Here is a 288,358-nt window from a genome sequence, read left to right on the forward strand (position 1 = left end):
CGAACTTCCTCCATTACATGAATAACATGACCCCGTGCCCCATATCGTGACAAAATGGAGGACAGGTGTTTTACCCGTAATGTTCGTATCATTTATTTATTTTTTTAACCTGAGAAAAATGTCCTCACCTATTGCACGAAACCACAAATACATGCAACTAACTCTCAGATGGCCTAGCAAGCACAAATAAACAACACACATATAAAGCCCCCATGTGTTTTTTTTTCTTTTTCAGTATACATTGCAAAACATGTCAGCACATAATGTATTTATCTACTGGTTCTTGTTCAGCAGATACTGCACTATGGTCTTGTCTACAACCCTGCATTATACGAGTTACATATATGTTCTCCGTTTTGTGGCCTATAACTTAAAGTACCAGATATGCGAGTAAGTCTCTTGCCCCTCATCCTGGGCTCTCTCTCTCCTATCTTGGAAGGCCTTCGCCCCCAACTAATGCCAAATGTCCACACCACCCTCTCTCCTTCAATATGTCTTATGTCGTTGTGCACTTTCACGGCCTTCTCGCCCAGTACAGCCCATGCCCTCCTGCACACACATCTCGCCCGGTATAGCCACTGTCCTATTTCGCGCTATATCTCTTGTCCCACTCTCCACTCCCTCACCTAGCTTATCCATGCCCCCCTTTCTCTTCCGGTCTCTGTCTCCACGCTTCGCTCGTTTCGACTTTCGGTAGTCACAGGAGGAGCAGGAGAGAAAGAGGTCATTTAGGGAAACAGTATCCTGAGAGTGTGGGTGCCAAATGCCAAGTAAGAGACGGGTGTGGCACAACTGGCTTTACCGGGCCCAGGCTTCCTTCACCTGCCTGTCCTTGGCTTCTCCCCAGCATCCATGTTTCCGCCCGCACACAGAGTTCTCAGCCGAAGGCCATGACTTTCACTCTACCTGGAGAGGAGGGCGAGGCTGGGATGAGTCTGGATGCAGTGAGCGTGGAGTACACGTGTGTTCCTAGGTGAGGTAGAATGCGGGATGATCGCCCACAGAGCCAGACACAGCACCGCGGTAGGGTGGGACTAACAGACACAGGACCATTAAAAAGTGTCCTGTGCTCATTGTATCAATTTGAGGGTGCAACGTTGCGCTGTTGTGGGAGGTGTGTCAGCACACCTTCAGGGGGTCATGGTGCCCAGCTCAGGGTTGAAGGCATAGAGTGTGGCTCCTGGGTGAAGTGTGCACAGCTCAGAGCTCAATGGACCCACCGGGGTTAATATAGGATGTGGTGAAGAGGGCGCTCAGGGCTGGAGGGGGAGGTCTGTTGGATCACGCACACAGAACCCCTCACCCACTTCTTCAAGAAATGTCTATCTGTTCCCCTGGAGGTGCTACTCTGATGTCAGAGCGTGGGAGGCCAGCCACTTTATCGCTCTCAGCAATCCCTTGCGCTATGTTCCTACCCACCGGTCCCGGATGCAGGTAAATTGCACCTGCTTACACCCTGGCAGGACCGACGCTCTCACTTGGGACTCTTAAGGGCTCCCTCTTTCTCTAGCCGGCAATCCTTTGCTGCCAGCAGATCGACAGCCAGGCTGCAACTGGGTCATCTGCACCCAGGTGTTCTGCAGAATTCAGCTTCACCAGTTCTAGCACCGTGTTCTAGCGTTGGCGCTGGATACATCTGGGCGTCAATGAGCAGAGCGCAGGCAGGGGAAGTACCATTGGGATACGGAATTGCTGGGAGATGTTAAACAATCTGTTGCAGCCTAGAAGAGATTGGTCATCTTCACACGAACACCTACCTAGAGACCCCGCCCCCCAGGGCCAACCGCCGGTGCTGTACCAACATACCTATCCGACAGTGATTGACCCCGAGTGCTTCGGGACGTGCATACAAGAGCCTAGGAACACATCTAAAAGACATGTAAAGCCCAATGGCTCGTATATAATGGACACAAAGTTAGACTTTGCATCGTGTGAGAAACTTGGATTTATGAAACGCTGTGTACAAGCACCCCATTCCCCAGAGGTTGTCCTTGCTCATTGGCTGATGTTCAGGTACAGCTTTAGGGCATTTCATCCTTTTCAACTGAAATGGGCGCCCACGCCTTGAGGGTCCCCGTCAATGAGGAAGATATAGCTTTTTTAGCGTGAACGCTTTTCTTAGTGGCCCGTTAGGGAAGCAGCTCTCCTACTGGCTGGCCTTCTTTGTTCTGCAGTGATAATGTACACCCCACCCACCCCCTTGGCACTGCTCGTGACAGAATTGAGATACAAGCTGTGGTGGTGGGTGTATGCATGCAGGTATTCCCCAAGGAAGCACACTCCTCATAAACGAAAATGCTTAGACAATAATGACGTTCAGTGTGCGACTCATATCATGCAATCACAATGACAAAACCAGGGAAATCTCCTAGTTCAACTTGTATTCAGGAAACAAAAAGTCTCGATTATAATCTATGCATCACAGTTACCCTACCCCGCCCTCTCTCCCCACCCCCCACACACCCCAGAAGCACTCTCAACGATGGTGCTCGGAATTCAATCATCCCATCACTTTGATTGTGACATCAGATAAATGATATGGGATATAAAACTGTGCAGTACTGCTTGTTGGCCACCCATTTGTATTCGTCTTTCCGCTCTTTTGGATTTGAAACCTTACACTACAACACAGCAATGCATGTTTATTTTTCACATAAGAAAACAGGGTTTCCATATGTAGCCACGTCTCTGGCCTCCAAACTTGATTTTGAAATGAACCCCGCACATCGTCAGCCCTGGTGATGCCAGCTATATAAACCGAGCTGCATTCAGCTCCTTCGTATCAAATCTTTCTTTGGCTTCTCTGGCCTGCCTATTTTCCTGGCTCGCGTTTATATTTCAGCACACTACAATGGGATGCGTGGCAGAGCCTCCCGCCTGCCTCAAGGTGGTTCCGCACAACTGCAGACAATGCACAGAACACACAGACACGCCGGTAGATATAGCAAGTCTTTACTAGAAATGACAAGTTGGAAACCAAGCAAGATGCCCGACGGCGGGCAAATAGGAGAGATACAATCAGAATAGTCATTCCTCAGCACATTAGAGTACAGATGCCTAGTAAGTCTGGGACAGTCCTTAAAGCAAAAACAGGCAAAATAAATAAACTCCAAGTCGTGTCAAAAACCAATATCTTGAAATTCGGCTTTTGAACAAGTCATCAACTAAGAACCATGGACGGGCAGCGCTGCTAGTTCCTGGACGCGCCCCAGTGTCAGGTTAAGTTCCTTCCCAGCAGTCATTCCGGGCCAACTGACGCGGCTCTCGTGCTGCAGCGATTGATAAGCCGCCCGTTCCCCTCTCCCGCCCATGTCTCGCGCATCGCCGTCATTTGTTTCTAGCTCGGAGGAACCGCGGGAGGTCTGTGGCCCTAGGGCCCTGTCAATCACCACTGGGCCAATGGGGGCACGAGCACAACAGGCAGTGGCTATGAAAGAAGCACTGGCTGGCCAGGACCCACCCCCAATCTCCCCTGCGATTGGAGGGGGAGACCAGCTCGCGCTTGTGGGTAGGAGTGCCAGTGGAATCTGGGCAGCATAGAGAACTGATGACGGGCCGTTTACTGCGCGCTGGCGGGCACTCCCCCTGGCACCTACCTGTGCCTTCTCCTGGAGTTCATTTGAGGTCTACTCTCGGAAGAGTGCATGCACTACAGAGGAATGCATGGCATCACAGGACATGGCACTTTCAGGTCAGAGACGGCAGTCACACTCCGTGCTTTTGGCCTGCTAAAGTAACATGGCCTACACAGACCACCTTCTTGTGCATATGGGTTCCAGCGAGGACCAGGTAGGGTAGAACTGAGAACAAAAGAAACTTGGCCAATGTGGGGGAGGAGGCACTGCAGTGCCAGGAGATAGAGATGGTCATAGCCCCCTCTCCGTCCCATCGGTGGACAGGGAAAAAAAAAAAAATCTTCAGGAAAATAAAAAGACCGGTTTTACAACTATGGAAAATAAATCCTGGGACTACTCTGTGTTCTGCACCGAGGGTTGGGAGACAGTGACAGACCCCCCAAAACATCCCAGGCACTATTCAATATAACAGTTGGCTCAAGTCAATGAGAGGCAATTTGATGGAGAATAACTTGGCTGCAGGTTTTTTAAATGTACACACATGCTCCTGCATTATCTTGCAGGCTATCGTCTTAAGGGCACCGATCTATGTGCTATGATTGGGATGTGAGCCAGCTTCGCCAACTTCTCAAGGCCAGACAGCTTGCCTCTAAATGAGAGCCAGCGTTGCTCTGCCGTCGTCAAGGACTCAGAGCACACATTCCGTATCCTAGCTGAACCTGAGACACACCCTAGCTTAGTGTTTATGGGCACCAACCAACCTGCTGTAAATTCCTCTACATCTTTTGTTTTTAGGGAAAATAAATGGCGCCCCTTTCATGTCGTGCTCCCTCCTCCCCCCTATCCCCCCCCGCCAATGGCAGGTGGCTTGCACGCATTTGCTGCCAAGGAAGTTTTGAAAAATGAACCATTAAATGGCACCGTTTTAAAGGAAACGGTTAATGTAGATCGATTTTAGGTATTTTTTGTGAAGGACTTTGTAAGCAGAATGGAGCATTTTAAATAATGTGTGTGCCTGTTATGAAACAGATTACAGGGAAGATACAAAAGCCCATTTTTGAAAAGCAAAAATTTGAGTTAAATAACGCTTTTTTATGGGTACTTTTCTAAAATTAGGGAGGAAACGCTAAAAACAGCACACCGTTTGCAGCTGCATTAACATGTGATTGCTCCACAAAGTGGGCATTCGTACACTGAATGTTCAATTTCCACCTCGCTCAGGCGTACTTTTTTCATTAAATTGGGATGGATGAAAGGCTAGGCACGTGGTTGAAATGTCTCTCTCTCCTCACTCTCTCTCGTGTTCAACTTAATGAGCAATCAGTACCTAAGTAGCTAATGCTTTCACAATTAAAATAACATTTGCAGGATGGCAGATGGGAAGAGGGGTCAAGCTCTGGCGAGCCTGGGAGGGCGGTGACACCCGGAGCCTGTGTCCTCCTAGCACTAAAGTCCACAGAGGAACCAGGAAAAGGTCCGAAATCACCAATCGCTTTCCCCCGAAGCACTAGGAGCCCGGTGGGCGGAGGGGGGGGGGGCAGGATTGGACTGCCTGTACGAGGGGAACCCGGGCTGGACGGTGATTATAAGGGAGTGCCCTGAAGACCGGGAGCACCTACAAGGAGCAGGAAGGACGCAACAATAGGGGGTCCACGGCTGGCCCCCACTGCTGGGAGGCCCCAGGAAAAGCACCCAGTTACATACTGGCAAGGGGTTTGGATGGCACCTTAGAACCCAATTACATTCCAGGGGCCAGAGCAGAGGAGCCACTGTGCTTACTGGGACTATGAAGATCCAGCACAGGGAATGCTCAGACAGCACAGCTCTATTTTGCAAATGAGCTCTGGAAAATCAGCAGGGCACTGGGACCAGGAATATGGGAGACTATTAGATGGAGGCTGCAGGCACACAGTCTGGATGCCTTCAAAATCAGCCAAAGCGAAAGCAGGCCAATCGCCACTAGACAGTTACGCCAGGCCTGCGCAGCAGGCTCCCAGAGGTAACATGGACGCTGCACAAGCAAAAGGGGGTTAAGCCATGGAATGACACAATCAGGTGATGCAAGCCATAGCGGTCCTGAAGGCCTCATTGGGGACACAGATCGCAGCAGTGCAGGTGGATGTTGGAATGCTCTGCCAGGATGTGCGTAACCTGGCAGAGTGCACTACTATTCTGGAATCCTAGACGAAGGAGATCACTGAAGTGATTTATAGACGCAGGCTAGTGCCCATGTCTTGCAGCAGGTCAGCTTTATGGACAACAAGGTCGAGGAGGCAGAGGGACTGGCCCGCAGGGACAACATCCCCATAGTAGGCCTGCCAGAGGGGGAGGAAGGCACGGATCCTACGACTTATATAGAAAACTTGCTACTACAGGAAATTGGGCCCGGGAACCTAATGCAGGGCTTCACAATTCATAGAGCTCACAGGGCACTGACCAGGCGCCCATCCCCTCGGGGCGCCTCCTAGACCAATAATCCTGAACTACAAGGACAGGGAGAAAATATTGACCTCCTGCAGACAGGGCGGGGTACTAAAGAGAGCTTCGGCCGACCTGGCAGTCTACACAGATTACACCTTTCAGGTGCAGAAGAATCAAGCAAAATTAAGCAGAATTCTTAGCGGTTAAAGCCAGGCTCCGTACAGCGGGCCTGAAATACATGCTGATTTACCCGGCCCACCTGAAAGTTGTACACAAGAACAGGGCTCTGTTCTTTGACCTCCTGGAGGAGGCACAGTCATGGATGGCCAGAGAGGAGATAGGTCCTGGAGTTGGGATGGAGCTGATGAGCAAGAGAAGCACAAGAGAATTTCAACATAATGGGAACTCATGTCAGCCAGCGGAGCCCCAAATCCCTCCGGCAAGACCCCCAGTCTGTCTGGGCTCCCATTATGTTGAACTTCTCTCGTGCTTCTCCTGCTCATCAGCCCCATCCCAACTCCAGGACCTATCTTCTCTCTGGCCATCCATGACTGCGCCTCCTATCGATGCAAGCTCGGGTTTGGAGGAACCCGAGTAGTCTGCGCATCCACCCTCCTCCCAGCGCTGCTGTTTTCCCTCCTTCCCTGCATTCCGCCCTCAAGACGAGCCCCTCAACACTCCCCCACCCCATCCAACTCTCCTTACCTGAAAAGGTCTCCCATGCCCGGGCTGCACCATTCACTTGGCTTCCTGTTAACGCCATAGAAATGGAAGAGGGGCTCTGAGCGGAGACACGCTTCCATTTCTATGGGAATCCTGACTCTCCCTGGCCACAGCTGTGAACAAAGCAGCGCAGCATTTTTTTCCCCATTTGCTATTAGCACATAGAGGGTTTGCCTCGGAGTGCTAATAGCAATAAAAATGTGGTCTGCGGTCTTCACCAGACCAGTAATGGGTCCGGGCCGTCACCTGCCGGTGAAGCCCACGGATCACGTTATTATTGCTAAAGTGACTCAGTGCCAAAACTGGCTCATTATCATCAGTGGCAAAGCCTGATCAGTTGCTCGATATAATCAGTGTCTTTATATTACAGCAGCTTGGTGTTATCAATAGATCAGCATGATGTGTGGAATAGCATTATGAACAACTTATATTTGGCAGTGTTGAAAGTGTCATGGTATGATCAATGGCTCTGTCACATAAGTGGTTATGTAATGTGAATGGCTCAGTATCATCGGTAGTTCATCATCATCAGTAGTGGGTCAGTATTTAGAATGGCTCAGTATCATTAGCATTTAATGTTATTAATGGCTCAGTCTCATCAATGCACATCATTGCCTCTTTCTCAATATTTTCAGTATCTAAGCATCATCAGTGGAACAGTATTATCAGTGGCCCAGTGTTGTTAGTTGCTCAGTTCTATTATTGGTTAAGTATCATGACTGGCCCATATTGCTGCTTTCTCAATATTATCAGTTACTCATAATCAACAGCTCTGCATCAACAGTGTTTTTTTTATTAATAGCTCAATATTATAAGTAGCTTTATATTATTAATGGCCAACTTTCATCAATGGCCTAATATTATCACTTGACTGAGGTTATCGGTAACTCATTGTTTTCAATGGCCCAGTTTGACATGTGGCCCATCTCTGCCCCAGTAGGCAGAGTACTTTGGACTGGGAGAGAGCAGCTTTTAGAGCAGAACAGCAGCAGGCACAGCTGCCGAGAGCATGTGTGCATGTGCCACTGGACATGGAGTGGCACATAAACAGTTCTTAAATAACATAGACGCATCACCATTCCAAGTATTAAGGAATGAATGTCACAGGCCAAATATTACAATTATCAAGTCCAGCATTAAAATGTTATCCAGATAACAACCCCTGCTCCCAGTTTCTAAAATCTTTAATAATTTGTTGATGGGCATACATAAAATGAAATGCACCAGAAGGAGACACAGTTTCAGAGAGAAGACGGTTGTAAGCATTTAGTCCCAGATTAGGATATTGTGAAAAAGTACATTTTGCTTAGAAGGGGACAGATTAGAAATTAAACTGAGGAGCGGGATAGAGGAAAAAAGCTGGAAAGCAAAAACCTATAAAATGGGTGTGTGAGGAGAGAAGAAAAAGCAGGAAGAGAAAATGTCTCTACATCTAGGGCATGCTTCCCTGATGAGAAGCTGCGGAATCGACACAGATTTCATATTCCTCATGACAGAATCATGCGTTCACTCTCCCGTGGACATAAACGGAGGACATAAATGGCTTCGTGGATAGCTCAGGGGCAACACGTTGTCTTGGAAGCAAGACAACACAGAGCACACAGGTTTGAATCCTTGTCCCGCACTTAGAGGCTAGTCTCCGCTCCTGCATTAAACACAATATAAAAGATTAAATGTGAAACAATGATGGGGATTAGTAGCATTTATTAACAAGTGCTCTGCAAATCGAATTAACCAAAAGTGGCACTGTAAATAACACCAGATAATATTATAAATGGTGAGTAAAGAGAGTGAGACAACAATGGCAGGATAAAGCATGCAAGAAATGCTGAGTAGACAGCAAACCGACAGTGAGAGTAGGAAAGGCTAATTCCAGGTGGAGAGGAGCAGAAAGGGCAACTCATGCTATGAAGCAGCAGTGACTGAGGAGAGATGGAATCAAACAAACAAGCACAAATAGCAGAAACACCGTCATCAGACTGTGGGGGAAGTTTGGGAATTGAAAATAGCATGTACTTCTCTTGAATATTACTGAATTATAATGTTGAGCAGATCCTGTAGACTGCCTTGTTTAAACCACTGTTTCTTGCTTGCAAGGGCTTAGATTTTACTGCGCATGTCACTGTAATGACAGCTTTTCACCTAGCGTGTAGAAATACATGCCTGCCCATTTCTTGCTTGTGACATGTTTCCTTTTTGGGATATGTGAAGAGAAAGTTCGAGTATCGCCCCCACTCCAGTTGCCCATCTCCCATTACCTATTGAGTTCACACCAAAGTATCTGACGCATGAAGAACAGTTAAATCAACAGAGAGCAGCACATGGGCTCTGCCCAGTACCTATCAGTATGACAGCACCTATTAATATACCGACACCTAAGAAAACCTGGATAGTAAGGTATCCATTAAAAAACCCATTCTTACATTCTAAACAATATGCCAGTTGTTTGAATACAATAACCGAAGAAGCAAAGAAGATAATGAAGGAAGATGAATGGTGATGTCATAAGAAACTGGACTGACGCACATATAGAAGATATAATGACCTGAGAACACTGACAAGAGACAAAATATAGAGAAGATATCATGGATAAGTGACATCTTGAGCCTAAGGTGAAGAAGTTGATGTCAAGATGAAGAAACGTATTCCACATACATGATAAGCCACAGACGTCAGAGAATTGGCAGAATTAAATCAAATATATGAGAAGACACGGAGAAAAGTCGATTTCACTGTATCCAGTCATGTGACAAAGGCAGGCTGCAAGGGTGAAACTTTCACACCTACGCATGGATCCCTGCCATGCCCATACTCCTTAAAAGTTCTCAGAGCACAGAGCAGAGTCAAGGCCAAACTACAAAGAAGTAATTGACACATGACTACTGAGGTAATGATTGATTATAGCATAATTGGTGGGAAGCTGGGGTGCAGATGAGCTTCTCTGCACCTGGATGTTCTTTCTGCGTGCTGGTAGACGTAGCTGGAAAAGTATGAGTGGGGTTGATGCCAACCCAATCATAGTGGACCATGTAATCTAGAGTCCTATAGTGAGTACAGCCAATGGGACGGCGTACCTTTAGTGACGTTCATAGTGGCCATTTTGAAGGGTGGGTTTAGGTGCCCCACCTGACATTGATTATCCAATCTCCTCTCCCCGTTACCATATACAGATATAGTACCTATGTTAAATTACCTTCCTATAACCAATTACATTGCATGTTAGGTTTTTAAGATTGCCACGTAGAATGACGTTAGTACGTGCGCAGGTTGTACATCAGCAATGACGAGTTTTTGCTATAAATATTGTGTTTTTGTAAAAGTAAAGAGAGCTAGAAGATAGAGCAATTGCTGATGTTCGTTGTACTCCCCGTTTTATGAACTTATCATTAAACAGACTCACTTTGCCAAACTATTGAGTTGTCTTAATTATTTGATGCATGAGTATGAATCTGCATCCCCATCTATCTCAAGGGTACCGCTACTCATCTTAATTGGCTGTTTGGAGATCATCCAGTTCACTTTATGGCAGAGTTAGATGGTTAGATTAGATGAAGATACCCATCGACCGTCGACATAAGTAACTTTGGGTCCTCAGCAATATCACACGTCCTTTGCCATCCGGCTGATAGAATGAGAAGCTCTGCGTAGATAGTGGATAGATTAATTAAAAAACCCTGCAGGTTAAGTGTGACGGCTTCCTTGCTTTCCCCCCAAAACCCCTCCCACATCTACAGGTAGCGGAACAGACGAGCAGCGCGGATATGCAGTAACAAAGGCAGTGATCCCGAGCGTCCGTAGATGAAAGACATGCGAACGGTGAGTAAGAAAGACTGAATGTTTTGGCAAAGCATGCATGCTTAAAAACAAGTAAGGGAAGGCAACGGAGGGAGGCGGGATAAAATATAACGTCAGAATAAGAGTGTAATGTATACATAAGGGGAAAGATATTGACTCGAGTGTGGCCAAGCAATATAAAGAGCTATCATGAGTGTGGCCGCGATAAGAGTATACACCCAGTTTCTAGATTTTAAAGAATGCTAGCAGAAGCCCTTATCTAAAGTCCTGTTAATAGAATGACGTAGGAGACCGGATTGATTAAAGGCAATCTGAAAGAGATAGGCTTAAATTCCATGATGGAATAAACATAGGGGTAAGATTCATTTGAGAGAGCATATGGCATAAGATTTATGTGGCCGGACAGATTTTGTATGTTTGTTTTATGTGTTTGAATAAAATAGTGACTTCATAGTCTAAAAGTTTTTTGTGGAAAAAAGGTATGCAAATTGCACAATTGTAGAAGGAAATTGTTGCATGACATGGATTAATGGTTGTTTTTTAGCAAGATCAAAGCAAAAAATATTGTTGAAAAACGGGATTGGAGCTTGCAACGATTGGTACTCGCTCATATTGTTGATTGTTGAGACGCAATTGCAATAAAGTGTGAAGTAAAAAAATAAGCAAGTTTCATATGAATAAGGGATAAACGAGTTAAGCATGGAAGACATCACTCCGTTAATACATATGTGCAAACAGTTGCCGAAACACACACCTAAGCTTAAACGGTACAGTGAGGAATGGGTTAAAGGGACCATGGACAAAATGTTTATGCCGTGGCCCCAAGGTGGATCGCTATCTAAAACGGTCCTGCAACACATGATGACATATTTACATGCCACGTACACTGGCAGAAAGACAAGCACCTTGCTAGTTTAGAACTTTGGAAGATATACCAGGAAGAATGGGAGGAGGAGCCGCCGTTAGATTGGATACTGAATATATGCAAAGAGGGGGGTGAGGAGCCTTCTGCGCCACCCGCCCCATCTGAAATAAAAAAACAAAGCTAGTAAAGACGAAGGATTGTACCCACTTAGAGAACTTAAAGCAGCAACGGGATATAGCAACCCGTCATATGGGTCACCTACGCAAAGTAGTGATGAAAGCCCAGAGAAGGACAGGGAAAGCAATATTACCTCCAAAGTCCCAAGGGACAAGGAGAGGCGCAAAAAGAAAAAAGCACAAGCAAGTACATCTCTAGGTATGAGAAGAGAGGTAAAGAGATGGAAAGGAGACAAGGATAGAACTGATGAGATGGCATTCACACAGAACGAATGGGTGGGAGGTCCGATTTTATTGAAACTCGATGGTAAAGGCATTGAGGACATGAGACAATGAGGAGAATGAGATGAACAAGAGAGAAAGGATAAGGAGAAAGGATGATTGAGAGATGAAGGGGCGAGAAAAAAGGATAGGCAGAAACGAGAGCAGTTATACCATGATGAACAGGCCAGAAAACAGGAAAAGGCAGGAGAACAAAGAAAACGCGATAATAAGCAGAGAACAGCTGATGATCAGGAAAGAATAGAACAAAGGAGAATAGAAGAAGAAGAGCAAAAGATATGAGAGAAGAGAAAAAAAGACAGAAAGATGAGGTAATACGAAGGGCAAATAAATGAGGAGATACTAGGGAGAAGGAGGAAGACAGGGTTAGAGAGGAAGCGAGGAAGCGTAAAGAATTTGATGACGACATAGAACGCAAGCAAAGATAGCGAACGTGTGCTCTTGAGTATCCGGAAACGGAGGTTAGAAAACCCTATCCAGTGGTAGAATGCAAACATATAGAAGAATTCTTTCCTGAGTATGATGCAGTACCAAGCACGTCTAGAGTAATTCTAGAAGATGACTTCGACACCAGAAGCATGATGAGATGGAACTAGAAAAAGAACCCCAAGGAAAGGGAAAGGATGAGCGCCTTGGAAGCACTCAGTTGTACGATACTGAGGATGCTTCACGCAGCAGCAGACATAGAGACCTGTCGTTAGATAGTTGAAGAAAAATGCTCCACACTCAAAGAACTGCGCCACAACGTATATTTGTGGAAACTGAAATGTATTGATTATAATGCCATTTTGGATAACACATGAATCCCCCTCCGGCTTGTACTCAATCTCCTTTCGTCTGGAACCGACACAAGCCGGAGGGGGATTTAACCCATGACTTTCTGTTCTACTGAATTGAAGACTTTTGATTTGGAATATAGTTTTTATCACCAGCCCAGATTTGAAAAAGACACTGGTGTGTCGAAACACGTGTTATCCAAAAGGGCATTATAATCAATACATTTCAGTTTCCACAAATATACGTTGTGGCGCAGTTCTTTGAGTGTGGTGCTATACCCGGATCCATTGCCTTAGAATCAGACGTTTCAAGATGCATGGCTATTGGAAACTCGCGAATCTTGGGGGAAATCTATACCCGTGTTTTACTATATATTATGTCAAGGGCTGCCAGAACAGGTGCAGAAGCAGCTCAAGATGTTGGTAGGAATTGAAGCTGAGCCATGGTCAGAAATACAACTGACCATTGTGCATTATTCCAGGCTGCTGAAAGAGAAAAATCGCTAGAAGAATGATGTAAGGAAAGGCGAAGAGGCCAAATTAGTGCAGAAAACATTGTCGAAATATGCCATTCAAGGGGCAATGTTAACTAGCACAGATGGATCCAATGCGCAGCAGTTCAATACCCAAAGACAGTTCAATCATAATAATAATGGGTTCAGCCCAAGAGGAAGAGGCTACCGAGGAAGGGGATGGCAAAATAATCAGGGAGACTTTCAGAATATGCAAGGCGGAAATCAGAATATGCAAAATGGGAAAATGGTCAGACCACCGCCAACGTGTTGGACGTGTGGGATGACGTATGTGCAGAAGTCAAAGGATGGTGCAAAATTATCAATTTACAAGAAAGAGAATGGTGAATCCACCTGCATTTTTCACAGCAGGGTGGAGATGGATTTGCGCAGAATCAAACTGTACAGCAGCAAGCGCCGAGAGTGCAGCAAAACATGCAACCACAGCAGACGGTAACCAAGTTCCCGCAAGGGCAGTCTCAACAGTCCCTGATGCAACTTCTACAGACTATAGGCACAGGACAGATATTGAGAACTAGAGCAGGAAATGCCACCGGTGATGAAGGAAATCCATTCACTAACTGTGGGACAAAATTGTACATGGACTAGGACAGCTCACTGGGAGACCTGATGTGTTCCATCCTATCAGTGACACCAAATCCTCACGAGGAACTAAGGGTATATGTCACTATACGGGATAAAGAATGTTTGTTCCTAGTGGACACGGGTGCAACACGCTTGTGTATACGTGAAGGCAAGTTTTCTTTATCTGGCAATGCCATGAATACCCAAGGTTTGACAGGAGCCACAAGCCGTGTTCCTTTCACAAAAGAACCTCCAGTTTCTATAGGAGAATGGGACATTGAAAGTGCCACTATTGTATTCGAAACAGACGCCTGTCAATATATTGGGACGAGATTTGATGACAAAGTTAAATATGACAATCTCATTCACGGAAGAAGGCATTGTGTTTTCAACTCCAGGAATGCATCATTTAAACGTGTGCAAAATGATCAGAGCATATGGAGTGAGCATATTAATTTTGTGGCTACCAGACCTTGCAGACAGAACAATGAGAACCCCAGATGAGTTTCGGTTCAGACCAAGAATACCTATGCATGAGCAAAAGGGACAAATGTTTCTCTTAATAATACAAGCAGCCATAGTGCGAGGAGAGATGGCTTTGTTTGATGGCTGTGATGATGAAGGCAGACAATGGTACGCAATAATCGCCATTGGGGAAGGTTACAGATTGACTGACGTCACTGATGACGATCTGTTTGAAGAAAAACTAGGTGAGGATGAGATGACATTTGAGGTAAACCTCATTTATTGGGTGAAAATTATTAAAAGAGAGGTGCCAGAGGATGATGCTGGCACAAACACGATCTGAATACTTTGATGACGAAATGGCAAAGGTGCCTGTCTCAGTACGGACTACAAGCCCTTATGACATAGGCTTACTGAAAGGAGTTGGAGAAGTGAAGATTAAATTGAAACCAGGAGCAATTTTACCAAGAGCACGACAATATCCCATGTCTAGGGAGGCAGATGAAGGGATTTTCAAGACAATTTCCGCCATGATGGAGCAAGGCATTTTAGTGACATCAGAGTCATCATGCAATACTTCGGTTTATCTGATTAAAAAATCAAAGGAAGGGTCTTGGCATTTAATACAAGATTTACACCCGATAAACCAGATAGTAGAGGCTGAGTTCCCTCTAGTCCCTAACCCATCTACAGTTCATTGTAACATACCTGTTGAGGCACGTTATTTCACGGTGATTTACTTGAAAAAATGCATTTTTCTCAATCCCATTGTACAAAGTCTTGCAAGATTTGACATCTTTCACGTTCAGACAAGTTTGCCTGAAAAGCACAAGGGTACCTCAAGGTTATTGTGAGTCTCCTTCAATTTTCAATAGAGTCCTGCAGATGGACTTGAGCAACATTGCATTAGAGAGTGTTGTTTTGCAATAGGTGGATGACATTCTAGTTTGCAGCACAAAGGAGGAAGAGTGCAGAAACGATTCCATTGAGATATTGACTAAACTTGCTGAAAAGGGATATAAAGTTGACAAGGAGAAGTTACAGTATTGTCAACAAGAGGTGTTGTACATAGGCTAATTGATTTCACATGAGGGAAAGAAGGTCCGAACTGAAAGAGCTGAAGCTATTTTGAAAACAGCTAAGCCACACACGGTAAAGCAAATGCAAAGTTTTCTAGTATTATGTAATTACGTAAGGGCATGGGTCTTTGACTACAGCTCTAGTACCAGGCCCTTATTACAAGCCTTAAAGAAAGCCCAGACAACAAAAGAAAAAATTGTGTGGACTAAGGCCATGTAGGAAGGGTTTGATGAATGAAAAAAGGCCATTTGCACGGTACCAGTTTTAGGGATTCCCAATTATGCAGAGGAATTCTACCTGTTTTCACACACAGATGGTACTGTTATGACAGCAGTCCTTACACAGAAAACCATGTTGGGGTACAAGCCTCTGGCATACTACAGTAGGATTTTAGACCCAGTAATGAGAGGTCATTTCATGTGTGAACAAAGTTTGGCAGCCACAGCGTTCGCCATAGAGAAAGCTACAACCATTGTAATGGGGTGCCCAATGACGTTATTTGTTGAGCATGCATTATTTGCCAGTTTAGAGAAACCAAAAGGTATATTGACATCACAAAGAGTTCTGCTTATGAAGTGGTCATATCAAATCCAGAAATTAAAATGGTTTGATGCAGAATAGTGAACCCAGGTATGTTTATAGCAGAGACAGTTACTGAAGGAGAGGAAATACATGATTGCGTGAACTATGAAGAATTCTATGATGAGATCCCCAGAGTAAAAGAAATGCATTGGCAGAAGAGAAATCGTCTTCATTGACTATTCTTCTAGGATCGATCAAAATTACGGACAAAGATATAGAGGTGCCGCTGTGGTGACGCACACGGCAAATGGGGAATTTTGAGTACTCATTAGTGCACGTTTACCCTCTCATTATTCAGCAGAGGCTGCAGAATTATTGGTGTTGATACTCGCACTCGAGAATCATACAGACCAGGAAGTAACGGGGTACATTGACTCTGCCTATGTGAGGTCAACAGTGCACACAGGCTTAGCACGCTGGAAAAGGAGGGGCTACCTCAGAGCGGACGGCATGCCAGTACATCAAGCCGCCTTATTGGACAAGTTGATTAAAGCACTACAACTCCCAGTGGGCATAGCAGTCGTGAAATGCGCAACCCACACGAAAGGGACATATTTTATCTCACGCGGAAATCAAGCAGCAGACACTGAAGCCAAGCGTGTGGCGACTGAAAATGAAATAATGATGGATGTGGGAATGCCTGATGTGCATGAGAAAATGATTGTTGTGAGGAGTGAGCCAGAAGGCTACAGTAATATGTCAAATACTCAGTTAATGGAGCTCCAAGTGGAGGCACCGCAGGAAGAAAAGAACCTGTGGAAGCGAAGAGGGTGTTCCTTAAACCCCTCTGAGGCTTTATGGCGACAGGACAGCACTGGTAAACCAGTAATGCTTTTAGCCCTATTGAAAATAGCACTGAAACAGTTACACTATCCAGCGCATATAACAAGAGAGAATCTAGCAGCAACCATTGCCGAAGACTGGTTTGTGCCAAACCTGGCAGAGCATGTTGCATTTTTTATGATAAATTGCATAGTCTGTCAGAAATGTACGGCTGGGCATACACTATGTGTGATCGGAGGAGTCATACCAAGGCCTAATGGTCCTTTTCAGCACTTTCACATCAACTATGTCAATATGATTCAAGTATGTAACGGGTACAGGTATCTAATTGTTGTGGTGTATCCATTCTCTAGATGGATAGAAACAGGTCCATGTACCAGACTCTACCTTTGCGGCCAAATACTTGGTGAGGGAAGTGTTTCCCAGATGGGAAGTTTGTGAAGTAATGAGGTCAGATAATGGTCCTCATTTTGGTAACGCAATATTTGAACAGATCAGCTTGTTGCTTGGTATAAAGCACACGTTTTCATCGGCGTATCGTCTGCAAGGGAATCGAGAATCTCAAAGGCTTGTTAAAGGAAAGGATAGCCAAGTTGAAGCTTACTCTGAAGAAAGGATGGTTGCACTGCCTTCCACTGGCATTGTATGCACACAGAAAGCAGTCTGGATCTGACCACCATCTTACGCCACATGGAATTGTGACAGGCAGAAGAATGGGGACGCCGTTAATGACTCGAACTAGAGCTAGATGTGATGCTCAGCCAACAAGAGAAGTACTAGGATTGGAAATGCAAAACTACCTGAACTGTATGACTTCCAGTTTTTCTGTAATTTCAGGACAGCTGCAGCGACGAGGATGGTGTAGGGCAGTACAGAACACAAAAGGAGATACTACAACAGACAAGGTTCCGGAGTTACGTGTACCTCAACTTTACCCTGCGGATACCGTCCTAGTTCGGAATCACACAAGGAAAAGGTGGGACGAGCCAAGGTTCCACAGCCCTTTTATGGTGGAGGATGTGACACCATCTGCAGTCAAGTTACAGGGAAGAAGAGATTGGATCTTCCGTGATGATATCAAGCCATATATCGGAGAGACCCCTCTGCCCACACTCCAACCCAGAGAGACTACAGACAACGGGGAAGAACCACAGCACGTGCAGACGAGATCTATGATGAGGAAGAACGACGCATGATCAGTCAAGTGAAAAAAGCAGGGAACATTTGTGATAAGGGTGTGGCCCAGTTATCAGACATTTCCTTTGAGCAAAATAAAGGAAAAAGGACACAAATACGAACACTCTGTGCATCCTAGTTGCAGGTTAAAAGAAGAGAATTGCATTTATTGAGCCACAAGTAGCTTATTGACTTTGGATTGAGGCAAATTGAAGCCTTGATAAGAAAAGATATGCCGAATTTTGATCGAGGATGTATAAATTGGAAGAGAATACAGTATCCAGAATTCAATGCAGAGTCTTTGTTTGGACTTATTCATGGTGTCAAACAATAGTGACCTCACCAGGAACATATTGACCTATTTCAAATTGGTATTGAGGCCCTACTCATTGTTGGTGGGGAGACTTACAAGCATAACAGAGTTTTTGCAAGTTCCTTATAATGAAAAAATAGTAAGAAGAATGCTCACAGTCATCGCAGAATAGTTTCTTTTATTCCCAGAGTACAGCAAGGACAAGACAAATGTCCCTATCACCAGAGAATCATAGACTGGCAAATGCAGTGTTTTTTCATTTAATTGAAGATTTTCCAGACCTTGTTGGGAAACAAGCTAATGTTGATGTTCTCACATTTATCCATGATTTATCCATGATCCAGCTACCACTACAAACTTGAGTATGCTTCTACATAGCATAATAATACAGGTTGCACTTTCTTCTCATCAAAATCACAGAACAGTGTAGAGACTTTCATTCGAGGGACAGATCGTGGAAGTGATGACAAGAAATACACTTTTTGCTGAAAGGGAAGCGACATGTCATCTGGAGTGAAACAGATTTGAGGTATAGACTGGGAACTAGTCTATATGGAACACGTATTATAGACTTGCCGAGGTCATTGTTCAGTGTTGGATTACATTACAAAACAGAACTGTTTCCAGAGACAAGAGACTGCCCATTTTTCAGATTCAGAGGTCAACTGATCCAGAACTATTGATCCGTGAAGCAGAGACAGCAGAATACAGAAAGAAGTGATAATAATGAAAAATGTATTAAAGAGCCAGTTTTTGCTTCCTTAGATGATCGAGATGGGAAGCCAAAGCAGTAGCATTGTTCTCCCTCAGGAGGAGAAATATTCATATTGCCCAAGAAAGAAATGCTGTAAAATGACATTAATGATCAGAACTGCATTTTTTATAGGTGCACAAAGTATTGTTCCCATGTACCCACCTGAGGATGTACGCCTGATACCCACAAGAGCGCCCAGACCTTATATAGTCATTCCTGTTCCAAGAAAGAATGATAGAGTGACTGAGCTTGAAATGGATGTGGTAAGCAATGACACACACACAACACTTGTTTTAGCAAATTAGGTGAAATGCCAGAGACATGATCGGCAAAGTAAACCAGACAAGGGATCGATGAAAGTTACACCGGCATAGATCATGATTACAAACACACCTGGTCTAGTGTCAATGATTTCAGAATCACATTCCAGAGAATGGGGGAAGTTTGGACAAATAACGATGAGAAGTTTTACACCAAGAGAATTTGAAGGACAAATGGAGAAAGCTGAACTTTTTAAGAGACAAAAGGCTTTAAAGAATAAGCAGATAGAGACAACACCTGCAAGCACACCTGATCCTGTGAGACATGATATCAGGGCAGTGCCTGGAAGGGAAGACACGGACAGAAATTATAAGAGACATGTTCATGCCTAGTTGGTGCATTGCAAGGATGAAGCAAATTGCATAATCTCCTACTCGAACAGTACAAATGGAAATGGCCGGATCATTGATGGATATGCTTGAGAATCCTCCAGCAAGAAGGAGCTATACAGAAGTATTACGTGATATGCTCATGGAAGCTCATATCAAAAGAGTAAGAGCCAGAAGAAGCCCACAAGAAGACAATAACGAATGGAATGATTACATGGATAGCACAGCACATTTTGTAAACAACATATGGTACCAACATATGAAGGAAGTTGGAAGACAAACTTTGGATGAGGAATGCTTTGTATGTGCACTTCTGCCCTACGGCACGGGAAAGTCAAAAATCTTTGTAGCTATTGAGATAGATGTTCAGACAGTACACTGTCTGTCACACATAGCAATGTACAAGACCAGAGGTCAGTTCATGGGAAGTGATGCTTCTCTTAAATGGACAACTGAGAAAATAGATCCCGATGAAGATGATTATGTTCAAGACATAAAGACAAGAAACAATGCCAAAACGAAGAATATTGTGATAAGATACGAGAAACCTGGAGTAAAAGGAGCAGAGATCAGAAGAGAAGTGAAGAAATTGGAGACTGCAGGAAAGACTTCAGAAGAAGCTTGCAGATGGAAAAACAGAGGTCAAAAGCGAATCTGGGGAACAGTGCTTTCACCAGACGGATGGGAGAAGGGAGTAGTGATCTGCAGAGCATGGGTAGTGATTGGTTGTTACCAGGCTACCATTAACATAGTGCAAAATGGATGCAAGCCATTACGGCAAAAGCTTGCTAAACTTCTGACGTGGGTCGAGGACAGAGGAGAACCCTTGCAGATAATACCATTGAGGAGCTCAAAATTCTATTTCAGAAATAATGGCACAAGGAAAATGGGAGAGAATTGCAATTGTGGTCGAGTATTTGACATTCTATGAATGGCGCATGGTACTGCAGTGATCATGGATCACTACTGGGCGTTTGGCTCCCAGGCATACATGAGATTGCCGAAAAACTGGGGAGGTATATGTACATTGGTGAATGTCCATGTTCCAGCGTTGGTGATTCCAAAAAGTGATGTGAACATTGACATTTCCCCGAAAGCAGATGCTCACCTGAGGAAAAAGAGATCTGTGGAACTTATGAAGAGGGAAAACTATTTCTCTGCAAAATCCATAGAAGCTTTCAATGCTATCCCATAAGAACACAGGTTGTTCAGCCTGACCTCTTCAGTGTTTACGACGATCCTGATGCCAAGAATTCAGGTTGGAGCAAATACTAAATGGTTGCAGATAACCAGATGGGAGTTACTGCAGACCATCAACATGACCATAAAAGGATTCAATACAATCAGAGAAGAGTTGAGAGCAATCAGACTTCTGACACTCCAGAAGAGATATATCTTTGACATGATCACAGCTATGGATGGAGGTGTTTGTTCAAAAATCGGAGAATCATGTTGCACATTTATACCTTCACATGACGACGAGAATGGAACCTCAACAGAGGCCATAGATATGCTGAAAAAACTACAGAATCAGATGATAAGTGAAGTTGACGAAGGTGATGACAGTTGGGTTGGAGCACTGTTTTCATGGATTCCACAATGGATGGCAGATGCATCCAAGTTTGTAGGAACTCTGTTGGTGATGATATTACTTGGCGTCTGTGTGATCAAATTAATAATCTCACAACGCCAGAGAACTACAAAGAAAGCCATTGGGATGAAGATCATGATTGATGTTGAGTCAGGATGGAAGCCCAAAGACCTAACTGATAAACAAATAAGAGACTTTGTGAAGGCCAGCATTTATGCACCAGAGGGAACCAAGTTCCTGTATCCAAGAGATCATAGAAAATATGTGGAAAGATGGATCTATTACAGTCCAAGTGGAGAATGTCAACTGATGACATGGAACAAGGATGAGCATGTGAGAACAGCAGGTTGCTTAAAAGGAATAATAAAGATATGGACCCCAAGGAAGCATCTCTCCAGACCAAAATGTCTGGACCCAGAGGATGAAGAAAAAGTGGATGCAAAGAAAGAAGTGAGAGTAGTCGATGAATCGCCCAGAGGGGGGAGTGAAGAGGAAGTGTTGAGCATTGCCCCCACTCCAGTTGCCCCCTCCCATTACCTATTGAGTTCACACCAAAGTATGTGACATATGAAGAACAGTTAAATCAGCAGTGAGCAGCACATGGGCTCTTCCTAGTACCTATCAGTATGACAGCACCTATTAATATACCGACACCTAAGAAAACCTGGACAGTAAGGTATCCTTTAAAAAAGCAATACTTACATTCTAAACAATATGATGGTTGTTTGAATAAAATACCTGAAGAAGCAAAGAAGATAATGACGGAAGATGAATGGTGACACCATAAGAAATCGGACTGACACACATATAGAAGATATAATGACCTGAGAACACTGTCAAGAGACGAAATATAGAGAATATACCATGGATAAGTGACATCTTGAGCCTAAGGTGAAGAAGCTGATGTCAAGATGAAGAAACTTATGCCACATACATGATGAAGATATTTAGTTAGTTTAAACGTGTACAGATGCAATTAACTGCAAGAGGTAAAGAAATTGTGAAGCTAGCTTATGCTAAATAGTCGATAGATTGGGTCAAGTGCCAACGTTTACAAGTATGTACCTCAAGAAGCACTTTATGTATGAATGCAAGACTACTACGCATATGAGCGGAATTGAACAAATGTTACAAAAGGCCTCAGATGGAGTGTGTGTTGCAGTAAGAAAATCGAGAATCAACACAGAGTAAAACTCAGCTAAAAGATGATCATGCCAAGACACCAAGGTCATATCTGGCTGGAATAGGCCGACAGTGGATACAATTAAGGAGAGAGGAGAACAGGGGATCCTGTTCAGAAAGGTCAAAGATAAGCCACAGACGTCAGAGAATTGGTAGAATTAAATCAAATATACGAAAAGACACAGAGAAAAGCCCATTTCACAGTGTCCAGTCACGTGACAAAGGCAGGCTGGAAGGGTGAAACTTTCACACCTACGCATGGATCCCCGCCATGCCCATACATCTTAAAAGTTCTTAGAGCACAGGGCAGTCTCAAGGTCAAACTACAAAGAAGTAATTGACACACGACTACTGAGGTGATGATTGATTGTAGCATAATTGGTGGGAAACTGGGGTGTAGACCAGCTTCTCTGCACCTGGATGTTATTTCTGCGTGCTGCTAGACGTAGATGGAAAAGTATGAGTGGGGTTGATGCCAACCCAATCATAGTGGACCACGTAATCTAGAGTCCTATAGTGAGTAGAGCCAATGGGATGTCGTACTTTTAGTGATGTTCATAGTGGCCATTTTGAAGGGAGGGCTTAGTTGCCCACCTGATATTGATTATCCAATCCCCTCTCCCCGTTACCATATACAGATATAGTACATATGTTAAGTTACCTTCCTATAACCAATCACATTGCATGTTAGGTTTTTAAGATTGCCACATAGAATAATGTTAGTATGTGCGCAGGTTGTACGTCAGCAATCACATGTTTTTGCTGTAAATATTGTGTTTTTTTCTAAAAGTAAAGAGAGCTAGAAGATCGACAGATTGCTGATGTTCCTTGTACTCCCCGTTTTATGAACTTGTCATTAAACGGACTCACTTTGCCAAACTATTGAGTTGTCTTAATTATTTGATGCATGAGTATGAATCTGCATCACCATCTATCTCGAGGGTACTGCTACTCATCTTAATTGGCTGTTTGTAGATCATCCAGTTCATATATAAGCGTGGCGTAGGCTCCCGCTTTCTAGTGAAAAGCAGCTTTAGTAGACAGAAGTCATCATATTATAAGCATTCTCGCTTGCCTCAGAGCATGTGTGAATCTTTAGGAGTATATTTACCTTCACTAATTGGATTAGGATTTGCTGTCCTCCTTGCTAACACTGACTAACATGAAAGAGTGCAGCTGGTATTGAAGGCTTGTATAGTGGGTCTTTGTGCCCGTAACGCTCACCTGATTCCCGCAGAGGCGCCGGTCTTGACTGGGTGAATGCCGTATCTTCAAAGGTGATGTGTAACACACGGTTGGTTCTTTGGGTTGGACCTCTGTGCACTGTATGTCTGACTCGAAGAGTAAGATGTCTGCAGATAGAAAATATGGGATTAATGAACTGGGGTTATTGGGTGCCTCTCTCCTCTTCCCTTTCTCTTCTCCTGTAGAACCCCAAAGGTTAACGCCCTCACCTTAGGTAAGTGAACGCCGAGCTCTCCATCTGCCTCGGGGCAGGGTGCCGTAACCAGTTTCTTCACTGGATAAGGGTGCAGGCCTCTTGACCTCAGAGGACTGCTGTCCGTCGTTAACTGCACGAACGGTAAGTTCTGGGCACTTCAAATGTCTTAAAAGTCTTTTGTAATGTTATCTCTTGTTTTGCAGGGTTCCGGCGATGGCGGATGGCGGGCTGATGAGAGTTGAGGATCGAACCCGCGTGAGGAATAGAAGCGCCTGGAAGCACGTAAGTAAGCGCTTGTAGCCTGCTTCACGATGCGCACTTTCTGTCCCTTTTATCTTGCAGGTACAAGTTCGGAGCTTTAGAGAAGCTGAAGGGTGCTGGAATACCCACTGGATTCGGCGTGGGAAGGAGTAATGGCACGTGAGTAATAAAGTTGCCCAATGTCTTTAAACACACCTTCTTTTGTCTTTCAGATGCGGGATGCAGCGCCGAAGGCCTCCGGAGCGTGTGAAGAGCTGGTGAGCTTTTGTCTTTCAGATGCCGGAATGCAGTGCGAAGACCTCCGGAGCATGCGAAGAGTAGGTAAGCCTTTGTCTTTCAGATGCCGGAATGCAGCGCGAGGCGTTGGTGACAGCCGATGGACCAGGTAAGAGATGCGCTGCCACTGAAGACCGTAGTGCTAACCTGTTCTTTCTTTGTCTTTACAGGTGCTGCTGAAGACTGGATTCCAGGATGGTAAGCCTTTGTTCCCTTAGGCCCAGGATCAGAAACAGAAGACACGATGAGCGTTCTGCTGCAGAGAATGCAGAATAACGCAAAGCAAGATTCATCCATCGGGTGTGGTTTAAATAGCCTCCTGTAGTGCTTAGGTGTCTCCTTCCACAGCCTCGCCTAGTTAAGAAAAGAGTTCCTGCTTTCCAGAAGAGTTCCAGTGTTCTGAACCTAGGGAGTGGCTCCTGCCCCACCCAACAGGAAAAGTAATCCCAAACAGAAGAGGATCAGGGGCTCAACTGGCAGGTAAGTAAGCAACATGGTCTGCTGCAGGTAAGTCCACCCAAGCATTATGAGCCCGGCGCTTCCAGCGCTGGGACTGGGCATCTTTATGAACCTGGTGCCACTGGCGCCAGGACAGGGTCCAAAAGGTCCCAATTGGGACTGGCTGGTACTCGGAACCGGGGTTATGGGTCTGCTTCCAAGGGAGTCGGGCAAGTCCTGATCTTTTGGAAGCAGAGATCATGACAGCACCCCCCCTCAAGGCCCCTCCCAAACCGGGCTTCTCCGGGGGTTTGGGCTTGTTAGGAAATGTTCGATGAAATCTTTTGATTAGACGAGGCGCGTGGACATATTCTGCAGGTTACCAGGATCTTTCTTGGGGACCGTAGCCTTTCCAGTCAATCAGGTAAAATAGTTTAGATTTGGAGATCTTGGAATCCAGGATGCTTTTGACTTCAAACTCGAGTTCTCCATCAACTAGAATAGGTTTTGGAGATTTAGTTAGTCGGGTTTGAGGTTGCACAGGTTTTAATAGAGAGACGTGGAAGACCGGATGTATCTTCATGTGAAGGGGCAAGTCCAACTTGACCGCTACTGGATTTACTATGGTAGTGATGGAATAGGGACCAAGGTATCTTGGGTTGAATGTGCGTGGTCCTTTTAGAGGGAGATATTTGGTGGATAACCAGACTTGATCTCCTACTTGATATTGGGGGGCTTCCTTCCGATGTTGGTCTGCTCCTTTCTTGTATTGTTCTTTAGCCCTTTGGAGGTGAGAAACGGCTTCCTTAAAGGCTTGGGTGATTGTAGAATGCAGGTGGTCTACTGCTGGTGTTCCAAGATCTTGGAGTGGATCCAGCTCCGAGGTTCGACGGTGACTACCGTATAAAAGAAAAAACGAGGTCTTCCCAGTTCCCGAGTGGACAGAGTTATTGTAGGCATATTCGGCTATCCAAAGGATATCTTTCCAAGTTTTTTCAGTTTGTTGTAGCATGCAGCGCAAATACTGTTCCAGAGTTTGATTGGTCCTCTCGGTTTGTGCGTCGGTTTGAGGGTGGTGGCTGGTCGAAAGTCTCACATCAATTTGAGCCGACCGACAGCAACTTTGCCAAAAATGAGAAATAAATTGACTACCTCGATCCGAAATTAGAACTGAAGGAAAACCGTGAAGTCGGACGATGTTTTCGAGAAATTCTCGGGCCAGAGTTGCTGCTGTTGGTAAGCCTTTGAGTGGAATGAAATGCGCCATCTTGGAGAATAGGTCCACGATTACTAGGATCGTATTGTATCCGGAGCATGGAGGTAGATCGGTAATGAAGTCCATAGAAAGCGTATGCCAAGGGCGAGGTGGGATGTCAATAGGGCGTAAGAGGCCGGCTGGTTTTTCCTTTTGACTCTTGTTTTGGGCGCATACTCCACAGGACATTATAAAGTCTCTGATATCTTTTTTCCAAGACGGCCACCAGAAGTAGCGCTTGATCTTTTCCGAGGTCTTGGTCATACCGGGATGTCCTTCCATTAAAGAATCGTGATAACAAGAGATTACCTTTTTCTGTAAATCTGTGCTGGGCAGGTATAACCGTTCTTGGAAATATAATAGGTTGTCCTTCACCGTAAAGTCCTTTCCCTGCAGATGCCAATTCTGTATGACTGCTCGAGTTACCAGTAGCCTGGCTTTATCCTTAACTTCCTCTATGGATTGTGTGGCGATTACACCTAGAATTCTTTGTTCGGGAATGATAGGTACAGGTTTAGGATTGATCAAATGTTCTTCCACTCCCATCTGAGAAAGGGCATCAGCTTTACCGTTTTTTGTACCAGGTTGATAGGTAATTATGAAGTCAAACTCGGCAAAGAATAGTGCCCAACGGAGTTGCCTAGAGGATTGAGCTTTTGCGGTTTTCAAATATTGCAGGTTTCGGTGATCTGTAATCACAGTAACGATGTGTCGGGCCCCCAGAAGATAATGCCGCCAAGCCTTAAAGGCGGACTTGATAGCTAGAAGTTCCTTATCAGTAATAGTGTAATTGATTTCAGGAGGCGAGAATTTGCGGGACCAAAATGCCACGGGATGCAACTGATTGGTTACTGGGTCCTTTTGTGATAGAACTGCCCCCATGGCAAGGCTCGAAGCATCAGTTTCAACGATGTAGGGGAGTTCTGGGCGAGGATGTTTTAAGATCGGTGCAGAGATAAAACTAGTCTTAAAATTCTGGAAAGCTTGTTCCGCCTCGGTAGACCATTCAAAACGTTTGTTTTTCTTTAACAAGGCGGTGATGGGCTGGACTATTCGAGAGAATTCGGGGATAAACCTGCGGTAAAAGTTAGCGAAGCCTAACATGCTTTGAACACCTTTTACGGAGGATGGCGATGGCCATTTGAGAATTGCATCGACCTTCTTTGAATCCATACGCACTCCGCTAGGTGATAATATGAGTCCCAAGAATTCAACTTCAGTCACGTTGAAAACACATTTTTCCAACTTAGCGAAAAGTTTGTGTTGACGCAATCTCTCGAGGACCATTTTCACGTGTTTCCGATGTTCAGTTTCCGATGAAGAATAAACGAGGATGTTGTCAATGTAAACAACAACACACACATCTATGAGCTCTCTGAGGACATCGTTCATAAAATATTGAAAGGCGGCCGGGGCATTGCAAAGTCCGAAGGGCATGACCTGATATTCAAATAGCCCATACTTGGTGCGGAAGGCTCTCTTCCATTCATCACCCTCTTTTACTCGTACCAAGTGGTAGGCTCCTCTAAGATCCAGCTTTGTATATATGCATGCTTTTCTGACTTGGTCCAGGAGTTCAGGGATCAAAGGTAACGGATATCTATTCTTAACGGTGATCTGGTTCAGGGCGCTATAATCTATACAAGTTCTAAGGTACCCTTCTTTTTTTGGAACGAAGAACAAAGCTGAGGAAGCAGGGGACTTGGAAGGACGAATAAACCCATTCGCTAGGCGTTGATCCAGGTATTGTCGGAGGTGAAGATTCTCAGGCTTGGTGAGGGCATAAATTCTACTACAAGGAGGAGTAGATCCAGGTATCAGGTCTATCTGGCAGTCATAAGACCTATGAGGAGGTAGAGAGTTAGCCTGATCCTTCCGGAAAACATCTTGGAATTCTAGGTATTCAGGAGGTAACTGGGGAGCCTCCGAGGAAATTGCTGCCAGTGCAACACCAGGTCGAGGATGACAAGTAGAGGCACATTCTGGAAACTGAACCGTTCTTGCTCGCCAATCGATCTGAGGATTGTGCTTCTCTAACCAAGGAATTCCTAGAATAATCTGGAACTGAGGGGCCTTGATCACATCGTACACGATCTTCTCATGGTGTCCATCTTGACTTACTAGCGTCACTTCTTGGGTGATATGCGTTACTGGTCCGGAGGCTATCTCCGTACCATCCACGGTAGTAATGACGTCCTTTACAGCCTTTGGACAAAGAGTCAGATTCATCCTCAAAACCATTTCATGATCCACATAATTGCCGATGGCACTGCTGTCGACGTAAGCTTCAATCGCATGTAATCGCTCCGGATGTTCAGGGCTAATGAGGACCATAGGTATCACGAAATGTGAGGTCACGGAACTGGTTTTAACGCTCGGCAAGAGGACCTCTATTCTTGTCGGGCAAGGTCGTTTCCCTGCTCAGAGTTTGTGACCCTGGTAACTGCAGCTCCTACTGCCTTCTTGGCTGGTTTCACCGGACAGTCTCGAAGAAAGTGCCCCGAGTTTCCGCAATAGAGGCATAATTGCAGCTGTTTTCTCATTTCCCGCTCCTTTTGTGTTAGTGGTCCTTTCAGGCCCCTTATTTGCATGGATTCCCCGGAGTCTACTCCTTTGGTAGGAGTTGGTGGTTTGGAAAATACTCGAGCATCAAACTTGGAACGATCGGCCTTCCTGTTCTGCAGTCTGTGGTCAATTTGAACGACTAAGTCATTATAGTCCGAACAGTCTTGCGGGGGATTCACTACTTGGGCTAACACATCTTTGAGCTCTCCACGTAGACCTCTATAAAACAGCGTAATCCTTTTGTCCTCAGGCCATCGAGTTTCCACTATCAGTCTGTTGAAAGACGCAATATAAGCCAAAAGGTCTTGATTACCCTGTCGCAATGAAAGGAGCTCATTGTCCAAGGCCTGCCCCTGTAAATGTCTTGCAAACAGTTTTTCCATACTGAGCTGAAAAGCTTGAAAATCATGGAGAACCGGATCATCTTGATTAACTAGAGGGATCGACCAGTCTGCCGCATTGCCACTAAGGTACGAAAGCACGAAAGCTACCTTAGCTTGGTCATTTGGAAAGGCTGCTGGCCGGCATAAGAAGTGCAACCGGCACTGATTAATAAATACTGCAAACCTCTTTGGGTCACCAGAAAATCGTTCGGGCGGAGCCAGAGGTACATTCCCAGGTAGGTTGATCTGCACTGGGTTCGTAGAGGATGTTGAAGCAAGATTTGCCCCTGATGCGGGTAACGGAGTTTGTCCGGCCTGTGACTGTAGCAATTGTCTAGCGAGATCGTCTGTTCGCTCCTTGGAAATAATCAGTTCCCTTCTTAGAGCATTCGTTTCCTGACGGGCTGCATGCACTTCTGCTCTTAGTTCCCCAAGTAACTGGGCTAGCTGGTCGGTATCCAAGGTTTCCATAGCGCCTGGGTGGGAGTTTTGCGGTAGGCTTTGCGTTCTGTAACGCTCACCTGATTCCCGCAGAGGCGCCGGTCTTGACTGGGTGAATGCCGTATCTTCAAAGGTGATGTGTAACACACGGTTGGTTCTTTGGGTTGGACCTCTGTGCACTGTATGTCTGACTCGAAGAGTAAGATGTCTGCAGATAGAAAATATGGGATTAATGAACTGGGGTTATTGGGTGCCTCTCTCCTCTTCCCTTTCTCTTCTCCTGTAGAACCCCAAAGGTTAACGCCCTCACCTTAGGTAAGTGAACGCCGAGCTCTCCATCTGCCTCGGGGCAGGGTGCCGTAACCAGTTTCTTCACTGGATAAGGGTGCAGGCCTCTTGACCTCAGAGGACTGCTGTCCGTCGTTAACTGCACAAACGGTAAGTTCTGGGCACTTCAAATGTCTTAAAAGTCTTTTGTAATGATATCTCTTGTTTTGCAGGGTTCCGGCGATGGCGGATGGCGGGCTGATGAGAGTTGAGGATCGAACCCGCGTGAGGAATAGAAGCGCCTGGAAGCACGTAAGTAAGCGCTTGTAGCCTGCTTCACGATGCGCACTAACTGTCCCTTTTATCTTGCAGGTACAAGTTCGGAGCTTTAGAGAAGCTGAAGGGTGCTGGAATACCCACTGGATTCGGCGTGGGAAGGAGTAATGGCACGTGAGTAATAAAGTTGCCCAATGTCTTTAAACGCACCTTCTTTTGTCTTTCAGATGCAAGATGCAGCGCCGAAGGCCTCCGGAGCGTGTGAAGAGCTGGTAAGCTTTTGTCTTTCAGATGCCGGAATGCAGTGCGAAGACCTCCGGAGCATGCGAAGAGTAGGTAAGCCTTTGTCTTTCAGATGCCGGAATGCAGCGCGAGGCGTTGATGACAGCCGATGGACCAGGTAAGAGATGCGCTGCCACTGAAGACCGTAGTGCTAACCTGTTCTTTCTTTGTCTTTACAGGTGCGGCTGAAGACTGGATTCCAGGATGGTAAGCCTTTGTTCCCTTAGGCCCAGGATCAGAAGCAGAAGACACGATGAGCGTTCTGCTGCAGAGAATGCAGAATAACGCAAAGCAAGATTCATCCATCGGGTGTGGTTTAAATAGCCTCCTGTAGTGCTTAGGTGTCTCCTTCCACAGCCTCGCCTAGGTAAGAAAAGAGTTCCTGCTTTCCAGAAGAGTTCCAGTGTTCTGAACCTAGGGAGTGGCTCCTGCCCCACCCAACAGGAAAAGTAGTCCCAAACAGAAGAGGATCAGGGGCTCAACTGGCAGGTAAGTAAGCAGCATGGACTGCTGCAGGTAAGTCCACCCAAGCATTATGAGCCCGGCGCTTCCAGCGCTGGGACTGGGCATCTTTATGAGCCTGGTGCCACTGGCGCCAGGACAGGGTCCAAAAGGTCCCAATTGGGACTGGCTGGTACTCGGAACCGGGGTTATGGGTCTGCTTCCAAGGGAGTCGGGCAAGTCCTGATCTTTTGGAAGCAGAGATCATGACAGTGCCCTGCTAGCAACATTGTTTCATGTCTGGGCCCCCCCTTCCATTGAAATGTGTGTGTTCCTTTGGGTAAAAGAGAATGGTGAACAGAGAGCGGTGGTATCACTTGCACCAAAGTCTTGTGCTGTCGTTGGTTTTGTCCTTGCTTTTTACTAATATATTGTTCACCAATCCACCGGAATAGTGAGTGGTCTTTTTTCCACCACAAGTTTGGTGCCATGACTCGGATTCTTGCTGCTCTGTTGGCCAGGTCCTAAGGGCCACCAGACACACTTCCTGGTGATCTCTGAGGTTGGTGAACACAGGTAATTGTGTCAGTATACTGTTCTGGTATGTCTTGTATTGTGTTGTCTGAAACGGGTTGGGGTAAATGTTTGTCTCTGAAATCTGAAGTCTGAAATCTGTTGTGATTATCCAAGGATACAGGAGGGAAAGTACAGTACTTATAGAGCAGTTAATCTGATTTTAAAAAGTAAACGCTGTAGGCCTCAGCAGTTTAAAAAGAGTGCATCCATGCTCCCAAAGGATATAAAAGAAAGTTAGGCTTCTGTGCTGGTCAGAGTAGTGTAGTATTGATTAAGGATTAGGACTAATGGTGTGAAGAAAATATTTTGGAGGGGAGCTCCATGACTGTCTTGTTCTAACCTGTACCTTGTTATATGAAACCCTAAATGTGCAACTCGGTTGTGACACTGCTATATATTTCACACTCCTATCTATCCTAGTACAGTTGCAGTAATGGGCTTTGTTTATACCGATTATTACCCACACCTACCCAAGTCTCTGAAACATGCTGAAATACTGCTCTGCATTGTGTGTAGCATAATGGAGGATATAGGCTGTGAACTAGCAGCCATCTGAATCTGACTATCGACTGTTGGTGTTTATGAAATTTCTGTAACAGGGAGGAACGGAGTTTGAGCTTCTGAATAGATGTGTCAGAGGGGTCAGCTAATGAGCCGGTCCCATGCTGCCAGCCACAGGACTCAGTAGCGTCCTGATGCAGACAGAGTTAGGAATAGACCAGCATCTGTAATCAGCAATATCATGTCTTATTTCCATGAATATGGGTTCAGGGCAGTCTAAACAAGTGCCACTTCCTTCTAAAGGAAGTCCAGCACGCTTTATGTTTACTCACGATTCGCCTAAAGCATGTAAGTATCTGAAAATACAGTATCTGTAGACACTTCCTCCAGGAGGAAACATTTGACTTAGACAGTATAACCAGTTTACTTAAGGCATTAGAGAAGAAAGGCACATGTGTGCACCAACACTAATGGGGCAGCTATCTAGATTGGTATACCAAGCTGCTGAGAGTGAGACTGAATACAAGACCTGGGCATTGAAAGACACTCAGGAAAAGCTGCAGGAGCAAGTAAAATTCCTTAAAATTGAGTATTCTAACTTGCAGGCACATAAAGCCGGGTGCAAACGATTATATCCTGTTATCCAAAGGGGAGCTCCTATTAAAGGAAGGTCCCAAAGATGCTTTCATATTAAAGTTAAACCCAAACAACAACCAGTTAGTTCAGACGCTACCCAACTTCCAACTTGTCTACTCCAATAAATCCTATAGTTGGTCCGTTTCACCCCTGAAATGCGAGCCCAGATATCTAAATTCTTTTCACCTTCCTCAGCCACATTTGAAGGGTTTCCGAATACAATGTTCAATACTAGCACTCCCGCTTAGACAACTCCCGGCAGGAGGCAATACTTTAGTTAGTGTACATGCCCCATGGAGCGCTACTGATTTGTTTACCATTGTTCAGAGATTTATAAAGATAGAAGAAGAGCCTGTTAAGTTTCAGGAGGAACGTCAGGTCAGCGTAGACTGTTATCATCCCACATGTGTTGATTTGAATCAGTTGTGGCAAGCAGTCCTGCCTGCAAATACATTTACCTTGCTTAAGTTAATTATTGTACCGAACTGCAGCCCATGTAATACTCCTATCTAGCACACTAAGAAGCCAGGTAAAGAGGTTTATCATTTTATTCAGGATCTGTGCAGAGTCAATGCTGTGTGTTGCCGGCCTTTCTGGTTGTTCCCAATCCCACTGCAATTGCGTCATGTGTTCCCTACACAGCCAAGTAACTGTTGTAGATTTATGTTCAGCATTTAACTTCATACTCATACATCCTGACAATCACTACCTGGACGCATTTACCCATAAATCAGCGCAATATACGTTTGCTAGGCTTCCCGTGGGGTACGTAGAAAGCCCAACCCCGTTTTCCCAGATTTTAAAGAAAGATCTTGATTCAGTGCAGTTTCCAGGCGGGTCAACGCTGGAGCAGTATGTAGGTGATCTGCTCCTAGCCTCCCCCTCCTTGAAAGCGTCTGAGGAAGACTCACTTATTCTGTTGAAGGCGCTTTCAGAGAAGGGTCACAAGGCATCTAAAGACAAATTACAGTTGTGTCTGTTCTGTGTGTGATACCGGGGCCATGCGATTTCTTCGGGGGAAAGATATTTGTCCCAGGATCATATTGCAGCAATCCAGAAATTCCCAAAGCCCCAGATCAAGAAGCAAATAAGGGGGGTAAGTTTCTGTAGGTAGTGGGTCTCGGGTTGGTAAGTTTCTGTAGGTAGTGGGTCTTGGGATATGTATCGATAGTTAAGACCCTTTAGGACCTCAGATATGATTCGACCCCCAAATCCCTGCCATGGTCTCAGGAAGCAGAAGAGGTCTTTGTCACCATTGAACAAGCACTCACAATGTATCCGGCTTTAGGTCTGCCGGATTACAGTAAGACCTTTTTGCTGTTTTGGGATGTGCAATGAGTTTGCTAAAAGTGTGTTGACTCAGTTACACAGTGATTAGCACTGGCCCATATCATATCACAGTGTAGCTTTGGATCAGGTAGCCTCAGGACTTCCAACTTGTCTCCGAACCTTCGCAGCTGCTGCACTGTTGGTAGAGAACACAGACTCTCTGGTACTGTGGCATCCTGTCAGAATTGAAGTTACCCATGCAGTATTGTTATTATTGCATAAAAGGAAGACACAGCATGTGTTGAATTCCCACCTTACTCAATATAAAAAGGTGCTTATTTCTGCAGCCAATGTAACCCTGAGCCGTTAATCAGTCCTGATCCCTGTCTCCCTATTAGTAAACCCTGTGGATGGGGAGCTGCATAACTGTCAGGTTGTCGTAGACACTCCAGTCACGCCGTGTTGATTTATCTGATGTACCATTGTTGAATCCTGACCTGATTCTCATTGTTGACGGATCTTGTATCCATGTACCGGAAACTGGGAAATTGGTTTCTGGATAGTCTGTACGTACCCACCATGCTATTCTAGAAGCATATGGATTACAAATGGCAAAATCAGCCCAGGTTGCAGAACACCTAGCTCTCCCCTGTGCATGTATTCTGGCCCGAGATAGAGGGGCTACAATCTTTACCGATTCCAGGTACGCCCACGACTTTGGAATCCTTTGGCAGCAAAATGGATATTTAATTTCCATGGGCACACCAATATTAAATGGAAAATATGTTTTAGCTTTATTGAATGCACTTTTACTTCATGCTGATATATCCACAGTGAAATGAAAGGGACATGATCCCTCTCAGTCATTTACAGCCCAAGGAAATGCTTTAGCAGGTGGTGCAACTCGCTCAGCGGGCTTAAAAGTGCCCATGACTCCTAATGAATGTCTTGTTTGTGTTGCAGTTCCAAGGTCACCTACCCCTTCTCTTTCAAGTCTGGCAATCCTCCAAGATCAACCTCCAGAACCTGAGAAGGTGACCTGGACTCAACATGAATGTAAACTGGGAGTATACTCCCTCTAGTTTTCCCAGATGACCACCTGGTGGCACCCAAGATACTTCTCCCGTCCCTGGTCAGATTCCTATCAGCCTAGACTTGATATCGAGGGGAAAGTAGCTCGAACAAGTCTCTAAAGGCAAAGGGTGGTAATGACATTCCTAGTAAAATGGCTAAAATCCTCATAAATTACTGAGCAGAATAATAAAGGCGACCCTTACACACTTGACTCACAGCTGGCAAAGAATGCCTATTCATTAGAACCAGACAGAGGCAGACAGAGACTTTTGTTCCCATCCATTTTGTTGGGACAAAAGATACAATATAGTTTGAAGTTGAAAGCTAAAATGTCCTGGCTTGCAGCCTGGGGAATCAGAGAGTGGTAACCTTATTGGGACAGGCAGCACCTTGGGTCCGTTCTCACCACCCACTATTGTGTATATGTGCTGGTAATCCTCCATGATACCAAGGCTGAGAAAGCCACCCCGGATCAATCCATATTCACCTTTAACGCTCTTCCTCAACAGTGTTGAATCCACCATTTGTAGAGCACCATGTTGACATGTTCCCTCATGTATCTGTTTGTATGTGGACCCAGACAGAGCTACCCAATATGGTTGCACCAATTAGACTGCTAACCCCATATAGAATGCATATTTAGCCATACTACTCACCAAATCCCATCCCACCTTAGGTTTGTGCAATGTATCATTGTTTGTGATGTCATATTTGATTAAAACCCATTGGCAAGCCTGTACCAAGCTGAGAGAGAATCGGGATCGCTGTGATGTTTGTTGTCCCTGTTGTATTTGGATTTTGTTAAATAAAACAGTAGTTTGTTAAGTTTTTGGTCTCCTCTGTTTTTTGGGGCAGGGGATTTACCCTGGCCTTCCTCTGCTTATTGTATGGGGTCTTTAACATATGTAGCAGAGGACGGTTTGCCAATCCTCCCGGTGCTTTACTGCTATTTCCCACGGCGAGCATGAAGGACTGCGCTGTGGCCCATGTGAACCGGTTACCTAATCCTGTGTGCCCCATTGGGGAGATTGCTGTCCGCTCCCCGTGGGACTCCCCACAGGCCAGAAGACAGAGCGATGGAGGAGTGATTTCTGGGGGCTTCGTCTGATCCACAGATGTAAATATGGGAGCACAAATTTAACAAAAAAATGTTGGAGGGAAGGGATGTTTATGTGTATATATCAGGGGGAAGTAGTGAAAAAGAGATTATGAGAGAAAGTTAACCTGTGGCCAGAGCTGTATAGCACCAAGTTATGATAGGTGGCACCTTATGACGTATTACAGAAAAAAGAAACAAATGAAGAGAAGTTTCCCTGTGCCGAGCGAGGTATAGAAGAAGGGCCAGGCCCCCTAAAGCCTAACAGAGCATGTATAAGAAGTGATGTTCCCTTTGTCATGAGTTAGGCAAGATGTCCACCGTGTTTTTAGGAGTCTTTTTTGGTTATTGTGCACTCATATATTTTATATGCCTTTGGGCTACTGGTGCCAGTGAAAAGGGGTGAGGTTAGGTGTGGATGGGGAGTCTGCCAGTAGGAAGTTGTGAATAAGATTCCATGCAGTGATTGTGTAATCTGGTTGTGTAGTTGGCTAGAGTTTAGAGTTTGTACGTGAGTGGGGAGGTGTATTTTTGATATTCTTAGGATGTATAAAATTGCTCAATGTGCAGCATGGCCATGTCTGCAACTTTATCTATCCCATGTGCGTGCCTTTCGTTGTATCGTCTTTGAGCTCAAAATGCAATTAGCCACGGCGAAGGAAAGGGAAAAAAACCCATTGTAAAATATGCAAGCCTTTGTGAATGGCTGGCAGAGAGCCAAACCTCTGGCGAAAGCAGGTCAAGTTCTGTTCCCAGAAGCTGCAGAGGGAGGGGGTGGTAGAACAGGCACGAGAAGGATAGCCTAGTGGGTGAAAGCGCAGGTAGCTCGGTTTCCATATTTCTTGGAGCAACATGTGTTTTTGAGTAGGATGAATCAAAATAAGGAGCAAGAGGCAAGGTACTGAACATTTTGTTGGGTAATTGAAGTGTGATATATGAGGCCAACCCCTTGAAAAGCTATGTTTTGGAGGGGCTAGTAGGAGTTGGGTGATGGTAGTTGAGTTTGTGGATAATGTTGGGATGCGAAGAAATGTATACCTAAAGTGAAGAGCTGTCAGCAGGGAGAGTTATTTATAGAAATGGCCTGTTTGTTTTATTCTGGGTTGTTTTGAATAACACATTAGAGAAAATCAGTATATTTACGGATTCAGTTAGTGTCTTAAAATGAGTAGCAAAGATATTGGAGAAGCCACTCACACAGACATTTGGATATAGAGAAGAGATTTTTAATTGTGAATGCCGATTCTGCTTCAATAACAATGACAGTAATGCATGTACAAATGTGTTATGTAAAGAGCCTGGCATTAAAGCGCTGTATGATCTAATGTTGAAATATAACGTGAATGAGATGCATTTTGTTTTGGCTGGCAGTAATTGGCTGTTAACTTTGAAGTGAAAGTAAGATGGCAAGTTTGAAAAGGGGTTTTGGGGAAAAAACATATATAATGGCAGTGACACAGAGGGCCTTGGAAAAGGTGGCATAGGTGTAGTTAGTTATAATATGTAGATCTGTGAAAGTACAAGAGAAGTGGACTCTGAAGCAGGTTATTTAGAAAGGGCGATCCCTTTTCAGTGGTGTGATCTTGGGCACATAAAGGGAGTGTGCCTGAAAAATAGATTGAGAAAGCAAGGGATTAGGACTAGAACATAAAGAAATGAGTTAGGGATGATATATATAGTTGACTAGTGCAGATCGTTGAATAAGATGGGTTTTTAGGATTTTGTAATGTTTATATATATCAGGGTAAAGCAGAATATTGTATATCATAGCAAAGTGGTTTTGGACTGGCATTGCCAGTCGAGAGAGTACTAGCATGGTTGTGATAACATGCTTTGAAAAATGTAGCATTAATGCAGGACTTTAAGTGGGCCAGGGCCCAGCCATAGCAGTATCTAAATACTGCCATAGAGCAAGGACTCATTGAACTGACGTCCCTTATCCAAGTTGTAATTAAATATATGACTAATAATGTTGTTCTTGTCAGTTGCAGTTGGACTGACAACATCAGTTAAAGGAATTTGAGATTAGGTGGTTTCCAACCAAGAAAGAGCAATGAAAAGAAAATATATTATTTGATTTGTGCCACACAGTGGATTAAGGTGGTGTCATTAGGGCACCTTTAATTGGTATGTAAGAATAATGGATTTGTTTTCAAGCGTAATTATGTGACTGTATGAGGTATGGACACCTTTTGATTTGATGATTGGTTTACATCTGGATATGTTCATATTGGTCAGAAATGTATGTATACATAAGCAATATTTTTAACACATTTTTCCAAACTAGATTTATATTTCTTTACATTGCGCATGTATTAATTAGAGTGGCTCAATTGGGGCACTCATCTAATTACACAGGCCGCTCCTCTATATTCAAAAAAGAAATGAATTAGCTATGTGGGATTTGGGGCTGTGCCAGACATTTTACAGGCCTTGCTCTCAAACATTGCATTACGACACATTAGAGCCCTTCCCCTGATTTTTTATCTCATTTCACCACTGTAGGCACCTTTATCAGCAATAAGCAAGACGCTTTGAAAGGCACACTACATGATGCATAGGACAGGTACATTGCAGGACAATAATTCAGACTCATACAGGCATAGTTATGAAAAGTGAGAAGCACATGATATAGATGCACATAGTTTAGTTGTGCAAAAGATTTACAACAGGAAGGGAGGAGAAGCATGTAGAAGGGGGGATGGCCCCTCCTCCACAATACAGTGCAGAGACACCTGATTATTATTCCCAAAATCACACACAGTATATGACGTATGCACCGTGAGTACAACCTGCACAACAGACAAGTGCACCCACAATAGACACTGATGCAAACGCAGCAAATCCAGCACAGCAACACACAGATGTAACTACAAGCACCTATACAGCAGGATACAATGGCACCAAGGAACACAACCATGCAGCCATGATCACACACACATGAGGGATGGGGGGTGTAACAGTAATGAGGGGGAGCCCTTTTAGGAGAGCATGACCTTTTTAGACCATTTATGTCAGCATTCTATAACTCGAAAGAAATAGGTGCGTGCCATTAGACTTGAAACTATTCCCTGATGAAATTAACATACTGTTAGAATGACTGGCAGGAATAAAGGGCATACTATCAAGATTACCCACAGATTATTTAGTCAGATAAAAAGTACCCATAGATGAGGAAGAAAGACAAGTGATTACAAGCAAGCTAAAAGCTGCAACAGTGAGGGAAGGCAAAGTGATTTGGCATGGGCATAATGATGAGGAGTGAAGTGGAGGACGGGGCAGCTCTCCATGAGTGGCACAGGCTGACTCATTTGATAGACGGAGGCATGTTTATAACAAATGAGTATTTAATATAAGTTTAATTTATCAGCCCAAAATTTAAAATAGACACAAGGAGGATTTGGCAGAAGTACCTCTCACATTGTGGTCTAATAACACACACGATGATCGCCCGCTGAAGGAAGCATGGGCAGTTAGGAACAGTATAAGAAAGGATACCAGCAGATAGAATAACTGGGATATAAGAGGAGAGGACTATAGGTATTATCCCAATTAGAGAGGGAGTAATTAAAAGGAGGTAGGGGCAATGGATTCAGGGGGATATGTGTACATATGGCGAAAGAATGAAGCGAAGGAAACATAGAGTACGTGGAGATACTGTTGGAGATATGAAAAGAGAGGGCATCATTCACAAGATAAGTAGAAATCGAGGGATATCACGTTATGGTTTTGTCACTTTATGGCCACAAGGGGGAGGACCAACACCCACTAAACATAAGGATCCCCCTACAATATCAGATAATATTCATACAATATAAGCATAGTATAAAAGTAAGTAACAGAAACCAGATGCTTGGGGCACATGGAGGGTGAGTACGTGTCACCTATACATTATATTTGAAGCACGTGGAGCTTATAGAATGGGGCTACAAGAAACAAGATAGCAGGTAGAATGGCATACATGTGTCAGGGCCAGGAATGTGGGACTGTAAGGAAAAGCACAATGTGCAAGATGGAGACACATCTGCCAGCACAAGGAATCAACTATAAGAGTAAGTAACACAATATTTTGCATATGTTAACATACACTGGTTGTGTCATAAGATTAAAGGACATCATTCTCTTACTTGGCCTTATTAGCATATAGCATATTAATGTACTTGGAAGGAGTAACATAAGAGGAGGTAAGCACTTGTAGATATGAATGGGAAATGCATAGGGATAAAAGGTACTCATGAAAGTGAAGGGGGGTGAGTTTCTCCATTGGCCTTCATTGAAAGAGAAGAAGGCACAGGTGAGTAAAAGTAAAAGATGAAGGAGGAGTGGAGTGGTTTTAAATTACCAGTATTTTTCATATATTGCAACAGGAACACGTAAAGTATGTTATTTAGAAGGTGGCCATCTGACACTATGACGGAACTCTCTGATGCGAAAATTAAGGAGACATTTGGGCAAAAAAAGGTGTAATAAATGTGTTAATGTTATGAAATGTTTTTGTTATATTTTTGAAAAATGTGTTCTATGAGGAGAAAATGTATTGGTTGTTTCTTAGAAAAGGGGAAAGCAACATATATATTTAATGAGGTGATAGGCAAACTTGTATAAACATGCACCCATACATCACATGCTCTTGTTTCAGCGTCAGGGGTAGGTGTGTCAGAGTAGGGAAATGTTAGGGAGATAACGAAAATGGGTAGTTGTGTTTTGCCAGGACATCACAGCAGGAAACATCAATGGTCGCCACCCAACTAAACATAAAAAAAGGGGATAACAGAAAAACGACACAACCTAGACACCCACACAGGCCTGCCAGCACATCAAAAGGAGAATTCAGTATTGTGGGAGGAAAAAGAAAACAATTTTCGGACTTCACAGCCTAGTAACAAGCAGAGTCACAGTGAAAGAGAATTAGCGCAGGCATACTGTCTTTCTTTACACACGTGACCATTGTACTCACTTGAACTGCAACTTTGAAGAAAGTTATTTGTATTTGTATTTATTTTGTTTATATAGCGCTTTACTCCAAAACGCTGAACATTTTAACAACTTGATACATAAAACATTATAACAGTAGAAGCAAATTACAATTATGAATCAGTCCAACAAAACAGTAAAAAGAGCAATTAAACTGAAGGGAAGAGGGCGAATAGTGCATTAGAGCTGAGAGGGAGAGGGAGGGGTGGGGAGGAGAAGGAGGAGGGAAACGGAAGGGGGGAAAGGGTGAGAGTAGGGTGGAGGGAGGAGGGAGGGAGATGATCAATGGGAAAAAGATGAAGGAAGGAGGGGAGAAAGAAGGGGGAAGGAGTTTCATGGTGGGGAATGGAGAAGGAGAGATTTAAGGGATGTGCGGAATGAGGAGAAAGAAGGAATAGAGCGGATTGAGAGAGGCAAGGAGCTGGAAGGAGCGGAGGCGGGAGGGGGCACAAGGGGATGGAGGAACGGTGAGAAGGAAGTGGTGAGCAGAACAAAGGGGGTCGGAGGGAGTGTAGAAAGAGAGGAGGGAGAAGAGATAAGAGATAAGGGGGTGCAAGACCATGAAGAGATTTAAAGACTAAGCAGAGGAAGTGAAATTTAAGTTGGGAGTGGAAGGGGAGCCAGCCAAGGGAATAAAGGGAAGCAGAGTTGGAGTCACAGGAGGTAAGGAGACAGAGGGTATGGATGGCAGAATGGTAGATAGATATGAGGGTGGCGAGATGAGAAGTAGGTAGTCCAAAGAGTAAGGAGGAGCAGTAGAAGAGGCGAGAGAAGATAAGGGAGGAGATTAAAAGTTTAGTAGCATGGAAAGTGAGAGAGGGGTGGACTTTGCGAATATTAAAGAGGTGGTAGCGACAGACACGAGAGGTGAGAGAGATATGGTGGGAAAAAGAGAGAGAGGAGTCAAAGTGAATTCCTAAGTTGCGAGCGTGGACAGAGATAGGGAGATTAGAAGGAGTAAAGTGAATGAAAGGTGGAGGAGAGGGAGGGAGAAGATAATTGGAGGGGAAGAATATGACTTTATTATTGGTGATATTGATCAAAATATTTTTGTAGAAGTTTCAGTGATTAGAAAGTAAGGAAAAGAAAATAAAGAAGAAAAAACTAAAATAATGTTGATGGTACAGAATGTTGTAGATTTTGCTAAGCATCAAGTTATAGCTTAAAGACAAAGTAATGGGCATGCACACTTGCAACACATGGATTACACTGCTGAGACAATTGTAGGTTTTCTTTTTGCATTCTGCTGTTTCTACCTCTCTACCTTCCTAGCGTTACAGAAGGCAGCACCGTATTCTGCACCTGAACCAGCATATGTTAATATGACACCTCTTCTCTTAGTAACTGAAGTAATGACCCCACCCCTTGCTAGTGCCACGAAAGATATAAAGAGGCTTAAACTGAGTATCACCATCAATTTTAAACATTTAAGTGCTTACATGACGGATACGGCCCACATCACTAATAACATGTAGTACCAGCACCTCACCTGTGAGGGGAGAGAGACTTCAGGGGAGAGCTGCTACACATGCTCTTTCATTCTTTATGCCATGAGCGCCTCCAAGACTTTCATAGCCACTGAGATCCCAGCAACTAACTAAGGCACAGTGCCTAATGCACTTGGCACTTTGCCCAACTAGGGCCCAGTTTCATTGGAAGTGGGCTACACTACGGTGGATGTCACAGAGGATATTCCCTTATGAGGATAGTTATATAAAAACGCTGACAATAATAGAGGATTATTGAAAATAAAATGATCCAATATACACTGGACGGCCCAAACAGAGGAGATGCTAAATTAATAATACTAAAGGAATTGCAGTGCCTGAAAACAGGAAGAAGAATGGTAGGCGGAATGCCTGAATGCTGGAGAGGCCCCAACTACTAGTATTTTGACAGGTATTTACAAAAAAAGAATGTGTTGAAGGAAGGGCTGAGGGTATGCAAAGCACAAGCGCTCCTGACAGTTCCAGTGAAAAGTGGTGCAGAAAGAAAATGATGAGTGCCTCAAGGATTGGGCAGAATATTCCAAAATTCTCACATGGGTAGGAGACAAAGCAGGCCCTCTACCCATAATACCCCTCGCGAATACACCACTATGTTACTAGTATGATGGTCCAGTAAAGGTTGGAAAAAACAGAGGCTGCAAACATATTTTGACGATACTTGTTATGAGAGTAGGCACAGCAATACACCTGGGCCACTATTAGGCCTAAAGCTTACATGCATATGCCCCCAAATTGGGAAGGGATATGTTACCAGGTGCTAGGGAACACACTAGCCTTGTTGGTGACCCAGAAAGACATAGGGATACATGGGTTCACTAAAAATGGATGCACACCAGAGGAAGAAAAGGTCACTGAAGCTGAGCAGGGTGAAGAGGGGAAATTACGTCTCCAGTAAAGTGGAAGAGGCACTTGACATGGTAGCAGAGTAGCAAAGGCTGTTTAGCAGAGCAGTGATGTTCTTCACCTCTGTTGTTCCTGGAATACAGATGAATGGCACACACCAGATTGGGAGTGCTGCTACATGACCTGGAGTGTGGACGAACATGTGAAGTACATGATACCTTGAGTGGGGTAGCAAAGGTGTGGACCCCTAAGAAACAAATGTTGCTGGAAGATCAGATTTCTGCAAGACCCGACATTGAGGGAAAAGTAACTCAAATAAGTCTCTAGAGTCCAAGGGAGGTAATGATACACACGGTAAAAGGACTAAAATCCTCATAAATTACTGAGCAGAATCATTCAAAATGTGGTCCTTACACATGTGACTCGCAGCTAGCAGAGAATGCCTATTCATTAGACCCAGACAGAGGCAGACAGGCTTTCGTTTCCATTAATTCCATTGGGACAAAAGATACAACACAGTATAAAATGTCCTAGCTTGCGGCATGGGGAATCAGAGATTGGTAACCTTATTGGGACATGCAGCACCTTGGGGCTGTTCTCACCACCCCTATTGTTTTCTTGTGCTGCTAACAGTCCAGGATGCCAAGGCTGAGAAAGCCACTCTGATCAATCCCTGTTCACCTTTAACGCTCACCTCAACATTGTTGCATCCACCACTCAGAGCATCCTGATGACATGTTCCTCCATGTATCTTTTTGTAGGTGGTCCCCGGCGGAGAAACCCGATATGGCTGGACCAATTATACTACTAACCCCATAAAGAATGTATACTTAGCCAAACTAATCACCCAATCCCAGCCCACCTTAGGTTTGTGCAATGCATCATTTGTTGGTGTTGTCATATTTGATTAAAACCCAATGACAAGCCTGTACCAAGCTGAGAGAGAATCAGAATCGCTGTGATATCCATTGCTAGCCCGGTTTCATTTTGATTTTGTTCAATAAAACAGTAGTTTGTTAAGTTTTTGGTCTCCTGCCTTTTTTGAGGCAGAGGATTTCCCCTGGCCTGCCTCTGCTTATGGTATGGGTTCTTTAACATACTTTATGGCTCAGAGATATTGTGAAAATTGTATCATATGCCTAACATATATTGTTGGGTGAGTGGTGCCCACTAAGCTGTCTGAATGTCCTGTACCAGCAGATTCATTTTTACACGTGCAGACAGACTAGATACAGCTCTCTGCCTGCATGACGTGTGGTTACTGTTTAGTCCTTGTGGATGTATTTTCTGAGTGGGTGGAAGCGTATCCCTGTAGAAGAGTAGACACTGTCTGCTAAGAAGTTGTTAGCAGAGTTGTTACCTCGGTTTGGATTGCCCCTATGTATAGACAGCGACCAAGGTACCCATTTTACTGGTCAGTTTACTAGAGAATTGTGCAAAGCTCTAGGGAAAACTGAAAATTTCCATTGCGTTTCTCACCAGCACTCTAGTGCGCATGTTGAACACAGAAACAGAGACCTTAAGTTAAGACCGTCAAAGTGTGTAGGGAGAAATGGCTGCAAGCCTTGCCCCTGGTTCTGTTTGCCGTGCGCAACAATCTGCAACATAAGCATAAACTGTCTGCCCATGAAATCCTCACAGGTTGTCCTATGAGAATGGGAACGGCACCCCCAGCAGTTCTCCACATATAAAGCCTGCCCTTCAAGGACGACACCTTGATTAAATATTGTTGCACGTTGATTAAAACTGGCTGATCTCTTCATGCCCAGGACCATGAAGATTTGCCTGAAAATGGCTACTGAACCTTGTCACCCTCTACAGCCAGGTCACTGGGTCCTAGTGAATGTCCAGCAGCAGAAATCTGCACTCCAGCCGAGGTGGTGTGGTCTCTTCCAGGTTGTACTAATGATGAATTACACTGTCAAGTATACAGGTATCCCAGCCTGGATCCATGCGGCCCCTTTCCACAAAGTCGCCGCCCCAGCAGATGACATCACCTCTGCAGTGACTGATCTTCCTCGGCTTGACTTCAGCTCCACTGCGACCACCAGCATCACCACCAGTGACGTCTCAGATCGTTTGCTGATGTCAGACTCTTCCAGTGTTGCTGGAACGGAAAGGCGAGTATCAGAAGGTGAGGGCATGGCTCCCCATCAGTTAGTATGCTCACATGCTGAACCAGGACCCGCAATTACTGAATCTCTTCCACACAGTGAGGTCTCTGCAGGAGGTATTGCTGAGGCTCCTTCATCAAGCGGTCGAAAGTCTGAAAGAAACAAACCAGACCTCACTCCTGGCGTACCATCATCAGTGGCTGACCCCTCTGCAACTCACAGCACAAACCTGCAAAATGTATGCTTTGCAATCCCGCAGAAGAGTACCTGAGAGCCAGTAGTGCTGAACAAAGCGGCAACTGTCCAAGTCACACGCCCCTGTATTTGTCCCCTCAACAAAAATGAATCCTTCTGAGGTAGTGTGCTGGCAAAGAGTAGAGCTCACTGCGTTCATTCACAAGCATCTGCAAGTTATGGTCTCTGTGGGTATCATCTGTTGGTCATTCTGTTTCTTATAATGACCCTCATATGTGCATGGCTTTGGTACCTGTGATAATTGCAGTTTGTACTTTTAGGTGGAACATTTGATCTTAAACTGTGGGCCATGGATCCCTTTGTCCAGTACCTGAATCTTTGTGGAACATTGCTGTATTGTCACAGAGCCACAAAACTTTGAACTGTAAGTTTGGTCTGGCAGACTTCTTTTACACGTGTCTTTCATCCTACCTGCTTTGATTAACTCAATCGAACTTTGACTGTGAGTCACGAACTGTTGTACTTGTGGTATGACCCGATTTCTGAACTTGAACATTTAAGTATTGGACTTGGTGTGCATCCAGAATATTGATATATTGTCATTTTACTTTGACAGAGAATGACGGTCCCTTTGCGCATCACAGAGAAAACGCCTCTTGCATCTCTCCTGGAAGTATGCCCGCCTTTTTAATCTTACCTGTTGCTGTGTGTGCAGCCTTATGCCACATGACTTATCCTCCAGATTTCCTATTGCACCCCTCCCTTTCAGTGAGTGGATGCCTGTTTGGATATCAAGTTGGTTACCCAGTCCCAAGGCCCAGGATCCAGTAGGTATGCTCCTTCCCACTTGGGCTTTACCGTCCTCTGGATCAAGTACGCACTAAGCTCAATTGTCCTAGTTTGTAGTGGATATTGCAAATGTCACTGGGTCCTCTCTAACTCTCTGATCCCAAGACCAAGTAGCTATTTGAATCATGGTACTTCAGAATTGTATGGCTCTGGATATTGTTCTGGCCTCCCAAGGCAGTGGCGGTGCAGTCGGGATGAGCGAGTGCTGTATTTTTATACCAAGTTATGCAAGCAATATAATTGACATCAACACCCACATTTGCCACAGTGTGAGCCTCCTTCACACTAGCCCAGAGGCTGCCTGGACATTTGGGTCTTGTTTTGTAAGTCTATTGGGACATCTGGGCCTGTCTATTGGTCAGATTGCACTTATAGCACCAGTCATAATTCTGTGTCTATCCTGTCTGTCGATGGTTTGTAAGTGCCTCTGATATAGGTTATGTAATACCTGTTCTGAAGGTTCTCAAACTGCTCAAGTGCTTTACTGTCATATTACTGAAGATGCAATTTGTTACGATATGCCAGGATGGGACGTTTGTTCCCCTACAGATGTTTGTAATGTGACTGCAGTGAAGGTCCCGTAGGAGGGGACTGTGGGGGAAGGTTTGTGAATTTAAAATGTTATGTACTCCTTATGCACTCTGCATTATAATTTTGAGCAGATACTGCAGACTGCCATTTTTAAACCACTGTTTCTTGCTAGTGCGAGGGTGAGGAGAGGCTTTAGACTTGTCTCTGTAATAAAGGCTTTTCAACTAGCGTGTAGAAATGCTCACTTGCTCATCTCTCACTTCTGGTGTGTTTCCTTTTTGGCATATGTAAGTGTGTTTTAGGCTCCCGCTTTCTTAGGAAAAATTGCATTAATAGATGGAAGTCATATTATAAGCGTTCTCATTCCCAACGGATTGCGTGTGAATCTTTGAGGAGTATATTCACCACATATTGGATTATGATATGCTATCCTCCCTGATAACACTAACTAACATGAAAGAGTGCAGCTGGTATCAAAAGCTTGGATAGTGTGGCTTTTGCCCTGCTGTCAACATTGTTTCATTTTGATTCCTTGCCATGTCTGGACAACCCCTTCCATAGAAATGCATGTCTTCATTTGGGTATAACAGAACGGTGCACAGATGGAGGAGGGTCTCACTTGCGCAGTGTCATGCTGTTGTTGGTTTTGTTCTTGTTATTGCTTTTGTTAATACATTGTTCACCAATCCACCGGCATAGTGAGTGGTCTTTAGTCCACCACAAGGTTGAAAACAGAAATTCAATATGTTCACTCATTTATAACAGATCTAAAGGCAAAATCCAAAACTCATTTTTAAATCACTTTAAATAAACCTTTTGAAAATGAGCGTCAATTTTGTTTTTTTTAAAAAGCAATCAATAGCCTGAATTGTACATACCATCAGTAGTAATTGTGCAAAATGTTTTGATTCATACATTTCTTGTTAGGTATCTCTTGTCACCCACCTGCACAGGGAGCAGAAGGTTTAACTAAAATGACAAAAGAAAATACGAATCTTTCAAGGACAGGCCACACAAATTAGAGGCGATACAGGCTAAAACCTGAGTAGGAGACACTTTTTGAAGCACCTTGTCTTAATGGGTCATGTCTACGAATATGAAGCAATTCCTTTGCCTAAACAGCAGGAGTTCTTTCTAATCATAAGATTATTTTTATTACTTAGTCTGATTAAATTCAGGTTAATGTATGAATGTGGTTATATCCTTAAACAGGCCTCAAAATGTGCTCTCGCCTTTGCACGAGTGATAATTTACTCTTGGCGAGTAAGAAAAAGTGTGAGGGAGTAACTTTTTATGCCTGGTTAGTAGCTTGGAATTTGACATTTTTGATGTTCCTTTTAAATGTACTTATGTATTGTTTGAAATATTAAAATGTTCTATTTTTTATTTGTTCGGGCTGTGATCAGATGGAAAACTTGTTATTGGACCTGTGATATAAACTATGTCTCCTTCGCCAATCAAGAACACCAGAAGGTAAGTAGTTTACATGTAGGTTTATTCTCTTAGTTATTAAGTAGAGAAGGCACTGGGACATCCATCTAGCCCAGCATCTTAGGTCCAACTGGCACCAGTAGAACCCTGCACACCAAACATACATCAACATTCCACCAGAGTCCCAGTGACATCACCACACCAACACTCCACCTAGAATGTTAGTGACATCACCACCATCACAACACTCATAGCCATAATCAATCACAGCACAGATTATGACATATGTCCCTCTCTTCAACCAACACAACACTCATAGCCATAATCACTCACAGCACAGATTATGACATATGTCCCTCTCTTCAACCAACACAACACTCATGGCCATCATCATGACCAGCACATATTATGACATGTGCCCCTCTCTTCAATAACACCAAACTATACCCATGGTAGAAACCCACCATAAGTGCAATTTACCAGAAATTGTATAGCTCAGAAACCATTTTTACTCCCCCTGAACCCAAACCACTACACCCCAAGATCTAACCCAGATCTTAATGGAAAAACCGAAACTAACTCAACCACAAGCTCTCCCCAGAACTTGAGCCCACTCAGCTACAAACCCGCTGAATGAACACGACATGGAAGAACCAACACTCCGCTATCAACCAGCTGAATAACAACAATAACAGCACCTCACTGTCCCTAAAATACCAGCAGCACCTCACTTCCCCCAAAAACACCTCACAGCCCCTAAAACAACCAGACAGCACCTCACTACCCCTAAAACACCAGAACACAACCGGACAGCACCTAACTGCCCCCAAAATGACCCAGACAGCACCTGACTGTCCCTAAAAACACCAGGCAGCACCTCACTGTCCCTAGAACACCATACAGCATCTCACTGCCCCTAAAAACAACCAACCACACCTCACTATCCTTACAACACCAGGCAGCACCTCACTGTTCGTAACACAACCGGACAGCACCTCACTGCCCCTGAAAAGCACCTCCCAGCCCCTAAAACAACCAGACAGCACCTCACTGCCCCTTAAAACAACCAGACAGCACCTCCCAGTCCCTGAAAAATGACAGACCGCATAACACTGCCCTCTAAAATAACCAGCACCTAGCCGCCCTTTAAATTAACCAAGCAGCACCTCACTACCACTTTAAATACCCAGGCAGCACCTCACTACCCCTTTGAAACCTTAAATGGCACCTCACTACCACTTAAGACATTCCAGGCAGCACCTCACTACCAAATACAATTTCTAGGCAGCACCTCACTACCCCTCAAAACCAGCATGATCCACAAATAACCAGGGAAAAGCACCTGACTGTCCCTAAAAACACCAGACAACATCTCACTGCCCCTAAAACAACCAAACACCTCACTATCCTTACAAAGACCAGACAGTCCTCACTGCCCCTAAAAACACCAGACTGCACCTCACAGTCCCTAACAACACCAGACAGCTCCCCACTGCCCCTACAAACGACCAGACAACACCTCACTGTCCCAACACACCAAACAGCATCTCACTGTCCCTACACCAGTCAGCACCTCACTGTCCCTAAAACACCAGCAGCACCTCACTGCCCCCGAAAACACCTCTTATACCTAAAACAACTGGGCTGCAGCACCTCACTATGCCACCCCAGAATCACTCCCTAAAATGAATATAAACAACTCCTGCCTTTCCTAAAACCTCCAAAACATAATCACCTCACTAAACCTCTACAATACCAGGCAGCACCTCACTACCCCTTAACACCACACTGAAGCATCTCGATACCCCCTTAAAATCCAGGCAGCATCTCACTACCCTTAAGAACACCGAACAGAACCTCACTGCCCCCTAAATTGACCCATACAGCACCTAACTGCCCGCTAGACAGCACCTCACTGCCCTTAAAAACACCATAAAGCACCTGACTGCCCTTTAAAACCATCAGACAGCACCTCACTGCCCCTTAAAACACCAGACAGCACCTCACTGCCCCTGAAACACCAGCAGCTCCTCACTGCCCCCGAAAATGACCAGACACACCTCACTGCCCCAAAGAACAACCAGACAGCACCTCACTACCCCTGACAACAACCAGACAGCACCTCACTGCCCCCAAAGATGACCCAGGTAGCACCTAACTGCCTGCTAAATGACACCTAGCTGCCCACTAGACAGCACCTTACTGCCCCTAAAAACACCGGCAGCATGCACACATAACCAGGGGACATGCCCCTACAAACAACAACCAACAGACGTCATGACACCAAAGTTCTTGCACCGTATGGCGCCAAAGTTCTTGCACCACCCCCCAAAATATCCATGAGATGCACACATAATCGGAATTCCTCTGCGCCACAATACCAGCATGTGCATGCAGTGAAAGGACCTCACTGCCCCCAAAAATTGACCAGACAGCACCTCACTGCCCCTAAAAGTACTGGCATCATCCACACATAACCTGGGGTAATGCCCCTACGAACACGACAAACAAAACACTGCAGGACAACATGTAAAACCCACAGTAAGCGATAACCCGATCAAGTCCATGGCGCTAATAACCCTGCGCCAAACCCCAACATGTCCCTGAAATGCAAAACACAAAATGCATGGCAAGTAGTTGTAAATGCAAAAAATGGATGGAAGTGACATGGCGCTAAAGTCCCTGCGCCATACCCCCACCCACATGTCCACTTCAGCCAACCTGCAAAGAAAACATTTCATACACAGCATTACAATGTCCCATGGACCCCACCCCTACGAGTCCATAGTGAAAACCCCAAAGACATGTCCTAACAGCAGGCCACCTACATAAACACCACATCAGTACATAAATGACAGGCCATAAACTGCTAACATCAACCCAGAACCCAAACCAAAATTGTACTAAACCCAGAGGCCACAACGTAAATACAAACAGCATTAACCAATAAAACCGGCCTCACCAAACACATACCTCTATTTAGTGCCTTGTCAAATCCCTCATCACGTTACTTATTCCCCACTGGTCCGGATCCAGTGGCCGCCACCTTGCCAGCCTTCTTGAGAAATCACCTGCAAGTGGCAACCACCGCCTTCCATTGCACTCACTGTAGACGTCCATAAATCCAGGCACGATCATAGAGCTTCCCTCCATTTCCAGTGACAAATGAGTTCTCACATCAATGCCATCCACTCCCACCAATTGTGCCAAAAAGTCACTTATTTCATTACTGCCTGGACTGTTTGTGAAGCACGAAACTCTGGCAAGTGTCCCACTCCAACTTCTGAGCATTTCCGAAACACCACGGCTCCCACATCCAGCACCGGCGTAACCCTCATGAAGAACGTTGCGTTCCAAACAAACGCCAGAAAGGCATCCCACATTTCGTTCCAGCCGATGTTGCTGGAACGCCAGTCCAAACACGAGTCCTCCTCCCATCAGCGTCGGCCCTCCTACAGCCGACGTCATCATAGCTGCTCCCGACACCATGAAAGCAACATCGCTGCTTGGACCCGTTGCTCCAGCCAGCCTCACGTCTGCAGTGACAGAACTTCCACATTCAGCGCTGGCGTGATCCTCCTGCAGAACGTTGCGTTCCACACCAACGCCAGAGAGGCACTCAACGCTGCGTTCCAGCTGATGTCGCCGGAACGCCAGTCGTGGCGTCGGCCCTCCCCCAACCGACGTCGTCATAGCTGCTCCTAACACCATGAGAGCAACAACGCTGCTTGGCCCCACTGCTCCAGCAACCCTCGCGCCTGCAGTTCGGCGCTCCGTCTTATATTCATCCGCCCGCAGAACACTTTGTGCGGCCCCGACTCCGCTCCTCCCCACAGTGGAATCATTCACCTGAATGCGGCGCCGCTCGGCCCACCGAGCTGGCACCCTCCTCACATCCACGTCCCGTCTACTCCTCTGACGCACTGAGGACACTTCTGCCAACGCTGCCGTCTGCCTGCACTGCACCTCCGGCTCACCTGCAGAACGCCCACCAGCGGTTCCTTCGCTGGACGCTACGCCGGCCGACATCCCCTCTGTTGCTCCGGACCGCCAGTCAAGATGCCCTCAGCCAACTACTGGCCACTGGAGTCACAAGACCCCACCCTGGAACCTGGCACAGAACTCTGCACCACCCGACTTGCTGACAGAGCCGCCTGGCAATTCCTCCTTGTGCCACCGGTTATGTGCTCCGCCAAGACAGGTTCCCAGCCTTGGACCTTCACTGCACCGCCCGGCCTGCAGCTCCTTGATGCTGGATGGATGTCACCCTGGAAGGCAGCGCCTCTCACTTACTGCCCCTTCCCAGCAGTTCCATCCTCGTCGCCAGTGATATAAACTATGTCTCCTTCGCCAATCAAGAACACCAGAAGGTAAGTAGTTTACATGTAGGTTTATTCTCTTAGTTATTAAGTAGAGAAGGCACTGGGACATCCATCTAGCCCAGCATCTTAGGTCCAACTGGCACCAGTAGAACCCTGCACACCAAACATACATCAACATTCCACCAGAGTCCCAGTGACATCACCACACCAACACTCCACCTAGAATGTTAGTGACATCACCACCATCACAACACTCATAGCCATAATCAATCACAGCACAGATTATGACAACCTGCTTGTTGGGAACTCAAATTAGGAGGTTACTCTAGAGGAGCAGGTAGACGCTATCTTGCCAGTTCCCGCCCCCTCACCATCGTCATATTCAAACAGTCAGAGAAAAGCAATAATGGGACCTCCTGCATTGTTCCCATACCTCATTGAGTGTATGAGAGATGGTATGCACTCAGACAGTCATACAGAATGTACCCTTGCACTGAAACTGTGCAAGGATGTCACATGGAAGAATGCTACATGGAAGGATATCGCCTGCCAAGATGTCAGAATGCATCAATGAATAGTATGGAAGGACGTTGAAGTGAAATCTGATGAAGACAAAGTGATGTCATAAAGAAGATATATAAACTTATGCTGAAACGATATGAAAATACTTAGAAGTAACAATATAACTGGAGCACTAAGAGTAATCCTGGGTCTAAAGAAAATGAAGTAACTTACTGACCAATAACTGTAAATGCACAATAATGCAAGTTAGAATGAAAACGTATAGGAGCTTGCTATAGAGTAATACATAACGTGGCAAGGACGGCCATACTAGGAAAATGGATGCTGGCTCATGTTGAATTTAACCAAGCTACCTCAGAGACAGGCCGAGGCTATAGAATCAGGACACTCAGACAAACAGCTCAGTGTGAGAGCCGACGATGAGCCATGGTTGGCCCAGATGTAAGGATGCTATTTTTAAAGGATAAGCACAGAGCACAAAGGGAATATGTGTATAAGCTCTGAATGTGGGACATTCTTCATAGATGGAAGAAGAATAAAAAGCGGTGAGAGCCAAACTGCTGGTTAATTAATTAAAAGTATACACCGTTCATGTGAGATAGAGTGAGCAAGTCTCTAGAAGCCAAGAGGAGCAATAGCACCCTGAAAAATGTAATCAAACTGCAGTAAATAGAAGGCTGAAATTGCCAAATTTGTGGTCTCTTCACACGTGACTCAGAGGTCAAAAACAAAGGCTACCCATTAGAGCATTAAGCTAAAATAGTGGTGTGTTCACACTCCCTTGAATGTTCCAGGACAGTGAGCAGGCAACAAGGTCAACTACAAACAAAAGACTTTGACTTAAGGCCTACAGATGAGAGCTGATGGACTAAATTGGGAAAATGGGTAGTAGTCTGATGGGATTCAAACACCTAAGTTTAATTTCATGTACGTGCTGCTAATGAGCCAAAAGTCCAAGGTTGGGATACTATGCCAACCAATCAGTGGGGTTGAGGGACAACCTAGCGGGCAATGTACCATAGACCAATCCCATGTTGTTTCGTCCGCTATAATCAGTATTATATGTATTTAGAGGTAGTTCGAGGCATGCTCTGCAGATAAGGGATAGTCAATGATGTAATAATCCTTATATGTTCTATAAGTAGATATGTTCCTCAAACCAATCCCTTCCTTTGATAGGTTTTGTATTTTGCCACGTAAAATGACATCATAGATGACACCTATTGGGGTATAAGACCTCCAAGTAATCAAGCTTCTATGCGAGTATGCATGCATCAGTTCGATGTCTGCAAGGTCACCCTACTTTATTAAAGTGACAATAAACTAGTACTTTGCCATATTCTTTGAGTGTATTTATTTATTTATTGAGGAATTTGTATCACACAAGCAACAAACCTAATTGTATCCCGGCGGAGATCGAATAACATCATTGTGTGATAATACCATCACCAATCATATATCAATAGTGGGTAAACAGGTGTTAACAAGTCTATTTAAAAAGATGAGTGTTGACTTTTTTTCTCGAAATATTGACAGAGATTCTGCTTTTCTTAGTTCCACTGGAAGACTACTGCATAGTATGGGTCCAAACAACTGAAAAACTGCAATCTCCCCTAAAAACACATCTTGTTAGGGGGATATTAAGCAAGTGCTTGTCCTTAGAGACCAAGTTGATTGATATTGCATTAACTTGTCCCTCGTATATACCTCAAGTATCACGGTGCCCGGCCGTTCAAACACTTACGTATTAAACAGCCGATTTTAAACTTAATGCGATCCTCTATTGCTAACCAGAGAATGAACTGGCGAAGGCAAGATAGTAGGGTAGATTTTGATACCCCAAAAACTAGTCAGACTGCTACATTCTGTGCCGGTAGATTTGATTGGCAGGAGCCCCAGTGAGTAAGCCGTTACAATAATCCAGCTTAGAGTTCTCTAGGTCTCCTACCACTATGCCATGATCCTTCTCAGACACATAAGGAAGAGCCTGTCGCAGCAGCTGCAGGTCACAAAATGCTGCCAGGACTTTGGCTGAAACCTAGCCATCGCAGCCCATATGAGTTTGCCAAATGCACCCCAAGTTTTTCACTTTTGACTCATACTTCAATTCTGAACCCAGAAATTAAAGTGGATGGGGCTGCTATTCGCCTCTAGCAGGTGTTTCAGCCCAAAAGGGATCACCTCTGTCCTGCTTGGGTTAAGTTGTAGCCAATTAGAGGCCATCCATACCCCAATTTCTTCCAAACACCTACCCACCCGAATGAGGGAGTCTCCTGCATCATCGAGCCTAATATACAGCTGAGTATCATCAGCATAAGACTGAAAACTGATATTGTGTTTTCTCAGGGTGTCCATCAGTGGGGAAGATACAGGTTAAACAGGAGTGGTGATAGCCCAGAGCCCTGATGGTTCCCCCAGCTTTGTGGGAGAGTTTTCGACATGAAGCCCCCGAGCTGCACCCGTTGTCTTCACCATTCAGAAAGGAGGCACACAATTCAAGAGCACTCCCTGAAGCAGTTCCTGTTGTTTTTAGGCATTTCAGTAGGACATTATGGTCCACGGTATCGAAAGGCCGTGGATAGGTTGAGAATTACAAGTAGGGATAGTTTACCTTCATCTCCACCTGCAACAACTCGTCCCAAACCGCGAGCAGCGCCGTTTCGGTAGGAAATTGTGGCCGACACCCTGATTGTAAGGGGTCTAAAAGGCCCACTCTTTCGATATATTTTTCCTGGCCAGGGAAGACCTGCAATAGGACGGTAGCTCTCAAGGTTATCTGGGTCTAATTTTGGCTTTTCCAGCAAAGGGGAGATTACTTGATCTGTCCGATTATTTGGTCTGAGATCATTATTATAATTCAATCTAGCACAAAAGACGCTTCAAGGTGCTACAGCACATTTCCAATCTACAAATAGTTTTTTGCATAGATACATACATTATGTGCATGTAGCACACCTAAATGTGCATGTGGGTGTAAAATTATTTATGATAAAGGATTTTCATATTGTCCATTTTGGCCGGACCACGACTTGTCTGTAGAACCCGGTGTGCCCCCGTAAATTTTTATCTTGCAGACATCAAGGCTTTTTTTCACAGTACAGCTGAACAAACCATACACTGGTTGACTCCATTGGTTAAAAAACTTTCTGGGGCAGGATAACCTATGAGCTGCTATTTTAAAGAATGAGGCCGTTTGGCACCCTCGGTTGCTCAGCAACTGAGTGAATTTTCACAACGTCTACAATTTAGGGGAATGTACACAGGTTTGCCTGGGTGTTTGGTAAACGAAATGCAGAGCCATCACCCAGCTAAGCTGTGAATACCCTCAGGACCGACTGTTCCTTCCATCTTTCCCCTGGTGCCAGTGGTGGACCGCCAAAAGGGCCACTAGGGCAGTACCCCCGTTAATCATCAGGGCCATCCAGGCCCCCTAGAGATCCTCAAACCACAATAATGCATGCATAATGTAGTAAGTGATTAACTTATTCCATAATAATGCAAATGCAGGATTTGCATTTCCAAAGACTTTGAAAACATTTACATTTTTTGCAAATGCAAATATTGGGGGTGTCCCTTATGCCTGCACTGCACTGCACACATGGATGAAGGGAAGTGAATTAAAGAGCCCATACCTTTACTCATGTAGAACTCTATGAAAGTCATAAGGAAGCTATGAGTGACCTCACAGCATTCAGAATGCTTCAGGTGCACTGGACAATCCAGCGCATGAAGCATAATGAAGGCCTCTTCAACCCCTCCCTCTGCCTATCTGTGTCAGGTCGGTGTAAGTAAGGCATGGTATCAAACAATAAAACAGACACAAGTGATGACAGTTCAAGGGTGTTTATTGAACTTCAATTGGGTTTCTAATCCTAAATCTAAAGATGGGAGCCAGCTACGACCATCAAATAAAAATAACGCAGTCCTAGTCTAGTCTGTCAAAATAAAAGTGCCTATACTAATACACCTATTGCGAATCCTTACTTCTAAATACAAATAGTGTGGGAACCAATGTTATGCAAAAGAAAAGTGTTCACGAAAACATATGTCAGGATCTCTGATCCGTTAGCTCCCCTTCCCCATGTTTTCAGCACGGGAAAAGGCGACACACTCGAGCTTAGCACAGTCTCTGGCTTCTCTAGCATGAGGATGCAGTTCAAAACTTCAACATCATGGCCTTCTGTTCCAAAGTCTCTTTGCCATTCAAAGTTTCTTATTTCAGAGGGCCTGATGCAAAACGATAAACACCAAAGTTCCTTTCTTCTTAGGATTTCACATGTACAATTACCAGGTGATTTTCTGTTCCCTCATCCTCTGGGCTCAGACCCACTTTAATACAAAACCTTCTGGGATGATTTTCGCTCCACCCCGGGTCTCCCTCAGCCGGGCTCAAACCCACTTTAACACAAAGCTTCCAATTGATCTCCCTCTACTGGGGTTGTACCAACTGTATCTACTTTGCCAAATTTTCTTTACTTAAAAAATTGAAGACATTCGACTGTGCGCAGGATTTCGCTCAACCTGTCGCAGGACCACTTCAATTCACAATTACTCGCTCTCTTCTTGATATAACCTCTTTCGTACTGTCACTTTTGCCACTTCTCAACTGAATACCTTACAGAATCCTTCGATTGAGCACCCACGTGGTGCCGGACCACTCTGCCAAAGGTGTTGTCTCTTGCTTTAGAAGTTCAATCACTCATCAGCAGTTCAACTTTACTTGCGTCTTTTATCACAATGTTGCTGCTTGCAACCTTGGCTTCAACACAGACCGGGCTTGTATCGGTCTCCCCAACTCACCGGCTGTGCTGATTTCACTGATGCTGCTTTGTTCTTGGAGCCAAGGCTGAAACCACAGCGGCTTGTGCTTCTCCCCACCTTGATTATTGACGCGGGAGGAATCCGGGCGTCGCCGACACACAATGCAGGATTCCGCAGCCCGGTTTCCTGGTCTTACGCTTTCTATTCTCGATATTTCCAGAAAGTAATAGTTCCTTTTCGAAAAGGTCAAGGGAACCTCCCTCCTTGTGATCCCCTTCGGTTCTGCTGTCTTTCTTCTGCCTCCTCAAAACTGCTGGTTCCTTTTGTGCTTTGCCTCGCGCAGAGTGTGCTCTCATGCTCTGTCTCTTATCCGTGTGGGGAAGCTTAATGGAAGTCAGGTGTGTGATGGTCAGTAATTGCCTGAACACACCTGACCATTGTATTGGGGCACATCAAGTATACGGCTTGGTTGTTAGTCCGTCTTCTCTCATAGCGGGCTGTCCGTGAGAAAGTGGTTGTGTTGTAAAAGGGTTGTGGGGGGGATAGAGTTCCCAAATATTGTACCTGGTAGGATGGGGTAAAGGTGTTATAGGGAAGGGGATACTGCATCCCACCATGGAGTGTCCCACTCCGACTCCTCAAAGACCCCTCACCCAGGTGATCCTCCTGCACTGGTCCACCCCCAGGAACTGTATTCAAAGTGATGGCCATGTCCTAGCCACCTCAATGACATATCCCCGGGGACTAGCAGACACCTTCTGGTTTCTCACACTGGGGCAGGGTCAGAATGATAGGAGGAGTGATGGAGTCTCCTGATCCCAGACCCTCTTCCACCACCATGATGACATCTTGAGTCATGAGGAAGCGGGAAGCCGATGCTGAAGAGAAAATCATCCCTGCAGTCCAGGTACATTTTTATATTTTTTATGTGTGTGGTGTGTGTGTGAGAGAGAGAGAGAGAGTTTATTTTTAAAGGGTGCATGCGTCTGAGTGACAGAGTTTATCTGCGTGATTGAATGCTGTATTGAGTGCTGTCTTAATGATTAAGAGAATCTGCATGGTTGTTTGACTGCTTGCGTGAATATGTAAGAGAATGTGTGTGTGTGTGTGCAAGTATGCTGGGTGCCAGTGGGGACATTGGTGCAGGGCAATGCCAAGGTCAGAAAGCATGTTCTGGATGGCTGAATTCTGTGCACACAGTACACAAGAACACATTTTCTTATTATGGCATGACATTTTAAAATTGTGTTAAGGGCAAAGCCAACATGATGAGTGTTCGTACATGGGGTTGGAGGGCATTTGTGCAGCTAGCAAGAACATGTTTTCCTACTATGGCATGACATTTATTTCTGGGCATCTCTGATAAACAAAGCCTGATATGTGTTATTATGTGGCAAGACTATCCTACATTGGTGAAGCCAGTTTGGACATGTTTTCTTATTGTGGCATGACATTTTTAATGGCAAAGCCAACAGGAGTATGTTCTTACGTGGAGATAATGGCATATTCTGGCAGAGCCAGTTTGGGAATATGTTCCTATAGCATCATTAATGGCTTTATGCACAAAGCAAATATGAGTATGTTCTTATATGGGCAAAACAAAAGAGGTGATGGCTGGAAGGTTTAGAATTCATCTTAACCTCTAGCATTAATCTGTGCAACCCACCAGAGCAACGTTCTTCGCCTGCCGAACCATCACAAAGGGGAAAGACCATATGCAAATCATGCTTGGTCCAACCCCAAAAGGGGCAGTCCAGCCTGAACTGCTTGGTCACATCCCTTCTGCACGAGACCACAAGCATCGTAGACCTGTTTCAGCCTCCTTGGGCCTCATCAATGGGGAGTAGCTTGAGTCTCTAGGCCCAGCAGGCAAGGGACCCACGTTTGGACATACACGTCCCACTTGGGGTGACTACAGCAAAACAATAGAGGTGATGGCTGGAAGGTTTAGAATTATGCTTGACCTATGGCCTTGCTCTGGGCAACCCTCCAGACCATCGTTCTTCCATGGTTGGCTCAGAATAAACAGGTATACATTCTGAGTTGGGCTACAATGGCACTGTCTATAGGTAAACAACAGACAGTTAACAGGCCCAAAACATATAGTGCCTGTTGGTCCTATGAGGCAACAGAAGCTCTGCAGTGAATGACTAGTGAACGAGTGGAAGAATCCATATGGGTGGAAGCAGAAGTCGGGTAAAGGGAAAGATTGGCAAAGTCCTGGCATGAGCAGCGGTTCTGCCCCAAACAGCCCACATGGAGTTGCCCTTTGGTGGTTTTAATATTTAACTGCAAATGTCCAGTCTGGATGCCAGGGGAGACTGAATAAGGGAGGCAGTGAGTTATATGTGTACGGATGTCCCTAATTAGGCTCATACCAGAATGAATACACCCCTCTAGGTAAATAAGGCAAAAGGTGATCTTGTAAGGATAACAAATTTAATCTTACAAAATGAGGATGGTAGCAAAGGACTCTGCTGCCTGAACGGGCTTCTCCTGTCCCTCTCCCCACTTCCTGTCAAAGCGGTTTCAGGAAGGGTTTTATATAAGCCTGGCTTGCTGTGGTGGTGTCACAGGAGCTGGATCATGGCTTCGTCCCAATCTGTTCTTTTTCCATAATAGGGATGCTCTAAAGCCTTCTTTCTTCGCTGTCTGTAGTTTTGTCAGGGTCTACATTTTGCTAGCTATGCAAAAACACACGGTAGCTCATACTTTCCTCTATTTTGCTAACTATGCAAAAACACACTGCAGCTCTGCAGATGTTTACAAACCTTGAGGCCTAGCCCAAGGAAAAACTCAACATTTTTATATACAACCAATTTTCATTAACTCTATCCATATTTCTCTCCTCCTGCTAACGTTATCTGGGTTCTGTAGTTTCCTCCACACCTACTGCTTGTAATTTATGCCATTCTGAGGGGGTCTTAGCCTGAGCCCATGGAGTGAGGAAGCAACTGAGCGTTGCTCCCTTTAAGATCCTAGTATAGATCCTACAAAGCCGTGTTCTGTCCTGAGCACACCGGTGGGTGTTTGAGATGCCTCCCAAGCTTTGTGAATGATTGCCTGAAAAAATTGGAAGTCTGGTGAACAGGGAAGACCTGGCGAAGTGTCCACTCTGAAAGACCCAAGATGGCGGATACAGCCGAGGGCCGGCACTGAGTGGGGGGAGCTGTGGAGGGTGTCGGCCCCTGGCGGCTACAGGGTTGGCTGCGCCTGGGAGCACTGGAATAGGAGCACTCCCCTAGCCACAGTGAAAGGCATCTGAGTGTGGCCACGGAAGACTGGCAGCGTGGCTGGGCAGTGACGGAAATTTGCAGTGATGCGAGATACTGCAGTCGCCCAGCGGTGAGCCGTAGACGGAAGAGAGGAGAGCTCCTGGTGACAACGAAGGAGCAAGCTGACCCCGTTACACAGTGACAAGTTCCTGTCAACTGGAGAGAAGATGCCCTGGGAGACCGGCGAGTGTGGAACTGCGAATTGCCTGACTGCTGGGTTGGATGTGGACGAGTGGGCGTCCAGCGACCATGGGCCACGCCGTTGCGGCCATGAAGTGCTGCGGACAGAAGACGCAGGACGGAAGAAGCACACGTATTTAAACTAATTGTTTATTTATTCTATTATCCTGTGTACTGCACTGTCCACTCCCCATTCCCCCTCTGCGCTTCCCCCTTCCTCCTTCACATGCACTTGCGTGATCTGAATGACTCCTGGCCTAGTAGGATCGTTGTCTGTCTCCCCTCTGTTCCCCCTCCCTTGCCTCATCATGCATTGAAAGACTTGTGTATAAGCGCATTATAAATGCCATGTCATATCATATCATATCACGCACCGTCAGGTATGGAGCACTGGCTCCATTCGGTTGCAGTACGCGAATAGGATGCGTGGATGGGGGTTGCTACGGCCCCGTGAGCGGCACAACTAATTTGCGCACTGGTGAGCATGATGCCCTCGCAAGCCAGCGCGGTGTAGGTGCTGGACACATAACAGCTTGGCCTGGGTGGCGCACGGTGGGCACGGCCTGGCACTACTACTAGGGGCAGGCATTACAAAGTAAAAAGCAGTTGCAGAGAGGCCACGGAGAAGCAGCGGGAGGTGGCGGACCGCAACGTGGGGCAATACAGATAGATGAGGCCCTGAAAGATTGAAGTGCTGCATATACGTGCTCAGTGTGAATGGACAGTGACCCAGCGCCCAAGTGGGTGTATAAAGATCCCGGCATAGGGCCCCTGTCCTCTCTTGGGAACTGCGGATTGGTGGCCCAGACCTGCAAAACAGGCATCTGGGGAGTGCTGGTGACTACAGTTTGGGAGGTGTATGACCACTCAGCACCTGCTGCGGCAATGTGGAGGCACTTACACCCACTGGAGCGTACAGTTTCTTTACAAGCTAGTGACCACTACATTGTGCCATGCAATCTGTCACAACATACAAAAGGTGACAAGGATACAAAATATGGATGGCAATCCATGGAGACGTGTAAGCTCTCGGACCTTGTGATACGCGGTGAGCACAACTTGTGAGTGGAACTGTGGAGCACAGCCTCTCAGGCACGCAATATCAACTCTGCGAGGGAGACTGAGCACACTTGGGAAGTGAGGGTTAGATGCACTAGAGCTCTGGGGCGATCACATTTGGCTGGCTGGTTCAGGGGCATAGGAATCCTAGTGGGATTAGCAAAAGCACTGGCAACACCACTGGACTGCTCTGGCTTCATTGCCTGTAAAAACTTCAGGAAACCAAAAGTGAGAAGGGAAGCACGGGGGGCTGCGCTGTGCGGCGCCACAAAGAGAGGTGAGCCTTCAAGTGATCCCCTTGGCCTGGCTGGAACAAATCTTGCTGGTAGAGCCTTGGCTACTGGACGCAAGATGCAGTCGGGAAAGTATTGCAATACCAACCAGGTCTGGGAGTAGGGCTGGGGGCACGGGTGGCCCATGAACAGCACAGTGTGACGGAGTGACATGTAATCACCAAGGGCAGTAGCCTGAGGTGGTGGGGCACACTGGGGCGGCAAAAAAAGAAGACAGGTGGCAGATTGGTAACACAATAGTTGCGTGCCCGATCGCTACTGAAGGCCTCTCCTACTCCTGCGGGCAGGGTCATGTCCCCATCCCAAGGGAAAAACAAGCATACGATTATGGACTCCTTCAACAGTGCAGCCAGATCCTGAGATTCGACGCAGAGCAACGCTGTGACACAGAAAGCTGAAGAAAGGCCAATACCTGGCAACAAAGACAATCAAGTATTTGCGGCAATAGTGTCACTGTGGTCGTCTCTTGAGACAAAAATCGATGAGGTCAAAGTAGATATGCAACTGATGAGACAGGATACACGCAACGTAACGGAGAGAGTAATGGTTGCAGAAGTCACCCTGAAGGAAAGCGACGAGACTGCAAAAGATCGGAAGTGTGCCTCAAGGAGCTGGAGAGGAGGAACGCTGTGCTGGAACTCAGGTCTGAAGACGCGGAAGGGCAAGCTCATCAGAATAATGTCCGTTTGCTAGGAATTCCTGAGGGATTGGAGGGCCCTAATCCCACAAGGTATGTGGAGAACCTGCTAATTCAAGAAGTGGGTGCTGGTAACCTCTCACAAAGATTTGTGGTTGAAAGGGCACACCGTACACTGCAAAAATATCCTCCACCGGGTTCACACCAATGATCGCGAAATATTTCAACTTCCAAGATAGGGAAGTAATACTGTAATACTCGAGGGAAGGAGGGGCAATACAGAAGGACAATTCCAAAATAGCCATCTATCCCAATTATACGCTGGCGGTCCAGAGTGCTAGAAACTCTTTTGTGCCAATCAAAGCCAGGCTATGACAACTGAACATTAAGTACATGCTGATGTATCCATCAGGACTCAAGTTGATTCACAAAGGCAGAGCGATTTTCCGGCATGCGGCCACTATATGGGTGGAACACAAGAACCTAGATGGTGCTGTAGAAACTGCCAAGTGAAGAATTTACTCTCTTTGCTGAAAGATGGGAGGGAGGGCACTCTGTAGTTGTGGATGATGAAGCTTTTGGCTACTGTGTCCGGACAATTGACGGACGGAACGGCTTCAGCTCATCATACTCTGGACGGGGGCGACGTTTGGCCACCGATCCAGGGCTTGAAGGTCGAGCTCATACATGAGTTGGTGTTGGGCAGTTGCCAACACCCTTTCCCTCGCACGCTATGGCCTGGAAGGGCAACATGGGTGCGGGCATGCCCAAGCGTTGCTGGGCGGAAGCGGCTGCTGGGTGCAAATGTTTTGTTTTGTTTGATGTTTGGATGTTATGTTCTTCACACGAAAGGGTAACTGAAAAGAATTGTCTAGTTCACTGTGAAAATCAAAGAGGGAGGGGTAGAGAATTCAGGGGTGCTGAGGGGGTGGCTGGGGAGGTAGAGTGGGGTTGTCTGCCGGAAGCTTGGAGGTGGAAGGGTGTTGCTGCACATGGTCGTGGCATGCAACATTAAAGTGTTAACGTGGAACGTGAGCGGGATGGGCACATACCTGCACAGAAACCGAGTGAGATCCTTCCTGACTAGGAAATAGGTGGCCATTGCACTAATTCAAGAAACCCACCTCACGAGAGATGAAATGGCAAATGTGGGAGAATGGTGGGGGGACATAGATTTGGGGCAGCCTACTCTAAGTACGCCAGAGGGGTATATGCATGGATTGATGCAGCTGTCCCTTTCCAATTACTGGGGGTGGAGACAGATGCGGATGGGCGGTATTAAAGGGCCACATAGAACATGTGGAGGTATGTATAATGAACTCCTACTTCCCTAACCATGAAATCCCCTCGCATCTGAATATGTTAAGTGCTAAACTTGTGCCATACCGGGAAAGCTTTTTGATCTTGGGTGGTTATTTTAATCGTGTCAGAGACCTGGGCCTAAACAGATCGTTCCCGCCGGTGAAAAACGCTGGGCCGGCACACTCAGCGAGCAATGCGGGGCTGCATAACTTGGACCTTATGGATGTACGGAAGTCACACTACCAGCTGCACCTCCTCAGAGGTATTCTTCCTTTCCTCTCCTTCCCACAGAAGCTCACTGTCTCCAGAGCTCTGGTTCTCTCTAGGCTGGATTATTGCAACAGCCTCTTTGTAAATCTTCCTGCCTCTACTCTCTGCCCTTTGCAACTCATACAGAACATCACTGCGAGACTTGTCCTTGGCCTCAAGCCCAGGGATCGCATCTCCCCTGGACTGAAATCCCTGCACTGGCTCCCTGTGGCTGCGAGTATTAAGTTCAAAACCCTCTGCATTGTCCACAAGGCCTTCTAGGACATTGGGCCTCAATACCTTCAACTCTCTCTTCCTAAATATCTGCCTTCTGGAGCTCTTCACTCATCCTCCTCCAACTCCCTCAGGGTTAGTCGCTTCTCCAAGCAACAAGTTGGTGGTAGATCTCTTTCTTCGGCTGGGCCCTCCCTCTGGAACAGCCTCCCTGCTTCCCTTAAACTTGAGGAGAACCATCTCTGGTTCCGGAAGCACCTGAAAAAACCTTTCTCTTTGCTTCTTCTTTTTCTCCTCCTCTCCCCTGCTGACCTCCTGGCTGTCACCGGAACTGCACTGGTTACCTGGAACCCCTCTGATCTCTGGCCCAGGTCCCTCCCCCACCAGTGTCACACACCTGCACTGCCCGCCTGCCAAGCCCCGCACTTGGAGACTGTTTTCTGTATCCCTACAGTCCCCCTACCAGCCCTTGTCACCTGATTTCTGCACTTACCCATGCACTTGCCACATGCTGGCCATTAATTACTTATTGTTGTTATCTATTCCCATGTACTGCACTGTCCCTTCCCCCCTCCCACGCACTTGCGTGATCTGAATGACACCTGGATCAGGATCATTGTCTGTCCTCCCTTGTTCCCTCTCCCTTGCACTTGTGTATAGGCGTGTTATAAATGCCATATCATATTATAACTACACCCTGGGGATAAAGGCTATTCTTACTGCTCTTCACCCAATGGTTTATACACCAGAATTGATTACCTCTTTGTGGGTAGAACCCAACTAGCAGATATAGGCTCGGCACAATACCTGGGCAGAACAATCACAGACCACTCACCGCTACTGATGGAATGAACAGTAAGGGGTCCTAGACCCCCCATACCACTGTGGCGTATGCCTACTGACGCTCTGACAGATCAGGCTTTCAGGGAGGGGCTCAAAACTAAGTTGGAGGAGTACCTGGAGAGAAATGTGGGCAGCTGGGAGGCAATGAAAGTGGTGGTGAGAGGGGAGTCCACTGCTAGCGCGGGTGATATCTGAAAGGCACTCAGGGTAGAACTTGAGAGGTTAGAAGAAGACATTGAACTGAGGAACTAAAAATGGCAGAAGCCAGGAGTAGCTGCCAGGAAGCCTGGGGGAGGCTGGATAAGTTTGACTACATGGTCAAAAGCACTAGAGCACACGCAGAAGGGGACTGTCTTGGCTGTGTAAGAGGGAACATCCAAGACACTTAACCACAGAACTCAAGGATTAGGCTGGCAACACACATAGGACGCAGCAGGGGATTAATGAGACGTTTACCAAATTTTATAACCAACTCTACAGACACGAAACACTGGTCCCTCAGGAGGAGATATTGAGCACACTGGAGGTAATTGGGCTACCTCGATTGAGTGCAGCACACTGCGAGACACTAGATCAAGATTTATCTCCTGAGGAGATTGGGGAGGCAATCAAATCACCTGTGACTAGTAAAACACTGGGTAGTGACGGACTCCCCCCAGAGTTTTATATAACTTATGCGCCTGTAGTAACCCCAATACTATATGAGGTGTTCAGGGAAGCCTACATGAAGGGAAAACTCCCAGCAAGCATCAGGGAAACCCTAGTGATCCCAATCCCTAAACCTGGGAAACCCACGGATGACTGCGATTCTCATCGACCGCTGGCCATGCTAAATTATGACATAAAGATACTAACAACAATACTAGCTGAGCGACTACGCAAGGTGATTGGTGGCATAGTACATGGGGACCAAAATTGGTTTTTTTCCGAGGCGCAGTACAGCACCGAACCTGCGCCGACTACAGCACGTCACAGCGCAGACTATAGATTCCGAAGAGCACTATGGGATAGTCTCGCTTGACGCAATAAAGGCCTTTGATTCATTGTATTGGGGGTGGTTACTCACAGTGCTGCGGGTGTTCGGGTTGGGTGAGCAGTTTATTAAATGGGTACAAGCACTATATGCTGAGCGGTGGCAAGGGTGAAATCTGGGAGGCTAGTGTCATAAATCTGGGAAATACAGGTAGGGATGCCCATTGTCGCCCATGCTGTATGTGTTGGAGTTAGTGCCTATAGCGATTTATCTCCGTAAACAGTTTCCGGAGGCGGGCATATGGGTGGGAGGACTGGGACACCTAATATCGCTCTATGCAGACGATGTTCTTCTATACTTGAAAGATCTGCAACACAACGTGCCAGTGATACTGGAAGTACTTGATAACTATGCAAGAATATCCGGCATTTGCTTTAGTAAAGTGAAGTCATGCATCTTCCTGCTGGTGGGCCTAAGAGGGAAGGATATAAGTGATCTACCAAATGAGGAGCTCCTATGGTGACTAGATTTCTTCTGATATTTGGGGGTAAACATTAAGCACACACCTAAGGAAATGCACGAGTGCAACACGGCAGGTGTGGTGAGGGGTTTGAGAAGGTCCATTACTTTCGAGTCCAAGTTACCGTTGTCTCTGATGGGCAGAATTGCAATAACCAAAATGATAATCCTGCCAAGATTCTTGTATTTCTTTACTAATGTCCAGTACTACGTTCCAGCCTCTGTTTTTCTGGTGGTGGAAACACTGTTAGGAGAATTTCTATGGGGATGGGCCCGACATAGATTTGCGCTCGCCACCCTATGCCTGCCTCACAGGGAGGGGTGGATGCAGTTACCAGAGATACTATCTGGCAGCGCAACTTAACCAAGTAGCCAAGTGGCTTTCAGAAGAAACTACCTCGGAAACACCACTGCCCCAGAGATTAGTTGCCCCGGCACAACCTAAGGAGATTTTATGATTGCCTCCGAGTTGTTTGGGTAACATGCCCATGGTCGTGATGCTGGTGTGACAAGTATGGCATTGGACCCTAGAAATATTGAAACTGGAGCACCCATACTCATCTGAGACTCCAATAGTGGCGGATGTATGCAAGGATAGAGGGGACATGGCCAGGACCAGACACTGGGAAAGCTGGGGCATCTATACCTCGGGTGACCTTTATGCAGAGGGTGTGTTTAGAGAATTTGGGTCTCTGCACGAGCAAGAAGGAATGCCCAAAGGGCAGTTTCTGTGTTAGCAGAGGGTGAGAAGTGTCACCAGTGGGAAAAGGGAGGGTTGGCCAGAGGAACCAGTTGCAAACCCCTTGCTGACCCTGGTGCATAGTTTGGAAGATGGCTGGAGACCAGTATCCAGATTATATGGCGAACTGGTGGACAGACCTAATCCTAGGAGTGCGGTATTGAAGGAACACTTGGAGGTGGACTTGGGGGAAGTCATTAGCGATAAGGAATGGGAACGTATACTGATGTACCCCAGGGAAGTCTCCAGGAACTCCCGCTTTAGAAGAAACCAAGTAAATGTACTTTACCGCACTTACATGACGCCACACAAGGTGGCTAAATTCATCCATAGCACACAACCAATATGCCCTTGGTGCAGCAATTTCGAAAGCTGACCTAATACAAATGTTTTGGGGATGTGCGCATGTACTGGGTGAAAATAGAACAGGCCTGCAGAAGAGCGGGTGTGGTAAGATATACCGAGACTGTTTTTTGGGCGCTTACCCGAGAATTAGCGAATGCGAACATGTTATGAAATGTATGGACATGGCGTGCATACTGGCCAAATGATGCATTCCAATGACGTGGAAATCGGTCAAGGGTCCACAATATCTACGCTGGCACAAGGAATTTAACCACCGGGCAGAAATGGAAACAAGAGTGGGGTGTGGTGCGACTGCTAGTTCAACGGGAAATACCAGTACCATATACGAATCCTGGAAGTCGTTGGTCTGGCACATGTTCCACTCATCGGATGACAAACCCCTGTGAATGTTTGCATACCATACAGCTTTGCTATTTAATGTACAATACAGTACCAAGGTGAGAATTGCCACCCCTCATAAAGGTAAATATGTGTTTCAATTGCACCCGAATTGCCTGCATTGTGCTGTGGAACGATGAATAACTCATGATACCCATTAAGTGAACAAAGTTATGTTGTTGTGTGTTCATGTATTATCAAAAACGTGTAACTAGGATATGGATCTGTGAACTTCATTGCTGTGAAATGAGCAATTGCAACATGTCTGTTTTTTTCTTCCTTATGTTTAAAAATGCAATAATATTTTTTTAAAAAAATATATAATTAATCCCATTCTGCATTTTGCTGCACAAAACATGCGAGTTCTATGAGTCCCATTTTTAACGCGCATGGACTCTTGATGGACAGTGGACACAGGGTGAGTCAGTTTGTGCTGACCATGGTGACGGACACCGCACACTAGGCCTGTGGCCTGTTTTGAATCCCACAGGCCACATTCCTTCTGGGAAGGAGGGGCAGGTTGACTCATCTACAACACTAGTTAAGCTTTTAAAATGCTTGGGATCAGACACTACAAATATATCCAACTAATAGTTAATTGCGCCTTATATTTATACAATAACTACCTTCTTCAGTGCTTGCCTATGTCTGTGAATATGATTATGTTTGCATAAGAGAGCCTTCCCAGTGCCCCTCCTCCACCCTCGTCCATTATAGCGCCTTAAAGCGGTCTTGCCTAACTCTAAAGCACTTGGGGGTTCGGGAGAACCCTAGTTCCTTCTCAACACATTCACTCTCAAAGCCAATCACAGTACTGCAGATGACTTCCAGACTGTCATGCATGACTGGTTGTAGGTCCAGAGAGCTTCATTTTGTAGGCAGGACTCCCAGGTGGTGCAGAGGATACCTCTAAAAAAAACAGGGAGTGCCCAAGAAAAAATAAAATGAACCTTCAGACAGTCACATTCCCCTCTTGAAGCCAATCACAGTGCTCCAGATGGCTTCCACATAAGCAGGCAGAGACCTGTGTGTTGTAGGCCCAGGGAGCTTTGTTTTTCATTCAGGGTCCTCAGATGGTCCTCAGATGGTGCTCAGGGTCTTCGGACAAAGCAGGATGGGGCAAGATAAAATGAGAATGAATCTGCAGACGTTCAAATGATTCACTGGGAGCCAATCACAATGTTCCAGGTGGCTTCCACACCTGCTGACAGAGTCGTGGGTGTTGGAGACCCACAGAGCTTTGTTTTGCAGGATCCTCAAATGGTGGACAGCTCCTCTCCTCCTGCTTATTGCTGTGAACACCTGCAACAATCATCCCAGCCTGTGACAGCCACAGATCCACACAGTTAGTGACTAAGTTCAGCATTTTCTCTTTTGTTCTTCCTAGATTCCTACATTTGCTTCCAGGCATTGATTCATAACCGGTAAACTCTATGCACTAGTGTTAAAATGAAAGAGCCAGGAACTGTGGGGTACCTTGTTCTTGCCCCTTTTCTTATGATAGTGATGTGTTATTTATATAGCGCCTTAATCCAAAGCACTTTACAGAGTACATATTTACATCCAATATCACCCAACCGAAAATGGTACTCATTTATCAACCTTGGAAGGTTGAAAGGCTGAGTTGGCCTTAGCAGGATTCGAACCTGTGACCTGCAGATCACGCTCAGATCGCAGCAGCAAGCGCTCAACCCGCTGGGCTATCTTACCGGCTTCTTACGCTTCTCTGTCAGACAATAACTTTACAGCAAGTCATCCTTTGCTTCGCAAATCACTCTATAGAAGTATGCAACCTTTGCAACAATATCAAAAAGACTTTCTGGAGTGGCAACACATTTCCAGTGAACAATGGATGCTATTCATTTTTGTGTCTCCTGAGTGAGAAGCCTGCAGGGTTGTAGGATCTATAAATGTATGTGGGGGGCTACACTGTGTCTTCCAAAGAGATTCCTTTAAGGGAATATACACTGCCGGGCAAAGGTGTAGGTTGGGAACATCAGAGTCTTTGATAAAAAGCAAGGTACGATAGTAATAATACAATAATGATGATGGTAATAATAAATGCAGTATTTACATAATACTTGTGGTAGTTTGAGGTGGGATTAAATAAATATATTTTGGAGAGTGCAAAATGTTTGGTTGGCGGTCATTTTCAGTATGTGTGCAGGTAATATTTGGCGAAGTATATTTTTGTGGGACCAGTACTTTTCTTTTTCACATAATTAAAACGTGCATACAAGCAGGGACGTCATGTGGGAGTCGCCAGGGGTCGAACCCGCAACCCTTGTGTTCTCCATTGCTGCCCCTGCAATCTCCCTGGCTACCCCTGTAAAAAAAAAAATGTTTTCAAAGTAAGCTCCTGGAGTAGCAGGGGCCCTAACAACCCCTCCGGTCGCGGGGCCCAGCCACACCAGGTCTGGGGGTGACCCAGGAGAGTCTTCATCCATCAGGGTGAAGGCTGGGCCGGGATTTGCAGCACTGGAAGGGGCTCCTGGAAACCGCATGAAGTAAAGGTGGGGGAGGGGGGCAGTCTTTGCTTGGCCAATCGATAAGTGGACTGATTGCAGAGCAGCGCCTTAGTGGGAGGACGTCACTAGAAGATTTGCTGGGTGAGGATGTGTGAGATAACAGCTTGTCACCACTGTGATAATCAACAGAAGGGCCCTTTTAGACAGCACTTCAAATGAAAAAAAAAGCGCAGGTACTCACCAATCAAGGCTTTAAGTTTCGGTTTGCTGGGGCTGAGCCCCAGCACAGTCCAAAAATTGCTTTCACGCTAGGGTCTTGCTGGAGCGCCACATTCAATATTGTACTAATCACACTCTATGTGCCCAACTCCAATTGCCTCACTTTCTATGTGTGTCTCTTTCATTCAGTCCCTTTTAATTTGTTTCCCTCTCCATCACCCACTACAGTTATTTTCACACCTTCTCTTTAGCTCCCTTTATAAGTCCCACTTTTCACTGAGCCTGGGCCTTAGAAGCCTGACGAGCTGAACAATGTCAGCCTGGGATTCCAACCAAAATCTGAGTATATGGGTTTACTTACAAGTCTTGCATTTTAAATGAGTCAGTCTAAAGCAGCAGTATCCGCTCAATCACAGATTGATTTGACTTTACTTTGGCACCAGTATTGTGATGTACAAATGTTTGGAGGTTTTGAAAACTCCCACTTTTTGCAGATAAGGCAGAGTGAAATAATGTTTATTGGCCCAGGAACACACCATTTGTTAAACAGTGATGCTGGGCACCCACTGTACAAGTTAGGCACCTCATCCAATAACTTATACACTTTAGTTGAGATACATATTTAGGTTTTGGCTTTCAGAACACAGCCTTCTAAAGTTTACTTGCAAAGCACATGAATCCCAGAGTAAAGCAACCTGACTATGTATACATCAGTATAGAAATATGTTAACCTAAAAGAGTATCATTTCAGCTATATTTTACACATCTTAAATGGACAACTACAAGTCCCAGAATGATAAGCAATACAACCCAGAAAAATCTCCTCTGTCTTAGGTTCTGCCAGCGGAGGGGTGTCTGAGACTATCATTATCAATGTGTTCTCCACATGCAAGGGATGTAAGGCACGTTAGTGACAGGTGCAGCTCAAAGCGCCCAATGTTGTTGCATGGCCGGTGACAGGACTGGCTGTGGCCCTGGAGCTGGATGCTTCATTCTCTGCTTGTTCTGCCCTGAAGGAGACCTGATGGACCCATCGGGTGGGGGAGAGAGAAGGGGGAAGCAGGTTCTGCTTTCCACTGCAAAGGCTGCAGGGGCGTATTCTTTAAATGAATAAATATATATATAAACTATCATACCATATCATTCGTTCGTTGCGGTAGTTACATTGAATGTTTTATTTTTCACCTGCCCCATAATTGAGTACCAGTACTCTCCTTCAGCCTAGTGAGGTTCAGGTACTTAATATGGTAAAAAGTGAGAAGTGCAGTTACTAAGGGCCGGTTAGGACTGGCCCATTTGAAGCACAGCTTATTGGGGTGCTGCAGAGTGGTGCTCAGTGAAGAGAGGCAGGAGCAACAATACAAGCGCCTCAGCAATGGCAAAGAGCTGCTGATCTCTATTGACATTGCTGCAAGTAAGATGTAATGTATGGTGTCCGCCAGGAGGGCGGCGGAAGCTATGCACACTTTTCCACACTCTACGCTTGCTACTGTGCAAGGCTCTGGTTATCCTTTGCAAACTGCTCTCTCCTTCGTGCACTTACTACCGATGATCAGCTCCCCCTCAGAAGCCTTAGGGTCTCACTATGACCACATACCAGCACATTACCAAACCGGGACACTCAAAGTTTGCCAGTAGGGGGTGGATTTACCTCAAGGTCTGAGCTGGAGGTATACCCGCCACCATTCCAGCAAAAAACTGCTGGTATTACCGGCCCAGTAATACCAGTGCCAGTAATACTAGTATCTAGGACTCCACGGAATGGGGATTTAGTGGCACTTTTGCCATTTGTAATCTGCTGGTAATTCGGAGAGACCAAGTGGCAGAAACGGGTTTACAGTTTGCCGATATTCTGCCGTTAGTACAGGCGGGATACCGGAAAAATTGTAATGAGGCGGCTCAAAGACTCAGAACAGTTCCTGTGGTTCATTGATGCTTTTGATTTGTGCAGCTCTTCTCTGTGTTGGGTCTTTCAGTTCATGTGGTCCATTGATTATTTTGCTTTGTGCAGCTCTCTGTGATGGGTCTTTCAATTCCTGTGGTTCATTGATTATTTTCCTTTGTGCAGCTCTCTGTGCTGGGTCTTTCAATTCCTGTGGTTCATTGATGCTTTTGCTTAGTGCAGCTCTCTGTGCTGGGTCTTTCAGTTCCTGAGGTTCATTGATGCTTTTGCCTAGTTCAGCTCTCTGTGCTGGGTCTTTCAGTTCCTGTGGTTCATTGATGCTTTTGCTTAGTTCAGTTCTCTGTGCTGGGTCTTTCAATTCCTGTGGTTCATTGATGCTTTTGCTCAGTTCAGCTCACTGTGCTGGGTCTTTCAGTTCCTGTGGTTCATTGATGCTTTTGCTTTGTGCAGCTCTCTGTGCTGGGTCTTTCAGTTCCTGTGGATCAATGATACTTTTGCTTTGTGCAGCTCTCTGTGCTGGGTCTTTCAGTTCCTGTGGTTCATTGATGCTTTTGCCTAGTGTAGCTCTCTGTGCTGAGTCTTTCAGTTCCTGTGGTTCATTGATGCTTTTTGTTTGTGCAGCTCTTTTCTGCACTGGGTCTTTCAGTGCCTGTGGTTCATTGATTCTTTTGATTAGTGCAGCTCTCTGTGCTGGGTCTTTCGGTTCCTGTGTTTCATTGATGCTTTCGCTTAGTGCAGCTCTTCTCTGTGCTGGGTCTTTCAGTTCCTGTAGTTCATTGATGCTTTTGCTTAGTTCAACTCTCTGCACTGGGTCTTTCGGTTCCTGTGGTTCATTGATGTTTTTTGTTTGTGCAGCTCCTTTCTGCACTGGGTCTTTCAGTCCCTGTGGTTCATTGATGCTTTCGATTAGTGCAGCTCTTCTCTGTGCTGGGTCTTTCAGTTCCTGTGGTTCATTGATGCTTTTGCTTAGTTCAGCTCTCTGCACTGGGTCTTTCAGTTCCTGTGATTCATTGATGCTTTTGCTTTGTGCAGCTCTATGTGCTGGGTCTTTCAGTTCCTGTGGTTCATAGATGCTTTCGCTTAGTGCAGCCTTCTGTACTGGGTCTTTCAGTTCCTGTGGTTCATCGATACTTTTGCTTAGTGCAGCTCTGTGTGCTGGGTCTTTCAGTTCCTGTGGTTCATTGATGCTTTTGCTTTGTGCAGCGCTTCTCTGTACTGGGTCTTTCAGTTCCTGTGGTTCACGGATGCTTTTACTTTTGCAGCTCTCTTTACTGAGTCTTTCAGTTTCTGTGGTTCATTGATGCTTTTGCTTAGGTCAGCTCTCTGTGCTGGGTCTTTCAGTTCCTGTGGTTCATTGATGCTTTCGCTTTGTGCAGCTCTCTGTGCTGGGGCTTTCAGTTCCTGTGGTTCATTGATGCTTTTGTTTCGTGCAGCTCTCCTACTGGGTCTTTCAGATCCTGTGTTTCCTTGATGATTTTGCTTAGTGCAGTTCTCTATGCTGGATCTTTCAGTTCCTGTGGTTCATTGATGCTTTTGCTTTTTGCAGCTCTCTGCATTGTGTCTTTCAGTTCCTGTGGTTCATTGATGCTTTTGCTTAGTGCGGCTCTCTGTGCTGGGTTTTTCAGTTCCTGTGGTTCATTGCTGCTTTTGCTTTGCGCAGCTCTCTGTGATGGGGCTTTCAGTTCCAGTGGTTCATTGATGCATTTGCTTTGCGCATCTCTCTGTACTGGGTATTTCAGTTCCTGTGGTTCATTGATGCTTTTGCTTTGTGCAGCTCTCTGTGCTGGGTCTTTCAGTTCCTGTGGTTCGTTGATGCTTTTGCTTAGTGCAGCTCTCTGTTCTGGGTCTTTCAGTTCCTGTGGTTTGTTGATGCGTTTGCTTAGTGATTGCATGTGAGCACTTGAAGAATACTCTCATGTTGGGTTTCTGGTAATATTTCAGAACAACGATCTAGCTTGATTAAAATACCATAACATACATTACTAAAGGTATGTTTTAATTTAAAATTGGCGGTTACCACACCCACTAGTTATTCATTGCTTTTGCTTAGTGCAGCTTTCTGTGACGGGTCTTTCAGTTCCTGTGGTTCGTTAATGCTTTTGCTTTGTGCAGCTCTCTGTATTGGGTCTTTCAGTTCATGTGGTTATTTGCTGCTTTCGCTTAGTGCAGCTCTCTGTACTGGGTCTTTCAGTTCCTGTGGTTCATTGATGCTTTTGCTTAGTGCAGCTCTCTGTACTGGGTCATTTAGTTCCAGTGGTTCATTGATGTTTTTGCTTAGTGCAACTCTTCTCTGTACTGGGTATTTCACTTCCAGTGGTTCATCGATGCTTTTGCTTAGTGCAGCTCTGTGTGCTGGGTCTTTCAGTTCCTGTGGTTCATTGATGCTTTAGCTTTGTGCAGCGCTTCTCTGTACTGGGTCTTTCAGTTCCTGTGGTTCATGGATGCTTTTACTTTTTCAGCTCTCTTTACTGGGTCTTTCAGTTCCTGTGGTTCATTGATGCTTTCGCTTTGTGCAGCTCTCTGTGCTGGGGCTTTCAGTTCCTGTTGTTCATTGATGCTTTTGTTTCGTGCAGCTCTCATACTGGGTCTTTCAGATCCTGTGTTTCCTTGATGATTTTGCTTAGTGCAGTTCTCTATGCTGGATCTTTCAGTTCCTGTGGTTCATTGATGCTTTTGCTTTGAGCAGCTCTCTGCATTGGGTCTTTCAGTTCCTGTGGTTCATTGATGCTTTTGCTTAGTGCGGCTCTCTGTGCTTGGTCTTTCAGTTCCTGTGGTTCATTGATGCTTTTGCTTAGTTCAGCTCTCTGCACTGGGTCTTTCAGTTCCTGTGGTTCATTGATGCTTTTTGTTTGTGCAGCTCTTATCTGCACTGGGTCTTTCAGTCCCCGTGGTTCATTGATGCTTTCGCTTAGTGCAGCTCTTTTCTGCACTGGGTCTTACAGTCCCTGTGGTTCATTGATGCTTTTGCTTAGTGCAGCTCTTCTCTGTGCTGGGTCTTTCAGTTGCCGTGGTTCATTGATGCTTTTGCTTAGTTCAGCTCTCTGCACTGGATCTTTCAGTTCCTGTGGTTCATTGATGCTTTTGCTTTGTGCAGCTCTATGTGCTGGGTCTTTCTGTTCCTGTGGTTCATTGATGCTTTCGCTTAGTGCAGCTGTTCTCTGTGCTGGATCTTTCAGTTCCTGTGGTTCATTGATTCTTTTGCTTTGTTCAGCTCTCTGCACTGGGTCTTTCAGTTCCTGTGGTTCATTGATGCTTTTTGTTTGTGCAGCTCTTTTCCGCACTGGGTCTTTCATTTCCTATGGTTCATTGATGCTTTTGCTTTGTGTAGCTCTATGTGCTGGGTCTTTCAGTCCCTGTGGTTCATTGATGCTTTCGCTTAGTGCAGCTCTTCTATGTGCTGGGTCTTTCAGTTCCTGTGGTTCATTGATGCTTTTGCTTAGTTCAGCTCTCTGCACTGGGTCTTTCAGTTCCTGTGGTTCATCGATGCTTTTGCTTAGTGCAGCTCTGTGTGCAGGGTCTTTCAGTTCCTGTGGTTCATTGATGATTTAGCTTTGTGCAGCACTTCTCTGTACTGGGTCTTTCAGTTCCTGTGGTTCATGGATGCTTTTTCTTTTGCAGCTCTCTTTACTGGGTCTTTCAGTTTCTGTGGTTCATTGATGCTTTCGCTTAGGTCAGCTCTCTGTGCTGGGTCTTTCAGTTCCTGTGGTTCAATGATGCTTTCGCTTTGTGCAGCTCTCTGTGCTAGGGCTTTCAGTTCCTGTGGTTCATTGATGCTTTTGTTTCGTGCAGCTCTCCAACTGGGTCTTTCAGATCCTGTTTTTCCTTGATGATTTTGCTTAGTGCAGCTCTCTGTGCTGGATCTTTCATTTCCCGTGGTTCATTGATGCTTTTGCTTTGTGCAGCTCTCTGTATTGGGTCTTTCAGTTCCTGTGGTTCATTGATGGTTTTTCTTTTGCAGCTCTCTTTGCTGGGTCTTTCAGTTTCTGTGGTTCATTGATGCTTTCGCTTAGGTCAGCTCTCTGTGGTGGGTCTTTAAGTTCCTGTGGTTCATTGATGCTTTCGCTTAGTGAAGCTCTTCTCTGTGCTGGGTGTTTCAGTTCCTGTGGTTCATTGATTCGTTTGCTTTGTGCAGCTCTCTGTGCTGGGTCTTTCAGTTCCTGTGGTTCATTGATGCTTTCGCTTAATGCTGCGCTTCTCTCTGCTGGGTCTTTCGGTTCCTGTGGTTCATTGATGCTTTTGCTTAGTTCAGCTCTCCGCACTGGGTCTTTCAGTTCCTGTGGTTCATTGATGCTTTTTGTTTGTGCAGCTCTTTTCTGCACTGGGTCTTTCAGTCCCCGTGGTTCATTGATGCTTTCGCTTAGTGCAGCTCTTTTCGGCACTGGGTCTTTCAGTCCCTGTGGTTCATTGATGCTTTTGCTTAGTGCAGCTCTTCTCTGTGCTGGGTGTTTCAGTTCCCGTGGTTCATTGATGCTTTTGCTTAGTTCAGCTCTCTGCACTCGGTCTTTCAGTTCCTGTGGTTCATTGATGCTTTTGCTTTGTGCAGCTCTATGTGCTGGGTCTTTCTGTTCCTGTGGTTCATTGATGCTTTCGCTTAGTGCAGCTGTTCTCTGTGCTGGGTCTTTCAGTTCCTGTGGTTCATTGATTCTTTTGCTTTGTGCAGCTCTCTGCACTGAGTCTTTCAGTTGCCGTGGTTCATTGATGCTTTTGCTTAGTTCAGCTCTCTGCACTGGGTCTTTCAGTTCCTGTGGTTCATTGATGCTTTCGCTTAGTGCAGCTCTGTGTGCTGGGTCTTTCAGTTACTGTGGTTCATTGATGCTTTTGCTTTGTGCAGCACTTCTCTGTACTGGGTCTTTCAGTTCCTGTGGTTCATGGATGCTTTTGCTTAGTGCAGCTCTTCTCTGTGCTGGGTCTTTCAGTTGCCGTGGTTCATTGATGCTTTTGCTTAGTTCAGCTCTCTGCACTGGGTCTTTCAGTTCCTGTGGTTCATTGATGCTTTTGCTTTGTGCAGCTCTATGTGCTGGGTCTTTCTGTTCCTGTGGTTCATTGATGCTTTCGCTTAGTGCAGCTGTTCTCTGTGCTGGGTCTTTCAATTCCTGTGGTTCATTGATTCTTTTGCTTTGTGCAGCTCTCTGCACTGGGTCTTTCAGGTCCTGTGGTTCATTTATGCTTTTTGTTTGTGCAGCTCTTTTCCGCACTGGGTCTTTCAGTTCCTGTGGTTCATTGATGCTTTTGCTTTGTGCAGCTCTATGTGCTGGGTCTTTCAGTCCCTGTTGTTCATTGATGCTTTCGCTTAGTGCAGCTCTTCTCTGTGCTGGGTCTTTCAGTTCCTGTGGTTCATTGATGCTTTTGCTTAGTTCAGCTCTCTGCACTGGGTCTTTCAGTTCCTGTGGTTCATCGATGCTTTTGCTTAGTGCAGCTCTGTGTGCTGGGTCTTGAAGTTCCTGTGGTTCATTGATGCTTTTGCTTTGTGCAGCACTTCTCTGTACTGGGTCTTTCAGTTCCTGTGGTTCATGGATGCTTTTTCTTTTGCAGCTCTCTTTACTGGGTCTTTCAGTTTCTGTGGTTCATTAATGCTTTCGCTTAGGTCAGCTCTCTGTGCTGGGTCTTTCAGTTCCTGTGGTTCATTGATTCTTTCGCTTTGTGCAGCTCTCTGTGCTGGGGCGTTCAGTTCTTGTGGTTCATTGATGCTTTTGCTTAGTTCAGCTCTCTGCACTGGGTCTTTCAGTTCCTGTGGTTCATCAATGCTTTTGCTTAGTGCAGCTCTGTGTGCTGGGTCTTTCAGTTCCTGTGGTTCATTGATGCTTTTGCTTTGTGCAGCACTTCTCTGTACTGGGTCTTTCAGTTCCTGTGGTTCATGGATGCTTTTTCTTTTGCAGCTCTCTTTACTGGGTCTTTCAGTTTCTGTGGTTCATCAATGCTTTTGCTTAGTGCAGCTCTGTGTGGTGGTTCTTTCAGTTCCTGTGGTTCATTGATGATTTTGCTTTGTGCAGCACTTCTCTGTACTGGGTCTTTCAGTTCCTGTGGTTCATGGATGCTTTTTCCTTTGCAGCTCTCTTTACTGGGTCTTTCAGTTTCTGTGGTTCATTGATGCTTTCACTTAGGTCAGCTCTCTGTGCTGGGTCTTTCAGTTCCTGTGGTTCAATGATGCTTTCGCTTTGTGCAGCTCTCTGTGCTAGGGCTTTCAGTTCCTGTGGTTCATTGATGCTTTTGCTTTGTGCAGCTCTCTGTATTGGGTCTGTCAGTTCCTGTGGTTCATTGATGGTTTTTCTTTTGTAGCTCTCTTTACTGGGTCTTTCAGTTTCTGTGGTTCATTGATGCTTTCGCTTAGGTCAGCTCTCTGTGCTGGGTCTTTCAGTTCCTGTGGTTCATTGATGCTTTCGCTTAGTGAAGGTCTTCTCTGTGCTGGGTGTTACAGTTCCTGTGGTTCATTGATTCGTTTGCTTTGTGCAGCTCTCTGTGCTGGGTCTTTCAGTTCCTGTGGTTCATTGATGCTTTCGCTTAATGCAGCGCTTCTCTGTGCTCGGTCTTTCGGTTCCTGTGGTTCATTGATGCTTTTGCTTAGTTCAGCTCTCTGCACTGGGTCTTTCAGTTCCTGTGGTTCATTGATGCTTTTTGTTTGTGCAGCTCTTATCTGCACTGGGTCTTTCAGTCCCCGTGGTTCATTGATGCTTTCGCTTAGTGCAGCTCTTTTCTGCACTGGGTCTTTCAGTCCCTGTGGTTCATTGATGCTTTTGCTTAGTGCAGCACTTCTCTGTGCTGGGTCTTTCAGTTGCCATGGTTCATTGATGCTTTTGCTTAGTTCAGCTCTCTGCACTGGATCTTTCAGTTCCTGTGGTTCATTGATGCTTTTGCTTTGTGCAGCTCTATGTGCTGGGTCTTTCTGTTCCTGTGGTTCATTGATGCTTTCGCTTAGTGCAGCTGTTCTCTGTGCTGGGTCTTTCAGTTCCTGTGGTTCATTGATTCTTTTGCTTTGTTCAGCTCTCTGCACTGGGTCTTTCAGTTCCTGTGGTTCATTGATGCTTTTTGTTTGTGCAGCTCTTTTCCGCACTGGGTCTTTCATTTCCTGTGGTTCATTGATGCTTTTGCTTTGTGCAGCTCTATGTGCTGGGTCTTTCAGTCCCTGTGGTTCATTGATGCTTTTGCTTAGTGCAGCTCTTCTCTGTGCTGGGTCTTTCAGTTCCTGTGGTTCATTGATGCTTTTGCTTAGTTCAGCTCTCTGCACTGGGTCTTTCAGTTCCTGTGGTTCATCGATGCTTTTGCTTAGTGCAGCTCTGTGTGCAGGGTCTTTCAGTTCCTGTGGTTCATTGATGATTTAGCTTTGTGCAGCACTTCTCTGTACTGGGTCTTTCAGTTCCTGTGGTTCATGGATGCTTTTTCTTTTGCAGCTCTCTTTACTGGGTCTTTCAGTTTCTGTGGTTCATCAATGCTTTTGCTTAGTGCGGCTCTCTGTGCTTGGTCTTTCAGTTCCTGTGGTTCATTGATGCTTTTGCTTAGTTCAGCTCTCTGCACTGGGTCTTTCAGTTCCTGTGGTTCATGGATGCTTTTTCTTTTGCAGCTCTCTTTACTGGGTCTTTCAGTTTCTGTGGTTCATTGATGCTTTCGCTTAGGTCAGCTCTCTGTGCTGGGTCTTTCAGTTCCTGTGGTTCAATGATGCTTTCGCTTTGTGCAGCTCTCTGTGCTAGGGCTTTCAGTTCCTGTGGTTCATTGATGCTTTTGTTTCGTGCAGCTCTCCAACTGGGTCTTTCAGATCCTGTTTTTCCTTGATGATTTTGCTTAGTGCAGCTCTCTGTGCTGGATCTTTCAGTTCCCGTGGTTCATTGATGCTTTTGCTTTGTGCAGCTCTCTGTATTGGGTTTTTCAGTTCCTGTGGTTCATTGATGGTTTTTCTTTTGCAGCTCTCTTTACTGGGTCTTTCAGTTTCTGTGGTTCATTGATGCTTTCGCTTAGGTCAGCTCTCTGTGCTGGGTCTTTCAGTTCCTGTGGTTCATTGATGCTTTCGCTTAGTGAAGCTCTTCTCTGTGCTGGGTGTTTCAGTTCCTGTGGTTCATTGATTCGTTTGCTTTGTGCAGCTCTCTGTGCTGGGTCTTTTAGTTCCTGTGGTTCATTGATGCTTTCGCTTAATGCAGCGCTTCTCTCTGCTGGGTCTTTCGGTTCCTGTGGTTCATTGATGCTTTTGCTTAGTTCAGCTCTCCGCACTGGGTCTTTCAGTTCCTGTGGTTCATTGATGCTTTTGCTTTGTGCAGCTCTATGTGCTGGGTCTTTCTGTTCCTGTGGTTCATTGATGCTTTCGCTTAGTGCTGCTGTTCTCTGTGCTGGGTCTTTCAGTTCCTGTGGTTCATTGATTCTTTTGCTTTGTTCAGCTCTCTGCACTGGGTCTTTCAGTTCCTGTGGTTCATTGATGCTTTTTGTTTGTGCAGCTCTTTTCCGCACTGGGTCTTTCATTTCCTGTGGTTCATTGATGCTTTTGCTTTGTGCAGCTCTATGTGCTGGGTCTTTCAGTCCCTGTGGTTCATTGATGCTTTCGCTTAGTGCAGCTCTTCTCTGTGCTGGGTCTTTCAGTTCCTGTGGTTCATTGATGCTTTTGCTTAGTTCAGTTCTCTGCACTGGGTCTTTCAGTTCCTGTGGTTCATCGATGCTTTTGCTTAGTGCAGCTCTCTGTGCTGGGTCTTTCAGTTCCTGTGGTTCATTGATGCTTTCGCTTAATGCAGCGCTTCTCTGTGCTGGGTCTTTCGGTTCCTGTGGTTCATTGATGCTTTTGCTTAGTTCAGCTCTCTGCACTGGGTCTTTCAGTTCCTGTGGTTCATTGATGCTTTTGCTTAGTGCAGCTCTTCTCTGTGCTGGGTCTTTCAGTTGCCGTGGTTCATTGATGCTTTTGCTTAGTTCAGCTCTCTGCACTGGATCTTTCAGTTCCTGTGGTTCATTGATGCTTTTGCTTTGTGCAGCTCTATGTGCTGGGTCTTTCTGTTCCTGTGGTTCATTGATGCTTTCGCTTAGTGCAGCTGTTCTCTGTGCTGGGTCTTTCAGTTCCTGTGGTTCATTGATTCTTTTGCTTTGTTCAGCTCTCTGCACTTGGTCTTTCAGTTCCTGTGGTTCATTGATGCTTTTTGTTTGTGCAGCTCTTTTCCGCACTGGGTCTTTAATTTCCTGTGGTTCATTGATGCTTTTGCTTTGTGCAGCTCTATGAGCTGGGTCTTTCAGTCCCTGTGGTTCATTGATGCTTTCGCTTAGTGCAGCTCTTCTCTGTGCTGGGTCTTTCAGTTCCTGTGGTTCATTGATGCTTTTGCTTAGTTCAGCTCTCTGCACTGGGTCTTTCAGTTCCTGTGGTTCATCGATGCTTTTGCTTAGTGCAGCTCTGTGTGCAGGGTCTTTCAGTTCCTGTGGTTCATTGATGATTTAGCTTTGTGCAGCACTTCTCTGTACTGGGTCTTTCAGTTCCTGTGGTTCATAGATGCTTTTTCTTTTGCAGCTCTCTTTACTGGGTCTTTCAGTTTCTGTGGTTCATTGATGCTTTTGCTTAGGTCAGCTCTCTGTGCTGGGTCTTTCAGTTCCTGTGGTTCAATGATGCTTTCGCTTTGTGCAGCTCTCTGTGCTAGGGCTTTCAGTTCCTGTGGTTCATTGATGCTTTTGTTTCGTGCAGCTCTCCAACTGGGTCTTTCAGATCCTGTTTTTCCTTGATGATTTTGCTTTGTGCAGCTCTCTGTGCTGGATCTTTCAGTTCCCGTGGTTCATTGATGCTTTTGCTTTGTGCAGCTCTCTGTATTGGGTCTTTCAGTTCCTGTGGTTCATTGATGCTTTTTCTTTTGCAGCTCTCTTTACTGGGTCTTTCAGTTTCTGTGGTTCATTGATGCTTTCGCTTAGGTCAGCTCTCTGTGCTGGGTCTTTCAGTTCCTGTGGTTCATTGATGCTTTCGCTTAGTGAAGCTCTTCTCTGTGCTGGGTGTTTCAGTTCCTGTGGTTCATTGATTCATTTGCTTTGTGCAGCTCTCTGTGCTGGGTCTTTCAGTTCCTGTGGTTCATTGATGCTTTCGCTTAATGCAGCGCTTCTCTCTGCTGGGTCTTTCGGTTCCTGTGGTTCATTGATGCTTTTGCTTAGTTCAGCTCTCCGCACTGGGTCTTTCAGTTCCTGTGGTTCATTGATGCTTTTTGTTTGTGCAGCTCTTTTCTGCACTGGGTCTTTCAGTCCCCGTGGTTCATTGATGCTTTCGCTTAATGCAGCTCTTTTCTGCACTGGGTCTTTCAGTCCCTGTGGTTCATTGATGCTTTCGCTTAGTGCAGCTCTTTTCTGCACTGGGTCTTTCAGTCCCTGTGGTTCATTGATGCTTTTGCTTAGTTCAGCTCTCTGCACTCAGTCTTTCAGTTCCTGTGGTTCATTGATGCTTTTGCTTTGTGCAGCTCTATGTGCTGGGTCTTTCTGTTCCTGTGGTTCATTGATGCTTTCGCTTAGTGCAGCTGTTCTCTGTGCTGGGTCTTTCAGTTCCTGTGGTTCATTGATTCTTTTGCTTTGTGCAGCTCTCTGCACTGGGTCTTTCAGTTCCTGTGGTTCATTGATGCTTTTTGTTTGTGCAGCTCTTTTCCGCACTGGGTCTTTCAGTTCCTGTGGTTCATTGATGCTTTTGCTTTGTGCAGCTCTATGTTCTGGGTCTTTCAGTCCCTGTGGTTCATTGATGCTTTCGCTTAGTGCAGCTCTTCTCTGTGCTGGGTCTTTCAGTTCCTGTGGTTCATTGATGCTTTTGCTTAGTTCAGCTCTCTGCACTGGGTCTTTCAGTTCCTGGGGTTCATCAATGCTTTTGCTTAGTGCAGCTCTGTGTGCTGGGTCTTTCAGTTCCTGTGGTTCATTGATGCTTTTGCTTTGTGCAGCACTTCTCTGTACTGGGTCTTTCAGTTCCTGTGGTTCATGGATGCTTTTTCTTTTGCAGCTCTCTTTACTGGGTCTTTCAGTTTCTGTTGTTCATTGATGCTTTCGCTTAGGTCAGCTCTCTGTGCTGGGTCTTTCAGTTCCTGTGTTTCATTGATACTTTCGCTTTGTGCAGCTCTCTGTGCTGGGGCTTTCAGTTCCTGTGGTTCATTGATGCTTTTGTTTCGTGCAGCTCTCCAACTGGGTCTTTCAGATCCTGTTTTTCCTTGATGATTTTGCTTAGTGCAGCTCTCTGTGCTGGATCTTTCAGTTCCCGTGGTTCAGTGATGCTTTTGCTTTGTGCAGCTCTCTGTATTGGGTCTTTCAGTTCCTGTGGTTCATTTATGGTTTTGTTTAGTGCGGCTCTCTGTGCTGGGTCTTTCAGTTCCTGTGGTTCATTGATGCTTTTGCTTTGAGCAGCTCTCTGTGATGGGTCTTTCAGTTCCAGTGGTTCATTGATGCTTTTGCTTTGCGCAGCCCTCTGTACTGGGTATTTCAGTTCCTGTGGTTCGTTGATGCTTTTGCTTAGTGCAGCTTCTGCTCTGGGTCTTTCAGTTCCTGTTGTTTGTTGATGCTTTTGCTTAGTGATTGCATGTGAGCACTTTAAGAATACTCTCATGTTGGGTTTCTGGTAATTTTTCAGAACAACGATCTAGCTTGATCAAAATACCATAACATACATTACTAAAGGTATGTTTTAATTTAAAATCGGCCGTTACTACACCCCCTAGTTATTCATCGCTTTTGCTTAGTGCAGCTTTCTGTGACGGGTCTTACAGTTCCTGTGGTTCGTTAATGCTTTTGCTTTGTGCAGCTCTCTGTATTGGGTCTTTCGGTTCATGTGGTTCGTTGCTGCTTTCGCTTAGTGCAGCTCTCTGTACTGGGTCTTTCAGTTCCTGTGGTTCATTGATGCTTTTGCTTAGTGCAGCTCTCTATACTGGGTCTTTCAGTTCCAGTAGTTCATTGATGCTTTTGCTTAGTGCAACTCTTCTCTGTACTGGGTATTTCACTTCCAGTGGTTCATTGCTGCTTTTGCTTAGTGCAGCTCTTCTCTGTACTGGGTCTTTCAGTTCCTGTGGTTCATTGATGCTTTTGCTTAGTGCAGCTCTCTGTACTGGGTCTTTCTTTACTGTGGTTTTTGATGCTTCTGCTTCGTTCAGCTCTCTGTGCTGGGTTTTTCAGTTCCTGTGGTTCATTGATGCTTTCGCTTTGTGCAGCTCTCTGTACTGGGTCTTTCAGTGCCTTTGGTTCATGGATGATTTTTCTTTTGCAGCTCTCTTTACTGGGTCTTTCAGTACCTGTGGTTCATTGATGCTTTCACTTAGTGCAGCTCTCTGTGCTGGGTCTTTCAGTTCCTGTGGTTCACTGATGCTTTCCCTTAGTGAGGCTCTCTGTGCTGGGTCTTTCAGTTCCTGTGGTTCATTGATGCTTTCACTTAGTTAAGCTCTCTGTGCTGGGTCTTTCAGTTCCCGTGGTTCATTGATGCTTTCGCTTTGTGCAGCTCTCTGTGCTGGGTCTTTCAGTTCCTGTGGTTCATTGAAGCTTTTACTTTGTGCAGCTCTCTGTACTGGGTGTTTCAGTTCCTGTGGTTCATTGATGCTTTTGTTTCGTGCAGCTCTCCTACTGGGTCTTTCAGTTTCATGTGTTTCCTTGAAGATTTTGCTTAGTGCAGCTCTCTGTGCTGAGTCTTTCAGTTCCTGTGGTTCATTGATGCTTTTGCTTAGTGCAGCTCTCTGTGCTGGGTCTTTCTGTTCCTGTGGTGCGTTGATGCTTTTGCTTAGTGCAGCTCTCTGTATTGGGTCTTTCAGTTCCTGTGGTTCATTGATGGTTTTTCTTTTGCAGCTCTCTTTACTGGGTCTTTCAGTTTCTGTGGTTCATTGATGCTTTCGCTTAGGTCAGCTCTCTGTGCTGGGTCTTTCAGTTCCTGTGGTACATTGATGCTTTCGCTTAGTGAAGCTCTTCTCTGTGCTGGGTGTTTCAGTTCCTGTGGTTCATTGATTTGTTTGCTTTGTGCAGCTCTCTGTGCTGGGTCTTTCAGTTCCTGTGGTTCATTGATGCTTTTGCTTAATGCAGCGCTTCTCTCTGCTGGGTCTTTCGGTTCCTGTGGTTCATTGATGCTTTTGCTTAGTTCAGCTCTCCGCACTGGGTCTTTCAGTTCCTGTGGTTCATTGATGCTTTTTGTTTGTGCAGCTCTTTTCTGCACTGGGTCTTTCAGTCCCCGTGGTTCATTGATGCTTTAGCTTAGTGCAGCTCTTTTCTGCACTGGGTCTTACAGTCCCTGTGGTTCATTGATGCTTTTGCATAGTGCAGCTCTTCTCTGTGCTGGGTCTTTCAGTTCCCGTGGTTCATTGATGCTTTTGCTTAGTTCAGCTCTCTGCACTCGGTCTTTCAGTTCCTGTGGTTCATTGATGCTTTTGCTTTGTGCAGCTCTATGTGCTGGGTCTTTCTGTTCCTGCGGTTCATTGATGCTTTCGCTTAGTGCAGCTGTTCTCTGTGCTGGGTCTTTCAGTTCCTGTGGTTCATTGATTCTTTTGCTTTGTGCAGCTCTCTGCACTGGGTCTTTCAGTTCCTGTGGTTCATTGATGCTTTTTGTTTGTGCAGCTCTTTTCCGCACTGGGTCTTTCAGTTCCTGTGGTTCATTGATGCTTTTGCTTTGTGCAGCTCTATGTTCTGGGTCTTTCAGTCCCTGTGGTTCATTGATGCTTTCGCTTAGTGCAGCTCTTCTCTGTGCTGGGTATTTCAGTTCCTGTGGTTCATTGATGCTTTTGCTTAGTTCAGCTCTCTGCACTGGGTCTTTCAGTTCCTGTGGTACATTGATGCTTTCGCTTAGTGAAGCACTTCTCTGTGCTGGGTGTTTCAGTTCATGTGGTTCATTGATTTGTTTGCTTTGTGCAGCTCTCTGTGCTGGGTCTTTCAGTTCCTGTGGTTCATTGATGCTTTTGCTTAATGCAGCGCTTCTCTCTGCTGGGTCTTTCGGTTCCTGTGGTTCATTGATGCTTTTGCTTAGTTCAGCTCTCCGCACTGGGTCTTTCAGTTCCTGTGGTTCATTGATGCTTTTTGTTTGTGCAGCTCGTTTCTGCACTGGGCCTTTCAGTCCCCGTGGTTCATTGATGCTTTCGCTTAGTGCAGCTCTTTTCTGCACTGGGTCTTACAGAGCCTGTGGTTCATTGATGCTTTTGCTTAGTGCAGCTCTTCTCTGTGCTGCGTCTTTCAGTTCCCGTGGTTCATTGATGCTTTTGCTTAGTTCAGCTCTCTGCACTCGGTCTTTCAGTTCCTGTGGTTCATTGATGCTTTTGCTTTGTGCAGCTCTATGTGCTGGGTCTTTCTGTTCGTGTGGTTCATTGATGCTTTCGCTTAGTGCAGCTGTTCTCTGTGCTGGGTCTTTCAGTTCCTGTGGTTCATTGATTCTTTTGCTTTGTGCAGCTCTCTGCACTGGGTCTTTCAGTTCCTGTGGTTCATTGATGCTTTTTGTTTGTGCAGCTCTTTTCCGCACTGGGTCTTTCAGTTCCTGTGGTTCATTGATGCTTTTGCTTTGTGCAGCTCTATGTTCTGGGTCTTTCAGTCCCTGTGGTTCATTGATGCTTTCGCTTAGTGCAGCTCTTCTCTGTGCTGGGTATTTCAGTTCCTGTGGTTCATTGATGCTTTTGCTTAGTTCAGCTCTCTGCACTGGGTCTTTCAGTTCCTGTGGTTGATCAATGCTTTTGCTTAGTGCAGCTCTGTGTGCTGGGTCTTTCAGTTCCTGTGGTTCATTGATGCTTTTGCTTTGTGCAGCACTTCTCTGTAATGGGTCTTTCAGTTCCTGTGGTTCATGGATGCTTTTTCTTTTGCAGATCTCTTTACTGGGTCTTTCAGTTTCTGTGGTTCCTTGATGCTTTCGCTTAGGTCAGCTCTCTGTGCTGGGTCTTTCAGTTCCTGTGGTTCATTGATGCTTTCGCTTTGTGCAGCTCTCTGTGCTGGGGCTTTCAGTTCTTGTGGTTCATTGATGCTTTTGCTTAGTTCAGATCTCTGCACTGGGTCTTTCAGTTCCTGTGGTTCATCAATGCTTTTGCTTAGTGCAGCTCTGTGTGCTGGGTCTTTCAGTTCCTGTGGTTCATTGATGATTTTGCTTTGTGCAGCACTTCTCTGTACTGGGTCTTTCAGTTCCTGTGGTTCATGGATGCTTTTTCTTTTGCAGCTCTCTTTACTGGGTCTTTCAGTTTCTGTCGTTCATTGATGCTTTCGCTTAGGTCAGCTCTCTGTGCTGGTTCTTTCAGTTCCTTTGGTTCATTGATACTTTCGCTTTGTGCAGCTCTCTCTGCTGGGGCTTTCAGTTCCTGTGGTTCTTTGATGCTTTTGTTTCGTGCAGCTCTCCAACTGGGTCTTTCAGATCCTGTTTTTCCTTGATGATTTTGCTTAGTGCAGCTCTCTGTGCTGGATCTTTCAGTTCCCGTGGTTCAGTGATGCTTTTGCTTTGTGCAGCTCTCTGTATTGGGTCTTTCAGTTCCTGTGGTTCATTGATGGTTTTGTTTAGTGCGGCTCTCTGTGCTGGGTCTTTCAGTTCCTGTGGTTCATTGATGCTTTTTGTTTGTGCAGCTCTTTTCCGCACTGGGTCTTTCAGTTCCTGTGGTTCATTGATGCTTTTGCTTTGTGCAGCTCTATGTTCTGGGTCTTTCAGTCCCTGTGGTTCATTGATGCTTTCGCTTAGTGCATCTCTTCTCTGTGATGGGTCTTTCAGTTCCTGTGGTTCATTGATGCTTTTGCTTAGTTTAGCTCTCTGCACTGGGTCTTTCAGTTCCTGTGGTTGATCAATGCTTTTGCTTAGTGCAGCTCTGTGTGCTGGGTCTTTCAGTTCCTGTGGTTCATTGATGCTTTTGCTTTGTGCAGCACTTCTCTGTACTGGGTCTTTCAGTTCCTGTGGTTCATGGATGCTTTTTCTTTTGCAGATCTCTTTACTGGGTCTTTCAGTTTCTGTGGTTCATTGATGCTTTCGCTTAGGTCAGCTCTCTGTGCTGGGTCTTTCAGTTCCTGTGGTTCATTGATGCTTTCGCTTTGTGCAGCTCTCTGTGCTGGGGCTTTCAGTTCTTGTGGTTCATTGATGCTTTTGCTTAGTTCAGCTCTCTGCACTGGGTCTTTCAGTTCCTGTGGTTCATCAATGCTTTTGCTTAGTGCAGCTCTGTGTGCTGGGTCTTTCAGTTCCTGTGGTTCATTGATGATTTTGCTTTGTGCAGCACTTCTCTGTACTGGGTCTTTCAGTTCCTGTGGTTCACGGATGCTTTTTCTTTTGCAGCTCTCTTTACTGGGTCTTTCAGTTTCTGTCGTTCATTGATGCTTTCGCTTAGGTCAGCTCTCTGTGCTGGGTCTTTCAGTTCCTGTGGTTCATTGACACTTTCGCTTTGTGCAGCTCTCTGTGCTGGGGCTTTCAGTTCCTGTGGTTCTTTGATGCTTTTGTTTCGTGCAGCTCTCCAACTGGGTCTTTCAGATCCTGTTTTTCCTTGATGATTTTGCTTAGTGCAGCTCTCTGTGCTGGATCTTTCAGTTCCCGTGGTTCAGTGATGCTTTTGCTTTGTGCAGCTCTCTGTATTGGGTCTTTCAGTTCCTGTGGTTCATTGATGGTTTTGTTTAGTGCGGCTCTCTGTGCTGGGTCTTTCAGTTCCTGTGGTTCATTGATGCTTTTGCTTTGCGCAGCTCTCTGTGATGGGTCTTTCAGTTCCAGTGGTTCATTGATGCTTTTGCTTTGCGCAGCCCTCTGTACTGGGTATTTCAGTTCCTGTGGTTCGTTGATGCTTTTGCTTAGTGCAGCTTCTGCTCTGGGTCTTTCAGTTCCTGTTGTTTGTTGATGCTTTTGCTTAGTGATTGCATGTGAGCACTTTAAGAATACTCTCATGTTGGGTTTCTGGTAATTTTTCAGAACAACGATCTAGCTTGATCAAAATACCATAACATACATTACTAAAGGTATGTTTTAATTTAAAATCGGCGGTTACTACACCCCCTAGTTATTCATCGCTTTTGCTTAGTGCAGCTTTCTGTGACGGGTCTTTCAGTTCCTGTGGTTCGTTAATGCTTTTTCTTTGTGCAGCTCTCTGTATTGGGTCTTTCAGTTCATGTGGTTCGTTGCTGCTTTCGCTTAGTGCAGCTCTCTGTACTGGGTCTTTCAGTTCCTGTGGTTCATTGATGCTTTTGCTTAGTGCAGCTCTCTGTACTGGGTCTTTCAGTTCCAGTGGTTCATTGATGCTTTTGCTTAATGCAACTCTTCTCTGTACTGGGTCTTTCAGTTCCTGTGGTTCATTGATGCTTTTGCTTAGTGCAGCTCTCTGTACTTGGTCTTTCTTTACTGTGGATTTTGATGCTTCTGCTTCGTTCAGCTCTCTGTGCTGGGTTTTTCAGTTCCTGTGGTTCATTGATGCTTTCGCTTTGTGCAGCTCTCTGTACTGGGTATTTCAGTCTCTGTGGTTCTTTGATGCTTTTGCTTAGTGCAGCTCTCTGTGCTGGGTCTTTCAGTTCCCGTGGTTTGTTGATGCTTTTGCTTATTGATTGCATGTGAGCACTTTAAGAATACTCTCATGTTGGGTTTCTGGTGATTTTTCAGAACACCGATCTAGCTTGATTAAAATACCATAACATACATTACTAAAGGTATGTTCTAATTTAAAATCAGCGGTTACCACACCCCTTAGTTATTCATCGCTTTTGCTTACTGCAGCTTTCTGTGACAGGTCTTTCAGTTCCTGTGGTGCATTGATGCTTTTGCTTAGGGCAGCTCTTCTCTGTACTGGGTATTTCAGTTCCAGTTGTTCATTGATGCTTTTGCTTATGCAGCTCTTCTCTGTACTGGGTCTTTCAGTTCCTGTGGTTTGTTGATGCTTTTGCTTAGTGCAGCTCTCTGTATTGGGTCTTTCAGATCCTGTGGTTCATTGATGCTTTTGCTTAGTGCAGCTCTCTGTACTGGGTATTTCAGTCTCTGTGGTTCATTGATGCTTTTGCTTAGTGCAGCTCTCTGTGCTGGGTCTTTCAGTTCCCGTGGTTTGTTGATGCTTTTGGTTAGTGATTGCATGTGAGCACTGGAAGAATACACTCATATTGGGTTTCTGGTAATTTTTCAGAACACTGATCTAGCTTGAATTAAATACCATAACATACATTACTAAAGGTATGTTCTAATTTAAAATCGCCCGTTACCACACCCCCTAGTTATTCATCGCTTTTGCTTAGTGCACCTTTCTGTGACGGTCTTTAAGCTCCTGTGGTTCATTGATGCTTTTGTTTAGTGCAGCTCTTCTCTGTACTGGGTCTTTCAGTTCCTGTGGTTTGTTGATTCTTTCGCTTAGTGCAGCTCTCCGTACTGCGTCTTTCAGTTCCTGTGGTTCATTGATGCTTTTGCTTAGTGCAGCTCTCTGTGCTGGGTCTTTCAGTTCCCGTGGTTTGTTAATGCTTTTGCTTAGTGCAGCTCTTCTCTGTACTGGGTATTTCAGTTCCAGTGGTTCATTCATGCTTTTGCTTAGTGCAGCTCTTCTCTGTACTGGGTCTTTCAGTTCCTGTGGTTTGTTGATGCTTTTGCTTAGTGCAGCTCTCTGTATTGGGTTTTTCAGATACTGTCGTTCATTGATGCTTTTGCTTAGTGCAGCTCTCTGTGCTGGGTCTTTCAGTTCCTGTGGTTCGTTGATGCTTTCGCTTAGTGCAGCTCTTCTCTGTGCTGGGTCTTTCAGTTCCTGTGGTTCATTGATTCTTTTGCTTTGTGCAGCTCTCTGTGCTGGGTCTTTCAGTTCCTGTGGTTCATTGATGCTTTCCCTTAGTGCAGCTCTTCTCTGTGCTGGGTCTTTCAGTTCCTGTGGTTCATTGATGCTTTTGCTTAGTGCAGCTCTTTGTGCTGGGTCTTTCAGTTCCCATGGTTTGTTGATGCTTTTGCTTAGTGATTGCATGTGAGAACTTGAAAAATACTCTCATGTTGGGTTTCTGGTAATTTTTCTGAACACCGATCAAGCTTGATTAAAATACCATAAAATACATTACTAAAGGTATGTTCTAATTTAAAATCGGCGGTTACCACTACCCCTAGTTATTCATCGCTTTTGCCTAGTGCAGCTTTCTGTGACGGTCTTTCAGTTCCTGTGGTTCATTGATGCTTTCGTTTAGTGCAGCTCTCTGTGCTGGGTCTTTCCGTTCCTGTGGTTCATGGATGCTTTTCACTTTTTGCAGCTCTCTGTGCTGGGTCTTTCAGTTCCTGTGGTTCATTGATGCTTTCGCTTTGTTCAGCTCTCTGTGCTGGGTCTTTCAGTTCCAGTGGTTCATTGATGCTTTCGCCAAGTGCAGTTCTCTGTGCTGGGTCTTTCAGTTCTTGTGATTCATTGATGCTTTGGCTTTTTGCAGCTCTCTGTGCTGGGTCTTTCAGTTCCTGTGGTTCAGTGATGCTTTTGCTTGGTGCAGCTCTCTGTGCTGGGTCTTTCAGTTCCTGTCGTTCATTGATGCTTTTGCTTTGTGCAGCTCTCTGTGCTGGGTCTTTCAGTTCCTGTGGTTCATTGATGCTTTTGCTTTGTGCAGCTCTCTGCACTGGGTCTTTCAGTTCCTGTGGTTCATCAATGATTTTGCTTAGTGCAGCTCTGTGTGCTGTGTCTTTCAGTTCCTGTTGTTCATTGATGGTTTTGCTTTGTGCAGCTCTCTGTGCTGGGCTTTTCAGTTCCTGTGGTTCATTGATGCATTTGCTTTGTGGTGCTCTCTGTGCTGAGTCCTTCAGATCCTCTGGTTCATTGATGCTTTTGCTTAGTGCAGCTCTGGTTGCTGGGTCTTTCAGTTCCTGTGGTTCATTGATGCTTTCGCATAGTGCTGACTTCTGTACTGGGTCTTTCAGTTCCTGTGGTTCATCAATGCTTTCGCTTCGTTCAGCTTTCTGTAATGGGTCTTTCAGTTCTTGTGGTTCATCAATGCTTTTCCTTAGTGCAGCACTCAGTACTGGGTCTTTCAGTTCCTGTGGTTCATTGTTGCTTTTGCTTGGTGCAGCTCTCTGTACTGGGTCTTTCTGTACTGTGGTTTTTGATGCTTCTGCTTTGTTCAGCTCTTAGTACTGGGTCTTTCAATTCCTGTGGTTTTTGACGCTTCTGCTTTGTTCAGCTCTCTGTGCTGGGTTTTTTAGTTCCTGTGGTTCATTGATGCTTTCGCTTTGTGCAGCTCTCTGTGCTGGGTCTTTCAGTTCCTGTGGTTCATTGATGCTTTTGCTTAGTGCAGCTATCTGTGCTGGGTCTTTCAGTTCCTGTGATTCATTGATGCTTGTGCTTTGTGAAGCTCTCTGTACTGTGTCTTTCAGTTCCTGTGGTTCATTGATGCTTTTTCTTTGTGCAGCTCTCAGTGCTGGGTCTTTCAGTTCCAGTGGTTCATTGACGCATTTGCTTTGTGCAGCTCTCTGTGCTGGGTCTTTCAGTTACTGTGGTTCATTGATGTTTTTGCTTGGTGCAGCTCTCTGCGCTGGGTCTTTCAGTTCCTGTGGTTCATTGATGCATTTGCTTAGTGCTGCTCTCTGTGCTGGGTCTTTCAGTTCCTGTGTTTCATTGGTGCTTTCGCTTAGTGCAGCTGTCCGTGCTGGGTCTTTCAGTTCCTGTGGTTCAAAGATGCTTTTGCTTTTTGCAGCTCTCTGTGCTTGGTCTTTCAGTTCCTGTGGTTCATTGATGCTTTTGCTTTGTACAGCTCTCTGTGCTGGGTCTTTCAGTTCCTGTGGTTCATTGATGCTTTCACCTAGTGCAGTTCTCTGTGCTGGGTCTTTCTGTTCTTGTGGTTCATTGATGCTTTGCTTTTTGCAGCTCTTTGTGCTGGGTCTTTCGGTTCCTGTGGTTCATAGATGCTTTTGCTTGGTGCAGGTCTCTGTGCTGGATATTTCATTTCCTGTGGTTCATTGATGCTTTCGCTTTGTGCAGCTCTCTGTGCTGGGTCTTTCAGTTCATGTGGTTCCTTGATGCTTTCGCTTTGTGCAGCTTTCTGTGCAGGGTCTTTCAGTTCCTGTTGTTCATTGATGGTTTTGCTTTGTGCAGCTCTCTGCACTGGGTCTTTCAGTTCCTGTGGTTCATCAATGATTTTGCTTAGTGCAGCTCTGTGTGCTGTGTCTTTCAGTTCCTGTTGTTCATTGATGGTTTTGCTTTGTGCAGCTCTCTGTGCTGGGCTTTTCAGTTCCTGTGGTTCATTGATGCATTTGCTTTGTGGTGCTCTCTGTGCTGAGTCCTTCAGATCCTCTGGTTCATTGATGCTTTTGCTTAGTGCAGCTCTGGTTGCTGGGTCTTTCAGTTCCTGTGGTTCATTGATGCTTTCGCATAGTGCTGACTTCTGTACTGGGTCTTTCAGTTCCTGTGGTTCATCAATGCTTTCGCTTCGTTCAGCTTTCTGTAATGGGTCTTTCAGTTCTTGTGGTTCATCAATGCTTTTCCTTAGTGCAGCACTCAGTACTGGGTCTTTCAGTTCCTGTGGTTCATTGTTGCTTTTGCTTGGTGCAGCTCTCTGTACTGGGTCTTTCTGTACTGTGGTTTTTGATGCTTCTGCTTTGTTCAGCTCTTAGTACTGGGTCTTTCAATTCGTGTGGTTTTTGACGCTTCTGCTTTGTTCAGCTCTCTGTGCTGGGTTTTTTAGTTCCTGTGGTTCATTGATGCTTTCGCTTTGTGCAGCTCTCTGTGCTGGGTCTTTCAGTTCCTGTGGTTCATTGATGCTTTTGCTTAGTGCAGCTATCTGTGCTGGGTCTTTCAGTTCCTGTGATTCATTGATGCTTTTGCTTTGTGAAGCTCTCTGTACTGTGTCTTTCAGTTCCTGTGGTTCATTGATGCTTTTTCTTTGTGCAGCTCTCAGTGCTGGGTCTTTCAGTTCCAGTGGTTCATTGACGCATTTGCTTTGTGCAGCTCTCTGTGCTGGGTCTTTCAGTTACTGTGGTTCATTGATGTTTTTGCTTGGTGCAGCTCTCTGCGCTGGGTCTTTCAGTTCCTGTGGTTCATTGATGCATTTGCTTAGTGCTGCTCTCTGTGCTGGGTCTTTCAGTTCCTGTGTTTCATTGGTGCTTTCGCTTAGTGCAGCTGTCCGTGCTGGGTCTTTCAGTTCCTGTGGTTCAAAGATGCTTTTGCTTTTTGCAGCTCTCTGTGCTTGGTCTTTCAGTTCCTGTGGTTCATTGATGCTTTTGCTTTGTACAGCTCTCTGTGCTGGGTCTTTTAGTTCCTGTGGTTCATTGATGCTTTCACCTAGTGCAGTTCTCTGTGCTGGGTCTTTCTGTTCTTGTGGTTCATTGATGCTTTGCTTTTTGCAGCTCTTTGTGCTGGGTCTTTCGGTTCCTGTGGTTCATAGATGCTTTTGCTTGGTGCAGGTCTCTGTGCTGGATATTTCATTTCCTGTGGTTCATTGATGCTTTCGCTTTGTGCAGCTCTCTGTGCTGGGTCTTTCAGTTCATGTGGTTCCTTGATGCTTTCGCTTTGTGCAGCTTTCTGTGCAGGGTCTTTCAGTTCCTGTTGTTCATTGATGGTTTTGCTTTGTGCAGCTCTCTGTGCTGGGTCTTTCAGTTCCTGTGGTTCATTGATGTTTTCGCTTTGTGCAGCTCTCTGTACTGGGTCTTTCAGATCCTGTGGTTCATTGATGCTTTTGCTTAGTGCAGCTTTCTGTACTGGGTCTTTCAGTTCCTGTGGTTCATCGATGCTTTTGATTGGTGCAGCTCTCTGTGCTGGGTCTTTCAGATCCTGTGGTTCATTGATGCTTTTGCTTAGTGCAGCTCTCAGTACTGGGTCTTTCAGTTCCTGTGGTTCATTGTTGCTTTTGCTTGGTGCAGCTCTCTGTACTGGGTCTTTCTGTCCTGTGGTTTTTGATGCTTCTGCTTTGTTCAGCTCTCTGTACTGGGTCTTTCAATTCCTGTGGTTTTTGATGCTTTCGCTTAGTGCAGCTCTCTGTGCTGGGTTTTTTAGTTCCTGTGGTTCATTGATGCATTCGCTTTGTGCAGCTCTCTGTGCTGGGTCTTTCAGTTCCTGTGGTTCATTGATGCTTTTGCTTAGTGCAGCTGTCTGTGCTGGGTCTTTCAGTTCCTGTGATTCATTGATGCTTTTGCTTTGTGAAGCTCTCTGTACTGTGTCTTTCAGTTCCTGTGGTTCATTGATGCTTTTTCTTTGTGCAGCTCTCTGTGCTGGGTCTTTCAGTTCCAGTGGTTCATTGATGCGTTTGCTTTGTGCAGCTCTCTGTGCTAGGTCTTTCAGTTACTGTGGTTCATTGATGCTTTTGCTTGGTGCAGCTCTCTGCGCTGGGTCTTTCAGTTCCTGTGGTTCATTGATGCTTTTGCTTAGTGCTGCTCTCTGTGCTGGGTCTTTCAGTTCCTATGTTTCATTGGTTCTTTCGCTTAGTGCAGCTCTCTGTGCTGGGTCTTTCAGTTCCTGTGGTTCATTGATGCTTTCGCTTTGTGCAGCTTTCTGTGCAGGATCTTTCAGTTCCTGTGGTTCATTGATGCTTTCGGTTTGTGCAGCTCTCTGTGCTGGGTCTTTCAGTTCCTGTGGTTCATTGATGCTTTCGCTTTGTGCAGCTTTCTGTGCAGGATCTTTCAGTTCCTGTTGTTCATTGACAGTTTTGCTTTGTGCAGCTCTCTGTGCTGGGTCTTTCAGTTCCTGTGGTTCATTGATGTTTTCGCTCTGTGCAGCTCTCTGTACTGGGTCTTTCAGTTCCTGTGGTTCATTGATGCTTTCGCTTAGTGCAGCTTTCTGTATTAGGTCTTTCAGTTCCTGTGGTTCATCGATGCTTTTGATTGGTGCAGCTCTCGGTGCTGGGTCTTTCAGATCCTGTGGTTCATTGATGCTTTTGCTTAGTGCAGCTCTCAGTACTGGGTCTTTCAGTTCCTGTGGTTCATTGTTGCTTTTGCTTGGTGCAGCTCTCTATATTGGGTCTTTGCAGAATGCCTCAGGGTCACAAAAGGCCCCCTTTCTACTCTTTACCCTCAGCACTGGCGGGTGACCTTCTAGTGTGGTGTAAACTATCATAAAAGCATTCAGCATAAAAAACCAACATGCTTGGAATAGGTGTCGAAAAATACACTGATTTATCCCATTAAAAAAAGTAAAAGCGTGTAAGGACAATTTCCATTTCCCCAGCTCTGTTCAGTGAAATATGGAAGGAATATAAAAATTCTTTAATTTCGGTGAACTCAGGGTTGGATAGTGTGAGTGGTGCTGTTTGAAGGGGTTGATCACCACCCTTGTTTTAACCCTGAGAAATTAGATTGGCTCGCTGCTGCGATGTGTGTGAGATCTGCAGGTTGCATGTTTGAATCCCAGCAAGGCCAACTCAGCCTTTCATCATTGTGAGGTCTATAAATGAGTACTAATACAAGTTGGTTGATATTAAATGTAATTTTTTTCTATATAAAGCTCTTAAATGCAGGGCCATCTTAAGCACTTTTGGGGCCCTGGGCACAGACATCTTTGGGGCCACCCTCCACCAAACCAAAGGAATTAAGGGATCAAGAATACTGGTCGCGCCCCTAGGCCCCACCCCTCGCGTTCACAACCCTATAGGTTGATAAGCTGTTTCGCAGCAAAATAAGCACGTTTACTCCCTTTAAGTCTCCTTGCCCGCTTCATTCTTGCTCTAATTAGAATGATAAACAAGTAGCATTTGAAGACCAACATTAACAGTCAACAAAGGGGTTACTGTTCTAGTACATACAGGATACTTTTTATCCATAACATTCAGGAAGGTAGGTGTAGTATTAATGCAGGACCATATGTAAAAGGTACATGTAACCCATAATAGACAGAGAACTCACATTAGCTGCCTCAAAGAATGCAAAATTGCTCATGCATGGATAGACCAACAATTGGAAGGAAGGAGAACGCTACACATACCGTAGAATGGATAGTGAAGGCAGATTAGAAGCTACCAGGAAGGTGTCTTTATCCAGACAGAGATTAGAAGTGGGATGTGGTTTTCAAATAGTATTGCCATTAGATATCAAAGGAACAAATGCATGTGGTGTGCGATATAAATATGCTCACTATTAACACAGTGAAACCATGAATAAGGCTTTTATGATGATCATACCATGAGAAGGAAATCACTCGGAAGGGCTGACAATTTTGAAAGGTTTAGGGACTGCCAATATTGAAAGGTTAGGCAATACAAGATTAAATGAAATGCCCAGGATCACACATTGGTTAAGGGTTGAAGGGGTGAAGCTGGGATTTGTGCCAACTCTGCAATTTCTGCTTTTGAACACTTTCTTTTGCAGTTCCATGAACTAAAACAATCTCATTTTATTAAAAAAATGGACTTGGAAAGTAAACAAATCACATTACCAAACATGACAATTTTTCAGCAAAATATTATAAAAGGGTGTTATGCAAATGAGAATGATTCTAGCTTCATTCTCTCTATCATTAAGATAAGTATAAAAGAACCAGCATACCAATCGATGTGATTTAACAAATTTAATCTGGGTATGTCTTTTTTTATTTTAAAGTTTTAAATACTTCCAAAACAATGGCTTGTTACATTTTCATTTATAAACATACATAAAAACCATTGACTTTTACCAAAAAGCAAACCGTTTTTTGTGTCAAACAAGCAGACCTTCAAATATGCTTGCATGAGGCCTGCAACATCTGGTGCGCTCTCTTCTGTCTACCAACCCTTTCACCCAAATGGCCTTAGAAGAAAGATCAAGTAATGGGCTAAACGGTACCAGCAGCATGCGAGAAGGCAAACCTCACAGAAGACAGCACAGTAATGTAAGATATATTAGATGATTTGCCAAATCCAGGATACAAACATGAACGCTGTTGTTCGATAGTCTTGAATTTGGATATTTATTCACCTCTTGGACTAACAGTCTATGCCATTGTTAGAGGTGACTGCTAAGGTTTTACAACACCCCATCTGAACAAACCATTTTCTAGACCTTCACCATACGGATGATATGTTAGTTTTAATAGCAACCCCATATCTGGTACAGATACATTGCTGATAATAGCAGATGTTGTTCTGCAAAACCATGCAGGCAGGTTTATAAACATCCGACATAGGAAAGGCTCAGCCAGCCTTGCTGGAATGTGATATTATAATTTTGCATATGAACACATATCTCTGCAATGGGTGCTTAACACACTGAGCTAACTTCTGAACCATTGTGGTGCTCAATTTATCAATATGCATTTCACCATTGTTTATTGCACATGATCAATATAATTCCCATAGGAAGGAAAGAATGCTACAGAGTTGTGCCATAAGGAAAACACAAACTATGTATACCACAGTGAACGCAGAAAGCAATCCATGATGAATTGATCAAGGCAGAATGCACTTGCCAAAAGAGAAAGGCAATAGGGTTAGAGCCTCAGCAGCACCCCATAAAATATCCTGACGTGTGCTATTTTTAAGACTGGTGAACAATGGAATCTTACTTCTTCGGATCAGCTAGTCTTGTGGGGCCTCCTCCAAGGTGGGGGCCCTGGCAAGTGCCCCTTTTGCCCTCCCATAAAAACATCTCTGCTTAAGTGTAAGTGCGATATAATAACACATTATCATTTGGCCTTGGACGTCTGCTTACCGTTACAGTAATTTGGTAACATGGGCCTATACACACTGATATTAAAGATAGATATTGTGATTCATTCTTGTATGAAATGTATATTGCATTACAGTGATATAGTAACCATATTTATCATAGTGTATTTATGAACAATGCTATGTGATGCCACGTCCTGTTTGGTTAAGGGGTGAAAGGTTGTGTTCCATCACTTCCTATGATCTCTCTTCGGGGTGGGGTCAAATGACATGACTTCCTGTTATGTCATCAGAGGTCAAGGGTTGTGTGCTGTCACTTCCACTACCCCAGGCATTTTGGTGAAATGACGTCCCTTTTGTGGGGCCCATTTAAACACGTTACTTGGTGCCCCCTTGCCTACAGCTGGGAAAATTAGTCTGAGGCACACCTGGGGTGCTTAGATTATAAAGGAGAGATAAAGGAATGCAGCGAGGGGTTAGTAGCTGCAGATTATCATGGGAAGGCCAGTGGGGATGTGAAACACTAAGGATCTCATTTTTGTGCTCTGCGTAATGGGAACCAGCTGTGTAAAAGACTTGCACAAGGCTTTGATGCTGCTGATTCCCACCATGTCTCATTTTCATCCATTTGTATGGTGGAGAAGAGAGGGGGAACGCATCTTGCGTTTCCACCACCTCCATTCTTCTCCACCATGTAAATAAGGGGTGCACAACCGATTTTGACATAGGGCCGAAAAGAACCTTACATGATGCCTATAGTGGACCGAAAAATAAATATGGGTGGGGTGGTAGGCGCAGCGTGGCATGGCAGGAGGCTTTTTCAGCCCCCCCTTTCATTAAACACATGGAAAAAGAATATGTGTTTGAGGTGTAACTGTGTTTATTTGTATTTCAAACTTACATACTACACATTTTCCATTGTTATCATGTATTTCTATTTAGTTATTGCATATTGTCTGTTTAATTAAAGTATATATATTTTATTGACCCTTGATTGGACATTCTGTTATTTTGGACTGCTATACTTTGCTGTTTGGGTTGGCCAAGAGGAGTATGGCCTTCGTTGAGTCAGGTTTCCACAAAAAGCAAAGGATGTACGTCTCCCAATTGTGCCTGTTTTAGCTTTATTATTGGGTTCACTCTTGGAGTGCGACCCTATGCCCCATGGCCCCCAACCCCCAACCAAACACTATGCCCCATGGCCCCCCTCTCAACCAAACACTATGCCCCATGGCCCCCACTCCCCAACCAAACACTATGCCCCAGGGCCCCTACCCCCAACTAAACACTATGTCCCATGGCCCCCAACGAAACACTATACCGCATGGCCCCCACTCCTCAACCAAACACTATGCCCCATGGCCCTCAGCCAAACACTATGCCCCATGGCCCCCACTCCCCAGACAAACACTATGCCCCATGCCCCCCACCCCTTAACCAAACACTATGCCCCATGGCCCCCACCCCTCCACTAAACACTATGCCCCATGGCCCCCACCCCTCAACTAAACACAATGCCCCATGGCCCCCACTCCCCAACCAAACACCATACCTCGTGGCCCCCACCCCGCACCCAAACACTATGGCCCAAATTAAACACTATGCCCCATGGCCCTCACTCCCAAACCAAACACTGTGCCCAATGCCCCCACCCCCGCAATCAAACACTATGCCCCATGGCCCCCACCCCTCAACCAAACACTATGCCCCATGACCCCCAACCAAACACTATGGCCAATGGTCCCCACTCCCCAACCAAACACTATGCCCCATGTCCCCAACCCGCCAACCAAACACTATGCCCCATGGCCACCACCTCTCAACCAAACACTATGCCCCTGGGCCCCCACACCCCAACCAAACACTATGCTCCATGGCCCTACCCCTCAACCAAACACTATGATATGCCCCATGGACCCCACCCACAACAGAACACTATGCCCCATGGCCCTCAACCCCAACCAAACATTATGCTCCATGGCCCCCACACCCAACCATACACTATGCCCCACACACCTCTTATCAAAGTGACCAGTGGACTGCGTCAGTCTGTTCAGGGTGCGGTGGATGACCAGCAATAGATGTTTTCTGTTTGGTGATTGGTAGAGCCTGTTCAGGGTGCGGTGGATGACCAGCAATAGATGTTTTCTGTTTGGTGATTGGGAGAGCCTGGTCAGGGTGCGGTGGAGGACCAGCAATAGATGTTTTGTGTTTGGTGATGTGGAGAGCCTGGTCAGGGTGCGGTGGATGACCAGCAATAGATGTTTTGTGTTTGGTGATGTGGAGAGCCTGTTCAGGGTGTGGTGGATGATCAGCAATAGATGTTTTCTGTTTGGTGATTGGGAGAGCCTGGTCAGGGTGCGGTGGATGACCAGCAATAGATATTTTGTGTTTGGTGATGTGGAAAGCCCAGCCAGGACACAGTGTGTCACTGGCAATAGATATTGTTTTTCATTGAGCAGAACATTAAGGAAAGAAAGGCCATGCAGTGTCAAATAGACACAAGGCATGCAATAGGTTTTGCACTGGTGGTATGGCGTGGAGAAAGAAATGAAAAGAAAATGTGTGTGCCTCTATCTCGAGTGGCATGTTCCCATAGCTGCACACCATGGAGCAGGGTGCAGCCATCAGGACTCCTTTGTCTGCTGTTTCGTCTGAGATAACCCTTTGATGGTTTCTCAGGTAGGCTGCGTGGGCCATTTATAGGGTTGTTAGTTTTATTGAGAAACATGATTGGTTAAACATTACATCACTAGGTTTTGCACCAGATTAATTGCTGCTGTGGGTAAGTGATGTATTGGTACCCAGGGGAGAGAGGCACTGACTAGTCAGAAGGCCAGGAATGTGGGCTTGAGTCCACGATCACCGTCTGTGCTGCCTCTCGGTAGCTCATCAGCAGGTCTGACTTTTGTACCCCACTGGGCGGCACATACCTAGACCCCTTTCCCTCTGGATCCCGAACGTACCATCTCGCCCTCTACCCCCTACAGACCCGAACCCCCCAACTCAGCATACAACTAACAAGCATACACCATGCACCCATACAGACCCGAACCCCCACTCCCAACTCAGCATATAACTAACAAGCAGACACCATGGACCCATACAGAGCTGAACCCCCCCATCCCCCAGCTCAGCATACAACTAACAAGCAGACACCATGCACCCATACAGACCCGAACTCCCATCCCCCAACGCAGCATACAACTAACAAGCATACACCATGCACCCATACAGACCCGAACCCCCCACAGCCCAACTCAGCCTACAACTAACAAGCCTACACTATGCACACATACAGACCTGAACCCCCCTCCCCCAGCTCAGCATACACTGCCCATACACACAAAAACAAACATACAGACAGACCCTACACACCCCACCCCCGCATCTCAACATACACCGCCCATACATACAAAAACAAACATACAGACAGGCCCGGCACCCCCACCCCCCACATCTCATTATACACACAAAAACAAACATACAGGTAGACCCAACACATCCCCCCACACGAATCTCAACCTACACACAGAAACAAACATACAGGCAGACCCGACACAACCCCCCAGCCCCGCATCTCAACATACACAAACTAACATACATGCAGGCAAACCCGACACACCCCCACCCTGCAACTCAACACCCTTCTTTCCCTCCTTCTTTTTCCCTTCTCTGTGTTTTCTTTATCTTCGCACTTCTCTTCTAAATCTCCCTTCTTCCTACTACTCACTTTACTCACTACTCTCTCTCCCCCTCTTTCCTTCTCCACCCCCCCCTCTTCTTTCTCATATGTAAATTGTTCTACATGCTGATTTTCTGATTTGACTCATGTTTACCGTTATTGCTTCTACTGTTCCATGTTTAATGTATTTTTTGTTCTTCATTGTAAAGTGCCTTGGATAAAGGCGCTATATAAAACAATAAATACAAATACAACATGTACACAAAAACATACAGGCAGACGTGACGAAGACCTGACACATCCTCCCCACCACTGCATCTCAACAAACACACACAGACATACATGCAGGCAGGCAGACCCGACACATCCCCACACCCCCGCATCTCAACATACACACACACAAACAGAAACCGTTCCCAAAGAGGTACTTACTGCGAACATGCTGGAACGCTGGCGAGGTCTCTGTTACTATGGCTGGCATGGCAAGGCTGAAATGCCTTCCGGCATCAAGCCTTAATGACCATGCCAGCTGTAGTGCTGGCACTCCATTGGTGCAGCACACACACACTACAGGACTCGTAGGAGCAACATGGTGTGTGTGCACTGAGCCAATGAGGGTCAGTGTTTTGTCCGGCCCGGAAGAGTTACAATGGAGGGCGGCCGATGCTGCTTGCGGGCCGCACTCCATTAGGAAAGTCTTTATTCCTGGAAGGCCGGACAAAAAAAAAAAAAGCGTGGCTGGCAGCCTTTACTTTATTTGCATTGCAGAGTGAAAAGGTGCAGGGCAAAATGCAGCATACATGCTTGTATGCCGCCTTTCGCCCTGCACTTTTTCATTTTGTCGTGCAAATGACAGGATGTTTGCGGCAGGATGTTTGTGGCAGAGAGCCGTTTACCTTGCAGTACTAATGCAATGGCTCCTACCGTCAAATTACAGCAGGGCTCAAAGTAGGGGGACTCTGACGAGCATTGGGAAGTGACGTCACGGGAGGTCTAAGTGAACTATACAAATTTAATTCAGGCTTGTCATTCACGATTGCAAAAAACACTCACAACGAGAAAAACCATTTGCCAAGTGAACAGCTCGTCATATTACCTTGCTGCTTAAGTATAAAATGCAGGGGGCGTGGCTACGAGGGCCATGTAGGAGGACGTGATCTGGAGGAGCTCCCAAGATCCTGAAACGATCCTGGCGGAATAGTGCACAATGACGTGCCTACGACTGCTGAAAACACACATGTCAATGTGTGAATGGTCTGACCGCGCATGGTGAACTTTTGGAAGGCGTGGGAGGAACGGCGGTGGAGTTTTGTGCGAAAAAGATAAGGAGCGCCGGAGACGAAAGACGACACAAAATGGCCGACCAACGACCGGAACAAAGGAAGGAGCAGGCCGCACGATGATCGAGCGATAGAGGCGTACTGTGTGTGCATTTGCAACTTGTGCAGAACACAGGTCCTCTGGGTCATGTCTAGTAGAACGGTGAGGCCAAAGGCGAAGCAGCCCACCTTGGACGACTTCGCTAAGACGTCCCCTGGTCTGGAAAATTTCAAGAGTAAGGACAAGTCGCCTACAGGCGGCATGACGGCGACGGGTACCAACCAAGAGGTCCTAGCTGCGATTGCAGACTTAAAGGCGGCCTGGGAAGCTAAACTTGAACTGGCAAAACTGAGCTGAAAACGGCATTGGACCTTAAGGTCGGTGAGGTGCAGGAGGAAGTGAATCTACTCCGGCAGGACGTCAGGGCCTTGGCGGAGCGCACGGAGACCCTCGAGAAAGAGGTGAGCCCGAATACCGCGGATTGTGCCTCCCATAAGGCCGAATTGCATGCCCTGGTACAGAGAGTGGGCAACTTGGAGAGCAGAGCGGAGGAGGCAGAAGGACGCGCCCGACGAAACAACATTCGCATTGTGGGCCTGCCAGAGGGATCGGAGGGCCACGATCCTACGGAGTTCATTGAGTCTATGCTGCTGCAGGAGATACCCGGAGGAGCCTTATCTCAATGATTTGCGGTGGAACGTGCGCATAGAGCTCTAACAAGGAGGCCGCCGCCAGGAAACCCGCCTAGGACAGTAATAGCCAAAATCCTTAATTACCGGGACCGGGAGAGGATATTGGAACACTGTAACGCTCACCTGATTCCCGTAGAGGCGCCGGTCTTGACTGGGCGTATACCGTATCTTCAAAGGTGATGTGTAACACACGGCTGGCTCTTTGGGCTGGACCTCTGTGCACTGTATGTCTGACTCGAAGGGTAAGATGTCTGCAGATAGAAAATATGGGATTAATGAACTGGGTTATTGAATGTCTCTCTCTTCTTCCCTTTCTCTTCTCCTGTAGAACCCCAAAGGTCAACGCTCTCACCTTAGGTAAGTGAATGCCGTGCTCTCCATCTGCCTCGGGGCAGGGTGCTGCAACCAGTTTCTTCACTGGATAAGGGGAGCAGGCCTCTTGACTTCAGAGGACTGCTGTCCGTCGTTTACTGCACGAACGGTAAGTTTCGAGTAATTCTAATGTCTTTAAAAGTCTTTAGTAATGATGTCTCTTGTTTTGCAGGGTTCCGGCGATGGCGGATGACGGGCTGAAGTGAGTTGAAGATGGAGCCCGTGTGATGAATTGAAGCGCCTGGAAGCACGTAAGTAAGCGCTTGTTGCCTGCTTCACGATGCCCTCTAACTGTCTTTTTATTTTGCAGGTACAAGTTCGGAGCGGCTGCAGGGTGCCGGAATACCCACTGGGTTAGATGTGGAAAGGAGTAATGGCACGTGAGTATTAAAGTTCCCCAATGTCTTTAAACGCACCTTGTTTTGTCTTTCAGATGCGGGATGCAGCGCCGAAGGCCTCCGGAGCGTGCAAAGAGTTGGTAAGCTTTTGTCTTTCAGATGCCGGAATGCAGTGCGAAGATCTCCGGAGCGCACGAAGAGTAGGTAAGCCTTTGTCTTTAAGATGCCGGAATGCAGCGCGAGGCGTTGATGACAGCCGATGGATCAGGTAAGTGAAGCGCTGTCACTGAAGACCGTAATGCTAACCTGTTCTTTCTTGTCTTTATAGGTGTTGCTGAAGACTGGATTCAGGATGGTAAGCCTTTTTCCTTAGGCCCAGGATCAGATGCAGAAGACACGATGAGCGTTCTGCTGCAGAGGATGCAGAATAACGCAAAGCAAGATTCATCCATCGGGTGTGGTTTAAATAGCCTCCTGTAGTGCTTAGATGTCTCCTTCCACAGCCACACCTAGGTAAGAAAAGAGTTCCTGCTTTCCAGAAGAGTTCCAGTGTTCTGAACCTAGGGAGTGGCTCCTGCCCCACCCAACAGGAAAAGTAGTTCCAAACAGAAGAGGATCAGAGGCTCAACTGGCAGGCAAGTAAGCAGCATGGTCTGCTGCAGGTAAGTCCACCCAAGCATTATGAGCCCGGCGCTTCCAGCGCTGGCACTGGGCATATTTATGCGCCTGGTGCCACTGGCGCCAGGACTGGGTCCAAAAGGTCCCAATTGGGACTGGTTGGCCCTCGGAACCTGGGTTATGGATCTGCTTCCAAGGGAGTTGGGAAAACCCTGACCTTTTGGAAGCAGAGATCATGACAAACACTTCCACAAGGGAGGAACGATTACACGAGGAGCGGCGAACATCACGGCCTACCCGGACTATACCCTGACTGTGCAGCGTAGCCGCATGAACTTTGGGACGGTAAAGCGGAGATTGAGAGAGGCGGGCCATAAATACATGTTGCTGTATCCGGCAAAATTGAAAGTTTTTCATAAACACAAAACTTTGTTTTTTGAGACTCCGGAGGATGTCATGGGATGGCTCGACGCGCAGGGATGTCCCCAGGAGCCTGACGTTCGGACGGGAAGAGGAGATGGAGGAGATAAGTAGTGCACGAGGAGGGTGCCACAAGATGGCGCGGTATAGATCCATGGGGCTTGATTATAGTCATTTGCGTGGCCTTCGGGAGAGAAGGTCAGACTGTTGCACAAGATATTATGAGCACTGTTACTTTTACTGTATTTAGGGGAGCCTTGCAGAGCGGATCTCTTTACCCCACTTAGTATCTTTAGTTAAGTGGCCATTAGGGCGACTTCACCCTACTGAGCTCTGGGCATTGGTTGGTGCTTGCAGGACTAGATGTGGGGATGCCTGAGTTCCGAGGATGGAGCTGGGCAGCAGTTGGGGTGTGTGATGTTGGGGAAGGGATGGGTAGAGGGTGGGGAGGGAAGCAGGGAATTTGTGGTGTATATAGTTATGGGGCGTTTGAGTTCATACAAGAAGCTACAAGTAAAAGTCAGAGGGCTGTATCTGTATCGCGTGGGCAAGTGGGATTCGCTACACGGAAGGGGGGAGGACACTCATGAGCTATAGGGTACCTTAAGATCGTAACGTGGAATGTCAGGGGACTCAATAGTTACTTAAAGAGAAACAAAGTCATGATGTATTTGAAAAGACAGAAGATTGATATTGCACTGTTGCAAGAGACGCATCTGACCCGGCAAAAGTTGGAACTGATGGGGGAGAAGTGGAGAGGTACTGTAGTAAGCTCTCCGTATTCGGCCTACGCTAGGGGAGTGTTGGTCTGGGTGGCACCGCACGTTCCGCTCCAACTTACACAAGAGGTGGTGGATACGGAAGGGAGGTTAGTCATATTGAAGGCACTGGGGGAGAATAGGGAGGTGTGCAATATAAATATGTTTGCCCCAAATCAAATTACGGCAGCACATTTTAGGACTCTGTGTACCAACCTGGGTGCGTGTATGGGGGGAGTGGTTATTTGAGGAGGGGATTTTAACTGCGTGCTCAACCCCAAGGTAGACAGATCCGATGATAAGATTGATAGGCCCACCCCAGCGGCCAGGGCATTGCAGACACTGCTCGACGACTTCGGGCTGGCAGATGTTTGGAGGCTGAAACATCCTAATGAAACACAGTACTCACACTACTCAGCCCCGCAACAACTGCATACGAGACTTGATTATTTTTTTGCCACGCCAGATGTGGTGATCCACCCAAATAGACTACAAAGCGAGGGTCCTGTCGGACCACTCGCCTCTGGTTCTGGGCTGGCAGTACTGCCGCCCCAGAGCGCGGATACCGACGTGGCGCCTCCAGGCTGAGGCGCTCAGGGACCCGGTCTTTAGAGAGGATATCAGGGATGAGATCACACATTATTTCGAGGAAAACACTGGCAGTGTGGATTCAGCGGGCACGCTCTGGGAAGCCTTTAAGATGGTATTGTGGGGTGCTGCTATTGCTAAATCAAAGGGCCTACAGGGTGGGGTCCTAATGGAGTTAGGGGAAGCCGAAGGTGAACTGGAACGGTAAATCAATAGGGCAGGAGGGGATGCGGGACTAGTACTCAAACTGCAGCAGCGGTGTGCAGAGCTTTGGGAAAGGCTCTGCAACCTTAACTATAAGAAGTATGTTGAGAGACAACATGCAGGCGGGGATAAAACTGGCCGTCTATTGGCGTGGTTATATAAGAGTGTAACCCCTAGGCCCCCGATTAGGACGATAACCAGAGAGGATGGGGAGGTAACGCACACTCAAGAGGGAGTCAATGAGGCATTCTCAGACTATTACAGGGCATTATATGAGGACAAAGGGGGGGGCAATCGAGAGGAGATAAGAGAAACTTTAAGAGACATGGAATTACCTAAGATTAGTGCCGAAGAAAGGGAGGAGCTGGATGTACCGATTACTCTAGAGGAATTGGAGGAGGTGGTGAAGCAGTTGCCCACCTGTAAGAGCCCGGGTGCGGACGGACTCCCTAGCGAGTTTTATAAAGCATATAGAGAGGTGGTACTCCCCCCCATGCAAGAAATGCTCAATGAGTCTTTTGAGGTGGGCCGGTTGCCGGAATCGCTTAGAGAAGCGATAATTATACTGCTTCCTAAGCCCAACAAGCCAGGGCATAGCTGCGGCTCCTACAGGCCTTTGTCAATGTTGAACCAGGACGGCAAGATTTTGACGGCGGTCCTGGCCAATAGGCTGCGCAGAGTTATTAGTAAACTGATACACCCGGACCAGACAGGTTATGTCCCCAACAGGAATATAACCCACAACCATAGGCGACTCCACCGGGTGATTGAAGAGGGGAACAAGAGTGAGGGTGAAATGGCGGTTGTGTCCCTAGATGCAGTCAAAGCTTTCGATTCAGTGAGGTGGCCATGGTTGCTGGAGGCCCTGTGAGAATACGGGATGGGGCCGGGCTATGTTAGGTGGGCGAAATTGCTGTACAGTGAACCGCTGGCTAGGGTACGCACAGGATCGGTGATATCCGAGAGATGGCAATTTAGCAGAGGCACCAGACAAGGGTGCCCCTGGTCCCCGATGTTATATATTCTGGCCCTGGAGCCCCTAGCAGTGTACCTTAGACAACAATATGACATGATAGGCATTGAGGTGGGGGGAGAGAAACACCTAATATCCTTATATGCTGACGATTTGCTATTATATCTGAAATATCCGGAGGAAAATCTTCAATATATTCTAGAGGTAATGGAAAGGTATGCAGAACTGTCCGGCATAGCGGTGAACCCCCAGAAATCGAGCATGTTCCCATTGGGTAGCTACAGAGGAACCCCTCTGGAGCGATTGCCAGTGTTGTCGGTACCATGGACGGTTGGCTCCTTCCGCTACCTCGGAATAGATGTGTATCACACGGTAGAGGAGGAACATTTGCATAATACCGAGGTGGCTGTGGGAAAAATCTGTATAAGTATGATGTTTTGGGAGAAGTTGCCACTGGCGATGATGGGACGGGGGGCGATGCTCAAAATGGTGGTCCTGCCCAGGCTCTTACATTTTTTCAGCAATATTCTGTACATGATACCTAAAATGTTTTTTGCCAAGCTGAATGGTATGTGCAGAGTCTTCCTATGGCATGGCACTCGGAATAGAGTGGCGCTATGGAAGTTGCAGAACTTCTATGAAAGAGGGGGTATTAAGCTGCCAAATTTTGAGGCCTATTATGTAGCTGGCCAGTTGCAATATGTGGCCAAATGGGTCTCTGATGAGGTAACTCCTGCATTTAGGCTGTTTGGACAGGACTGTACTCCGTTTTAACTAAAGGAAATTATTTGGTTGCCTAGACTTGAAATGAAGGAGCGCTCGGGTATGATGTTGCTTGGGTGGAAGATGTGGCGTTGAGTATGTCGACTGATGGAGAACCCGTACCCATGTTCCCCGCAAGTGCCGCTGGTGGCCTTGGCAGGGGAAGACAAACAACTAAGAATGATAATCAGGACCTACTAGGAGTCGGTTGGGCTGGTTACATTGGGAGATGTCTGGCAAGAGGGGGTCATTAAGGATTTTGAAGAATTAGGGGAAGAGGCAGGCTTGCACAGAGGCCAATATGTCACGTATCTAAGGCTGGTGCAGATTATTCGTAAAACCTGGCCTGAGACTGTATTGGCGGAGGAGCAAGACGCCATCATGGGGACAATATATGACATGACAGAAGGAGGGCACGAGATCTCTAGACTGTATGAGATGGTGATGACCCGGGTAGGGAAGGATTTGACGCATTTGAGGCTGGATTGGGAAACAGAGGTGGGAGCACAGATGACCGATGGGATGTGGGAGCGTGCTATGGGATACCACAAGAAGGTGTCCAGAAATACTAGATTACAACAAATACAGTTGTACATAACGCACAGAGCCTACATGACCCCGATGAGAATATCTAAGTTTGTAAATGCGGGACGACAAGCGTGCCCAAAATGCGATAAGGAAGATGCTGATATGACACACATATTCTGGTCTGCCCAGTGATTGAGAGTTTTTGGGGGGAAGTGGCACAAAAACTAGCGGACAAAGGGGTCACGCTCAATACAGATACGGCCTGGCCTTCCTGTTGGGAGGGTTTCCCAGACCACGGAATACTAAACATGTTGGGAAACTGAAGGACTTGGCATATGTGCTTGCAAAACGAAGGATTGCCATGGGCTGGAAGCAGTGCCATAAGCCACTGGTCGAGGTATGGTGGCGGGATTTGCAAAAATGGGCAGAGGCTGAAACGGTGGTATGGCAGGAGGCACGTAGCAAGTGTGGAGAAGAAGAAGTGAGTACCTTGCTAGCATGGAGAGTGTTAATAACAGGACTGTTTGGCACAATAACGGACTCTGCAGTCTCAGAAGAAAGCGATACCCTGCCACACGCAGCAGATACGGAATGAGGAAGATAAACAAGCTCTTGAGGGGGGAGGGATTGGGGGTGCAGTGGTGTTCATTTATTGATGTTCATGTGTTTTGTTGCAAATAACGCTGCTATTTTGGTTTATATTGTTTGTTTGGTTTAAAAAAATAATAAAAATGTATTTTAAAAAAAAAGTATAAAATGCATGCACCCTTGGAATCTGAGAACCTGTCACGAGACATGTCCTGTATAGTTGCTAATAGGGGACACTTTTCAGCTCTGCAACTATCGATTGCCATGGTCTTGCGGTTAAGCCTCTCGTTTCAGAGTCTCGAGACGCAGGTTTGATTCCCAGCTGCAGCATTGTATCTAGCTGTTCATACATCTATTTTCTTTATTTCTTAAGCACAAGGGAGGGCGGCGTCCGCCCTCTGAAAAAAGTGGCGGGATGCCTTGTCGACAGGCTGCATAAAAACTCCAAAATGTCCACTGAAAAACGAATGATCGCTCTTTGGCAGCAAGGTAATAATGTAGTTGAAACCGAACAGGGCAATGAGCACGCTGCAAAGGCATTCCGTTATATGTATGCTGCAAAGTGCTCATTTAATACCCGTAATGAAAGAAGTATTTCGCTTTTTCGGTAGGCTGCCAACACGGAGGCAGGTACTCGAAGCCCTATGTGGCTCGAGGCCCATTTAAACTGAAAATAGTGAAAGGCCCGGACGCTGTCCCTGCCAACCCTGGTGTGAAAAGGATCAAATGCATCCCTGGAATAGAGTGCTGCCGAATGACATAGGGCGCCTTGATGTGTAGGAGCAAAACACAATTTGCACTCAGTGACAATGCAGGTTTATGGGCAGTTGTATCACAAGTGACTAGAAAAGAGTTGCATGGCAAGCATTTTATTTGCACTGAAAATTAAGAGCTTGGAAAAAGGATGATTGCAGCAGCATACAGGACCCAGCAGGTTCTAATGTGCTTTCAGCACTCTATTTTCTTGTAAGGCCAGCAATGCCAAGTGTGTAGGGGGTGCAGATGACTCCAGGTCACCAGGACACGTCTAACTGCTGTGCTGCCATTCAGGAAACTAAGGCATTTTGAGAATTATAAGCCTTGCTTCAATTCAGCAGGACACTTTGGGTGTACGCTCTTGATTTGCACAAAAACACAGAAAAGCAGTGGACAAAGAGTCATCTGGAAACCCGAATATTGTAGGGTGCACACTTCACAGACATTTATGCCCTGAGCAGGGTGTAGGTTCAATTCAGGTTTGTGTTTGTACCAGCGGTGGCCAGGCCTACGGGCAAGTCTGGGGATTTTCAGGTGGGCCTCTGCATCATGGGCCTTTATTTTTCTGGGAGCATTCAGACGTTTTAATAAAATGGCTGCATGGAGTGCATACACTTCAGATGCTATTTTCGCTTGCATTTTGTGATATGGGGCTATTTTGAAGAAAAATATCCTGGGCCTCTTTTGATACTCAGTCCACTCTTGGTTTGCACTTTTAGGGATTGAGCCGTTCCCCTATTATTTCAGCTTCTTTCTCCAAAGTACAACATTTGAGAGGGATAGTTATTTATTTAATGTATTAGTGATATGGTTTAAAATCAAACCTTTCACTATTCAGTATTAAATCTCAGACAAGGCATTTGTCTTTTTTAATATCATAAAATATTCGCTTTGCATTATAAGTTATAAACAAACAAAACAACAAGGAAACAATAATTCAAAGTACTGTGCATGGTTACAAGTACATTAAAAAATGCTCTGACCAATTCTAAGAAAAGTCTGGAAAAATAGCCACAAGAATCCTACGGTGGCTAAAATAAAAGAGACTTGTTGACTCTTCAAAATCTTATCCAGGGCTAAAGAAATGTAATTAACATTCTGGAAAGATGTAGAAAGGTATAGTTATCTTTTACACCTGTATCCGAGAGTAGTTAAAGGTGTTGAGGCTCCTAAAGAAGCCCTGAAAGCTTTCAGATGTAATCATGTCTCTGTAATCTTCCTTTGGCCAATTCACGATTGTGGCCACTAAGTGCAAATTAAAAACTCTTTGTATGAGTTCAGGGCTCGGAATTAGGATTTGTTGCGCGGGAGCAAAAAGCAGCTCTTGGTATCTGGATCACATGTTATGCATGTGCTACTACAGGGGAGCTAGAAGCTAGAACACAGTGTGCAGCAAATCTAATGTGTGCGCAGGATGCAAACCCTAGTACTGTGTCCATTATATATTATCCAATATCTTTTAAATATCCCTTAAGTATGTCCTTCATTCTCTTTAAGACACACTCCAAAACCTACACAGTTCATTATACACAGCCACGCCTGAAAGGCATCACTTGCCTGGGGAGCCATACCTAGCTCCTGGCAGCTGTTGGCTTCAAGCTAAAAGCTAACCAGGCTCCCCTTGGTAGAAGGAGGAGCTAAACAGCTCCACACTCCTGGCAATTGTGATCCCTGCGAGTTCCATACTAATCTATTTGTGCTATCTTTTATTTCCAGCAGTGGTGCCATACAAACAGGGTTTTCTGGAACTGATTTACAGTCCACATTCCATTTTGCCATCAAGGATAGTTGATCACTCTTATAGAGCTCTAGAACCCTGAAAGATGTACATTTCTCAAGGATTCCCATACAAACATATAATCCAACATTGTTGTATTACAGTCCCGTCCCCAAGTAAAGTGGGGAGGGATATCTCCATGTACATTCAAATGGAGTACCTGAAATCCCCAAATTTGCTTACGCCCAGTCCTGCCCACGACGTGTGTGCTCTTTTGAAAGCGAATAGTTTTTTGTTTTCGTTATTGAAAGAAGGGCCCGGCTGAAGAGCCGACGCTAGCCAGGACCAGTCCTTCGTCGCTGTTACATTAGTCTGTAAGTTAGATGGTTTAGAGAACATCTTTTTTTTCCATATAACAAATTACAACAAATCACTAAAGGGACCTTTACTCTTTTAACCAGATCGAATTGGTTAGCTGAAAATCGACAATCTAAATACTTCCCATTTAGATAAAATTTTTGAGGTTCGTGAAGATCATAGCCCAAGCCAAGAGGTACTGCTAATAAAAGAGTTTCCAAGACTAATCAAGAGCTTAAATGCAGACAAACTCTATCAGTATCATTTAAAAATATGGTTTGATAAATGTTGCAGAAGCTTAGCGACCTTAAAGTTGTAATCATTTTGAACAACAATAAGATGTTAGAGCGATTCCAAATTGCTTAGTCCTCACAGGCCACAACTCTTTCAAGGATAACCCGTAACGGGCCACTCTGCGATTGTTTAGGTGCAAGTTTGAGCCCAGGAGTAGGATGTTCTGGGATATCGACCTGGTTGTCTAAGGACATTGGTTTCTCTTCCAATGTTCAAAACATTTGGTTAGAAGTAGTTGCATTATTAATATTATCATTGTCCAGATCACCATCCTTTAAGTTTGATCCTTGAGTATTCGTGATAGGAGGATAATCAGCATTAGATTAAACCGACATATTCATTAAGAGATTCAGTTCTTCAAAGGGATGCATGCTGTTATAATCAGCTGTATCTATTCCCCAGGTTTCAAGCTGATTGTGCTCGTTGGAGGTTTATAATGGCTTGTGGGCTTCTTTATATAATGGCTTCTTCTTGGTTTTCTTTAATTGCGGCTTTTGGCGAGATGGTCCTGGGTCCCTGACCACCATGTCCACCTCGACTGAGTCAACCTCAAGCCCTCCTAAATTACGGAAAAACCTGCGAAAGCCTCCTCCTTTCCTTTTTTTACAACCCTTTTGATTCTTGGTTTCCTTTTCTTGTTTTTCTACCTTAGCTTTGTGGCTTCTCCTTTCCTTTTTGTAAAATATAGAATAGTTGCCTGGTTCTTCCTTATCAAGCGACGAGGTTGCTTTCTCTGGGTCAATTACAATGGCTTCCTCTGGTTGGTGTAGGTTGGTTCGAATATGGCACCCCCCAAATAAAGGTGTAGGTGAAGAAGGAGGCTGAAGCTCCTACTCTGCAACCATAGGATCGAGGAGTCGAATTGCAGTAGGTGGGGCACTGAAGTGTCTTAACGATCTTTGCTCACCCAAAAGGTTGCCCTCTATGAAGCATACTTTGGAGCTCAAAGACAGGAGCAGAATGTTCTGCTCAGACTGGCAATCTTTGATGTCATTGCACAATTGTACTAATGAGTTAAGTACAAAATTAAGCTCCACTAACGATGAAGGGCCCCAAGAGACTTGCTGAATAGAAGCATCAGGTAGATGTGGTGAGAATAAAGGGGTTGTGGAGATGTGTGAAAAGGAAGATTTGTTTGAGGCTCAGTTGAATCTGTCACACCTATGGTGTCACCATCCATGTGACCAGTGTTATTGTTGATAGTATCATAATACTTTAGGCAGAGAATTAAGATCCATGGAAAGAATTTCCCTTGAAGCATTGTTCAAAACATTGTAAGGGATGTCAATAGTAGGTGGTAGATTGATATTAGCCGACTGCAAATGATTCTGATTGTCTTTACCAGTTTTCCCTCTGCCTGTCTCTTAGATGTTTCATTACGCTTCCCTGGCTCCTGGAATGAGTGGTAAGTAGTAGGAGGCAAAGAAAATGGATCCTGTTTTGGAAAACATTTAGCGATTCTGTAATCCATCTTCAAGTTAGACTTCGTCTTCTGAGCAGAACTGTTTGACATTGAGGTATAGTTAGATCGAGATTTGGAAGCGCTGGCAGATTGAGGTCGAATTGTAGGGATCTTCTGTGCCCCCATTACCTGATGACTGTAAGGGAGAATAATAGTGGTGGACGCCTTATAAGAGTTCAGGCCCCCTTGTCACCCTGTAGAGGCGGCAGCGTTCCATGCATTACTATGCAGTCCATACATCTTCAAGATGCTAAAAAGGCGGCTATTACTTGCAATTACTTGATTATTTAGCCAGGGTTAGTCAATTGCATGCTAGAGGGAAAGCTGTAGGCTAATACCAAAGTTGCTCAACCACCCCCAGCTGGATGGATAGTTCAGTGGTCGTAAAAGTTCCAGCAAGTAGTCGGCTATAACAAAACAACACAAAGCCACAGGGAGAATGCAATTGCTCACCTCGGGATAGCATAGGAAATACCAATCAGCAGCAGACCCCCTCTCCTCGCCAAGGACTGCAGCTGACTGCACCTGCGCTGCACTTCTGCGGCACAAGCAATTTTTATATTGGGCTCCTCCTTCATTCTTTAACACGGCCACAGCCCCAGACATGCAAGCTAGATAAGTAAAACAGACAGCCAACACAGGTGAGTGGTGCAGCTGACTGCACTTGTGTTGCACTTGTGCGGCGCTCTGCTCAGGTTTTATATTGGGCTCCTCCTTCAGTCTTCAACACGGCATAGCCCCATAACTCCAAGTTGGATAAGTAAAACAGACAGCCAAAATAGGTGGATGGTGGAGCTTACTGCACTTGCGCCACACTTCAAAAGTTTTACCTTTCAATCTGTTAAGTATCCAAGGAGAGTGACGGCAAACAATTTGGAGGGTATGATACATGTTTATTGAGAGGATGCTCCCACTGAAGTCTTTGGAAGTCACTGTGCTTGTTGGGAGGGTGAAATCAGACAAATGCCTATTATAAATCAGGAACTCCAAATCCAATAATGCAAACGAAATCACAGGGCAGTCCAACCACCTCCTGAATGGAAAAGGCGGTTGGCAGGTATGCAGAGGGTGTACACCCATTGTGGCTCTTATACAAATAGCTTGGAAAGTTCAAAAATGTAGCCAGTGAAACTACAGGCAGGGTCACGTTCTACTGAGGACTTTCCAGTAGCGGCACTGTCTAAATTCGGTTAGTCTCTAGCGACTTCAGGGAAATAATCAGAACATTTGCGGACTCATGACACAACAAAGTGATGAGGTTTCCAGTGCATTGCAAATGGTGAAAAGTGAGCACCTTCAGTTTTTTTCAGTTAATACATTTATTTTTTGCAGGGCTTGGTGAACCGTGGCAAAGCCCCCAGCAGGGGGATTCTGTGTGTGCTAGACAAGACCAACACAATGCTGCTTTTGGCTGAGGCCCCATACAGACTTCCACTGACCCCTTGTATGGGTAAGCAGAATTCATTTTTACATAAAATCAATGAGCTACCAACACAAATTGACAGTTTTTTTAAACGTGCAAATTGATTCACGTGTGTAGAAGGGTTATTTTGTGTCCTCCCAGCCCTTGCTTGAAATGTTTACTGAAAATTTCGAAGAATGTCTTTCAGGCGTCTGTTTCTCACGTTCAGGCCTACCAGCGGGTGTTCTCTGTGTTGTCTCGAGCACTTTTTGCAAAGGGCTGCCCTGTGATTCCAGCACCTTCCATGGGCATTCGTAAGTCTGTTGTGTGAGTCTGCTTTAGGCCTCCTGTTGGCCTGTTGGGAGCCTTCCAAGATCTCCTCTGTGTTTCTGGAGTAGCTGTTGTCTGTCTGCATTTCGGAGCTTTCCTGCGGCTGCCTGCCCTGGCTGCTCCTCTCCCGGCTGAACCTTCCCGTGTCTGCGCCTGACCTTGATTTCCTCAGCAGCTTGGAGGAAGCGCCGCACACGTTGCCGAGCAAGGCGCAGGAGCTCGTGGTCTTCCCTGAGAGCTCGTGCGGCGCATGGGCCTCTTCCGCCCACTGACGTCACGGCGCTGGCGGGGAATCCGTTCCGCGCGTCTCATGACCCCCCCGTGACACTTCTGGGTGCGTCAATGGCCTTGAGAAAGACGAGTCAGCATTGAACGGCGCTTGTCAGTCACAGCGCAGCTCCTGCAGGAGCGCGAGGGGCTGCTTCAAGGACTGAAGGCACCGAATGACGCCGAGAAGAAGCAGCACGTGCGAGCCCAGTGACCCAGTCAACCCCGATCCGTGACTAAAGGACACTCCTTCCTGCTAGCTACTTACCCCAACTCAATATCTCAGTAAAACGAACGGCCATTGCAACACTCAGGAGATAATGAAGCTTTCTATTGGCTAAACAAATATTCCTGCAAAGGCTGTCATCCAATTAGTTGTACCGTCAGTAGCAAGTGGTGGACTGGGAACCGAAAGAGGACCTGGAAATAATGTTCAAAGTGCCCCCATATTACACATTTTTAGCAAGCGCTACCGTTTCCTATGGTAAAATGAGGTTTATAGTCATAATTTCGAAAAAAAAATGTCGACAAACAAAAATGTCGGAAAAAAAATGTCGAAAACAATAATGTCGACATCCTATACTTATAATGTAAAAAGTCATTTTTTAGAAAAAAAAATGTTGACAAAAAAATGTCACTTAGAACTATCAACACCTCACCCAACACCCCCCTGCCACCCCCCACACACCCCCCACCACCCTCTCACCCCTCATACTCAACACATTATAATTATATATTTATTTATTTATTTATTCAATAATTAAATAAATAAAAAGAGTATCATTTACTATGGGGGGTCCCCCCCAGCCCCCCCTCACCCAACACCCCCCTGCCACCCCCCACACCCTCCCCAACCACCCTCTCACCCCTCATACTCAACACATACTAATTATAAATGTATTTATTTATTTATTCAATAATTAAATAAATAGTAAGAGTATCATTTACTATGGGGGGGTCCCCCCCCAACCCCCCCTCACCCAACACCCCTCTGCCACCCCCCCACACCCCCCCAACCACCCTCTCACCCCTCATACTCAACACATACTAATTATATATTTATTTATTTATGTATTTATTCAATAATTAAATAAATAAAAGAGTATCATTTACTATGGGGGTGTCTCCACCAACCCCTCTCACCCAACACTCCCTGCCACCACCCCACACCACCACCACCCCTCATACTCAACACATCTAAGTTATATATATTTATTTATTCATACAATAAACAGTCAAAATTTCGAAAAAATATCGAAAAAATGTCGACATTATTGTTTGTCGACATTATTTTTTTCGACATTTATTTTTCGAAATTTTAACTGTCGACATTTTTACTGTCGACATTATGACTGTCCACCGTAAAATGATTTGTAATTAAAGTAGGTAACCACACTAACGAGGCCTAGGGTGCAAAGAGTTCCTTACAGGCCAGTTCACCCCTGTCAGTAGCAGAAGCCTCCCTACTTTTAATCACATGTATATATCTTTCCTGTAAGAGCCCCTATCATTTTATATAAATGTGAGCACTCTGCTGTTGTTTTTGATCATCTGTTCGACCACTAAATCGCGTCTTACCTCTCAACTCACATGCTTTTGGCGGGTATCACCCGCCATATAATCATGTCACTCACCCTTAACTGTCCATACAGTTCAATGAACTCTGACCCATCAAAAAAATAATCATCAGTTCTCACCTGCCCAGGGAACTGAAAAGGTTGAGAGGTCTGACATGTACACCAGGGCTCCGCAACTTGTGATTCTCCAGATGCGTGGCACTACAATAGGGTGACCAGATGTGCCGGATTAGCCGGGACCGCCCCGGAATAAGGCCCTCTGTCGCCCTGTCTCGAGAGGTTTTTTAATAAAAAAAACCTGGTAAGGAAAAAAAAGGGAGGGTTGACTGCTGCAGAAATGGGCCAATTCAAGCTGACATTTTTCTTCATAATGAACAATCTTCCCGTTCTGCGGCCAAATTCCCTTCAGCACTATTCTCAGACAGCCAATGGCAGCCTCGAACCTCTGACATCTTTGTTTATAGCCGGTTTTACGCCAGAACAATGGTTGCAAACAAAAGGTAGGAAAGTCTGTAACAACAATCAAAGCAAAAGCTCTTCATAGCGCTCTATTGATACATCGTTTTGTAACCCTGCAGTTTATTTATATGAGAAGTGCTGGAAATATTTATTTTAATGCATGATCTCATGGGGAGGGGTGGTCCATTGGGGGTGAAGTGGGGGTGGGACATGACAGTGTTGGGGAGGAGTTTGAATGGGCTTGGTTTGCTAGTCCTACTTCTATGCTTTTGGCCAGTCCCAGTTTTTTATTTTCAAAATCTGGTCACCTTAGACGTATGACACCCATGATCTCTCTCCATTAAGCTGCAGGCGGAAGCTGATGGGAGCTTTACTCTAAAATATCTGGGGAGGTAAATGCTGCAGACCCCTGGCATATACAGATAGTTTACACGCTGTCAGCCTCACACACAGTGGACAGTATTTGCACAGTGAGGCCTGTCAGTTTGGGGGCTATTTCTAAATCATGTTTGTTGGCCCCCTTGCCTACAGCTGGTAAATGTTAAAAACTCAAATGCATTAATCTGGTGTAGGTTAAGTTTTTTATTGGCCAAAGCACGGTGGGAAAATGGTAGATAGGATTTTGGGATACAAGCAGGCTTATCCCTGAAGCATATATCTGACCACACAATATAATATAAGGAATGGGAAGAATTAACTCAGTGCAACATAGATGAATGGCTCACTCTGGGGAATGCAGCTGTTTGGTGCCTGGATCTTAAAGCAGAATATGTTTCCTAATACAAATTGCAATGGTTGATGCCCCGGGTTTTATTATTGAGGTTGCGTGATGGGGGCGCCACCATGAATTTCATTAATCTCCAAGCATTTGCATTGCTCCACACCAAAAACGTAAAGAGCAGCATCAGACATTTCTGTGTTAATTGAACACTTTTTGGAAAGTTCTGAATATTCCAGCAAATTGACATTTACAGCGACACAGCCTTTTGTTTGTGAGGACTGATGCTCGTTTAGGGTATATTTGAATACCCTCAGCCACACTGGGGCAACATCCTAGCTAAATCAATTGCGTTAGGTGGTGATTGTCTGCAGATTATCACTTACAAGTTTATTGGTCACTACACAGAAGAACAACGCAGACAAAAAGGGGGCTTTGCCCAAGGTGTGGGGACCATTTAAAAGTATGAAAGTGTTGAAAATGTGAAACATGAACCCTAGGAACCCACCATGGGCGGTGGTTTGGTATGAGCGATGAGGATGAAGCTAGCCGGGGCAGTGCTCGAGGTGTAGTCATTGCCGGTGCATAATAGGCTGAGGGCGAGTAAGGCTCCCCCTCTCAATCCACAGCATTTCAATGCCTATAAAACATTATAATATATGAATACATTAAGCATAAATGCTGTGGTAGGCAATTTTTAAAACCATATTTATTTATTTATTCTTATTTATAGAGCACACATCAGCCCTTAGGCATCGTGGCGCTTGTTACAAAAGGTGAGCAAAGCTTAATTACAGTAGCAGCATATATACATTTTGACAAGTTTTTGATATACAATAATTAAGGAAAGGTGAGGGTGGAGGGTATGATGTAGGTGTGGCGATATGAGTGTGGAGTGTTAGTTGAAAAGTGCTGTTTTCAGATTTCTCTGAAAGGCAGGGAGCGAGGTTTCAGCTCGAAGAGCGGTGGGGAGTGAGTGCCAGAGCTTCGGTGCTATGTAGGGGAAGCCTAACCCTCCTGCTTTAGCCATGTTGATGTGTGGGATAGTGAGTTGATTGGTATAGCGTGTTCTAGTGGGTCTTGCTGGGGTGATTCTGTTCAGAGTTTCTGATAGATAGGAAGGTGCCGTGGAGTTGATGCATTTGTGGGCTCTGGTGAGGATTTTAAACGTAATGCGGTCTTTGACTGGAAGCCAATGGACTGACTGTCTGGCTTGAGAGATGTGGTCTCTTCCTGGAATGCTGAGTGCTGCTCTTAGCGCGTTGGTTTGGGTGATTTGGAGCCTGTTTAAGATTTTTATGGAGGTGCCTTCTAAGAGGGCAATGCAATAATCCAGCTTAGCACCTATGGTGGCTCTGGCTGTTGAGAGGCAGTTGGACTTAGTTAGGAACGGTTTAATGGCATTGATGAGTTTGGTGCTTAGGGCAGACGCCGAGGCTATGGCATTGACTTGCTTATTCATGGAAAGCGTGGCATAAATGTGAACCCCTAATGTCTTGACGGTTGTGAGGATGGGAATGATGGAGTTGTCAATGTTAGAGTAGAGACAGTCTAATTTGTTTAATGTGGTTTTTTGCCCCAGAATGGGAATCTCTGGGGGTCATTACGACCCAGGCGCTAAGTACGCCAACTTTACCACCATGGTGTAAACTATGTTTACACCATGGTGGATGGCGGATTTACCGCCCCATTCCAAGGTGAGTGGGGGGGTATATCCCCATTTCCCATTTTCCCTTCCCCATTCCCATTTTTGCCCCATAGGGCATAATGGGAATGGGGAAGGTGCTAATTACGCCACCGTAAATTACGGTGGCGTAATTAGCATCATGGCGGGTTAGCGCCATGGATTTTAACGGCTGCTAAAAGCAGCCGTTAAAATCAGAATAGGCGTTAAGGGTTAACAACAGCGTTAACCCTTAACGCCTGGGTCGTAATGAGGCCCTCTGTCTTATCTCCATTGAGGCATAGGGCCTCATTCCGAGTACGGCGCTAACCAATGGCGCTATTAACGCCTTGGTTGACGCCGTACCCGGACCGGCAGCGCCTTGGTGGATGGCGGAATTGCCGCCCCATTCCAAGGTTGGCGGGGCGGTAATTCCCCAATCCCCATTTACCCTTCCTCATTCCCATTTTTGCCCCATAGGGCATAATGGGAGTGGGGAAGGCGTTAATTATGCCACCGTAAATTACAGTGGTGTAATTAACATCAAGGTCCCTTAGCGCCATGGATTTTAACACCTGCTAAAAGCAGGTGTTAAAACCTCCATGGCGCAAAGGGAACTCGGAGTATGGCGGTAAGGGATTACTGCCACCGGTCTCGTTAGCGGTGGCCGCTATCCCTTACCGCCATACTCGGAATGAGGCCCATAGACCGTTTTCCGCCATCCATGCCTGGATGGTGGTGTAGATTTGGCTTAGAGCGGCTGCATCTAGCTCGTATGAACCAGTTAGTGGTAGGAGAACTTGGGTATCGTCCGCATGATTGGTATGTGCGATCCCAAGTGCATCCAACTAGTCAAAAAGGGGCTTTGTGAAGAGATTGTAGAGCGTAGGCGCAGTACATGATCTCTGTGGGACTCCACAGTGAATGGTGGTAGGTGCTGCATTTGCTATGTTTGAGGACACTTTAAACGCTCTTCCTTCTAAGAAAGAGGGGATCCAGGAAGTCGCTTGTTTGGAGAATTGTGCTGCTTGAGTGAGGTGAGCGGTGAGAGTTTTATGGTCGACCAGTTCGAAGGCCGCCAGTAGGTCTAAGAGGAGGAGGAGAGCAGGCTTACCTTTGTCTAAGTTTTGGGTAATTTGATTTTTTTAGGTCTAATAGTGCAGTTTCGGTGCCGTGCCCTTTGCGGAATCCTGAATGTCTTTTTCCTAGGACCGAATTATTCTCCAGGTGGAGTTGGATCTGATTATAAGCTGCTTTGTCCAGTATTTTAAGAAGAAACGGGACGGTGGTTATGGGCCGATAGTTGTTAGGTTGGGCCGGATCTAACGTGGGTTGCTTCAGAACAGGGCGCACCCAGGCCTCTTTAAGGTTGGCAGGGACGATGCATGTTGCAAATGAGGAGTTGATGAAGGCTGTGAGAAGAGGTGCAAGGGCCTCTGCACAGTGTTTTATGATCTTAGGGGGCACGTTTCTCCCTTGCAAAGCAATGGTTTAAGGTGTTTGAGAATGTCTATAACTTCAAGTTCAGTGACATCCTTAAAGGAGAATGTGGGTAGGTGTTGTAGTTTATGCTCAGGCGTAGTCTGTGTGTGCCTATTTTGATTTTGGAGTGCTTTGTAATGAGCCTGGATATTATCTGTGGAAATCTACAAGTACCATAATGCATCCTGACAGGTGCCTAAAATATCTTCTCTAGGATTCACTACTCTAATTTCAAGATTAATAGGCACACAGGAAAACAACCTGTGCATAAAGTCACATGGTTATAGTCATTGGCACTTACAGTCAGCTTGCTCTTCATCGTTTACAGAACATGTAAGTTCTACAAAAAAGCCAACTGTTTTGTTTGTGCCAAACCTGCATACTGCATGGAAATAAACTAGACAGTTTAGAAACATATACTTTTTTCTGTAGTTTCGTTTAATTGTTGCCACTAAAAGAATACATGGATTTGGTTGCTAACTGAAGCTGTGCTGGGGTGGTGATGAGGTGCGGGTTTAGATACCCTAAACGGTTAATATCACATAAACATTAGCACCTATTTGGAGGGTATGTTAAAGTCAATGGTCATACAATGATGCACTTCATAAGGCCAGTGCAAGGTCCTAAGAACATTGATGGGGATGGTTTGTTATTTACGGTTCTATGGGCCTCATTACGACTAGTGCGGAATGGGTTTAACGGCGCCGGTAATGGTGCCGGTGCCATTAAACCCACTCCGAACTATTAGGCGATCCCCTCGCGGGACCTGCTCTGGATGTCTGGTTTTTCCAGACGTCCATAGCGGGTCCCGCGAGGGGACAAGGGAGCTAACAATGGGCCTGTAATTGACTGGCCCGTTTTAGCTCCCTCCCCATTCCTATTGAGCCCTACAGGGGCTCGAATGGGAATGGGGAAGGACCGGGCCCGGGTTCCCTGAAGGAAAAAATACAGGGCCTTCCGAAGTCGGAATGGCCCGGTATTTCCCCATTCAGGGAACCCGGACCCGGACAAGATTTTGAAGGGCAGTCATGGTGCTAATAGCACCATGGCTACCTCCAAAGTTGTAATGAGGCCCTATGTCATTTCATTGATGGGTGAAATTTCAATGTTTTTTTTTCAGAGTATTGTTTACCGAAAAAACTCATGAAAATTGTTTCTTTTTTATTTTTGCCACCTTCCCTTATTGTTTTTCACCTATTCCCGACCACCCCCACGCCTTATATATACTTTGCCAACCCCTCCCCCCTATATATTGCGATGAGTTTTCTCTGTAAAATATACTCAGGAAAAAATCCCATCGAAATTTCACCCATTGATGAAAGAACGCTATACCGTTATTTACATAGCGCTTTCACCAAAGTGCTTTACAAAACATATGTACATGCAATATCACCCAACCGAAGTGGGTACTCATTTATTGACCTCACAAGGATGAAAGTCTGAGTTGGCCTTGCCGGGTTTCAAGTCTGCGACCTGCATATCAGACACAATGGGCCTCATTATGAGTGTGGCGGAAAGGCAACAACTGCGCTGGTAGTGCTACCGGCACCTTGGTTGTTACCTCTCCACCACACTACGAGTTCTGCTCGCCGGTGCCGGACTGCACGGTCTGACCAGGAGTGCAAACCGGCACCCGTGAGCAGAACACATGATTGCACCGGCACCGTTATAAACGGTGCCGGTGCAACCATGATCCCGACCCCCATTCTGCCCTATAGGGTAGAATGGGGATCGGGAGGCCGGCCATAATGGCACCCGTGAATGTGCAATTACCGGGTCTGCCAAACTCGGCATGACCCGGTTACTGCCCATTCGCGGGTGGCGGAAAATAAACGACTCTGGCAGCAGCCATGCCCTTAATAAGGTCCTTAATAAGGGCATGGCTACCGCCAGAGTTATATTGAGGGCCAATGGACCTCATTACGACCCTTTTGGTCCCGCAATGAAGAGTGCCGGTACGGGACAGGCACCCTTCATTACGGAAGCGCTGATTACGAGGTTCCCTTTGCGGGACCCGGAACAGACGTCTGGTAAAATCAGACGTCTTTTCCGGGTCCCGCGAGGGGAAGACTGAAGTAATAACGGGCCATTTGTAATGTGTCTGTTATTACCTCCCTGGGAATGGTTCCTTCAAGGAGGAATTACAGGGTCCTCCAATGTTGGAATGACCCGGTTATTCCTCATTGAAGGAACCCGGTAATGGAGTCTGGTTTGGGGGCAGCCATGTTGCTAATAGCACCATGGCTACCTCCAAACTCGTAATGAGACCCAATGTGTTGCTGTACAAGGGGTCCATGTGGGAGCTACAAGGCCTCTGTGAGTGCAAGGCTGTATGATGTGGGATCGAGCCTTCTTTGTATGTTTGTTGTTGTTAGCAGTGGAGCACAATTCCCTCCTGCTGACCCTCCCATGTTTCTGCCCGCTTCCTCTTGGCAGCCAGTGACCCGAATGTGGCAGGCTTGGGGGCTGCCATAGGTGGAATTGGTATCTGCATCTACGCCAGGACGAGTACCTCTGAACATATCTGTGAAACAAATATGGGTCATTTTTCGAGATAAATGCAGAACATTTATTTTCAGTCATGACCGTGACGTCTATATTTTTGCGCTGCGTGTAATGTCATTAATCAGAAGGCCAAATGTGTTCATTCTCAATTTGAAGTTTGATATTTTTTGTTCTTTGTGTTTTGGGATATTTTGACGCCAAGATCCCACCCATTCCTGAGCTAGTATGACTCAAAACTTGTCAGACCAGAGACACCCTCTGGGTGCCGCCACCAGAAACCCAGAGGTACCTGCACCCCCACCCCCCATGCCGGAATGGAGATGATCCCATCACATTCCTACTAATCCTCATCCGGATGGCTTTATACATCCATGTCGACTCATCCTCGACTCATCCTCCTTACAGGGTTTCCAGGACTACAAGTCCTAGAATGCCAAAAGAAAAAATCAGCACTGGCCTGCCATTTGCGTGTCCTTCCTTAATGCCTGGTTTTTGCAGGCGTTAAGGATGGGACCCGGAAAGGGACACTGGGGACAATAACGGTACCGCAATTTGCGGTACCGTTATTGCCGCCTTCCCATTGAGCCCTATGGGGGCTCAAATGGGAATGGGGAATGGCTCTGGTGAATGGGGAATTACCGGTCCCTCCAACCTCGGAATGGACCGGTAATTGCTCCATTCACCAGGCCGGAGTTGGAACGAGTTTGGAGGCAGCCATGCCGCAAATAGCGGCATGGCTACCTCCAACCTCGTAATGAGGAGGCCCCTTGTATTTTAGGATATGTTCACTCAACGACTGTTTTAAACACATCTGGCTGACACAGTACACTGTCATAAAAGGAATCAGTGTGTTTCTGTGCTCACGATCTGACGGCCTTAGTCATCTTCATAAAGACACGTATTAAGCTTCCTTGTCGAGCTGCGGCTTATAGGACAGCTCAGTGGGTTCAGGCACCTGTTGAAACTCTGTGTAAACTGACCGTTACAATTTCCCACCACAGCAGGATCGGCGCAAATTCCTATTTGTTTTAGAGGGATACATAGCTGCTAAGCTTCCCAGTGCCATCCGGTATCTTTGAGCCATATTTGTTTTCTCGCACTGCCTGCAGAGCTTTGTAGGCACGCCCTTGCAATGGGGAAAAACAAAACTACAAGTTCCAGCATGCAATTGGAAGCAAAAAACGAGGACGTGCTCAAGGTGTCACGCATGGAACTGGGACACTTGGCAGGGAGGGGGATAACATGAGATCGATTGAGTTGGTTGACAACATCACATGTTATTTAAATGTGAAGGGGCATTCACCTCGTGTCTGCGCTCGAGGAACACTATTTACATTCTTCTTCGGTGCATCATTGTCTGTGGACATGTGGGCTTCCCCAGCCCACCTTACGCAATTGGTTTTACATAACTGCGTTGCTGGCGCAGAGTGTGGGCCTTGCTCTCTGATAACCAGCGCTCCATCCCTCTCCCCGTCTAAGCTTTCGTAACGGCCTCAGGTGTGTGTAAACAGAGCAGGCTGGGTTATGACAGCGGCGTGGCCCTGTGGTGCTTGCAGGTGTCCTGCGCTCTGCCTACCCACCCTCGGAGGATGGCGAGGCCACCAGGGCGTGCTGGCCTGACAGCATTTCCTGTGACGTGGAATGCCACAGACATGGAGTTGAAAGGACACAGGTTTTAGCAGGGGTGTAGCTAGTGGTCGATGTGTAAAAAAAAGAAGTAGTGGAACTATGTTCCCTCAGCCCCACCTCCTTTTCTGCCCACACCCCCACACTCACCGTCACCCCTGCACTCCCATTCAAACCCCATACCTGGGTCCTTCCTTGCCTCTACACCACCCTGGAACATTGGGGGTCATTACGAGTTTGGAGGTAGCCATGGCGCTTTTAGCACCATGGCTGCCTCCAAACCGGGGTCCTGGTCCGGTCTGGCTGAATGGGGACTTACCAGGACATTCCGACCTATGCGGACCCAGTAAGTCCCCATTCAGTTAACCACAGGGCTCAAATGGGAATGGGGAATGTGGAAGGCGTTAATAACGGGGCCGCATATTGTGGGCCTGTTATTAGCTCCAAGGTCCCTTAACGGGACCCGTAGAGAACGGCTGGCTAGACCAGCTGTTCCTGCTAGGACCCGCTAAGGGACCTCGGAATAGGGCGGTAAAGGTTTACCGGCAACGGAATCATTACCGGTGAGCGTTAACCCTTACCGCCCAATTCGTAATGACCCTCATTGTGTTTTACAACAGTTCTAGTGAGTCTGAAGAAAACACTGGGCCTCATTCTGAGGTGGGCTCAAAGGGATACCGGGCACCGGTAATGACACTGGGGCCGGTAATCCCTTTGCGCCCTGTTCCGAGGTCCCTTAGCAGGTCCCTCCTTTAATGCCTGGTTCTACCAGGCGTTATGGACGGGACCCGTTAAGGGATACCAGGGTCAATAACGGTACCGCAATTTGCTGAGTCGTTATTGACACCTTCCCTCTTCCCATTGAGCCCTATGGGGGCTCAAATGGAAATGGGGAATGGCTTTTACAATGGGGGCTTACAGGTCCTGCCAAGGTCAGACAGGACTGGTAAGTCCCCATTGAACGAGGGCGGACACGGTCCCGTTATTGGTGCTTGTCATGGCGCTAGTAGCGCCATGACTAGCACCAACCTCGTAATGAGGCCCAATGAAAGAAATTAATTTAAATGACAATGGGGTTCATTACGAGTGCGGCGGTAAGGGGTTAACGGCACTGGTAAGGATGCCGGTGCCGTTAACCCCTTACCGCCGCATTCCGAGGTCCCTTAGGTCCTAAGGGACCAGGGAGCTAATAACGGGCCCGTAATTTACGGACCCGTTATTAGCTCCCTCCCCATTCCCATTGAGCCCTATGCGGGCTTGAATAGGAATGGGGAAGGGTTTTTTGAATGGGGACTTACCGGGTCCTCCAAGGTTGGAATGACCCGGTAAGTCCCCATTCAGAGAACCCGGACCCAGACACGACTTTGGCTAATAGCACCATGGCTGCCTCCAAACTCGTAATGACCGTTGGGCGGTAGCTCATTCCGAGTTGGGCGGTAGCCATGGTGCTATTAGCATCATGGCTCCTCCCATACCGGGTCCGGTCTGGTTGAATGGGGACTTACCGGGTCATTCCGACCCTGGAGGACCCGGTAAGTCCCCATTCAACCAACCATTCCCCATTCCCATTTGAGGCCCCCATAGGGCTCAATGGGAATTGGGAACGTGCTAATAACGGGCCAGCGACTAGCAGGCTCGTTATTAGTGCCCTAGTCCCTTAGCGGAACCCGTAAAGAACGTGTGGTCAGACCACACGTCCTTTACGGTTCCCTGTAAGGGACCACGAAATTGGGCGGTAAGGGATTATCGGCACCGGTCTCCTTACCGGTGCCCAGTATCCTTTACCGTCCAACTCGGAATTACCCCCATTGTGTCAATCAGCATGCACCTTAATGCTGCCTCCCCTTCACCACCCTAGGTTCGGACCTCTCAATGAACATGGCCAGCCCCATTGCCTGCTAACAAGTCTGAGGTACAGTCATTCATAGCAGATCGCAATCAAGATGGGCGTTTTGGCTGCTTGGGAATGTGTTTTACATCCCAAGCAGTCTATTTAAATAAATAATCCCCTTCCATCACCTGAGAGATAGCGCAGTGCAATGCTGCACTGGCTTGAAATCGGCAGAGCTCAGGTTTGAGTTCCCAGTAGGGATGACACTTTAAAAAAAAGTTGCCGTCCTGGAAGGGTATTATGGGTTGCATGAAGTATGGGAACGTTTTACCCTTTAGTCCCCCCCCTCTTTAACCCCTTAGGTAGCAGTGGGTAAAAGTTCAGTTTTGGGGGGCTGGAAAATGCGGACACCATCAGGGGCCCACCTGTTTCCAGGTGCCGGGGTTAGAAGTGCAAAGTGCCTCAACACATTGCACTTCAAAAGATAGGAAGGACAGGGAATGATGAACAAGGTGAAACAAAGGATGTGGAGGGGTGCAGCGGGGTGGGGGCGAGGGTCTGGCGAAGGTAGCCCCCATCTGAACTGGACGGGGTAGGGTGAAACCGACACCGTTTCATCATGCCGACCAAACAAAAAATCAGTCCCCATGACAATCTTGCCCCATAAATACAATGGGGCAGTGGTGGCACAAGGGAAACCCACACGCGCTCATGAGCTGGCCAGCCCCAGAAGGGGGCGCTCGATGGGCAGCCTGCACAGTGCACTGCCCCTATGACCACGCCCCCCAGGGCTATATAATGCCTCGCCTATCCTGAGGGAGGCAGAAGGGCGTTCCTAGTGCCCATGCCCAGGGAGCACTCATTAGGCATAGGGCTACTGGGCTTAACTCACCTTGTTTGCAGTCCCCGTACAAAGTAGAGGACGGAAAAATACCTGCCTAACCTCCGGGTTTAACCCAGATACTCCGGGTGTTTACGCTCTTCTCCAGGTCTCCGGGGAACAGCGTGGAGTCTTTGGGGTTTCTGGCCGTCCCTGCCTCGCCACTAGATTTGTGTGCTTTGATCCCTTTCCTGTCATCCTGTACATGTTTCTTTGTGCCCCGTTCCCCTCACCGAAATACACTCATGTTTGCCTTCAAAGCGAGTTAATGGTGAAGGGCACACATTACGGCCTCCACTATGGCGAGCACGTGCTGTGCCAGATGGGGATTAAAAAAAAGAAGCTATTGTGGGGTGTTCGAGAGATTTCATGATGAAGTTGATAATGCATTCAGTGTACATACACGTTCACATTTGAATATACATATATATATATATATATATATATTTGTGATGGATCCTTTAATATGTTTTGCACATTTAGTGCTTATTACAATCCTGTGACTTTTTAAACTCATCTTGTACAAACTTAAATATTTTTCAAGGTGTGGGCGTGGCCTTGCGAACATGTGGGCGGGGCATTCCGTTGATGTAGATCTCCGGGTTTTTCATTTTGGAATGTAGGCAGGTATGGACGGAAAGGAGCGTTGTCGTAGCCAGGAAGCAGATCCATATGGCAAAATGGAGTAGAAGTGACCGGCCGTGAGGAGGCCGGCCCTCACCTGGAGGCGCAAGTCAGCTAGTGTTTGCTCCAGGTTGTTGGAAGGTTTCCGCCATGTGTTACAGTTTGTAGGGGGCCCAGCCCAGCACGAATGGAGGTGCGGGTGCCAATTGCGCTTCTTGTTTTTCTGTGCAATATTGCGTGTGCGCCCTGAGAGGTTGCGCCGCCGCCTGGGTTTGTTGAATAAAATGCAACATGTTTTTTTTGTATGTGTGGTCACCGAGCCATATGGGTGGGTTATGAGGTGCATTGGTAAATAATACAGCTTGTTTTTCCACCCGGTGGTCGCCACACCGGAAAAATGAAAGGTCTGCTCTTGCGCGGGTGACGATTGCGTCCCTGGTGCAATGCGCAGTGTTTCATGTCGCCGGGGTTGTTTGTACTGATGCAACGTTGTTTTGTTGGTGGTGGATCTAGGATTGGTGGCGAGGCGAGTCAGCTCAGTGGGCAAGTTTTAAAAGAAAGCATCTGAGGTTGTGGCCATCTACAGTGATTATGCATACAAGTGCTTCTTGTCTACCGATATCGGATACAGCACAGTTTACGTGAAGATGTTTATTCACTGGACAACATGCAAACATTTGCTGCACCGGCACTATTTATGAAGAATGCTTTGAGGATGCATTGATAGTTGTTTTCTGTTTCATTTCATGTCTAAAGGTGATTTAACTACTATTATATGGTAAATGGAGAACCCCTCAGCCCTTTTCTGGGAAGAAGGTAGTATGTGTTTGCATATTTCATGCTAGCACTAGAGAGTGAATGATAACTTGCTACAAGTTGCCAGGGTGCTCTTGGAGAGCCCCCACACTTTTGTGTGTTTGTCCATTGGAGTCCACAGCTTGCCATGGCACAGTAAGCCACTCTCTTTTGGTTCAGATCAGGTGTTTTGGGAGAGGGGGGAGGTGTGATGTGGGGCACATACTTCATTGCACACACGGTGATATGATAATTAGGGTGGACAACTATCTTCTTTTCCCGCACAATTGTTCCGTGTTGGTGGCGGCACATATAGTGGGTGTTGCACACAATTTTATGTTTTTACCTTGTATAGCATTCTCATATCCCATTGGACGTTTTATGCCAGTTTTTACATTTTTTGTAATATTGGCTTTTCACATCCACAGTGGTCCAACCTTCCCTTGGGGTCCTGAAGAAGACGGCAGTTTCAATCCTTTGCTGAAGGGGTGTATTACTATTGAGACGTAGGGGGTCATTACGAGTTTGGAGGTAGCCAGGGTGCTATTAGTGCCATGGCTGCCTCCAAAGTCGTCTCCGGGTTCCCTGAATGGAGGCACACCGGGCCATTCCAACCTTGGAGGACCCGGTAAATCCCCATTCAAAATACCCATCCCCATTCCCATTCGAGCCCCCATAGGGCTCAGTGGGAATGGGGAGAGAGCTAATAACGGGCCTGTTAATAATGGACCCGTTATTAGCTCCCTGGTCCTTTAGCGGCTCCCGCTAAGGATGGCTGGTTTTACCAGCTGGCCTTAGTGGGGGCCAGGGGAGTTGCTATGTCTGGAAAAGACCCGGGGCTAAGCTGAGGTCGGAACTGTTGGGACTGGGGGCTAGCTAGTCTTTTGGCTGTAGCTCCTGAGATTCTATCCGGGGCTACAACCAAAAGATCAGGGGCTACAGCCCCCTTAACCCCCTCTAGCAACGCCCCTGGTGGGATCCGCTAAGGGATCTCGTAATGCGACGGTAAGGGGTTAACAGCGCTGGCATCCTTACCGGCGCCGTTAACCCCTTATCGCCGCACTTGTAATGACCCCCGTAGACCTGGGATGTGTCTTTAGGCCAGATCACAATAAAAATGTTATGGTCTGCAAAGTATTGGGCTCTCTACAACGATAGTGTCTTACTTTATCTTGCTTGATTTAGCTAGACAAGGACAGTTGACATATGTTTTAGTTAATTTTTCTGTTATTACTCGGTTTCTCAACAACAGAATAATGGCCAAACAATAACTTTCTGATTGATGACATCACTGATGACATCACATATCGGGGCCACATGTTTTTGTTCACTGACATAGATAGGCCAGGTGATTTTGTTCACTGACAATCAGAATATTAAAATTGAAAAGGTGCTGTATATCTAGACGTTAACTTAGTCATATGTTCTTTAAGTACTTTCCTTAGGGTTTGGTCTCAGCTCATGGTGCACATACATGGGGAAATGAGCAGGCCTCAAACACACAATTCATTTGTATACAGGAAGATAAACTTTAATGTTATTAACATTTTCTGATGATGCTGTCTCTTTCTTCCTTACTTTAGTTTCCCTGTATGTGCCTCTGATTTGTATGCATTGTGGTTCTTCATATGTATTGTTTGTACCAGCACAAGTGTTGTTATGTCTTGAATTGTTAGCTAGTTATTACATGTTTAACATTACTCAAAACTCTGATAAGGTAGCAGTCATTATTGTACTATCCATAATTACAAGATTACTCTATGGTGCATGCTGCAGCCATTGCCTATGTTTATATGTGAATAGGTTTCTGTATTAACAACAACACCCCAATACAATGATTTTAGATGAAGGCATTCTTTAATAGATTAAGTAGTTCATGATAGGGCTCCTGATCACCCCTGACTTCTTGTTACCAACAATATAAATACAACGCCTTGTAGGGACTTTTCATCAATATTTATTTCACATGTGATGTCATCAGTGATGTCATTTGTGATGTCATCTTTGATGTCCTGGGTGTTAGTCTTAGCAGTGCACGGTGGTGGCACGAGTTATGGTTGCTTAGCTTACCATAACTGGCAAATGTCTGGGGGTTTTCGGTTTTTACTTGTAACCATAATGTCCCTTTAACAAAGTTTTTTCATTAAATTTCATAGGTTTTTATTAGTGCAACTTAACCATAACGTCCCTTTAACAAAGTTTTTCATTGAATTTCATAGGTTTTTATTAGTGCAACTTAACCATAATGTCCCTTTCACAAAAGTTTTTTCAGTGAATTTCATGGGTTTTTACCAGTGCATGCTATTTTCCTTCAACATACTAATATCATACTTACCCAATATAGCAATATTTGTGTCCAATATACAAAGTGTAAAACGCTGCCATTTCCCACCTTCTAGAATCATTTTTAATACTTCTATACACTTTTTGCAACTATTTCATCTGGTTTTGTATCCCTAGATGTCTACGAACATATGACTTCATTGCCGATCATACGGGCAGTGCAACATTACTATTCTCTGGCGTGCGGCATGATGACGTGTCAGAGAACGCGCCCGCACTTCACGATAAGATCCGTGCTTCGCGGACATTTCGGAACTGCATTTTCTACTGATCTAGGAACTTTCAACTCCAAAATTTCCCTTGCACAGCTCCTACACCTATTCCTACTCATTATCCATTAAGAATCTAGTACACAATACATACTTTTAGCAAAACTGCTATTTATCTTAAAATGGCATCAGCTAATGCCATCCCTCCTCCCCAAGAGCCACCACTACTGCTGTAATTAAGGAGCATGAGAAACACTACCCCCTATCTAAGTGAGGCCCACCCAACATTTTCCCCTGTCCACCTGCCCCTCCATATTAGTGTTTGGTGCTTCTTCCCTCATTTCCCTCCCCACCTTTCGTTCTAAGATCTCCTGCCAAAAAAAAAATACATCTGAAAACAACAAAATAAATGTTCCTTTAGGAACCACCTTTGACAGTAAAAAAATAGAACTAAAAAAAAACATACAGATTCCATCTACTTTACATTTTTCAGTAAACTACATAGACTCAATAAGATTTTCCAACATTTCCATTTGCATTTTGTGTTATGGTAATGGGAATATTGTGGCGTTCATCCCCTGTTACAGAGGCTGGAATGGTGGATACCGGCCTGGCAGCCCAAGTTATCAGCCTAAGTGAAGCGAGGGTGGATAATGAGGTCTCCGGACTATTATCCCCCCATTCCAGCCCCTGTAATGGGGGATGAAGGTCATTAGCACCCTAGGTTCCCAAAGCGGGAACCCGGGGAGCTAAGAACATGATTTTTCTTCCTACACCGGGACACCTGACTGTCTTTTTTTAAATATAATTGTTTATACAGAATGAAATCCCGCCTGCAAAATATGATCTCATTCTCACATCTGAGACAATCTGATTATTATTGTGCTTTGCATGACATGCTTTCAAAATCACCCTTTTCAAGATCTCCTGAGGCGTCCCGGTGTAGGAGGAAAATCCTTTTCCAAGAGGGCCACCATGGAAAGGGAAGGCAGGGTTCCATACATGGCCCCTCTTCACTTTCCATGGCAGCCTGCAGAAGGCGAAAAGAGAACCCTATGACCATATTGCCACAAGCACATTTTTCTTCCCTTTCAAACCTATCCCAATTTCAAATAGCTTTACCACAAAGCCAGTCCCAGGTGGACATGGCCACTTTAACCCCATGTGTTGTCCATCGTGGTCATGGCCAGTAGACAGATTGTCCGGATCATGACCTTATTCCATTACTCTGACAATCTGGCCATTACCCATGGCTACAGACTACACCTCAGTCACCAAAGGTATATCACCAGTTTTTGTACCTACATTATGACACTTGTCAAAAAATAAAACACAGGCACATTTGCAAAACCATGCTTTCAGGTCCTTGCCAATGCTCCCTACATTAGTTTGCTGGAAATCCACCCATGTTTTATTTTTTCAAAAGTGTCAAATGTATGCACATACAATACTAGCCCCCACTTGACAAAATCAATTCAGACTTTACGAAAACATTTACATCTAGATCTATAATCTTTTTGCAAACCTTTGTGTAGATTCGCCAAATGGCACCACATTTATAAGCCTTTACAATATTTTGGCGCCCCCTTCTAATTTTACCCCTTCTTGACAGAATTCCACCACAACTCATTTGGAATCAGGTCAGGAATATAATTGCAAATGCAGTTTCATTAAGTGGGCGAGGTGTCCGAACTGTGCGCAGACTTTTACGGCAAAAACACCAATTTTTTGTTGCTTCCAGCAGCCATATCCCATCCACATCACCCCTCACCTCCCCAGAGATTATCTGATACATTTTACAAGTGCAATATTGTGTTTTTTAATATGTTTTTATCGCAATCTCCGCGGACAGCGGCCGAAGCCCGCAAATCCAAGATGGCGGATGCTTCCAAAAATCTGAATCACCATCCAATCAGTGGGCGCGTCCGATATCTGCAGACAGCATGTTGCCTTCTAAGCCAACCAGAGTCCGGTCCATGGACCAAACAGGCAAATGAGTCAGCGAACCGGACCCAGATACCATAAATCTATTTGGACCTACTTTTTGGTCATTAAAAAGAAAAACGACTGGATGGATTTCCACCAAATTTACAAAAGCACGCTTTCGGGTCCCAGCCGCCGCTCCTGCCTCAAATTTGGTGAAAATCTGCCCAGCGGTTTGGGCTGTAGGCGTGAGCAAAGTTTTTCTCCTTTCAGTCTATGGAAAAAAAACATTAGGGACCCCCCCCATAACTCTGGCCCCCCCGGACGAGACCTCACCAAACTTTGCAGAAGAGCAGGCCATATACTTTTTTTGCAAAGTTTGGTGAGGATTTGTCAACGGGGAGCGAAGTTATAAGCCGCCCAAAAAGTGCTCTTCCTATCGGTTTAGCAATTTAACCATAACTACACACCCACTACCGCGGGCCGTATAATATGTTTTGGTTCTCTACCTGTTGTAAACATATATGTTGGTCTAATGTCTTTTGTTCATTCTGAAGCAGAATTTATGCAATTGAAATATTTCTATTTCTTGCAGGACCTATACGTCTACCAAATAAATATTTTCTTAATTTATGTGTGCTTCCTCTATCAGATTTATTTTGATACAATCCACTATAGCCACCTCTCCTACTTAAGTGTGTGATTCCAAAAAATTGGTTTTCCAATTGGTTCATTAGGGGACCACCCCCCTTTGTGAGATCTTCATAACTCATGTCTCCTCTGAGTTTTCCCTTTTGTATTGCCTGGGTGTGGTGGAGGACACCCAGCGGCAGAATGTTACAGGTCAGAGGGAAGCCCTACTCACCCTTGGAAAGAGGAACAAAGGGAGGATAAGCCACATTTTTAAATAGTATGGACACACATTACACATACGACCTGTGCTTCAGCGCAGGAGGAATTGATGTACTGTTCGTTGTCCTTGAGGTTTAGTCATTTGTGACATATTTTGTTGTATTGGCAGGTGAAGAGATATGGTTTATGGGGAATTGGTTTGTGGTCCGGGCTGATAATTATACCCCAGCAACAGTGGCATGGAGCCCTTTACATTGCTGGAATAGATACAATTTAGAAGGAGATTAGGCTTTAAAAAAGGTGGGGTGCGAGTGGGTTCCTTGGTGAGTATGACTTACTGGTTTGGGGGCAGTAGGGCAGCGAGAAGGCACCCCCGTAGCATGGCAGAGTTAAAGGCCAGTCTTAGCCGGACAGGAGTTTTGACGCTGTCGTTTCAACCAGATGGCCGCACTGGCGCCATGTTCGGGGTTCAACTGGCACTGACTCCCTTATGGACAGTTAAGACTCCTCGTCAACTGAATGCTGTGGTTCCGGGTTTATTACTGCCTGGCAGTTGCTAACCAGAGGCGGTCTGCTACGTTGCAAACTGGAAGTGACATGTGTCGCCCGAGGAAGAGGGGGAACTCTGTTACCTTGCAAACCGGAAGTCCGCGTGTGACCCAACGCAAATAAATCTTGTTGCAAGCCCCGGAATACCAAAAGGGCCACCTTAAAAAAATGTGATCTTGTGTTTCCAAAAATATACATTGGGCCTCATTATGACCTCGGCTAATGGAGGCGGTCCTGTTAAACCCATTCCGCAAAATTACGAGGTCCCCTCGCGGGATCCAGTAAGAGCGCCTGGTAAAACCAGGCGTCGTTACCAGGTCCCGCAAGGGGACCATGGAGCTAACAACGGGCCGGTCGTAATCGCCCCGTTGTTAGCTCCCTCTCCCATTCCCATTGAGCCCTATGGGGGTCGAATGGGGAAGGGCCGGGCCCGGGTTCCCTGAGGGAGGAATTCCCGGCCCTCCAAACTCGGAATGGCCCGGTAATTCCCCATTCAGGGAACCCGGACCCGCACCCGGTTTTGGAGGCAGTCATGCCGCCAATAGCGGCATGACTAGCGCCAAACCCGTAATGAGGCCCATTGTGTCTGCGGTAATTTTGAATGGGAAAGTAATAATTGCATCTATATCTGGGATATGGGGGCAGGGGCCAAAGTAGGGCTTGGCCCCACTATGGACAGAGCTCGACCCTTTAACGCCCTAGTGGTGAAAGGAAAATCCTTTACCACCTGCCCCACCCTGCAAAGCAGATGATAGCAGATGCCACCCCCGGCACAGGGGCGCTTGGGTTGAGAAGACACGGGACGTTGTTAAGCCATTGGCAAAGATTGTCCGAATGGGTCAGGGAGAAGGCTGCCCTCCCCCAAAAGGTAAGGCACCAGCCAGAATTGTCACATGTCCCACTTTCACGGACCTGGGTTTTGGTGACTGGAATCAGGAAAACGCTGGAGAGAGTGGGCATATCTCCTCCTGACCCGGAAGTGCCCCAAAGCGCACACATCCGGAGTGACTGTTTCATAATCATTGTTGTAAATAATAAAAGCCTACGGCCCATCATTTTTCCATAATTGTCATCTCAGTGTGATGACTGTATATGTTTACCTGCGACCTTATGCTAATACTCATCGCGCACACCCACCCCCCCACTAGTCCTGAAGACAAAGGCTGCGGGGGAGGCGGCGCAACTACGACGTAAAACAAGGGCTTCCCTGCTTTGATGGCGTTCAGAGAACCGGAAGAACAGCGGAGACAAGGCCGAACAGAGATGGCCAGGGCCACCTTTGTCCCTCACAGCAGCGTAGGCGTCGAAAGCGGCAGAGAACATTAATGCAATTAGAAGATGGCTCATATAGGGAAACGTATTCCATTAAACATGTAAATTAAGGTGTCTCTGCCTGCAAAATGACAGCGCCTGGAAGCAGTTTCAGTTGTCGGAAGTAGGGTGTGAAATATTTGCTGCACCCACCAGGTGACCAGTTAAAAAACAAGCATTGGTAATGCCAACAGTGTGAGCTTTTGTGTAGGCATTGGAAATGCACTTAAGAGACACTGCTGTTGTGGCATTAAGTGGGTATTGATGGTAGCAGCAGCAAAATGGTTCGGGTACCTGGGCATCTAATAGCTAAGTGCCTGTGAAATGCCTAATACATATGCACAAGCCAAACCTGTTGGCTTTGCCAATGTTTTTTTTTAAAAGGATTTCAGTGAACGACACAGATTGTGCTTATAAATGGAGTGGCTGAAGTCACACATGGTTAAGATATTTTTTATCACACCAGTAGTAGATTTACAACTTCAATTAAGTAAACTCTCAGAAGACTGCTTTGAGAAAACACTGGCAGGCAGTTCAAGTGCAAAGTTTGATGGTAAGGCTTGATTAAAACAGGCTTGCATTTTTTCTAATGAGGAGACGTTTTGGGCAGGGGGCGGCAGGAACTGGGTGAGACTAGCCATAGGGTTTAGCAGGGCCATGGGTACAATGGGTAGGCAAATAACCAAACAACAAATAGTGGCTTTGTGTCCCTCCTCATATGCCATTTCTCCCTGCGTGTACTCTAATGCAACAGTTTCAGGTTATAGGTGGCACGAAAGCACAAACTAACAAGGAAAACATATGAAAACATGATTAAGATAATGGGCGCAATAGGTCCTTATTAGCCCTCCTCTAATGAAACCAACGCTTGATCCTTCAGTGTCAGTACCAACCTCCTGACCTGCTGAGCTGTCTTCAAGCATTCTACTTTAGTTCCCTACTAACCCCCCAATGCCTACCCCTCCAAAATAGCTTTGGCCTCCCCTCCCACATCCCAATCAGGGCTGAGGTGATGACGGGACAGCCTTCCCACATTGCAGATGTATCCTCCAAGCCTGAGCCCAGAGGAAAGGCGCCAGAAACCCTACTGCACCCAGGGCTTTAGATGAGCATGCACTCAATACAGATTTCTTTCATTTGTGGTTGCAGAATTCCACTGGGGCAAAATGACACTCATGCCCCCGTTATTCAAGGGGAATGGGACAACTGCCCCCTCACACCCATGTACTGGGTGCCTAAGGATAGGCAACTATCAATTTATAGCTGGCCTTTCGTGGGTGGCTAAGATCTTTGAGAAAGTGATATGTCAGCAATTGATGGACTTTGTGGATAGTAAACACATTCTGGATCATCAAACATGGCACAGAACACGCTTTAGTTTTAGTCTGGGATGATCTCCTTCATTATTCCGACCTGGGTCATTTATCATTGCTGCCTATGCAGGGTCTTTCTGCTGCGTTTGGTACAGTAGATCGTGCCGTTCTTTCATTAAGACTTTCAGCGCTAGTTGGGGTCCACGGCAGTCATTAGAATGGTTCCATAGTTTTCTCTCCAGAAGATCACAGGTAGCGAAATATGGTCCTTTTATCTCATTTTTCTCTCAAATCAGCTGTGTGAGTACCCCCAGGGCTCCTCCATTTCTCTCCTTCTGTTTAATATTTATGTTTTGACTCTGTTGACCATTATCTGTAGATTCAACATTCAGTTCCATTCGTATGCGGATGACACTCAGCTTTTCCTCAAGATCTCTGGACCCAGCAAAACATTTGACAAACTCCAATAATGTCTGGAACAAATCAAAATATGGATTTCCAATAATAATCTTGAACTAAATCCCCCCAAAACTAAGATCATGCTTTGGAGAGTGTTGAGATGGGCCTTTTGGGTAAAACAGATCACTCTGGAGACTCAAGTGACAGGACAACTTTATTGAGTTCACATATGGCAGGTAAGTACATTGGGAAATCAGTACAGCACATTTAAGTCAAGTTGATGCAAAGAGAGACATCCACCGCTCCAGATCCCAACTGACACACGTTGGAATCCCCCAGAGACACTTGCATCAACACATTCTACATAAAGCCCAACACTCCATACTGTCACAATCAGGTTGCAAAGAGACCAGGTAGATCACAACAGAGACCTACATATTTGCTGATGGATTCTGAGAGGCATCCCTTGCCTGCCCGTTGTTTCCGTGTTCCAACACCCTATGCAAATAAGGACAAAAGTCCTGGTGTCATTTTGAGCCGTGAAATGACATCAGCCAAACAAGTTAATGAAACTGTCAAATCTTAATATTTCTGTATTTGGATTTTGAGACACGTCCTTCGTAACCTTCCTTGCCTTCCTCGTGTTGATCATGCTGCTATGGACGGCGCACTGATCAATTCTCATTTGGACTATGCCAATGCTCTTTACGCCAGTCTGCCAAACTACTTGACACACCCAGCCTCATTACACGTATGGCGGTAAGGATTCACCGGTACCGGTAAAATACCGGTACCGGTAAATCCTTACCGCCTTACTACGAGGTCCCTTTGCGGGTTGGGGGATTTAATGCCTGCTTTTTGCAATTTGCGGTACCGTAATTAGCGCCTTCCTCATTCCCATTGAGCCCTATGGGGCAGAAATGGGAATGGGGAAGGGCAATGGTGGAAGGGGGAATTACCGCCCCGCCAACCTTGGAATGGGGCGGTAATTCCCCTTTCCGCCAAGGCGGTGCCGGTATTTTACCGGCATGAACCATGGCGCTTATAGCGCCATGGTTCTCCGCCATCCGTGTAATAAGGCCCACCGTCTTCAAACTAGGCAGAATGCATCTGTTCAGCTTATTAGTAAGAGTCCCCAGTTCTCCACGACTTCTGTTGCCAGATGCTACTTGCACTGGTTGCCTACACCCCATTGTGTTATGTTTACAATACTGCGGTATGTCTTCAAGCGTTTGCATGGACCCGTTCCACTCCGCTATGTCTTCAAGCGCTTGCATGGACCCGCTCCACTCCGTTATGTCTTCAAGCGCTTGCATGGACCCGCTCCACTCCGCTATGTCTTCAAGCGCTTGCATGGACCCGCTCCACTCCGCTATGTCGTCAAGCGCATGCATGGGCCCGCTCCACTCCGTTATGTCTTCAAGCGCTTGCATGGACCCGCTCCACTCCGCTATGTCTTCAAGCGCTTGCATGGACCCGCTCCACTCCGCTATGTCGTCAAGCGCTTGCATGGGCCCGCTCCACTCCGTTATGTCTTCAAGCGCTTGCATGGACCCGCTCCACTCCGCTATGTCTTCAAGCGCTTGCATGTCCCCGCTCCACGCCGCAGTATCTTTCTCAGAAAATCCCAATCCAGCGGCCATGTCGGTCTCTTCTTTCGCCACATGCACATGTGCGCTGAGCATCCCCTCTTCTCGTTGTACCGGAAATAGAGAAAGATGGGCCTTCATCGGTGGAACAAGCTTCCTCTCCGTTTCTCCTCACTGAACTCTTTCCTAACTTTCAGCACAGCCTAAGAAACCCGTATTTTCTCTTAAACATGTTATTTGAGACACTCTTCTCGATGCTAATCTGTGTTTTTATGTGTTCCACCCACACCCAGATACATGTTTACATTACAAATAAAGACCCCGAAAAATGAACGTTGGATAGATGGGAGATGGGAGATGGTACGAGTATGGAAGGGAGCTGGCACCTTTCTACTAAAAATACCACCCAAGCTATCCCTGGTTCACCTACTTAACAACGGCCTTTCTACAGACCACACTAAAGTCAGTGGGCATCATTACATGGTAGGCGGTATTAGCGCCATGGTTGCCGCCGGTACTGTACCAAGTCCGCCATGGTGTGTGGGGGCGGTAATTGCCCATTCACCATGGCACTTCCCCATTCCCATTTTAGCCCCCATAGGGCTCAATGGGAATAGGGAAGGCGGCAATTACTGTACCGCAAATTGCGATACCGTAATTGCCTCCAAGGTCCCTTTGTGGGTCTGTTCCTTAGCGGCTGGTAAAACCAGCCGTTGAGGTCGGGTCCCGCAAAGGGAACTCGTAGTAAGATGGTATGGGTTTACCGGCACCGGTACCCTTACCGGTAAAGGTAAACCCTTACCGCATTCCGTGTAATGAGGCCCAGTGTGCCTAAAATGTGTGTAATCGCCTTCACTGTCTACCAGGGTGATCCCACTACGGCAGCCAGCTCAGTAAATTACCCACGTTCTGTCATGTTATGTTACGTGGGATCGCCACGTTTGGCAAAAAGATTCACTCATTGTGTGTGTCTGCATACCTAGCACATGGCTAGATGGACTCATTGTGTGTGTCGGCATACCTAGAACATGGGTCACCTGCCCACGAAATACATGGCTCCCTTGTATGCATTTAGAACTAGCATAAAGCTAGGACGAACCATTGAGTTTGTCTTCACAAGAGTTGTATAATTCAGTATGTAACGGGCTGCATATCTAGCATGTAGCTAGATTGTCTCACTGTCTCTGCCAGCGTACCAGACACGTGCTGAGTTTGACACATTGTGATGTCCGCACAACAATAGCGAAGTTTCATTGACTGATTGTGCCTGGCTGTACAACTATTGCATAATTATTTGGTTCGCCTCTGAATAAGATAGTTAGTTCAACTCACTGTTTCTCCTGCATACCTAGCACATAGCTAGATTAATTTACTATGCCCGGCAGTATGCATAGCTGACTGTGTTTGTCTGCACACAGAGCACATAAACCAGAGCAACTCAGTGTTGGCCTGCATACCCACCATACAACTAGACTGACGCAAGCTGTCTGCCTGCAATACAATTGCAAAGCAACTCACGCCATTTGCCTGCATTTCTAGCTTACAACTAAATAGATTGACTCATATTGTCTGCCTGCCATACTATGCCATAGCTCTGTACGCCTGCTTGCATACCTTCAATTTCAGCTTCAGTAACTCATCAGCTGTGCGTGCTTGTATAGCACTGTCTAGATGGATTTTCTGCTCTGCCTGCATGGCACTGACTGGTTGACCCCTCGTGTTTGGCCAGCAACATACATTGCCGTGTTAGGTTGATTTATTTGTGCTTGACTGTACACCTAATAAACAATTGGTTTGAATAGTTTCTGCCGCGCCCTTGAGGCCTACTGGGAGGATAACTCAGGGGCAACACAGGTTCGATCTCCGGTCCGCGCTTAGAAACCTCTGGGTATTAAGCAAATAACCAATTACAATTACAATTATGACAACAGCGTAGCTCGCAATGCCTGTCTGTATTCCTAGCACATAGCCAGATTGGAGCATTGCGTTACCTGCATGACAACGAAAGCAGTCATACTAAACACCCTGACCTTTCAAACAGCTAGATTATCACATAATTTACCAACATACCTAGTCCGACAGGGCTACTTTTATCACACTGTGTGACCTACAACCCTATCACATTCATACAGTATCCCATAAATCAGACAGTTTCTATAATCGCAAAGCCCAGCACCCACAGCCAGTAGCTTCAGGGAGACATGATATGATATGATATAATATGGCATTTATTACGCGCCTATGCACAAGTGCTTCAAGGCGCGACGAGGCAAGGGAGGGGAACAGAGGGAAGACAGAGACAATGATCCTACTAGGCCAGGTGTCATTCAGATCACGCAAGTGCGTGGGAAGGGAGCAGGGACAGTGCAGTACAAGATGATAAAGTAACAGCCAGCATGTTGCAAGTGCAGTACAAGATGATAACAATAAGTGAGTAGCGGCCAGCACGTGGCAAGTTCATGGAAAGTGCGGACAACAAGTGTCAGGTGCTGGTAGGGGGACTGTAGGGATACAGAAACAGACAGAAAGTGCAGGGTTTGCCAGGTGGGCAGTGCAGGTGTGAGACAATGGCAGGGGAGGGACCTGGGCCCGAGATCAGAGGGTGTCCAGGTAGCCAGTGTGTCTCAGGTTTCAGCCAGGAGGTCAGCAGAAGTGAGGAGGAGAGAAAGCAGAAGCAAAGAGAAAGGTTTTGAGATGCTCCCGGAACCGTGGATGGTTATCCACAAGCTTAAGGGAGGCAGGGAGGCTGTTCCAGAGGGAGGCCCCAACCGAAGAAAGAGATCTACCACCAACTCGTTACTTGGAGAAGCGACTGACCCTGAGAGAGTTGGAAGCGGATGAGCGGAGAGCTCGAGAAGGAAGGTATTTAGGAAGGGAGAGTTGAAGATATTTAGGACCCAGGCCCCAGAAGGCCTTGTGGACAATGCAGAGGGTTTTGAACTTAATCATCGCAGCCACTGGGAGCCAATGCAAAGATTTCAGTCCTGGAGAGATACGATCCGTGGGCTTGAGGCCAAGGACAAGTCTCGCAGTCCTGTTCTGGATAAGTTGCAGAGGGCGAAGAGTAGAAGCAGATAGATTTCGAAAGAGGCTGTTGCAATAGTCCAGCTTAGAGAGAGCTCTGGAGAAGGTGAGCTTCTGGGGGAAGGAGAGAAAAGGAAGAATCACTCGGAGGAGATGCAGCTTGCAGTGTGACTTCTTAGAGACGTCAGAGATGTGAGGAGAGAAGGAGACTGTGAAGTTGAAGATGACCCCAAGGTTTTTAGCCTTGCAGGTGGCAGCTGGAAGAGGGCCAAGAGAGGCCGGCCAGAGAGCTACAGCGAAGGAGGGAGTGGGTGTGCCGATGAGGAGAATCTTAGTCTTACTGGCATTAAGGCAGAGGTCATTGGTGGCACCCCACTCCTGGATAGCAGACAGACAGTCAGAGATGAGGGAAGGAGAAGAGGGGGCCGAGGGTAGCCTGAAAATGAGCTGGGTGTTATCCGTATAGCACTGAAAGTTGGGGCAGAGAGTGGCGATGCAGTGGGCAAGGAGTGCCAGGTATTGGTTGAACAGCCAGGGAGAGAGGTTAGAACCCTGGGCGACACTACAGGTGGAGAAAAAGATAGTGGAGAGGAAGGACACAAGCTGGACCTGGGGGGGGGGTCGGTCAGAGAGGAAAGAAGTCAGCCACGCCAGAGCCTGACCAGTGATACCCAGATTATCACAGAGATCCACAAAACTGCCAGACACTTGATCATCAGCCCATCCTTCTGGTTTACAAGCTAACCACCTCTTATCTACATAACAACTCCTGCTCTTCCAGTGGACCAACATCATAGCGGGATTAACCCCAAGAAGGAACCAGCCTCTTCCCATACAGAACAATAATGCCACATCACAACCCCCAGAGATTACCCCACACCCCTACATCAACCCAAAGCCTCAACAAGCGAAGTACAACGCCAGTCCTGAAATGATTACATGGTAAGTATCATATATATAAAGGCTTAACAAGGCTGCCATGTGTGTGTGTGTGTGTATGCTCTTGTTGTCATTTAGTGCAAGCCTAGCGGGGAAGCAACAGAGCAACAAAGGCATACAGCAACAAGGTATGTGGTGAAACGAGAATGAACATGAACCAGGAAGAAGATTTCAATAGTTTTATTATAAGAGTTTGTTGTTGTCATGATGTTTATAGCTCTGTGATCATATACATTCTTAATAGGTGGGGACTCTTGCAAAGTGTTTGTGCTACTCCAGCCTTAGATACCAGTGTGCAGCTTCACTACTTGCATTCATTAGTTCACAGCTTTCTCCCTGACTGCAGCGTGCGCTTTCAATGTGGCTATTGCAATGTGGTCTAGGATGCAGGCTTGGTCCTGCCGCTAAAAGGAGTGCCTAGCCCAAACTGACAGGTTACATCCCTTCTGTATGAGACCACAAGCAACCCAGATATGTTTCAGCCATGGTTTATGGTCTATCCATGGACTTTTTAGCATCGAGGGACATTTCCATCGGTTTTCTTGCTATGAAAAGATTTGCATCGAGTGCGTTTCTTTTTTTTTAATGGCGGGGTCCGATCCCACGTTTTTACCTTTAAAACCCACCCAAAAATGAACCCTTTACCCCTCAAAAACATGCATTTAATGCAGATTTTTTCATTGCAAACCCCTCGATGCAAATGCATTTGATAGATATACTTTTGATGGATATACTAGATACCGTTTCAGCCTCATTAGTGAGTTGTAGCTTGGGGCACATTAAGCTCAAAACCTGTGCACAACCATTGCACTTCAGGTGACTTATGCAAAGCTCCAGAGATATGGATGGAAGGTTTTGAATACATCATACCCACTGCCATGACTATGAGAAACCCTCCCAGCCGTTGTTTTTCCCCATCTGCCATCCCACTACATAAGTGTAATGACCATATCCAAGTCAGGCTTGGACCCCCAAAAAAGCGGAGTACAGACTGTACAGGTATATCACATTGTGGGGGTTAATGACAGCCCCAGCATGACAAACAGAAAGGACAACTTAGGCCTAACTGTGAAATACATTGGTCTAATGGGAAAAGACACTGGAATATACGTGCCCGCCCAAACCTTAAAACAGCGAAAGGGCCTGGGGAGAGAGAATATGTGTATTGCTGAAAATGACATCATTATTTTCAACACAGAAACTGACATCATTTAAAATAAAAATGTACATTGTGAATGACCAAAATGAACACCACCCTTTCACTTTCAGTTTGCCACCTGAATGAATAAAATGCTCTACATGGAAACAAATGCAATCATTGAAAATGCTATTTTGTTTTCAGAGGCCACATGTAAATCTATTAGGAGTCCAAGACAGGCTAATGCTTCTAGTTGTTGGGCAGAATTCTCAAGTGCCTTCCCCCACTTCAGGCCTTTTGGCTCCTTATCTAGAAGCCAGATCTCTGGGAGACCTCAGTTCAAGCTTAACAGGAATTTATTACAGGCTAAAACCAACATTCAGCACAGAGATTCCAGATGCTCTGAATCAAGTGTTTTCAGGGAAATGAGACCAATAATAAAAAATGAACCCGCAAATATATGTAAAGATATATGGTCATTGACTTACATTGCAAATGTAATTTTATTTAATAATTTTGAAACCGGGATACTTATGGGGTTGTGATATATGTCATTTTGATGCAAATTGCTAGGCAATGGTATTAATGTGACTTTCATTCTAATGTGATTTGGGACATTTTAGTGATGACACAAAAAGTGCTCCTTGCTGCCCGAACATGCTTGAGATCTGAAAGTTGGGGAACTTGACTGTGAGGTTTCATGTTACCAACTATGTTAGTTTTGAAATAAAGGGTGATAGACCGTAGCACGGCCATACAATAACGTGCCTAAAGGAAAGTAGGCTCCACCTATGTGTCTTGGTTAGGGGAACATTGCTATCTATATATCATGGCATTTATTGTTAAATTACAAAATATTGCCATGTAGGGAGGGACTTTTGAGTGGAAAAGCTGACAGTTAACATAATGAAAATGATAAATGGTGTGTACCTCCCCACTTCACTTCAATCATGGAACTCCCCAACCTATAGGCAGACAGGGGTGGAACCGTGGGAGGGGGAGAGAACTGCAGAGGTCCAATGGAAATTAAAGGCTAATAAGTTGACACCTCCTGATCTTAATATTTTGTGGGAGGGACTTAACAAAAAAGCACTTACTCTATGAAGAGGGAGGGCAGACATTGATAAGAGAGACAGAAAGACCTACCAAAAACCATCTTTGAGGGATAGCTGCTAAACATCTTCCAGGATTTACCTATCATCAAACTGGGTGATTCCTGAGACAGATACCTGACCTTACTTGGGGAGGCCTACATTGAGAAGCCTTTAACTTTGCATAGAAAAAAAAATGAGAAGTAGAAAAAGGAAAACCTGCCTTAACATTGAGAGGCCTTAAACGTTGTCTGGGAGAGATAAACTGGGAAAGCCAACTGATTCTTAAGGGGAGCCAGATGAGGGATGAAAGCTGGTGATGATCTCTGACTGAAGTGACCAGATTCCGTGCTGATCCCAGAGGAGTCTGACTGTCTTTCTCGAGCACCCCTAAAATAGAGGTCCCATGCAAGTGGAATTGAATCCTTAATATCTTCCCTTCATGGTGGGGGGGAAAACTGTATAGAGACCCTTAGTTTATTTGACTGACAAGTAATTCAATTAACTCCCAAATAGATTGACGCAAGGCAAGTTTGAAGGCTTTCAAAACCCCCAACCTCTTTCCTAGCAGAAGTTAAGTTATACTCACATAAAGTAATTGGGGTGTCCTGGCCACAAAAAAACAAAATTGATAATTGTCACCATTCCCAAACCTTGCCTTCAAAACAAAAGGTATACTTATTCTAAAACGAAAATCCCAATTGTCACCACCTTGTATTTCAACAAAGGGGTGCCCTTGGTCCCAAATGAAATTCCTTATTGTCCCCACTCCCTAGACCTGGCCCTTAAACAGAGGGGTGCTGCATGTCACTGATGCATGGGTTTTGAATGCTGCGCAGAGAGACGCTTTGCAAAGTAAAACTAGTGTGATTTCCAGTGAGCAATACACACTCTCTCTCCTCAGAGTGAGTAAGGAACCATAGTAGCAGAACGATTTTGCATTGCTTTTGGGTGAAAACGAAACAGGGTGCCATATGCCACGTGTATTTTTACAAATCTGGGTTTTCAAAACTGCAAACTTTTTCAAGTGTGCAGGAAAATAAACAAAGGACTATATGTACAATGTGTAACTTGTTCTCAAGTCAAAACTGTGCTTTGCTTTCACGCTAACTTTTATCAAGTCATATTTGCCTGTTATTACAAAAAGGAGAGTGCATTGGGTGTTGAGGCTTTGTTTGTGCCACAGAGAAGGTGGCTTGTGTAACCATTAAGGATCTATTGAACACATACTTTAAATAAATATATATTCTCTCTATACCCCGGCCTGGTTCTTTGCTCATTGTTGGCACAGGGGGGTGAATCCACTTGTCTCTATATGAGTCATAGATAGTGCTTAACGAATCCAAACAAATACATCAATCTATTGTGGTCTCATTTAATTGGGGAAGGAACTCCATATGTTGAGTGTGATCTCCCAATATATCGTTGCAGCATCTCATCTGCACAAGTTCACTAGTAATCCCAGACATGCTTTGGTCTCAATGGGTGTCATCAGTGAGATATTGTTTCGGTCTCTAAGCACAGAAAGCAGAAAGTGTTTCCCCTTTCTGTACTGGCATGGCAACCCGAAAAGCAATAGCTTGGAGTTTAACTCAGGACCTTCCAGCCATCACTCTTCAGTTTTGCATCTTTCAGTAAAGCAGAAGAGCTTAGCCCACTGAACTGTTTTGCTGGATGCAGTTGCCCGACTTTTAGGGGCTTACGTCTTTCTGTCCATTGTGTGGCTAGCCATTCGCATTAAGAACAAAATCCTTTGCATCTTGTATAAAGCCTATCAGGCCTAGGTAATGACATTAGTAACATGTGCCCCTTGTGACCTCGATTCACAGGAAAACAAGTCAGTCCTATCAATCAAATTCAGACATAAATACCCTGGTGGCTTCACCAGACCTGACTTGGGGCCTTACCCAGCCTTCTTGTCTTCAAGAAAGCACTGCAAACTACACTATTCAAAAAAGCTTTGCACTAACATAGTCAGGGCTCAAGTCCTAAAAAAGCGTCTGGCCTCTAAAATATGGAATGGAAGAGACATCACAGGAAGTGAACATATCCCAAAGAGAAATATGCACATTTCATTCAATTTCCCAACTGTAGAAACTTTACAAGACAACTAAGCATTTGCCAAGAGAACTGATTTTCCTAAACACTGCTGGCTAGGTATAAACAGGTGTGCACCTTTCATGTCTAAATATCTGTAACAAATCCTGCCCTGTACAGAATAATGTCAATATGAGACATTTTAGAGCTTTATGAGGAGCGATTAGTGTAGTTATGTGGCTGCGTGCGTGGCTTCACAGAACCGTGACCTGGGTTCGAATCCTGGCCGTGGCACTATTTACTTTAAGAGGGGTCAGCAAATTATTGATTTTGTTTACATTTCTTGAAAACACTCAGGGCAGGAGATCTTCTTTCTTCCCCACACACATGTCTCAGTGTCGGCAGTGCCAGCCAGGTAGGGGTTCACCTGCCAGGATATGAGGCCAGATCGGGCTGTATGCATTTTGGAGTTGAACATCCAGCGCTTTCAGGCCCTGGGGGCTCCCCTTAAAAACCACAGAGAGGGGTGGGTTTGCCTGTCTCTGTTTAACCGTACCCCTGCGGGGTGCTGGGAGTGCTCTTAAGTGCAGGGATGTAGAGCCTAATTCACACAGGTGTTTTATAATGACAAAACCACCAATGGAAAAGGCTCTGTGAATAAGGCCATTCGAGAGGACGGCCTCTCCTTTAGAAGGGCTGGGGGCCTCTGCAGTGATGGCGCTGCCTGGGTCGTGGAGCTGAGTTTACTACTCTGCCTTCGGGCCCTTGGAGAGGACCGCCTGCCTCTCACACTCAACCTCAGGGCCGCCCCCTCTGCTCCCCCCGTCCCCCGGATGCCGCGGGATCCTGGGAAACACCATGTCTCCTGTTGTTTACAGTTGGTGTCCATGGTTTAATGGTAGATTTAGTTCTTTTTTTAGCTCTTGAGTTGATTGATGTTCTGTGTTCAACAAGTGCTGCTGGAGCCATGTTTGTCTTTCTAATCATAGGGACCAGGGGAGGAGGGAAGAGCTCGCACGAGGCAGACTCGTGGGGGAGTTGGAGCAGGATTCGGTAAGCATGGGCCACAGAAACAGAATCTAGTAGAACGCGGGTCCCCATTACCCCATGCATCCCCCAAATGCGTGGGCTATCCTTTGGGTGGATCATGCATAAGGTCAAGCAAATTTGCTCACATTGAACATGCTCCCCTCAGAATCCACACCTATGACATTGTCACCTTTCCTGTTATTGAGAGCGGTCGACGTACAACTGGGTATGGTTATTCGTTGCCCCTGTCATGGGTGTGCCAGAGCACGTCCTAAGATCATATCAGGTGATGTAAAAAAACCCAAGAAAGGCAAGAGGCCTCGCTCTATGGACCACAGCCCCTCTCCGGGTCCCTCAGTCCCTCTACTGGGACCATTTCAGGACCCTAACCCCAGGACTCTAGGCTCTTTCCTGTCACCCTTAGCCTCTGCTGAAGAAATGTCTCCCTCCTAGGACCCTTAGCCCTCACTCAGGACCCTTGGCCTCTTTCAGGACACTTACTCTCTCCCAGGATTCTCAGACACTTTTTCGGAACCATTCTACTCTCTGCTGATCCTCAGCTCCTCTTCACAGATGTACGGTATCGCATTTCCTCCCATGTCCCTCAACTCCTCTTCTCTCATGTTCTTCAGTCCCTCTTCCCAGTAATAAGGGAACGCCAGTTCATTTTCTTCCATGCCCCTCAGCTCCTCTCCCTGGGATAAGGGAACCTCTGCTCCTCTTTTCCATGTCCCTCAGTCCCTCTTCCCAGGGATAAGGGAACCTCAGCTCCTCTTGTCCCATGTCCCTCAGTCCCTCTTACGAGGGATAAGGGAACACCAGCTCCTCTTGTCCCATGTCCCTCAGTCCCTCTTCCCAGGGATAAGGGAACGCCAGCTCCTCTTCTTCCAGGCCTCTCAGCTCCTCTCCCTGGGAAAAGGGAACCTCAGCTGCTCTTTCCCGTGTCCCTCAGCCCCTCTTCCCAGGGATAAGGGAACCTCAGTTACTCTTCTTCCATTTCCCTCAGCCCCTATCACTGGGATCAGGGAACTCTGCCCCTCCTCTCCCGTGTCCCCCAGCCCCTCTTCACAGGTATAAGGGAACTCATCGGTTCTTTTCCCGTGCCCCTCAGCCCTGTTGCATGTTAACCCCTCCTGGGAGCATGGTAGCTCCCAGGATGTTGTAATGGGTCACGTGGCAGTAGCCACGTGACCAACATAATAAAAGAGGCGAGCCGCTTCCGGCTCGCCAGTCACTCCCATTCTGGCTCCAGCGTCGTTCTTGTTGCACCAGGCTGGTGCTGCGCTGCTGGTGCTGGGCCCACGGGCGGGGCCCAGCTTGAGGACGGTGCCCCTGCCGGGCAACGCCGTCCTTGTGGGTCCCCCAACCATGTGAGGCGGGTTGGGGATGCGACCCCGGCCTGGGTGCCCCCAGAGCCGGGGCCGCGGTGAGCCGGTTGCCCCCAGCCACGTGTGCGGAGCTCCGGTGGACCGGAGCGGGTGGGATGAACCCCCACCCATGTGTAGGCGGCACGAGTGCTGCACCTGTGTGTGTCTGTCGGGTGTTCCCCCGACATGAGTATGGGGCTGCCCGGTGATCCGGAGCAGCCCCCAACAAGCCCCCCTCCCTGGGATCAGGGAACTCTGCCCCTCCTCTCCCGTGCCCCACATCCCCTCCTCACAGGTATATGGGAACTCATCTTCTCTATTCCCATGGCCCTCAGCCCCTCTCCCTGGGATCAGGGAACTCGGCCCCCTATTTTCCCGTGTCCCTCTGCCCTTCTTCACATGGATAAGGGAACTCATCTTCTCTTGTGCCAAGAGCCGTAGTCCCTTCCCCTGTGCCTGTGAAGGGCAGTGCCCTTGAGCCTACCTGCAGAAGATCTGTGGTATCTTCCCACAGGTATATGAGGTGCTGCGACCCATAGCCCTCCGGAGTTATATTTAAGACCCACTTCTTCCACCCTCACTCCTTCTCCATAGTTGTGACAGGGACTCTCGGCCCGTCTCCTTTAGGTGTCGGAGGAGAACAGCCCTCAGGCTCCCTTCCCGGGCCTTCAGCCACTCGTCCTACGTGGATGGTGCTGCTTTGATAGGCTTGGATCCATGTTTGAGCCAAAGGAATAAGGAGATTGGGGCAGCTGGATGGTGTATCTTGGGGAGCACGGAAGGGAATACCAGAACTGCATCAGGCTCTGTATGTCTGAAGGTTTCTTAGGGGAAGGTCCGGAAACTAACAAAGCCCGGCGGGTGCTAAGAGACTGGGTCACCTACTCAAGCAAGGTTACTCTCCTAGCCAAGAGGTCAGACATCAGGTTCTGTGGGGATGGACTGAGGCATGGAAGCCTTCCTCTTGACCAGCATTACAGGACACAGGACAACCAGGCATAGATAATAGATCTTTATCTCTGGAATTGGATAACCTGAAGATTTGTGGTTCTGAAGCCAGCTAATTCCACAGCTCCTTGTTGAGGATACCGTGAGGGGGCCATACTCTAATGCTGGTCCAGACTCTTGCTTATGCCCATCACTGCACCCGCCGGCCACTCCTTTACAGTCGGGTCAGGATCTGTCATCTTTTTGCAGGATCAAAACAACTGTCCATTTTACAGCCTAGACTTTTAGCCTCCAAAGATTTGCAACTGGTATGTCCAGACTTTTTCACCGGGGTTCATTACAGTTTCCCCGGTCCGGAAAAAATGCCGGTAATTCCGGCACTAGCATTTTTTCCAGACCGGAGAAACTCAAGTTTGCCAGTGGGGGATATTGATCAACCGGGTAGATCAGGTCCCCATCGGCAAAGAAATGCCACAATTACCGGCTCCAATACTACCAGTGCCGGTAATTGCTGCAATCCCCTCCGGAGTTACTGGCATTCCTGCTGCCCATAATATCCCAGTGATACAGGGATATCAGGCGTGCCAGCGAGAGACCACCAATATTGGAATGAGGCCATAGACTCGTCTAGTGTTCCGCTTCATTGATCACAGCCCCACCAGGCCTTTGTGAAGAGCCCAACTTTCTAAGACATTCTTAAAGCCCAAAGCCCGGTTCAATGTACTGTAAACGATAATAATGAAAGCGATGACACCTTTTAAAATAGCCACACCGACTCAGCCCTTCATCCTACCGAGGACAATCAATTGCGTAAGATGTATTTGATGTTACAGTGCTTAAACACTGAGGAGCCAGAAATGAATCATATACAAGGCAATGCCTGTTTTATTTTGTTATTAGTACTCAATTCATCGAGCTCAGCCTCAATACAAGCCTGTATATTCATGCTGGAGGCCTAGGACTGAGCTGTCTTACTCACTCTCTGTAAACTGAACCTGTGCATTGAATCTTCATTACACCGAGTCCTACTCTTACTCATCACAGTACTTACTCTATGGAGGCCATCTGTCTTCCAACAGCACCCTTTCCCGAATTCTTCTTTTTTTGATCCCTTCCCCTCATAGCCCACGGTATAAAGCACTGGTCCAGTCTCATAATCCTCCTGACTATACTCAAATGAACTGGGATGATCTTACCACCAGGGAGGGAGCGGTGAGCTGTTTGTACTGTGACAAGGAAGAGTAGGACTAGGCATAATGAAGATTACCAGGGGTTTCTTAAATATACGTATACACCGTTTACCTGTGTCATCTAAAACACACATTACAATTAATAGTTATGTCCATCTTCATTAGAATTTTTTAAAGAAAGAATTTCTTAACCCATTCCTGGACATTTGAATTTAAAGCTCTGGTGGGAGTGAGTTCGAGATTTCGGGGGCAAACCCGGGACCGATTAAGGTTTTGTGGTCTCTGAACCTTTGGGATTTGCCCACAGAGTAGGTATTTATAGCACCGATCATAAGACCCTCTCGTTAAGGTGGGATTTCTCGCCCGAACATACCAAGGAAGGTGAAATGGGTGCTTGCGGCCTTCAAATGTCAAGCAGTCCTATTTCTGAATCAAAGGTTCTCGCACCCATAACCCTTAGCATGTAGCTTACGGTAATGACCGGAATTTCCAGACTGCCCCCCCCCCCCCTTCTCCTCATCTGCCAATTCCTAGATGCATGTTTTGTTGCTCATGGGGTGTAATGCATCTATTAGAGCGAGGGGGAGAGGATTAGGACCAGGGAGGGGATGAAGGAGCGGGAGGGGAAATGGAGAGTTCAGTTTGTTAGTGGCAATGCGAGCTAGTGAAATGGGGCCGGTCTGCAAGAGGCCAGCAGCAGGAGTGCCTGGTTGCAGGTCCTAGCACCTTACACTACATACCCCGATCCTCCACAGGCATCCGCCACAGCCTAGTTCTTAGCAGATAAACACTAATCAAGCCATGGCTAAGGTTTTCTCTTTAGCCCTACCAGTGACCCAAAGCGCTGTAGTCTACCAGATCATGGGCACGCCTCGTCCCTATGAATTACATATTCCCAAGTCTCTCAACAAACCCATAGAAAGCAGACTGCAACAGAGGAGCGGGGTACTTCTGACCTGCATCCATCAACACCACAGGCTCCTCATCTGCCTCTCCCACTGTCCCACTAATTAATCCTCTTTTTTCTTACAGAGCCATGTGCAGCGAGGCCATATCCTTGCATCTACCTACATTGCATATGTACGTAAAACAGGTTCCTTTATTCATTTCCAGCAGATTTACACTGGACTCACAACCATTTAGATTCCAGGCACAGATTGAAGGCTCTTGTCGATCCACATGAACTTTTATTTCTTGAAACTTTTCTCTTTTTAAAGGTTGTCTAGCACTTAGATGCCTTAGGAGGGTTGTTGTACTCTAAAGGTAACTCTATTATACCATACCATACCACTCTACAATTATAAATCAGCTCCTAAGTGCCAAAATAGTAATTTGCCAGATCTTCGATTAAACCATTGCTCTAGAGGACCCTGTTCTTTGTGTAACTCAGGCGTTCCCTTAGAGTGCTCCCGCTACGATGTGCCCGCTGGGTATGCAGTTAGCTTCATACCTTTGTAGGCCGGTACTTATATGCTCGTCACTTAGTGGTCAAATAGGAATGCATCTTATCTTCCATCGTGCTTGATTGTTTCTATGCACTAACCTTTCCCTGCACTGCTTTACTTATGCACGTGGCTTTGGTGGTCAATTCAGTCTTTCCCAGTGGCGTAGCAAGTGGGGGGCCGGAGGGGGAGGAAAGGGGCAGCTTGCCCCACCGGTGGCTCTTTTAAGAGCCAGACTGGGACAATCAGGGTGCCGAGCAGGAGCACAGTGTTCCTGTTCAGCACCCTCATTGTCCTGGCAGCAGGACACCTTTCCCGTTAGCAGAGCAGCTCTCCCAGGGAACTGACACGTTGCTCTGTGTCAACAGAGAATTATAATGGGAGCCATTAGGCACTAATGGGAGGGAGGGGGGACTATTAGCAAGGACCTTTGTCCCTTAAGAAATGTGAAGGGGAGGAGTGATCAGAAGGGTGCATAATGCTGCATGATGACATAAGGGGATTTGTTAGGCTCCCATTAATCTGCAAGATGCTATTTTGACTGCATGCAGGATGTGTAGAATAAAGCTAAAGCTATACTATTATGACGAGGAATATAGTGTAAAGTTAGTTTATTATGAAAGGCTAGTTTATTATGTAATGTGGTTTGCTTCCAAGGCATTGCTACAAAGTATTATTTAAGCACATAAAATGAAAAGCAAAACCTTAATAGATGTATTTATCAACTAGAGCTGTGAAGATGTGTTCAGTTGCTTAAAATGGCCACATCCGGGTTTCAACATTTAACCAAAGTGTGTGATCCTGGGCAAAAAGTTTGATCGCGCTGTATCTTTTCTGCAGCTTCCGTAAGTGATTCTCTTCATAGCTTATGTTAATATATGATGCTATTATAAAAATACGAATGACTATAGAGTTGCTCCATATATAATAATGGTGCAATTTAGGTATTTTGCACCACAAAGTTATTTGCGACTTGGCTAACTTATGGCAACTTATTCTAAGGTCACTTCCATGGCACCTCCATGTATCAAAGACTGATGATGCTCCTTGCAATGTCCTTTTCTGTGAAGTCACTTCTGTTGGTACAATCCATATGCAAATTATGAGGTTTGCATGTATGGTATCTGTTATTACTTAGCAAGACTGGCAATTGGGGGCAGCCATTCTTGCCCATTCTTACTGTGTCATGCCTTTTTTTCTGGGTATACTGTCCAGGACAACAGTGTTGCGCTGCTGTGTGATCCTCCTTGGCCTGGCTGTCTGTAGAACAGCCGCCTGGAGCTGGACACAGACAGCAGTGTGGCTGTATGCGCCAACTCTGCACCCTCCATGCACAATGGGGGGCATAGCAGGAGCACGCTCTGTGTCCCACTCCAGGCTGCTGACTGCACTTCAGGCCCAATAAGGGGCAGAGCCAGATGCAGGGAAGGAGCACACAGCTCCATGTCCCACTCCAGGCCGCTGACTGCACTGCAGGCCCAATAAGCGGTAGAGCCAGATGCAGAGCAGGAGCACACAGCTCCATGTCCCACTCCAGGCTGCTGACTGCACTGCAGGCCCAATAAGGGGCAGGGCCAGATGCAGAGCATGAGCACACAGCTCCATGTCCCATTCCAGGCTGCTGACTGCAGTGCAGGCCCAAGAAGGGGCAGATGCAGAGCAGGAGCACACAGCTCCATGTCCCTCTCCAGGCCGCTGACTACATTGCAGGCCCAATAAGGGGCAGAGCCAGATGCAGAGCAGGAGCACACAGCTCCATGTTCCACTCCAGGCCGCTGGCTACATTGCAGGCCTAATAAGGGGAAGAGCCAGATGCAGAGCAGGAGCACACAGCTCACTGTCCCACTCCAGGCCATTGACTGCACTGCAGGCCCAATAAGAGGCAGAGCCAGATGCAGAGCAGGAGCACAAAGCTCCATGTCCCACTCTTCTCTGAATGTTGCGGGGAAGGGTACATATTCAAGTCATCATATGGGGGTGGGGTGGAACGATTGCATTCATGTTCTAAGATGCATTTAAGGGAAAAGTAGCAGGACTTTTTTGTGGCTCGCTATGTTGGATACTCCCCTAATCTTTGCCCTTGGCCTTAAATGACACTACCGCCGCCTTTCTGCCCTACCACAAGTCCTGCTAGGCTCTTTGTCTAGTCAAGGGCCTCCCCTTATCAATGCATAGATGCACCATGAGAGGGTCGCTTGTATCACCAGCAGATGATACTCAGCTCTCTTCATTTGGGAGGCGGTGACATTATTTTCTGAGATTGAAGCAAGATTATACGGAAGGGTGTAGCACCATTCTGCTATTGTGAATGCATAACACAGCTTCCTATTCGTTACCATCTCACTGCTATGCGCCCTGATGCCTGCGGGCTTCGGCGCTATAGAAATACATAAAATAAATAAATAAATGAAGTCGATAATGATGCAGATTTGAAAGGCCTATTTGAATGAGTTGGATCCAGTAGAATTCTAAGGAAAGGGGGACCTGCTACAATCATTGTGGTCCATTAGCAGTGAAAATGCAGCCGTGTGATGGAAAAAGAAAAGGGAGATATAGTGAAGAAATTCACACATACTTATTTTCAAGATACACAAAATTTGCTATGGTCCAAGATGCCATTCAGTGCAGCACACTGTGTTGGGAATGCTGATTGCATATGGCATAGCTTGGACGCACTTGATTCATTTTGCAGCTGTGGTGCAGTTTAAAGCTAGGCTTTTTGGGGGGGCAGTAGCATGCTCTCACAGCCTTTTTAAATTTTCTTTTAATTGTTTTAAAGTTGTATTGGTTTCGAACTAAAAACATAGTAATAGCAAAAGAAACATTTAACGGTTTATGAAGCTAAAAGCAGAAACCAAGTTCCAGCAACTCCAATACAAAGCAGAGAATGACATCCTTCCTCCCGTTAAACATAAAAACCAAAAACAAAAGGACAAGAAAAAAAACAGAGAAGGCATGCAAGATATCTGGTATAAGTTCTGCCAACTGCATAACCTTTAAGCCCATTCACATTTCAAGCAATTACTGAGTCAATACATTTTAGCATCGCCAAGATTCGCCCTATTTTCTGGCCCATTAGCAGCCAGTCCCAGTGTTCATCCAGAGTGATGGATTCCCCCAAATGATTTCCCTTAAAATGTAATCTTTCCTCATTGAGCGCTTCCAATTCCACGGCAATGCGGAAGAGCGATTCCACCTGCTCCAGCTTCTTGCAAAAGCGACAGACATTTTCTCCACACCTCTCTGATGCCGTCTGAGCTGAACCTCCCGTGTGGGCATAATATTCAGACGGCATGGAGTACAGCTGTTTATTTTATTAACAGCTCTACCCGTAAGTGGCCCGCCCCCTAATCGCAAACCTTTGCGCCCCCCACCCTCGCAGCATTGCAAATGGTGTTTGCCACCCTCCAAGGGGGAAGCACCCAGGATTACGAAGCCTGCTTGTGCCCTCGTGCACCAGTGGTCGAAGTGGGCGGGAGCGGTTGGGAGCGGTGCTCCTCTATTTTTTTAATTAAGTTTTACAGGTTCCTATACTTTTATTTTGAAAAGAAACCGTTCCGGAACAGTGTTGTGTTACAAGAAAAGTGTAGGAAGAAGTTGAAACTTGCACTTCAGTGCATTACACTGAACACTCCCTTAAATAGCAGGCACATGTGTTTGAGGGTTTGTATTGTGAATGGGAGATGGTGTGGTGACATGGGCGTAATTTTAGGGGGGACAGGGGTGTTTGTCCCCCCCCCAACTTTCATGGCACACCATTTTGTCCCCATTCATTTGGCTGGGGCCCCTTTTCTCCAGATGTTATGTCCCCCCCAACTTTTTCAGCAAAGTTACTCTGTGGCGATGGGGTTTGCAGGGAGCGGGGCAGGCCAGCAGGGATCATAGTTCCACTACTTCCTTTCGTATACTTGGACCACTGTCGTGCACGGTGCACCTGCCAGGCTTTGTGAGGGGGCGAGTGGCATTCTGCAAACACAGGGGTAGCAAGCATAGACTGCCACTCCGAGCACTGACTGATGACAGTCAGTAGCGTACCGTCACGCTCAGTTTAAAAAAAAAAACAAATACACTGCTGTCTATGGGCAAATAGTATAAAAGACTAAAAGCCCGTCATCGTAGACTGGGGTGGGGTACAGGTTGATAGGCGCGGGTGCCAGGTGAGTCTCTTAGAGACTACCAGCATCGGCCGGGCTTTTTTAGTTTTAAATATGAGGTGGCATTTTAACGCCACCTATAGACTGAAACTAGTACATTGGAGGGTACAACGTCCATTCATCGCTGTTTTTTCCTCGCTGCTTTTTTTGCCACCGATTTTTTTACCGCAAAAAATCATCAGAAAATATGGGGTGGTGGATAGAGGGATATAAGGTGTAGGGGTTGGGTGGGGACTAGATTGTAAATAGGTGCGAAGGGGGTTTGGGCGGTGAACCCTCCAACAAAAAAAAAAAAGAAATTCAAAGAGTTTCTGCGACAAAAAACAGGCAGCAAATAACTGAAATAAAAACAGGCGATGGAATGACATGGAACCGCACTGGAGTACCGCTAGGGATAGATGGCATATGAGCAGGAACACAATGCTTGTAGATGTTAAGTTATTTACCTGTCCATGGCCCTGCCTACCCACTTCCTGCCTACCCACCTACTGCCCCTCCCCGCCCAAAACACAACTTTCTGGAATCTCTTCTGGCCTAACTTTATCAAACCTTCAAATCAAACTTTACACACTAAGTGGCTGCCAGGGTTTTTTGAGAGCTAATGGTTTAATTGGTGCTGTAAACGCGCTGCTAGTGTAATAAAAATGTCTTACCAGGTCTGTGCATTTGCCCCCCAGGCTGTCAAGATTGCATATACTTGGGTTGGTGGTGACAGCCCCAGCATATGCCAGGTAGAAATCAAAATAATCTCCCTGCTGTGCCTGGAGAGGCGGGTACAGAGCGGGAGGAGGCTGGCCGCGCCGGATGAAACCGTGTGGAGGCCCCTAGGCAGTCAACATTTCAGTGGCCCCCTCGCAAATTATCCCCTAATACATTTTTTGTTTTATCAACCAACAATTTGAATATACCAATTTCTTTACAGTCTGTACCGTTCCATGTGTTAATATCCCCGCAAAAATATTGCCATACAAAAATATCGCCATATTTTTGCGGCAACATTAAGGCATGTAACCTGCAGGGGACAACCCCGCAACCCCTGCATTATTTTTAAAGGAGCGGAGACCACCCCCACAACCCCTGCTCCCAAAACCCCCCAAAATGGTCCCCTCAAAAAATATCGCCTATGGCCGTTCTAGACGACCATATATGTGGTGATATTTTTGGTGGGGATAATATGTAGCAATACCGTCTGTACATTACGTATACGTAGTTTGCACCAGATTTATTTACAAACTGCCAGCTGCCAGCAGATGAGCTTTTAAGAGACAACCTGTTACGTGAATCTGATGTCTCTGGTTTATGTACTTTAAGTTGCTAATGGGTATATTACATTAATACAGTATTTTCTCTATAGAGTCTTTAATTTAAAGTTTTCGTTTCTTTGAGTTGATTCATTTTGTTCCTATCTTTTGGAAACAATTCATGTAATTTTCTTTCAAGATCAAATCAATATTATTTTGATCCGTTGTTGCGGGGCCCCTAAACGGAGTGGGGCCCATAGGCCGGTGCCTACTTTGCCGATTGGGTAATCCGGGCCTGCTGGCTGGGCTGATTCTGGGGGGAGTGCGGCATTGATCAGGCCAGGGCTGCAGCTGATACGGATCCTGTGCGGTGTTCTGCCCTCGCAGAAAGGCGGGCGTGTTACCTTTATCTACATTGTCTGTCATCTATGTCCCAGCTCGGCTGTCTGGACACCGCCATGTTTAGGTTTTTCTCAGGTGCTGCAGTTTGCTTTTCTTCCGCAGCAGTGTTAGTTGTCATATGTCTCTCTCTCTTCAGATAAACCTAGAGACTGGTCGAGCCTCTCTAGGTCTTTCTTATGCAGGCAGTTTCTTGGATTCGTTCCTGCTCTGTCAGAGGTAGATTGCTGCAGCCTAATAATGGTAGTCAAGGATGCCTGTCCCTCTCTGTCACCTCCTCCAGCTCATCACAACCTTGTTCAGGCCAACATGCCGGCTCAACAGAATGCCAAATAGTTTTGCCTGTACGCAACTCTTTTTCTTTGCAAACTGGTATGCTCACCAGCCCTTAAGTGCCAAGGACGAGTATGCTCGTCCTTTTTGCATAGACTTGCATAATAGCCTGGCACTTTTTGAAAGACGCCTTGCACTTCTCGTTTTGTGGCTGTAAGCAAATGTTTTCTGTTTGGTTGAATGATGTGTTACCTGCTTGCCCTCAGTATGAATGCTGACATCAAATTAAACACATTTCAAAATGTGTTCGCTGCTCACAGAGGGAGCAAATAAATGAGAACGGTTTCCTCATTTTTCAGAGAGGACAAACTGCTGCAAAACCATTTGTGCTCAATGGCATTTTTTGTGCAATTACTTGGTAAGCAGCGTGTGCTCGTTTTCAGCACCGCAGGCACGTATCATGTTTGCAGAGAAATTGTGCAATTTATTTTTGTCTGTTCTTTTTTTACAGCCCTCTTTTCTAATGGTGTAGTTTATATAAATATAATCAGAAAGAAAGGCAATGGGCCTCATTACAAGCATGGCGGTCCGGAAATAAGGGTGGCGGTAGCAGCGTGCCTGCACCCTTCCTGGACCACCAGACTACAAGTATGGCTGCAGGGGCCGGTGCCCCGGCAGGGTGACCTGCCGGGGGTACCGGCCTCTACAGGCATGGTGCCGGTGCTTCCATATCCCCATTCCCGTGGAGTCCCGGGACTCCACGGGAACAAGGACTTAACACATTCTGCCGCCTGACATTCGGGTCCGCCGGGACTTCACAGTGGCACTGGGCTATCAGGAGGTGGAACAGTGTTACCTTTTCGGCAGCAAAATGCCGGCAGCACCAGCGGGTTACTGCTGAACTCGTAATGAGGCCCTATTATGTTGCCTCTCAGTACTTTACAGCGCCCATTCTGAATACATAGCTACTGTCAGAGGTTTCACACCACCAATGTTGTGAATGCTCTGTTTCACATAAAGCCTCGCCTCTCCATGACAGATACAGTGCATTATAGGAATCCGTCCTCAATACTGTGCGCATATGTATCTGCGTTGTTGCACTCCACCCTGCCAAGAGTGGAGGAGAAGAGGTGCACTCACCACTCATTCAGTGATAAAGAGCCATTGTTCTCATCAGCACCGAACTGCATCTTGATATACTAAAATGACTTGGTTATGTGAACCTGCATTTAGTGGCATTTAATTGTATGCAACAGCACCATCAAAACATGTCACTTACAGAATGCATTCATGTCCCTACAGTAGGTTTGCTACCCCAATGAGCAGTCTCACAAGCTTGCTTGTATGTAACGTCAGAGACATGTGTAAGGCCTTGTGCAAGCAGGGTCGGCTGAAGATCTTTCAGTGCAGGAGGAGGCCCATTTCAACATGATGGGAGGCCCCCTTGGATTACAGCTTTGAAACACAGCCAGACGCAGCCGTGGGGTGCCTACATTATAATGAAGTCCAAAGAACATAGCAAGGTGGTTAATAGCCGCAAATAGTTACAGGATAGGCAAACAGCAGGTAGCTTAAACACTGAGAGACTGATTCATGGAAAAGAGTGCAATAATCCCGCAGGGGCCGCGTGCCGAGAATGACACTGTGCAAGCCTGCGCGCAGAATAAAAGATGCGTGCCCCTGCGTATTCATGGAATTTTCTGCTCAAAGTCACTGTATATGCAAATCGGACATGGAATGCCCCGACATCGCCCCCAAGCAAAGCAAAAACAGCCAGAACAGCTACCTTTGCATGCACCCCCGGGTGCAAATGCACACACCCTTCAAACAGTACATGGGGTCCCCCGCAAGCGGGCTTGCATCTCGAGGACCCTGCGCGGTGTCCCCGTAACTGTTATCGGCATCCCAACAACATTCGTACGATGTATCCTAACTTATGAAAAGCGTGTGCGAACCCCCGTAAACCGTTTCTGCACTACACTGCATACACGCACACCTAAGTTCAATCAGATCCCCAGCTGCGTACACACACTGCTAATTCCAATATGCAATCTCACCACCGCGCTGCGACTGCTATGCACAAGTGTACTTACGCCTGCCTTCGGGTGGCGGAGAGATGGGGAGGGGTTTGCGTGAGCATTTCACAGGCGGGAGGCTGCGCGGTCACATCCATGAATACGCTCTGTCATGCGCATTTTTTGGCGTGCTATGGACGGCCTGCGGCCCATCCCTCGTAACGGCCACTTTTTGCACTTGTGCTTCCTCATTTTCTGATTTCCGCCCCATACTGCGCCCTCTGTGCTGGCCTCACCCACACTCTGCATGGTGTCTTGTGCAAGGCAGCCAACCGCTAGCAGAGATGTGCTGAGCCTGCACAAAGTCCGTGTAAGTTAGGAAAAAGTGCTGCACAGTCAATTCCATGAATAGACGAAAGGGGTGTCGCAAGCAGAATGGCGTGCAAATCCTCGGTTTTTCATGCAAATAATTCCATGAAACAGTCCCTAATTGTATGCTGAAAAGCTATTAATCTATGTTTGACCGCAAGGTGCTAATGTCTGGAAAACCAGAGAAAAAAGGCAACAAGGCGATTAGAACATTGCTGGATACCCTAGGTGGGAGGTGCTGGCCTGACGGTACCAGCAAAAGCAGCCTGTAACGTGTGCACTGCTCACAATGTACCAAATAAAGGACTATGTTTCTGTGTCATGGGACTGCCAATATGGGTAAACTGCTCGGTGGCCTCTAATGCCCAGAGCCCTGGGTACAATTTCAACTGAAAAGGTGGTCCAGGCGCCATTCCTACTCATCAAAATAGCCATAGGGTGCTAAACCATAAGATGCAGACAAAACAGCATCAACAGATCATATACTGGGGAAAGAGACTGTGTTTAATGTGTTTGTTTTTTTACCCAAATTGTTTTTTAGAGGCTGTGAGTACTGCATTCTTTTCCAGGGGGACTGCTACTGCAACTGGTTCTGTGCTCTCCTTAAATGGAAGTGGCCTTATAACCTAAGCGCTTACGTTTGATTCAAGCCAGACATGTTAATTCCCGCCTTTCTGCTGTCTTTAGTTTAGTTACTTCCATGGTTTGCCCGCACATGCTTAATGCAGCCTATCAATAACAGTTCAGTAGCAGAACACAGTGCAGCTGAATGGTTCACCTTATAGGGGCTCCAAAAAATAAGGTCATCACCTGCATGCATTACATTTCTGTGCTTTGGCAATGTTGAAGAACAGCATTTGGTTAAGCCTCATACACTTAAGCATGTACATGATGAAGTTCCTTATTTTATGTGCACTCTGCACTGACCCCTGCTGTATTTAACCCGTGTTTTGTAGTCTTCCATTCAGCATGCTGAAAACAAAGCTACAATGTACTCTTTTTTTTATCTAACATGTTCCTGTAAAATTGTATATATTGTCACATCATTATTTATGTGATTTGTGTACTTTGGAAGTCATGTCTGTAAACCTTATTGTAACTCAAATCACTAAAAACTTAGAGATGAGAAGATACTGTGGTCAAGTGCATCCATTGCAAAGTGGACTCAACTCCTGGCTTCAATTAATAAAAGTAAGTGTTTTTGGGCAAATAAGCATTATGAGCAAAAATTGTGAGTCCCCAAAAGTAACAAAGTTCACAATGTTCAGCATTAAAAAAAGCCTCACTCATCTTTTAATGGACCATAATGTTGCTGTGTATAAAACAGTAATAATTGTGTCCATTCACATATTGCACATCACAAAGTTATGTGTCTCCTGGCTTACCCATGGCAATGCTCTTTTAAAAACATGGCCCTATTCTTCTGCCTATGAACTAAATGAATAGTATAATCACACTCTTGAATGGCACCTTTGTTTTAGATGTATGCATATTTACAAATAATTGCATATTTGATCCTCTTTGGTATTCACTCGTTGGTTGGTAACCCTTTGCTTTGTTTGTTCTCTCTAAGGCGCCTCACTAACAAATATTAACGGTTGAGGTGAAACAGCGAGCATCTATTTGATGGTGGCAGAAGATGTTACTATATTTGGATGTTGTCAGATTCATTCAACATGTGTTTTGTAAATCTATTTTAACACTGATAACCAGATTAGCCACCAGGCACCTTTGAAAGACAACTATGGAAAGTATTGCACGTTGTTTTCAAACTAAAGATTGAACGGGGAGATGCAATCTGAAATTTAAATGAAACTCTCAAACCAGGGAAGAGGGTCTCCAAATCTTGGCTTATGCGCTTCACCGAGTTATGTTATCCTGTTCAAAACACTTGAATGTATTGTGCTGCTAGAATTGTGTGTCAGCACCTAGGTGATGTGTAGAGTGTGTTATTGTACTATTAAAAGGGACTCGCCCATGCATGGTTTAATAGACCCGAGTGTTGCTCCACATGTGCTCAAATATAGTGTGCAGCACCCAATCAGAATTGCCAATTGCCCCACTCACTGCAACTTCATTTGCGAGCTATTCACAGTAGTGTCAAATAAATGATGGGCACTGTGGTGTGTGCTGGAGCTTCTCCGGTGCCTTCATGGGTCTGCAAGAGACAGGGGATTAAATGAAAGGTATGCTGAGTGCTGGTTTGGGATTAAGCAAGGAACGCATGGTTGTACTATATGCATATTTATCTGAGATTATCTCGTTCAGACAAGTTATTTTTGTGACAAATTGTAGATATAGAATTCGGACCTTAGGTTATAATCCCTGTTATACCACGTGGCTTACATTTTAATATGATCCTGGACAAGGCACCTTATGAAATATAATTGGTGGTTTGGGTTAGCGCCAGCATGGGCCCAGGCCACAAAATTGCACTTGTCGCCCAGGCCAAAAGTTGCCAGTCCTCGCATGGACATGGGCCTCTTGCCCTCAGAAGCAGAAGGCTCTTCTCTAAGAAGGGGCTCAAATATCGCGTAGCGCGCCGTCAGGGGAGAAGTGGCAAATCAGGGTCTATGCGCGAGCCTCCTTTTTTCCATCCCATCTATCACTGCCTGCCACAGGTCACCCTGCGGCTGCTGGTGCTGCAGTCCTCTGTCGCACACTGTGGAGCCTTAGCGGGGCTGTCGCTTAAAGGGAAGGTGCTGTGATGGGAACAGCAGATTCTTTCAGACTCCTTCTTCTAAGCATGAAGCTCCGGAGTGGCACGCCTGCGTGCTATGCACCCTTCGCAGTGCCTTAAGTGGCACTGCTAAATGAGCCGGGGCTCATCAAAGGGGAGTCGCCTGCTGGCCCGTTAGGTCACACCCCCTGGACAAGTCCGGCTCAATGGGCTACTGGCACCCCTGCCATGCAGCTTTTTGCTGATCTCTGCAATTATTTTCTATAGGCTTACCTGGCAGGGAACAGTGCCTCGCCTATTCAGCCTTAATGGTGGCACTACTAGGGGCAACGTCACCATTAAGGCTGAAAGGGTGAGGCCGCTGGAAGCAGAGGCCTTTTTCCTAAAGACTGAAACTCCCCTGAATGCGCGGGAGCTTCAGGATATAGAAAACAAGGCCTCTGCTTCCAGCGACCTCGCGTTTCTCTCCATAATGGTGGTGCCAGTCCACGGGCACCTCTTGCTTGAAGGGATGCCTCGGACGATGCAGCGCCACCATTATTCTGAAGCCTGAAGCTCTCACGCTTTAGAAAAAAATCCTTGTCGTGTAGTGGCTGGGTCTGCCAGGGGAGACTAGTGAACCCCAGCAGGGCCCCACCTCAAAATGAGATTTCGGACGCCCACTTAAAGCCCTGACCCTTCTCCTCCAGAGTTGGAGTCCTGGCCATCTTTGGGGAGCCCCTTGTCCACATCTGTTCGGACGATGGCTAGCCTAGTTGCATAGGCCACGCCTCCTTAGTTACACCTCTCAAGCCAAACCCCGAATAAATATTCTTTTGTGCAACTTTTGGGCGCATACGTCGGAAGGATAACCCAGTGCTTTGACAGAGCTGACGTCCCAGATCCAAAATGGAGCCTCTTCTACCCCAACACCACTGGGATGAACAGAACGCGGGCAGCCACCACACATACTCTGACCTCTCAGGTGGTTCCAATGTCAGAGGTGAGCGTCTCATTGAAATCTCGCGTCATGCTTTGCATCCTGCGAGACTTCAGATTCTACCCTTTCCCATTGGGAATATAGAATCATGTGCCCCAGATTGCAAGACTACTGCAGGATTGGACGAGGGCTCTGGTACCTTGAGAGCGCTGCACACTGTCTGAACTGGCCGGATATAGTACAAGGCATCTATGCAGACGGGATCCCATCTGCATCCAGTCCTGATTTTATTCTGGGAATTCTGGCACTTGTTTTGCTTTTTCCATTATAAATCGAAGACTACAAGTCGCACAATGCAAATGCAGAACAGGACTGCATGAGCTACCCGCACCATAAACGTGACCATTTGGGAGCTATGTTTGCATACTCAGGCTGTAGCGCCTCTGCCTTTTCTCCCAATAGCAACATGCCCAAAACAACACATTCCACGCCTCCTGCCGGCCTGGGTTACACCAAAGGGTAACAGGTCACGGAGCCGAGTTGTTTTGCGGACCCCGGTACTACAGGGGGATGGGGGCATGGAATACAGCTCTATTTAAATCCCAGCTAAGGCGCAGTCCATCCAGCGGCCCCAAAGGTGTATTAGTCTGTGAATATTGAACATATGTGGGCAATATTAGTTGTGCACATTTGTGTTGCTAGCACAATTTTTAAATCAATTTTGGATCTGTTCTGTTTGAGTTTTCTCAGGGTGCCAGGACTGCAATAGCAAAGAGATATTCCCCAGAGGAAAATCCTGTTGTGCACTTGCACATGTGTCCAGTTGCTTCCTTTGACTTTTCTACTATTATACATACATGCAAACATGCAAGTATATATGCAAGGCTTGCTAATGAATCAACAGTAAACTATAATCTACCGAAAAAAAGTAGGTACATAAAATAAAAGAAATGAAATCAAAGTTGGGCAATACGGGTCCAATCCTTGAAAGATAGCTCAGAGTGTTTAAGGGCCTGCCACAGAGCTAAGCTTGCACCATGAGGTCAGAATTTCACATCTCATTAACACAGCTCAAGGGATTAATGTGCCTGCTGCATCTGTGGGGAGCATGCAAGGCAGAGCTCCCTCCTCCAAAACAACCGAAGAGCTGTGGTTCTTCTCTAGCCAACTCGGAATCAGTAAAAAGAAAATGAAAACGTTTTCTCTCAGGTTGGAGGCGTTTTTGGTCAGTAGCACCCGGAAGTAACTAGCTATAGGAGGGGTGTTAGAGGGGCCAGGTTTGGGCGTTGTATTTCTTTGGCAACAGATACATAGCTAGGAGCGTAAGGCATACGCGCAGGTGTGAGCACTTAACAGCGTTGGCCCTGAGTGCTCGTTTTACACCTGAAGATAGTCATCGGTATAATGGGCAGAGATTGAATTTCCTCTCCACAATTTGACAGGCTTTCGGCACCCCTGCCTTGATAAAAGCTTGCTCTGCCTGTCGTCCCCAGCCTCCAGGCCCGTCTGGAGCCGTCTTCATCGTGGGTGTGAGGTATGGCCGGCCGCACGGAGCCCTGACACGAAGACCCTCAGCCCCCACATCATGGGTGTGAGGTATGGCGTGCCGCACGGAGCCCTGACACGAAGACCCTCAGCCCCCACATCGTGGGTCTGAAGTATGGCGGGCCGCACGGAGCCCTGACACAAAGACCCTCAGCCCCCACATCATGGGTGTCAAGGATGGCGGGCCGCACGGAGCCCTGACACGAAGACCCTCAGCCCCCACATCTTGGGTGTGAGGTATGGCGTGCCGCACGGAGCCCTGACACAAAGACCCTCAGCCCCCACATCATGGGTGTCAAGGATGGCGGGCCGCACGGAGCCCTGACACAAAGACCCTCAGCCCCCACATCGTGGGTCTGAAGTATGGCGGGCCGCACGGAGCCCTGACACAAAGACCCTCAGCCCCCACATCGTGGGTGTCAAGGATGGCGGGCCGCACGGAGCCCTGAAACGAAGACCCTCAGCCCCCACATCTTGGGTGTGAGGTATGGCGTGCCGCACCGAGCCCTGACACAAAGACCCTCAGCCCCCACATCGTGGGTCTGAAGTATGGCGGGCCGCACGGAGCCCTGACACGAAGACCCTCAGCCCCCACATCGTGGGTGTGAGGTATGGCGTGCCGCACGGAGCCCTGACACGAAGACCCTCAGCCCCCACATCGTGGGTCTGAAGTATGGCGGGCCGCACGGAGCCCTGACATGAAGACCCTCAGCCCCCACATCGTGGGTGTGAGGTATGGCGTGCCGCAGGGAGCCCTGACACGAAGACCCTCAGCCCCCACATCATGGGTGTGAGGTATGGCGTGCCGCACGGAGCCCTGACACGAAGACCCTCAGCCCCCACATCGTGGGTGTGAAGTATGGCGGGCCGCACGGAGCCCTGACACGAAGACCCTCAGCCCCCACATCGTGGGTGTGAGGTATGGCGTGCCGCACGGAGCCCTGACACGAAGACCCTCAGCCCCCACATCATGGGTCTGAAGTATGGTCGGCGGCACGGAGGCCTGACACGAAGGCCCTCAGCCCCCGCATCGTGGGTGGGAAGTATGGCAGGCCGCATGGAGCCCTGACACGTAGGCCCTCAGCCCCCGCATGGTGGGTGTGGTGTATGGCGGACTGCACAGAGCCCTGACACGTAGGCCCTCAGACCCCGCATCGTGGGTGTGAGGTATGGCGGGCCGCACAGATGCCTGACATGTAGGTCTTCAGCCCCCACATCGTGGGTGTGAGGTATGGTGGGCCGCATGGAGCCCTGACACGTAGGACTCAGCCCCCGCATCGTGGGTGTGAGGTATGGCCGACGGCACGGAGCCCTGACACGTAGGCCCTCAGCCCCCGCATTGTGGGTGTGAGGTATGGCGGGCTGCACGAAGCTCTAACACATAGGCCCTCACCTCAGCCCCTGCATCGTGGGTGTGAGGTATGGCAGGCCGCACAGAGCCCTGACACGTAGGCCTTCCGCCCCCACATTGTGGGTGTGAGGTATGGAGGCAGCACAGAGCCCTGACAGGTAGTCCCTCAGGCCCCACATCGCGGGTGTGAGGTATGGTGGGATGCACAGAGCCCTGACACGTAGGCCCTCAGCCCCCACATTGTCGGTGTGAGGTATAGCGGGCTGAACAGAGCCCTGACATGTAGGCCCTCAGCCCCCGCATCGTGGGTTTGGTGTACGGCAGGCTGCACGGAGCCCTGACACGTAAGCCCTCAGTGAGGTATGGCGGGGCGAACGGAGCCCTGACACGTAGGCTGTCAGCCCCCGCATAGTGGGTGTGGTGTATGGCGGGCCGCATGGTGCCCTGACACATAGGTCCTCAGCCCCCACATCGTGGGTGTGAGGTATGGCGGGCCGCATGGAGCGCTGACACATAGGTTCTCAGCCCCTGCATCATGGGTGTGAGGTGTGGTGGGCCGCATGGAGCCCTGACATGTAGGCCCGCAGATTGTGGGTGTGGGGTATGGCCAGCCACAGCCGCTTTGCAGGGACACTTTCCAAATGCACACGTAACTGGTGGACCCAAGAAATAGGCAACTGTAACAACACCCCCCCCATGTACCACACGAAACATTGTTTGAGTGTTGACAATAAACGGCTGTGGGTTTTTCATTGCACATCATTATGTCATAATAAACACGACAATCCTAAGCATAATAACCATAAACATAATGTGTACTTTTGGGCACAAGGTACTGAGGTTCTGCCCTCAGGCCGGTGCCGCCTTCTTGTCCGCACGACAGTGTGGGCCCCGTATGGTGCCCTGTTCTCTCTTCTCCTTCATCTCTCCCTGTTTCTTGGGTGGGAGGGGTTCGGGAAAAGAAAAAGTACACTGCATAAGCACGGCAATTGTTTGGTGCTCAGTGCAGAGTCCCAAACAGATCTGTGCTTTTTGGCTGACTTGCAGCTCCTTATATTGTCCTAGGGGCTGTCCCTGTGCATTGTCTGCCTGTGGGGCGGGGCGGTGCTCAGGCCTGGCCGGTGGCGCCCATGGCATTTGCACCCTGAGGTGCATCTTTTGTTGACACCTGGGGTGCTTAGCACTTCCTCACTGGCCTGACCAAGGTGTTGTTCCCACCTTGCCCTCATCCTGCCTGGCTCCAGGAGTCTGAGGGGATGGGTGGGGGAGGAATATGGGAGGGGAGGGGGCATGTATTTGTTTTCCCTTAGCCTTGGCGGTGCTGTTGCCAGCCACTGTCCTGAACCCTCTCCTTTTCCTGCCCTCCTTGGGGCATAGGTTACTGGCCCCCGCTTTCGAGCTGCGGGGTTCCTGTTCCACAGCGCTGGCTATTCTCTCTGTTGTGTGGTAATTACCACACACATGCACATGCGTGGTAACTCTGCGCGAGGCAAAGAATGATGCTTCCGAGTGGGTGGGAGCCTGCAAACATGTGGCGGCACTTGATCGTCCCCTCCACCACCAACCTACAGCAATTCCGCCATTAATTCACCTGGAGGGAGGTGTACATGTCGTCCGCCAGTGTGAATGTTTAGTCTCATCCTGGACACGGCACAGCACTTGCACAGAAAGGGGCAGGGAATAACTGCTTATGCAGAGTACAACATGGGCACAGCATCACAATGGGCCTGATTTACAAAAGCATTTTACAAAGGCGCAGTCCCATTGCAAAACGATTTGCAAATCAGGTCCAATATGTGCTAAGAGCCCAGATCATTTACCATTCTTTGCACATAGTGCCTGGAGGGCCTTCAGAAAAAGCCCAACCGCTGCTTGTAGGAACTGGTGGCCCATTTCTGGGAGCACTCCTTACTCACCAGAAGGATGGTGGTTGTGAGGCAAGGCCTGGCAGGCAGCACACACTCCTAACTTACGCCTCCAATGTCAACGCGAGGACTGGCATTCACCACAAACCCTCAATGTCCACTTTGGAGTTGTAGTGCACCTTAGGCATGACCGGCAACAAAGCACGCTAACACGTGTGCCACTATTGGTTTGGCAGTAATGGAAAAAAACATGGGTGAAATTCACATGATAGCGATTTGTTATTTATTTAGCTCTTTCACCAAAGCGCTTTACATAGACCATATTTTAATGTCACCCAACGAAGTTGTTACTCATTTATCAACCTTCGAAGGATGAAAGGCTGAGCTGGTATTGCTGGAATTCAAACCTGCAACCTGCAGATAACACACAGATCACAGCAGCGAGCGCTGAGCCCACTGAGCTACCTTACCAGCACATGATTTTCCTGCAAGCCCATAAGAAGATGATATTGCACGTGAAACGTATTGTATATGGTATTCAAGTAAAAAAAGATGCATGCAGTCCCTGGAGGATAGCTCAGCGGCTACGTTCTCACCTTGGAAGCAAGACGACACGAAGCAACACAGGTCCATGCTTAGAAACCTCTGGGAATTTATGCGCGTTATAAATACGCAACTAAGAAAAAAAAAAACTTCACAACGAAAACAAAAACAAGAAACAAAAACAATTCCTGTAACAGCGCCTTGATGCCCGCAGGCTGTGTGAGCGCTTTAAAAAATGCAAAATAAAAAAACAAAAAAAAAAGTATTTACTGCATGATTATAGAGTGGGATACTACCCATAAATACCTGAGATTTATGCCAGTATCCAATGTGGGTGTCATTAAAAGCCTTTACTCCCAACAGTGGAACATCACTTTACTTGCATGATCAATGAAGGGCCCATGCATTCCACAGAAGGGTCTTTACTAACCCTTCTGAACATGTGTTCACACCGTGATAGAAGCTCAGTGCAGTCCGATATGCATTCCCATCCCCCAGAACGGTATGCAAAAACCTCTTTATATTATTTTTCTAAAAAAAGGGAATGAGGTATTCTGTAAGTGCTGCGTGTTTGGCATCACCATAAATGTGGCCTCCTTAGAATACCCAAATTAACAAGGGGGGTCCTGGGAGTCCCTCTGCCAGACATTAGTCCTGGTTATGAGAGACTTACCCAGAGTCTTTAGCTCACTATCTTTCACAGAGAAGAATTATCCCAAACATATCAGTCTTTGTCCTGCCCTGGGGCAGTCCAGCACCGAAATGCTAGGCAATTCTCCTCTGAACAAGAGTACCAACAGAAACCCCAGACACGTGTTTCGGTCTGGTTGGACCTCATCAGTAGGGTGGATCTGTGCCTCTCTAAGAATAGTGAGCAAGGGGTCCACGTCTGGATTCCCCTAGTAACTTAGGGTGAGACCCAAAGTTACTTAAATATGCAAATTAACAAGGGAGGTCCTGGGAGTTCCTCTGCCAGACATTAGTCCTGGTTACGAGAGACTTACCCAGAGTCTTTAGCTCACTATCTTTCACAGAGAAGAAATATCCCAAACATATCAGTCTTTGTCCTGCCCTGGGGCAGTCCAGCACCGAAATGCTAGGCAATTCTCCTCTGAACAAGAGTACCAACAGAAACCCCAGACACGTGTTTCGGTCTAGTTGGACCTCATCAGTAGGGTGGATCTGTGCCTCTCTAAGAATAGTGAGCAAGGGGTCCACGTCTGGATTCCCCAAGTAACTTAGGGTGAGACCCAAAGTTACTTAAATATGCAAATTAACAAGGGGGGTCCTGGGAGTCCCTCTGCCAGACATTAGTCCTGGTTACGAGAGACTTACCCAGAGTCTTTAGCTCACTATCTTTCACAGAGAAGAAATATCCCAAACATATCAGTCTTTGTCCTGCCCTGGGGCAGTCCAGCACCGAAATGCTAGGCAATTCTCCTCTGAACAAGAGTACCAACAGAAACCCCAGACACGTGTTTCGGTCTGGTTGGACCTCATCAGTAGGGTGGATCTGTGCCTCTCTAAGAATAGTGAGCAAGGGGTCCACGTCTGGATTCCCCTAGTAACTTAGGGTAAGACCCAAAGTTACTTAAATATGCAAATTAACAAGGGGGGTCCTGGGAGTCCCTCTGCCAGACATTAGTCCTGGTTACGAGAGACTTACCCAGAGTCTTTAGCTCACTATCTTTCACAGAGAAGAAATATCCCAAACATATCAGTCTTTGTCCTGCCCTGGGGCAGTCCAGCACCGAAATGCTAGGCAATTCTCCTCTGAACAAGAGTACCAACAGAAACCCCAGACACGTGTTTCAGTCTGGTTGGACCTCATCAGTAGGATGGATCTGTGCCTCTCTAAGAATAGTGAGCAAGGGGTCCATGTCTGGATTCCCCAAGTAACTTAGGGTGAGACCCAAAGTTACTTAAATACGCAAATTAACAAGGGGGGTCCTGGGAGTCCCTCTGCCGGACATTAGTCCTGGTTACGAGAGACTTACCCAGAGTCTTTAGCTCACTATCTTTCACAGAGAAGAAATATCCCAAACATATCTGCCTTTGTCCTGCCCTGGACCCCCCCTTGTTAATCTCCTTAGAATACCAAATGCAGTTACCACTGTGATGAAATGACTACTAGCCTGTAGCCGTGTGCAGTGGCTAAACTGCGTACTCGGCACCACGCTATCGCTCAATCAGAAGTGACCCAAATCATAAAGATGAAACGGGCAGAGCCCGACAGGTATCCCTCGTTTGCCTCTTGTGGTAACGTGGGCCAAGGGAAGGCCTTATCTTCATAAGTGGTGTGAGCTGATAGTGAGCTGATATATTTGCAACACTCTGAGGGGCACAGGGTATGTATAAACAGCAATGTCTATGTTAAAGAATAAGCCCATATAAGACAATAAGGGAGGCATAAAAGAAGTCACTGTGATCTTTTAAGGTTGGCCAGACGTTCGAGCCTCTCTACATACCTTTTGTATATTGTCTTTGCGACTCAAGAACATTGAGAACGGCTTCTAGGTGCTTTACAGTAGTCTAGTCATTGTTGAGAAAGTGGAGTTGTGCATTCCCCCTTGTGAGTTGGAAATCGCGTCGGTTAGATGCATCAGCTCCCGTTAGATCAAGTCGGCATTCAAGACGTTTGAGTCAATGGCCTCTAACAGTTTCAGATGGTGGCGAAATGAGGCTTCTGCTCTTTTGAAGTGGCCAATCGGTTAAGCTGCAATGGGTAGATAAGGCATCTGGATGGCTCAAAGAGCAGGTAAGAGGTTCTAAGAGTGTAGTGGTCAAAGCAGCACAAAGGGTCCTGAAGTGGCTTCAAGTGAGTTGTGCAAAGACAAACTGGCTCAAAGCGGTCTCAAGCGTTTCAGCTGCTTCCAGACTTCTGGGTTGCTGGGAAGGCCAATCCAGCATCTCCCGGGACAGATGAGTCCTTAGTTCCGCCCTTCCACGCCAGTATGTTTGTCTGGCACCCACATGGTTTCCTTCACCTCCAGTGAGAAGGATCTGGGTTCCAGTGAAAAGGCAGCAGAGAGTTTTTGGTTCACAGCAATGCTCACCCACGCTTCCCTGTGGATTGGCATGGGATAGAGCTTGCTTCTGCCTTGGAGCTCTCTTGCTTCACTTCTATGGCAGAAGACTTTGGAATAGGCTGTATCCCCAGCAGCGTTCCAGTGAATCCTTCTTCTGAGATTCCAAAGATGAATCAACTGAGGGTTATAAAGGCAAAATGTTACAGGGCATTGGTCTAAATCAAACCTGTTGTCAAGGGTCCAATTCAGACTGCTGTGAGATCATATCCAGAGTGTTTTGTCTGTAGGAAGAGGGGAAAGATAGAAACGGAGCCCTAGCAGAAACCAAGATGGCAGTCTACCTCTCTTTTGGCTACTCTAATTACACTCCTCCAATGTCTGCTGTCTTCAAAAGAACTCCATTGGCCAGCACCCTGGTGTGAGTGTGGAATTGTTATACCTTTTAAGCACCACTTCCAAGAGACCCTCCATGGGAGGATTCCTGGGCCCTGAGAGGAAGGTGTTGTCTATCCTAAAAGAAGATCAAAAGGAAGCTTCCCGGCCATTGTCCAAAATGGCCGTTGTGGAGACACCCCATCCAGATGTCTAATACACATCAGCCCTGTTAAAGCTTTACACTGCTGAACACGCTAACACTAATATGATATCAAATGCTGTGGCAGTATAATTGTGGACCCTAATAGTCACCATACCATAACCAGGCATGGTTTATATTGACAATTTAACGTGGCACCAGGCTGACTAGGATACACAATTATTTTGTTTGGAATCAGCTGTGCAGATGGTTAAAAAGACACCCCTGACTGTTTGAACTTTGTGTTTCAGCAGCTGTCAGGAATGCAAATATGTCCTGAAAAAAATCAGATCAGCAGACCTCCCTTTCAGAAACAGAATTAGGCATATCATTTTATCACTTAACAATCAAAAAAGCGTGGGTTATCCCGCCTTCACCAGATGGCATTCTGTCACAACCACAATCCTGGTTATGACCTCCATAGTGTTCAGTGCCATTAGTAGGTGTGATGGTAGCGTGTAGCCGATCCATAGTTTTCATTGATGGTGGGAGGTCTGACAGGAAACTGCGGGCTCTGTTGCCTAGTGTTTCAGTGCTTATGTCCAGGGACACATTTAGACTAGGGCCTCATTACATGGTAGGCGGTAAGGGTTTACCGGTACCGGTAAGGGCACCAGTACCAGTAAACCCTTACCGCCTTACTACGAGGTCCCTTTGCGGGACCCGACCTTAACGGCTGGTGTAGACCAGCCGTTAAAGTTGGGACCCGCAAAGGGACCTTGGTGCTAATTAGGGTACCGCAATTTGCGGTACCGTAATTAGCCCCTTCCCCATTCCTATTGAGCCCTATGTGGCAAAAATTGGAATGGGGAAGGGCCATGGAGAAAGGGGGAATTACCGCCCCGCCAACCTTGGACTAGGGTGGTAATTCCCCTTTTCTCCATGGTGGTACCGGTATGGTACCGGCGGCAACCATGGTGCCAATAGCACCATGGTTTACCGCCTACCGTGTATCGGAGGGGTGTAGAGTGGGTTGTTAACCTGTCAAATGTTGTGAGAGGGACAGACTGTGGGGAAGGGACAAACGTACTTGTGTTGCAGCGCTTTCCACCAAGGCATGTTTGTAGGAACTAGTGTCAGGTTAGCAGCAAATAAATTGTGCAATTTAAAGCACATCCCAGCCCTGTCATTCCTCTAAAAATGATAGGATTGAAGGACAAAATGCATATTTCTGTTGGTATTTGTTGGCATGGTGATGGTGTGGGTGGATTGTGGAGTGCGGACAGCTTGGTCAGTGGTTAGTTCATTGTGCACGCCCAGCTGAATTGCAGTATAATGCAATTTAAGCTGGAGTCTCGCTGCGGTTGGAGATTTCTTTTTATCTTAAACTAGTAGACCTCAGGGCTATAAGCCGAGCTTCAAAAAGCAGTTTTATTTTGTGAGTCAATCTCTTTCTGTGGGCATTCTTGACAATTGTGGTTTTAGGGTACCTAATTTCTTTACACATTCTAGTGAGAATCTTAAATGCGGAATAGCCCCCCACCCTTCACGTCTGAAACTAGGCACTTAACCACTGCTGTGAGGACGAGTTGTCTCCTATCCCCTTTTACCCTTCCAAGCACAACCCCCCCGGCATGCAGTGGCCAGGCCTGGCTCAAGGAAGTATTATTTGGGTGGGCCAGGTTTGTGACCAGGGGAGCCCAACTTCCGTAGGAGTACCCTCAAAAATGTATTCTGTTAAGCCAGATTTCTCAGATCGGTGATCCATTAAAAAAATCTCATCCAGGATCTGGAAAATTCCATTTGCGCCCTTAAATTGGTTTAGTGTTTAGATGGCTTCATAAGGTACAGAAGCATGGATTCAAATCCAGGCTGTTAGGACCATGGCTGAAACATTTACCCGCAAGACTACTTGAAAGTCTGATAAAGATGCTTGTTAGGATTGCACTGCGTGGTAGATTGATGGCAAACAGAATCTTGGGCAAGGCTGACCAATGGTCCCGGGTAGGTATGGAATGGGTGTGGAACTTATGGCGGGAGTAGAGAATGGCTGTCACAACTGCAAATGCTACATGTTTTTTAAGTTGTCTTTGACTACTATTGGAGCTGTGTGTTTAGGGTCATGACTCTGACTGGAAACAGCCTGTTCACCTCACCAGGTTTTGCTCACAGAAAGTGATTTGCCTGGATTCACTCAATTTGCTCAAATGGAAACTCTGCTCACGCCTTCACCGCTCATTCCTTGCAAAATCACAGGCGCTCCGGTCCCTCTTCCAAAGCCTTCTGCTCTCTTCTTCCATTTCCATTTGCATTTAAGAACCCTTAACAAGAGTTTAAGAGATTAACCCCAATTAATTATGCCTTAAAACAAATGTGTTGTACCTTTTTTCAACATAATCTTAAAGAGAAGCAGAGCAAATAGTGTGCTAATATCAATGTATCTATCTTCCCTTCATCTGCTCTCCCCTTTCTATTCTATCCACTCCCCCCTCACCACAATCCCTCTATCACCTTCCACCAGTTCCCCTGACCACCATTCCCATTTACAACCACTCCCACCTATCCCACCGTACCCCACACCATGTCTTCTTGGCCGGCTGGCGGGAATTGAGGATGATGCCACCTCCTCTTCTGCAGGAGATGAGCAACGAGGCCCCCAGTCCTTATTCCATCTAAGATGGTGTGCGTTCAAAAATACCACCCTGAATGCTGTGGCTACTCCCAGGAGGCCACGGAGGAGGAGCGTGTGGTCCAGCCATCTTGTTGCGAAAGACAGACCAACTCCTTCTCGATAAATATTGAAGCAAGGAATAGGACATTTTGTTTCTTACAAAATTACATTTTGAATTACAACATTTTTATTTTTTGTTGCAATTTCACAGCACATTATACTTGAGTTGAGGGTGGGTGGGAGTGCTAGCATGCAGGAGAGAGTGGGATCAGGAGATAGACAGCGCAGGTTGATGGGTTTCTGGCCTCCTGTTATCGCTCCTGGTTGGATGAGGAAGGTGTGAGGGCCAGCGCTCCCCTGCCCCCCTCTATATTATTGTGTGATACATACTGTTTATGATATGCAATTGTCCATGATGACTTCTTCTTTGACATGTTACTTTGCTTTGCTATTGAATGTCACAATTTTGTTCAATAAATGTGGCCTTATATTTTGTAAAGAAAGATGTGTGCTGGGCTCCATGGCGGGCCCTGAACCCTGCATTGCCCATCTATTAAACAATGAGTGGGGCTTTTTTTTCAAAGGCTCATACTGCAAACTGAATCACTTCTAGGAGCACCTAATGTTAGTAGGAAACACACTGAGATTAAAGGATTTTCCAAGGATTAGGCACTTCGTTTAAGTGGTAAAGCCAGAATTTGAGCCTAGCCAGAAATGTAGGTTCTTGACCAGACATCTTCACAGCTAAAATTGGTACAAATATGTATTGAGGTTTGGTTTTGAATACCTAAAATAATGCAATCCCGGGTATTTGCACAAAAGTCACATGTTGAACAGAATTTTAAATGGTACTTATACCCCGCTTACCATAGCTACTATTGTGCATATAAAAAACTTTTAAGTGACAGGGATGATTTTTAAGAAATGTGTTTGTTATGGATTATATACTTTTAAACCAATGATCGTAACCCATGAAAATGAAATATTGATTATTGCAAGTTTCTGTATTCAATGTTTTTCTTTATTTTATTTTTCCATTTATTTTGTTTCTTTTTCTAACGTCGCTAACTTCTTTCGTAAAGGTTTGCAACAAACCAGAAACAATTACAAAAATAATACTCACTTTTATACAGATTACTTTAAAATGCACAAGTCTCATGATAAACAACCCGACAATGTGAACATCATATTGTATAAACAATATACATCATATAAGTACATCATATTGTATAAACGGGTTGAAGAAATGTAGTAATCGGGTCAATTTGTTTTGAATCCTAAATTGCATGGAGAGGACCAGTACTGTTTGCACTTCTTTACAAAAGGGCCCCACCAGGCAATAGGTATTCTTTCCACCAAGTATTGGAAAAGTAAATAGTAAAAACATAGGCAGAATGGCCTTTTCTCTTCACTTTTATACTACGTGTCTAGAAAAGTGTAAATCTCTCCCACAATTAACGATTTGGAATCCGCTTGCTTTTACCAATAAAACTACAATAAAAAGTCCTGTAGTATGGAAAAAGTGGCAGTAAAATGATTTGATTGTAGCTTTATTTTCCCCATCCTGAATGGAAGCCTACATGCGGCAGAATGCAAATTTATCAGAATTTACAGAAACAATCTCATACAGACACAAAGTGAAATTAAATGCATAACTTTGTTTCACACAGCTTGTTCTGTACCCCCATAATTTATAATCCCCCAACAATCACACTTAAATAGCGTATTAAAAGCAATTAAAAGAAAAAAGGGCCAGTTACCTTTTCCCATCACTAATCACTTCCTGTTATAGATACTCTGTTGCCGAGACTTGTTAAAACGATGAGGCCTCACTGGGAGGGCCTGTGCAGCCCTGGCTGACTTAGAGAGGAGAAAGGCAGAGCAAGGTGCCCCTTGTGTATTTGTCCCTTCTCCGACTGTTAAACCCACCTTTGATTGCACTTTGCAGGAATTATTTCACTACCACTTTTTTAGGTTTCACAGATGTGAACGATTTATTCTTTGCGAGCAACATAACAGGAAATGCTCTTGTGTTGTGTCATTTTAAAGCTTTCATGATCAATCTTCTGAGAGGATAATGTTTATGGGGGGGCAATCATACAACGCTGCTCCCCACCTCTGTCACTGGGGGGTATCCCTCAGGAAATAACTTCAATTTCTGGCATTACCTAAACACCCAGCAGTTATATCATACTTTTCAAACAAGACCCACAATACATATGATGTATTCTGTTTGCATACAAACACTATTAATGGTTACTCACTCTTCTGGCCGGGCTGGCTTTGCTTCCACACAGCCAATGATACATACTATTTAGGTCAGAACCCCACTGGCAATTATGCATGAGACGAAGATCTGAAGCTGGTCCATACTTGCCGTACTAGTCTTGATATATTCATGTAGGTTCTTGTTGGACCATCTCAGTGATGTGCAGTTTGATTTCCAACCCCTAGCAAACACGGCGCCCACATCTGGGCATGTAAACTTTCACTTAGTGGGAAAAACTGAAAACAACACGCTTTGGCAAAGCCAACAATGTGGGATTTTGAGTACACATGGGATAGGTATTTGTCAGGAACTGCTATAAGGGTAACACCTATAAATAAAGTGGGACCATCTGGAAAATGGTGCGAGTACCTAAGCATATGATCCCAATGTGTGGCACGTGCCTGTGTAATACATATACACAAGTCAAAAAGATTGGCTTTGCAATTGCTTGTTTTAGGATTCCATTGCAAGGAACAGATGTGAGGATACCCAAATTGCCTTTTAATCTACTGGCTGAAAACACATATTGTAAGATATTTTTTTTATTACAACAGAAACTCATTTACAGAGGCAATTAAATCATTAAACACTCAAAGGAATGCTTAGATATTCCACAGGCTGGCCCAATGCAGCACACAGTTTGATATTACTTTGTGACAGAGCTATCTCAAATAGTACTCAAGAGGGTATCTTTCAGCAGGGAGGGGCAGGTAGTTGGTGGGAATACCAAAGGGAGTAAGATGGCAATGGATGGGTAAACAACCAAACACATCCATAGAATGTTCTCCATCCTATCTTTGTTCCAATGCAATCATTCTGGTGTAGACCTAATAGCCCAATTCCAAGCCTTACTCTAAGTCACTTTTTGATTGTCCTTGTACTACACTCTCCCTTTTAGAATTACATTTTCCTACCAACCTTATTGTTTCACTTATACTACTCGAGTAGTTCATGCAGCAGAATATATGCTTTGAATGAAATATGTAAGGGCCCTCAGTCTGATGGATGCAAGTCCCTGAATCAATCATAACCACTGGCATTGCTTTGGTCAGGCTTCCACACCGTTGTTTTCAAATCTGCCATGGCCTCCCTGCAACTAATGTGAGGAGACCTGCCCAAATTGCTGGACCACAAGGCCCAAAACTGCTTGTGGAGGCTTGTGTTCCAGTAAATGTAATGTGCCTGGGTCTTCAGCCCTTTATGCACCTACTGCAGAAATCTGGGTCCCGCCATCACCTGACATTTATTGATACAGTTAACCATTGTATTAAGCATGATGGGAACAACAGTTAAATTCCCACATGAAAAAAAAACTGTAAATCACAGAAATCAACTTGATAGGTTTGAAAAAATAGCTACCTTGGAAAGGAGAGGTTTGAAATGTAAGATGAATAGTCCAGTTAAAAAAGCAACCCAGGATCTTGCTAGATAGTTGTAGACTGCCTGCCTGAGCAAATGACCCTCCATCTCCCTGGTCATTTCAGCTTTCATGACTGTGGTGCATAAATCATTTTTCAAGGAAAGCAAACAAGCAGTTCCATGTAATAATGCCCCCGCAAAAATGTCTCCCGAATAAAAAGTCACAACTTTTTGTGGCAACATTATATTAAACATGCGGGGGACACCCCAGCAACCCCAACATTGTTCTTACAACAGGAGCAGGAGACTTCCTTGCTGTCCATCCCCATACATAATGTCACCATATATAGTGTCGCCAATGGCTTTTCCCTGTGACATTATGTATGGGGACAACATGTAAAGGGACATTATGTATGGGGACATTATACCCCGATACCCCTCCTGCAGTGCAGCCCATCAGAATGCTAATCGCTAAATCCCCCCTTCCTGCTACCCCCCTAGTTTTCCTCGGGTCACAGTGGTGGTTAACACCACTGACAAGGCCCCCTTTCTAGGAGGGGGGGTCAGAGGGTGGCATTGGGGGCAGGGGGCTGACTCCACTTGCCCCCCTCACCCCCCACTAGATTCAGGACTGGCAGTGGCTAACATCCCATCACAATTTCAATGGTCTAAAGCTGTAAGCATACAAAACGCACAGTTGCTAAAATAACTCAGAAGGAAGGGGTTTAAAGACCCATTTGCCCAAAGGTCGTTGCGCTCCTGCCTATGTCAGACCTGACAGTTAACACAGAGCCCTGGCACGTACAGTTTAGCGTCTGCGTCAGGTATGACAGGTGCCACAGAGCCACTGTTCAGTGTGTGTATTAAGCTTAGCAGCAGCACGTGTTCCTGGAATATAGGTTTCTGTTTCTACGTGAGACGTGACAGGTAGAACAGAACACTGACAACTGGTGATGAGTTTGTGCGAGGCATGATGGGAAGGATCCCTAATTCGTAATGTATGCGCTGTTTTTGTCAGAGAGCTGATGCGCAGTGACAATGTGAGTCCTGACAGGCAGCTCGCGGTCCTGGCGCTTGTTGGTGAGTGTCGGTGCCGCTCTGAGCGGCAGCAGAAAACACTGACAATGATCACATTAAGGGTGCGTGTGGAACAGCGAGGCGGGATGGCAGGCTAGCTTGTAAAGATTCACAGCACATTTTTGCATCTGTAAATGAGTGTGGGTTTGTGGCCGATTAGCGCGAGTAGCCAAATTCTGTGCGATTCACAAAACAATACAATAGGTAATTTGCGACCAATTGCATTAAAAACGCACGTGCGCAGTTTGCGCCATTATTGCAGTTTGCACACATGGATATCCAGTGATACACCCAAGGAGAGGGTGTCATGCATTTGTTGAACACAGTGGAGCTCATGTTCCTATGAGCCGTAACGTAAATGGAAGGCGTAAAAGCCTTGAGTAAAGCTTTAACGCCTTCCATCCACGTCACAGCTCATTTCCATTCATCTGTATGGTGGCGAGGATGGACGGAACACAACTTTCATTTCTGTCGCCTTCCTCTCTGCCATACAAATGCCCCAACATCGGCACCGGCATGGATTTTCATGCTGGTACAAATCCTGCAGATCCCTATGGGGTCTACCTGCTTAAATCAGAAGGCACTCTATAAGCATATTTTGTACGCTCTACCTGGCATGCTCGGCAGGCGGCGTGGCGTGTTCAATTACAATTACATGTTGCCTGACATGCTTGCATGTCGGCAAGCATGTATTTGTAATTGTAAACACTGCTTAACATGCATGCATGGTAAGCAGTGTTCACAATGAAAATTAAATGCTGACGAACATGCTGGCATGTCGGGTAGCGTTTAATTGTAATTGTGGGCACCGCTCGTCATGCAAGGCAGCGTTTACTCACTTTGCACAGTGGAGTGGAAATGATGAAAACGTGGCGGTGTGATGCTGCCTACATGTACGTCAGCATGTAATGGATCCCCGAAATCTGTAGGATCACGACGACTAAGCTGTAAGTTGTCTTATAAAATGCGCCCGGTTACCCCTGGGTCTGGTGCGCAATACAAGTAATAAAAGCAAACAAACAAACAATATAAAAAAACTGAACGTAATATGGCGGGGTTTGCCTTAGTAGGGCAAGCGCTGAACCCTGCCTAGGAGTTCTTGAGACAACACCGCATATCTATGATAAAGATGGAGTGGGGGCGGGGAGGCTCTGGGGGCGATGAACAGGCAATTTGCATGTGTCGGTATGAGTCTGGCAGGCAGCACAGACCCTTAATTCTAATGCAGAGCACCTAAAGGGCCTGATTCACAAACCGTTTTCATTGGATAATCCGATTGAAAAACGCTTTCTGACTCAGGCCCAAAGTGTTTTGGGCAACACTCATTATTTGGACTGGTGGTAAATTAGAAGCGACACACATGTGTTACTGTATTAGAGAGCACATGTTTTGCTGCTCCCCTTGTTTACAGCCAGAAGGGAAAGGATTGATCATTAACAATTGCATTAGTGAGTGCCTGGAAGGAAATAATGAAACAAGCTTTAAGCGTATATAAATATGATTTTTATTATTTGGGATATTTAAAGTGTGTTATGAACATAAGACATTGTAATTATTGTATGTAACAAGAGGAATTATGGAATTATGTATTTGTGCAGAAAGTTATTTTAATAACCGTAATACACATTACATTTAATAATAATAACAACATAAAATAAAGTTTCTAATCATCTCCCTGTGTTGAGATGGTGGTGGAAGAGCGAGAGAGGCTAGACTAGCAGAGCCTCTGCCTGCCTTTACTTTTATTTCCAAAGCTCTTTCCAATTCATTCATTCTATCTCTATTCCCTTTCTTTCCATCAGACTAGACAGTGACAAAGAGCGAGTAATGAGAAACCAGGAGCGGGTGAGTGAGGAAGAAGATAAAAGAGGAAGATGAAGAAAGACAGGAGAAGACGAACCAGGACAAAAAAAAAGCGAATGGAGAAAGAAATAGTGAAAAAAGCCCCAAAGAAGGAAAAAATCATAATAATCTGTGCCCTTTCATTAAAGCGCTCAACATAGAACATCTGTGTATGGCATTCATATTACCCAAGCGGAAATGATGCTCTTTTAACAAACTCAGAAGGGGAAAAGTTTGATTTGGCCTTGCTGGGATTCAAACTGGCGATGTGCAGGTCAGTGGGTACTTAACCAACTGAGCTATATTACCATGAAGGAGGAAAAGATGAGAAGAAAGCAAGAGTGGGAGATAGAGAGAAGGGGTCATCGGAAGAATGTGGGAAAAGGAAGGATGGATGAAGGATTATATTTACAGAGATATAGAAGTGAAAGCTAAATGAAGCATGGTTGATGGAAAAGAGGAAAACAAGGACAGATGGAAGGAAAGGAAAGGACAACGTCCCTGCAGGCAGAGGTGGCTTTTTAATCTCCTGCACCTCTAATTTAAATTATAATAATTGTGTGACTTAGTCAGTTTGGTGGAACCTACATCGTTGAATATAAGCCATGCCTCGTTGTGGGATGGTGACTGCTAAGAGCACCCAATTATACAGCCACGTCAATTTCATATCTAAATAGTGTTGGCTCACTGTCACAGGGTCAGCCATGACAGAACTGACATTTATTAGTGACTGGTCTGTCTCCATTGCAGATATGTAGAACAATTGCCAGGATGCTGCCTCATTTTACTTCTTGTACACCCTCTGACAAACTGGCCTGTTTCCTGCTCCAAAGGCAATACCGGTTCCTTGTCAACACTAAGAAGAGAGCCCACATCAATGCCTGCATCTCCTAGGCATATAACAACTCAGCCAAACTCTTTAAAATCTGCAAAGAGCTGGCCAATCCTGCTGCAGTGTCTACTCCTGTCACCTCCCAGGCCCTTTGTATGGCCCTTGTCTCTCATTTTATCACTAAAACCCATGACATCCTATCCACCCTCTCGTCCTCTACTCCTCCGTCCACCGTCCTCCATTCTCTCCTCTACCTCAGGACCCACTGTGGCCACCTCTCCTCCCTCTTTCTCTTCCTTTCCTCTGTTCTCCCCAGAAGAGGTTTCTAGACAAGTCTGATCTATGAAAGTCTCGTCAAAACAGGTTCTTCCCTGTTCTTCTAAAACCATCAAGGAATACACTGACACCCTCGCTCCTTCCCTGGCTGACTTCTGCAATCACTCCTTTGACACCGAAGCATTCTTCCCCCTGAGGGACTCTCTTGTGCACCCTCTTCTCAGAAGCCCACAGCTGACCCCTCATGCCCGGCTAACTATCGCCCGATCTCCATCACCCCTTTCCTGGGCAAACTCCTAGAAAAACTAGCCATCTCCCAGCTTAACCTTCACACCGATTCTGATGGTTGTCTCCATGACCATCAGTCTGGCTTTTGAGCTGCCAGAAGCACGTACACTGCTCTCCTGAACATTCATGAAGACCTGCTCAACAACCTTGATTATAATATCCCCTCTGTCCTCATCCTACTTGATCTGTCTTCTGTCTTTGACACGGTCAACCATGCCATCCTGCTCAATGGTCCAACTTGGGTACTTCCTTTCCCCTGTCTCACTTTCTACCTATGGTGTTCCTCAGGGGTCTAACCTCTCTCCCCGGTTGTTCAACAAATACCTAGCACTACTTTCCCACTGCATTGCCACTCTCTGCCCCAACTTTCAGTGCTATGCGGATGACACTCAGCTTGTTTTCAGACTACCCTCTGCCACCTCTTCTGCATCTCTCATTTCTGTCTGTCTGCTATCCAGGAGGGCGTGCCACCAATGATATCTATCCTAATGCCAATAAGACTGAGATTCTCCTCATCGGCACACCTGCACCCTCCTTTCCTGTCACTCTCTGGCCAGCCTACCTAGGCCCTCTTCCTGCTCCCACCTATGAGGCTAAGAACCTCAGGGTTATCTTCGACTCTGCACTCTCCTTTTCTCCTCACATCTCTGACGTCTCTAAGAAGTCAAACTACCAACTGCAACTCCTCAGAGGTATTCTTCCTTTGACCTTCTTCTCCAAGAAGCTTATTGTCTGTGGAGCTCTGGCTCTCTCTAAGCTGGATTACTTCAACAGCCACTTTCTAAATCTTCCTGCTTCCACTCTCTGCCCTCTGTAACTCATCCAGAACACGACTGCAAGACTTGTCCTTGGTCTCAGGCCCTGGGATTGTATCTCTCCAGCCCTGAAATCTCGTCATTGGCTCCCAGTGGCTGCAAGGATTACATTCAAGACACTTTGCATTGTCCACAAGGCTTTCTGGGGCCTGGGTGCCAAATATCTTTAACTCTCCTTCCATAAATACCTTCCCACTCGAGCTCTTCGCTCCTCCACCTCCAACTCCCTCAGGGTCAGTCGGTTCGCCATGCAGCAAGTTGGGGGTAGATCTCTTTCCTCGGCTAGGGCCTCCCTCTGGAACAGCCTCCCTGCCACTCTGAAACTTGCGGAGAACGATCTCCGGTTCTGGAAGCACCTCAAGACCTTAGCCTTTGCTTCTGCATTCTCACTTCCTCTGCCATGCTAATCTGTCTGCTTTGGCACTGTGCACCTGGCTCCCTCTGATTTCGGGCCCAGGTCCTTGACCACCCAACCACACACCCACACTCCCCCCTGGCAAACCCTGCACTTGGGTCTGTATCTGTAACCCTACAGTTTCCCTACGGCACTTATCAGACACCCATTGTCTACACTTCAAACCTTGCACGTGCCACTCTTGTGGCTGCATTACCAGTTGTTGTTGTTTGTATCCCTTGCTCTGCACTTTCCACTTCTCCCATCTCCCCTCTCCCCTGCACATGTACATTCTCAATGTCACTGGGCCTAGTAAGATCATTGTTTTGTCCTCCCTTATTCCCCCTCCCTTGCCTTATCACACTCTGAAACACTTGTGTATGAGCGCGATACAAATAAAATATCATATCATATCATATCATTGATTTTCCTGCAGGAAGGCTAACACCCTCCATCAGGGCATAGGAACTTCCCCTAGAAGGCCTTCTGGGAACCTGTATTTCAGAGGCAGCTCTGACATAACAAAGCCACTCTCACACAATAGTGCTGACTACTGGAGTCTCTTTGATGTCAGCAGGCATGGGAAGGGGACCGTTACAGGTAGCCAGAAGGGAAGCATATGCCCAGAGAAGGTTATGGTCATCTTAATTTCTGTGAGGGCTGTTTTTTCTTTCCTGTCCCCATTTTCTGCAAGCAGGGCACTCTGGGTGTGATATCACAAGGCAAAGGGCACTTGTTTCAACAACCTGGATTGTATCTCTTACAGCATGCTTGCTTTGCAACAATCCTCTGTGGCATTTTGCGTTTAAATGGAGTGGGGCACCCCATTTTGTATTCAGCTTTGGACCATCAAGAGAATAAGCATAATACACTTATGGAAATCTGCTGGGAGCACAGTCAATTCCAAAGCCCTTGGCCACAGGTAAAGAAGAGAAGGCCTTCAACTTCGTGGAGAGCTCTGTCCCCTACCCCTCCTCGGTGAAGAGTGTGGGGGACTGCTGTTGGATCAAGGCCTCTACACTAGGGGTGTCCGAATAGTAGATTTAAGTATTCAACCGTATAGTTGGACAAGTATTCTCCTGGAGTCGAATACAAAGACAAATAGTTGCCTTTTTAACAAATAAAGTTATGCAGACAAGAAAAACACGTTATACATTGAAAACACACTTTAAAATATTTATATTCAGTCTTTATTGCATTTCTTTTCTTTGTTGTTGCAAGATGTTTGTATAAACCCTGAAAGGAATACATTATCAGAAAATAAACGTTGTTTTTTTGTGTATTCATTGTTGGCACCTGTTGAGCAGGGCCCAAGTAAGTAAGACTAGCCTCAAAGAATTGTCTGCATGTATGCCACGGGTGCACAACATACGGCCCGCGGGCCAGTTGCAGCCCGCAATACTATCTTGTCCGGCCCGCGAGCAAGAAAGAATTTCCTAATGGAGGGCGGCCCGCAAACTGCATCGGCCGCCCTCCATTAGGAAAAGACTTTGTTATTCTTCTGGGCCGGACTAAACACTGATCCTCATTGGGTCAGTGCACACGCACCACGTTGCTCCTACAAGCCACGTAGTGTCTGTGTGCTGCACCAATGGAGTGCCAGCAATATGGCTGGCATGGTCAGCAAGGCTTGATGCCGGAAGGCATTTCAGCCTTGCCACGCCAGCCGCGGTGTAGTACCAGAAACATTGCCAGCGTTCCAGCTAGCCTGCCTTCCAGCACGTCTGGTAAGTACATATGGGGGTATGAGGGGGCTGTATGTTTGTGTTTGTTTGTGTGTGTGTGTGTGTGTGTGTGTGTGTGTGTGTGTCTCGGGTATGTCTTGACTATGTTTTTTATTTTGTATGTATGTTGAGATGCGGGGGTGGGGGGGTGTCGGGTCTGTGTGGGTTTTTTTTCAATGTATGTGCAGTGTATGTTGAGATGGCGGGGTGTGGGGGGTGTCAGGTCTTTATGGGTATGTATGCATGGTATATGCTTGTTCGTTTGTATGCTGATATGGGGTGTGGGGTTGGGGTCTGTATGGGTGTATGCATGCATGGTGTATGCTTGTTAGTCTGTATGTTGGGGTGGGGGTTTGGGTCTGTATGGGTGCATGGTGTATGCTTGTTTGTATGTTGAAAGTGGGGGTGGGGCCCATGGGGCATGTTTTGTTGAGGGGTGGGGGTCATGGGGCATAGTGTTTAAAGGGGGGCCCATGAGGCATAGTGTCTGGTTGGGGGGTGGGAGCCATGGGGCATAGTGTTTGGTTGAGGGGTGGGGCCCAGGAGGAATAGTTTTTGGTTGAGGAGTGGGGCCCATGGGGCATAGTGTTTCGTTGGGGCATGGGAGCCATGGGGCATTGTGTTTGGTTGAGGGGTGGGGCCCATGCAGCATAGTGTTTGGTTGAGGGATGGGGCCCATGGGGCGTAGTGTTTGGTTGAAGGGTAGGGCCATGGACATAGTGTTTGAGGGGTGGGGCATAGTGTCTGGTTGGGTGGTGGGGGCCATGGGGCATAGTGTTTGAGGGGTGGATACATGGGGCATAGTGTTTGAGGGGTGTGGCCCAAGAGGCATATTGTCTGGTGAGGGGTGTGGGCTAAAGGGTCATGGGGCCTCATTACACGGACGGCGGTAAGGGTTAACGGTCACCGTTAATGGCAACGGTGACCGTTAACCCTTACCGCCGTACTACGAGGTCCCTTTGCGGGTTGGAGGAATTAACGCCTGCTTCTTGCAGGCGTTAAGTACCAACCCGCTAAGGGACCTCGGAGCTAATTACGGCACCGCAAAATTGCGGTGCCGTAATTAGCGCCTTCCCCATTCCCATAGAGCCCTATGGGGCAGAAATGGGAATGGGGAAGGGCAATGGCGGAAGGGGGATTTACCGCCCCTCCAACCTTGGAATGGGGCGGTAAATCCCCTTTCCGCCAAGGCGGTGCCGGTAATTTACCGGCATGGTCCAGGGTGCTAATAGCACCCTGGATTACCGCCTTCCGTGTAATGAGGCCCATAGTGTTTGGTTGAGGGGTGGGGCCCATGGGGCGTAGTGTTTGATTGAGGGGTGGGGGCCATGGGGCATAGTGTCTGAGGGGTGGGCTTAGTGTCTGGTTGGGTGGTGGGGGCCATGGCGCATAGTGTTTGAGGGGTGGGGCCCATGGAGCATAGTGTCTGGTTGGGAGGTGGGGGCCATCGGGCATAGTGTTTGGTTGAGGGATGGGGACCCTTGGGCACAGTGCCTGGTTGGGGGGGTGGGGGCCATGAGGCATAGGGCCTCATTACAAGGTGAGCGGTAAGGGATTACCAGCACCAATAAGGGCACCGGTGCCGGTAATCCCTTACCGCCCTACTACGAGATCCCTTTGCGGGTCCTCCCTTAACGCCTGGTTTTTCCAGGCGTTAAGGACGGGACCTGCAAAGGGACTCTAGAGCTAATAACGGTACCGTTATTAGCGCCTTACCCATTCCCATCGAGCCCTATGGGGGCTCAAATGGGAATGGGGAAGGGTCCTGGTGAATGGGGAATTACCGGTCCCACCAACATTGGAATGGACCGGTAATTGCTCCATTCACCAGGGCAGAGTCGGATGGGTTTTGGAGGCAGCCATGGCGCTAATAGCGCCATGGCTGCCTCCAACCTCGTAATGAGGCCCATAGTGTTTGGGGGTGGTCATAGGGCCTCATTACGACCCTTGCGGTCCCGTAATGAAGGGTGCCGGTACGGGACCGGCGCCCTTCATTACGGGAATGCTGATTATGAGGTTCCCTTTGCGGGACTCTGAACAGACGTGTGTTAAACCAGACGTCCTTTCCAGGTCCCGCGAGGGGAAGAGGGAGGTAATAACAAGCTATTTGTAATGTGCCCATTACTACCTTCCTCCCCATTCCCATTGAGCCCTATGCGGGCTCAAATGGGAATGGGGAATGGTTCCTTCAAGGAGGAATTACTGGGTCCTCCAATGTTGGAAAGACCCGGTTATTCCTCATTGAAGGAACCCGGTAATGGAGCCCGGTTTGGAGGCAGCCATGGTGCTAATAGCACCATGGCTGCCTCCAAACTCGTAATGAGGCCCATAGTGTCTGGTTGAGGGGTGGGCGCCATGGGGCATAGTGTTGCACTCCGCAAGAGTGAACCCAATAGTAAAGCTAAAGAAGGCAGTTAGGAGATGTACATCCTTTGTATTTTGTGGAAACCTGACTCAACAAAGACCATACTCCTCTTGGCCAACCTAAACAGCAAAGTATAGAAGTCTAAAATAAGGGAATGTCCGGTCAAGCATCAATAAAATATATATACTTTAATTAAATAGACAAAATGCAATTACTGAATGGAAAAAATGATAACAATGGAAAATGTGTAGCACAAAATGTAAGTTTGACAAATAAAGACCGTTACACCTCAAAAATGTATTCTCTTTCCTTGTGTTGAATAAAAATAGTGGGTTAAAAACGCCTCCTGCCATGCCCCGCTCTGCCCACATTTACTTTTTGGCCCACTATAGGCAGCATGTAAGGTACTTTCGGCCCTCAGTGAAAATCAGTTGTGCACCCCTGATGTATGCAATCACTGTGAGGGGTATACTGGCATGTGTCTACTTGTACTGTTAAATGTTCCTTTTGGCCGGCCCATCTTTAGCCTTCTGGCTCCAGCAAGGCACTTAAACACAAAAGGAGTGATTACACCAATTAGCACTCTGCTGACTGCCGAAGTGCTGAATACAAAACTTAGGGATGCTAAAGCCATGCTTTCCACCTGTGGTACTGAGTAAATGCATTTTCATTAATAGTATTTTTCACTCGTTTTCGGTTGGGTATGTGTATAGTGTTTTGAGGCATAGTAAGACACTAGAAAAAAAATACATAGGCAATGCCGGGTCCTCCATGTTTCTCAGCTGACAGGGGCAGTGCTGATTTTCAGATCTTTAATTGGCATCTGCATGCTTATTTTACTTATTTGTTTCACTTGTACATCCATTTGGTCCAGTGTTTTTAACTTGTAAACTTGTATCTTCTTGTCTTTATTACACAAATATCCCTCTTTTTTAATTCTCTAATGTTGGGACGAATATTTCTGCTGCCACAGACTGTGACATTTTGGTTAAAAAAAGATAGCCACATCCTTTAGAAACATCTGTCACTTTTACTCAATTCAAAGGGACTCATTTTGGCAAAATGAGAAAGTTGGAGTGCAGGAATTGTAACCTATGTTTTGATATATAGTCACATTTCTGCCGCAGGCACATTTCACACTGAGCCATCTTACTTGCTTTAAAACCTTGGCCTGCAGGCCGAATACAATTTTTTGCTGCAGGCACACAAACTCCTGAGCTATTTTACTCATTGTTTGGAACTTACCGAGATCTCTGCAAATTCTTCATACATATCATTAGCAAATCAATAAGCACCTACAGAAAACACCATTTTCAATACAAAGTTCATGAACTACTGTTCCACCTTGGTCGTTTTTATTTGCAAAATACAGGGGGGATCAGAGATGCATTAAAAATATTGAGAGTTTTGCTTCAGCTCACCACCTGAAGCAAACCACCTGATGAAAGTCTGTCTGTCGAGTGCATGAAGGACAGTGACTTTGATTGCCCTTTCACACCTCTGCTCTGCCAGTACCCAATTAAAAAAGTTAAAGCAGCCTTTGTTTAATGATAATTTTAATATGTTAATCATGACATGTCTGAATGATTCCAGGCATGCAATTAAAGCAGCACTTAATGTTTTATGTAGGGGAATTTTTTTGGCTTCAAGTGATAATTAATAAAGTATTTGGCCAAAGCCGAATTTCTAATTCTCAGCCAGAATTTGGCAGAATACTTAATCAAAACTGAATTTCAGTACACCACTACCCTATACTGGCAGCACTGGAACCAGACTAGCATTCACTGCTGGTGAAAGTCTGTCTCGATTGAGTGGGAGGGCAGAATTACTCACTTTGTCCTGTCCCCCCTGGATTCGGTCTCCCAGCAACCACAGTATCATGGCAGTGACCCCTAGCTCTCCTTCATCTCCAAACCACCTCAGCACTAGTTTGGGCACCTTCGATGTTGACCAAGCTGCTACCCAGGAACTGCCAGAGTCCTCTCAGACCTCGACACCTAGTCACCTCAACATTTCCCAAATTTCACTCGACACCGAAGCTCTGTCATCACTTCATCTGAGAACTTCTAGTTTCCCCAATTCAACACTGCCGCCTGGTCACCAGTTTATGAAACTCCAAGTCGATGCTGCTGAGTCTTCCAGCACAGCTGAACCGACATCGTCTGCCTTCCCTATCGTCTTCTTCCCTCAAGTCATTGCAGCTGCTGAACACTCTGCAGTGCTGTTCCTCGATTTGACAACAAAAAGCCTTACTCAATGCTGTTAAGCCCAAAGATAAGAACATAAGGTACTGCAAAGAGGCAGGCCCTGTCCCCTCCTCGTCCACTTTTGGGGCCACGGATACTTGTTACAGCCCTACTACGAGGTCCCTTAGCGGGTCCCTTCCTTAACGCCTGGTTTTACCTGGTTTTACCAGGCGTTAAGGAAGGGACCCGTTGAGGGACTTCAGAGCTAATAACGGGCCCGCTAATAGCAGGTCCGTTATTAGCTCCTTCCCCATTCCCATTGAGCCCTATGGGGGCTTAAATGGGAATGGGGAATGGTTCCTGGAATGGGGACTTACCGGTCCCGCCAGGGTCGGAATGACCTGGTAAGTCCCAATTCCGGGAACACGGACCCGGAATGCAGTAAGCGGGTAGCCATGGTGCTAATGGCACCATGGTTACCCCCTACTGTGCAATGAGGCCCATATTCTTTGAAGGGTGACGTTGTGCCAATCTTGTTCTAAAATGCCCCTTCTCTTCTACCCATAGTGCCCTTTCACATAAGTCTGCATTGTCTGTGTTTTCTTTCACAGGGGGTGTTTTCCTTTTGTTTTTATGATTATTTGTTTGCATTTTATTGTTTAATTAAAAGTCTAGATTTTTAGAGAACCTTGATTAGACATTATTTTATTTTGGACTATTGTACTTACGTTGTTTGGGTTGGTACTGCTATCACTTCACACCCCTTCTGAAGAGTATAGCCTCTCCTATGTCCATGCTACCACTTAAGGTGAAGGAAGTACTCCCGATGTGTCCATTTAATTCTTTCTGATTGGGATCACTGCTGGTTAGATAGTAGTGTGGGGTTGGGTAGGTGGTTTAGCCACTACTCATCACTCTACTGTTGCAGAGCAATATTCATGTAACTGCCTGACATATGATATGAGTATCTAGGTAAACTAATACATACAATACCTAGCAAATGGTGTTGGTAAATGTGGTTCTGATGGCATAAACTAGCAAATCATGACCAGTGTTGGGAAATCTAATTCAAAGAAAACATGTAGAGCAATCAGCCATGTTAAAAACAAACCTGTAAACTGAGGCCTGTGCACAGCATTTGGAAAATACACATGGGAGCAAAATGTGCAATATATATAAATCGGCTCACATCAAAATCTAGTGATGAGAAAAAACATTTCCAAGGACAAGAAAATATCTTAACATTTTTATTAAAATGAAGAACTAGCCAATCTGAGGAGAGAAATAACAGCAATTTCAAGTCACAGAAAGAAAAATGAATTTGCATTTTCTGCTGCTATTGGTGCTATTTTCCTTTACAGAGATGAAGAGTTAGGGTTATGAAACCTACAGATGTTGAAAATGTGGACCTTTGATAGGAATTTGATAAGCCAATACACAGTGCTTTAAATGGCCTGAAAAATCGAGCTGGGGCTCTTAGGGGGGGTGTGGCTGAAAAGGGGTGTGGCCTGTCAGAGGGTCGGCGCCGCAATTAAGAGTCAACACTTACATCACCTGAATGCTGCCGGTTAGGCCACAATCCCATAAGAGCCCGGCTCGATTTTGTAAAAGAACTGTGGTCTAACATTCAAGTCAGGGAGGTGCTGCGTCTTAATTGCGGCGCTGTCTCCCTGCCAGGGACTTCTTTTCATAGATTATTGCCATCTCACGTGGGGTGTGAATTTAATGAGCTCTGCATTTTTAATGAAAGGGTTGCCTGTCGCTGAGTCTGCGACACAGCGAAAAAGTGAGGATTTTTTTTCAAAATCCAGAAGCTCTCACTTATACGTGAGAGCTTCAGGCTTTAGAAAAAAAGCCTAGGCCTGGTGGAATGGGGCTAGCAGCGGACACCATTTTGGAGCTTGCCGGGGCTCTGCCACAGGGGGCCCTGGTCCACTTAAAGCCATGTCAATGCAATGGATAAGTTGTTGTTAGGAAAAGGTGAAATCTAGGGGAATGGGAAAATGTATATTTAAAGTGGCAATTGTGAAGGAGATCAAATTAACATGAATCCAGGACTGAAATCTGACATCTGGTATTCTATACCATTAACCAGCTCCCCAGCAAACCAACGACTACACTGAAAATGCCTTGCACTATCAAGAAATTGGAATTTGTTTGGAACTCAGCAACACAGATAATTACGGTCTCTGGAGCTAGGTCAACAAGGCTGAATTTGCCAGCAATTCTAAAGGGGCATTTTTATGGGCTGCATCTGGGCAGTGGGCTTAACTGTTAAAAAAAAGAAAATAGAAATTAAGCTTGACCAGTGGATCTGTTTCCGACAATCTGCTATTTCAATCTCCCAGGCCTCCATGAGGAAAGGAATCTTGACACCTGGAAAACGTAATGGTCATCTAAGATTGCCAGACCATAGAAAACCCCAAGAACTTCTAACTTCAAAAGAATGCACCGCTGCCAGTCTGAAATCATAAATACATTTAGCCATGAACCAACAACTTAAGAACTACACACCAGATACTCTTGTTATTGACTATAATATTTTGAATTAGAAAATAAATGTCTTTTAAATATTATATTGGGATTCACTATTTTGCTCATAACTCTTGAACGCAATGTCATAGAAAGTTACATTAGGCCTCATTATAAGTGTGCCGGTCCACAAACAGCTGTGCCATTGACCTTTCTGGCACTGTTGTTTCCGAACCGGCACACTACAGATGGACAAATAATTTGTGCAGAAATTATAAAGAAGTTATAAGCCAAAATCTGTAAGTCATTAATCAGAAATCTGGTGAGCCAATTAGAATAGTGGTCATAGGTGTGGAATTAACTATTTCAGAATGCTGCAATGTTTAATGCAAGAAATCTCTGAGATAACATCACATCAAATGGGAGGGAACTGGGTTTAGAAGTTACTACCATCAGACACCCCGCAGAATTAATATTCGCAAGGACCATGAAGGGGTATGTCAACTGTGATGTCTCTTTTGGAACACAGTTCAATAACATACATTGACCAATTTGATTAGAGAAATTATACACACATCAAAAGGGTGTGGGGTTTAGTTTACAAAAGGTGCAACAGACATTGACTAGGTGAGAGACTCAGTCACTCGCTCACTGACTGATGGAGAGTAAGAAAGACTATTGATAACAACAAGAAGGAAAAGGAATAGATTATCCTCCTTTGGACCCATTTTGGATCATCACCAGAGCACTGTAAATCAGGCCTAGTAGGAGCAAACGTATCAGGCCTTCTTCAGTGAGCGAACGAGCAGACAGTCTGTGGAGGAGAGCTGATTCCATCTTGCTGACTGATTGCCAGCTGATTCCCAGCTAGAGGGGGAGAATTGAACCAGTCCATAAGAGGGTGCCTACATGTCTGTGAGACAGACATATTCATATGAGAATATAATTGAAAAGGAAAGCAATCCTGAGGGCAGCAATTCTATAAAGGGAATTAGATTAAATCCTGGCCCTGTTCTTTGTAAGTACTGAGTGGGACTATAGAAATTGGTTGTGCTTCCAGAGAAGTTTTGTAACATTTCAGAAGTGTATGTTCTTCTGGAAAATATATTTTATATTTCTCTGTGAGAAGATGTTTAGCGTGGCAGAATAACTAGGGGAATTAAATGGACATCTCACTGTGTGAATACCTAGAAAAAGGATATCATTGAAATAATTCCTGGGTATAACACCAAGCAGAATATTGTTGTTAATGCTAAGTTGTTCCAGACAAGAGGGCAAGGGTGATTCCTCGCTACCCGCTTTCACGTTTTTAAGTTGCCCATTGAAATTGAGAGGGGTAGGCTTTTACATTGTAATTGAATAGAACATCACTGGAGGGAATCTAGCCTGCACACATGTTGAGCATACCGTTTCCTTTCTACAAGTCATCTACATTCACAAAGATCCAGTGTTTTGATGAAATTTAGTTTTTATAATGCTGTTGAAATTCTGACTTGTCTCTTGATTAAGAGGGTGGTATCTATTTGCAATAAAGGGGATGTAGAGAGAATTATGCGCACCTGGTTTGGAGCGGTTTGAAAGTTCCCCTGAAATAGGTGTCACCCGATTAAAACATTATGCAGTCACCAGTACCTTGCAATGATGTGAGCACTTTGCCATATGACGGAACTCTCTGTCATATGATTTGAGAACATGATTATGTTGTGTCAATGTCTAGCATGTTATGGTAGTAGCTGGTAAAACGGCAATGGCTGGTGAATGGTGTAAGTACCCATGCCACTGCTAGACAACCTGCACCCATCCACATGCTTTGATCTATCACTTCCCATCCACATGCTTTGATCTATCACTTCCATGAACCTTTGCAATTGAGTATTGTACCTGGGGATGATGGGAGCTATAGGTCAAAACATCTGGAGGGCCACTGATTGCCCAACACTGACCTATGCATTACTACCTCTGAAAAAAAAGAGATTTCACTATATAAAGGACAAAGCTATTACCTTTGATAATGCTTTTTCAGTTTGGGCTGTTAGGTGGCAGTGTAAGCATTGCCTATAAGTCAAAACTATTGGTATGAGAAGGGAACATATGGGAGATATGCGATGAAGACGCATACAGCCTGTGGGGTGGGGGCTGTTTGTCTTTTTACCGATCTATCGTCTGCCAATGGTCATGACAGTCCCTATGGTCATTCTCACCTAGTGCCTGTCCTTCCCTGCCTAAAACACATTCCCCTGGGATCTCTTTGATGTAGCTTTGAGCTTTTGATCGGATGCCAAATGTTGTTTCTAAGCAGTCTTATGTTTAATTGTGGCTGTATACTCCATCATGAATAAAAATGTAAATGTTCGTTTGTTCAAAATCTTAAATCTCTGAAAGTTCTTCACCGATTGGTTTGAAATTTTGACACAACGTTGCATTCAAATACACGCGTGTTTTTGTATACCTGCTATACATAGATGTCACACCTGTGACAGGTAAAACATGTTTTTCCGAAAAAACAGTGGCATCTGTTGGACGTGAAAGCAACACACGCTAGACTAAACATTTTACGTTTTTTGGGGAAAACAGTGCCTTCTGTTGGACGTAAGAGCAACGCATGCTATACTAAATATTTTACGATTCTATTTCAATGTTTCCAATTCTGAATGGCTCAAATACGTGCCGAGGAAGCAGCAGAGCGACGTGCAGCCAGACTTGACGATGCACGGTTGCGACCCCCGCGTTCGCGCTCATTTAATTTAAGAATGTATGAATTTGGCTGATGGGTGCAGCAACTGCCAAGAGCTATAATGCTCATGGCAGAGGGCTGAGGAACACTGAGCTAAGTATCCTTCCATGCTGTGTGTGTCGTCCAGCAGGCAAGGTAGCACAATGTAAATTCTGACCCATGAAGAGGGATAAGCAGTGGCACAAAACCCGGACTACAAGCAAGGAGGGAATGGAACTGCACTCTCTGCCTCCCCACTGGCACCACTGAGAGCGGGAAAGACTATCCTCATTACACGGATGGCGGTAAGGATTTACAGGTACCGGTAAAATACTGGTACTGGTAAATCCTCACCGCCTTACTTCGAGGTCCCTTTGCGGGTTGGGGGATTTAACGCCTGCTTTTTGCAGGCGTTAAAATCCAACCCGCTAAGGGTCCCCAGAGCTAATTATGGCACCGCAAAATTGCGGTGCCGTAATTAGCGCCTTCCCCATTCCCATAGAGCCCTATGAAGCAGAAATGGGAATGGGGAAGGGCAATGGTGGAAGGGGGATTTACCGCCCCTCCAACCTTGGAATGGGGCGGTAAATCCCCTTTCCGCCAAGGCGGTGCCGGTATTTTACCGGCATGAGCCATGGCCCTAATAGCGCCATGGCTCACCGCCTACCGTGTAATGAGGCCCAATATACCTGACTCCTGGATTATGGGGGGAGAGGAGAGGAGGGTTGTTTAGCGCTTTCTCTTTTCCTTCTTTTCCATTTAACCAGACTGAGCCACAGCAACGCGTGTCCAGGGACAGCTAGTGTATAATAAAAATGTGTTCACAAAGTGTACCTTCAGCCAGTTGTTTTATAACCAATATGTGCACCGTTGCATCTCTTTGTGACTGAATTCCTGTTGAAAACAAACATTGCCAAAGCCAATAGGTTGGGCTCCAGTCTAGTCATTTGCTTGGCAACGCCCTAATAGGTTCAGGTACTAACATAATTTACCCGATTTCTCCATCTGATGACCAGGTAATACCATTATAGCAGTGTCTGGAAAATTCCTATCCCATGCATCTACAAAAGTCAAAACTTTTCATTTTGCCTATGCCTGTTCTGTTTTACCTTGGCTCCGGGTGCCTCTGCTCAGTGTACACCTGTCCTCCGGAAACTGAACATTCCCAAATTGTTCCAGGCAGAGGCGTTGCTACGGGATTTTAGGGGGGCTATAGCCCTGGGTCTTTTGGTTGTAGCACTGTATAGAAGCTAAGGGGCTACAACCAAAAGGCTAGCTAGTACTGACTCTCGACTGTCCCAACATTAGTGTAGCCCCAGATCTTTTCCAGACCATGCAACACCCCTCGTTCCAGGCCCTGCATACGCTTGGCTGTGGGGGCCCCTGTACAGCGGAATTTCAAGTCATAGATCCCTTTAAGCTATTGTACTAGTGTTAGGTTACTGACACATCTAAAAAAGGATAATTACGGTGACTAAAGACTGACACTACTCCATGGATTGCGTCAAAGATTACTGGCAAGACACATCGCTGATTCTGATAGGGAGCCCCCCCCCTCAGTGATGTTCTCTGAGCATGCGTGAGCAAGACTATTATCCTTTCCAAAGAACAGCCTCATTTACATACTTAAGGGAAAAAAGCACCCTTGAAGAAACACATCATCCTAGTTTACTCCCACTTGTTCATGATTGTGAGTCATCATTAAGCAAAATTCCTCCCTTCCTCTAGTGAATGGGATTTCCTTGAGGTTTTCATTTCCATACCTGCCTAACCTTCAGGATTTGGTGGCAGTCTCTCTTTTCCGTTCTCCGGAAGAGTGTGAAAACTCCACGACAGCCAGGACCTGCAATTAATGACATTGCACTGGACTGCACTACAGCCCTCCCTCCACAGCAGCACAGCAATGATCAGACAATTCCTGTGGGAGACAGGTTGCAGAACACGGCTCTGCCAGCACATTTCAGAGGGCTGCCACTGGGGCCAAGTGATGTAGGAGTTGGAATGCTTGTTGGGTCTGCTGAATGCATTGTGTGGACGCGCACCTCTTTACCAGCACCAAGGGGGAGTGGTGCCATACGATCAGGAGGCTAGGTATAAGCACGCTCTCCTTGGCAGCCTTCTACGGCACTCTCTGGGTACCACCTTTTTCTTGAGTGGTCTGCTGGTTGCCGTCCTCATTCCCCACTCCTGGACTCCACTGCCTACCACCCCGAATATCTCTCCCCCATCCTCTGTGCCCTGTCCCCTACTTACTCACATCAGTCCCCCGCTGCCACTCTTCAACAACCCAATGTCTTTCAGCAACATAGAAAAGGGACTTACACCCTTTCTACCTTGCATGCAGGTCCGACTGAAGATGTGTGTGGGCCCATTTTAACATGATGGCTTTATCTGCGGCACATAACTGGGAGATATAGGCAATGATCGAAGTGAGCGGGAACGGTCAGGAGCGGTGTTCCACTACTTTTAATTATTTTTGTTTAGCATTCCTCTACGTTTTACGACCATATTCACCATTCTATATAGTGGATTTGTCCATTCATGTCCCTGTGCAAGTGTAAAGTTGTAATAAGGGCCTTAGTTACTGGTCACGTGGACTATTGCAATGCTCCGGCCGCAACACCTTGTCACATGTCGCACTATGCTTCCACTTTTTCGGTACACTTCTACCACTGGGTGGCAGCATTTACGGACCTCAGCAATCATATTATGATGCAGGGCCTTGGTGGGGCCATAGACCAGAGTCCTAACCAGCCGGTCGATCCCCCCAAAGATTGCGCCAATCACACGGTACTGCCGGCACCAGCTTTGGCCTGCTTTGGCCGATTTGGGCTCATTTGATGGGTTCAAGGTTGCTTTCTTGGTGGAGGGGAGACAGGAACTAATTAGGGGGACCCACATGTGGCTCTAACTGACCCCACCTAGCATACCTAATTACTGATAACAACTGTTGCAGATTTTAAAAGAGTATCCTGGTTTCTCTAGTCAATGACAAGAGGTAGCTTTGTTATTCAAATGTCTGCTTCCCACTTGCTTTTCACTGTCATCATTTTGAGTCACAAGTGAACACACTTTTGCAGTATTTGTGATTAAGACGAGATGCATATTTTTAAATATTCATACATTTCCTTGTGCGATCCTTATTACAGAACCCTAGATTGGAAACTATGATCTAACACTTAAGGGAGCCAGGCCTTTTGTGTAGAATCGTGTGTAACGCAGTGCACTGAGGTGTAGTTCGGCCCGAGTGACCTCACCCGAAATGCACTTAAAAACAAGGGGTGTTCCTAGTGGGACACTGATTTATGCAGGGGTGGAATGAAGTACGCAGGTGCGCGCACACACACACACAAACACATGCACGCACGCACACGCGCGGCACCTGTGGTGGCCAATCAGACTCCAGGAGTGGCACGTGTCACCCAAGGCCACTCACTGAACATGCCTATGCTGAGTGTGCGGCTTGGATGTCACTTTTAAGCCCAGTCTCCTTTCACGGTGTGAGGAATTCGACCATCTGCATGGTGGGTGTGCGCTCAAGTGGGCTTTTTAAAAATTGTATATGAAATTGAATGATGGTAGATCAACATCTGGAAAATGTGTGGGGCTAATCTGCACACATTTTCCTATGCTCACCGCATGACATACACATAGACCTGTGTACTCTGGATGGACACAGCCTACAGGCACAGTCCTCTGTGCTAGTTGGAATGTGAAACCCAGCAGTACATCCAGGCATCTCAAAAGGGGGAGGGTATAACCTTCCTCCTGCTATGGCCAGCCTAATTAAATAACAAAGACTCCATGGATCGACCCTATGAGAGTTAACTTAAGCAGGCCCACGAGACACCTGTTCACAGGTCTAACAAAAGAGAGGAAACCCCAACACCTTTGATATGCATCTGTGTCCAACCTAAAGCCAGCACCTGCTTCTTAATATCAATGACAGTGAGCTGTCAGGTCTGGTACATGTGTTTACAGTAGGCAACCCCGCAGGGGCTCCCATTCAGAGGGTAGGAGTATGTGATTTGATGGAGACAGAAAGTCTGTTCTCACCACAACTTCAAGGGAGACCTGCCTTTAATCAGGCACCACAGAGAGCTTGATTAACCAGAGAGACCCTTTGATCCACAACAGACAGGAAGATGGGTGGGATTTAGTAGTACATGTTTTCACCTCTTTACCGTTCCTGTTGCAAAACACTTTGGTTATGACCTCATGCATACAGGAGATTATTGATGGGGAACCAGGATTAGCTCATTAAGGTAGGCTTAGCTTGCACCAATCACTGGGACCCATTTGGCTTTAAAGGAGGGTTGAGCTCCTCTTTTACCAGATAATTTGATGACTTTGTAAGGAGTAACAAGAAGAAGAGGGAAGCCAGATCCCTCCTCTAAACATCTCCCAGGGAACAAAGGGAGATACTGAATTGAGAGGACCCTCCAGCAGCTCCAGAACTGGTACCCAGCCAGCACACAGCGTGCCCTGCTAGGCTCTGCAAGCAAGCTTCCTAGGTGGGAAGTGCCTGTAAGTCTCTAAACCAAACCAAAGACATTCTCCTCAGCTTTGGTCTGTCCACCTTAAAAGATGACAAAAGCCCAGCTAAGAAGCTAGGAGGAGTGCACTGACAAGCATCAACCAGCATCCACCTTAAACGACATTTCCAAGGCAGATAGCACCTCGATCTGCAACTGACTGCAGCGCCTACTGTTGTAATGACACAGTCACTCACTTGTCCGAGGCGCCTTGACCTGTGTTTCAGACCCGCCAACCAGCACTGAGACAAAGATTCCTGACCCCCGAGCCGCTGTGTAGGCCAGCCTGCAGCCGTCCATCCAGTCTCGCTCGTCGATCTGCCTGCCGCCTGATACCAGCAGCTATCTTCCATCTTGAACTGTGTCACAGAAGCTGCAAGGCTCCCTGAAACCGACTCAACACTGTTGAGCACCAAGAAGCACAAGGTACATTGTGGTTCTGTCCCCCTGGTCCTTCTACAAAGGCCACTAGTGACATTTTACGACCAATTGCCCACTTTGTGCTGAAACCAGTATACTTCTATTGTTATTCATTACTTTACCAACTATGCTCCTGTCTGTATTCAGAGTGCATCCCCTTTCTTTCTTGAACGTGTCTGTCCTCTGCACTCCTTTACAGGGTGGTTTGTATTTTGTAGATTGCTAGAACTGTCTGTTGTGATAATAATAAAGTAGATATTTTTAGACAGCCTTGACTGGAGATTTCTTTTTATCATTGGGTAATAACTGTATTTTTGCTATGTTGCAACTAACCAACGATGCACAACGTTGCAGATATAAGCCTGCCGTTCCGTACACGTTACCAAAATTGGACAAGGAGGTTTATAATTTTCTTGTGTTTCTAATCTGTTCGGATCCCTTCTGGTGTACTAGAGGTGTGAGGCTGATTGATGGTTTAGATACTGATGTTTATCCCTGGACCACTTGTGCCCCTGAAGTTGATTTGTCACACATGTTGAGGCATCCTCTTTGACCAGTATACAGTCAAATGCGGTTTTTATCTTTTACTGGCCAGGAAGACATAAGTAATGCACTCGTTAACAAGATTTTTAGAGCTTTTGTGTCATTTTTTAAGTGTTCTCTTGAAAGGGGCCCCTAGGGGTCCCTTGTGCTATCGAAACAGGCAATGACCATACACGAAAAGATGCGCCAGACACAAGGTTTCAAATTCCCAATGCTAGGGTTTATTGCAAGCAAAAGATAGTATCAATCGGCCAATTCTGATCTCCCCGCGATGTGAGTTTCCTAGACCTCGAGGGACGCAAGAGAGCAAATTACGTACATCAGTTACATATATACAAAATGCATATCATACAATCAGCAAAGTCATGTTCACACCCCTCTGTATTAAGTTCCTTTGAACTCGGGATGACGATGGACATATCCGACGAGTATGACGATTATAATGCTTTCGATGTCTATTCTAGTAACAATGTGCAATTTAGAAAGTGCGGAGGCATCTTTTAGAACACGGTGGTTCTGTTCTTGGAGCAATCTGTACACGGGGGAAGAGCCACATTCCAAGCTTTGCTATCTATGAGGTACTATTTGTGTCCTGGGAGCCGACACGTTCTAAAGGGTTTTGCGAAGCCTTTAACTGTATTATTCTAACATATTCTACCATCGTACGAGACTAGCTGGCAGCTGTGAAGTGATTAAATGCCCTGCAGCTTCCTCCCCAGGCTATAGAGAGGGAGCGTGGGCATTCCTCTCTGGGCTACTCATGAGGAGTTTCAGCAAACTCTTCAGTCCCGCGACCTTGTCCTTTCACATTCAGACAACAATGTTAACAGTTGAGCAGAGTAAGCAGAATCCGCAAGAATTGCAAGCTGCAAAGCAGTTTTTAGACAGAAAGCAATGAGCAATGGTTAACAAGCAAAATGGCGATTCTTACTACATTTAAAATGGCCGCTCGTCGGTCAAGCGTAGCAGTTCATATTTCTCCAATTCGGTGCATAAGACGGTTGGCCCACGGCCATCAAGTTACATCTATCATTCAAATGAAGGGTATTCATTTTTCCAGATTGTCACTATTTGCATTAATTATTACTAAAAATGTTTGCTCGAATCCCAGCTAAACCACTTAACCAAAGTGTATGATCCTGGGCAAATTATTCAGGGCAAATTATTTAATCTCACTGTTCCTTAATTACCAAAATGATAGTCCCTAGAAGGGATACAGTTCTCAGAGTATGCTATTTGAAAGACAAAAACAAATTGATGGTTTACTAGATGCATTTCAAAACACAGTTATCTGTCTCTAGGCTTACTCATGAGAATTTACTGTAATAACAATTACCATAATTCCTTTAAGTGTCAAAGAATGTTAGCATCCTCACTGTAATGTAATTGTCTGTGACATCACTTCCAATGGTGTCAATACATATGCTAATTAGGGGGACGACACATCTTTTTCAACATAGTGCCTCCAGTGTCTCTGGAGAGAAATTCAACAAGTCTGGGCCCTTTATGCCTAACAGTCCTACAATGTTATTATGTTTTGTGCTGTGTAATCTCTGCGAGAAACTGTAAAAGGGTATTCAGCTTCACAAAAAGAAATCCCTTGCAAAACTGGTGTTTGTCATTGTAAAATCAAAGCATTTGCCTTTTGTTTTTTGGTGCGGGTATTAAGTGAAAGGGCTCAAGACTGCATGGGGAGAAAGAGGTTGGGGGTGGCTGAGAAGGTTATGGTCAAAGGAAGAGGTAATGTAAGTGTAAGTGGAGTGTTAACTTTAAATGGTGGTCTTTTAGCAGGTGACTATGCGCCTTCCCCTCTATGTTTTAGGGGGATCAGATGTGCTGTGTTGTTGTTTGAGGAAGAAGGACTCATATGATGGCACTGACATGTTAGCAATGCAGAGGTACCCATGCTGAGCTTACCCACCTTTCACAGATGCTTCCATAATATGCACATTTTACGAGAACATTTACATTCTATTTATGTTTTTCCTTCATCACTTTATAGGTACACAAAGCCAACAATCTATCAACGTGCCCATAGAATCATGTTCCCCTAAATCGTTTCTGGGACAGTGAACAAAAAAAGACAAGCCCATGCCTCTTGCACCACCCCTTTATTTGATTTGATTCATTTTAGAAACACTCTGTACCACAATAAGTAGCAAAACCACTGCTACAATAAAAAGAGAGGCAAGGGGTGTTTAAAAGCAGAACATCTATTTGCCATAGCAACTGGCAATGCTGGGCATATAGTGGGAAAACCACCATCTGTTATTTTTGTGGCATTCCGCCATTTGAGCCAATGATCATGTGTTCATCAATAATGGTGCCATCCAGGATCCGTTACACATGATGTGCTTTCATTTCTGGGGATCGTGCAGTGATCGTTCCTTTGCTCTGAAGCCATCATAGGATGAGTGCTGTCCCAGCTCATGCTGTCATTGCACGTCCCATGGACTGTCATCTACTTGTCAGCAAACATGAGAAACCAAGGTACGTCATGATATAGGCGATTGGTCTCTACAACCATCATGGGAGAAAACAGGAAGCAGCAGTAACATTGCTTACAGAAAGTCCCTGCACTCCTGCGCCCTTCACATAGTGCCGTGGCTAGGATTGCCCCAGAGAAACTGTGAGGCTCAGGGTGGGCCATCTAGGTCAGCATTTAGCAACATGATTGCAGACCTCATAAGGTGACATGTATGTATGTATATATGCATGTGCTTACATGGGGTTGTGTATGTCTGTGAGTGCATGCTTGTAAATGCATAGAGTGTATACGTGCATGTAAAACTGTGTGAATGTAATGCTATGTTCTGCCAAAAAAAACTTTTATGCTCCACTCATCACCATGCGTGCTCGAAAAGGTGGCATCTTGTGCTCTTAGCCCGGCTAAACCAGACCGTAAAGGAGGAGCAGAGGTGTGAGAAAAGGAGGGGGCCAGAGTGGGATACCAATGGACAGACAAGTGGAAAGAGACAAAAGGGTTGGAGAGCGAGAATATGGCTGTGGGAATACTGATGTGTGCGGTCTTAGCTAATGGATCAGACCGTAAGAGGGGCGATAAGCTGATCATTTTCTGTGAGCGCGGATTCTAGTGCATTGTTGAGTGGTACTAGAGATGGTCAGTGCATGGCTGTGTGACAGACGTGAGATGTGCTCAAGTGTGCCCTCGAAGTATGGAGACATCTTCACCTGATAAAGCATCCACCATTTCACAGAGAGGATAGTCTGGGAAGGACATATTTACCCCAGGGAAGTTCCAGAGAGATAAATAGGTATTACTGGAAGTAGTGTGTAGCTGTATGATCGGCTCAATATGTACTTATGCAGACACTTAAGGTGTGTCAGCTTATGTTGCCAAGGAGTATGGTTAGTTTCCCCATCGGAAGTGGACAGTGGCAAAATGGTAAGTAGAAAGGGAGGCGCCAGATAAAGGCTGGTGCACTTTTGTGGCAAATGGTCTAGTGATGTGAGTGAGTCTTTGGTGAATGCCAGTCAGGATTTGAGGCCTTCTGCACCTGCCTCGTGTCAGTGTGGGTGTGTTAAAACAATGCACATAGGGACTGGAGAGCATATGCCATTCTGCTCAATCCCTCAACCACAAAATGGCAAGGGTCTTTATGTGAAAGCTGGGAGGAACTATATGCAATCTTTACTGATGGTGGACTTGAAATTTGGGGCCCCACAGTCCTACTCACCAACAATTAGATCAGTTGGTGTCCCAAGAAATAGAGGCTTTCCTCAAAGCGAATAGGGAACACACCACAAGTAGCACAGCATACCATCCCAGCAGCATGGGATTGGTTGAAACATTCAAAGGGTAGCACACAAAGTGCACTTAAGGCAGGAGGAAGAAGCTGCAAATGGACAGTTTTAGTTACGGTAGAGGTTCATAGATTCAATCCCCTCTCAACCACACGTGTATTGCCCTTTGAATGTCTCAGAGGTGGAAACCCCAATAACAGAGGTTCAGGAGAACCAGAAAGGCGACAAGTGGACCTAAGCAAAATTAAGAGGAATATTATGTATAGGCAAGCAAGCAACAAGTCGCTATATGCCAAACTCAAGCTGTAGACGTGAAAAAAATGCAACAGAGACGGCTGCGCTCGGATTAAACTGCCAAAAGCCCTAAAGAGACAAGAACAGTCATGGCCAGAGCCTTGTAGAATAGTAAGCCTAGTCCACAGAGCAGTTAGGGGCACAGATGGGTGTGTGTGGAGTGACAGAGGATGTGGCCATGGGGCAATAGCATTACAAGCGGTGAACCAGATTCACACAGGAAGTATCGAAGGGAATCCTTGGCAGAATCCAAATACGAATGCCTGGTTGATAACCTGTGCCCCATTAAGGAGGTGCGTTCACATAAGGGCTGTAGCTGTCTACACCCGTGAAGCTCTGCACAGATCCGTTTCAGGGGAGGTTAGGCCCAAAATAAGCATGTGGGAAGTCCAGGTATTTTAAGGGATGACGTGGGGTAAGGAGATGCCATTGCCACCTGCCCACACATACTAAGACAACCACCCAACCTATTCCTCTCGCCCCACCTGACCCCAGTCCACTACCACACACAGAAGCCCCTGCACCACACAGCTCTTCACCCCTGGCTGTCCATTGTGAGAGGGGGGAGATGTATGGCAGCCTCGCCCTCTGAGGATCCTGCTAGTGTGCCAGTGCCCATGCCAGTGCAAAGCCACAACATTTGGAGAAAGGCTGCGGGGGGACAGCGGGGCAACACAGGTGTTACGTAAAAGGCTGTTGTCCTAAAAATGGAATTACCACTACTCACCAGTGTGACGCAATCGCTGTACAGTGTTTCAGAACAAATACAAAAAAGGGCACCAAATACTATTTTGTTTTGATTTTTAGACTAGCATGAAGAAATACAGGTTGCAGCTCAGCCAGTGCACGTTAGCCTGTGTTCACTCTTTCTCTTGTACCCAGACATCTTCTGACATATTGATACCAGTGGCAGAATATGTCATACGTCTCAGGAGGTGCAAGTGACTAGACAAGGATATGATACCTGATGAGTGAAATGCAAGAGGCAGTCGCCCCTCATCCCTGTTATACATATTTCACGCTGCCCACTCACACAAGGACGACAGGTCACGTCTTATCTTAATCTATACTTCATTCTAACCGCCTCCCCTTCCTCCCTGAGGCTCCTCCTCTTCCTCCTGCCGTGTCTCGTCATCTTAACCCTTTCAGTCCCGCTGCTTCTACCCTCGCAACTATCTCCATGAGGGAAGCAGATTGCGTTGACGACCACTTTCATCTTGCACACTGTGGTGAGTTAGATGAACACTGTGGTGAGTTAGATGCACTACCCGTCCTCTGCTATGAGGGGGCCGTGTCAGAGGGGGCAGGGATGGTCTGGCAGCTACTCGATGTGCCCCCTGAAGGATGGATGGAGGGGAATTCTCTGGGCTCGTCACCCCCTCTCAGGCATGGTACTCTGTGTTCCACTCAGAGAATGTCAGAATCTTAACCAGTGCAAGTCCAGGCAGCCCCTGACTGTGAGTAGGACACAGTTTGGAGAGCAGACTCACACCATAACCGCGAGCGCTTCTCAGATGCAACATGCCAATGTACCAGAGAAGAAGGAAGGTTGCAGGTCAGCTGCAGACTAGTTGGTTGGGTGGGAACGCCACACCTGTTAGCGCAATGAACACAGGCGGATGCAGAGCCAGTGGAATGCAAATACACACATAGGAAATTCCAAGATGGCGCTGATGGCATGGCGCTGATTTAAAGACGAGGAGACAGTAATTAAGGATAACAAAGCCAATGTACCTCATACACAATAAAAAGGAAAAAGTAATAATAGTATCACGACCCAATTAAGAAGCCTAATTGATAAGACACCTATCAGGAGACCTGACACAGACTATCGAACGGAAAGACCAATCCAGAGATGGCTTACAAAGGCACCCACCACCCAGGGTGTATAAAAATGGCTGTGGGAAGCCGGGCAAGGCCGAGATTGGGAGGAAGAAGTCGTGCTACTCGCCCCTCGTGAGGCAATAGGTAGAATGATACCCTGCAGGAGGTGGCCTAACTGCTGATAGTCATCCAGCAGAAGCTCTGCCAGATGGAAAGCAGAGAGCATGCTGCCAGGAACAGCGGCGTGAGGGAGGCGCAACCATAGCAAGGTCCTGACTCAGAATCCTGGAAGATAGAGGGAGCCTAACGACTGGGCTCTTCCGAGAGAATCCTGAGCTGGACGCGCATGAGAAGAAGACCCCTGTGGCAGCAGGGCCACAATATCAGCTGCCTGAGAAGGACCCTGATTGAAGGTGGATAAATACACTTTGCATCTAGGGGAGAGAAACATATCCGTAGGGTACTGTCCAGGATGCCTCTCTGGTATCTGTTTTTAGAGGGATGAGCAGGTCTATGGTTGGGCTGAAGGCATCCACCAACCAAACCCTGTTGCGCTCATTTACAGACTAGGACTGGACATTAATAGGTTAGGTTTGTGGAACATTTTGTTAGCCAATCCTTGGAAATGTTCCTTTTGGATGCATGTGGTTAGCCAATAAGCTAAATTACTTTTTAAGAGTAGGTTTGGCATCCATTCTTGGGCTACATTTTGAGAGACTAGGGCATCCCTGGAGGAACAGACACCTGTTGAGATTATGTCCTAGGCTATATGTGCACTGGAATTACCAACCCAAGGTGCTGGGGAGAACCCCATTTTGCGATGTCCCCTCCTTGACACTGGTTAACAGATTTCCTCCTGTGTGGTGGGAGGTGGAATGCGTCATGTCTAGGCAAGTGTCCACCTTGCTCATGACCATTGCGACCTCCCACTGCCTAATTCACAAACTGGGTAGTGCACAGACACCCCATGGCCACTGCCCATAACCCAGGGGAGAGTAAAATGTATTTTCCTCATAGGATCCTTCTACATTCCCCAAGCAAACCCTCTACTCCACCAAACAGTAATTTATTTCACTTTTCTGTTGGGGGAGAAATATGGCTCAGAAGTGCTGGAGCAACAAGCAAATTAAAGGACACTTCAGCATGCGATACGCACATTATACATTAGCAATATTATTTCTTATCTATGGAGCCAACATTGGCGGTTAGTAGACTGTATATCAGTGGGAACTTTAGTGTAGTGCACTATTAAGAGAATCACTTACTACTCCTTCTTGATGTCTCAGCAGCATGCGATCTGGTGAACCACAAGGTCCTATGCAACCACCTTGATTCAGCAGTTCACTTCTCACAGAAAGCCATAGTCTGGATGTAATCCTTTCTAAGCAATCGGAATATGACAGTCTTCTCGCCTTCAGCAGCAGCAGACCCCATCCTCATAACTTGTGGAGTGCCTCAGGGCTCATGTGTATCACCCACAATGTATAATATATTCACCAAGCCCCTTTTTGATGATCTGGATTATCTCGGTGTCACCTACACTAACTATGCAGATGACACCCAGATTCTCATACCACTTACTGGGGATTATGATAAGGATTTGGCCTTGGTAAATAAAATATACCTCACCATCCAGGCATGGATGGCAGTACATGGACTATGCCTGAACCGAACTCATCATTGTGGGCACTACGCCTAATCTCAACAAACTGGGTCACAAATACACATCCTTTAACATTGACGGCAACACCATCAAGGTCGCCAAAGAGGTAAAAACCTTAGGCTTTTACCTGGATTCTAGTCTGACCTTTGCCAAACAGGTTAATTCCATGGCCTCGGCCACGGCTTATACTTGTAAACTGATTAGAGCAGGCAGACCATTCTTATCAAAAAACTGTTGCACCACTTTGGCTAGAGCTCTAATCTTGTCCAAACTGGACTATTGCAACGCCCAATACCTAGACGCCAATAAATATATCGTCAGAAAAATCCAGACTCTACAGAACAACACTCTTAGAGTAGCATTGGGCATAGCTCGGAAAGAGCACATCTCTGAAGTAAGGAGACCGAATAACTGGCTCTCCACCAGTGAAAAAATGCTTCTATAAACTGCCTCACTTACTCACAAGTGCCTAAACGACACTGCACCCTGCTATCTCATAGATAGAATTAACAGAAAATCATCCAACCGACCCACCAGAGCTGCTAATACTAACTGCCTGATGGTTCTTAGATTTAAATTGACGAAAGAAAGCTGGAGGCAGCAGCTTCCCTGTCGAAGCTGCTCCGCTTTGGAATTCCTTACCTCCCTTCCTGAGGGCAGACCAACCATATCCTCTTTTCAGACATAACACCATCAACTGGTTCAAAGAAAATGACCACTAAATATATACCAGCTACTGCCCTACTTACCGTATTGTAAATAGACAATTGACATTAGACTGTAATAGACTATGGCCCTCATTACGACCCTTGCGGAAATCGACTGACCGGAGCGCCACAGCGTAAATAGCGTTTCCGCCATTGCACGAAGGAGCAAAGTGCGGCCCATTCCGACCCATCGGGCACGAGCACCACGCCACGGCGGAAGTGCAAAGTCCGCGATGGCGGAAATGACCCCAAAACGGCCCACACCGCCGCCGTACGGCGCCCTAGGTGCAATACCGCCACCCCTCTCAGCGGTCACCGCAGTGTGCGCCTACCGGAAAGTACGGTGACCGGAAATATACGGAAACGGAAGTTAAAACATGGGCCCGGAACGGGAAACATCCCGGCGTACACCTATAAAACCACTAAAACCACACAACCACTAAAATCACCACCCTGAAACACACCCCAACCCGTCAACCACCCTAGCGAAACCAAGAAAAATGGGAAAAGTAGCGAAGAAAGCGTGCGACCGCAAGCGGCAGGTCCACTTCTCCCGTGAGGAACTCACCGTGCTAACAGAGACCCTCCAGGAGAATGCTGCCGTCGTCTTCTCCACGCAAATGACCAGGACGGCACTTGAAACAAGAAGGCCATATGGGCTCTGGTGGCACAGCGGGTAAGTGCGGTGGGGACCGCTCCCCGCACCCCACAGCAATGCCGCAAGCGATGGGACGACCTGCGGATACGCGTCCGCAGCATACTCTCTGCCAACCGCAACATCGCCACAGCCACCGGGGGAGGTCCTGAATCACCCATCAAGTTGACCCCCTGGGAAGAAATCTGTGCCTCCACCATCGGAATGGAGAGCATAGAGGGAGTCGGAGGGATGGAGAAAGGAGTGCAGACATCCGAAGAATCAGGTAGGTGGACCAGATAAAACAATGCCAAATCCACACAGTCCATCCATGTGAAGTACCATGCGTCCACATAGTGCAACAGAAACACATGTCCAGGAGAACGTCCACACACATCGGCCTGATAGCGCACGTTAAAACCCACAATAAATACATAAATAATTAAAAACCCCTAAAACACGCACTACACGTGCAGCAGGCACACCCTAACTGCAGGCTGCCAAACAACTGCACCCTCACTCCACACACAAATCAAAGCACCTCCAAGGCCCCGACCCAAATCACCCTCAGGTACCACCCCAATGCATGTGATACAATGCCATTCCAATTCCCACAGACCCATCAATAACCCTCGCCCTCCTTTACTCCACCACAGGGTCCGATCCAAACGACGAGCTACAGGACACCCCTACCAGCACACCTGCAAAGAGGGCCAAGACCAATGGCCAGAGACCCTCCACCTCAGCTGCACGCATCAAGACACGGCAGCAGCACAAATCAGGTGGCAGCACAGAGGAGGGAACATCAACAGGCACCCCAGCAGCCAGCATGCCCACAACACCACCACCACAGGTCCCCCCAATGGATGCCACAGAAGGCACTGCCTCTGGTGGCAGCAGCACCATAGGCAACACCCCATTGATGGCAGCATGCTCCGACACAGAAAACGGGGATGCCGAAGTCAGATCCATCCATGACCTGTCCCAATCCCCCTGTCTGTCCCATCCCGTACAACATGAGGATACCACGCAGGGGCACCCACAAGATGACGACTGGCCATCCCCCCCAAGCCCTGTGGCAAGGCAACATGAGGTCAACAGCCCCTCTGCGACACCCCCGCAAATGGCCATGGCCCAGCAGAGGCAACAGTCCCTCGACCAGTTGATCGAACAACAGCAGCAACTGGCCACACTCCTCAAGGACCATGCCGATGAATGTGGGGGCACCAAGGCAGACATAGAAACATCAACTGAGACACTTAGGGCAGAAATGGAGAGAGGCACAGAGACGCTAAGGGCACAAATTGAGAGAAGCACCGAGAGCCTGAGGGGGGAACTGCATGCGACGTCCAAAGACGTATGTGCCGAACTTGCCGCAGTGCGCCGTGTGCTCACTGAGCTCTCGCAAACCCTTAGGGACATGCATGGACGTGAGCAGGCAGACACATCATCCGTTGCAAGTTCCGTCCAGGGCAGCCCCCAACGTAGATCTGGAAGGAACCTGCGCTCCACAGGCAGGGGTGCCCCTGATACCCGCAGAGGGGGCTTGCAATAGCGACAGCCCACTGACAATGAGCATCTTTGGACACTGGTGTTCGGGTGGGAGGTAGGAGGGTGGAGGGGGTGTGTTGGGCTCACTTGGGTGGCGGGTCGATAGGGTGTACAACATGATATCACATATGCCATAAACAGTGCACGATCAACCAATGAGATGTGTGGACATTGATCTTTGTGTACTAGGCCATCATAGGCGTACAGTCCATATTGTGCATGTTCCAGACACACACAGTGCCACGAGTCCCGTGTCCATGTATCAGCCACCAGGCGTGAGTGCTAGAAGCATACATCAATGAGATGCTGACGAATGTCACGGGCCTCCGGTGCCTCGCAGACTCCATGAGGTGCTGCCACATCCCCACCCTCATCATGACCATCATCAGGTGCTTGCAGTTCTGCGTCAGGGGGCATGGGCACATTTCTACGTACGCACATGTTGTGGAGCATGACACATGCCATCACCATCTTTGCAACCTTCTCATGGCGGTACAGGAGTGCCCCGCCAGACCTGCTGAGGCAGCGGAAACGGCACTTCAGTAGGCCGAATGCCTGCTCAATGACTACACGGGTACGTGAGTGGGCATGGTTGTAGTCCTCCTCATGCTGGTCCCGTGGGTTCCGGACTGGTGTGAGGAGCCATCTCTTCAGTGGATATCCAGCATCACCTGTATGTGGACGAGAAACGTAGGATGTGGAATGCCATTGATACGTACGCACACCCCCCCCCTCCTGCCAGTACATTGCAAAATCACATACCCCACATCATCATGCATGTAATGAGACTCACCGAGTAGCCAGGATCTGTTTCCTGCGTGTCGCTCCATGTAGCGTGGTATTGTAGAGTTCCTCAAGACCATGGAATCATGGGTTGATCCAGGGAATCAGGCACAACAATGCGTAAAGATCCTGTTGGAGTCACACACCATTTGTACATTCAGGGAATGAAATTGTTTACGGTTGCGGTACTGGGCCTCCATGGCATGTGGGACGACCAATTCAACATGGGTGCAGTCGATGGCACCAATGCAACCCGGTATGCCGGCAAGTGCATGGAATCCCACTTTTGTGTTGGTTATTTCCTGCTCCGAGCGTGGTAGAGAGATGTAGTCGTCTGCGTGCTGCAGGAGGGCATCGAGCACTTGGAATAGTGTCCGTGAGAACAGTGGCTGAGAAATGCCATGCAACTGTCCGACTGTGTGCTGGTAGGTGCCTGTGGCCAGGAAGTGTAGTACAGACACCACCTTCAGTAGGGGTGGGATGGCGGTTGGGCTATCTATCATGCTGACTAGGTCAGCCTGTGTCATGTCCACAATGGCGGCTATGGTGTCCCGGTCCAGACGGTAGAGGGTGTGGATCTGCTCATCAGTGAGGTTGAACGGATGTGCTCGGAGGCGTGGGATTGCGGGCTGCCTGCGTGGTGGTAGTGGCTGTGCTGCTGGGCCTTGCTGGCCCTGCCTTGGCCTCCTCCTCCTCCTGCGTCTCCTCCGTGCGGCTGGTTGTAGTTGTTGTTCGTCTTCTTCTTGGAGTCGGAGCACTTGCAGTGCTATCAGGTCCCCCAGGGCCAACATCGCGAGTCCTGCCGGTAGCATTTCGCTGTGGTTGTGGGAGGAGACTGGCTGTGCAATTTATGTGTTTCCAGGCTGTATGGCCTCCACCTGTGGTGATTGATTCCACCTGTGCAAACTGCTCTACCCTTTGGCCGAGCACGTCCCGCGCACAACGCTGCAAATCGGGTAATGGTATCTTGCTATTGCAATCATGTATTTGTACCCGATGGGCGTGTAAGATTGGTTGATATGTTCATTCTGCTGTGGTCCCATTGTTTCCCATACTATCTGTGCAGTCGCGAACGGACTTGTGAAGGGTCAGTGGAACGTAGTACTCGAGTAACGGTGGGCCCTCATGCATCACTGTACCGAGTTGCAACGACGGGCGTGGCTTCCCATTTGTGGGTGAAGGCAGTTGCCATTTTCACACACAGCCGCACTCGATGGAATAATTAGTGATCTCAAACGGCCACAGATGCCTTCTCGACGTGATGTTGCAAATGAGGAATTCGAAGGGCGGCGCTTTCGGTTTCCAGCTAGCGGCGAGGAGATGCCCACAGGTCTGACTGCAAATATAACGTTCTATTGTTCTATGTCCTTGAGACAGGGCCCATGGCGAGGGAGCAATGATTGATATGAATAGTTTGGGATGCGCAATAGCTACGTGGGCGATGAGGCCGGCCATTCCCAAATACATGTTACTTCACAACACTGGATTTACGGGCTGGGGCACTGTGGATTTAGCAGGCTGCATTACGCACAGACTCAATGGATGTTTATAATGTCATGTGAGTAATTATTCAGGCGTTTTGATCCCGGGATGAGGGAATGATGAATGGATGCATGGGCAGGTGATTTGATACAGAGTTTGCCATGTACAGGGCTTCTTGGGATCTATCCGCCTCCCCTACGCTATGTGATGCAGGGCTGCCATAGTGGGACCATCGTCTATCTGGCCTTGTTGAGCCCTCCCTGTCTCGACGCGCCCTCAGACACTTGTGTCCATGCACGTTAACATTCCCATCTGATGGATTCTGTTTTGGCAGACGCATGCACAGGTACACTCGTTCGTGATGGTGTTTACACCTCGATATAGATGGTTAAGAGTCGCAAGTGGCTTTGGGGTGGTGATGATCCATTGGAGTGGGCTAGCATGCATATGGCTGTGGATTTCGTGTGATCATTGAAGTGAGTTGTTCGAATGCAGTTCTGATGGCCATTCTGTTCTTGTTCTTTTCTTTTGGTTGACAGGTATCTCCTCCCCTTTTGCCACTGCCATCTGTATGCCACTCCTGCAGATGGATTTTACTCCCGACACCTGCTGCTTCGTGTTAATCGGTGGAGCAGCATTACGATCTTATGGGACGATCGCCAGTGGCCCACATGCCCTTACGCAGTACTGGTGGCTCGGAGCAACATTTCGGCCTTTCAGCTGGACTAGTGCCTCCCCATTGGGTCGGCCCTGCGGTTCTGTGCGCTTCCATGTTGCCTTTTCGTACGTGAATGTGGTTCTGTGTACCATGGGGGAACAGGGCGACACTCAGGTGGTGGCTGGTCATTTCTTGCGGATGCAGCCCACAATGGTGATTTGTGTTTTGTAGTTCATGGCCTGATGGCTGTATGGGCTTGGTGACTTTGATGTGCATTAAATTTCAATTCTGATTTGGCCCGTGTAGCTTTTTTCTTTGCAAGTGATGTGGCATATGCCTATTTGTGGGGCGATGTATTGTGAGGAGATCTGCATTGGGTTCCAGCTTCGGGGTTTAGTTGCGTGGTACTGTGCTGGGCGCGTTTGCCTACGTAGCACAGTGAGGTCAGGGATGGGGGCTGCCAATATGACTGTTTGAATGTTGTCATGCTCAGGGGCGGGGGATTGGGTTTTGGGTGACAGATGCCGGTCAGCCAGGTGGACTGGTGGAATGATGTGTTTTTCGGAATATTGCTGGTCACAGGTGTCTGTGTTTGCGTGCGTTTCTTGGTGGGGGACTGTGGTCATGTCCATTGGGATGGCTTCTGTATTCGTGCCATCTGTGCCCTGCAGCTCCCATTGGCCCCTCTTGTGTTTCTTTTGTTCGTTGCCATGCAGGGGTGACTTGTGCATTTCAATGGTTGCATTGTGACTTCATTGCACCTACGGAGAGTTGTACTTTGTGGGCAGGGAGCGGTGTACAGGCACTCAGTGGGGCCGTTTACGGTTGATTCGCGATGCCGTACTTCTCGCCATGGCGGAATGGTACATTACGCCATGCCTGATGGCGTTAGGTACATGTCCGCTAGGGTCGGAATTGGCGTACCCTTGCGCCATGGTGGTGTTTGCGGTTTGGCATGGCGCGCGCGCGCGTGCTTGGTGCAGTTAGCGTTGGCGTTCACTACGGTGTCGCTAATGGCTTCGTACTTTCCGGTGACGGGTCATAGTCGCAACGAGCGCTATTCGATGGCGGAATTGCATTTCCGCCATCGTTTTCACCTTTCCGCCAGGGTCGTAATGAGGGCCTATATCTTGCTGTACTCCTCTTCCCATGTAATGTCCTCCAATGTCTTACCATATGTATATATCTGCTGTATAATTGAACCTTAATTGTATTATATCTGTGTATTATATTTGTGTATCGTTGTAACCATGTTTGTGTATCGTTGTAACCATGTAACCATAAGCTGAAAATATTCTTGTACCCTGGGCCAATATACCCTTAGGTCTGGCGTGCATTACAAATAAAGAAAGAAACAAACTTCCAAGTGATCCCATTTGTGCTAAACCATGGAATTATGACCCATTTAAGTGGACAGATTTTCACATTATTGCATTGATTGGTCAAGTGTGGAAAATAGGTTTTTGGGAAGCACAGTTTGCAATTTTCAGACCCAACCTGCTCCCATTGCATCTTTTGTTTTGCTCCAACATGTAATTCCTGGAATGAGGTAATCCCGGTGCCAGTAGACGATTGCATGACATTATTTTAACTGCCAAAGGATAGCTGTAATTTACTCTGTGAGTAAACTTGGCTCCAGTTGGGCTCTTCTTTCACAAAGGCAGTCGAGCTGAGCCACAGCCAGGCATTTGGAGCTTGACAGGCTCTGGCGCTCCCACCTTTAAGTCAAGGCCACTTGTTCACTGCACCTGGCACAAGCAGATAGTTATTTGATTAGTGGCTTTCTGAAATAAGCAGGGCCCGGTATAATTATAATTAGTTATTTATAACGCACTTAATTACCGAAGTGGACTTGGGATTCGAACCTATGTTGTCCTGCATCCTCTTGCTTTTAAGATGAGCGTGTTGCCACTGAGTTAAACAGCATGGATTAGATTGGGGGTCATTATGACCCTGGCAGTAGCGTGCTGGTAAATACTAGGCATGGCTGCCGCCAGAGTCATGAATTTACCGGCACCCGGCAATGGGGACTAACCTGGGCATTACAGCCCCGGCAGACCCGGTAAATCCCCATTGCCGGGTGCCAGTAATTATTACTTCCCATTCCCATTTGAGTCCCACTGGACTCAATGGGAATGGGAAGGCCGGATGCACCGGCACCATTCATGAATGGTGCCGGTGCATCCGTCGAGGTCTGCTCACGGGTGCCGGTTTGCCCGCCAGGTCAGACCTGACGGGCGGAAAGGCTCCCGCTAGCAAAACTCGTAGTTTGCCGGTCCGGTAACAACGGTGCCAATAGTTTACCGACACCGTTGTTACCGGACCGGCAAACTTGTAATGAGGCCCATTATATTGTGGATAGCGGTCTTTCAGCGACTGGATGAAGCAGAGCTAGAACCCCCGAGTTATGTGGAATGCAGAATCTTGAGAACCTTGAGGGCCAATTGCAGCGGAGGGGAAATTACATGAACAGTGGCCCACATTCACAAATCACACCTCAAAACTTTCTCATGGCAAACTTAGTACCATCTGGGGCGGGGGTTGGGAAAACGTGTGGTGAATGGTTAAAGCTCATGGGTTTGATAACATTGTTTAAAATGACCACCGCCATACTGCATCAATAAGGGAGTCCCCTGCCAGCGGTCCCAAAAGGTGGCCTGCACGGGTGTTTCGGGCCGTGGCCTGTTGCCGCGCCCAGGCCTTGCATCCTGACTGAAGTACGTGGGGGTTCTTTTTGGGCAAGCCTATTTGCGGATTTCTTTGCCACCTTCACGTTTTTGGTTTTGGGCCTTGGTAGGGCACAGGGTTACATATCTTTATAACGAATCATTTAATAACGAATGCACATATGACAAAAAGAAATAATGACAAAACATTTTTTGGGGGGGGATCCAGTCCCCAAATCCCTGTTTCCCTCACCTAAAAAAGCACCTCAACCACTTTCCCACAAGATGTAACTCTTTACCCCACCCCACATACATTGTGGTTATTTTTATTGTTATTTAATTTGCATTATACAATCATTTATTATTAATTTTTCGTTATAAAGACTGTATACCAGGGCACAGACACATGGCAGTTCAGCCAGAGCTTGTTAAGCTTTTGCCCAATCCACACACATTTACTCACGAGGACCTACCCAGACAATACCTAACAAACGTTTTAGTTTTTCCTATTAAGTGGTGCTTTAGCACTGCCTATAAGCCATAACTATTGCATTAGCGTTCAGCTAACGACAAATGGCATATGAGGGATGAAGCAAAGCTTGCAGGTGTTGTTTGGTTATTTAATCACCCATTGACTGCCCATGTCTATGCTAATTGTATGGGAATTCCCTCCCGCTTCCTGTCCCTCCCCACCCGAAACACATCCTCCTGGGATATCTTTTAGCTATATTTATTAAGCCTTACCATCAAACTTTACGCACATTGGGCCTCATGACGAGTTGGGCGGTAACGCCGGCGCTATTACTGCCGGCACTATTAGCCCTGCCGCCAAAGCCCCCGGCGCTATTAGCGCCGGATCACGGGTTTGGCGGAACGGTTAGTGCCCATTCCGCATTGGGCCCATTCGGGAATTCCTCATTCCCCATTGGGCTCAATGGGGAAAATGTGCGCTATTACCGTAGGCGGATTTCCCGCCGGCAGTAATAGCACCGAAAATCGGCAAATTTGCAGCAGATTTCCCCCAACCCATGATCTGGCGTACCCTTAAATGCAGCGGTAATAGCGCTACCGCCACATTTAAGGGTTACCGCCAGACTCGTGATGAGGCTCATTTTGCCTGCTAGTGTTTTTTCAAAGCAATCTTCTGAGAGGTAACAACTTAATTGGAATTATAAACGCGCTACTCGTGAAATAAAAATGACTTTTCCAGGTCTGCCTTCAGCCACATATTCATAAGCACTATGTGTGTGCTTCACTAAAGTCCCGTTAAAACAAGCATTGGCAAGGCCAACAGTTTCGGCTTGTGTATACATGTTAGGCATTTGTCAGGCACTGCTATTATTTGCCAAGGTACTCGCACTATTTTGCCGCTGCTACCATCAATGGCCAGTTAATTGCACTATTGCAGTGCCTGGCAAATGTATTTTCCGTGCCAACACAAAAGCCCAAACTGTTAACATTGGCAGTGCGTGTTATGGAATGTATCGCTTTGCATCTCCTCCTTGAATGTCGCATGACGCCTTGAAGATAAGCGGGATGACACGGGTAGCATGCACGGTGTCTAATAGCTCCCCCCGCCTTTCTTTATTCCTGGGTTCTTGCCAGTCAGTCTTCTCATATCATGTAAAGCGATGCAGCTCCCCTGGATGGGGGGGGGGGTGGGGTAGGGGGGCGGCAGTCTTCTTACACTGAGGCTAGAGTGCTTTCAGAAATCCTACCAGTGGGCGTGAATCAGTAACAAGCCTTGCATCAGGCTTGGGAGGAAAGGGGTCCCAGCATAAGAATCCTCATTATCCCGACCTTTTAAACGATGATAGGCTGCGCGGGGTCAAACCGTGCCTATATTTCATGTGGGCCGCGATAGGGGTGCTGTGTGGGGGCAGAAACAGTGCCTTTGCTGAGAGGAGGTGGGGAGGGGGAATTCCCGCGCTGGGGGGGATGGGAGGGTCTTGGAATGGCGTGGAGGATAAACGCTGCAGCTATTGCATGGGAATTGCTTGGATGACACTACACCTGACACACCCAGGGACGGCGTCGGGGGCTTTCAACCTTTTCAGTAGAAACGGGCCCAGAGCCATGTCTCATGTTGGCTGTTCTTATTACACAGCAACATTAACCTTTACTTTAGGACATTAAATATACGCTTTAAAGCGAGCACATTGCAGGCTGCATTTGCAGGCCCACACCTCCCAGGGCTTTTCAGAATGCAGCAGGTTCTGCTTGCCACAATGGCTTTTTACACCAGTTTCCTCTACAATAGTAATGTGTGCTTTAGAGAGCACACGTTACAGGCTCCCCGTGCTGGTGCTTTCAGGCCGTCACCACCTTTGGGCTTTTGAGTATCCAGCAGGGTTCTTCTCACTTTGGTGCCTTTTCCCTTGGTTTCCTCTACAATAGTAATGTGGACTTTACAGCAGGCACATTGCAGGCTGCCTTTGCTGGCAGCTTCAGGCCGTCACCTCTTTTGGACTTTTCAGTAGCATCAGCGTTCGTCTCACCTCACTGTCATTTTACTCTGGTTTTGGCCTATATTATCCCCTTACTGACAAAGAGCGATTCCACAGACATTTAGCATTTCAGCTCCCGAATGGCCGCCTGCCCCTTGACAATCTGCACCCTGCACGCCCCTGTTGCATTCTTTGATTCCATTGTAATTTAACCACCCAGTGGGTGCCTCGGCCTGTTTTTCCCAGTGGAAGCCAAAAGACTCCCGAAACATCACGTTAGCTGGGCCCCCGTTAGCACTGACATATCTTCAGCCGGCCCCGCTCACACAGGTGTATTTAATGAACCTGAATGTAATGGAAGTTTGGGGGCCCTGTAGCACTCGAACATGTGACATGCAAGTTAAGCATAGTGCACTGCATATGGCTACATGGTTGCAGCAAGTACTGTTGTTAATGTGGCCCCGAAATCTCAAATAGATCCTGAGGACTCGGAGTGAATCCAAACCAGACTCAATGATGGAGTAGACAAAGCCAGTGGCGTCACACGGAATCAGATTTAAAAGGGGCCCAGAGGAGGCCAAAGACAAAAGTAGGGGGGCCACAGACAAAAGTGGGGGTGCCACCTATGAAAGCAAATGTTTGACGTCACAAGCACTCCTGCAGAGAGGCTTTTGTGCACACCAACTACCCACACCCCCCTGCACCTCTCCCCCCATCAGAATGTAGGCGCAAAACCATTCAGTGACTAATGACCCATCATTAGCAGTTTTGTGCGCTACATTCTGATGTGAGGAGCTGTAAGCTGCTCTGCAGACTATGGAGGTCGCTGTGCAGAAGCCGGACAGGAACAACTGAGAAGTGGCTCGTGCTCATGTTTACACCGATGCCACCATGCATACCAAGATAACTGCTAGCCTTGAGACAAAAGGGGAGTATTTGCTGCATGCTATGCAGGCATTTGCCTTAGTGACTGTTACAAAACACTACGAACAGACAACACAGTCACTGCTCGCCTTAGGCAGAGGGGGGCACTTAAGGAGGGCCCAGAATTTCAGAGGGGGGCCAGGACCCCTCTGCCCTCTCACCCCTAGCGACACCACTGGACAAAGCGCATGGCAAAACCCAACTTTATTCACATTCATTAAAAGCCGGGACAGCATACAAGCAATGAAATCTCATCGCTCTCAACACGCTTATTAAAACAAATATAATTTCTCCTTTATTTCTCTTTCTTGACAGTTCTAGGAAAATGTCCTTAAAGTTCCAGCATGCATCTTTTCTCCTTTTTTAACAATTCTAGGAACCTTTCCACAAAGTTACAGCGTGCAGATTTTCTCCTTTCTTTCCCTTTCTTAACAGTTCTAGGAAAATGTCCTCAGAGTTCCAGCATCCAGCTTTTCTCCTTTCTTTCCCTTTCTTAACAGTTCTGGGAAAATGTCCTCAGAGTTCCAGCATTCAGCTTTTCTCCTTTTTTAACAGTTATAGGAACCTTTTCACTAAGTTCCAGCATTCAGCTTTTCTCCTTTTTTAACAGTTATAGGAACCTTTCCACAAAGTTCCAGCATGCAGCTTTTCTCCTTTTTTAACAGTTATAGGAACCTTTCCACAAAGTTGCAGCATGCAGCTTTTCTCCTTTCTCTCTCTTTCTTAACAGTTCTAGGGAAATGTCCTCAAAGTTGCAGCGTGCAGCTTTTCTCCTTTCTTTCACTCTCAATGGCTGCAGGAACTGCAACATTTCTTCTTTTATTCGCTGATTGGGTCAGATATTCCCCTCCGTGACATGGCCTTCGACTTGTGACTCTCCCCAGTATTGGTCCCGCCTACTGTATGCTCTCCTTTCTTTCCCTTTCTTAACAGTTCTAGGAAAATGTCCTCAAAGTGCCAGCATTCAGATTTTCTCCTTTCTTTCCCTTTCTTAACAGTTCTACGAAACTGTCCTCACGTTACCAGCATGCAGCTTTTCTCCTTTCTTTCCCTTTCTTAACACTTCTAGGAAAATGTCCTCAAAATTCCAGCATTCATCTTTTCTCCTTTTTCAACAGTTCTAGGAACCTTTCCACAAAGTTCCAGCGTGCGGCTTTTCGCCTTTCTTTCCCTTTCTTAACAGTTCTAGGAAAATGTCCTCAAAGTGCCAGCGTGCAGCTATTCTGCTTTCATTCCCTTTCTTAACAGTTCTGGGAAAATGTCCTCAAAGTTCCAGCATTCAGCTTTTCTCCTTTCTTTCCCAATCTTAACAGTTCTAGGAAAATGTCCTCAAAATTCGAGCATTCAGCTTTTCTCCTTTGTTAACAGTTCTAAGAACCTTTCTGCAAAGTTCCAGCATGCAGCTTTTCTCCTTTCTTTCCCTTTCTTAACAGTTCTAGGAAAATGTCCTCAAAGTTCCGGCGTGCAGATATTCTCCTTTCTTTCCTTTTCTTAACAGTTGTAAGAAAATGTCCTCAGAGTTCCAGCGTGCATCTTTTCTCCTTTCATTCCCTTTCTTAACAGTTCTGGGAAAATGTCCTCAAAGTTCCAGCATGCATCTTTTCTCCTTTTTTAACAATTCTAGGAACCTTTCCACAAAGTTCCAGCGTGCAGATTTTCTCCTTTCTTCCCTTGCTTAACAGTTCTAGGAAAATGTCATCTAAGTTCCAGCATTCAGATTTTCTCCTTTTTTAATAGTTCTAGGAACATTTCCACAAAGTTCCAGCATGCAGCTTTTCTGCTTTTTTAACAGTTATAGGTACCTTTCCACAAAGTTGCAGCATTCAGCTTTTCTCCTTTCTCTCTCTTTCTTAACAGTTCTAGGGAAATGTTGTCAAAGTTGCAGCATGCAGCTTTTCTCCTTTCTTTCACTCTCAATGGCTGCAGGAACTGTCATCTATGTCCCAGATTGCAACATTTCTTCTTTCATTCGCTGATTGGGTCAGATATTCCCCTCTGTGACATGGCCTTCGACTTGTGACTCTCCCCAGTATTGTTCCCGCCTACTGTATGCTCTCCTTTCTTTCCCTTTCTTAACAGTTCTAGGAAAATGTCCTCAAAGTGCCAGCATTCAGATTTTCTCCTTTCTTTCCCTTTCTTAACAGTTCTACAAAACTGTCCTCACGTTACCAGCATGCAGCTTTTCTCCTTTCTTTCCCTTTCTTAACACTTCTAAGAAAATGTCCTCAAAGTTCCAGCATTCAGCTTTTCGCCTTTTTTAACAGTTCTAGGAACCTTTACACCAAGTTCCAGCGTGCAGCTATTCTCCTTTCTTTTCCTTTCTTAACAGTTCTGGCAAAATATCCTCAAAGTTCCAGCATTCAGCTTTTCTCCTTTCTTTCCCAATCTTAACAGTTCTAGGAAAATGTCCTCAAAATTCGAGCATTCAGCTTTTCTCCTTTGTTAACAGTTCTAAGAACCTTTCTGCAAAGTTCCAGCGTGCAGCTTTTCTCCTTTCTTTTCCTTTCTTAACAGTTCTAGGAAAATGTCCTCAAAGTTCCAGCATGCAGCTATTCTCCTTTCTTTCCTTTTCTTAACAGTTGTAGGAAAATGTCCTCAGAGTTCCATCGTGCATCTTTTCTCCTTTCATTCCCTTTCTTAACAGTTCTGGGAAAATGTCCTCAAAGTTCCAGCATGCATCTTTTCTCCTTTTTTAACAGTTCTAGGAACCTTTCCACAAAGATCCAGCGTGCGGCTTTCCCCTTTCTTTCCCTTTCTTAACAGTTCTAGGAAAATGTCCTCAAAGTTCCAGCGTGCAGCTATTCTTCTTTCATTCCCTTTCTTAACAGTTCTGGGAAAATGTCCTCACAGTTCCAGCATTCAGCTTTTCTCCTTTCTTTCCCAATCTTAACAGTTCTAGGAAAATGTCCTCAAAATTTGAGCATTCAGCTTTTCTCCTTTGTTAACAGTTCTAAGAACCTTTCTGCAAAGTTCCAGCGTGCAGCTTTTGTCCTTTCTTAACAGTTCTAGGAAAATGTCCTCAAAGTTCCAGCGTGAAGCTATTCTCCTTTCTTTCCTTTTCTTAACAGTTGTAGGAAAATGTCCTCAGAGTTCCAGTGTGCATCTTTTCTCCTTTCATTCCCTTTCTTAACAGTTCTGGGAAAATGTCCTCAAAGTTCCAGCGTGCATCTTTTCTCCTTTTTTAACAGTTCTAAGAACCTTTCTGCAAAGTTCCAGCGTGCATCTTTTCTCCTTGCATTCCCTTTCTTAACACTTCTAGGAAAATGTCCTCAAAGTTCCAGCATTCAGCTTTTCTCCTTTTTTAACAGTTCTAGGAAAATGTCCTCAAACTTCCAGCGTGCAGCTATTCTCCTTTCATTCCCTTTCTTAACAGTTCTAGGGAAATGTCCTCAAAGTGTCAGTGTGCAGCTTTTCTCCTTTCTTTCACTCTCAATGGCTGCAGGAACTGTCATCTATGTCCCAGATTGCAACATTTCTTCTTTTATTCACTGATTGGGTCAGATATTCCCCTCCGTGACATGGCTTTCGACTTGTGACTCTCCCCAGTATTGGTCCCGCCTACTGTATGCTCTCCTTTCTTTCCCTTTCTTAACAGTTCTGGAAAATGTCCTCAAAGTGCCAGCATTCAGATTTTATCCTTTCTTTCCCTTTCTTAACAGTTCTACGACACTGTCCTCACGTTACCAGCATGCAGCTTTTCTCCTTTCTTTCCCTTTCTTAACACTTCTAGGAAAATGTCCTCAAAGTTCCAGCATTCAGCTTTTCTCCTTTTTTAACAGTTCTAGGAACCTTTCCACAAAGTTCCAGCGTGCGGCTTTTCGCCTTTCTTTCACTTTCTTAACAGATCTAGGAACATGTCCTCAAAAATTCCAGCGTGCAGCTATTCTCCTTTCATTCCCTTTCTTAACAGTTCTGGGAAAATGTCCTCAAAGTTCCAGCATTCAGCTTTTATCCTTTCTTTCCCAATCTTAACAGTTCTAGGAAAATGTCCTAAAAATTCGAGCATTCAGCTTTTCTCCTTTGTTAACAGTTCTAAGAACCTTTCTGCAAAGTTCCAGCATGCAGCTTTTCTCCTTTCTTTCCCTTTCTTAACAGTTCTAGGAAAATGTCCTCAAAGTTCCATCGTGCAGCTATTCTCCTTTCTTTCCTTTTCTTAACAGTTGTAGGGAAATGTCCTCAGAGTTCCATCGTGCATCTTTTCTCCTTTCATTCCCTTTCTTAACAGTTCTGGGAAAATGTCCTCAAAGTTCCAGCATGCATTTTTTCTCCTTTTTTAACAGTTCTAGGAACCTTTCCACAAAGATCCAGCGTGCGGCTTTTCGCCTTTCGTTCCCTTTCTTAACAGTTCTAGGAAAATGTCCTCAAAGTTCCAGCGTGCAGCTATTCTCCTTTCATTCCCTTTCTTAACAGTTCTGGCAAAATGTCCTCAAAGTTCCAGCATTCAGCTTTTCTCCTTTCTTTCCCAATCTTAACAGTTCTAGGAAAATGTCCTCAAAATTCGAGCATTCAGCTTTTCTCCTTTGTTAACAGTTCTAAGAACCTTTCTGCAAAGTTCCAGCGTGCAGCTTTTCTCCTTTCTTTCCCTTTCTTAACAGTTCTAGGAAAATGTCCTCAAAGTTCCAGCGTGCAGCTATTCTCCTTTCTTTCCTTTTCTTAACAGTTGTAGGAAAATGTCCTCAGAGTTCCAGCGTGCATCTTTTCTCCTTTCATTCCCTTTCTTAACAGTTCTGGGAAAATGTCCTCAAAGTTCCAGCGTGCATCTTTTCTCCTTTTTTAACAGTTCTAAGAACCTTTCTGCAAAGTTCCAGCGTGCAGCTATTCTCCTTTCTTTCCTTTTGTTAACAGTTGTAGGAAAATGTCCTCAGAGTTCCAGCGTGCATCTTTTCTCCTTTCATTCCCTTTCTTAACAGTTCTGGGAAAATGTCCTCAAAGTTCCAGCATGCATTTTTTCTCCTTTTTTAACAGTTCTAGGAACCTTTCCACAAAGATCCAGCGTGCGGCTTTTCGCCTTTCTTTCCCTTTCTTAACAGTTCTAGGAAAATGTCCTCAAAGTTCCAGCGTGCAGCTATTCTCCTTTCATTCCCTTTCTTAACAGTTCTGGGAAAAATGTCCTCAAAGTTCCAGCGTGCAGCTATTCTCCTTTCATTCCCTTTCTTAACAGTTCTGGGAAAATGTCCTCAAAGTTCCAGCATGCATTTTTTCTCCTTTTTTAACAGTTCTAGGAACCTTTCCACAAAGATCCAGCGTGCGGCTTTTCGCCTTTCTTTCCCTTTCTTAACAGTTCTAGGAAAATGTCCTCAAAGTTCCAGCGTGCAGCTATTCTCCTTTCATTCCCTTTCTTAACAGTTCTGGGAAAAATGTCCTCAAAGTTCCAGCGTGCAGCTATTCTCCTTTCATTCCCTTTCTTAACAGTTCTGGGAAAATGTCCTCAAAGTTCCAGCATGCATTTTTTCTCCTTTTTTAACAGTTCTAGGAACCTTTCCACAAAGATCCAGCGTGCGGCTTTTCGCCTTTCTTTCCCTTTCTTAACAGTTCTAGGAAAATGTCCTCAAAGTTCCAGCGTGCATCTTTTCCCCTTGCATTCCCTTTCTTAACACTTCTAGGAAAATGTCCTCAAAGTTCCAGCATTCAGCTTTTCTCCTTTTTTAACAGCTCTAGGAAAATGTCCTCAAACTTCCAGCGTGCAGCTATTCTCCTTTCATTCCCTTTCTTAACAGTTCTAGGGAAATGTCCTCAAAGTGTCAGTGTGCAGCTTTTCTCCTTTCTTTCACTCTCAATGGCTGCAGGAACTGTCATCTATGTCCCAGATTGCAACATTTCTTCTTTCATTCACTGATTGGGTCAGATATTCCCCTCCGTGACATGGCCTTCGACTTGTGACTCTCCCCAGTATTGGTCCCGCCTACTGTATGCTCTCCTTTCTTTCCCTTTCTTAACAGTTCTAGGAAAATGTCCTCAAAGTGCCAGCATTCAGATTTTCTCCTTTCTTTCCCTTTCCTAACAGTTCTACGAAACTGTCCTCACGTTACCAGCATGCAGCTTTTCTCCTTTCTTTCCCTTTCTTAACACTTCTAGGAAAATGTCCTCAAAGTTCCAGCATTCAGCTTTTCTCCTTTTTTAACAGTTCTAGGAACCTTTCCACAAAGTTCCAGCGTGCGGCTTTTCGCCTTTCTTTCCCTTTCTTAACAGTTCTAGGAACATGTCCTCAAAGTTCCAGTGTGCAGCTATTCTCCTTTCATTCCCTTTCTTAACAGTTCTGGGAAAATGTCCTCAAAGTTCCAGCATTCAGCTTTTCTCCTTTCTTTCCCAATCTTAACAGTTCTAGGAAAATGTCCTAAAAATTCGATCATTCAGCTTTTCTCCTTTGTTAACAGTTCTAAGAACCTTTCTGCAAAGTTCCAGCATGCAGCTTTTCTCCTTTCTTTCCCTTTCTTAACAGTTCTAGGGAAATGTCCTCAAAGTGTCAGTTTGCAGCTTTTCTCCTTTCTTTCACTCCCAATGGCTGCAGGAACTGTCATCTATGTCCCAGATTGCAACATTTCTTCTTTCATTCACTGATTGGGTCAGATATTCCCCTCCGTGACATGGCCTTCGACTTGTGACTCTCCCCAGTATTGGTCCCGCCTACTGTATTCTCTCCTTTCTTTCCCTTTCTTAACAGTTCTAGGAAAATGTCCTCAAAGTGCCAGCATTCAGATTTTCTCCTTTCTTTCCCTTTCTTAACAGTTCTACGAAACTGTCGTCACGTTACCAGCATGCAGCTTTTCTCCTTTCTTTCCCTTTCTTAACACTTCTAGGAAAATATCCTCAAAGTTCCAGCATTCAGCTTTTCTCCTTTTTTAACAGTTCTAGGAACCTTTCCACAAAGTTCCAGCGTGCAGCTTTTCTCCTTTCTTTCCCTTTCTTAACAGTTCTAGAAAAATGTCCTCAAAGTTCCAGCGTGCAGCTATTCTCCTTTCTTTCCTTTTCTTAACAGTTGTAGGAAAATGTCCTCAGAGTTCCATCGTGCATCTTTTCTCCTTGCATTCCCTTTCTTAACACTTCTAGGAAAATGTCCTCAAAGTTCCAGCATTCAGCTTTTCTCCTTTTTTAACAGTTCTAGGAAAATGTCCTCAAACTTCCAGCGTGCAGCTATTCTCCTTTCATTCCCTTTCTTAACAGTTCTAGGGAAATGTCCTCAAAGTGTCAGTTTGCAGCTTTTCTCCTTTCTTTCACTCTCAATGGCTGCAGGAACTGTCATCTATGTCCCAGATTGCAACATTTCTTCTTTCATTCACTGATTGGGTCAGATATTCCCCTCCGTGACATGGCCTTCGACTTGTGACTCTCCCCAGTATTGGTCCCGCCTACTGTATGTTCTCCTTTCTTTCCCTTTCTTAACAGTTCTAGGAAAATGTCCTCAAAGTGCCAGCATTCAGATTTTCTCCTTTCTTTCCCTTTCTTAACAGTTCTACGAAACTGTCCTCACGTTACCAGCAAGCAGCTTTTCTCCTTTCTTTCCCTTTCTTAACACTTCTAGGAAAATGTTCTCAAAGTTCCAGCATTCAGCTTTTCTCCTTTTTTAACAGTTCTAGGAACCTTTCCACAAAGTTCCAGCGTGCGGCTATTCGCCTTTCTTTCCCTTTCTTAACAGTTCTAGGAACATGTCCTCAAAGTTCCAGCGTGCAGCTATTCTCCTTTCATTCCCTTTCTTAACAGTTCTGGGAAAATGTCCTCAAAGTTCCAGCATTCATTTTTCTCCTTTCTTTCCCAATCTTAACAGTTCTAGGAAAATGTCCTAAAAATTCGAGCATTCAGCTTTTCTCCTTTGTTAACAGTTCTAAGAACCTTTCTGCAAAGTTCCAGCATGCAGCTTTCCTCCTTTCTTTCCCTTTTTTAACAGTTCTAGGAAAATGTCCTCAAAGTTCCAGCGTGCAGCTATTCTCCTTTCTTTCCTTTTCTTAACAGTTGTAGGGAAATGTCCTCAGAGTTCCATCGTGCATCTTTTCTCCTTTCATTCCCTTTCTTAACAGTTCTGGGAAAATGTCCTCAAAGTTCCAGCATGCATCTTTTCTCCTTTTTTAACAGTACTAGGAACCTTTCCACAAAGATCCAGCGTGCAGCTTTTCGTCTTTCTTTCCCTTTCTTAACAGTTCTAGGAAAATGTCCTCAAAGTTCCAGCATGCAGCTATTCTCCTTTCATACCCTTTCTTAACAGTTCTGGGAAAATGTCCTCAAAGTTCCAGCATTCAGCTTTTCTCCTTTCTTTCCCAATCTTAACAGTTCTAGGAAAACGTCCTCAAAATTCAAGCATTCAGCTTTTCTCCTTTGTTAACAGTTCTAAGAACCTTTCTGCAAAGTTCCAGCGTGCAGCTTTTCTCCTTTCTTTCCCTTTCTTAACAGTTCTAGGAAAATGTCCTCAAAGTTCCAGCGTGCAGCTATTCTCCTTTCTTTCCTTTTCTTAACAGTTGTAGGAAAATGTCCTCAGAGTTCCAGCGTGCATCTTTTCTCCTTTCATTCCCTTTCTTAACAGTTCTGGGAAAATGTCCTCAAAGTTCCAGCGTGCATCTTTTCTCCTTTTTTAACAGTTCTAAGAACCTTTCTGCAAAGTTCCAGCGTGCAGCTTTTCTCCTTTCTTTCCTTTTCTTAACAGTTCTAGAAAAATGTCCTCAAAGTTCCAGGGTGCAGCTATTCTCCTTTCTTTCCTTTTCTTAACAGTTGTAGGAAAATGTCCTCAGAGTTCCAGCGTGCATCTTTTCTCCTTGCATTCCCTTTCTTAACACTTCTAGGGAAATGTCCTCAAAGTGTCAGTGTGCAGCTTTTCTCCTTTCTTTCACTCTCAATGGCTGCAGGAACTGTCATCTATGTTCCAGATTGCAACATTTCTTCTTTCATTCACTGATTGGATCAGATATTCCCCTCTGTGGCATGGCCTTTGACTTGTGACTCTCCCCAGTATTGGTCCCGCCTACTGTATGCTCTCCTTTCTTTCCATTTCTTAACAGTTCTAGGAAAATGTCCTCAAAGTGCCAGTATTCAGATTTTCTCCTTTCTATCCCTTTCTTAACAGTTCTACGAAACTGTCCTCACGTTACCAGCATGCAGCTTTTCTCCTTTCTTTCCCTTTCTTAACACTTCTAGGAAAATGTCCTCAAAGTTCCAGCATTCAGCTTTTCTCCTTTTTTAACAGTTCTAGGAAAATGTCCTCAAACTTCCAGCGTGCAGCTATTCTCCTTTCATTCCCTTTCTTAACAGTTCTAGGGAAATGTCCTCAAAGTGTCAGTGTGCAGCTTTTCTCCTTTCTTTCACTCTCAATGGCTGCAGGAACTGTCATCTATGTTCCAGATTGCAACATTTCTTCTTTCATTCACTGATTGGATCAGATATTCCCCTCTGTGGCATGGCCTTCGACTTGTGACTCTCCCCAGTATTGGTCCCGCCTACTGTATGCTCTCCTTTCTTTCCATTTCTTAACAGTTCTAGGAAAATGTCCTCAAAGTGCCAGTATTTAGATTTTCTCCTTTCTATCCCTTTCTTAACAGTTCTACGAAACTGTCCTCACGTTACCAGCATGCAGCTTTTCTCCTTTCTTTCCCTTTCTTAACACTTCTGGGAAAATGTCCTCAAAGTTCCAGCATTCAGCCTTTCTCCTTTTTTAACAGTTCTAGGAACCTTTCCACAAAGTTCCAGCGTGCGGCTTTTCACCTTTCTTTCCCTTTCTTAACAGTTCTAGGAACATGTCCTCAAAGTTCCAGCGTGCAGCTATTCTCCTTTCATTCCCTTTCTTAACAGTTCTGGGAAAATGTCCTCAAAGTTCCAGCATTCAGCTTTTCTCCTTTCTTTCCCAATCTTAACAGTTCTAGGAAAATGTCCTAAAAAATAGAGCATTCAGCTTTTCACCTTTGTTAACAGTTCTAAGAACCTTTCTGCAAAGTTTCAGCGTGCAGCTTTTCTCCTTTCTTTGCCTTTCTTAACAGTTCTAGGAAAATGTCCTCAAAGTTCCAGCGTGCAGCTATTCTCCTTTCTTTCCTTTTCTTAATAGTTGTAGGGAAATGTCCTCAGAGTTCCATTGTGCATCTTTTCTCCTTTCATTCCCTTTCTTAACAGTTCTGGGAAAATGTCCTCAAAGTTCCAGCATGCATCTTTTCTCCTTTTTTAACAGTTCTAGGAACCTTTCCACAAAGATCCAGCGTGCAGCTTTTCGCCTTTCTTTCCCTTTCTTAACAGTTCTAGGAAAATGTCCTCAAAGTTCCAGCGTGCAGCTATTCTCCTTTCTTTCCTTTTCTTAACAGTTGTAGGAAAATGTCCTCAGAGTTCCAGCGTGCATCTTTTCTCCTTTCATTCCCTTTCTTAACAGTTCTGGGAAAATGTCCTCAAAGTTCCAGCGTGCATCTTTTCTCCTTTTTTAACAGTTCTAAGAACCTTTCTGCAAAGTTCCAGCGTGCAGCTTTTCTCCTTTCTTTCCCTTTCTTAACAGTTCTAGAAAAATGTCCTCAAAGTTCCAGCGTGCAGCTATTCTCCTTTCTTTCCTTTTCTTAACAGTTGTTGGAAAATGTCCTCAGAGTTCCAGCGTGCATCTTTTCTCCTTGCATTCCCTTTCTTAACACTTCTAGGAAAATGTCCTCAAAGTTCCAGCATTCAGCTTTTCTCCTTTTTTAACAGTTCTAGGAAAATGTCCTCAAACTTCCAGCGTGCAGCTATTCTCCTTTCATTCCCTTTCTTAACAGTTCTAGGAAAATGTCCTCAAAGTGTCAGTGTGCAGCTTTTCTCCTTTCTTTCACTCTCAATGGCTGCAGGAACTGTCATCTATGTCCCAGATTGCAACATTTCTTCTTTCATTCACTGATTGGGTCAGATATTCCCCTCCGTGACATGGCCTTCGACTTGTGACTCTCCCCAGTATTGGTCCCGCCTACTGTATGCTCTCCTTTCTTTCCATTTCTTAACAGTTCTAGGAAAATGTCCTCAAAGTGCCAGCATTCAGATTTTCTCCTTTCTATCCCTTTCTTAACAGTTCTACGAAACTGTTGTCTCGTTACCAGCATGCAGCTTTTCTCCTTTCTTTCCCTTTCTTAACACTTCTAGGAAAATGTCCTCAAAGTTCCAGCATTCAGCTTTTCTCCTTTTTTAACAGTTCTAGGCACCTTTCCACAAAGTTCCAGCGTGCAGCTTTTCGCCTTTCTTTCCCTTTCTTAACAGTTCTAGGAACATGTCCTGAAAGTTCCAGCGTGCAGCTATTCTCCTTTCATTCCCTTTCTTAACAGTTCTGGGAAAATGTCCTCAAAGTTCCAGCGTGCATCTTTTCTCCTTTTTTAACAGTTCTAAGAACCTTTCTGCAAAGTTCCAGCGTGCAGCTTTTCTCCTTTCTTTCCCTTTCTTAACAGTTCTAGAAAAATGTCCTCAAAGTTCCAGCGTGCAGCTATTCTCCTTTCTTTCCTTTTCTTAACAGTTGTTGGAAAATGTCCTCAGAGTTCCAGCGTGCATCTTTTCTCCTTGCATTCCCTTTCTTAACACTTCTAGGAAAATGTCCTCAAAGTTCCAGCATTCAGCTTTTCTCCTTTTTTAACAGTTCTAGGAAAATGTCCTCAAACTTCCAGCGTGCAGCTATTCTCCTTTCATTCCCTTTCTTAACAGTTCTAGGAAAATGTCCTCAAAGTGTCAGTGTGCAGCTTTTCTCCTTTCTTTCACTCTCAATGGCTGCAGGAACTGTCATCTATGTCCCAGATTGCAACATTTCTTCTTTCATTCACTGATTGGGTCAGATATTCCCCTCCGTGACATGGCCTTCGACTTGTGACTCTCCCCAGTATTGGTCCCGCCTACTGTATGCTCTCCTTTCTTTCCATTTCTTAACAGTTCTAGGAAAATGTCCTCAAAGTGCCAGCATTCAGATTTTCTCCTTTCTATCCCTTTCTTAACAGTTCTACGAAACTGTTGTCACGTTACCAGCATGCAGCTTTTCTCCTTTCTTTCCCTTTCTTAACACTTCTAGGAAAATGTCCTCAAAGTTCCAGCATTCAGCTTTTCTCCTTTTTTAACAGTTCTAGGCACCTTTCCACAAAGTTCCAGCGTGCAGCTTTTCGCCTTTCTTTCCCTTTCTTAACAGTTCTAGGAACATGTCCTGAAAGTTCCAGCGTGCAGCTATTCTCCTTTCATTCCCTTTCTTAACAGTTCTGGGAAAATGTCCTCAAAGTTCCAGCATTCAGCTTTTCTCCTTTCTTTCCCAATCTTAACAGTTCTAGGAAAATGTCCTAAAAATTCGAGCATTCAGCTTTTCTCCTTTGTTAACAGTTCTAAGAACCTTTCTGCAAAGTTCCAGCGTGCAGCTTTTCTCCTTTCTTTCCTTTTCTTAACAGTTGTAGGGAAATGTCCTCAGAGTTCCATCGTGCATCTTTTCTCCTTTCATTCCCTTTCTTAACAGTTCTGGATAAATGTCCTCAAAGTTCCAGCATGCATCTTTTCTCCTTTTTTAACAGTTCTAGGAACCTTTCCACAAAGTTCCAGCGTGCGGCTTTTCGCCTTTCTTTCCCCTTCTTAACAGTTCTAGGAACATGTCCTCAAAGTTCCAGCGTGCAGCTATTCTCCTTTCATTCCCTTTCTTAACAGTTCTGGGAAAATGTCCTCAAAGTTCCAGCATTCAGCTTTTCTCCTTTCTTTCCCAATCTTAACAGTTCTAGGAAAATGTCCTCAAAATTCGAGCATTCAGCTTTTCTCCTTTGTTAACAGTTCTAAGAACCTTTCTGCAAAGTTCCAGCGTGCAGCTTTTCTCCTTTCTTTCCCTTTCTTAACAGTTCTAGGAAAATGTCCTCAAAGTTCCAGCGTGCAGCTATTCTCCTTTCTTTCCTTTTCTTAACAGTTGTAGGAAAATGTCCTTAGAGTTCCAGCGTGCATCTTTTCTCCTTTCATTCCCTTTCTTAACAGTTCTGGGAAAATGTCCTCAAAGTTCCAGCGTGCATCTTTTCTCCTTTTTTAACAGTTCTAAGAACCTTTCTGCAAAGTTCCAGCGTGCAGCTTTTCTCCTTTCTTTCCCTTTCTTAACAGTTCTAGAAAAATGTCCTCAAAGTTCCAGCGTGCAGCTATTCTCCTTTCTTTCCTTTTCTTAACAGTTGTAGGAAAATGTCCTCAGAGTTCCAGCGTGCATCTTTTCTCCTTGCATTCCCTTTCTTAACACTTCTAGGAAAATGTCCTCAAAGTTCCAGCATTCAGCTTTTCTCCTTTTTTAACAGTTTTAGGAAAATGTCCTCAAAGTTCCAGCGTGCAGCTATTCTCCTTTCATTCCCTTTCTTAACAGTTTTGGGAAAATGTCCTCAAAGTTCCAGCGTGCATCTTTTCTCCTTTTTTAACAGTTCTAAGAACCTTTCTGCAAAGTTCCAGCGTGCAGCTTTTCTCCTTTCTTTCCCTTTCTTAACAGTTCTAGAAAAATGTCCTCAAAGTTCCAGCGTGCAGCTATTCTCCTTTCTTTCCTTTTCTTAACAGTTGTAGGAAAATGTCCTCAGAGTTCCAGCGTGCATCTTTTCTCCTTGCATTCCCTTTCTTAACACTTCTAGGAAAATGTCCTCAAAGTTCCAGCATTCAGCTTTTCTCCTTTTTTAACAGTTATAGGAAAATGTCCTCAAAGTTCCAGCGTGCAGCTATTCTCCTTTCATTCCCTTTCTTAACAGTTCTGGGAAAATGTCCTCAAAGTTCCAGCATTCAGCTTTTCTCCTTTCTTTCCCAATCTTAACAGTTCTAGGAAAATGTCCTCAAAATTCGAGCATTCAGCTTTTCTCCTTTGTTAACAGTTCTAAGAACCTTTCTGCAAAGTTCCAGCGTGCAGCTTTTCTCCTTTCTTTCCCTTTCTGAACAGTTCTAGGAAAATGTCCTCAGAGTTCCAGCATGCAACTTTCTTCCCTTGCTTAACAGTTCTAGGAAAATGTCATCTAAGTTCCAGCATTCAGCTTTTCTCCTTTTTTAACAGTTCTAGGAACCTTGCCGCAAAGTTCCAGCATGCAGCTTTTCTCCTTTTTTAACAGTTATAGGAACCTTTCCACAAAGTTGCAGCATGCAGCTTTCTCCTTTCTTTCACTCTCAATGGCTGCAGGAACTGTCATCTATGTCCCAGATTGCAACATTTCTTCTTTCATTCGCTGATTGGGTCAGATATTCCCCTCCGTGACATGGCCTTCGACTTGTGACTCTCCCCAGTATTGGTCCCGCCTACTGTATGCTCTCATTCTTATGTTTTTCATCTCCCCTGAAACCACATCGGCCAGGAAGTTGAGCAACTACAGAGAGTTCCGTGTGTATGTGGGCTGTTGTGTATATTGAGAGTACTAGCAAGGCACAGGGATCCAGTATGGGGCTCAAGAGGTCCATGTAAAGTGGGTTTCTCATGTTACTGGTCGAGAGTTGAAGGTCTGTGGTTACATCATCTGTGCCAGGGTTTGTTGGAAATGGTTCAAAAGGTAATTTACCCATCCCCGGGTGTGTTAGTACTCCATGTGGGTGGCAACAAAATGACCCTATGGGAAAGGTGTTGAGTCAGGTCATTCCTCTTAGAAGAGTTTGCATTTTTGCCTTGTTTTTTGGAGGACTCTACAATAGTTTGTTCTGAATTGATTTCAAGACAACAATGGGTTAAAGGATTCACTCCGCTACAATGAGCACTTCAGTGAAGAAATTGAACATTGAAATTTCATAGGTAACTATCTCGAAAAAGTTGTGCAATTATCGCCATGGACTTTTGAGGCTCTCCTCCCCGGCGTTCTTCGACAGTGACGGTGTACATCTTTTAGGTGACGGGATGGGTGTACTTATTCATGCATTGTTAGCGGGCATACATGTGTGTTTTTCACATCTTCACGGGGAGAGACATTTGCCAGTAGATCACCTGCGACGTGGTGCTGTTGATGAGGACATTCACAATGTTCTCTGGAGATTTCATGACCATGAACCATTTATAAACTTCCTGTGCAGACTACACTTTTCTACCCGGCATGTGAGTGCGTGGTCCTCTTACATCCAACAAGCTAGCACGTGGGCTTGAACAGTTAGCTGGTCCTTTGGGTTACCCATCGGGGAGCAAGGTGTACACCCAGGTTGGGTCTGTGACTGTCCGCATGGACATGTGTCTTATCAATTGGCCCGCTCCTCTCAGACAGCTGGTAGGCCAACAGGCTACAGCTGGGTTGCCATGAGCGTCCGGGGACATGGTCAATTTATCTTGTAATGTGCAGCATTCATGTGGGCCCCTGTAAGTAACTCCAATCAAGCAATCCCACTAAGTCAGTGCCTTGTCTGGGATGCCCAAGGGAAGCCCTTATTTATATATTTTTATGACAAGTTATAATCTGGATGATGAACCCTTGTATAACACCCCTCTCCTAGAATCCCCCTTGACCCCACTGAGCCAAGAAGTAGGCTTGTTTTGCAAATTTAAAAGGTTTATTTGAAAAATTAAACTATATATATATATATATATATATATATATCACACTTTTATAATAAAGTAATAATTGATATCACACTTATGAATATAATATTGATCAACAATGGGTAATCTGACACTAGCAAACTTCTTTAAAATCAATGAGGAGTTGGTATAGGATGGATAAGGCAGCGAAAATACTTTTATGGTTTCAAGGGAAAAGCAATGAGGAATAAAATGCAGTACGGAAATAACTTGATATGATTTTAGCAAAAGATAATATAATCACTTTTTCTCTGGCAATTCACCCCCCCCCTCCTATGCAATGTAAGAAATGGAAGGAGAGCACACAGTCGTCAAGAATCCCAACAAAATGCAATACGAAACGCAGTTCCCCCCTAGCAAGCTTAGAGAAAAACAGGTATGATTTTAAAACACAGGCCCAAAATGCTTTGAATGTGGTGGCAATGAAGTGAAATGATGCTAAAATTGATTTAAATTCCCTGTAGAGGTTCAGGATGAGTGATAGCTAGTTGGTATTAGTTCAGGCTCACTTTAGCAATGCTCTATGAGTAACTAGCAGGTTAAAACGAATTTTAGCAAAGGAAAGCAAGGAGCTGCTGATTTTTACACGTGGCTGAAATTATTGCAAATGTCAAATCGCGGCAAATTTAATCGCGTGCATCGAGAGTAATTACGGAGGCACTATAAGGAGTAACAAGTCGGTTCTAGGTACGTTGGAAAGCCTAGAATCTTAGCTGTAAGATAAATTTCGCTCCAAACTGTTCCGGAGATACGGCCGATTTAGTCAAGGTAGTTTTTCGGATTTGAAATTTTAAAGCTCAGAATGACAGATGACAGTTTTCAGTTTTAAAGATGACAGAATGACATGATTCTAGGAGGCAGTTCTAATAGGCTAAAATAGTTTGGATTAGATTATTTCTCTCTGGATCTCTGGTCTCTGGTCTCTGGAGGTTGATCGATTTGAAGTCTGGAGTCTCCCGGCAAAGCGTCCCACAAGAAAGTGGAAAGTGAATCTCCCTACCTGGGTTCCAGTGTCTCTTTTTATGTGTTTAGAAAATGGGTGTGTGCATGGCATAACTGAGCCTGCCCCTGTCTACTTGTCATTGGCCCAATTCTCCCCTCTCCCATGATTGGGGGAAGGAAATGGATTGTCATCATGATGAGGTCTGTTGATGGGTCAGAGGATCCTCCCATGGTCAATTTGCCCACAAATCTATATTTAATTCAAATACATATTTCCCAGATACACAAGCGGTTGACATTACATGTACATATTACAGATGAATTAAGACAGGTCTCTGTTCAAGCCCCATGCTCCTGCGAGCTGGGATTCAGAAATGACAACATTTTGCGCTTTTTGGTCGGTTTACCAATATCGGACATTTACCAAAAATTACACAAATGCGCGTAAGGAGTATGGACATTAATTGATGAAGTGTCAGATTTTTAACATGCAGACATTTGGAGTAAGACCCTATTTTCTGCTAGCAACCCCCCAGAATACACCACAGGGTCCTAACACCTCTTAAAATGTGCACAGAAAAATCCCAAGAATAATGATATTATTTATATAATTTTGACCAGTCCGCACTATGAGTTATCTATCTTTTAAAATTATGCCCTGGTCAAAAAGGGGTGTGGCTTCCCACATCACATGGTGGAATAACTGGTTTATCCACTTCCCCCAAGCTCAGCTTGCTAGCAGAGTCACTGCCCCTACCAGTTTCTCCCAAGAGGAAGCCATTTACGATCCCCCCCAATATAACATTGGCCTGACTCCAGGACAAGGCTTTGTTCAACTTCCTGGAGTCCCCAGGTGCTCCTCCCCTAACCCAATCAGAGAGGTGTCATCTCCTTTTGGTGGGGGCAGCAGGATGCAGCCAGGCCTGGGAAGAGTGGCTGAGCAGGTTTCTCCTGTCGGGGGTAGTTGTCAGGCAGAATTCAGCTAAATGTCACTTTAGTTCCCAGTTTTCTACATTCAAATCCAACTTAAATGCAGCTATTTTTTATATATACATTAAATAATTACTTCCTTCAAGTCATTTCAGAATATAGTTTTACATTGTATCCACCTCTTAACAAGTCTTTCCTTGGCCTGGTTTCGGTTCATTTGTTCAGTTTTACACAAAAGTCTGGTGGTTTTAAAACGCCGGCTTTCTGATAGTGGTGAGCACCAGTACTGCATCCATTTTTGACGTTAAGAAAATGAATTCCCCACAGTTCTGGGTTGCTTTTGGCAATCAGCATTGCCATTCCCAATGGTTGAAGGCTACTGTGTGTGTAGCCCAATGCTGGTTTTAGGCAGTGCCCTCCTGTGATCACAACATAGGCAAAAATGTGTGGCAGCCTATTCTTCATGTTTTCCCTGTGCACTCTCTGGGGAGTTCTGGCCATCATGATGTTTTCCATGCCTGTACTGCACAGTTTTATGGTAGGGTTAGGCTGCATGGGTAAAAACATCCCACAAGCCCCCCCTCTTGCGATGGCCATTCTGATCTTTCACTGATGGAACTTGCAAGATCTGGGATGTTCGCCTCATCTTCTTCCAATTCCGTAGATGGCACAGTTCAGCATCTTTCCTCCCTCCAGTTGATCAATCAGTTCTCCTTGCTGGTCCTGATTGGAGGATTGGGCGGTACCCCGGGCCCCTCGGATCTTCGCTCCCGGTCCCCAGGTCGCCTTCCGTGGTCAGTCTCCATGGTTTCATCTCTCCTAGGATGATAAAGCTAAAGCGGCAATACCTATTCATAGACATTTCTCCACCACTATTAATGGTGTGGCGAACACATACATTTTATACATCCAGTTACATTTTTCAGTCTTGTTTTAAAACAAGATATACATGAAACATTTTTTTTCCAATCATAATATTTTAGAGACTATATGTGGGATATTTTAGGATGGGAACTGAATTAATCTGGAGCGGTCCCCTCTGGTATTGCAGAGGACTCCTCCAGTTGCTGCAGAGTGTGCCTGGGATGGCAACATTTTAGCTGATTTATATGTACCCACTTGTCTTCCCCTTCCGCCAGACTACCTTTGGGGATGCAGATCTTATACGCTACAGGGGAGATCTTGTCTATAATTTCAAACGGTCCCTTCCATGTAGGCAAAAATTTTCGCTGTTTGGCCTGGTTCCTTTGGAAATTGTATAGATAGACCCGGTCCCCCACCACATATTCCTTCCTGGTGGTTTTCAAATCATGTGCGTTTTCATACTCTCAGCTGATCTTTCTAGATTCCGCTGAGCATAGGCAAAAGCATGTTGGAGGTGTTTCCTTAAATTCTCCACATACTCATGAGTTGTGGAGGCATTTATCAGTGTCTGCTCTTGGGTCCTGTAGAGCAAATGCTGGGGAAGCACCATCTTGAGTCCGGTCATCAACTCAATGGTGACATTTTAGTAGCAGATGAAGGGGTAGATCTGATGGCCATTAGGACCAGAGGTAATCGGATATCCCAACTTGGCCCAGAATCTGCCACAAACTTTTTTACGATGCTTACAATGGTTCGGTTGTAGCGTTCTACTGCCTCAGAGGAAGCTGGCCGGTAAGCAATATGTAACTTCCTTTTGACCCCCAGTATCTCCCACATCTTTGTCATTACCTCGCTGGTGAAATGGCTACATCTGTCTGACTCAATCCTTTGAGGTACACCAAAACGGGAAAAGATGTGGTTAATCATCAGGGCAGCTGCTGTTTCTGCCTTGCAGTTTGGGGCCGGGAGACATTCCACCCACTTGGTAAACATGCATGTAATGGTCAACATGTACTTGTTTCCTCTAGACGAGCGAATTACAGGGCCTACAAAGTCTATTTGCAAATCTGACCATGGCAGTGTCATCCCCCTCTTTTAGAGAGGCGCACAGTGTGTGAGGGATGCTGGCTGAAATTGTGCACACACAAGACAACCCTTCAAATATTGGTTGAGGTCCTGGCCCTTGTGTGGCCAGTATGCAACCTCTCTTAAGATTTTAAGTGTTGTGTGAAACCCCCTATGACCGGCTGTGGCCGGATCATGGGCATGACTTAACATCAGGCTTCGGAATTAGGTAGGAACCATCCACTGATCATGGCCAGCTTGGGATTTCCTTACCAACAACCCGTCTTGGATCCGGAACATTTTTGGACATTTCATCAACACTCTAAGGTCCTCTTTCCCAATGTAATCGGTATCAGTCAGGGGAAAGTTCTCAGGGTCCTCAATGTGTTGGTTAAACTTACCAATTATTGGATCCCCCTCCTGAGCTGTAATCAAATCAGCATCAGGGGTCTCCTTACTCCATTGTGCAGTTGAAAGATCATTGTGAGCATTTGTCTGGGACCTAGTGATAGCAGTGACCTGGATTTCCCCCAACAGGGACTCTATTTCTATTAGATCCCCTTGGATGGCCCCGGTTTTGGCCAGCTGATCAGCTAGGTCATTTCCCATTTTGTCTGGTCCCTCTACTTTGGAATAACCCTTGATCTTTTTCCAGTAGATGGTCATCCCATTCGATGTGACCAGATCATCAATATTTTGGATTAGCTTCCCATGTTTCAGGGGTTTGTTATTAGCACATAACATGTCTCTGGTTTTCCAATTGACCAGGTGCTCCACGAACCCGTTCCGTACATAATCCGAATATGTGATTATGACCAGTTCGTGGAGTTGACGTTGGACAGCAGTGAGGATGGCCTGATGCACAGCCATCAATTCTGCCACCTGACTACTTCGGGGACCAATTCTGTATCGGGCGGAGGGTTCTGGAAACTCCTTCACCCATGCATTCCCTACGCCCGCCACCAGTTCTTTCTCCCCGTTGTTGTCAACATGGTAAGAACATCCATCCACATAGACAGTGGGCATTCCCTCACACTTGTCTTCTTCAAAGACTTTGTGTGGGGAATTAAGGTATGCCTCCATGTTGTCCTTGATTTTTAGACTTTCGTCCTCGAGACAGTTTTCTCTGGCACAATCATGCAAGTCAGACAGACCTTGCGCGAGGGGCCTCTTCTTGCTTTGGCCATATCTGACCTCCACAGGAAAGCCTTGCATTGACAGAATCCAGGAAGTAATTCGGGAATTACTCACATTTCCGGCCCGGATTCTGTCACTTTGGAGATATTGCAGAGGCTGGTGTGGAGTCTCCACTATGATGTGTTCCCCCTGGATAAACGGGTGGTAATTCTTCAATGCCCACACCGTTGCCAGGAGTGCCTTCTCACAATCGTTGAATTTTTCCTTCACAGAGGATAAAGTTTTGCTCACATAGGAGATTACTTTATTGACCTTGTCATGCTTTTGGTATAATGCTGCCGTCAAGCATGTATTAGAGAACCCTGTTTCAGACAGGATAAGCTAGGCAAGACGCTTGTGAGAGGCTTCTCTTGAGTTGTCTTACTGCCTCGGATTGTTCTGGACCCCATTCCCACTTGACCCAACCCTTCAAGAGATGAATCATGGGTCTGGTGATCTCTGCGTAGCCCTCAATGAACTTTCTGCTATAATTAGTAGGTCCAAGGAGGCTCCTTAGTTCCCGCAGAGTGGTGGGGTCTTTCAGTTTCTGAAGTGCTTCCACTTTCTTTTCCTGGGGACAGAGACCCTGAGGAGTAATCTCATGTCCTAAGAAATTAACACAGGTTCTACACCACTGTGCTTTCTGGAAGGCAAGTTTTGCTCTGGAGGCCCTCAACTGTGTCAGAACATAACGGATCTCCGCTATGTGTTCTTCCACAGATGAACTTTTGATGAGGACATCATCTACATAAGCCAGGTTACCCCTCGCACCCAGGTCGGGCATGGCCTTATGTAGGAAAATGTTGAATTCATTGCTGGAGGTCCATGTGTACTGCTGGCCCCCGAAGGTAAAAGCCAGTCTGTATTGGTCCTCCCTACTGACAGGCACGGTCCAGTATCCATTGGTCAGGTCTATTGCAATGAATCCCTGTGACCCCTGGATCTGGGCCAGCCCTTGGTCAATGTAGGGCAGAGGCCATCGGGAAGTATGGACCCGTTTGTTGAGCTCCCTAAGGTCGGCGCAGAGTCTCCACTGGCCGTTTGGCTTCAATATTCCCAGCACCGGATTATTGAAGGTGTTGTGGACTGGACGGATTATTCCCGGGACTCAAGGTTCTTAATTATTTCAGTAAGGGACTCCATGGATGCGAGAGGCAAACGATATTGCTTCACAAATACTGGAGTCATTCCAGGGTCCGTGGGAATTGTTGTCGTGTGGATGTCGGTGCGACCACAGTCATATGAGTCCAACACAAAGAGATCTTGGAAATCCAAGAAAACTTGTTTCAACTTTTGCTTCTGTTCCAGAGTCACACAGGAATCAGCTAGGTTGACTCTCTCTTCCACCATCTGCCTGAAGCCTGGAAAGACTTCTGGTTTGGCTATCTCAGAGGCCTCCTCCAGCTTGGTGGAGAAGTCCCTGGTCAGAGTGCTGATTTGGACTGGAGGCTTCAGGTGGGAAAGGCAGCCCTCATGGACCTGGAAAATCACCTCATCCCTCCTGAAATCACAAGTCACATCTTCCTTACCATAAGGGCAAGATGTGTACACCAGGAAGTTCCCCCCATGCCGGGTGAAAATCGTGTCTGGTGTTGTATTGTCATCACTGTCACTGTCAAAACAGTCCTTGGGGATTTGTCCTAACAGTTCATTTCCTAAATCAATAGAGAAATGTCGGTCATCAACCGCCATTCCAATGATGGTGCCTGCGGCTAGAGTAATACTCTTTAAGTCGCTGTTATCCACCTCTATTGGAATGGTGTCATGCTCTATGTTGACTAATGGTGTTGGGTTTACCCCTAACCCTTGCTGTTGGAGAGGAGCATTTAGATGAATATAAGCATCAGGGTTTTTCAATTTTTGTCCTCTTTTAACTTTCACTTCCAGGGAGAATTGTCAGGTCTTTTCTGGGATGGTGACTTCCTCTTTAATCTGAATTTCAACTGCATAAGGTAGCAATTGAGCTGACCTAAATGCTTTTTCTTGATCATCAAAGCCCATGGGATTATCCGCTAATCGGGACCAAGCTTTCAAGTTTATTAGGTCCAAACTAATGGCGAAGCGATTGAGGATGTCACTGCCTAAGTAAAAGGCGGCAGTGACGTCTCGCACGACCCAACAATTATGGACTATGCTCTTGTTGCCAATGGAGATTTTGAGCATACACCTGCTTGGCAGGAGATGTTTCGAATTGGGTGTTTCCAGATCCATTTCCCATTTGTCTATCAATTTGAATGTGGAAATGGCTGGATCTTTTGGGAGTTGGCGGAACATGGCTTCACTGATGAAGCTCTTACCGTTGTTCACACACACTCGAGCGAGAACAGAGTCCTTCCCATAATTTAACTGAACAGGGATAAACAACTGCTCTCCAATTTGCTGAATATCAGCCAGGCTCTGAGCTGATTTCACATCTTTCTGGACTATAGGAGTGGGAGTGTCTGATTGTGGATTGGTAAAGAATTTCAGAGTATTTCCATCCAGTGTGGAATACCACCTTAAACTGGAAGGAAGGTTGATTTTCAGAAATAGAGAGGACCCCCCCATCTCCAGTCTGTTGTCCTACTGCTATTACTGTCACGTCTGGAATTTGGTTGTTCTGGAAGTGAAATTCTACTTGGTCAGATTTTTGTTCAACCATGTGGCAGGTGCCATTTAAACTAACATGGTTGACACTCTGTTTTCATTTTATTGGTCGGCTAGTCTGGGTCCAGAGGACCTTGTTTACACAATCTATTAGGGGTGACAACCTTCTCAGGAGGTCGTTCCCTAGTAAACAAGGGGTGCCCTCTGGAGTCACTACTATGACCGGGTGTTTCACCTTGTGTCGCCCAATTTTGATGTCCAAATCTGCAGTCCCCTCGACAGGAATTTCCTTCCCGTCAAAGTTCTGCAGTTGTCCAGGAAGAGAGGTGAGAGGAATACGGTAATTCTCCCCCCTACCTGCATTTAGTTCATCAAAGGCCCTTTTGGACAGAAGGGTAGCTTGGGATCCAGTGTCCACCAGTGCCAAAATTGTACCCTGCCCCTGTACTTGTACCGGGGCATAGTATCTTCCCTCCTTCTCCTCAAGGGGGCACAGATAATGCACATTTTTGGACAACTGGTGGGCTAATTTTCTGGTTTTGGACATTGCTAGCGAAGAGATTTGGGCAGAATTCTGTGGAGAGCCTGGGGAATATGAAAGGAAAAGGTGGCAAATGGAAATGGTTTCAGGTTCTGGGCCGCCCCCCCCTTTTTGGAGGCAGTCATCAGGATGTGTTTGACCCATGGGATTTTGGTATTGTTGGTTCTGGGATAGAATGATGGGCAGCGACAGCTCAATCCCCACATCTACCCAGTCTGGATTGGAATCTCTTGGGACCCATTTTTCCTTGGGAGGAGTTCCCCCATCTCTGAAGGAGAAGATCCTTTTCCCAGCGTCCTCTGAGGATCCCTCTCCCTCAAATTGGAAGACCTGTACCTCCTCCACAAAATGGGTCTGTTTGGGTCCTTTGTTTCTCCTACCTCCTCTCTGCTCCTTGGGTGGCAGACTTTCAGGGGTAGGAGATTTTGTTTCCGGTTCCTGGTTTTCCAGGGGCTGTTTACAAGTTGAGAAGGAAGCTTCCTCCAAGGCTTTACACCCCCCTTCCCCTTGTGCCTCCTCCCTGGAAACCGGTGGGTTATCGGGGTTCTGCCCCCGTCATTGTTTTGGAGCACCAGGCCCAGAGTTTGGGGCATTCTGCGGTGGCATGCTCATCTGAGGGTTCTGTTGAGCCCTCAGTATGTGACCCAGATCCCGTGCCATATTTTGGACCTGGCGCTCAAGTTATGAAACCCGCTCAGGCTGATACGGGGCTCTATATTCTCCCCTGGGCTGATCCCGGGAAGGGTAGCTATCCCTTCTCTGGTACTACCCCGGATTGGGAAGATTTGGGTACCCCTCCACCCTTGGCCTCCCCTCTCCCGGATTAGGTTGTCTGGGCTCAGGGAATTGGGGAAAGAAGGATGGATGGTTTTGGGGTTGGAAATTGGGTGGATACCTGGGGAAAAAGTTCTGCCCAGGATTTGGTGAGTTTCTGCCCTCCTGGGGGAAGTTAGGAGGGAAGTTCCCCGGGTTAGGTGCTTGACTGGATCCCCCCCCTTGGGCTGGAGGAGTCCACACATAACCCAGGATGGGTCAGTTTCCCTTGTAGCTGGGACTTACATAGTCAGGGGAGCGGGGGACCCCTTTTGTGGGACTACCTCCTCGACTCCCTGTCTGTGACTGGCCCGAGAGCCTTCTGGGCTGTGAATTATTTGGTTCAGGCAGGTTTTTTGGCACCCCCATCTCCAAATCTAAAACGGGGGCAACCTTTACCTCTGCCACCTTGGCAGCAGCAGGGGTGCTGTTGGTTTTGGGGTTTTTCTGCCCATTACTTTTATTTTCTATGGGCTTCTGCACCTCATAGATCCGGGTAGCCTGTTCAATGACCCAGTCTAGTGACCTCTTCTCGTGAAAATCTCTCACTAGCTGGGTCATGATGTATTTGGGCAAGGCATGGAAAAAAGTATTGACAAATTCTCTGCTGTCCGTGCGCACCCTTCTGGTGGTCTGCGCAAAGGCACGCTTCAATTCTTGCACAAATTCTTGTGGGGCCTGATCCTCCCCACATTGCAAATTGTAGGCTGCCTTGCGAGCCTCTTGAGGATTTCTATGAACAGAAAAATGTTTCAAGATGTCCGCCTTATATGCGGACCATCTTGAATGGTTTTGGTCCTCCAGCCTGCAAAGAAACTGGAGTATTCTGGGGAGAGTGTCCATTTGATGTACGGGATGCAGCTACTGCTGTCCCTCAAATGGAAAGTCTCCATCATTTGCTCAAAGAGCTCCAAGTGTTCCCAAACAGAATACTTGGCGTTCTTATGATAAGGCGTGATGACACTCCTTATTGCCTTTATTTGTTTCAATGGGTCCTTAAGCAAGGCCCTTTTTGGCTTATTGGCCTTTTTGGTTCGGGTCACCCTGGTCCATTCATCCTCTGACTCCGAAGCACTGCTCCCAGAGGTGCCCGTCTGATCTTCCAGGTTTTCCCAGATTCTGCGAGCCTGGGAATGGCTGGCAGAATGTGGGGACCTGGTCTCCTGTGTCCTGTAACGCTCAGAGGAGTCTTCAGATCCCTCCTTGCTGCCAGGATTTGATGGGTACCCCCCACTGACCTAACTGGGCAGAGGTTTTCAGGATGCCCTTAATGGGCCTACTCTCCTGGGGTTCCCCACTAAATTGCACTGTGCTTGGGTGCCCATACCCGGATGCCCGCCCCTCCATTCCTGGGTGGTACTGGCCTATGAGCCCCATACTTTTGGCTGGATAGTAATCTGCCATTCCTGTGGCCCTGTGCTCATGCGCGCCAGGGGACATGGGGTTGGCAGAGTCCAGGGACTGGGAGAGATGAAGGCCTCTGGAACCAGGGCTCCTGAGGTTATGCTCAGGCGTTTCCCTTTCCCAGCGAACCTCATCTCTATCAGCCCATGCTCCCTGTTGCAATGCAAGAGCCTGCGCTTTCAGTTCCTCAGTTAAGGCCTTACTAGACTCTATCAGTCTCTCCTGCATGGCTACCTGTTGCTGGAGCCTATCATTGTGCTGACAGAGAGCCTCATTTTCTCTCTGTGCCTCCTGATTGGTCCTGGAGTATTGGGCCAGTCTCCTGAGTCCCATCCCTACTGGCCTGTTCCTTTCTTGCCAAAGCCTCCTCCACCCTCCTGGTGTGCTCTAGCAAGCCGTGATGCTCTTTTTGGAGGTCACCCAGCCCCTGGAGGGCCAGGTGATTTTCTTCAATTTTTTCTTTTAAATGGCAGACTTCCTGGCCTAAGGTGTCCCTTTCCTGACTAAGAGCCTGCATCTGTGCCGCCAGGTCGTCCCTCTGCCTTTGAAAGGCACCAGCTTTCTGGCGCTCTTCCTGAAATTCTGTCTGGGTGTCCAGATCTTTCAGAATCAGTTTATTGCTCTCCTCTTTTTCTCTATCCAATTAGCTTTGCAGGGTGGCTACCTGCTTTGTGCATGCCCTGTTGAAATCTATCTGTTGCTTCAGCTTTTTCTGGCTCTGCAGTAAGGAGTCCAAACTGTCTTGGTACTCCTTCTGCAAGGCCAGAAATCTGGTATCCTGGTCAGCCTTTTCCTGTTGCAGGATATCCATATCCTCCTTCATTTTAATGATGTACTGTCTACTCTCGTTTTCTGACTCCTGGCTTCTGTGCAGCCTCTGCTCAGAAGAGACCAGGTCAGATTGGGCCTTTTCTAACGCCAACTGTTGCTATCACCCGCAGGCGTTCCGACTGGCGGCTTCTTCCGCGCTGGGTTTTGGGACGTAGGTACGGGAGGTACTAGTCCCTCCTTTGTGTCCGTTACTTTTTCCTCCTAGTAGCGCGGGGCCGGTGGGAGTATATCTTCTCTCCCGACCCAGCGGTCCCTGCGTTGCAACTATCCTTTGGAAGCTCTCTCTTCTGGGTTTCTTCGCTCCTGCCTCGCTCTGTCCAGGCTTCTGTCTCTCGCGCACTCCAGCGAGTGTTTCTCCTACTTTCTCTCCCCTCCAGTTTTTCTCTGCTGCCGCCGCGCCTCGGCGGTAACTGTTTCTCTTCTTACGCGGCCCCGTCCCTGCGGACAGGCGCCGCCCCTTTCCCTACACTTTTTCTTCTCTCGCTCCGCTACTTGTCTGGCGCTTTTCTCTATTGCCTATCTCTCCTCCGGTCCTCGCCCCGCTTGTTGCAGTGGCTGTTGGGCGTTCTGTGGAGCCCTGTCCTCCGGCTCCCACCGCAGGACTCCCCCGTTCCGCTGCAGTGTTGCCTTCAGTTACTCAGACGGATTCAGTCTATTACCTACCTCCTACTCATCTGAAAGTCTACTTTCCGCTGGAACTACGCCTTCCGTGCTACAGACCAGAGGAGTCCAAGGGTTTTTTCCCCTTTTGGGGTTTTTCCCTATTTCGGCTTGGTTCCGGAAGGGAGGTCCTCAGACAGCTGTTCTCCTCAGCGGTCACGGTGGCCTCCCTCCGTGACAAGCAAGCTCATCGGAAAAAGGAGAAGGATTATCTACTTCGACGGCGTCTGTAGGACCCCGACAGCAATTCCAGTAGTTCAGGTGAGGAGAGCTTGATAGAAGGGGGAGAAAAGGGAGACCAGGCACTTAAACTGTCACAGATTGCAACGCCAAAGAAAGACACGATGTCAGCCGAAGGGCAAGTGCAAGAGCTTTGGAAGGCAATTCAAGCTATCTCTCAGGAACTTCAGGGAGTCAAAGCTGAGAACGCCCTCCTTAGACAAATGGTATCCGCCATGGAACCCCCTCCTCCAGAACTACCGCCTACAACACTATCCTCGGGAAAGTTTGATGGTGCCCCCAAGAAAGTGAAGGAACTCCTAGAGGCGTGTACTATCTACTTTACTTTCTGACCCCGCACTTTCTCTACAGACCAAGCGAAGGTCGGCTTCCTAATCTCGAACATGACGGGCAACGCTCTGACTTGGGCCACTCCCCTAGTCACAAGCAACAATGCCATTGTCCAAGACTACGCAGCGTTCCAAAATTCTCTGAGACAGACTTTGAACGCCCAGAGTTGTCATTTACTGCTTTTGAAGAGCTGTTGGATGTAAAGCCAGATTTCTTTGGACGTCCTGTCCTATATCTCTGCTTTCAAAACAGTAGCTTCCGGCGCAGGCTGGCCAGAACCGGCACAATATGCCATTTTCAGGAGGGGTCTAAAAGAGGAGATTAAGGATGAGTTAGCCAGATCTACTCGCTCACCTACTTTCTCGGACCTGCTAACGGCTGCACTACATATCGAATATCGCCTACAGGAAAGGAAGACGGAAAGACGCAAACAACGAGGCTCAGGATTCCTTCCGGATTCTCGGGCATATTCTCCCCCTAGTCGCTCTCCCACTGCCGCTTCAGAGGAACCGATGCAGATTGGCTACACAAGAGCACCTCTGACTGCAGCCGAAAGACGGCGAAGAAGAGAAAAGGGACTTTGCGCTTACAGTGGGTCGGATCAACACCTTCTAAAGGACTGCACAGAACTGCCTAACAGGAAGCAGGGAAACAAGCACCCTCAGCATCAATAGGGACTAGTGTCCGGGGGTTTCCAGTTCTGTCTACTCGTCCCTATGTTTCTCTAACAGTTTCTTCTTCTGACTCCAAGGAAGATTCCAGACTCATGGTGGTTTCAGCCATTATCATGATAGAAGGCGAGAAGGTGGAGGCTCTCGCATTATCGGACTGCGGAGCAGCAGGAAACTTTGTTGATACCCTGTGGGCCAATAAAGTCAGTCTACGCAGGATACCCCGGAAGGAAGGTCAGAATTTAGAAGGAGTTGACGGCTCTCCACTATCATCCGGACTCATCACCCATACCACTGAAGAGCTATCCTTAACAGTTTTTCAGCACTCGGAAGTGATAAGGTTCGACATTATCCGGGCTGCACATTTTCCAATAATTTTGGGAATTACATGGCTTCGCAGACACAATCCCCAAATCGATTGGACAAATAACCAGCTGAGTTTCTGTTCTGCATACTGCACCGAACACTGTCTTCCACAGAAGAGTCAGAAGGGCCTTCAATCTATTACGGCTCACACCTCCAACTGTGTGGGGGTTTTTGCACTACCCACTTTTTGCTTGAAATACTCCGAAATACTCCAAGAAAGCCTTCACTCCAAACTGCCACCCCATCGGCCTGAGGACTGTACCATAGATTTGCTACCCAATGCATTAGTTCCATTTGGCAGAATGTTCTCTCTAACACTTACGGAGAAGCTTGTGTTACGAAACTATTTGGACACGAATATGAAGAATGGGCTGATTCAGCCTTCGAAATCCCCGGCAGGGGCTCCCTTATTTTTTATCAAGAAAAGGGATTCTACTGATCTTAGACCCTATATAGACTACAGAGGTCTAAATAAGGTGACTATCCGAGATCGTTATCCCATGCCATTGATCTCCGATATCATCGAGGCTGTACAAGGAGCCAGAATTTTTACCAAACTCGACCTCAGAAACGCATACCACCTGCTCAGAATCTCCAAGGGTGACGAATGGAAGACGGCATTCCGTACCCCATTCGGCCTGTACGAGTATAAGGTGATGCCATTTGGACTGGTTAACGCTCCTGCAGCATTTCAAAGATTTATGGACAGAATGTTTTCTGACATGCTTTCCACTTCTGTCATCATCTATTTGGATGATATCCTGGTCTACTCCTCAAATTTACAGGAACACATCGTTCATGTCACTCAAGTTCTTGAACGTCTACAAAAGAACGAGCTATTGGTTAAAGCCGAGAAGTGCAAATTTGCGGTACCTTCTGTGCAATATCTGGGCTACAGGTTTTCAGAAGAAGGGATAGACATGGATCAAAGGAAGGTTCAGGCCCTTCTCGAATGGCCCGCCCCCACTTCTGTACGAGAGGTGCAGAGGTTCCTGGGGCTCTCCAACTATTACCAAAGGTTCATCCCCAACTTCTCGCAAGTGGTGTACCCCATCACTCGCCTACTTAAGAAGGAGGCCTCTCCGTTCTGCTGGTCAACCGATACCGAGAACAGTTTCAAGTTCCTCAAACATCTCTTCTGCTCAGCTCCGATTCTCCGACACCCGGACCAAACTCAGCCCTTCATCCTGGAGACCAACACCTCTGCAATCGCCATCGGAGCGGTACTACTTCAGGCTGTCGGTGGCGTGGAACATCCGGTAGCTCATTTATCCAAGACACTCTCACCCAGTCAGTTGAATTATTCTGTCCTAGAAAAGGAGCTGTTGGCAATGAAATTGGCTTGCGATGAATGGCGTCATCTGCTCATGGGGGCCCGTCATCCCTTCCTTATCAGGACCGACCACAAAAACCTGAAAGCCCTCCAGGAAATGGAGTGTTCTGATTCCAGGCAAGCACGTTGGGCTTATCTTTTCTCGCAATATGATTACCAGATTTCTTACATTCCTGGGTCACTAAACCGTCTGGCAGACGCCCTATCCCGCAAGGACTCCAGCAAGGAAAGGGCCTCGTTATCCGCTGAACCTATGTTTCATCGCAATCGGATATTGGCCCTTGTTAGTTCTTTCCTACAAGAGGTTAAAACCGCTGTGGTTCAGGAACTTCCCCAATTACCGTTACACTCCGACTCTCCTTACCAGGAGAAGGATGGCTGGCTGTTCTTCAAGAAATGACTGTATGTTCTGGAAGGCCCGCTGCGAAAGAAGATTCTGGATTGGTGTCACACTTCTCGCCTTGCAGGTCACCGCGGGGGAATCAACACCCTGGAGCTCGTCTCGAGGAATTTTTCCTGGCCCACCGTGAGAAGAGATACCCTGGACTTTGTTAAGACCTGTCCCGTTTGTGCTCGGTCTAAATATCCTACAGGGAAACCGTTGGGGTTACTTACCCAAGTTGAGATGCCAACCCGCCCCTGGGGGTAGGTTTCTACGGATTTCATTGTAGACCTACCGGAATCCGAATCCTGTACCTGCATCGTGGTCACGGTAGATGCGTTCTGCAGGATGGCACATTTCTCTCCTGTTTCTGGTGTTCCTACAGCCACCAGGATGGCTGAGGTGTTTGCACGAGACATCTTCAGACTTCACGGTTTACCTGACAAAATCATCTCTGATCGGGGAAGTCAGTACACCTCGAGATTCTGGACAGCCCTGTGTACCCGATTGGGGATTGAGAGAGCACACTCTTCGGGATTCCATCCCCAATCCAACGGGATGATGGAACGCCTGAACGCTACTCTTGAACTATATCTGAGATGTTACGTCACTCAGCATCAGGACAATTGGGTTTCTCTACTCCCTACTGCAGAATTCTCGTATAACAATACCAGACACGCTGCCACTGGTCTCTCGCCATTCTTTTGTACTTATGGGGTCCACCCTAAGTCCATTCTTCCCGAGGTTCCCAGTTTCACCAACTCCCCAGCGGCCGAAGAGGTATTGGATCAGATCAAGGATGCCCATGCCACGGCATTGCGGAGTTTAGAGAACAGCAGGAGACGATCGAAGATCGGAGCAGATAAACACCGCAAAGAATGTCCAGATTGGAAGCCAGGCGACAAGGTGTGGTTGTCCACCTGGTTTTTACCCAGATGGACAAGGCCCTCTAAACTCTCCCCTCGCTTTCTGGCTCCTTTTCCCATTCTTCTCAAGATCAATCCTGTTGCTTACCGTCTTCGGCTGCCTCCGTCTCTGAATTGCATTCACCCTGTATTTCATTCACCTCTCCTTAAACCTTTCTATTCCGATTCCCATCACAGACCAGTGCCCAAACACACTCCCTCACAGACACCCAATCAAACAGAATTTGAGGTCTCCAACATTAGAGACTCTAGGTTCTACTGAGGGAGGTTGGAATATCTTTTGTCCTGGAAGGGTTATCCGGAGTCGGAGGACTCTTGGGAACCTGCTTCTCAGGTGCATGCTCCTCGCTTGCTCTACAGATTCCACCGGCTGCACCCGGGGAAGCCTGGGGTGGTGCGGACTGGAAGGGGGCATACTGTCACCCGCAGGCGTTCCGACTGGCGGCTTCTTCCGTGCTGGGTTTTGGGACGTAGGTACGGGAGGTACTAGTCCCTCCTTTGTGTCCATTACTTTTTCCTCCTAGTAGCGCGGGGCCGCTGGGAGTATATCTTCTCTCCTGACCCAGCGGTCCCTGCGTTGCAACTATCCTTTGGAAGCTCTCTCTTCTGGGTTTCTTCGCTCCTGCCTCGCTCTGTCCAGGCTTCTGTCTCTCGCGCACTCCAGCGAGTGTTTCTCCTACTTTCTCTCCCTTCCAATTTTTCTCTGCTACCGCCGTGCCTCGGCGGTAACTGTTTCTCTTCTTTCGCGGCCCCGTCCCCGCGGACAGGCGCCGCCCCTTTCCCTATGGTTTTTCTTCTCTCTCTCCGCTACTTGTCTGGCGCTTTTCTCTATTGCCTATCTCTCCTCCGGTCCTCGCCCCGCTTGTTGCAGTGGCTGTTGGGCGTTCTGTGGAGCCCTGTCCTCCGGCTCCCACCGCAGGACTCCCCCGTTCCGCTGCAGTGTGGCCTTCAGTTACTCAGACGGATTCAGTCTATTACCTACCTCCTACTCATCTGAAAGTCTACTTTCCGCTGGAACTACGCCTTCCGTGCTACAGACCAGAGGAGTCCAAGGGTTTTTTCCCCTTTTGGGGTTTTTCCCTATTTCGGCTTGGTTCTGGAAGGGAGGTCCTCGGACAGCTGTTCTCCTCAGCGGTCACGGTGGCCTCCCTCCGTGACAAGCAAGCTCATCGGAAAAAGGAGAAGGATTATCTACTTCGACGGCGTCTGCAGGACCCTGACAGCAATTCCGGCAGTTCAGGTGAGAAGAGCTCTATAGAAGGGGGAGAAAAGGGAGACCAGGCACTTAAACTGTCACAGTTGCCTATTTGCCAGATCTTGGCCTTCAGCACATTTGTCCTGCATGGCTCCCATATATAGATACAAATATGCCGCTATCCTGACAATCTTATTGTGTTCATCTTTGGCTTTAGGGGCCATATATAATTCACTCAGGGCCACATGTAATGGACCCTGATCTCTCCATATATCTGACCCTGTTTCAGTGACCGGTTGCACGATTGCCTGCAACCAGACTGTTTGGTCCTGATGAGTCCACTCACCTCTCACAAATAGCTTATGTAAGAAGTGCTCTCTGGCTATTTTGATGTCTACCAGTGTCGTCATTCTGGAGATTTGAGTTCCTTCCTGACTTACCAAAGTTTGTATTTTATTTTGCAAAACAGAACTTCTCCTTAGAGCGTTCCTTTGAGGAGTGCTTTACAGCGTAACACAGCGTGGTGATCTAACCGGATATGTGTATCCGGTCAGTTGGCACACTGTATTAAGCTGCACAAGTGGTAAATATAACCCAGAATGTCCCGGCTCCGAGCCCCCACTTTGTAAGTAACTCCAATCAAGCAATCCCACTAAGTCAGTGCCTTGTCTGGGATGCCCAAGGGAAGCCCTTATTTCTATATTTTTATGGCAAGTTACAATCTGGATGATGAACCCTTGTATAACACCCCTCTCTTAGAATCCCCCTTGACCCCACTGAGCCAAGAAGTAGGCTTGTTTTGCAAATTGAAAAGGTTTATTTGAAAAATTAAACAATATATATATATATATATATACATATATATATATATATATATATCACACTTTTATAATAAATTAATAATTGATATCACACTTATGAATATAATGTTGATCAACAATGGGTAATCTGACACTAGTCCACTTCTTTACAATCAATGAGGAGTTGGTATAGGATGGATAAGGCAGCGAAAATACTTTTATGGTTTCAAGGGAAAAGCAATGAGGAATAAAATGCAGTACGGAAATAACTTGATATGATTTTAGCAAAAGATAATATAATCACTTTTTCTCTGGCAATTCACCCCCCCTCCTATGCAATGTAAGAAATGGAAGGAGAGCACACAGTCGTCAAGAATCCCAACAAAATGCAATACGAAACGCAGTTCCCTCCTAGCAAGCTTAGAGAAAAACAGTCATGATTTTAAAACACAGGCCCAAAATGCTTTGAATGTGGTGGCAATGAAGTGAAATGATGCTAAAATTGATTTTAATTCCCTGTAGAGGTTCAGGATGAGTGATAGCTAGTTGGTATTAGTTCAGGCTCACTTTAGCAATGCTCTATGAGTAACTAGCAGGTTAAAACGAATTTTAGCAAAGGAAAGCAAGGAGCTGCTGATTTTTACACGTGGCTGAAATGAGAGCAAATGTCAAATCGCGGCAAATTTAATCGCGTGCGTCGAGCGTAATTACTATAAGGAGTAGCAAGTCGGTTCTAGGTTCGTTGGAAAGCCTAGAATCTTAGCTGTAAGATAAATAAATTTCGCTCCAAACGGTTCCGGAGATACGGCCGATTTAGTCAAGGTAGTTTTTCGGATTTGAAATTTTAAAGCTCAGAATGACAGATGACAGTTTTCAGTTTTAAAGATGACAGAATTACACGATTCTAGGAGGCAGTTCTAATAGGCTAAAACAGTTTGGATTAGATTATTTTAAACTAAGAGATTGGTTTTGGCACAGTGAGTACTCACACTATATTTTTGAAATAAGCCGTCAAGGTCTGGTTGGACGGGACTTCCGGCGGGTGGTTCTGAAGTCCCGGCTACCTGGGTCAGCTCTGCTCTCTGGGTCTGTCAAGCACCGGTTCTGCTCACAACACTGCACAGTTCTGGTCTCTCTGGATCTCTGGTCTCTCTGGATCTCTGGTCTCTGGAGGTTGATGGATTTGAAGTCTGGAGTCTCCCGGCAAAGCATCCCACAAGAAAGTGGAATGTGAATCTCCCTACCTGGGTTCCAGTGGCTCTTTTTATGTGTTTAGAAAATGGGTGTGTGCGTGGCATAACTGAGCCTGCCCCTCTCTACTTGTCATTGGCCAAATTCTCCCCTCTCGCATGATTGGGGGAAGGAAATGAGGTCTGTTTATGGGTCAGAGGATCCTCCCCTGGTCAATTTGCCCACAAATCTATATTTGATTCAAATACATATTTCCCAGACACAAGTGGTTGACATTACATGTACATATTACAGATGAATTAAGACAGGTCTCTGTTCAAGCCCCATGTTCCTGCGAGCTGGGATTCAGAAATGACAACATTTTGCGCTTTTTGGTCGGTTTACCAATATCGGACATTTACCAAAAATTACACAAATGTGCGCAAGGAGTATGGACATTAATTGATGAAGTGTCAGATTTTTAACATGCAGACATTTGGAGTAAGACCCTATTTTCTGCTAGCAACCCACCAGAATACACCACAGGGTCCTAACACCTCTTAAAATGTGCACGGAAAAATCCCAAGAATAATGATATTATTTATATAATTTTGACCAGTCCGCACTATGAGTTATCTATCTTTTTAAAATTATGCCCTGGTCAAAAAGGGGTGTGGCTTCCCACATAACATGGTGGAATAACTGGTTTATCCACTTCCCACAAGCTCAGCTTGCTAGCAGAGGCACTGCCCCTCCCAGTTTCTCCCAAGAGGAAGCCATTTACGACCCCCCCAATATAACATTTGCCTGAGTCCAGGACAAGGCTTTGTTCAATGTCCTGCAGTCCCCAGGTGCCCCTCCCCTAACCCACTCAGAGAGGTATATATACATTAAATAATTACTTCCTTCAAGTCATTTCAGAATATAGTTTTACATTGTAGCCACCTCTTAGCAAGTCTTTCCTTGGCCTGGTTTCGGTTCATTTGTTCAGTTTTACACAAAAGTCTGGTGGTTTTAAAACGCTGGCTTTCTGATAGTGGTGAGCACCAGTACTGCATCCATTTTTGACATTAAGAAAATGAATTCCCCACAGTTCTGGGTTGCTTTTGGCAATCAGCATTGCCATTCCCAATGGTTTCAGGCTACTGTGTGTGTAGCCCAAGGGTGGTTTTAGGCAGTGCCCTCCTGTGCTCACAACATAGGCAAAAATGGGTGGCAGCCTATTCTTCATGTTTTCCCTGTGCACTCTCTGGGGAGTTCTGGCCATCAAGATGTTTTCCATGCCAGTACTGCACAGTTTGATGGTAGGGCTTGGCTGCATGGGTAAAAACATCCCACACTCCCTGTCAAATATTTGTTCATCTAGTTGGTGAATGCAACACTCAGACTGAATAGAGTAGGTCAGCAAGTGCTACACTTAGACAGAACTGTGGATGCTTGCATGTTAAATATCACATATCCCACTAACCAACCTAAATTCAAACCTTCTGCATACTTAAAAAACTCACACAACCATCTCTCGCACAACTAGCTGCATGCACTTCACCACACTGCAACACCACTTAAGCCGCACCAACAGCACACGCGGACTGACACCTATCCAATGCTCGCACCTAAACTCAGCACCCGGTGTCTATTAAGTTGAAGCTGCCAACAGTACACCACTCCTCTCACTATCCTACGCCCTCTTCACCTTACTAACCGATCCCACCTTCTCATTTACAGATCCTCCAGAGCGCCTGGGGTCCAATTACGTTGGTGATGGTGCGCTATACAAGTACCGTTAACATAACATAACATTTGTCTGCCTAAAGACAGGGTCATACAAGAGTGCAGCACCTGCTATTTTTCACGTAGCCTTTAACCACCTCGACTAGCAAAACCTTGGTGTGGTCCTTACATCTGGTTTCAGACTCTCACTTGTGACACCTCGAAGCGAGGGCCCCCACTCTTGCTGCCTGGACATGAGGCCTGGTTTTTACTCGCTATGCATAGCTTAAGCCACTCGCTCTTGCCTAATGAATTGTCATCTATCTGATTTCTCCGTCTTTTCTCTGGCCTGCAATGCCACTTGCTAAATTAGGTGATAATGGCAAATGAAAAAAATAGTTCACACTCCCTGCATTTCCCATTATCGCAAAGGCACGCGCGCACTCACACACACATATGCGCGAAAATGGCCTAAAAATATGCAGTCTCAAGGGGAGTACCGAAATTAATTTGAAGCTGAAATGAAGGAGAAAAAATAACTTTCGGTTTTCACTCCCCCGAACATTTCTGACTATGCCTCTTACCCCTCATCCCTTTACTTACCTGTGGGCAGCACACCTACTTGTGTGCCGCCGACTCCAGCATCGCTCTGCGATGCCGGTTCCCTTCACTTGCGTTTATGGGAACCAGAGCCACAGAGGCTGCTTTTGTTTTGTTTTGTTTTTGGGTTTTTTAAAACTTTATTGGGACGGGGGCGGGGATACCCCCGCAACCCCTGCACACATTACAGTGAACAAGGATGCGGAGGTCACCTCCCCAGCTCCTGCTGCCCTTGTTCACTGTAATGCAAAGGAATGGGGGACTTGGTCAAATGTTTTGGCCGTACGTAATGTTCGTATGGCCGAAATTCGGTCAAATCTCCCATTTGTTTTTTTTTCTCGGTAATATGTTCCGATTCAAAACAGGACTGTGTATGCGGTTAATGCTTGTGCAAACACACATTCCCACACAATCACAGCCTAGAGATCCATGAATCACAAAACCCAACTAGATGATTACCGATATGGAGGCGGACATGGATAACTCATGCGCAAAACACACAGTCACAAACCGGATAACTCTGAACATGCCCGCTGATATGGATCGCCCACTGCGATACATGCTCGTGAATATGGAAATCACAGGTGCTCTCTCTCTCTCTCTCTCTCTCTCTCTCTCTCTCTCTCTCTCACACACACACACACACACACTCACAAACTCAGCATTAGTAGAGGGGGGGCCCCCAGCAACATCCCGCAAGTTGTCAGTCTAATAACACTGCAATATCATGCCTTATATATTTCGTTCTGAGGTTTTAAATGAGCGCCTTGCAGCGCTTGCTTTTCAAGCTGTGTTTTCTGGAGCCCTTCTGGACTTCACTTCCCTCGGGGTATACAGAAGAGTTCTCACCTCATTGCCTTTTAACGCGGTTCCTAGGCATCGGCCCATTGCTGACCTTAGATTTAAAGCTTTTCAGTGGGCATTCAGTGCTTCAGCTCCCTGCTGGCTGTCCGTCTCGTGATAATCGCAGGCTATTAACTGTATCTTTGTCTCCATTATAATGTATGCTACCCCACGGGTGCCTCAGACTGTTTTCGGTCTAACCAAGAGGGACCCCCAACCTTCATGTTGAAATGGGCCCCCACACACCTTCAGCTGGTCCTGAGCACGGTAGTGCTATGGCTGTGATGTGGTGCATGGTTGATTTGGTCAATTTCTAGTTCTTGGTGCATGTCCACCTGCATTGTACTATTAATTCCATGTAAGACTGATTAGTGCTACAGTTGGGGTGTCTTTTAAGTGTAAGTGGGCAAAAATACGGGAAGTCCCCGGCAACTGACTCGATAGAAACTGTGGGCTTCTGAGCTCTTTTCAGAATGTGTTTCTAGATAATCGTGCATTCTTTCTCCAGCTTTTATGCCTCGTTAAGTCATGTAGGAAAATGCAACTACATTTCAATCAGGGGGTGCGCAGGTCTACAGGAGACCAGAATGTACACAGCTCAATCAGGTGCGCAGGGCCATAGGCGGGCAAAACGTATGGTTCGGGGAGGTAAGGAAAGAACGGAGAGGTGGGGTAATAATTGGGCAGTAATGGCATCTGTTGCAGGTGCCGTGCCAGTGGCAGGTGGTCTGGTGCAGCGGAGAAATGCTGCACTGCCTCAGTGTCCTTTCTCACTTGGTCAGAAGGATCCTTCATAACTGCGCCTGACCTGGAGATGGCTGCAAAGGGACCAAAAGTCAGGCAGCGGGTGACGGGAGCCTGCGTGGATGGTGAGGTGTGGGTGAGGAGCAGGGCCGGCCTTAGGCCAGGGCCGCCTGAGCGACCGCCCTGGATGCCATTAGCCCCCAGCCACGCCCTTTCGGGGGAGTCTTTCAAGGTCTACCCCGCGCTAGTGTGGTGGGAGGAGGTGCGGCAGGTGCCCTATTGAAATGGAAAGGGGCCCACATTTGATTATAATAGGGCGCTGATACTTTCGCATCCGCACCTAGTGAAAAATGTGGTGCTGCACCCCTTGCGCAGGCTGCGATGGGGGGGTGGGAGAGGTGAAACATATTTTTTTGCTGGCCATGGTGCTGCCGCCATTAAGGCCAGCCCTGGCGAGGAAGAAGCTGTTTAGCAGTGATTTCATCTGTTACAGCAGTGAAATGTTACAATACTCCAGTGTCCTTGGTCACATATGCTAGTTAATGGGGCCCTTATTACTTGTAATGACACATGGGTCGAAATTGATCCTGAACAACGTAATTTATTAATGAAACCTGCAATCAAATGCGCCATCTACAGGGGGACAAAGGAGGAAATGGCCTCCTTACTTCTGTAGCAACACAGGTCCAGGAACCACAGTTTGGCCCTAGAGCTGTTTACACTTTTCAGCTGCCAGTGGTACTTCCCAAATGTGGCTGCACGCATTGTCAATACTGCAGGAGATAACGATTGGCTTTTAAGACATTTCCACGAGCTGCACCGTTGCTAATGCAGTGACTTTGAGCAATAGCATGGATCTACCTGCAGTGCTTGACATTTCCCAAAGCAGGAAGCTGCAAGGTAGTACAGAAGGTTTGGTGACTGTTGCTGAGATATTATGTGTTGAGATCAACTCAGTAATCCTTAGTTTTTTTCTAACTCCTGTGAAATGTGCTCTAAAAATGCACTATATACATCTGAGAAGAGAGCGAGCTCCGTTGCTTGCTCATATTGACTTCAGGGGAGAGGGGGGGATGTTTGCCCCCGTAGTGAAAATCAAATGTAGGCATCCACGAGCGAAATCACGGCAGCATGATATGGAGTCCTACAGCACAGCGATGCAGCATAGCCAGCCAGTCTCCTAGTCATAAGGGCATAAGAGCAGAATGGGAAGTGAGGGAGTAAGTGTTAAGATGGGTTTCTAGAATCTGGTGGACAGATTCTAGGAGGCCACCCTAGCTATAGTGAACAGGCCACCCTAGCTATAGTGAACAGGCCACCTAGCTATAGTGAACAGGCCACCCTAGCTATAGTGAAGAGTCCACCCTAGCTATAGTGAACAGGGAACCCTGAGAGGTTAGCAAAAACCCAATCAAGGTAAACGTGCAGAGTGGTAAAGGCTATTCTCAGGAAAGTGTGAGTGGGGGTGGGAGTCCACAATGAGTCCACAGAGTGAAGCACACAATATTTCAATTTAGACAGGAAAAATACAATATTTATTCTAGGCCTTAAACACACACAAACAAAAAGAAAGTTGCAGTGATATTATCGCATAATACTCAATAATAAACATATATACATACAGTCACCATAGGTTCTTAAAGCACTTTGAAACACATTGTGCATAGGCGCTATACAAATAAACTATCAATCAATCAATCAAAATGTTTTTCAAATCACATAAACACCACAAGAGGTAATCTAATGACCCATCATATGGTGTCACTTCTCCCCAGGAGGGATTCCCTTCCCATGTGACTTGGGTGGTGAGGCCGCTAACCGATAATCCCCCTAGGGGTGGTAACATGCAGGAGGATCTCATGGGGAGGAACTCTCCGTCTGGGAACAAAGATGGGAGTCTGGGGCGAGACTGCTTAAACTTACAAACACACAGGATAAGACCATTACACAAACATTCTGTACGTATAATTGAAACAGAAACTATGTGCTATTGTATTATGTCAGACAATATCCCTACGACAAGAACTGGGCCGAGAAAGTAAGAACGTTAGCACAAAGCACGAAGAGCTGGTTGTCAATAGTGCAGACGTTATGCTGGGGCAGACCTGGACTTTTAAACCAGACAGCAAAAATGAACAAGTGTATTAATATCCGAAGGAAGCAGCGACAAGCTGGAATGCTGTAAAGGAGCTCGAGAATTGTAAACAGGGTTTGCAGAACCTGCACTTATGAAGTGGAGTGTCGACACGAATGGAGAGTGCTCACCCGGCGGCAAGAAGCCAATAAAGTCGAAGCAGAGAGAGTGGTGGTGGCGTGACCTGTAGTGGATGGATTGTCAGGTCCGACAATTACCCAGAGACCGCCAGCTCTTTCCAAACGCAGAGCAGCGTAGACAAGTCTATTGGAAGACTCCCACACTACGGTGGTGGTGTGACTTGCAGCAGCTGGACAGGCAAGTCCATATCGAGTGAGCAGACCACCAGAGGAAAACAGCCACTAAGTTAAGTTGGCCCATCGTGGAAGGATAAAGAACTAGAAAATCGAGACACAGTCCCAGGGAGAACTGGTGAAACGTTCCCAAGGAAAAGGTACTGGGAACAAGTGAGAGTCCAGGAAACTGTGAATTAGTGTAAAAAGAAAAAAAAGAAGAGTACATTACTATGTAAAACAACTGCCAGTACAGTATTATAAGACTGTGGAGTTGAAAAAGCCTCTACATCATCCCATTGGGTAATGCCGAAAGAACATAAAATAAACAGAAAGGAAGACTAATACTTTGGTAGCGATACAAGATTTAATGAATAAGCTGGGGTAGGGAAACCTGAAGAAAAGCCTGAGAGAAGTTAGTGGAAGGATAGGAGAAGGGTGTCATTATCGTAAATACTTACCAGCTCTGGAAGTGGAAGAGACATTTATTTTGGAACTTTTGCATCCCTTTAATTTAAGAGACTTAAATTAGGAGACATTATCCTGGGTCACGGAGACACTCTTGCGTTAACCCTTGCATTTTAATAGTGGGGACAGGCGAGGAGTTTGACCAGGATGGAACTTTTGATGTGGACATCACTGACATCCTGACTGACCTGAGTTTAGTTTGTTTAGGTAGGGAAACCACCATAGATAGGGATAGATACTTTTGGTGTTCTTTCTTTAGTAAACGTTTACAGCCCAAACTATGCCTCCACTTGGTCCTCATTCCAATACTCCACAGCAAGTAAATGAATACAGAAAAGATGGAACCAAGTCACAAGTGGCAAGTATGCCCATGAGAGAGCTGGTCAGTCCACCGGGTGGTCCAGGGACACTTCCAAAGTCTCAAGACCGCTGGATCCTCAAAAGGTGTTGCGACTAGTTGGTCCTACTAGTCCAAGGGTTGAAGAGTTGAAGCACCGCTCAGGGTCTTCGGAGATCAGCTTCACCGGGCCAGACACAGGAAGCAAGACAAGGCCTCTTCAGGAGTCTTCTTCGGATCTTCAATAAGCTTTTCGTCTATGAGGGAGTCTTGGCTCCAATGCTGATCTGAAGAAATAGCTGCAGGTGTCCTCTTCCTATCCAGAATCCAGCCTAGAGGCAAACCCAAGACCACCAGTGGTAACGATCTGTACTGCTCAAACAGCCAGTTGTTGTACAATCAGGAACAACTATTGGTTTCACTCATGCCCACCCTTAAATTCTCAGGCACCACAAATGTGGAGTGGAACCAGACAGTCCCACCTCCTTCCTGGGCCACACACACACAAAGGCACCACTAGGATAAAAAAGCAGCAGCTTCCCTGGGCAAGTGCATGGCCCTCTTTGGGATTTCCTGACCTGGCAACACAGGAAGAAAGCCACACTACAATAAGGCCAAAGAACAAACAAATATCTTGTGGCTCAGCCCTTTTAGGGCCCTAGCCACTTTTTGTAGCCCTACGCAGTAAACACGAATATTCACACTAGAAATAATACAAAAAATCTTGTATATTTTCTACCACCAGTTTGTTTTTAGGCACATATAAAAGGAACCAAAAACCCCAATTGTAAAAGGCTAGGGTGATACAAATGTATCCCCATTGCGCACCATTGTAAGATGATGTGTGAAAGGTTAGAAGTTACAAAAAATGTAAAAGATAAAAGGGAAACGTAGTTTCCCAGTACTGCTAGTATGAAAGACTGATCAGTTTCCCCATAACAAATGAGCAAAAGGCAGGGGGTGTGAATCTGACAGCTTTATTTCCCCTGAAAACGTCAGAACAGGTTAAAAAACAAACCAAAACGGTTGGGGTCCATAGAAACTATGGAGAGAACATTTCCAAAATGAGGATTCTTTCCCAACAGTGAGGGCACGTGCACCTGCACTTTGGAATTAGGCCATCCACTGCCACACCCCACATGCATCTGCTTTGACATACAACTCGAATGACACTTTGCAGAACACTTCTGCCATAAGATTGTAGCGACCTTTCATGACAGAAAATGTGACTGTAGCTACACACATAACTGACTATCTTCTAACACACAAAGCCCAGGTTATTTCCCCAGTGTACCTCTCTCCACACAAATAGACATGTGTGGCTAGCAGGGACTCCGCCAACCCCTCGTAACCTTTAGTGACCATTATGCACACACGCATACTAGCACCTTCTAACTTTCCCATACTTCAGATTATGGTCCCCTCCGAGGGTGTTCAACCACGTTGGGACCATACCCTTGGTGAAACGCGTTATACAAATGACGAAATGAAATATAGCACGCCGGCCTTGCAACAGGCAGCTTCCTACCAGTGGGAGTGTCCATAACACAGAGCACCTCTAGGAGGACGGCCGAGCAGATTCATTCTGCAGCAGATGGAAGCTCCCCGAGGGCAGCACCATGAGGATGATCCGGTGCGTGATGGACTGCAGTATCTGCCCCAATCAGATGTCTGTACCAGAGGCTCTGTTAGCTCTGCCGCCTCCATAGTGCACGGTGGGAGTCAGGATAGTTGTCACCTCTCCAGGATATCACCACCTTTGCCTACTCTTCACCAGTTACCATCCTTCTAGCACCCACTGCTGGACTTAGCTCAAAAACCCAGCCGAGATCCACCATTCTGCCGGTCTAGCACGCTACCACCACTCTCTGCTGGCTCTCTGCATCTACTCCCCTGCACCTCCTGGAGGTAAATCTAAACTATATTGCATGATGCTGGTCATTTCCTTTACTATCTACATGGGGCTTACGTGCAGTATACTGCATAAGAAGCGTCATTATTAGCTACTGCCTAGTGGGGCCATAGCTATACTTGCATGGCAGGTGGGGTGGATTGCTGCTACCGTCGCTGCCTGCAAGGGGGACACCTATTCTACCTAATGGGAGGATTGTGAGCGGGGCATTAACAGAGTGTTAAGCATGCCTATTTGCATGTTTACACAAACAGTATTGAGAATTTACCTTTTATCCCATTGCTGTCTGGAATGGGACCAGCCCTCCCCTGGCCAGCAACCATGTCCTACCAATCAGAGAGCACACCCGCTGTTTCTTCTCCTTAAAAACTCCACATCAAACAGCCCACAGGGCGATCCACATGAAGCTTGGCCTGCCACTGTGCCGCTGTTCCCAGGGCAGGCAAGTGCTATACAATCTCCCTAAATGAATAAATAATCACAACACACACACACACAGATCCGCAATTGTCCTAAACACACACAGTGTGCAGTGCTGAGTTTGGTGGGGCGTCACTCTCCACTGAGGAGCCCTCTCAATGCCCACCCCTTGGTGCCCAAAATGTTGTGAAATGGTATTGAATTGACCTACCGTTGCTGCTTGAGATTACCTTCACGCCCCGCTGGCACCAACACCTATCACACAGACTGCGTGCAGTCTTCTCCTATAACTCACACTTCGATGTGCCATAACATTCTCACAGCACACACACGAGCACACAAACAGTTACATTCCGATAATAGATGAGCTGTGCCGTTCAATTCTCCATCACAAGCTGTCCTTGCGTTCTTTCACTCCTATACCGCACACAACATCACGTGGCTTTAGTACTTTTATTAAATATTCTCCCCTGTGTGGCTAAACTCTTAAAATGCGTATACAGTAGAGCCTTTCTGTGACACCCATCTAAGAGACCCCCTTACAATGAGAGTTCTACAATGGCTAATACCATGGGCATGCTTCTGGCCTAGGTTAACCCCCCTCGCTTGAGAGCATAAAACTCCTATTCAGCGACATAGCATGGACCCCATCTCCAACGTCTTCCCAGAGGAAAATAACAGCGTTCCCCGTGTGGAACGCCACTTTTTTCCACTAGACCATGGGTCCTGATCCACCTGTTCACATTGGGTCGCTTTGAGGTTCTAGTGATGATTCTGTTTGGAGTATTGACTCAAGACAGTGGAACATGAGTTATCATTATTACATTCATGTTTACAAACCCAACAGGGGTATAGTAGCAGGTCGAAGTGTGTGTACTTGCTAGAAGTTTACATTTACAAGCCTTCAAATATGAGCCACCTTGCCCTGACGAAGATAGGTAACAGTCGAAACACATGTTGGATTTTACTTCACATCCAATAAATATACAAGATTTTGAAGTTTTGCGGTGTGATTCAGTAACAATATTATTGTAATGTGCAGTCCTATGGCGGATACTACATTAAGTGCTAGTTTATGTCAGCATCAGAGGGGCACAGCGCAGTTCAAACGGGCACTCTTTTCCAATTCTTGTAAACTAGGTTAAGAGGATAACTCAGAGGCGAAGAGATAGTCTTTTAGTTTGGTTTTGAACAAATCAGTACGGACTGCTTCTCGGATGTCCTGGGGAAGAGTATTCCATGCAAGTGGAGCAAGAAGAGAGAAAGAGTGGAAGGTAGAGGAAACACAGAGAGGGCGAGGTACCACAAAGATAGTCAAGGAGGCACAGCAGAGATTACGAGAAGGCTTGTATAGTTGGATAGAGGAAGATAGATATAGTGGGGCTGTACCATGGATAGATTTGTGAACCAGAGGAAGACATTTCAATCTGGTTCTGTTTTGCAACGTCAGCCTAGCAGTTCGGGCTGGGCTGCTACCTTCGGTGGCGGCAGCTGCTGACTGAGTTGCACATGGCTGGTCCCCTTTTGCAATGGCACAGACGGGCTAAAAAACGGTGGTGTAGAAGGTTGCCCAGAGCAATTGCCAGTGGTTTAGATTAATTCAAAACCTTCCACCCATCACTTTTGTGGTCAGTTTGTTTCTCCTTGTGAGAGAGGGTATGCCCAGACGTGGGTCCCTTGCTCGCTGCGCCACAGGGAACCAGGCTGCACCTCACTGAGGAGGTCCAACAAGGCCGAAACATGTCTGGGGTTGCTTGGTTTTCTGTGCAGAGGGGACCTGGCCTAGCAGTTCGGGCTGGGCTGCTACCTTCGGTGGCGGCAGCTGTTGACTGATTTGCACATGGCTGGTCCCCTTTTGCAATGGCGCAGACGGGCTAAAAAACGGTGGTGTGGAAGGTTGCCCAGAGCAATTGCCAGTGGTTTAGATTAATTCAAAACCTTCCACCCATCACTTTTGTGGTCAGTTTGTTTCTCCTTGTGAGAGAGGGTATGCCCAGACGTGGGTCCCTTGATCGCTGCGCCACAGGGAACCAGGCTGCACCTCACTGAGGAGGTCCAACAAGGCCGAAACATGTCTGGGGTTGCTTGGTTTTCTGTGCAGAGGGGACCTGGCCTAGCAGTTCGGACTGGGCTGCTTCCTTCGGTGGCGGCAGCTGCTGACTGATTTGCACATGGCTGGTCCCCTTTTGCAATGGCGCAGACGGGCTAAAAAACGGTGGTGTGGAAGGTTGCCAAGAGCAATTGCCAGTGGTTTAGATTAATTCAAAACCTTCCACCCATCACTTTTGTGGTCAGTTTGCATCGTCAGCCATGCAGCCTGGTGACGGCACGAGGAAGTAGGTGTGAAGTGAGGGAGTTCAAGCAAGGTCCTCGTTGCAACGTTAATGATCTTGTCAAGAGGACAGAAAGCATAGTTGGGAGACCAAATAGGATGCCGGCACAGTAGTCGAGGTTAGAGAAGATAAGTGTGGTTAGGAGATGCCTGGCAAAGCTGAAAGGAAGTAGGTGGCTGATTTTTCTAATATCTAGGCAGTTGAGACGAGCCGCTGTTGCAGTTTTGGAGATTAAAGTGGAGGAGTGAGAAGAATCATAGATGATGCAAGGTATTGGGGTGTAGTACAGGGGGGGCGAGTGACAGGTGGGAACTGGATAGGCAGGAGAAGAGATGTGAGAGAGTATTTTGCAGGAAAGAAGAGCACCGCTGTTTTCGGAGAGTTAAACATGAGAGAGTGCCAGGCCATCCAATATTTAATAGCAGAGAGACAGTTGGAAATGTTGTTAGAGAGATCAGAGGAGAGTTCAGAAAAAGAGAAGACGATTTGTCTGTTGTTTGCTAAGAGTTGGTACAAGAACCCAAAGGAGGAGATTAGTGCCCCAAGAGCAGAGGTGTAGAGTGTAAAGACGTTGATTGACACCTCAAATTCTCCCCACGCTATTCCCCAAGGCACTGAAATCCGTAACTATACAGGAGACGTAGATACAAAGCACCAGTCTACAAAGGTTCCATCCAGTCCAGCCAGGGGATTTGGCCACTTGAAGAGGGTAGGGAAGGGGGCTAGCCAAAGACCTGGTTGGAGATGGTGCAGGCCGGCCATCATGGGATCAGAAAGGTGGAGGTAGCGACTAGCCGGGTAGCAATATATTATTTGTGTGTTGTTTGAGACTGCTCCAAATTGCAAACAAAATGGTTTCCAAGCACAGAGGCGGGTCTGCCCTAAGAGTGGTTTCCTGCTTGAAGCCACACACCCTGAAACTATTTCTTTAGCTTCATAACTGAAGGATACACTTTTCAATTGTATTTGCTCTTTCTATAGTTTTTCATTCGGTGTGTTATGGTTTAAATTAAAGCTTACACAGGCACATGAACACATTGTTGAAGTTTCATTCACCGTCGGAGTTAGAGGAATGACATACACATACCAGGTGAGCAATTATAAATCTCATGATGAATTTGTCAGTCACTCATTAAGTAAAATGTTCTAAAATATTGATAAAAACCACTATCAATGTGCTCATGTCACACATTCAGTAATAGGTGCTTCGGCATCTTTTCAATTCTTTTTTTAAAACCTGTGCGTCTTTCGGCCAATAAACCATTTGTTTGTGCATTGTACAGAACACCTGTGACACTGACATTGTTTTATATGGTTACAGTGTATGTCTAAGAGGTGTTTTAAAGCTTGTGGCAATAGAGTTTTTGACTGTTTACTGGCTATGGGGTCTTTTAAGCATAGCCGGCTCCCCAAGTCATTTAGGGGCTGGCTAGTCCTGTGGCCTGTCCCTGCTACAGGCGTGGTTTCCCCAGACCAGAGAGCAGGGACTGTGTCAGGGCCTTTCAACGTTTTCAATTGAAAGGGGCCTTTTGCCTGGCAGGGGGGAACGGTGAGGGAAATGCAGCAACTACCCCCAGATTGCCAGTCAGCAGTCTTATAACACGGCAATACATTCCTTTCTACATTACTTTCGTTCTGGGGCTTAAAATGTGCGCTTGCCAGGGCTCACATTACAAGCTGTTTTTGCTGGAGCCCTTCCGGTCTTCACTTCCCTTGGGGTAAGCAGAAGTGTTATCACCTCGCTGAATTTAATACTGCTTCCTCCACATCAGCCACTTGCTGACAAAGAAGGGTGTGTAGCTTTTCGGTGGGCATTCAGTGTTTCAGCTTCCTGCTGGCTGGCCGTCTCGTGATAATCGGCAGCTCTTAACATCCGGCTGCATTTCTAGGTCTCCATTATAATGTAGGAACTACACCATTACTGCGCACCCACCACTACAACCTCTGAAAATGTTGACCGTTTTTTAAATGTCTGCCTCCTTTACACCATATATATATATGTGGGGGTGTAATGGGATATAATGCAAGTAGGGTGTTTGCGGGGGTCTCCCCTGCATATATATGTGGTGTAAAGGCGGTCGAAAGAAAAAAAGAAGTCAGCAATTTCGGGGGTCGCAGTGATGGGGGTTGCAGTAATCCTAAAGATTCATACTGTATCGATCCCATGGGTGGACTGTGTTCCGCTCCAAGCAAGCACGGAACCCCCCCCCCAAACCCTCATGGTGAAATAGGCCCCCACACATCTTCAGCCGGGCCCGCCTGTGAGAAGGTGCAATCCCATTTCCTATATGTATGTGAGCGCTCATAGATTGTGGAAAGAGTCCTTAATGTCATGGGGAGTGGAAGTGCCAGCGTCGATTGTGTTATAAAACCAAAGTCTTTTGGCAATCCTACCCCGTACCCGGCGGTGCTTCTTACTGTGAGGTGGCAGTACGTGGAGGCGGCAGTACGTGGAGGCGGCAGCGTGCACCGCCACGTGATGTACTAGGCCCTGTCGTGCGGAAACCAGCGACAGTCAAAAACACACCACACCTGGGAGTCGCGCTCCTAACGGGATGTTCTCTCTTCTCTGTGTACCTTTCGCAAGAGAGATGAAAACCGGGCGCGGCCGCAGGCTGCCTGGCCGTGTCCTGGCCCGGGTTCAAGACTTCTTCCTTTCCAGGAGTACAGAGGCGTAGTGCAGGCATGACGAGAGAGAGAGACACACACAATGCTGCGGCCCTGGCCTCCTGCTTCTAATGAAGTCTAGGAGACATATCGCCTGCAAGCCTTTCCATAAATGTGTCTCAATGGTCTGAGAATGAGTCCCCACCCTGTCACCTGCTTGATCCTAAGCTTGTAGGGACACTGGGGTAGCAAGGAAAAAGTGAGGCCACTCATATATGCTAATCAGATACACGTGAACCTTGGACCAGTCTGTGGGTCTTGTACAGTGGACCTCTCAGGGACATCATTTAGGGGTTGCCAGGGGTCGCAACTGAAATCCCTGAGGTCTCCTTTGCTACCCCTGCTCAGGGACGTCATTTCACCAAAATGCCAGGGGTAGCGGAAGTGACATCACCCGACCCTTGACCCCCTGATGACATCACAGGAAGTGATGTCATTAGACCCGGCCCCAAAGTGATATAGCGGGTAGCGATGGAACACGACATTTCACCCGTTGACAAAACAGGAAGTGGCATCACATAGCATTGTACACTATGAAAAATATAGTTATGATATCACTATATGATGTACATTCATACAAGAATGGATCGCCATATGTATCATTAAGTTCAGTGTTTATTGGCCCGTATTACCAAATGACTGTGGCCCTCATTATGACCCTGGCGGAAATCGTGGTGCAATATGCACCATGGAGCACGGCGGAAAGCTGCCGATACCGCCATGGGGGTTGGCGGATTTACCGCCCCATTCCGACCTTGGCGGGGCGGTAAATCCCCATTCCCCATTTTACCCTTCCCCATTCCCATTTTTGCCCCATAGGGTATAATGGGAGTGGGGAAGGCGTTAATTACGCCACCGTAAAATACGGTGGCGTAATTAACAACAAGGTCCCGTAGCGCCATGGATTTCTCTGCCCGGAAAAACCAGGCGGAAAACGCTCCATGGCGCTAAGGGAACTCGTAGTAGGGCGGACGGGTCCGCCGCGAATACCGCTGGCGTAGACCCACTCCGCCAGGGTCGTAATGAGGTCCTGTGTATGCAAGCAGACGTCCATGACCAAATGATAAGCGTAAGTGCTATATAATAACACATCATTAAGCGCTTTATATAGAAAAAATATACACCCAATATCACCCAACCTGTGTTGGTACTCATTTATCGACCTCAGAAGGATGAACGGCTTAGGCTTAGTGAGGCGTTTAAGAACAGACTAAATCAGTGACTCACCCCCTGAAGTGTGCCTGAAATAAACATTTAATGAGGCCAGCAATTACTGTATAGAATTCCAGAAAGACACATTATTTGGTATTCCTATTCTTTCTTATTTAGGGTCAGTGCTGAAAGTGTTAGAAGAAAAATAAGAACAGGAGTGCCTCAAGTCTTTTTTTTTTAAGGGGCCTCAACAAGAAAGCCAGCCACCCCAGAAGTAAAGAGCCACAGCCCAGGAGCTTGCATAACTTAAAAAAAAAAAAAAAAAAAAAAAAAAATTTTTTTTTTTTTTTGTAGAGGTCGCAAGGGACACCACAGAGGTCGCAAGGGACACCACAGAGGTCGCAGTTGCGACCCCTGGCGACCCCCAAATGACGTCCCTGCCCCTGCTGTCTCCCTTGCCATCCCTAAAAAATATATATTTTTATAATTTTTTTTTTTTTAATTGAGGCTCTTGGGCTGTGGCCAGCAACATGTGGCTCTTTGTTTCTTGAGTGGCTGATTTTCTGATAGCTATAGCCAGTAAGATAGCTCAGTGGGTTGAGTGCTTCCTGCTGCAATGTGGGTGTGCTATGCAGGTTCAGGTACGACTCCCGGCAAGGTCAACTCAGCCTTTCATCCTGCTGAGGTTAATAAATGAGTACCAACACAGGTTGTGTGATATTAACGATACATATGGTGATCCGTTCTTGTATGAATGGTATATCACTTTGCTGTGATATCGTAAACCATATTTTTCGTAGTGCAGAAACAATGCTATGTGATGCCACTTCCTGTTTTGTCAAGGAGTGAAAGGACATGTTCCACCACTACACGTGATGTCACTTCACGGTGGGATCAAATGACATCACTTCCTGTGATGTCATCAGAGGTCAAGGGTCGTGTGATGTCACATCCGCTACCTCTGGCATTTTGGTGAAATTGCGTCCCTGCTCCTGCAGCGCGTGATTTAGGGATGTCCCTTCTTAATGACCAGCGCATGGAGACTCACTCCACAGCCACTTGAACCTAATGCTGCCACTGTATCTGCTAGACACAGAGCCTTTTCTCCCCAAAGGCACGCCCTTCATGCTGCTTGGGCCTTTTGCTTAGGCCTGAGCTTAATACTGCAATAGTCCTTGCACACGAGGCCTCAGTCTTTCGTAACTGCATGTTCATAGCACTGCCTTGTGCATGATTCCTTGGTGCGTGGGAGGGTCTGGAGATGTTTCCATGAGTCCTCTCACTTCTTATACCTTAAGGACCCTATATTTGCCCCAGAGTTTGCTTATACCTGACGAATCCTTATATTGCAATGGGGTATGCGCATGAGGCCTCGCCCAACCTTATCTGCCTGTTCATATAACTACCCCGGGATGCCTCGAGAGATGCACTAATGAGACTATTAGAATATGTGTAGGAGGCCTCCTGCTATGTGTGTGATGGCTTGACGTGGGTGCACGCAGTCTCAAGATCACCACGAGTGAGCATGACCACTTGTACATCGTTGAATGTGGAATACATCTCCCCGTGGCCCTTCTGCACCTGCCAGTGGATTCCATCCTTAGATGGGCTCATGAGTTGATTTTTTTCCTGAAGGAGAAGGATGTGCTTTTTCCACGAGTATCGGTGGTTAGGAATCACACTGAGGCATAGATTGGTGGAACACACCAGACAAGGCATTGGCAGCATCTTATTTCGTGGTGAAAACGTTTGTGAATACAACAAAGGATTGTGAATTTAACCTGATTGTGACTCTACCTGACATATTTACATTCTGAGGAATTCGACCATCCGCACGGCGGGTGTGCTCTCGCCTGGGATTTTTCTGAAATTTTAAATGAAATTGAATCATGGTAGATAAACCTCCGGAATATGTGTGGGGCCAATCGGCAGAAGATTTTCCCGTGCTCACCGCACAACAGATGGTTAGACCTGTGTTTTCTGGGTGGTCATAGCCTATAGGTGCAGTCCCCCGTCATATTTTGTTGGGATCTAACAGGTGGAGTAGTACACAATGCATCTCTAGAAGGTGGAGGGCCAAACCTTCCCCCTGTCATGCAGAGCCTAATTAAATAACAAAGGCTCCATGGATCCAACATGTCCTTTTGTTGAGTCTTGGCAGCATCTGCATACTAATCAGATTTTAATTCAAACAGGCCCACATGGGGCCTGGCTGCAGAGGCTAATAAAGGAGACATGAAACCCCAACACCGTTTCATATGCACTGTGTCAACCTGAAGCCAGCTCCTGCCCTCAGTATCAATTGACAGTGAAATATCATGTCTGGGACTGCGTATTTACAGTAGTGATCCCTGCAGGGGGAGCCCATTCAGAAGGTACGAGAATGTGGTTTCACGGAGACAGAGAGTCGAGTCTCGCTGCAGCTTTAAGGGAGACCTGCCGCTTTAATCAGGAACCACAGAAAGCTCCATTAACCAGAGGGGCCCTTTGATCCACAACAGACAGGAAGATGGGTGGGACTTAGTAGTGCATGTTTTCACCCCTTCACCCTTTCTGTTGCAAAGCACTCTGGTTATGACCACACGCATACAGAAGATTGTTGTTGAGGACCCAGGATTGGTTCATTAAGGTAGGCTTAGCCTACACCAATCCGTGTGGTCCATTTGGCTTTAAAAGAGGGCCGCGCCTATCTTTGGCGGGTCATCTGAAGACTTTGCAAGGATTAAAAAGAAGAAGTCAGCATTGGACCCTGGCTGAAGGTACGGTCTGCCTTACATCTTCCGCCAGTGAAGAAAGGCCAGATCCTCCAAGAGGGAAGCAAGATTCCTCCCGTAAACTTCTCCCAGTAAACAGACGGAGATACCGAATCCAGAAGACCCTCCAGCAGCTCCAGAACCGGTACCCAGCACAGCATGCCCTGCTAGGCTCTGCAGCAATCTTCCAAGGTGGAAAGTGCCAGAGAGTCTCTGAACCAAATCAAGGACAAGGCAGCTGCCTGCAACACTCTCCTTGGCATTGGGACGTCCGCCTTAAAGGATAACGCAAACCCAGTGAAGAAGCTAGGAGGAGTGCATCGACAAGCATCTACTGACGTTCACCTTAAAGGACATTTTCGAGCCAGTCGAGCCCCTCAAGCTGCAACCGACTGCACCGCTGATTGTTGTTATGCCGATATCGCTAACAATGTCGACCAGTGTTTCAGAACCGCCAACCAGCACTGAGACAATGGTTCTGGACCCTGAACTGCCGTGTAAGCTAGTCTGCAGCTGTCAGTCCAGCTTCAAACTGGCTCTGTCGACTTGAACTCTGTCGCAGAAGCTGCAAAGTGCCCTGAAACCGACCCTGTTAACCCTGTCGTGCACCAAAAAATCCTACAGCACAAGGTACATTGTATTTTACAACCCATTGCTCCCTTTGTGTAATTGAAACTGTCTGTAGTGATAATTATAAAGTAGATCTTTTTTAATACAACCTTGAATGGACATTCCCTTTTATCATTGGGTAATAATTGTATTTTCGCTGTCTTTCAACTAACCAACGATCCACGACCTTTCGCCTGTCGTTCCGTCTACATTACCAAATTTGGACAAGGAGTTTTATAATTTGCTTGTGTTTCCAGTCTGTTCTGATCTCTTCAGGCGTACTAGAGGTGTGGAGCTGATTGATGGTTTAGAAGCCAATATTCATCCCTGGACCACTGGTGCCCCGGAAGTTGATTCGTCACACATACATACATGCATACGTACATGAAGTGTGGTTGAAAGGGGGCCTGTTTTTAGGCCTTTTCAGGAGCCCCACATATTGGACACCGTAGGCATTGTATATTGGTCACAGGGAGGCCTGCAAATGCCAAATTTGTATAATCTATATGCTAGAAACAAAAATAAAATTGTTTAAAAGTAGCCATAGAACAAGAATTGTATTAAGGGCTCGGTTCCTTCCGAGCCACAATGTTTCCAGCAGAAGTCTTTCTAGTTACTTTGTGATCCAGAGGAGTCCCCTCTGGAGTTTGGCAGGAGAAAGCTAAGGATCAGACAGTGATCGCACTCCTGCATTGCCAGAATGTAACTAACCCTCAAGAGGCTCTGGGAGGAATGCAGAGTGCACTGTATTTCTGGGTAGCCATAGCAGGAAGAGGAGTAGGGGAACCCTAACCACCCACTCTGCCTTATTTTATCTTGTGTGTTGATTGAGCACAAGTCTATTTTAGGGATTAAATGGAGTGCTGTACTTTAGTAGGGATTATAGTCATACATTAAATAGAGAGGTGAGAGGGAACAGGCTTTACACTGTCGCATTTATCACAACTTTCCATTTAGGCTAGCATGGAATAGGTAACATTTAAAGTTAGCTGGGAACAGGTAACAGGGCTCAGAGTGCGATTTCCTTGGTTAAAACTGTGGGGTGGAGAGGCTACCAGGGGGCACAGGCAAGATGGCCGCCAGTTAGCCGAGCTGTACCCTCCCCTCCTGAAACATGAGGGTGAGTCGGAGAGACTGGCTTCCAACAAGATTTGAAGGATGGGATGTGGAGATGTAACACAAGTGCGTCCCAGGAAGAAATTTGAGGGTGAAGCATGCCTCCTGGACCCCTGTATGAGGCCCTGCATAGGAAGGCTGCCAGAGTGGTGGGGATCTTGCGGCCCTTGTTACGAAACGAGGGCGGGGATGAGATAATGACGAGGCCTAGGCGGAAATGGGCTCCAACCATGGAGTGAGCTGGTGGGGGGACTGGGATCTGCTCTTCAGGGGCCACCCACCCCCCTGACTCAATCTCAGAGTTTATCAAGGGGATCCTCAGTGTGTGGAGGAGTCCCTGCACCACCGACAGTTGAGTGTGGGTCCAGACACGGGTGTTGATCAGCCTGGTTGTGTCAAGGGCAGACCAGACAGAGGCATCTCACAGCATGGGAGAGAAGGGGGGGCGCTCCATTGTTCGGTGCAGTGATGAAGAGGATGTGAGGCCTGTCACCAGCAACCTCAAAAAGTCGAGGCACATTGAATGAGCGGACTGATAGCCCAATCCCAACGGAGTGGCCCAGGCTGGGAGTGCTTGGCTACCAGCTCGCTCGGAGGAAGCTTTGACCAGGTAGTGGGAGCGGAGTTGAGTTTGCGGGTCGACCAGGGAGTAGTGTCACCAAGAGGAACACTGGGGGACTGCCCTGAAGGGGATCTGGATATGTAAGTAAACCAAAGAATGGTACCTCCAAGGCAACAACCCCCAGGGCGATAGAGGAGACCTCGACAGTCAGGTACTGATGCTCAACGGCCTCCTGTGAGGGTGGAGGATGGGTAGGAGCCGTTTTTTCTACGCCCCGGTCCAGGAGGTTGAATGAGCTGTAGGGTGACGCTGCAGCAGTATCATTACCAGGCTCTGGAAGCAATGGAAAGGGCAAAGGCAAACCAGGCCATGAGAAACACACCTGGCACAGAGGTAGGGGTAACCAAGAGTGACATTAAGACAATTTTGGAGGAAATTAGGGGCTAGAGAGCAGAGATTGGAGCCGAAGTGGCAAAACTCAATGAGAAAGTGGAGGGGATGGCAGAGAGATTGCTAGGACTGGAAACTATCCAATTTCCGTGGAGATCCTTGAAACTCAGGTGGATATGAGACTCTTTGGAGGTGGAGAGGCAGAGCAATGAACTACGCCTTAAGATGGATGACATTGAAAATAGCTAAAGGGGCAATAACCTATGGTTATTTGGCACACAAGAAAGAGAAGGAGAATCCACCGAGGACATTGAAAAGACATTTCAAGATATCCTCTCCCTTGTCTTCAAAGGAGAAGACAGATCATGGAGTGTCATCGACTGGGTCCATAGAGCAGGCATTGGAGGGAGAAGCCCCCGCCCTGACCTCATCTGGTTTTACTATTACTCCAAGGAGGCTCGGATCCTGACGAAGGCAAGGAGTATGGGATCTTTCGAATATGGTAACTCCAAGATCGAAATCTATCAATACCTCTCTTCCTACACTTTGTTATGTCGCATACCGGACCCTCACGCAATGGTTGAGAGATAGAGGGGAGCGATACAGTTATGGGTATCCTTTTTTACTATCTTTCAAATGGGAAGGAATGAAGTATCATCTTGTGACCGAGGATGATATTTAAAGGTTTAAGGAGGAACTGATAAGTAAAATGACATGCCTAAGGAGAGTTGAAGTATGATTAGATGCAAAATCCAGGCGGAGAGGATGTTAAAGAAACTGAATATGCCTTGACCTAGAAAAAGTGAGTGCTCTATCCCTTAGCTCATCTGTACCACACAATGGCCACGTGGGCCTCAACAAGGAGGGCGGGAGTTTGTATTGGACGTGGAGCCCTAAGTGTTGATATTAAGGGGCCGCTCTGTGTTTGAATAGGGGGTGAGGGGATATAAGACCTTCTCCGATTGGTTGGATAAGAAAGGGGTAAGAGAGGGGTCTCAATCAGTGGTCTCACGAGGCTTGGCGGGGAGGAGTTGTAACTCTTCAAAATCGCTCGCTTTACTGAGGACGTGCTCTGTTGTTTATAGCGGGGGTCGGCAGAGGTGTCAAAGGTATGAGTGTTCTCGGGTGTTGGGAAGGGGGTAGGGGGTTTACCTAGTGGTTTATACCTGTAGGATGGGAGGGTGTAGAGAGGTCTGAATGCTTTATGGCAAAGTAGGGTGGACAGGGAGGGCCCACAGACATGTGTTTTTGAAGTGTTTATTTTATTGCATAATAGTTTACCGGTTATATGTCTTTCTGTTTTATGTTTTCACCTTTCCCGTTGTGTTCCCATTCGTCTGTTCAGGGGGGGTAGTTACTCGTTCAGAAATGATCCGCTTGGAGGTTAAAGGGAGTGCTGGGGATGGGGAATGGTTGTCAGAATACGTGCCATGTGGAGATGGCAGATTGGGGGATCTGGCTTAAAATAGTCGCGATTAACATGAGGGGCTTACAGTCTTCTTTGAAGAGATCACTGGTGAAAAGGGAACTTAGGAACTCAGACCTGGATATCCTATGTTTACAGGAAACCCACTTTGTGAGGGGAAACAAGCCGCATATCAGGGGAGGGAACGTTTCGAAAGTGTATTTTTCATCAGGGTCGGAAAAGAAAACTGGAGTGGGCAAAACCATTTGGACTTCATGCTGATTTCAGGTGTGTGAGACGGAGTGTGAGCGGATGGATGGTTCCTATTTTCCAAGGATGTGTATCAAGGCATAAAACCTATGTTGGCTTCTATATACGGTCCCAACACTGGTCAGGTGTTTTTTTGGGAGGGTGTGGGACAACGTCTGAAAAGATTTGTGGGAGGGCACTTGCTGGTGGGTGGGGATTTTAAGATGGTCATGGACCCGTTGTCAGACAGGACCGGGGTGAGGTGGACAGGGGAAGAGACTCAAGGAAATTAATGATGCCCAGGGGTTGGTGGAGGCATGGGAGGCTGGTGCCCAGATGGCCAGCATGGGTGTACATCCTGTAATAATAATAATAAAAATAATTTAGCATTTATATAGCGCTACGAACCCTCAGGTATCTGAGCGCTGCATATTATTACCCACGGTGTGTAGTGCTCATTTATCGACCTCGGAAGGATGAAAGGGTGAGTTTGGCCCTGCCGGGATTCGAACCTGCGTCAGCAGGCTCTGCACAGATGTCAAAGCAAGCACTCTACTCTCTGTGCTATCGGACCGGCTGTGCCCCATTTACTTACCATTCAGCAGTGCATGAGCCTTTCTCACATATAGATTTGACATTGGTGGATTCCAATACCCTTAGGTGGGTCCGGAAGACAGGAACGAGCGTTGTACCATGGTCGGGTCATGATTTAGTCACAGCAGTGATTGGAGTCCGGGAGGGTCAATAGGGGCTGCTGGCATTGTAATGACCCTCTGTGAAGGAAAAGGAAATGGGAGTGGACATTCTCATGAAAATCAAGGAATACTGTCAATTTAACGAAATGGGTTAGGTCAGTACGGCAAATCTATGGGAGGGATTCAAGGAGACCATCAGGGGAGAACTGGTTGGGATAGGCTCTTGAGCAAAGCACGACTGCTTATAAAAGGAGAGGGAGTATCGAAATGGTGCTCCCAAAAGGGGTGGGGGGGCGCAAGCATTTGCATTATGAGGTTGAAGGAGCTTAGGGGACATTCAAGGCTGAACTTAGAACTCTTTTGGCATAGAAAACCCACTGGGCATTGAAGTAGCTCAGGCCAAGTTATTACGAGAAAGGTTGGAAGACGGATAAGCTGCTGGCGTGTAGATTGAGGGCACTGACACACTCTAGACAGGTAAATGTCTGGAGTCCGAAAGGGGTGAAACTCAGAGGAATAGCGAGCCTAAAGAATGCTGAGGAATTTAGGAAATACTATGCTCTTCTCTATTCACCCGAGTGGAGAGGATAAGAGAATACCTTAACGGACTGAAGGTTCTGGTGACGTCATCAGACAATGCGGCCCTATTGCATTCTTCCATTGTGGTGGACGAGGTGGTAGCGACCCTCCAAGGCATGAAGAGTGGTATATCCCCAGGGGAGGATGGTCTCACAGTTGGGTTTTATAAAATGTTCCGGTCTACCTTAGCTCCCACGTTGGCAAAAATATTTAATGAGGTATTGACGGGTAAGCCCCTGCGAAGTAGATGCTAAAGGCCATAATCAAGGTCATCCCTAAGGAAGGGAAGGACCAGTGGTCGAAGTGGGCGGGAGCAGTTGGGAGCGGTGTGTTATAATGTGAGCTTAGGCTCAGCTTGAGAGCGTGGTGGTGTCTGTGGATACAAAAATTAGTAAGTCCATGCACATGTTGTAGCAAGATGAATCCTATAGAGCCCCAGAGTAGAAAAAGGAGATTAGGTGCGACTAGGCAGTGTTGCAAAATTTGTTTTCTTGTTAACAGATGTCAAATTCCAAGAAGAAGGGAAGGTCAGAGGGTGGTAAAGGCCTGACACGACAGATACAAGATTGTCATGAACAGCAGAAGTGGATTCCCTGAATAGGGCCCCTGAGATGCCGAGAAGGGTGTAATGACTGTGCAGTTTTAGGCTTATCAGCTCACCCCAGGAGTGTGTTTACGAGGAACCCTTCTGCACGAAGGAGGGATGGGGGGGAGGAAGATTACGCGTCTAACTGCTATGCTTATGTAAACTCCTTCTTTGTGCACATGCTAGAGATTGGAACCAATGATATTTGAAAATGTATATAAACCATGCAGACCTAATGCTTATCAGCTCACTCCTGCGCAGTCTTTTGAATGTGCAGGAAGTCATGCCCATTCGCGAATGCTGAAATTGAATAAATGAATGACTTGACCAACCGTCTGAGTCTTTTTTGGAGTGGGGTCCCCTTTGACGGAAGTGGGGTGAGCGAAAGTGTACCCCCATTTACTGGCGACCACGAAGGGACCCAAAGGTGTGGCAGCCCTTCACTGGGTGAGGCCTTCCAGGGCGAGGCTGGAGGAGTAATGGTATCGGGGCACCAACGAATGAAGAAGCACCATTGACTGCACAAACGCGTTACCCTTCCTCCGCCAGCCCCGCCGGACGACAGGACAGCAGGCTGCCGCCCTTTGGGTCCAGCAGACTTCGAGGCGAAGACCCCACAAGAGGTGAGTGCAGGTAGGAGAAACGGTTGGTAAGGCCATTGGGACAAGAGTATCAGTTTTATGGTACGTATTAATGATGAGGTCTGTTGTGAAGACTGAAAGGAAGGATGGATGTTTGATGTAAAGGACCGGGGACCGGTCCAGATGTAGAAGTTACAAGTGAAACAAAAGTCATGGGGAATTTGTTGTTAAGTTTAAGGATTTCAATCAGGTAACACACCTTTTATTTTGTATTTGTATTTTGTTTATTTATATAGTGCGCCTGGCCAAAGGCATTTGGGCGCATGTCATAAGATACATGTTATAGAAAGGTAGTTTACATACATGCCATAAATGAAAGTACATTGCAGTGAGGTAGGTTTACAGGCATATGAAGGTGAAAGTACGGAAAGTTATGTACAGGCATGATAGGTATTGTACAGGTACCGTGATATGTGAGTAGGCTAATGATACAATGATGTTTATCAGTTACATACAAGTGGATCCAAGGTAAAGTCCCAATGCGGTTAAGTCATAAGAAGCCACAGGGTACAGTAACAGGATGTCTCAAATGTGTACCTTGTCTCAAATGTGTGAAACCTTGGTCTTAGCCTAGTATATAGCGCACAACTGAGATGCCTTTCTCTTTATTTTTATGCGGATTCAATTTGAGATGGTACACAACTCGTATTACACCATGAACCAGGCTGGTTGCGGAAAAAAAAGCAATATTTATTTATAAAAAAAATAATAATAATTCAAAGAAATCATGCAGTTTTTATGTGGGACAGCAATCACCAATGGGGTGATATTTACAATGAAAATGGCAGCAATGCACTTAATTGACCTTCTCCTGGAACATATATGAAGCACAAGTGAATAGGAGCACTTTTTGAATTAGGATAGATAGCACCCAAGTTAAGGTTCCCCCATGAAATGTTCTCTCAACCCACAAGTAATCAAATTCTGAGTGGATAGAAAGAAGCAGCAGGTAGTCATACAATAAGAGGCAAAACCCTTTGCAAAGGTCTAAAATGGCACTCGAATTTTACAAATAATTACTTAATGTGTGGTCAAGATTATGATATACATATGTTTTATCACAATAGCAGGTATGTTGCATCACTGGCAACCACAAGGAAAGGGTCAGCAAAAGGCATACAATTTGAAAACAAGTGGAAAGTTTAGAACATGCTGCAGTCAAATGACGCATTGGAAAACTTGCAATTTACCTAATTCCCGTTTAAAAATGACACAAACAAATTTGAGGAAAATGGGTGAAATACTTGAATTCTTAATGCGGTTGGAAATAGGTCTCTAGCTGGTGGTTTGAGCGAGATTTGGAAGGGGGAGTGAGGTTCGTTTGGGGGAGGGTGTAGCAGTAAAGAAGAGAGGGTCAGTTTTAAGGTGAAGGACGGGTTTTACGTGGATTGGATTTGGTGGCTGGGAGGGCAGGGGCACCACATGTGAATATCAGGGTGCGATGCAGTTGTGGCCCTTTGTGCAGTCTGTCCCTTTTTCTTTGGGGAGAATTGATTTGTTTGGTCAAAATATCGCTAATGACTTATGATTTATGCAGAACAAAAGGAAAATATAAAAGTGGCCCTGGCGCTGGGAGATTCAGCGGCAGGGAGCGCAGAGAATTCTAGCAGTTTTCAGTGGGTTGCCGGGGTGGGGATGGGATTGTTTGGAGAAGCGGAACAGGGACACACGGATCAGGATGGGGTAAACTGTGTGTTGTGGGGTGTGGGATGCTCGCAGTCTTCGCTTGGGGTTTGGGAATTTTGGAGCAGTCAGCAGGGTTTGGTCACTGCACCGCTCGGGTCGCCGGGTGGCAGACTCTCTTGTTGGAGAGGCGGCTGGGCAATTCGGGACACCGGAGGGCACAGGTAGTGGACAAGCCGGTCTGGTCTCAGGATGCTAAGGTACCACAGCCTACACCCCCCCCTTTCTTTTAATGGTATTCATTTTTTTGTGTGGGATTTTCTTAAACTAGGCCTTTGCTGGAGTGGAGTCAGCTATGCTTTGGCCTAGTAGTGAAATCTGGTCAGCTTTGTTTTTGCTGTAGTGAACAGTCTGTACAAGGCAAATGTCTTCATGAAATTGACATGTGCACAGAAAGCTATGACTTTCTTTCAAGCAGTGATTTGTTTTACATTTTGTAGCACAATTTAAGCGTTTCTCATGTAGCTGAAGGAAAGCCTTTGTTGATCTTCTCAGGTTTGGCTGGCACAGTCTGTCTTTCAGGAATAAGGCTCTTTTCTGATGGAGCACAGTGTGAATATGGCTGGGCATGACAGGGTTTTTATAAAGGTGGTGTGATGAAGGACAGGGACAAATGGCATCAGAGCGGCATTATTTTGACTGTGAAATAT

The 288,358-nt window shown here is 46.4% G+C and overlaps 1 long non-coding RNA gene across 1 annotated transcript; it reads left to right on the forward strand.

The window, feature by feature from the left end:
• The first annotated feature begins 3,548 nt into the window (after positions 1-3,548).
• LOC138497716 (uncharacterized) lies at positions 3,549-187,342 on the forward strand. Its single transcript, XR_011278674.1, has 3 exons — positions 3,549-3,691; positions 10,454-10,535; positions 187,172-187,342. It is a non-coding gene; the product is annotated as an uncharacterized lncRNA (long non-coding RNA).
• Positions 187,343-288,358: the final 101,016 nt, after the last annotated feature.

Source organism: Ambystoma mexicanum, chromosome 1p (genome assembly GCF_040938575.1).
Source record: "Ambystoma mexicanum isolate Mex_15411 chromosome 1p, UKY_AmexF1_1, whole genome shotgun sequence".
NCBI classification, from domain to species: Eukaryota; Metazoa; Chordata; class Amphibia; order Caudata; family Ambystomatidae; genus Ambystoma; species Ambystoma mexicanum.